The 257,063-nt window shown below is 43.1% G+C and overlaps 9 protein-coding genes and 1 long non-coding RNA gene across 21 annotated transcripts; 4 read left to right on the forward strand and 6 right to left on the reverse strand.

Moving 5' to 3' along the window:
• The first annotated feature begins 8,929 nt into the window (after positions 1-8,929).
• On the forward strand, positions 8,930-30,890 carry mllt1a (MLLT1 super elongation complex subunit a). Of its 2 annotated transcripts, none has more exons than XM_040035121.1 (12): positions 8,930-9,133; positions 15,140-15,320; positions 15,884-15,966; positions 18,150-18,293; positions 19,827-19,952; positions 22,000-22,650; positions 22,870-22,960; positions 23,110-23,221; positions 23,787-23,886; positions 24,245-24,322; positions 25,270-25,341; positions 25,445-30,890. In XM_040035121.1, the coding sequence occupies exons 1-12, from the start codon at positions 9,122-9,124 to the stop codon at positions 25,568-25,570; spliced, it is 1,776 nt and encodes a 591-aa protein (XP_039891055.1). In that variant the 5' UTR covers positions 8,930-9,121; the 3' UTR covers positions 25,571-30,890. The 2 variants fall into 2 exon arrangements, with proteins under 2 accessions (XP_039891055.1, XP_039891056.1); XM_040035122.1 differs by having other exon boundaries at positions 24,245-24,313.
• Positions 30,891-33,039: 2,149 nt separating this feature from the next.
• On the reverse strand, positions 33,040-48,350 carry acsbg2 (acyl-CoA synthetase bubblegum family member 2). The gene is made up of 15 exons (XM_040035120.1): positions 47,994-48,350; positions 44,179-44,308; positions 43,864-43,985; positions 42,440-42,708; positions 41,056-41,144; positions 37,682-37,802; positions 37,422-37,502; positions 37,185-37,334; positions 36,865-37,041; positions 36,238-36,419; positions 35,787-36,029; positions 35,484-35,701; positions 35,209-35,348; positions 34,759-35,005; positions 33,040-34,436 (listed from the first exon to the last, which is right to left on the reverse strand). Exons 1-15 carry the CDS (start codon positions 47,998-48,000, stop codon positions 34,318-34,320), a joined length of 2,295 nt encoding a protein of 764 aa, XP_039891054.1. The 5' UTR covers positions 48,001-48,350; the 3' UTR covers positions 33,040-34,317.
• A 10,131-nt stretch (positions 48,351-58,481) lies between these two features.
• On the forward strand, positions 58,482-88,823 carry rfx2 (regulatory factor X, 2 (influences HLA class II expression)). 4 transcript variants are annotated; one of them, XM_040034975.1, is made up of 19 exons: positions 58,482-58,681; positions 68,210-68,318; positions 69,269-69,358; positions 71,412-71,494; positions 72,030-72,300; positions 73,376-73,450; positions 74,203-74,384; positions 74,569-74,688; positions 76,347-76,468; positions 77,053-77,171; positions 80,075-80,187; positions 80,387-80,538; positions 80,791-80,888; positions 86,887-87,036; positions 87,156-87,364; positions 87,497-87,650; positions 87,728-87,770; positions 87,921-88,066; positions 88,146-88,823. In XM_040034975.1, the coding sequence occupies exons 2-18, from the start codon at positions 68,211-68,213 to the stop codon at positions 88,040-88,042; spliced, it is 2,211 nt and encodes a 736-aa protein (XP_039890909.1). In that variant the 5' UTR covers positions 58,482-58,681; position 68,210; the 3' UTR covers positions 88,043-88,066; positions 88,146-88,823. The 4 variants fall into 4 exon arrangements, with proteins under 4 accessions (XP_039890909.1, XP_039890907.1, XP_039890910.1 ...); XM_040034973.1 differs by having other exon boundaries at positions 87,921-88,823; XM_040034976.1 differs by lacking the exon at positions 73,376-73,450 and having other exon boundaries at positions 87,921-88,823.
• On the reverse strand, positions 65,813-75,251 carry LOC120735563. The gene is made up of 3 exons (XR_005696300.1): positions 75,146-75,251; positions 67,926-67,932; positions 65,813-65,825 (listed from the first exon to the last, which is right to left on the reverse strand). It is a non-coding gene; the product is annotated as an uncharacterized LOC120735563 (long non-coding RNA).
• Positions 88,824-89,477: 654 nt separating the features above from the next.
• On the reverse strand, positions 89,478-151,667 carry fcho1 (FCH and mu domain containing endocytic adaptor 1). 6 transcript variants are annotated; one of them, XM_040034972.1, is made up of 27 exons: positions 151,536-151,667; positions 135,724-135,774; positions 121,224-121,315; positions 116,910-116,984; positions 114,965-115,106; positions 114,603-114,755; positions 111,444-111,548; positions 109,907-110,005; positions 109,080-109,176; positions 108,795-108,912; positions 108,683-108,707; positions 106,327-106,387; positions 104,657-104,850; positions 104,309-104,327; positions 104,107-104,163; positions 101,865-101,916; positions 101,061-101,185; positions 99,872-100,921; positions 97,484-97,590; positions 97,228-97,396; positions 97,032-97,146; positions 96,785-96,940; positions 96,576-96,708; positions 96,310-96,506; positions 92,735-92,799; positions 91,051-91,218; positions 89,478-90,354 (listed from the first exon to the last, which is right to left on the reverse strand). In XM_040034972.1, the coding sequence occupies exons 2-27, from the start codon at positions 135,748-135,750 to the stop codon at positions 90,326-90,328; spliced, it is 3,630 nt and encodes a 1,209-aa protein (XP_039890906.1). In that variant the 5' UTR covers positions 135,751-135,774; positions 151,536-151,667; the 3' UTR covers positions 89,478-90,325. The 6 variants fall into 6 exon arrangements, with proteins under 6 accessions (XP_039890906.1, XP_039890901.1, XP_039890902.1 ...); XM_040034967.1 differs by having other exon boundaries at positions 99,866-100,921; XM_040034968.1 differs by having other exon boundaries at positions 99,866-100,921; positions 151,569-151,645.
• A 7,813-nt stretch (positions 151,668-159,480) lies between these two features.
• On the forward strand, positions 159,481-166,236 carry prg4b (proteoglycan 4b). 3 transcript variants are annotated; one of them, XM_040035527.1, is made up of 15 exons: positions 159,481-159,635; positions 159,742-159,821; positions 160,154-160,270; positions 160,424-160,546; positions 161,322-161,402; positions 161,529-161,588; positions 162,032-162,091; positions 162,176-162,394; positions 162,600-163,085; positions 163,461-163,547; positions 163,768-163,904; positions 163,991-164,147; positions 164,303-164,410; positions 165,150-165,278; positions 165,724-166,236. In XM_040035527.1, the coding sequence occupies exons 2-15, from the start codon at positions 159,755-159,757 to the stop codon at positions 165,825-165,827; spliced, it is 1,935 nt and encodes a 644-aa protein (XP_039891461.1). In that variant the 5' UTR covers positions 159,481-159,635; positions 159,742-159,754; the 3' UTR covers positions 165,828-166,236. The 3 variants fall into 3 exon arrangements, with proteins under 3 accessions (XP_039891461.1, XP_039891460.1, XP_039891462.1); XM_040035526.1 differs by having other exon boundaries at positions 159,482-159,635; positions 162,597-163,085; XM_040035528.1 differs by lacking the exon at positions 161,322-161,402 and having other exon boundaries at positions 159,484-159,635; positions 162,597-163,085.
• Positions 165,839-186,552, reverse strand: tprb (translocated promoter region b, nuclear basket protein). Its single transcript, XM_040035525.1, has 50 exons — positions 186,369-186,552; positions 185,899-186,003; positions 185,715-185,788; positions 185,059-185,155; positions 184,851-184,954; positions 184,571-184,735; positions 184,278-184,370; positions 184,078-184,158; positions 183,551-183,638; positions 183,286-183,426; positions 183,014-183,117; positions 182,688-182,885; positions 182,451-182,558; positions 182,110-182,336; positions 181,837-182,000; positions 181,342-181,484; positions 180,103-180,251; positions 179,788-179,950; positions 179,536-179,670; positions 179,313-179,453; positions 179,050-179,218; positions 178,494-178,660; positions 177,974-178,126; positions 177,767-177,883; positions 177,357-177,560; positions 177,083-177,270; positions 176,841-176,988; positions 176,599-176,736; positions 175,287-175,418; positions 175,028-175,158; positions 174,718-174,928; positions 174,409-174,555; positions 174,090-174,288; positions 173,773-173,966; positions 173,457-173,530; positions 172,951-173,147; positions 172,540-172,824; positions 172,285-172,439; positions 172,100-172,180; positions 171,653-171,841; positions 171,414-171,563; positions 169,618-169,711; positions 169,089-169,252; positions 168,899-168,990; positions 167,317-167,426; positions 167,137-167,235; positions 166,814-166,955; positions 166,541-166,662; positions 166,350-166,445; positions 165,839-166,067 (listed from the first exon to the last, which is right to left on the reverse strand). The coding sequence occupies exons 1-50, from the start codon at positions 186,517-186,519 to the stop codon at positions 166,021-166,023; spliced, it is 7,026 nt and encodes a 2,341-aa protein (XP_039891459.1). The 5' UTR covers positions 186,520-186,552; the 3' UTR covers positions 165,839-166,020.
• Positions 186,553-194,786: 8,234 nt separating this feature from the next.
• Positions 194,787-199,869, reverse strand: pdcb (phosducin b). Its single transcript, XM_040035207.1, has 5 exons — positions 199,075-199,869; positions 198,144-198,197; positions 197,924-197,985; positions 196,345-196,493; positions 194,787-196,161 (listed from the first exon to the last, which is right to left on the reverse strand). The coding sequence occupies exons 3-5, from the start codon at positions 197,967-197,969 to the stop codon at positions 195,646-195,648; spliced, it is 711 nt and encodes a 236-aa protein (XP_039891141.1). The 5' UTR covers positions 197,970-197,985; positions 198,144-198,197; positions 199,075-199,869; the 3' UTR covers positions 194,787-195,645.
• A 24,002-nt stretch (positions 199,870-223,871) lies between these two features.
• ptgs2b (prostaglandin-endoperoxide synthase 2b) lies at positions 223,872-228,204 on the reverse strand. The gene is made up of 10 exons (XM_040035206.1): positions 228,064-228,204; positions 227,748-227,864; positions 227,512-227,655; positions 227,230-227,373; positions 226,768-226,949; positions 226,598-226,681; positions 226,254-226,500; positions 225,624-225,910; positions 225,374-225,521; positions 223,872-224,790 (listed from the first exon to the last, which is right to left on the reverse strand). The coding sequence occupies exons 1-10, from the start codon at positions 228,158-228,160 to the stop codon at positions 224,378-224,380; spliced, it is 1,863 nt and encodes a 620-aa protein (XP_039891140.1). The 5' UTR covers positions 228,161-228,204; the 3' UTR covers positions 223,872-224,377.
• Positions 228,205-229,234: 1,030 nt separating this feature from the next.
• pla2g4ab (phospholipase A2, group IVAb (cytosolic, calcium-dependent)) lies at positions 229,235-253,017 on the forward strand. The gene is made up of 19 exons (XM_040035204.1): positions 229,235-229,489; positions 231,103-231,216; positions 232,358-232,439; positions 232,618-232,766; positions 233,304-233,417; positions 234,240-234,277; positions 234,783-234,915; positions 239,593-239,729; positions 240,089-240,311; positions 240,586-240,700; positions 242,825-242,962; positions 243,196-243,285; positions 245,118-245,180; positions 246,308-246,438; positions 246,562-246,670; positions 247,070-247,254; positions 247,327-247,516; positions 248,059-248,216; positions 249,598-253,017. The coding sequence occupies exons 2-19, from the start codon at positions 231,193-231,195 to the stop codon at positions 249,754-249,756; spliced, it is 2,238 nt and encodes a 745-aa protein (XP_039891138.1). The 5' UTR covers positions 229,235-229,489; positions 231,103-231,192; the 3' UTR covers positions 249,757-253,017.
• The last annotated feature ends 4,046 nt before the right edge of the window (positions 253,018-257,063 follow it).

Consider the following 257,063-nt stretch of genomic DNA (forward strand, 5'->3'; position numbering starts at 1 on the left):
TACAATGCAACCATGCAGAAAGTCGACCAGACATCTTAATAGAAACTCAACAAAACACCATGCAGAGTAAACATAACGGGACTAATGATTCACTTTTGTATGGCCACCAGCATATTATAGTGTTAAGGGAAATGAAATGGCAGATAAGGCTGCAAAAAAGAGCCACTGGAAAAAGATTAGTGCAATTAATTATCAGCTGTAGTAAAACAGAAATAAAAAAATCAATTAGAACAGAAAATAAAGGAGAGATTGCAAAAACAATGGGAGAAAGAAAGGAAAGGACGGTGGTTTTATAAAATCCAAAGGAAAACTGGAGAAATGAGAAACAATCATTTCACGTCTCAGATTTGGGCACGCTGGGATAAACGGAACACTTTTCATTTTAGGGAAACATTGCACCGGAATATGTGAGCGCTGTGCTGAGACAGTAGCTCATGTTATATTACACTGACAGGAGTGTGAGGAAGAAAGAGAAGATAACTGATTCAAAACCTAAATAGAATCAAACTTAAACTAGATTTAATTGGATTTGCTTAGAAATAACTGAAGTACTAAAAGCTATCGAGCAATATTTAACTAGCATGATAGGATCTAATCCTTAAGTGACAGTCTGGTCTGCACTCCATACCACCTGGTGGCGGTAACACACCAATTCATTGTTTGTGAACTGCCAATAAACACCAAGAAGAAGAAGAAGAAGCAGAAGAAGAAGAAGACGCTAACTTGAGCTCCGGTTGGTGGCGCTAATATACCATAACCACACTGATAACGACGACGACGAAGAAGAAAATAATGGAGCGCTCTCTCTTGATTTCAACATCGTTTTTGTTTTGTTTTTTATTTCTATTTCATCTATTCATAAATAACAAATATCAGTGGTTTTTATTATAATTTTGTCGTGTCATGTACACGAAGGGGAGCGAAAAACGGAGGCTGGGCAGATGCTCCACGAAGAAACACGAAGAAACAGGTAACAGGTAAACCTCAGTGGCTGCTGCTCAATGTTAGACAGGGAGCTGTGACACTGTGTATATGTTAGTGTTTCTCGGTGGAAGAAGTTCCGGTTAGAAAGGGAAGGAAAGGTTTTTAATATGTATATATATATATATATATATATATATATGTATATATATATATATATATTAATATATATATATGTATATATATATATATATATATATTAATATATATGTATATATATATATATATATATATATATATTAATATATATATATATATATATATATATATATATATATAAAATGTAAGGCGCTAACTTGAGCTGGGGGGCAGGTAGGGCACTAACAGGAAAAAGGTTGGTACAAAGACAAACTTTCGTTTCTTATTCTCATTTAAAATGTCTCGCTTTTAATAAATATTTCTCTGAATCTTACACCCAAAGTTTGAATCTGATGTAAAATGTATAGAAGTCCATTACTGTATATAGTAACTATTAAGTTTAATATATACCCTAGTAAGCAATAGTACTTTTTCCTTTGGCAACCATCTGTGCAGTCTGCAGTTCTGTTGAAGAAAGATGTTGAATCTATTTAATTTAATTATTGTGGAAAAATAAATGATTTCTGTGCATTTTTTATTTATTTATTCATTTTTCGCATGTGCATTAAATTAAAGTTGATTACGTCGATTAAGCATCACGAGGCGTGGGGGGTGTCCCTATTTTTTTTTGCTGGAAGTTGGCAACCCTATTAGTTAGGTTGTTTAATATTTCTGCTAAGCTCTCTTTAAAATTTAGAATAGGGAGGATGGTGTAGGTTTAAGTTTGCAGTGTATTTTTTGCATACGTGTGTGTGTGTGTGTGTGTGTGTGTGTGTGTGTGTGTGTGTGTGTGTGTGTGTGTGTATCAGAGGACTTCATCTACGGGGGCCAAAGACTGCTACCGCAGTTCAAGGGAAGGTAATAGACAGCCTAGTTATCATACTTTTACACCCACACATTTCTAGGCCAAAGTAAACATTTTATAATACACATTTTATACACAAGGAAATAGATCTGTTACTTTAAGGCCACTTGAAAAATGACCAAAAAAAATCTATTTTGCATGGTTGCAACGTTCCAAGTAGAGCTTCAACATGCAACAAGAAGAAATGGGAGTGAGGCAAAACATTTTTTTGAGCAATTTATTGAAAACAACTGTTAAACTGAAACAGGCTGTTTTACAGCTGATCAAACGTTTAGGACCACTTGCCTTTAAAAGGCAAAATCTGTGCAAAAATGGGGATTCATTGTCCTTTTCTGTCAGGCAGTCACACTGTCATGACGCTCTGATGGCTAAGGAAAAAAAAGGTTCCCTTTTTAAACGTGGTCGGGTTGTTGAACTGCATAAGCAGGGTCTCTCACAGCACGCCATCGCTGCTGAGGTGGGATGCAGTAAGAGTTTCATTTCTTAAATGATCCTGAGGGTTATGAAACAAAAACTCAAGTGGAAGACCCAAAAAAAGTCACCAGCACTGAGCTGGAGGATCCAACTGGCTGTCAGTCAAGACACTGGACGATCCTCGACCCAAATTAAGGCCGTTGCTGGCGCCGACTGCAGCCCCATAACAATCAGACGGCACCTGAGACTGAAGGGCTTCAAAAACAAAAAAACATCTTTAAAGGCCTCGTCTCCTTGAATGCCACCAGAGAACGCCAACGAGAGCACCAAGCATGGGACACTGAAAGGTGGAAGAACGTTTAAGTGGTCTTAAACTTTTGATCAGGACTGTAGTACCTCATGAAATACAGTCCTGATCATGATCACGTCTGTTTTTCATATCAACAATGGACAACAACAGTTACTTCAAGGCATTTAATAATGTAAAGTAACCCCTTACAAAATTAGAGATGGGAAACAGTGGGAAAGAAGAACTCCCTTTTTACAGGAAGAATCCTCCAGCAGAAGCTCAGGGAGGGATACATAATGTTACAACATCAGGACAAAATTCAGTTTCAAATGAGGTAAATTAATAGTTGTTGGTTTAATGTACAGTTTTTATGAAAATTTATTTTCCCCTTCTTTCACGAGCTGCTGCCAGCAGTTACAGATTTCTTTAGATGGTCAGTTTTATTAATGCATGTACTGCACATACACGACCTCTGAGTAGTTTTATAGCCATTTAGCAGCAGAGCTGTAAATAACGATGTAATTTTGCTACTTGCTGTTACTTAGTATTGATATTTCCTCACAGCAGAAGCTTTCCACTTTGTTGTGTTATAGCACATTTCACACACCTACTACTCTCTATCAAAATATAGTCAAAGTGCTAAAACCACAGTTATGTACCAGCAGATAATGATCATTTTACCAAACACAGACATTTTGCTGTTACTTTTATTGCTGTGCATATTAATGTGCTTAGCTCTCATATTCTGGATCGTACTAGATAATGTGCAAATCGATCTGAGAAGTTTGTGTTTTCAATTGATAAGAAGAGCTTATCTTACTACTTCTGCTGCATAACAGGAAAGAAAGACGGGGAACATAAGTTAGCACTGGATATTAGCCAAAGAAAAACATCATCTTTAATATCAGTGTAGCAGCATCAAGCTGTTTGTGTGTTTGCACAGAACAGTGAAGGTTCGCCTGAGGAGTGAGTGCAAATCAGTTTGTCATTTGTGAATTTTGTCTACAGTTTCTTCAGCTTTTCATTTTCTAAAACTGAATTTCTCTCTCTGTGCGAGCTCCTGCGTTCTGCTCTCGTCATTAGTTGTGAAATGCTCGAGTGTTGCAACTTCATCAAAGGGAGTAATGCAGAAGTCACATATCACTTAGTGTCACGCCTATTGGAACAATATGTGTACGGTAAAAACCCTACAATAATAGAGAGTGACTACATGCACTCTGAGATGCTAATCTTTCACAACCCCAACAGGAGGATTCGAGAGAAGTCTGATCAAAGCTGGTGAGGCTGAACGACACGGGCTAATCAACAGGACAGAAAACTGAATTTACACTAATCCAGTTCCTAGAGCAGGTCCCATGTATTTTCAAAAAACAAATGTGGCACAAAAGTGCCAAAAAGCACAAAATATCCAAGGACCAAATTGGAGTCACTGGGCGGGGCTACCACAGGAAATTCACCACTGATTGGCAGATGCAGTTACTATGTAACAATTGGCTCTCAGACCTGTCAAAATGTGGGCTAGTTCTGAAGACACACTGGCACCGTGTTGTTGGAAATGAGATATATGTGAGTGACTGTAGTCGGTCAGAAACAAATATTTTCTGTCTTCAGGTTGTTTGTAACAGAAATGCGCTCTCTCACTTTGAGATATTTATGGGGATAAAGTTGCATTAAAGCCCAGTCCAGACTGCTTGATGGCCCCGACAGAGGTTTATAATAATAATAATGATAATGAACTTTATTTATAAAGCACACTTAAAACCAAGGGTATGCCAAGGTGCTTAACAAGTAACATAGAGAATAAAAGGAAGATAATAGAAATGGGACCAAAGCAAGTATGCAAGGTATGCAAGAAAATAGCTGTCACTGACACATAGGAAAGCAGCAGATACAGAACAAACAAGGAATTAAATGAGCATAAAAGTGCATCATATAAAATCATAACAGAAATGTTAACTAGAGGGAAAGGCAAGATTGAATAAGTGGGTTTTTAGTCGTGATTTAAACAGTGCAATAGAATCAGAGGTGCGGATATCAAGAGGACGGGTATTCCACAGTACCGGGGCAGAGAGAGCAAACGCACGGTCACCCCGGGACTTCAGCCGAGATCTGGGTTGGGTCAGAAATAGTTGAGTGGCAGATCTGAGTGTTCTAGCAGGAGTATGTGGCCTGAGAAGTTCACTAAGATAACTCAGCGCTAATCTATTAATAGTTTTGAATGTAAGGAGTAATATTTTAAATTGAGTACGGTACTTTATGGGTAGCCAGTGCAAGCCAGCTAGAATAGAGCAAAATTTCCTGGTACCAGTCAAAAGGCGGGCTGCTGCATTTTGGACTGTTTGCAGTCTAAGAAGAAGAGAAGAGGGACGACCGTAGTGCAAGGAGTTACAATAATCTAACCTGGAGGTCATAAAAGCGTGAATAAGCCTCTCCAGGTCCTCATGCAGAACATAATGCCTAGCCTTAGAGATAAGGCGCAGTTGGTGGAAGCTAGATCTCACTACAGCAGACACTTGCTTATCGAGTTTGAGCGAACTATCCAGCAGTGCATCCAAGTTACTGACATAGTCACAGGAAGAGCTAGCAAAGGGACCCAGGGCAGCACAGAGTTGGGCACGAGGGATTTTACTGTTGAACACCACAGTCTCAGTCTTCTTATCGTTTAAAACGAGGGAATTACTCAGGAACCATTCTTTGACCTCCCGCATGCATTCTTGAAAGTAGTGCAGGGACACAGCAAGGTCATCAGTAAGTTCAAAATAGATCTGTATGTCGTCGGCGTAACAGTGGAAGGCGATATTGTATTTTTCAAAGATTGCGCCTAGAGGGAGCAAATACAACGAGAAGAGAATAGGGCCTAAAACTGATCCTTGAGGTACACCGCAGCAGACTGGTGCAGAGGAAGTGGAGAAGGTGCCCAAGTTAACCGAAAAGGACCTGTCAGCGAGGTATGATTTAAACCAGTCGAGGGCAGTGCCTCTAATACCCACAGTGTGCTCAAGTCTTAATAATAAGATGTTATGGTCCAGCTCATCAAAAGCCAAAGAGAGGTCCAATAAACTAGGACAGCGGTCTCCAACCTTTTTTGCGCCACGGACCGGTTTATGCCCGACAATATTTTCACGGACCGGCCTTTAAGGTGTCGCGGATAAATACAACAAAATAAAACTAGTACCGGTACCGAAAAAAAGAAGATTTATTCATAAGGCACGTGAAAAGACCCAGGAAAACCGAGTTAACGATAAAAACGATAACAAAATAACGCTGAAAACCGATTAAAACCCTGAAAACCATACGTTTCACACCTGAGCCTCAACTCTCACGGCCGGTACCAAACAACTCACGGACCGGTACCGGTCCGAGGCCCGGGGGTTGGGGACCGCTGAACTAGGGCCGTAGAGCGTCCAGTATCAGTAATTACAAGAATATCATTAAGAACTCTAACCAACGCTGTTTCAGTGCTATGCAATGGCTTAAAAGCAGATTGAAATTTCTCAGCAATATTGTTTGTGTCCAAGTACGCCTGGAGCTGGGAGAGAACTAGTCTCTCCAGGATGTTGGGCAAGAACGAAAGCTTAGAGATCGGTCTGTAGTTTAAAAGGTCATAACAGTCAGAGTTTCTTTTTCTAAGAATCGGGTGGACTACAGCATGTTTAAAGGCCAAAGGAACGCAGCCTGAGAGCAAGGAAAGGTTCATAAGAAATAGGATACTAGGTCCAATTACATCAAAACAGTCCTTAGCTATGCAAGATGGAAGAATGTCAAGCACAGTATTGGTGTTATTCATTTGATTAACTAGCCACTTAAGAGACAAAAGTGATGTCAATATAGCTTCAGAAACTCTTGTATAAATTAATGTACGAACCACACGTTATCTCAGTAGCAGATAAGGTGAGCAGCAGCCATCTTGGTTATTTACAAAAGATCCACAGCAGGGCTCCTCAGTGTATTTCCATCAAACCTGCCCTGTATTAGATGAATGTTTGTGATTGGCCTGACACAAACAGGGCTGCGTGGAAATGTGCAGACGGATGCCTTCTGCACGAGCTAAAGAAACATGAGCTCTCTTATTCATTTGGTTCCCAGGCTATATTTATTATCCCCCCCCCACCTTTTTTTTTTTTTTTAAATAAACAGTATAAGATATTGTTTTTGGTTGTGTGCGAATTTTTGTACAGAAATAAGTTTCCTGCCTAAAGAAAAATTGTGTTTGGTTTCTCAGATTGGCTCAAGTTCAGCTCACCAAAAGCCGGAAGCGATTTAATAAGGCAAACACTAAATGGGAGTGGTGAGTGACTGGATCTGTTATGGCAGTGCCATTTAGAAGAAACCTCTCCTCGCTGCAGCCGTGTTGGTAATATCAGATAGAAAAAATAAATAAATAAAAGCTCCTTAAATGCATGGTGACTTTTCTTTCCCCTGAAAGTTTTACTTCTATCTTTGCTGTTGTGAAATCCTCCTGTAAATTCAGGCTGCCATGTCTGCTCCTTATGTCTCTTTTAAGCCTTTTGTGGATCCGGATGTTCTCTTTATTGAGGAATCCACAAACAAAGCTGAGCAACCTGTTTATTTAAAAAGGCCCATGCTGTGTGTGAAATGTGTGCAACTTTGTCTTTGTGTCTCTTGCTAAATGTTCGTGATTGTTATTTAAACACTCCCTCTCCTCTTCCTCTGTTCACCACAGGGCAGACAGATAGACAACCACACACTTTCACAACTTACTTAAAGACTAATTTATTATTTTGTTTTGTTTTGTTTTTTCCGTTTCCAATAGCCAGTTTCCTGGGAAAATATTATATTTTCAACTGTGAATCACCAGATTTGTTGTATTTCTGTTCTGTGTACCATCACTGTTTGTTATTCATTTGTTACTCCTCTGTTCTCTGTTTTCTTGTCTCCCATCTCCAATCTGTTGCTCTAACATTTTTGTTCACCGCATCTTTCATTTCTCTCAAACACACACGTATCTATGCTTTCCACTCCAGGTTATTGGCTGTACTTGTCCTGCTGATTTAACTATAGTAAAACTCTGTTATCTGTAAATCTGGTGGGATTTTGTCTTTCACTGCATGTTGAAAAGGGGATTTTAAAGGTTGACATCTCAATATAAGCTGGACACGTCTGACAGCCTGGTCGTACTTCTTTTCCTCAAATTTGACTGAGAGGCAGGCTGGATCACTTTGAGCGGCAGGAGAAGGAGAAGGGGAGGCATCAAGCCAGTGAGAGAGTGGTGACCTTCTGTCACAGAGCTGAGGCCCGATAATCTCACATCAAAGTCTCAGCTCAGACTTGACTGCAATGGGCCCTAACTCCCTGAGTCTGTATAAAAGAAACGTCTTCAATTAGAAGACATAGCGCTTTCTTTTCAGATGAAACTTTTGAAATGGAGCTAGTGCACCGAGCCAGTCGAGACATAGTCGTCTAAGCTCATTACAGCCACCTGGGGAGTTGGAGCTTTGGGCAAAATTAAGTTTATTCAGATATACCCTGGTGTATGTGGATAAACTTTTATCTTGATGACACATAAAAGTTTGTGCAACCATAAACTTCCTTTTTGAGTCTGCCCATGCTTCAGACACAGCAGGATAAGATTGCATCAGAACTAGCCATAAAGAAAAAAACACAAAAAACAGGTTTTGCAGGCTTTAGCTGACATCAGTGACCTTTAAATGCTTGCTTTTTGCCAGTGCAGGAAGCGTTCGCGTCATTTAAAGCACTGTAACGCATTGCAAGTGAGGCAGTGCATTGAAAGTATTCTGCAAAGTCATAATACTCTGCGTGAATAGCAGCTCCTATACATATTCTGTATTTATTGGATTCATATTTATGATTATTTTCAAATTGTTATTGAACTATCTGCCATATTTTAGACTCTTATTACATTTCCTAAATAAATGTGGTGTAAAAACACTATGTGTCTGTGTTTACTGACTTTCCAGTGGGTTAGATATGAAGCTGTAGTTTTTAATATGGCAGTTTTTACAGGGCAGGCAAAGAAAGACATTTTTTTTTATTTGTAAATATAAGAGGATTGTAAGAGTAAGATTAGGCTGATTGTTAGTGCCATCGATTTTGCGTTTAGGACAGGAAGAGAAATGGGTAAAATCTGAAACCCAATACGATCGAACCCCGATTAATCAATTAGCATGCTGTGCATTTTACAATTGAAACAGAGCTGTAGCCATTGGGACAGGCTCGCTGTCACTCCAGAGAACCACCAGAAAATGCTTTAATTGTATTTGCAGCTCGGGGACTGGCCCGCCTTTGGCGATCGCTGGTTGGCTCCTTTCAAGAGCGCTTCCATTTGCCGTTCTCCTATTGGCTGAGAGAGCTTTCTGTTTTGGTAGCCTGCCAGATGCCGTCTGCGAGGGGAGGGAGCCGTCTGCCTTCCGCTTTGGGCAGAAGGATAGACACACAATGAGTAGACGAGGCTGGGTAGAAGCTCCACTAACGCCGCTGTAAATATATCCATCATTCACTGAGGCCAGAGAAACATGGAGAACCAGGTAGAGTGGCTTTTGTGTCTCCCGATGCTATATGAACTTTTCAGGCTGTAAATGGCAGCAGGCTAAGCGCTGGCTGGTCAGGAATGAATCCTCTGTTCTGCTAGCCAGAAGAAAAAAATGCTCCTGCTGCTAATGAACTCGTAGTTGTTTGGCTCTGGAGCTATGCTAGCTGGGCACTCATACATCGGTATTTACCGCTAGCTGAGCTCAGTCTACTACACCATTCAGTCAGTACCGCTGCATAGCTCTAGCCACAGCCAGGCACACAAAGAGAGCTACAGCTACTGCTTTGCTGGCTTTAAACAGCACATGCACAACGTTAAACAGCACGAAGACCAGTTTCAAGTCGAGGTTTTGTACCGCCGAGCTAAGCTAATCTACCTATGAGGACAGTGTCGGCCGTTGGCTAAAAGCTAAGGAGTCGCTACAAGGCGCCGGGGGAGAGAAACCTGGAGAGGCGGGTGTTGTCTCCAGTGCCAGCGGCCTGAAACCTTAACATACAAAGCAAATAAAACCAGCAATCTGCGTACATCATGCAGTGTCTGCATTATTTGCCAGCACTTGGTTAATGTTTAATGGTCATCACCTTCGTGTGGCATGGTGAAAAACTGACAGGCTCCGTGTGTGGCAAATGTTGAGTCCAGTAAAGATTTGCTGCTTATTATAAAGCAGAGAATCCTCAGTATAAAACATAATTTTAAAGGCTGGTCTGTAAACTTTGTGATCTTGCAGTGTCGTGCCTCGACATTTTGTGCAATCCACATATAAATTTGCGCAGTTAAAATTTATGACACCATAAAAAGGTACCTAATTTATTTCACAGAAACAGAAAAGAGGCTAAACCAAATTACATATCTGCTAACTGTAAAGTAGATGCTGCTGAATGGGTTACTCTCAAAATGCCTGAGGCTATTCAGGACTTATTTCAGATGGCTAGGCCACACACACCCATGGAAAGTGGCTCAGCCACTTTCTTGGAACGGGTCTCCGCTCAGCTTTGGCCCCTTTGAAGTTTTAGTGCATCCAGAGGAAGTCTCCTGCTACAAGTTAAATGCTTTCTCTAGCTGTACTTGTGCTACGCATGTTACCTTTGTTACATAGGCAAGATTTGCAAATAGCTTTTCCAAACACTTTACACAAATATCACACGCACTGGCATTTCATGTGTACACATTCAAATTCTACCTTGATCAAGGGCACACCGATGTCATTTTGTAGTGTGTTCCCATTGAACGGAGTTGCTTTGTTCCTAAAAGTGTTTGCAGGGAGTATGTCTGGCCTCACTGATCCAAATGCACTTCAGAACACTGAGATATATTTGCAAGGTTGTTGGACTAGATCTCATTAGGTTTAAATTGCTCTTTCAGACCCAGAGAAGGATCAAGTTTAGACTAAAAATGGGGAATTCAATTTATTGCATAGTCCAACATCATGACATTAGCAGCGGGATAGCAGCTTGATTAGTCATACAGCTTTCTGTGTGGACAGCAAAGGAGCCTCTTTTTTTCTCTTTTCTCGTGCTCTGATCTTTGTGGCATGAACGCTGCAGTTGAGATGACAGGATGAGTGGTCGTGCAGCTTTTCATAATCCTCACACGCTCGTTCGCACACCCTATTTCCAATGCTCACTTGTTTTCTTTGGGTGCTGCAGATAGGCTATTTGTGACTCCCCTGTGGCTCCCAGGGATTGACCATTTTCCAGTACAAGTAACTGTTTCACCTCTATCCACGTTATCTCGTAGATTGTGCGGTACGGGGAAAGAGTTCAGCATCCCCACAAGACAACTGGTGTTGCGCGCTTGTTCGTCCCCTTTCAGGCAAACTTTCTGACTTTTATTTTAATCGTTCATTTGCTGGAAGAGATTAACACGGTCATGAGGGGTGTTATTTACATGGCAGCTGGGAGTTCATTGTTTTCATGGGAGCCAGTGTGTCTGCCAAAATTTGTATTTCCCCTCAATTGAAGCACTGTGTGAGTGAAAGAGAGAGGGGGCATGCACGCATCATTTCAATATCGGTGGCTTTGTGTTATTTATTTTTTTATCCCATGCTTTGGCTTTGATGGAAGTTAGCTGAATAACTGTGTCTCCACACGCCTGTTTGCCCAGCTTATTTTAGTAGAACTAAACTGAGACGCAGTTTGACACTCTGGTTCCTGTGTATCTGCACCAGTGTTGAGTTCATTTCGTGTCTTCATAATTCTGGCTTTTTGTTGTCATAAAGTTTAAACTGTTTAAATATTAGAGGAATTTTTTTCCTTCTTTTTTTGTATATTCAAAATCATTTTGAATGTTGTGGTGAAATTTTCGTTGCTTCTCTGATTTGGTTTGGGACTGCTCATAGAGAGGAACATCTGAATATGTCACCTTAGATTTGGAAATGTGTAGACGACAGAGATTTAATAGCTTAATTTATCAATTAACAACTGAAGAAAATAAATCTATAAACTAACTGATAATAAAAATAGATGTTAATTGTAAACTTTCCTGCAACTGCACCAACAAAATGTGTTTAATGGAAGAGTACACTTCTTGTTTCATCGTGTTACGGCGTTATCGATAAATCGGCCGATTGTTTTCTTAAATGATGAGTCTGAAAATGATCCAGTCTAATAATCAAGGTAGTGGTGTCAGATGACTTGCAATGTTCAGCCATCACCCCACAAAAATATTCAGTTTATTGTCAAAACAAATGAGAAAATATTTCTCAATTCAGAAGGTGAAACGGGAGAATATTGATATGGACTCGAAAATGTTTTGATTGATCTTTTTAGTCATCAAAAACTTGCACACTCGTTTTCTGACTATCAGCTAATTAACTGCTTACCTCGGGACGGGTTTCTCCGTCTCGTTCTCTTAATTCGTTTCATTATTATCATATTGCACGCACTCCTGGAGCTAATTGCTTTTTTTTCTGTCAATTTTTTTTCTGCTTAAAATTTGTGAGAAGAGATTTTTTTCCTCTGATTCTTCATTTTGCTAAAGGATCAATCATAATATCAGAGAATGAAGAAATCCTCAAATTCCCTTGTTTTAGTTTTTATTTATATTTAAATGTTTTTAAACTTTACCTGTTACTGAAATCACTTCATTTTAGCGCTCATTCTTTTTTGTGTGTTTCCGAAGCACAATCAGCATCTTCCTCTTTGGCTCGTTGTCATCCTGATTTTTATGTTTGCTTATCACAACCCTGATTTTTTTTTTTAATTTATTTTTTTTTTAAACCAGCTCCTCCGGGGGACGGGGGGCACTGATGATTGGAGGGAGTCCATGGCGGCTCGCTGTGGGTGTGGTGGAGTCTGGAGTTTAAGGGCATTACTGCCACAGAATGGCCGGGCAGAGCGCCAGGCGGGGAGGTGTATGTGCATGCCTGTTTGTGTGTGCGTGTTTGTGTGCGTTCGTGCTGGGGAGTGCCAGACCAGCTCATCTCAATCCTGTCCCCTCTAATCCCCCCGCTCGGTCCCAGCTCACGAGCTCCTCGGTGCAGGGGCCAAATCCCCACATTCTTCAGTCCTCCCCTGGACATAAAGTGCCTTTCTGTCCCCCGCCCGCCTCCACCCCTCGCTTCCCCTCCTGCGCTCTATCTCCACCAGCACTGTGTCACTTGCGTGGCCCGCTGCTGTCATTGTTCTTGGCAGACAGTTGTGGCCCAACAACGCGACCCTCTTCTGGACAAACCTTTTGAGATTGTTCTGCTCGGGCTCCTAATCACTCCCATTCCACTGGGAGCGTCCCTGCATGAGTCCGGCTTTGTTTCTGTCCGGCCCCTTTCCACTCGAGTGTCGAGTCCTAACACTCGAGAGATTCAGAGGTTTTGTTCAAGGTGGAATCGCGACCCAATGAATAATTGCTCCGTGGATTAATCTTACAACTGGCTTTGCTTATGTTTATTTCATAAGCTACCTCAGCTTGGAAGGTGTCTTTGCTGCTGTAATTTGTCACTGCCAGGGACCGGGATGCAGCCAATAGCACGGGGCTTTGACTTACAGTCATTATCGATTGTAATGCAGTTGATAATTGACTTAAAATCTGTAGACAGTTGTTATGATTAATAGCCGACTCTATAAAACAACTGAAGTAAAGGTAAGCGGGTTTGTTTAAAGGTCACGGTGACGTCATCGCCCCAAAAATGAAAGATTTCCAGTTTTAATCGTATTTAATGGTTTTGCAGTTGGATGCAATGTTTTCAGGCCCAAAGCAAAAGCTGTTGTTTAGCCAAGTGTCGGAAACCCAGAGATTCATTATGATGTTACAGAAACATGGGAACAGCACAGAGGAGAGATGGCCGACAAAGTCTGGCTGTAGTTGTTAAACTGACTGAAAATCTTTGCTGTGTTCAGTGATGCTGAGTTTTATTAAGCTATTAAACGATTTGTTAGTAAAATATAAAAATGAATGAACTATTCCATTAGTATTTATTTCCTCTTTATTTGCTAGCAGGGTACTTTAGTGCAAGCTAGTACTGAATGATGTTAAAGGCAAAAAAAAATCTGAGTATGTCAAACCAACTTAAAACTGTGTGAGCTGTTTTTGTTTTCTTCTTCTTAATCATTAATCGAGCAGTTTAGCGGTTAGCACATTCACCTTGCATGTGAAAAAAAAAAGTGTGGTTTGAGTCTGGGAGGCTACACAAACCCAGCCTCAGGGGTCACGACCTTAGTGCCTGTCCCAAGCCTGGATAAATGGGAGGACTGGATCAGGAAGGTCATTCGGTGTAAATCAGGCCCAATCACACATGCAGATGTCTCTCTGTGGTGATACGTTCAGAAATAAAGGTGCTGCCAAAAGCACCTTCTCCTTTATCATAAATCTGTGATATCAATCCTTAGAAACCCCCTGCCTCAGATCTAACGCAAAGAAGGGCATTCCTTTCATCCTCAGATATTTCTTCATAAGAACAAATAAACTACCGCAGATTTGTTTTTTTTAAAATTAATTTTAATTTGTGGGTCACATAGTGGTGCATTTAATGCTGTCACCTCCTGAGTTTGAACCCCCGGCCGGCTGGGGGTCTTTCTGTGTGGAGCATGTACCCGTGTGCCTGCGTAGTCCAAAGACATGCATGATTGGTTAATCAGTGATTCTGAATTAGATGTAAGTGTGATTATGAGTCTGTTATCTCTGCAATAGACTGTCGAGGGCGTACTGGACAGCGGTTAAGAAATATGGATGGACGGACAGATATTATTTGAGTTGGCCTCACTTTTCCAGCACAGATGACATTTAACAAGCTTCTTAAATGAGTTGGGTCCAAATCAAAACATGGTTAGTCCTCTAACAAGACAATGGAAAATGTCTGCTCAGCGTTTATGTATTTATTTTTTCACCTTTTCGCTGACTCCGAAAACCAAAAACAAGAAAGTTGCATAGAAAATAAGGTGCTGATTATTAGTTGGTTGCAAACTAGGAGGTTTATCCTGTCTGTGTCCTGTGTTGTATAGATTTAAAGCCCCTTGACTTTGGCTGATGAATAAAAACTGACCTGAGTATTGCCTGGAAATGTAGGCAGAAGCCAGTAAAGTTCAGGTTGCTTTCGTCCCATAAAAATCTCAAGGGATTAATTTTCTGTGCTTTTCTCACTTCTACGTGACAAAATGTCAGTATGAGTTTCTCAGTCTCTTAAATCTGTGTTTTGTTTTTGTTTTTTGTTTTTTTACAATACCTGAAATTATGGTTTTGCTCCCATGCCACAGCCTGTCCTTTATCCCGTCTTCCTTCTCTCACCCCAACCAATCACAGCAGATGGCTCCGCCCCTCCCTGAGCCTGGTTCTGCCGGAGGTTTCTTCCTGTTAAAAGGGAGTTTTTCCTTCCCACTGTCGCCAAAGTGCTTGCTCATAGGTGGTCATATGATTGTTGGGTTTTTCTTGGTATCTATTATTGTAGGATCTACTGTACAATATAAAGCGCCTTGAGGCGACTGTTGTTGTGATTTGGCGCTGTGTAAATAAAACTGAATTGAACGCCTTCATTCTTGGTATTTAAAGTACTCTGTCTGTCTCTTTTCAGTGCACTGTGCAGGTAAAACTAGAGTTGGGCCACCGAGCTCAGCTAAGGAAGAAGGTGACATCAGAAGGCTTCACCCACGACTGGATGGTGTTTGTCCGAGGCCCAGAGACTGGTGACATCCAGCACTTTGTAGAGAAGGTTGTCTTCCGCCTGCACGAGAGCTTCCCCAAACCCAAGAGAGGTAGGACAGAGCAATAACGACATGCAAACATTCACACAACCACACATTTTCATTCTCTGCCAGTTTATTTTAAAATCCCACACAGTGAAAACAGCCGGTGATTTAAAAGAAAAGGCACCGAATCTTTGAGAGGGAAACGGTTTTGTTTTTCACTCCTTTTTGTGATTTTATACAGATGACACATTTCTTCCTGTTACATATGACACGTGAGAAATTGATCAGATTTCTAAATGTTGAAATGAGGTTGTTTGTTGGAGGTCAGAGTGAGGGCAGGCAGCACAAAGATAAACTGTACCGCTGTGACAGCCCAGTAGGAATATTGTTGTAATTTTCTCTTTACGCCAATAATGAGTCCACTATCATTTAATGCTAAAAACACACAATCCTACCAGAATAAAAGCATGCTTCTCACTAGTTTGTGCCGCCGTTTTGTTTTTGCATCCCTTTAAATTAAGTAATGTGAAAATATCCGGGCATATTGTGACCTCGACAGAGTTTGTTACAGTCGGTGGTTTATTTATTTTCTTTATTGGGGGTTAAAAAACATATTTGTCTCTCTGCAGTATGCAAGGAGCCTCCGTACAAAGTGGAGGAGTCGGGCTACGCAGGTTTCCTCATGCCTATTGAGGTTTACTTCAAGAACAAGGTGAGAATACCTGAATGCATTAGAAAATGTTAGTTTTTCTAAAAGTTCATTTTTACACGTGGCTGAGCTAAAATGGTTAAAACAGGAAAAAGCAGAGAGAAAAATCTGTGATGCTCTGCAGAGATCTGCAGGAAAACTGGGGGGGGGAGGTAAAAAAATCACTGACCGCTGCAAATAACGACACAATCACCTCCCTTAGAGATGCATCTCAGTCTGAATGGGACTTAAGGCTGCCTTTACACTCTCACAGGAATGCAGCATATAAGGAGAAATCAGGCTTTTCCAGCAATACCCATGTTAATCGGGTTAACTCCTTAACTTGATAGAGAAAACTGGGTTTCCCTTTTACTTGATGTGCACTTAATCAAGTTACCGTCTAAACCAGGAGTAATGCAATTACTTGTGGCCGTATAAAGGCAGTGATGGTTCAGAACCTCTGGTGGAAAAATATGTACACTATAAATCAGAAGTATCAGCTCTCAATGATCACATAATTGACTAATTAAAGGCTGGGGTACTTTCTATCCTCTTATGGAAAATCTAAGGTAGACGTTAGAAACATTAGACTGGAAGCAGAGCCCCCCAAAGCTGAGTAACCAGTGATTACTGGCAAGCAATTATCAAACCTGTAGTTTATTAAACTAAGTTAAGTACACCTGTGATTTCCACTTAGATCGGCTGCACACGCGTGATTATAAGATGAGCCATTCTGGACTTGTTAGCCGTGTCTTTCTGCACGTCTAGATCATGCCTCCACATGACAAAGTGTTGCTGGAGGATTTGAAGTCATCATGAGATGAAAGCTTTTAATCAATAGTTCTATTAAAGAGCCTCAGGACAGCTAATCAGATCAGATTTGTGGTGGCTGTCCTCTTAAAATGGCATCATGGGTGCTCTGAGAGTTTGCACAGATCCGACTTGCAAAAGACCTGCATATAAACAACATGTCATAAAAACTGCCGCAATAGCCTTTGCATGAAGAGAGATGCGGCGAATATTTGGAGCACTAGATAAATTTGTTCGGTCATATCTCGAACCACAGTGTGTGCACTCTGACTGAAGCGTGGGCCGGGCGTGTGATTACAGGTGACTGCACAAGTGCAAAGGCGTTAGGAAGGTGACGTTTATGGATGGTATTATTATTTGCTGCAGACGTACCAAAACACTGGCTGGATGACTCTCGGCCTCCAGGAGCTCGTAAGAAGGAATATCCCCGATGGCGATGCAGAGCCTGCTCTCAGAGTACCCGAGTGTGCTAGCTGACACTTTTAAAATATTTTACAGGGAAAAGCAACGATGTCTTTAAAGGCAGGCAAAAAGTAACTAGAGTAATGAAAGGTGTGCTGACATCTGGTGCATTGAATCGCGTTTGTTGTGGCTCCATTTGTGATATAGTAACTCGAAACTGTCGGTTTTTAATTTGACATAAGGGCAGATACTCTTGTACTTTAAAGTAATGCGATTACCTGAATGTTAAATGATTCAAATCTGTAGCACCTTAAAGTGATGTTGCAGCAGAGTGCGCTCCTGTGGTAAGCCGTGTTATAGGATCCGTTTCACTTTAGGAGAAATGCTCGTATGCAGTGCTGTGTTAGTGAAAGGCTCGTCTGGTGTGGAAACAGTTGTTTCTATTAGTGACAGCACCGGCATCTTTATGTCAGCCATTGAGAAGAACGATGGAGGAACCGCTCTGCTTGCATTACGATACAGGGCCTGTGCACATTAGTGTGCCATCATCTTCTGTAGTCCTTTGTAATGTTAAACCTTTGAACTGCTTCCAAAATTGCAACATCCTCCTTTTAAGTGCGAGTAGCTTCTGTAAACAATGAGACGAATCTGTCAGGATGATCCAGAAAAGACTTGAAGGAAAGTGAAGAGGAAAGTAAATATTAGCGACCATTAAGCCATCATCGCGGTTACTTAAAAAACTTTATTTATAAAGTCTTTGAAGAGTGACCTAATGCATGTGCCTGTGTCGCTCCGCTCCGCCGCTGTACAGCTTCCCTCAGGAATGTTTCTTATCAGTGCTCCAGCTCCAGCATTGTCTCTGTTCTGTTGACTTTCCGGGTTGACGGTGCAGTCATTCAGCTTTTATTGTGCGTTGTGAAATGTCTATGACTGAGTGCCACACGTGCTGTGTAAGGACTTTTAAAACCTTCATTCTTCTTCTTCTCCCTGTTCAGGAGGAGCCCAAAAAAGTGTGTTTCAACTACGACCTTTTCCTTAACTTGGAGGGCAACCCACCAGTCAACCACCTGCGCTGTGAGAAGCTCACCTTCAACAACCCCACCAAAGAATTCAGGAGAAAGCTGATCAAAGCTGGAGGGGTGAGGCTGCCTGACACTTTGGCTCGTAGCCAGGCTGACTGACTGAGAGCTAAATGGCTGATCAAAGTGAATATCAGACGCTAATAGTAGCGAGTGCGGCACACTGTATTTTAGCGTTAACGTGGGAGGAGTCGTTGGCTCGAAGTGTTTTTTTCCTGTTCTCGACTCCCATTTTAATCCTTTAAGAGCCGCAGATAACCCGCATTGAGGAGATCACTTAAAGTCTTAAAAAGCATTGATTTACGTTAAAAAGGGGTCTTAGAAGGAATTAAACCCTGAGATTTCACTTTGAAAAGTATGTTTCTTCTTCTTTGTGCTCTTTTTGTGTGTGTGTGTGTGAGAGAGATCGGGAGCTGCTGGGATGTTACACACTCCTTTGCCCGAACGCTAAATAGGGGATTGTGTGAACACGAGGACGCTGAATCGGTTTAGTCAGCACTGCGGCTGATAAATAAGAAAGTGTGACTTTTATCAAAACCTTGTGTAAACTTAAATAATCCACATATGCTGTAAATTGTTACGTTGTTACATTATTTGAATCAATTCTATAGTTTGAAAATGCTGCAGTATTACTGATCAAATAGCTTTTGACTCTTATGTCCCTGCTGTTTCCCCCTTTGGCTAATGAAGGGATTTTTATACAGTTTAAAAATATCTTTAATTTGGCTGAATAATGTGATCCTGTTTAGGTGACCTCACGTCAGAGACTCATTTTAACCTCCTAAGAACCGAACTCTTTCATAGCATTTTTAATTTCTTTTTGCTGTTTGGGCTGATTGAGACCTGATGGATGTAAAAACAAAGAATTACATGATTATTTTTTATTTATTTACCTGATTTTTGTTTCTGCATATTTAAAATTGTGTCCTAGGACAGTGGTGTCAAACTCCAGGCCTCAAGGGCCGGAGTCCTGCAGGTTTTAGATGTGTCCTTGATCCAACACAGCTGATTCAAACGGCTAAATGACCTCCTCCACATGTCTTGTAGTTCTCCAGAGGCCTGGTAATGAACTAATCATGTGATTCAGGTGTGTCGACCCAGGGTTAGATCTAAAACCTGCAGGACCCCGGCCCTCGAGGCCTGGAGTTGGACACCCCTGTCCTAGGAGGTTAATGTAACTCCATGGTGTAGATGTGTAAATGCTGTAGTAGCCATTAACCTCCGAGCCCAGAGTAGCTGTACATTTAAGGTGCTGCACACCATGAACACTCAGTTCATTGGAAATTGATCAAACTTGAGCTGCAGGAAGTGAGGACAGCCTTTATCAGCTTTGCTTTTCGCTGTTTCTGTATCTCGGCTGCTGCAGCGCGTCTTCCTCAGTATATGCTTCTTTAATACATTTTTATTTGCACATAAAATAAAATTCATCTATGATACATTTCTTATCTTTTATACTGATTCGGTTTGATTTTCTTTCCAAACTCACGTATAAAGCCCACTTATAAATCTATCGGGGAAAATGAACATGTGTTTTGCTTCAGTTCTCAGAGCTTGCACCTATTAAAGCCTCTTTTTTTTTTTTTTGAATTTCAGGTGTTGGTGGTCCCCGAGGGGGCGGAGGCCATGTCAAGGCCAAGCCCAGACTACCCCATGCTCCCCACCATCCCCCTCTCTGCCTTCTCAGACCCCAAGAAGACCAAGACCTCTCACGTGTCAAAGGTTGGTGAAGAAATGATCCCGCTAGACCGTTTTATTTTCTCTTTGCACCTCTCTCATTCATCTTAAATTTATAATCGGCTTTATTGGTCAACTCCAACGATTGCATTTTCTAAAAACACACACACTGTCTGGGTAAAAGACATTAACAAAATCATTAAATCAGCCTTCAAAACAGCCTGACTCAGACTTCTAATCACTACCAGCTGTTTTTGAGCATCTGTATGCAGAATTACTCAGCCTGCCAGGAAAGGAGGGATATCAGAAGAAAACGGGAAACTGATCCCTTTACGTTTACTCTGCCAGCTCACAGGCCAGCACAGAACTGACCTGGTACGGTCTTTCTTAAAAGTGGGGCAGGAGATTGTCTTTCTAAGTCTATTCCTTCTCTCTTGATAAAATAAGGAGCTGATAAAGCGATAACAGGCCCCTGTGTTCTTCTCGTACGCAGTCATTTGTTAAAGCCTCACCATTGTGGCACGCGTGCAAACGAATGTCCGTCTTTATTTCGACATAGAAATGCGCGTTTCATCAGTCCCATGATTATCGTGGCATGAGTGGGTGTTTGCTGAGCACCAGCTCGAGCTGGAATGGTTTCATCCAGCTGTGTCCATCTGCTGACACGGAAAAACTCGGCGCAGGAAGTCTCTGAAGACGCACTTCTTCTCCAGTTTTTTTTAACAGTATGATAAAAGCTCTAATGTGCGCATCAACTTTAATAGTGTCACTTTGAAAAAGCTGTAAAACTGTTTGCTGATAAGTGGGCGCTGCCTGCCAGAGCTCTATTAAAAGCTGCTCTGGTGACTCTGTGGCGCGTTTGTTTGCACATTTGCATTTTTATGCCTCCGTGCCAGTGACAGCTGTGGCTGAGGAAATATGCTTCGGGGTTGATGATGTGTTTTTCTGCCCCATTCTCACGACCGATGTCTCAGCAGCTCTTTGAGGAAAATTATTCACGTTTGGCACAAACTCAGGAATTGGTTAGTATCTGCTGGTCAGAGTCACTTATGCACCTTTTCGGTTATTTGTTGAGATCAGACAGAAATGTCAGCTTGTTGCACTCGGACTGGTTTTTCCTTCACCACTCAGTAGTGATGACCTTATGTGGGGTCAGAAGTTTGAAAGAAACCTGAAAATTATCACCTTAAAACCGATGGCTTGACCAGTGATCCCATGGACTCGCTCTGCTTGGCGCGCCCAGTGCCCACTAAGTATTTCAGCAGCACCTGACGATACGCAGCACTGTTGAGGTTGTTGAGACCTGTGTCTCTCACCTCCTCTCTCTTCATACTTTGCTTCCTACTCTATAAAATTATTAATAAACTTGGTCTGAGAATTGTTAGGATTTTGCAGTGCACGACAGTCTTCTACTGAAGACTGCTGTACGGTGTGGAAGTGTGACGTCAACGGTAGCGCCATCTGCAATTGGTCTTGCAGGGAGCAACCTAAACAAGTAGAAACCCTGCTAAAGGTGGTCCAGAGCTGCACGAGTCAAACCTGGAAATGTTGGAGGTTGTGGGGGGCGGCGGCTAATGCTGTTTCCGAAGCTCACTAGAAACGGAGCCATCGTTGATTTTCCGCACGCTTCGTCTGCTGCGACAAATCGCGTATCACATTTGTCCAGCACCATCAATACGTTTCAGTGCGTTTCACGCTAATCGGATTCCAGCGACGCTAACGACATTCCCATCAGCAGCAGCTCCACATAGCCTTGCTTGTTAACAGTTACAGCTAGCCAATAGAATCAGCTAAGATCTCGAGCCTATTAAAGACCAAGATGCTGGGACTGGAACTGAGGATGTCCTCATTCAGCTCTGAGCGATGGTGAGCTTCATACAGCTGTTAGGCAGATGTTATTCTGTTTACTAATTACTGAGACAGTCACATGTAATGTGATTACATGCCAGACTGGAAAGGCTTGATTTGGGAATCTTGGGAGGACACAGTGCGTTTGTACTCGAGGCAGCTGAGCTGATATTCTGTTTGTGGCTGTTTGAGCCAAATGGTCGAGGAGAAGAGTCGATGATGATGATGATGTTTCTCTCTCTAGGAACCCAGCAAAGAAGGAAGTGGAGGCAGCAGCAAAGGACCCAAACCACACAAGTTAACCAAGGAGCACCGAGAGCGGCCACGCAAGGACTCTGAGAGCAAAGCCGCTTCAAAAGGAGACAACGATAGAGACGGAAGCAGCAAGCCTGGCCGCGATCCTTCCTCTTCCTCGTCTTCAAAAAAGCCGTCAGACATCAAAGTGAAAGATGAAGTAAAGGTCCTCCCCAAGGCGGCCTTCAAGGAGCCTAAAATCACACTGAAGGACTCAAAGATGGAGGGAATGTCTCCGAAAGGAGGGGGGGCCGGTAGCGGCGGAGGAGGCGGGGGAGGAGGTGGCGGAGGGCCGCCGGAGCCCAAAGCACCGGGGAAACGACCGTCCACGGTGGAGTCTCCCAAACCGAGCGCTAAGAAGCAGAAGAAGGCCAGCTCCGAGGGGCCGAAGGGGCCCACCGGCAGCGGGGCCTTCACAGGAACCTCCCCCCGTGTATCGTCCTCGTCCGCAGCAAACCAGTCGTACGCTGAGAAGAAGCCTCCGAAGGAGAAGGGTCGCTGGTTCCCAAGCAAAAACGACACGCAGGAACTGAAAGAGGCCAAGAAACTACAAGACTCAGAAGAGTCGAATTCAGAGGATGAAGCATCGTCAAAATCAGAGGTAGGAGGACGAGACGGTCGCTTCAGTCAAGCTTTGAAACGGGAAAATGTTTGATGTGAAAAATTCGTTAGTTTCTCTTGAACAGACTGAGGTCTTACCCGTCCATTTAAAAGAAAAAACAATGCATCATTACATCGTGAGCCCATCTGATACTCGGTCCCATGAGTGTCGTTGTTGTCTCTTCATGGACTCGTTGATCTCTCCTCCTTCTCTTTACAGCCGTCGGTTCCCTCCAGTCCTTCCACTCAAAGCTCCAGTTCAGATTCCAGTTCAGACTCTGACTTTGAGCCGGGACAGAAACAAGGACAAGGTACGGTTCTTTCAACTACGACCCATTTCACATAAAAATAGAATTTCATTAGATACGATTATTTAATTTAATGAGCAAATTTAGACCTTATACAAATTTTGGGTGCTGAGAATGACGGAAGATGATGGTTTGTGTGACTCGTCGCTCAGGCCCCCTGCGATCCATGGTGGAGGAGATCCAGTCTGAAGAGTCCGATGATGATGACTCCACCTCAGAGGAAGAAACGCCCATCAAAACCAACCCGCCTAACCGCGACTCTCGGTCAGTCCCCCAAAACACATCCACTCTTTGCACTGTCACGCTTTCCTACACAGAAATCGGTGACAGAAACATGCACATCAGTGAAGAAGTCATTATCAGTCAGCTTACATGTGTGACACGCTAGTGGGAAAGTCATGGTATGTATGCTAATGCTTGATGTTTCAATTCCATTAAACAAATACTAATGTTTTGGGCTTTTTAATGCTTTTTAAAGTGTTTTTATCCTGTAAAAAAGGAGAAATAAAGCGGTGAATATGCACTGTGTCTACGGGAGAATATAAGCTGCACAATATGCATCAAACAAGTCAAAGTTGGAGCGTATTAACTGATCATTTTTCCCTTTTTATAGTTGTGCTGAGTAGCTACATGTGCAAAAAGCGTTACTGTAGTCTAATAACAGGGTGTCCTATCTAGACCTGTCTGCCCACCTAACTTTCTCTTGTTGTTATGTTAGAAGGCAAATTCTACTCGAGGGTTAACTCTGCTTACAATGGACAGTAGGAGCGCGCGAGGCCTGTGTGTGTGCATGTCATTGACCTCTGACCTCGCCCTGTACCCCTGTCAGACTCAGCCTGGACAGCGAGAGCGACAGCAGCGACGGCTCCCACCGCCCCAGTCGAGACCCCGCCCCGCCCCCACAGAAACACAGCTCCTCCAATAACAAAGTGAGTCACAGACCTCACTCTGCTGCACACTTTATTAACGAGTCGTCTCATTAGAATAATCTCATTACTTGTGTCGTGTGTTTGGTTCGCACTCACTGTGGGACGAGCGGTTTGCAGTACAAGCTGTGAGTTTATTGCTTTTCTGGGGATTTCATTCTGTATGTGTGAGTTGAGTATAGATGTAGACCATAATTCAGGCCGTGTGTTTAAGGGTGATGCTTAAAGCGGTCTGTAGCCATTCACCTGGCTCGCACTTGCATTCCTGCTCCTTTTTTGCAGGTGGTCTCATCACTGCCTCTCTATCAGTATGCCCCCCCCTTACCATCTTTTACATTTTTCTGTTGTCTCTGAACTGCAGGTGTCTGTCCGAAAAAGCCCAGATTCCTCGTTTCGCTCGGAGAAGGTGATGAAGAAGGGATACGACAAGGTAGGAAGGGTAAATCAAACTTTTTATGCCTAAACCTCACACACACACGAGGCTTTCAGACAGCGTTCGGGGGCCACATTAATGGATTCAAGATGCAGTAATGACCAGTAAATTCATCCAGCTATGCAGACAGACTCTGGCCTTTGAACCCATAAACACATCTTTCTTCTTTCTTCGATGATTAAAGTCATGTTCAAGTAGCGTTTGGTAAACTGATCTTTATTTTGTTGGAAGAGTCCAAAACTTCAGTCCCTCTAAACTTGTTATGGTGTCAGTCAAAGAGAAATCCATGTCCAGCACCAACAGATTAATGTTTTTGTCTCTTTGAGTTACTAACTTCACCATGTTGATCAGACTCGTGTTTTTCTCATGATGGTAGTTATTTATTTATTGCCCCGGCCGCTGTATCTTTGTGCTTCTTACACCGCTGAAGATTTGGGACCAGATCTTCCAGATGTTGCTCCGTGAAGTATGAGAGTCTAAAACCTGCAAATGCTGCATTTAAAAGCCCCCAAAATCTGGAGAACACATGCGACCCTTTATAGATTCCCCCGTGAAGATTTATTGGCTGAGGTGGTGACTGAACCCCCATCAGCACCTCATTTAGACTAAACGTCTAAAAGCAGAAGAGATTCTTTGTTCCTGCTGTTACCTCCTGCTGGGATCGATTACCACAAAGCTAAGATGGAACATACTGATCGGTTGATAACGACAGAACTGATGCATCTAGTCTCTGAATCAGTTTAGAGTTCCCAGTTTTCCCAGATGGTTCGTCTCGTGTATGTCGTGCATGTGTCCTTTATCTCCCCGATGTAGAAGAAAATTCTCTCTAGAGTCACAATTTTGTGCTGACAGAGTAGGAAGACTCTTAAACACTTTATTATCATTATTATTATTATTTTTAAACTCCTTGGACTTTATTCTCTCCTCTTTTTCCCTCCTGTCCCATGGAGCAGGCCTACACAGAAGAACTGGTGGACCTCCACCGCAGACTGATGGCATTAAGGGAGCGTAACGTCCTGCAGCAGGTGTGTGCTCGTGCCAAAGCTAAATCACCCTGTGATGCTCTGATTCTGTGAGCGTGCGGTGCTAACGGTTGCCGTGACGTTAACTGATCTTCCTCTCTCTCAGATCGTCAACCTGATCGAGGAGACGGGCCATTTCAATGTGACCAACACCACCTTTGACTTTGACCTCTTTTCACTGGACGAGTCCACCGTCCGCAAACTACAGAGCTACCTGGAGGCGACCACGTGACAGGAAGTGGAAGCCGGCCCGCGGATGGCGGAGGCGGCCTCGCCGCTGCGTCTGCTCTTTCGAGAGGAGACGGGTAGCCGGATCTGTCGCAGCTCTTTCGTGGGACTGACTGAACCTTCGAACAAGCACACACGAAGACACAACTCCACCACCTACGCTCGACGCCGGGGAGAGAACTGGAGGAGGAGCAGCGGGAGGCGTGGAAGGAGACGCCGGAGCGGCAGAACTCCGTCTGCAGTCAGGATTTTCACTACCCATCTCTCGTCTCGAGTCCGTGCAGTGGTGTGGAATTCACCCCACAACCCCTCCTCCACCCTCCTGCACCCTCATTGCTCCCGCCTCTGCAAACCTAATACTTCCCCCTCCTCCTCTTCCTCCTCTACATGCACACTCCTTACTCGGCAGAACACTCCGATTCTTCCCCCCCACCCCCGTTGTCAGCTGGAGCTCATTTCTCTCTCGACATACTCTTGAGTGTGTGTGTGTGTGTGTGTGTGTGTGTGTGTGTGTGTGTCCGAGCATGTGTGTGCAAGCACTGCTGAGGTTTAAGGGGAGATGTTGTCTTTGTGGTCACTGACTTCTCTCTGTTTGCTTGAACACAAACAGCCAGTTTGATTCTTCCCCCGAGCATACACCAACATATAAAGAATTAAGGTAGCACTTTACTTTATTAGCCACCTGTTTAACATTAATAGGCACATAAACCTCAAACAAATGGATTGTGACACACTATAATGTAGTTGTAAGCAGATGCGCGTTTCCTCGTGTTATCATATTGATCAGAGTTTAGGAGTTAAAGCCCATAAAGACTTTTAGTTCTTCTTGTTTTAAGAGGTTTTCATGCATGAAGCAGTTTTAGGAGCAAAAAGACGAGCTTTCATTTTCTTCTTCTCTTGTTTTCCTCTCACACGTTACTCAGAGCAGTAAAAGATTCACTTACTGAAAATACTACTAACGTGGTTTGGGCAAGGGTTGCAGGAGGTGTGATGCCGGCTCAGTCGCGGCGTACGCACCAGAGCGTTAGCTGCTCTGTTTGCACACGATCTGACACGACGAGAACGTTTTAGAAGAACGCTGCGCACCGGAGAGGTCCGGTCTGATAATTGTGCTCATTACCTGTGACAGCTCTTTGCCACTTGTTTTTCTAAGCCCGGTTTGGGTCTCTGCAGTAAAGATTTGGGGACTGGTCTTTCACTTGAATTCATTCATTCCCCTCTGTGGCAGTAAAAGATGGCGCACGCGTCTTAGAAACTCCTGTAAATAAAAGCCAGAAAGCCTTTTAGTCCCGACTCTAAGCTACAAACAAAGGCGGCGTCCTGTAGGAGAAAAGGATCATACACTAGACAACCACTGTTATATTTCACTTTTTTTTAAATAGAAATACGTTTCAGAGTAACATAGTCCCGTTCATGGCATTTTCTTAATGAATTATACTCATCGTCTGTCTGAACAGCGGGTGTGAAACCTCATATGTAATTATAGTGTGTTATAAACCAGTTGTTGAGTATTTGCAGTGCTCGCGAATGCTCAGCGTGAGGCTTTAAAGCAAAGCGGTACCGAGATTCACGCACATGTTTGCCTCCCGGGTCCTTCCAGCTTTGAACACTGTACATGAAGACACTGAGACGTGTGCTGTATGTGTGCGTGACTGAGCTTTCTGTCGTCTGAACATCTGAAAGCGTTCTCCTCAGTTCCCCCTCTCCTTCCTCGCACTGAAAGCTGAGCCTTGACCTCCTACCAACAGCGACCCCTCCCTTCGCTCCATCCCTCCACTTCACCCCCCCCCTCGTCCACCTCCTCCCTTCTTCCCATATCGGCGTGCATGAAAGGGCTCGACTGCTCGCAGCCGGAGCAGCGGAGGGTCACTCCTGAATTGCCTTTTAAGCGTTGGGTCGGGCACAGTAAGGTGGGGAGAAATGGGGGGAGGGGGGGTTTAAAAAGCCGTGAAAAAGTAGCCATACTTGTCTCCCTGATTCCAAAAATTATAAAAAAAATAAAAAATAGGGGCCACGCTTTTTTACATTTTATTTTTCTACAAGTGCATTTTGTGTATTTATTCCCAGAAACCTGTGAGCTATGAATGTATATCGCTTTTACTTTTCTACGGCTAGAAACAGCCCCACTCTAGTGCCTTTTTCCTGCGACTTGCAGTGTGTATATGTGTGTGTGAGTGGGGAGGGGGTGCACTCTGTTAGGCATGCCCACACAGATTGAACCCCACCCCAGCCCCCTCCTCCCCTTGGGGAAACTAGTATTAATTGGAATGCCTGACTATCCAGTATTTTCCTAATAGCTTCCATCCCTGCTTCTCTCCAGTGTCTCTGTAGGCTGTCGCCCCTTTTTATCGATAATATTTCCACTCATCGAGCCCTCTGGGAATTTTCAGAAGGCGGCCAAGATTTTGTTGGCCAGTTTTGGAATTAGGTGTTTTAACGCGTGGTGGTTCCTTCCAGTGCGTGCTGTTCAATAGGCTCCTCCTTCAAGCAGCGTTAAGCGTACCAGCTAACAGCCAAGCGTCCGATATCAAGTCGCCAGGCACTTGAACGGCATCGCTAATAGATGTGAATGCAAGAAAATAAAGACGCTGGTCTTTACATCAGGAATCGGACTGATGGTCTCACAAAGCTGGCTTCTTCTAACTAATCGGATCAGTGACTGTACGCTGCGTGGCTCATTCTCTGTAAAAATGATGATGGTGATCAACATATTGGCTTTATGCGCTCAACATCTCAAACATTTAAGACGTGTTAAAAAATAGTTTAACCCAGAGGTAATGATATTAGAGACTAGACTGTACTTAGTTTGTTTATTTTAAAGCCAATATTGATATTAAAGGCTTTCAATAATCTGATCTAATTATAATGTAAGTTTATGTTGAGCGGTTTTCATTTTCTTCCCCGTTGCTCTGCGGTGCTTCGAGCCAGATCTTTGGTGTTTGTGAGCCTACTTCGGCTCCGGTAAGCGTGCTAGCCGTGGTGATTTATGCATTAATGATCAGGACCTAGTCAACAGAGTACTTGAACAAAGTCAGAAGTGACAATCATCAGTAACGCCCGCTTTAAAAGTTCATCGGAAAGCACGTCGACGCACTGAAATGGTGTTGAATGATGGAGGTCGACTGCTGTAAACGATGATGAGCTTTTGTGTAGTTGAGAGTACTTTGCACAGTGATTTGAACAATTTAACTCTAATTGAATTGGCAAAAACTATCCTCGCGTGTTTAGTGTGACCTCATTTAACAGACACCATCCCACCAGGTCGGAGAAGCTCCGCCTTCTCCTCCTGCGGTGGACTAAAGGCCAATCATTTGTATGCAATAGTTTTCTTTGCATCAAACCGTACTGTAAAAAGATCATAACACACCAGAGAAGCACAAATGTCGCTTTCTTCACTCTGTGTAATAGAGTCCACTGTAATATCTACTCTTATTTTTAGCTCCTAGTGTTTGATTATTGTTTTCTCTTTACAGTCTTTGTATTTACTGTATATCGTTTACTTGTTTTTGTTTTCTCAGACTCTGTCTATGCTCTATATATCTATAACGCTGCTGCAGAAGTTCCCCCTAACGGGATCTTCAGTTTTATCGAACATTAATGACACTACTCTCGATCGTGAGTAGCTTCCTGTTGCGTAATCTGAACAAACGTCTGCTCGACACATTCAGGAGCCAGTTTTGTGAGGCCCAAACGAGTCAGGACTGAGCACGAGTTCTGGACTTATTTGGGGCCTCGATGTTGGTTTTTGTGGCCCCCTTTAGGCTTCACGCTCTCTCAGACACCAGCCCACTGATCTCCTTCCTCGCTTTTTCCTTTTCCTGTGCTTCTGCCCTGACGTTCCGATAGCTTTAATACTTCGCTCTCTCCTTCTGTTGCCTGCCTGGCTCGGCGCCGCACTCCCTCTGCCCTTACCGTAGACGCCTCACGAACACGGACGATGTCTCAAAATCAAAACCGGCATCAACGCCGCCTCATGTGCCCTGCAGTAGCCCCCCCTCCCGCCCCTCCCTTCTTCCTCCCTCTGCGCCACCTTCATTTTTCCCGAGGTGTGCCTCTGTCAGCAGAACTTCAGGCCCGAGAGTGAATTTTGCAGCCGTGTGAGTGACGATAGTGCATCTTGCCTGCGTGTTTGTCAGCGATGGGAGAGAATTTCCAACGAACAACTTTCCTCTCTGTCCTCTGTGCACCGATGTGGGAACTTGGAAGTCCTAGTTCATGAACTCTGACCTTTGACCGGGCGCTCATTCGGTCCCTTGTGGTCGTGGCGGAGACAGTGAGTTAAGTGGGAGAAGCCCCACTATGTACCCACAGTCAACGTTTTATTTATGGACCTCTGCACTTTTGGCTGTGATGACTTCAGTACTTAAGTAGTTACCTAAACTGTATTTTTAAGGATTTTATACAATATTTACATGCAATACAATATGAATTGAGTTTGTTTTGTTTGCCAACCATTTGTTTCTTATTTAATTGTCTTTTATTTTGGCATGTGTTCTCGCTATTATTCACAAACATGCCTGTCGATCTGTTTTAGGCATAAGATGTTGGGGATGTTCCCTGTAAAAATTAGTTTTTTTGTTTTGTATCATGATTCTGATGACAGCTGAACACCGAGAAGCACGTGTTTGGGCGGGCGGGTGAAAAACAAACAAAACAAAACTGCTGGATGAGCTAAACTTTATCACCCTCTGCCCCGAGTACAAATAACTGGACCACAAGGCGGGACGTGAGGAGTCCACACTTTGGTTCAGCAGAAGAAAAACGGTTTGTTTTTCTGTCGTGTCCAGTTTGGGTTTTCTGCACGTTCGTAAATGTGCGCGCCCAAACGTAGACTGTCATCTTCATTTTATTATGTTAGGACAACTTGAGCCTGAGGAAACACAACATAGAGAAACAAGAGTTGCAAAGTGGGAGGAGATGCTCTGGAAGTTAAAGTGCTATTCATTTTTCCTGGTTTGTTATTTGTTTAAATGTTTGAACCCCTCTCTGGCTTGGATCTGCATAAAACACTGAAAACTGTCTTAAATATTAATATCTGTCTCAGAAGATGTGCTTTAATGAACTGCAACTTGCAGCAAGCAGTAAAGATGACAAGCCTGAGTGATTATCGTTAATGTTGAGGAACATTATAGAAGGGAATGGGAGATAGATGGGAGAAACCCCCCAGCTGTCCCTTCCCTTTGCAACTCTGTGCACAGGGCTGTGAGAGTGGAGCATTTCAGCTGAGTCTATATTATATATAATATGTGTTTAATACAGCAAAGGTAGATTATCTACTGTGTGGATCTTTAGAGGATGAGGAAAAAGCAAAAAAAACAAACAAAAAAAAAAAACAGAGAAAATGGTTCATTGATAATGTGTGGAGATGGGCGGGGCGGGAGGGAGGGGCATGTGCAGACGGGGTGTTTCCTGTGTCAGTGGTTGTCATAATGTGTCTGTGACAAGGGGGCAGGGTTGCCTGTATTTATAAAGGGTTTGATTATTTTTCTTTTAAAGGGGCGGGGCGAGGGAGGGGGGAGGGCGGCGTCTGAATCCATGTACGAGGTCGAAGCGACGAATGGCGGGAAGAACAAATGAACTGGATGGCTGATGAACAATTTTGGTATTTTTGAAAAAACAAAAAAGGAAAACAAACAAGCTTGGCATTACAACGCCACCATGTGGCCGTATGATGCAAGTTGTTAACGAGGACGAAACATGTTATTTTAATGTTATTTTTATGTTCAAATCATATTATTAATAAAGTCATTAAGTACTGTTGTCCCCCCTCCCCGTGAGTCCCATCCTTGACCGCTGCGTGACCCGCTGCAAGGGTTCGAGGAAAGTTCACGTGACGGTCATCGCAGGCCGCAGGGTTAAAAGGACAAGCAGCAGGCCGGCTCATAATGCTCGTGATGCATTGACCATCTATTGAGGAAATGCGGCTGTAGGGAGGGACAGTTATTGGCGGAGGCTGATCAATAACCCGGGAGGCTGCGTGGACCTTTTGGCCTGTCGCAGCAGGAACAGCGCAGGTGCAGATGAAATAAAGATGGCTGAACGCCGTTTAGCAGCTTCGCTTTCACGCTCTTGACGTCGTTCGTGCCGGTTCAGTGAACGGAGACGATGTTAATGGTTCGGGCAACACAACAGTCTGTGCTGTGAGCAGAACCGTGAGGTCTCTGGTGCAGCCCCTACTTTATGTGCTGATTTAAAAATGTCATTTTTTGTTAAGTTAATGGAAAACGGTGATTTTATCCTTTAGAATAAACAAAAGAATCGAATATTTGTGATATTGTAAAAGTTTTAGTATCACAATTCAATTTGGACCCACGATAGCAAACAGTGACCACGCGGTAAAGACACTGTGCAGATAACTTCCGTCCTTTTATCCAGCTGATGAGACGCATGAGCACAGTTTGCGTGCTTCTGACAATCAGACGGTAAAAATCCTGTTATTTGTGATAATTCAGCACTACTGTGGCCAATCCTGCAAAGTGTCACAGCTGCGAAACTAAATATGAATGTGTGCATGTGTTCGTTACTACTGTTCAGTACATTTACACTGTCAGATAAGACAAATAATGGAGCTGGATCACGTGGTGACATAGTTCTAGTTCACTTACAATATAAATGTTCAGGATTTTCAGTGAAACGGAAGAAACAGAGTTGGGTCAATTTTTTTTTACTCTTTCCTTTTTACAAGTCAACGTGAAGCGCAGACTTTCAGCTTTATTTTTTCATAAATTTTGTATTAAATGTTTAGGAATTACAGCCATTCTTATACAAAGTCCCTCACTTGCTTATGAAGTAATGGAATAAACTCAGTGGTTGCACGAATATCGCAGCTGTCGCCTTGGAGATGCTCTGCCGTTCAGTTTTGTTTACCATGGCAACGCAGCCTCCCGAGCCGAGTGCGGTAAGGCTCTTCGGCTGCGTGCACCTGCTGACAGAAGCTTCATGATGCGAAAAGCAGAAAAGCATCAGAGGAAATAAGAAACGGAACGTCTGCGAACTACAGAATCCAAACCTAAGAGATCGGCCTCTGCAAAAGCGAACCATCCTGTGCTGCAGGTTGATTTTTAGTAATAGCGTCTATGACAAACTGCTACCACTGCAAGAATGAAACTTGCAGCACGTCGGTTTTTCTCTCCCCGCGTTTCCGCTTAAGCATTAGAAGCTCGTGGTTTTTGTGGCCACAAATACGAGATGTGAGAGACGATCTCACAGAAGTGGAGGAAATATTATCGAGCAGCCTATTTATGGTTGTCGGCACACCGAATAGCATAGAAACGGTTCACATGTGCCACGTATTTAACGAGGCCGTCGGCTCTCCTTTCTTTTTTACACCCGAGTCTGTTCTGATTGTGAGGTTGCATCATCATCATCAGAGCCCCGCCTGCTGTCTGCACCGACTGTTATTTGTTACTCTGTGCATTTAAATCCCTCCGCGTTACATTTACAAAAACAAAACAAAGGACAAGTTTCACAAAGTAGCGTAATGAGTTCCAATTTATTCCACAACTGATCAGACACACATTCACATTTTCGTCGTTACAAGCAGGCCTGCTTCACTCTCCTGCTGCTGTTCTTTCAACCCAGACTTCTTTAAGACTAAACAGCTGTTAGGTTCAGGCAGATCCAGGTTTCTGTCAGGGGTGTTGTGAGCCCTCACTGAACCGTTTGCTCAGTCTCACAATGCAAGTGCATTCTTTTAACTTTTTTAGGCAACAGATTAAACTAAAAAGGCCATTTGGTGTGCTCCATCAGCCCATCCTCACTCACCCCGACCCCCTGGATCACCGTCATTTCCTCCCTTTGTTTTTCATCCTTAAAACAAAACACACACAAAACCCCCAAAATTTAACGTAAATGAACCACAAGGCTCAGTTTGGCTCTGCTGGGAGTGCGCCACACACGCCTGCTATATACTAATCTTACAAGATATACAAGATGACCTGTTTTGGAGTGCAAGAGCTGCTTTCAAATTTGTGTCACATCGCAGACGAGGCCGATGGTAGGCGATCTCAAACTGTCGCTGTGGCGACAGGCCGCTAGCTGAAAGCAGCTGATAAGATTTGCTATAAACTGACAATACAGTCCTATAACTTATGTACAATTTACTTCATCTCCATGTGAGTGCAAAATAAACGTATTCCTGACGCGACCGAATGGCTGGGAAAAAGAAACGAGGAGGTAAAACATATTTACAGTATTACAAAATAAAAAAAAGGTCACAAATCAAAATACCTGACAGACACCAAAATGCAACAGATATGGCTTCATGACATACTGAGAACGATAGCTTAAATTCAACAGCAGAACATTTTTGACATTTAGAAAACAAAAAACAACAAAAAGGAGCGAAATCAAAGACGAGAGAAACACCAAGCACATGTGAACGTGTGATTGTGGGATTTCACTCCATCCGATGCTCATTTGGTAAACAGAAACTTTGGTAAAGTGAAAATAAATACACACAAATTATTCATAAAAACCCCCAAAACATCCTGTTGTTATCAAGTATTCCGGTTCGCGTCGCAGCTCCTTACGTAAAGCTGCTGCTACTTCATCGATCACACGTCACTGGTCCTTCCAGAAATACAAATAAATAAGCTCAATTTAACCTCATTTGGCTTCTGTTCTGTACAACAATCATAAATGTAAACTGAGACAGACTGAGCGCGACTTAAGGCAGTGGAAAAAAAAAAAAAAAGTAAATACAGGAGGAACCCAGCAGTGGACTGAATGATGCAAATGGTCCCGGCAGGTCTATTTGGGTGGCAGCGGGTTGTCGGGGGTTGCTGGAGACGCCACGTCCTTGTAGCAGTTATCGATCTGCTCCTTGTACATCTTCATCACCACCGGCCGCTTCAGCTTCATGGTGGGGCCTGCGGGAAGAGCAAAGAGGATTCGTGCTGTTTAACTCCTGCGAGGTGTAGAGTGACTGCAGCCTGAGCCGTACCAGCGCATCACCACATACATCCTCCCGGCCTGCTGCAACTTATGTTTCTCTGTAACGGACTTATTTGGGCTACCGTACTCAATATCTCATGTGTTTTAGCTCCAAAAAGGCAGGAAATACCCAAATGTGAGTAACTGTGACTACAAATGGATGTGAAAACATCATCAGCAACATCTTCATCATCGTGCATCTTATTAAATGTCGTTTCAAAGCCGTTGTCTAATAAAATAAACCGCGCATTCGCTCACCCAGCTCTCCTCCGCCGACAGAGAAGTCTCGATCCAGGACGACCCACTTCTGAATGCGCTGAGCGTTGGAGGTGGACTTCTCGTTGACTCTTTTGATGCCCTCCTGGATGGCAGCGTTGACCGCAGGGTCTCGTCCGCCTGAGATCTCGGAGACGCGCGTGGCCTTGCTGCCCAGCTGCCTGCACAACTCCACAGCTTCTGGCGTCAGCTCGTCCTGTGGATCGCCCGTGTCTGGGTTCACTTGGCACTGGAGGGTGAGGAAAAAAATCAAATAAATATCAGTAACCAAAACAGCACGATTCTGAAAATCCCAACTGTGTAGTTTCTCAAAGCGACCACCAGGTGTCAGTGCTCCTTTCCTCACTATCTGTTAAAGCAGATGCACTGATGCAGTGAGCTTCTGACACCCCCCCCTCACTCCTCCCCTGTTCTCACTGTCTGAATCTTTACCTTGATGGTGAGCAGCATGGACAGAAACTTCCTCTTGTCTCCAATCAGCATGGCGTTGCTAATCAGCGGCACGGCCTCCTTCACCGCATCCTCTATGGGGACGGGAGGGATGTTCTCGCCTCCGGCTGTGATGATCAGCTCTGTGAACGAAGAGAAGAACAAACCTGAAGCAATCGGCCTGTAACAGGATATAAGACTGAAAGCAGAACTGATGCTCTTCATTTAAATAGATAAATAGAAATCTGGTACAGTTCCAGCAGAGTGCGATTTAGTACCTTTAATCCGCCCGGTGATGAAGAGGAACCCGTTCTCGTCTTGCTTGCCCAGGTCACCCGAGTGCAGCCAGCCCTCCGCGTCCAGCGCCTCCTCTGTCTTGTCGGGCATATTGAGGTAACCCATAAAGACGTGGCGTCCCCAGAAGCAGATCTCGCCGTTTCCCTCCTCGTCTTTGTTGTGCAGCTTTGTTTTGCACCCTGGGAGCTCGATACCGCAGCTGCAAGAGAGCAGTCGTGTAACTCACCAGCGAGTATCAGTCGTTCCCTGCAAGCCGTCAAACCAATGCAAAGAGAAAAATGTACCTGGTGAGCTTGAAGGCATCGTGGCGGGAGATGGTGTGAGGGCCGCTGCTCTCGCTCATGCCGTACAGTTCGCACAGTGGAATGTTGAGGCTGAGGAAGAACTCCAGGGTGTCTTTGGTGATGGGGGCGGCGCCTGTGTAGCACTTGGTGCAGCGGTCCAGGCCCAGGGCCTTACGCACCTTTTTGAACACAAGCTTTTTGGCTACGTGATAGCTGACCGGAGCGCTGCCTGGTGCCGAATTCCTGGGGAGAAAGAGTGAGAGAGAACGCAGCGTGAGGTGGAAGGCTATCCCAGCTGATGGAAATAAATAAATAGTTACAGCGTTTCAACAACAATCCTGCATCTGCGGTGATGTTCCACAAGAACATTTCAGCAAACTGAAACAGGAACCTCCCATCTCCGAGGAAACGACTCAGCCCCTTCTTAAAAAAAACAAAAACATATACTTACTGGTTGAGCTTGCTCAGATTGGTCCGCAGACCCACGTCTTTGGCCCAGGCAGCCACTTTCCTTCGCACGGTGGAAGACTTTGCTCCAACAGCTTTCATCTTCTCCTGCATCTTCTCCCAGACACGTGGGACGCCCATGAAGGCCGTCGGACGCGCCTCCTTCAAAGTGTCTACCAGCGAACCCTGTTAAAAAAAAAACAAAAAAAACAGGAAAATACAAATAAAAATCACACATTTTCACAACTTACACAAAAAGAGGAAGTGTGAAAGAAACAGAAGCCGTTTGTGTAACAGACGGACTAAAGAGCCACGTGAGGAACCAGAGGGGGGCGCTATGATACTTTTCTGTTACAGGCTAAAATTGCTGTAGTGCAAATGTGAGGGTGATCAACGGGGGAGGGGGGGGTTACTTAATTTTACATCATTTAAATTACTGATGGGTATTTGTAATCAGACACTTGGGTAAACACTTGGTTCTTGTTCTATAGCAGCCACAAAGAACCATGACCGTACAGCAGGCCTGTTATATTGACCGTACTGTGCAGGTGAACCTATTAAACGGGCTGATGAGCGTTTATTTCGGGCGCCGGCGTGTTTGTGTTGTCCGTGTTTGTGGTGTGCGTCTCACCTTCAGGGCGTCGGGCTGAGCGAAGTAAGTCACCCCTCCGATCTTCATGCTGATCCAGATGTCGACCATCTGGGCCGCGATGTGGCTCAGAGGCAGGTAGCTGACCACCACCTCCTGAGCCTGGGAGGCCGCGGTGAGACTCACATGCTTGGCGGTGGAGTAAGCGGTCCAGGTTAGCTGAGAGAGTAAAGATGAGGTGCTGTGATTGTCGTGGGCGCACATGTAGTGTTTCACATCTTTACTGTAACAGTAGATCAATACTAATCAACTGATTAGAGGCACATTGCCTCACAAAGCTCCTGAGGATGGGTGGAGCTTACGTTGTCGTGGCTGAGCATGACTCCTTTGGGCTGGCCCGTGGTCCCTGAGGTGTAAATGAGCGAGCAGCACTGGTTGGGCTTCTGGCTGGCGATGATGGCATCGAGGGGAGCGTCGGGCTCGTCGCGTCCAAGCTCCAAGAACTCGGCCCACTGTGGCACGCAAAGAAAAATAAAAACACTTCGATCGTGCCTCTTGTGCTCAGCAGCTTCTTTTTATGCACGGGAGTGTGCGCTTACCGTGTACAGGTTTGGTCTCTTCTCTTTTAGTTCGTCTTTGTACTGGACGATGGCTTTCAAGTGTGGCAGCTGGTCTTCGATCTGTGGACGGATGTGAAGACGATCAGTAAATCCACTCGTGGGATTCCTTCAGTATAAGTTACTACTTTTACAGCTTGGTTTAATAAACGCACATATTATTATGTTTTTTTTGTTCAGCTGGGCCTGAAATCTGTTCAGCGTGTTGCTCCACATCCACGTGTAACTCACTCTCATCTTACCTGAAGGATTTTCTGCAGCTGTTTGTGGTTCTCCACCACGATGATATTGGCCTTGGAGTTTTCTGCTACATACTGGCACGCCTCAGGAGAGTTGGTGGTGTAGATGCCCACAGCAAACCCACTGTGAGACAGAGACACGTCACACAGTCAGCTATAGAGCCATTTACTTCTCTATATTGTTCCAATCGAATCAATATCCAGTCATGTTGATTAAGAGGCCTTCCATTTGCAGATATGCATTTGATAAGTCAATATAGATATTGTTCATTTACTTCCAGTCGCCATGGAAACAAAAGCTTGCAGGTGAATCAGAAGCGCCGAGTTGCATTCAAGTCATACGACGGATGAATTGAGCGCTCTTGGTGGAAATGTATCAGAAATGCATCAGCACATGAATCAGGTTTGTGTTGCATCTGTGCAGCTGCGTATGTTTAGTGTGACCAAAGGTATGAGTCAGCCAATCAAGTGAGAGCTTTCACCAAGGTACATTTAAGACTTTTAAGACAATTTGTTATCACACAGAATGCAATTAAACATTCATTTTAATGGCTGCAAAAAGGAGAAAATCAGTAGTCTCGCAGTTATTTGCTGAAAGTGTGACTTGACTGACATCTACAGGACGCCTGTCGCTGTAAATAAAACTGACCTGAACTGAATCAGCGGCAGACTGAAGTTATTTTCGTGGCACTTTTCATACGTAAAAAACGAAACTATGTTCATCAAAATGAAGCGCAGGGCTGCTCCCAACAATGGGTGGAGAACATGCAACATGCAAATGAAAAGCAAATCACTTTAACCCTGCATTTCAACAAAGCAGCAACATGTTAAATGTTTGCTCTGACTGAGCTGCAGATGCACGACAATTCAGATCACCTGACGACATCCCGATGTTACCACAGGAGAACCAGTCCTCCCCGTCTGTCTTTTTCTTAACAATCTGATGAAAATGGGTCAACAGAACCCACCTGACCTATGACAGCACTGTTTTACTAGAATACCGAGCTCCTGCTCTAAAAGACAGTGAGATATGATGCAGGATGCGATTCAAATGTTTTGCTTCGGTGTGGAAATCTGAGCCTTAAACTGAAGTTTCCAAACATGACCTGATTGCATTCATCACGACCAGTTTGTTGACATTCCAGCGGACCTTTTTGTTGTGATCACTAAGCAGGGAGCGGCGTTTAAGCATGCACAGTATCGGTATCAGAGTGCGTGGAAAGAATGAGCTTCTCTATAAACAGATTTAAGACTTAAGAATCAAAGCAAACATGAAAATGTCACCAGAATCGGCGTGAAAAGACCCGGTTCAGCATAACAGATGTTTGGTGATGTCAGCAGCTGAGCCGGGGTACATCTGGCCTCAGCCAATCAGTGCCTTTAGACTCTTACTTTGGCTCAAGGGTCTCAGTTTCTTGCACTCTTTTTAGCGTGTTGGATAACAAGCATGGGTTCATTCATAGTGAATACTTATGCAGCAAAGCTGAGAAGCTTGTGATTGCTGTTATGTGATCAGTGCACAGACACAGAGTACAAACACAACACAGATGGATAAATAAGCCTTAAAAAGCACATTAGCATTATCAGGAAAATGCACTGATTGGATCTAGAGCAGGGCGATATGACCAAAAATATTTATCGCGATATAGATTTGAAAATTTGGAGATAACGATATAACTGACGATATAATCGACACTAGACAAAATACTTTACAACTACACAACTTTATTAGTTAAAAAAAAACATCAATGTATTTTCACTTAAACAAGCAGCTGTTTTTTTTTATGTGCATTAAAGTTATATAAAAATGTAACAGTGCAAATGCAAAATCCTCGCTGACAGTTTAACCAAAAGGCATTTCCAGTGGAAACTGGCCGACATATCCTCAGCATAACCATGTATAATATCCACAGAACTTAAAAAGAGGTCATACACACACAATACGGTAACATTATGTTGACGCACAGCACGTATCACTCCGCCAGGCTCCTCCCTCGTCATCATAAATAATGCTGTTCCAGGTTCAACATTGCAAGTGACCAATCACCTTCTCCTGACGTCATCCGCGACCTCGAAAAAAGCAAACGCCTTTAAAAAAATCTACTTCACTTGCGAGAAGAGAAACCGCCTCTGTAAGGGCAATATGTATAATGCTTACCGTTTATTACAGAAAAGTATCCTGAAATGCAAAGAATTCAAGTTCCTGGATGCGAGGAGAGAAGCGGTTTCTCTTCTCGCAAGTGAAGTAGATTTTTTAAGGCGGTATTTTTCAAAGACACAAAAGGGGGACGTCACAACAATGTCATTGGTCACTTGCAATGTTGACCCTGGAACAACATTTATTATGATGATATTTTTATCATCATATTTATTTCCTATCTTATTCATAGCCTTTTCCTTTTTTGTTTTCTTTAGGTCACGAGCAGTTGTCCAAGCATTTCACTACATATCGTACTGTGTATGACTGTGTACGTGACAAATAAAATTTGAATTTGAATTTGAATTTGAATTTGATGTGGGAGCAACGCCGACACGAGGATATCAGATCATCCCCTGCGGACGACAGCTGTACTCCTCCGACAATCCATCAAGCGGTGCGGCTTCGTAGCTTAGCAAAGTCGTACTGAAACATTTGACAGATTTTCGAGCGCCGTGCACATAAAATCGTTTCGAGGTCAGTAAACACAACCAGAATTCATACATAAGGCACACGGGGTTATAAGGGGCTCTGTCGACTTTCAGACAAATCAAAGGATTGATTTTAAGTGTGCCGTATTTTCCAAACACCACGAGAATAACGACGGCCCGCTAGCATGCTCTACCAAAAATAGTGCTTTGTTGTGTATCTGACGGACGAAAGCTAAACCAGTTCCACCACTGAAGCATTTTTACAAACCAGTTCTGGCTCATCTGTTTCATTCAACGATCCGCTTTCGCTCTTCTCATTCTGCGTCGCCTCCATGTGTATGTAAACAAAGGCACTGCGCATGCGCGTTTTACCCATATTCTATCGTGATATTTCATTTTCTTGTCGTTGCCCAACATTACACCGGTATTACCGTGAACGGTATGATATGGCCCAGCCCTAGTGTTGGATCCACAGCGGATCAGTTCAGAAGAGGAATCGAATCATCGCATGTATGAGCACAAGCTCTTGTAAAGTGAATCGAAGTTGAGTGCAGCACCCGAGTGAACACGCTTAGTTTCAACCACCCATCAATCCATCAAAAAGACGGTATTGCTCTGGCACATAGGACACACCAGCAAACGCGCTGCCACACGTAAACATCAGCATGTAATAAGATAGCCACAGATACAGAGAGCAGGAGGATTAGGGTCATGTAAAGGAAATATTCAGGGCTGACGATGAAACTCACCCCGCCAAAATGGCTCCGATGTCTGCGACGAACCACTCAACGGAGTTGAAGCCCAGGATCCCAACGCCGTGGTAACGCTCCAGTCCGAGCTGTAAAAGCCAGAGCGCACTTAGAGTCACAGCAGATCTGGCACAAGTCTCACTTCCATCGTTGCGATTGTTGTTACAAATCACTTGTTTAATATTTACCTTTTGTTATTACTTCGGGGTATTTTGTATTTGACAGGATAAAGCTCAGAAGGGTCTGCTTGTTACAAACTAGAGTGCAGACAAATGCTTACATGCACCAGATTTAGCCTGATGTTCTTTTCACGAAACACAGACACAGTTTGAGCCGTCAGGTCTTCCAGCTGATGCAGGTGGGACCTGAGGTTAGCTGTGCATTACATTCAGCTGCAGCCAGCATTCATCAAGTCGTTCATTCATTGTTGAAAGATAATAATCAGGTGTAGCTGACTGTGTTAGGGAAGCACAAAACAAAAACTATCTGAGCTTTATTTATCATGTGAGCGAGGGCGAAGTTCAGGTCTAAGAGTTGGATTCGAGGTTGGTTTGTGTGTGTGAGATGCAGAGAGAAACGTCCGAGTTTGTGTGTGTCAGTAGAAATGAGTCAGCCTGCTGTCTAACTTTGCAGAGTTTCACGTGAAACAATGACACGCTCTGTCCTGCTGAGACCTCGCCGTCTGGCCTGACATTTCAACCCTTTGGTGCGGCGGCACGTGCTGTCTAGACAGACTCGGCACGAAGACGAACGGACGTTAAAACGGCTCGAAGAACTCGAGGACTGTTGTTGGAAACAGAAATGTGTTGATGCTGAGGAAGCCCAGCTGCTCGGGGTGAGGGGGCAAAGAAAGGTTTTGGCACCACACTGTGTGTCAGAGCTGAAAGCAGTAATTCTTCTTATTATTATTATTATTATTGATTTATCTGCTTTTTATCCGTTTTTTATGAGCCATCACTAAGATTTCGTCCAGGAAATGTTGGGATAATCAGATCCGGAGAGTGTCTGCAGTTATTCTCTCACGTGTAGCGCACAGCTGTGCCCGCCAGCTCTTCGCTACTGCTGGTTATATTATGTTGCTGCCTGTGTGAGGCAGCACACGGGTCAGGAAGGCCATAGCCATCTTTATCTTTCTTCTTCTGGCTGAACAGGAAGTGCATTTGGCGTTTAAAAGTCAGCCAAATCAAATCTGCGGAGCCGCCTGCTGTGGTGACAACAGCAGCCAAAATTCTCTTTCACTGTCTGACAGACGAGCCACCGTTTCTGAGCATTTGGTATTCTTGCTCAAAAACTGAACTCAGCTTAATTTTATGTCCTTAAAGTAACAGATCAACCGTAGATGGAAACTTTTGCAGCGTTACCCAAAGAAAAAAAGAAAAACTACCTTCAGGAAGCTCTTGGCAGCGGTGCGGCAGGTCTGGTAGTAATCTTTGTATTTCAGGCTTTTCTGCTGGTCGCCCTCCTTCCAGCACAGAGCCGTATATTCGCCGTAGCGCTCCACGGTCGAGACGAACGTCTGGTTGACCGTCAAAGCAGGTTCAGCGGCCAGACTGGACTCCTCCATCCTCAGCTTCACCTCTCCATCGCGCTGCGTCGTCCACAGACGGGGTTCTGCTGCCGGCACCGACAGGGAGTCTGGGCGCTGGGCGCTCACTGGAAGATGTGCAAACAACGGTCAGAGAATCGTTTGAAGGCGGGCCTCGGCAATAGATCTGTACGCATCTGCTGTCCTTGAAAACTGCGACAAACACCCTTTATTTAAGGTGTTAATGGAGATACCATCCAGCTGCAGGCCTACGATAAATCTGCAAAGTCACACGGGTTCAAAACTAGTGTCAGCCAATGGTAACAGAGCTGGCATGAGTCACAGTGACAGCCAAGAGTTAGCAATCGCTTCAGGTTGGCTAGATATGACATTCTTTAAAAACAAAAAGGTGGTATCATTTTAAAAGCTTTATAAATAATAAAATATAAATACAACTTCCAGCACGCCATGCGAGTGTACCGATGGACTTCCTGGTTAAAATTATGATCAGATAATCTTTAAATAAAACCGTCTGTTTGCCAACAATCTCCAATTATCACTTATCGTAGGGGGCCGAGGACTTGCACCAAAACTCTGACAACAAAACCAATCGATTTGTAATCGTTTCTGCAGGGAAGCCCCGCCTCCATGTTGTGCTCTCACACTCAGAGACAAACTGCCAGCAGGATGTTTGAATATGCAGCAGAACAGCATCACACGGAGGGTTTATGACTATTTATGATTCATTTAGAGCAGGGCTGTAAATACTCTATCATGAAAAAGCCACCAGCAGTTATTATTACATGTTAAGAGTTCCTCTTTAAGAATCATTATAAACGAATGATAACAAATGTCAATTAACTTTGGGTCACAGTGCACAGTTCCCCTTTCGTGGTTATAAACAGATCGCGGAGCAACGCGTGTGCCGGGGTTTTTCCTCACTCACTGAGACGGGAAAGAATGTCACCGTTTAAAGGCAGGAAAAGGGAAGTGGAGCTCGCTCTGCCGAAGAACGCAGAGTTCATTCACGTCTGTTTGCTCTGCTTCCTCAGGAAGGAGAAAAAAAAAGATAACATCAGCATCTCTGTGCAGTGAGCACAGAGATGGGATAAAACCCGAGGTCACGACCTATCTGTACGGATGCTTGAGCCTAAAAATGACACTGATGTCGTCTAATTGTACGTCTGCATGCTGCTTATCGCAATTCTTCCAGCGCCGCCCTGGTGAACGCCGGATGCTCGGGAGCGCCCGAGAAAGTGTAAACACGCTCCTTCTGCACTCACCTGCTGGTGTGTTTGAGCTCTGCTCCGCGGGGACCTCTGTAGTCTTGGTGCTGCTGGTGGCTGCGTCATGGGCGCCGGTCTCCTCTTCCCTTTCCCCTGCGGACTCTTCCTCTGAAGACTCACTAAAGAAAAAGAAAGGAGAAAAAACCCCACAGTTACGTGTGGGTCAGCAGGTGGAAGAGGGTGGGAATCCTGAGAGCAAAGATCATGCCCTCATCCCAACTGTTGTTGGTGTAAACACCGTCACTACCTCTCTGTAGGCAGTTCAAGCAAAGAGGGGCTTATTTTAGGGGCGTGTAACTTGTGTTGACGTACTTTGCTGTGTCCACGATGCCGTCATCGAGGGAGGCCGCGCTGTCCGCTGTAACACAGGGCGACTCCAGGAAACCGACTTCTCTGGGAGGCTCCGTCACCCCTGACATGCTGGTGGACTCGCACAAAGTTACTGAAACAGAGGATGGTCAGGGTGTCACAACAAGGAAACAGTTACACACATGACTGAGAAGCTCCAAGAGAAAGACCCCTCCCCCCAGGAGTGGAGCATTTGGGGGATTTGTGCTGTAATAACTAAATAATTTAAGTAGTTTGCTACTTAGATCTTAGACTATAAAGAATCATAACTGACAAAGAAATAAGATCCAAAGGAGCAAAGGACTGAAACATTTGGCTTTCCTTGTCTAATTAGCGCACAGCTCAGCTGACACCAACGTGTGACAGCCAGCAGTGGGCGGTACTCACAGAAGTCGTGCGTCCTGTAGGGCACTAGGTCATGTAACCCTAACCCTAACCCTTGCAGTTGCAGTGTTCTTGCAAAGTGTCACGAACCTGCCCGACTTCTGTCTCGTGATCAGATAAAATGCAGCTGCTTAGAAATCTCACCGAGATCATTGCGACCATTTAAAAAGCCGATCTCTGCTCAGGACGTGCAGAGAGCGACCTGTGATGCACTCAATCGCACAGCGAGAAGAAACAGCTCGATTGGATCCGACTTCATGAGCTGTTAAAAGCCTGGATGATAACGCAACATATGGAGCCTGGCTAGCAAACACACGTTACAGATAACGCCGTCTTTCTACTAATAATCGACCGCGACTGCTGCGCTTGGTCAACAAAACACCTCAATAAAGAATATTTACACTGCTCCACCCTCCTGGTGTCGAGTGGAAGAGAAACGGGAAAAACAAAGGAAACTGGTGATGATTGTGAAATAATTTTGAAAGATACAACAGAAAGAAAGTGGAAACCCCAACTGGGACATTAGAGCGTGTCCCAACTAGGACATTAGAGCGTGTCCCAACTGTGACATTAGAGTGTGTCCCAACTGGGACATTAGAGCGTGTCCCAACTGTGACATTAGAGTGTGTCCCACCTGGGGACATGTTCCCTCTTCTCTCAATGATCTTGTGATTTACATGCCAAGCCGACCGTACCACCCCCTTCCCCTTTTCCTGCCTTTCCCACCATTTCGTTCATCACAGGAACCACGTCAGACCTCTCTATCATTCAAACCACTGCTGTTGCCGAGCTGGACACCCCCTCCTCTCTCTTTCCTCTTTGGTAAATCACAGGACTTATCTGTTTATGTAAGAGGGCTGAAAACACATACCAGCAGCTTCATCTATCTGCTCTAGCAGCAGCACATCATTTCTCACCTTTTGGGGCCCATGGGGGAAAAAACAGAAACAAACAAGCTCCAGAGAGCCAAAAATAATTTTTGTGACACATTTGAAACATATTCCCAACCTAAACTTTCCATAGTGGAATAAAACACAGGTCAGCTGGATTATTTCATGTATGAATTGCATCTAAACTGGAAGAATTCATCACATTTGGCCAAAAACATGTCCCTGAGGAGCAACATGGGCTTGATTTGGATTTGATCAGGATGTTTAAAGGTCTCTCTGTGGACGCATCGCCTCCGGTGCAGCTGCAGATTCCTCTGTTGCAGTTGTGGGTGGCTGAAGGTGGAGGCAAGCAGGCAGGCCTGGGACTGACAGGGGGCAGACATTCAAAATCACCTCCCCTCCTCTTATTTCAGTCACTGCTGCGTTCTTGTGACGTGATGGGGAGGATTCTGAGCGTGACGCTGATCTCGAGGCTCAATCGCTCATCAACCCTACCAGTCTGCAAACGGACATGTGAAGGCTGAATATAGCCTTTAGAAACCCAGTGAGCTTTCATCACATTAAAACCCCTGAGACGCGTGCCTGTCACACAGGCCTGGTATGAACCCCCCCCTGCTGTTCATCTGGCAGCAAAAACACCTTGAAAACATCCATCGGTGGTCAACAAGGGGAGCAGTGTTATTGATCCATGAGCAGGCTAAGAATACTTTTCCCCAGGTGCTGTGATAAACTTTCAGTTTTTCCAATCAATAATTTTTCTTCTGTGGTTTTCTGATAATCACCCATGAGAAATATGTGGATTTCCCATTTAATTATCTCTCAGTCACCAAAATCACAAACCCATATCCTTTAGAAACAAGCCGGAAACCTCTGATTCTCTTACCCGATATAGATTAACCCGTCAATCAATGACTGATTGAGCCATGGCTTTACTTCCTTTACAACAATGTTTCTAATACTCAGTGTGTGTGATGGAGACCTGTACCTGTTTAGCAGGTTTGGCCTCTGTCACCACAGCAGCAACATGGATGGCTTTCACCTTGTTTTCAGGATGTGAAAAAATCCCATCTAAAACAGATTCAGTACCCAACACTATCAGAGCAGCTGTGGCCCAGGAAGTAGAGCAGGCGGTCTACCAATCAGAACAACAGTGGATGGATTCCCCAACATGTCTACATGTTGAAGTATTTTGGGTAAGATATCAAAGAAAATGCTTGCATTAATTTTTTATTTGTTTGCAGTAAAAAGGGCGTTAACTGAGTAGAAAAGGTCTGGACTTGTTCTTTCAGCTCTACAGAGCTGCCGAGCACATTTTTTAATCACTCAGCTAATAAAACTACTATGCCACAGTTTAGCTTTCCATAGCCCGAGGTGACGTATTCAAATGCACCTGTTTGAGAAGTCACAACCAAAGACCCAACCAATCAATGATCAGAGTAGCTGCACCATCATTTTCTGCTGACTCTCTGATGCTCCTCTTGATGAAGCACAGCCATTCTGCATGCTTTTGTTTTCATGAAGTTTCCTTGTCATAAGACAGCACAGCCAGTGCCAAGGATGAATCATCTGACGGATTCAGCACAGTTGTGCAAAATGCTGCATCCACTCTGGGGGGGGGGATTGTACTGCATAGCAACAGCTGTTTCATTCAGAAAGGGAACAGCAGAAACCCCCCCCCCTAATCCTTGAACAAAAAAGTGTCTGCCCCAAAACCAAATGAGGGACTCTCCCCGAAACAATACCACCATGCTTGCAAACTTCACTTGGGTTAATCCCCTTTTAAACTGTACAGACCAAAAGTTTCCCCCCCACTAAATTTTCATTTTTCTTCACTCGAGCTCCATTTCTGTTTGTCCAGAGTAACAGCCAGCTCACTTCACCTAAAGCCACAGTGCTGCTGCTCTAAACGAAAGTGAGATACAGTGAATTCCCAAAAATCAGTGAATGATCTCCTGCTGCTTCCATCCAGCTGCTCCTTCCACGCAGCGCGCACTGGGCGTCATCCTCAGAAACCCCACGGTACACTGGGCACATTTTTTCCAACTTAATCTATTTGCATGCTAAGCAGACTTTTGTTAATGGCTATTTTAAACGTGAACCAAATTACAGGGAGAAATACAGATGGATCTGCTGGGTGGGTTACACCCTTTTAGGAAGAGACCAGGTCTGAGCAGGTTGTCTAGACACACCCGAGCCGTAAATTTAAGACCTTTTTTTTCTGTAACACATTTATTATCATGTATTATCCTATTAACGTCTAAAGCAAGCTTCACTGAACCCAGACATAAAAAACTCAAATTATAAACCAGGAAATTGTAGATCTGAAGGCGAAACATCTTAATTCAGAGTCCAATCTAAGGCCTGTAAATGCAACACGCACACACGCAGGTGGTTTTATTAACGGAAAACCGTGACCAACCGGTTTCTGGCCAAACCTGATGTGTCGCCGTGAAACCCAGCTTAAAACAAAACCAGAAAAGCTCCACACAGGGCTCAAATACTCACACTGCATTGCTGGAAGCTGATTCTTATTCCGGTTTGGTTGTCTGTTTCTTCGTGACTAGATTTTTCTTTAATCTTCCGCTTTTTCTTCGTGTTTTCCGTTAACGCCGTGACTTCAGTTTGCCGTTAAACACGCACCAACCGGCCACTGTCTACTCAAGCAGCAGATCATTCATTTTCAAACACACAGCCGGCTCCGTGGGTCCCACCCACCCTGAAAAAAAAAGAAATCCACCCAGGGTGGGGCCTGTCGGTTTCCTCCGGTCGCACCGCCCCCCTCACAGCACCGCTATTCTGATTGGTTCAAACTGCTCACACCACAGGACCTGGTTTCCATACAAGGCTACGCAGGGCACATGGACACAGAGGGGGCGGAAGTTGCAGTGAGCGCACGAGCTCATCTGGCCCTCCCTCCTCCACCCTCGAGCGTACACGTCGCAGATATGCCGGCTCGAGGGGGGCGGGGGGTTACTATCGGACAAACTGCAGAGCCCTGACAGCTAGCGCGGCTGAGCCTGTGCTTGGCTTTAGCTTCATGGCTTTCCACTGACAGAAACGCGCACTTCAAATGCACCACATCCTGCAACCTACATTATTATAACTACTGCACATGCTCCTTTTCGTCTTCATTAAAGTTTACCAACGACGCCAATTTATGACATGTAAATATAACATAACAAATGTCCACCTACAAAAGAAGAAGCTGAAAATCAGGTTTTTTTCTTTTTGTTTGACAAATTGACAACTGCTACATTTCACTTTCATACTTTTCTATTTGTATTCCACTGCGATTCAACTGGATTTTTAAAAAATCCTCACTCCGGCTCCAGTTCACTGCTCTATAGTTTAGAAATTAGGACTTTGCAGTAAAAAGGTGACCTGGTAAACTACAGAGCTCCGACCTTAAGCTTGACAGACCAGTCCTGTATTAATGGTTTTATGAGTCACAACCTAATTGCATTAAAAACAAAGGGATGGGAGGGATGCAGATAAACGCTGTTGACACACACTGAACTTGTGTAAAATATGTAAACAAAGCTGTAATGGGGAACGAGTCCACGACCTCTCGTGAACTGCATGTTTCCCCCGAGGTTAATGAGGGTGTGGAGTCACAGCTGAATTTACAGTACACATCCATCCGTAGCTCAGTGTGAATGTCAGTGAGCTGCTATTAATCCGGTTCACACACAAAAATATGCCGGACGTGTTGTTTCATGACTATTCACTCATGTCCATTGGTGTCACCGATGAATGAAAGAATTTCCTTAAGGCAAATTTCCACTGAAGTCCCGCCTGCATCATTCGAGAGGTGAGGCAGTTCAAGGCGAGGAAAGTACAGAAATGTCCTCCACGGACTAATTACACGAAAACACACACACAGGATTAAACCTTCACTTGGGCATTTAACCTCACAAGAAATTAATGCCACCTATTTTCAATATTTAATGATATTTTTTATTCAAAAAGTTTGATTTTTTTGCAAATTATAAAATGCGCCTGGATATGCATGGCGTATGTTATCACATGATTATCTTCACGAGCCTTACTTCTCTCTTTTTTTAAGATGAATCTTAAAATGACTCTGAAGATGCGCCCTCATTATTGGTCTATGGAAAGATCAGTATCAGCCAATCGCCGGGAGAGACGAGCACCACACCACAGCATCAGATGACACGCAGGGACCGGCTCATCCAGTACAACCATGCGCACATGCTCTAGAGCTGCAGAATGCATTAGTGCTTACGCAACCCACGCCGAGGGTACGGCCGGTCAGAGGCGTCATCTCTTCCTTTCTCTCTCATCCTACTCTCAGGCAGCAGCACAGCGCACCGACTCTCAGTTTCTGTCAGAAGTTTTTGTTACGTGCAATAGATTTCCCTTTGATGTCTGTAACGTGCTGTAAATGTCAAAGCATTTTAATATGAAATTAGTTGAATTCTGACTTTACACAGTACTATTTGGTTCAATCTATTTAAATGTGCCACCTTTTATAGGCTACAAATTTCCACTAGTTTTCTTTGTAAACTGTTAATGTTTAAGGGTACGGTAGTAAAAAGCAGAATATGTTTTTTTGGACTAATGTAATATGAAGGATAAATTGCCCATTTTTAATACTAATATACTGATTGAATGGATGTCTACCTCAATATTATACTTGAATATAAGTGTATTTTGAAAATAATTTTACATTTAAGTAAGAAGGCAGTGCCCTCGAGAAAATCATTTTCTTGTGCAACACCCATTTGTGGTGAGTATTGTCTGTTTTTATGCTTATAATACAACTTTGTGATATAAAGATTTAATTCCAGAAAAGTTGGGATGCTGGCAAATGTGAATAAAAACAGAACGAAATAACACAAATTTCCAAATATCATAGATCCATATTTTATTCACAATAGAACAGAAACTATTTTCCTATTTCATGGAGAAAAAATAGCTCAGTTTGAGTTTGAAGGCTGCAACAATTTTTTTTTAAAAGAAAGTTGGGACTGGGGCAACAAAAGCCTGGAAAAGCAAGTGTTACTAAGAAGAAACATCTGCCATCTTAAGCTCATTAATGCAGCTTAAGACTGTCATTTAAAGAAGAAGCCACATGTGAACATGATCCAGAAATCCTATCTGCTGCCAACTTATCTGGACCAAAGCTCATTTAAAATGGACAGAAAAACTGCTCTGTGGTGAGACTTCATCCTTCTGACTAAAGAGGAGAGGAACTCCTCTTGTTGTCAGCGCTCAGTTCAAAAGCCAGTGTTTCTGCTGGGGGTGTATAGTAGAAGAATTTACAGGTGCATCGTAATGCAAACCTCTCTGAAACCCTACAACATAATTTATATTGTAACCTGATGTGCGCAAAGATAACAAAGTAACTACACATCATGTGACAGCCCACTGCTACTCTGATTGGCCTGTTCAGTATACTGTTGATTTCTCGTGTCCACTTCCAGCTGCTTTTTGCCCCAGTTTTGAGTTTATCAGTCAGACAATAACAATTATTGAATAATGATCATAGCATCAATATAAGGATTCACAAATGTCCCTGAATTCTTGGAGAAACACTGATAAAACTATATGAATGTAGCTTGAAGAATCAATTTGTGTCCCTTGATCAATAAATGATCAACAGCAAAGATTTAGAAGAAAAGAAAATTGCAGAATTTGATTTGTTTCGGTCATGGCTGCCACTACATATAAAACGGTTGCAGCTCCAGAAATATTTGAGGTGTAAACAACATCTTTATTGTTTGCCCGTAGATCAGCCCTTCATCTGCCAATCAGTGCTGTGGAACACCAGGACACGACCATGAGGTAATTACCATATAACACACACAACCATTAATGCTGGTGTCAGTGTCAGTCACATAAGTAAGTGTCTCCACAAGCTTTACAGAATCACAACAAAAGTCTCCATCAGCCGTTAGTGACTCTGGAATCTGCAGCTCGCATATCAGGAAGTTCAGCTTCAGTACTACAGGTTTTATATGTTACCATACATCCTGACAATGTCTTTCTCAGGGAAGGCGTTGCATATTTCAGCAAGACAATGCTAAACCACATTCTGCATCTATTACAACAGCATGTCACATTTTACACAGTGCTGCGATTTCTTTGGCAGTGCGGTTGTACATTCATGCATATTTTTAACATATTTAGGTATCTTACGTATGTACACATTTACATTATTACATTTGGATTATACCATTATAGATTAACTTATAGCGTTCCTCCCTGTATGTATTTACCCAGCTTATGCCTGTAGCTGAATGTTTATCGTTGTTTAGTGAGAGATCATTGGGGTCTGTGGAGGCATTGCCAAAAATCCAAAAATCTCCACAATGTGCGTAAGAAAGCAGAACTGGAATTTCTTGTATGTGCCACTGTACATCAGTCAAACTGATGTGCTGGTAACAGGAAAAACATACAAGGAAACAACAAGGTAACTGGTGATGGATAGACAGCTCAATCAGAGCATCTCAAAAAGAACAGGTCTTGTGGTTTGCAGAGGTGAGAGCCCATCAAAAACCAGTGAAGGACAACCCCCAGCAAACTCATGGGAGACAGTGATTAAGGTGGGGAGTGCTGATCCTGCAGAAGAGCTACAGAGTGACTAAAAAGCTCAATGGTGGCCATGATAGAAAGGTATAAGAGTATACAGTTGTTGCGTATGAGGCTATGACCAGACGCCATGCCCATTCTGGGCCCCGTCCACACCTGGATGGGTCTGCAGAGGGCTGACCCACCGTCTTAGGTGGATCCTAGGGCAATGAAAGAAGGTTGAAGTTTCAGGTATTTTGACACCAGCTGGTGAGCATGTCAGAGGTGTATCCTTACACACAGTGGATCCATCTGTCTTTACAATTCCATAGCAAAGATTGTGGTTGTTCACCACACCGCTGCTTCCATTTAGATACATGTTTTTGTCCTTTTCATTGGGGTTCAATATGCCTCTGGGTGAATGACTCATATTTTCTTTGACATCATGCAGACAGCTGGATGTGTTATTTACACGGAAAGAGACGGGAATCCTATTCAAGCAGTGGGATCCGCTAGAACAGGGGTAGGCAACTCCAGGCCTCGAGTGCCGGTGTCCTGGAGGTTTTAGATGTGTCCGTGATCCATCACAGCTGATTTAAAGGGCTAAATGACTCCTCAGCATTTCTTGAAGTTCTCCAGAGGCCTGGTAATGAACTAATCATTTGATTCAGGTGTGTTAACCCAGGGTGCGATCTAAAACCTGCAGGACACCGGCACTCGAGGCCTGGAGTTGCCTCCCCCCTCATCTAGAAAAACTACTTAGATCTGCAGACCCCAGACCGAGGGCCTAAAGGAGCTCCTGGTGTCTGTTTTTGTCATATAATCACTTAGTTCATTTTTACAGGAGTCTTTTTTACTACGTGCACAGAAAAGGCTCGTGGAACATGCAGTGGGCGATATTAAAATAGTAAGACCTGAAGCTGGTGTTTAAATATAACCTTTCAGTTGACTAGAAAAAAGCTGGAGGCAGGAGGGTTAACTGGACTGGTTAAATATAAGCCTTGTTTTCATTAGGAATCTGTAGGAAGAGGACCAAACTTTTCCTGTGTAGCTGGAAGTGGAGCAACTGCAAATAACAACATAAAAAAAGGAAAGAAAAAATGTCTAGAAAAACAAGAACACTTAAAAGTTTTTTGTTCCAGGGTTTAATTTAAAAAGTTTAATTAAAATAAATTCATTTAAATATCAATCGTTCCTTCCATTTTCAAGTCATAGCATAATTTTAGCTCATAAAAAAAATAAATAAATAAATAAAACTATACTTTAATACTCAGACATCCAGTCCACTTCTGTCTCACTGAATCAGGTCCAACTCCACCAAAGGCCTCATGGTGACATCAGAGTGTTTTGTACATGACTGATGCTGAGTGAAGATTAATTCAAACACTAACATTTAAACTCTACACAGTTTCTCAGTAACACATTTGTGCTCTGTTCTTCAATACGTGCTAAAATGTCTGCCCGCGCCGTATCACAATATAGACATATGCTGCCATCATGTGCCGCAAATGGCAAAGTGCATGGAAGTGACTGTGACTGCACTGCTGCAAGGAGAAAAAATGACATTTTTATTTTCAGTATACAGATATTTTATACATCACTGGACACTTTATTAGGGACACCTTACTAGCACTGAGTGGATGCCTTTTTTTCCTTAATTCTCCATGGGATACATTCAACAAGGTCCTGGAAACATTTCTCATAGTTTTTGGCCCCAAATCTCATGTTTGACATGATAGCATCACACAGCTGCTGCAGACATGTTGGCTGCACATCCATGATGTGAATCTCCCGCTCTAACACATTTCAAAGACCCTCTATTGGATTGAGATCTGGTGACTGTGGAGATCATCTGAGCACAGTGAACTCAGTTTCCTCTTCAAGACACCAGTTTCAGATTACATTAAATGTTACCCTGCTGGAAGCCGCCGTTGGAAGATGTGTACACTGTGGTCAGAAAGGGATGGACATGGTCAGAAAGGTTGTGACATTTAAATCATGCTCAGCTGGGGTCCAAGGTGTGCCAAGAACATATCCCCCACTCTATTACCACTGATATAAGCCAGTATGGATCCATGGTTTCATGTTGTTTATTCTGACACTACCATCCAGAAGTTGTTGTTGAACTTCAGCAGGTTTGTACTGATTGTTTGTACATACCTAAATTCACTGAGTTGCTAACATATCATTGTCTGATTACAGGTGTACCTAATAAAGGGTCTGTAAATTCATGTGTATAACAGAATAAAATGTGTACAAGTGCACAAACAAATGCAAAGATCTGTTTATGTGCAGCAGAAATAAATAAAAGTAGAAAAAGGGTGACTAACAAATTTTTAAAATGTAACAATTTGCAACTTAGTGCTAAAATATAGAGTTGTTTGAAACGGTAAGGTGCAGTATCAGAAAGTTCAGTTCTGATTTTGATTTGTGCTTATAGGGAACAGCCTATTTAAACGGGTTTATAAGGCCATGATTATGGTATTTGTCATACACAGTGTATAGCTCCTTCAAATCACAAACACAGTCTATTTCAGGGGTCGGCAACCTTTCTGATGATGAGTGCATCTAAAGTTTCCTCAGAGGTCAGTGTGCCATATGACTGCATTAGCAATAAATGTAATAACGCTCTATATCAACAGTTACACACTACATAGAACCACTTTATAGAATCATATTTGTTTGCAGATGTTTGCAGCTGTCAGCAAATAGTTATCAGCTATTTTGAAACAAAAAAAGACTTTTTATCCATAACAACAAATGAACTGAACAACAGAAAATGCAAATGCTATTTATGGTCTCCTCACAACAATGATAAGAAAGATAAACTGGGCCAATATGGCATGTTTGTTAATACAGAGACACACATGTTAATGTGATCTCTGGTCTCCCACTCAGAGACACAGGTCTCCCAGTGTCCAGCATTCAGAGTCTACCTGAGGACTCGTGTGAGAGAAAAGCTGCTCACACAGACATGTAGAGCCAAATACTGTCAATAAGGCCTCTGCAATGTTCTGAAGACAGTTAAACCTGTCAGGTAGTGATGTCCAGCAGGTGAACATGCAGCTCCATGAACACGCACAGCTGTGGATTCCAGCTGCGCTCGTAGTTCTGCAAACTTTGACCCCACAGAGTCGAGCTTTTCAGTTCAATCGGCTGCGTTTCGATGTCGCATTAACTGGCATTAACTCAGCCAGTTAATGTGAGACAAACCAGCTGCTCATTAAAGCTTCTGGTTTGATCAGAAAAGAAAACATTGGTCCAAACGCCTGAAAGTCCTGAAAACACATTGTGAATTCTGTCCTGAGTCTACGGATGTATCCGTGTATTTCCGTGGTGCTGATGCTGCGCTGAGCCGACAGCTGCTGAAGCATTTGAAGTGTTGGAATGTGGAAATTTCAACATCGCTTGAAAAAACTGCCAGCTAGCAACGTCCCTCTCACCGGTAGGCGAAGTGATTTTTAGCCAATTACAAGTTGAGTCTGGTAGTTGGGTTGTTAGCTAAGATACCGTCATTAAGAAGCGGCACAACTAATGTGTGTATGCGAGCTAATCTGCGATGTGCACCACTGGCCCGGCCATTTATTTTTTAATGCACCTTCTCAGATTAACTCACTGCGTGTCGTGCCCAGGGCTGGACTGGGACAAAACATCGTCCCGGGCATTTTGACTAGAGACCGGCCCCCCAGGTATTAAAGCCATAAAGCCTTTGAATAAAAACAGACGCTGTTGTGACAGTGATGTACAGTCTTGTTGGTATATGTATGATTTCTATACATTTTACATCAGATAAAAACTTTGGTTGTAAAATTCAGATAATTATTTATTAAAAGCGAGAAATTTTAAATGAGAATAAGAAAGTATTTCTTTGTGCCCCCCTCTCCCTGTTAATGCCCTACCTGCCCCCTGGCAACACTTTGCTAGACCCGCCCCTGCACAGTTACCAGCTGTCAGCTACTTAGAAAAGGATCCTGGTGTTATTTGTCTCTCAGAAACAGTTCATAACTTCCCTTCAACTCATTCCTGTCACCTAAAAGGTAAACCTGTTTCTCCATCACAGCTCTGATGATTCAGTAAGGACATCTCCTGGTTTCATCTTCATGTTTCCTTCTCAACAAACCAAACCGATATCATGACCAGCAGCTTTACAGCTGTGGCTCCAGCAAACATCAGCTGATACTAGAAATTAATATTAAATAAATTCTAACAACAGCTGATCAAGCTTAAACGTGCTGCTGTTGTTTAGCGCGACAACCGCTGGCAAAGTGGGCGATAAACAAACAAGAGAGACGATCAGCTGATCATTGATCAGTTTCATGATTGAAGTAGCAACAGGAGAGGGAGGGGAGAGAATGAGAGAAGAGGCAGCTGTGCAGCAAAGACAGAATAAATCCAGCTTTGTGTCTTTTTCATTCTAGCTGAAGTCCTGGACAAACTGTGTTCCTTCTCAGCTCAACACGAAACGCGCAATATTTTCTCTGAATGCGGAACGATTCCGTTTTTTAGGGGACGGTTGGCAACTTTACTAACTAACCTTATGAATAAAATAAAGTTCACCATCAGTAACATCATAGCACCCACCCAGCTGTATAGAAACCTGTCATGCTAGCTAGCACGCAGTACGAAAAAGTCAGCATAACGAAAATAAACTCCATCTAAACTTGGTTTATATCTGACCCTGATAGACTGCAGGTCATAACTTCTTACCTGAAGTTCAGTTCACCTGATACTTGGACCGGCGCCCGCCTTGGGTCTCTCCTGCCTCCACTTTCCCCTCATCCACCTGTTGCCTCTGTGGAAGCTCCGCCATAGCCACCACTAGAGCAGGGCAATATGACCAAAAACATTTATCACGATATACATTTGAAAATTTGCGATAAGATATAACTGACGATATAATTGACACTAGACAAAATACTTTACAACTCCTCAACTTTATTAGTGCAAAAAAAAACCCATCAATGTATTTTCACTTACACAAGCAGCTTTTTATCTGCATTAAAGTTATATAAAAAAATTTAACAGTGCAAATGCAAATTCCTCGCTGACAGTTTAACCAAAAGGCATTTCCAGTGGAAACTGGCCGACATATCCTCAGCATAACCATGTATAATATCCACAGAACTTAAAAAGAGGTCATACACACACAGTACGGTAACATTATGTTGAAGCACAGTACGTGTCACTCCGCGAGGCTCCGCCTACGACAGCCGTAATGCTCCGACAATCCATCAAGCGGTGCGGCTTCGTAGCTCAGCAAAGTCATACTGAAACATTTGACAGATTTTCGAGCGCCGTGCACATAAAATCGTTTCGAGGTCAGTAAACACAACCAGAGTTCATAGATAAGGCACACGGGACTAGACTTTCAGAAAAATCAAAGGATTGATTTTAAGTGCGCCGTATTTTCCAAAAAACACGGTAATAACGACGGCCCGCTAGCATGCGCTACCAAAAATAGTGCTTTGTTGTGTATCTGACGGATGAAAGCTAAACCAGTTCCACACCAGTGAAGCTGCAGCATTTTTACAAACCAGTTCTGGTTCATCTGTTTCATTCAACGATCCGCTTTCGCTCTTCTCATTCTGTGTCGCCTCCATGTGTGTATGTAAACAAAGGCACCGCGCATGCGCGTTTTACCCACATTCTATTGCGGTATTTCATTTTCTTATCATTGCCCAACATTACACCGGTATTACCGTGAATGGTATGATATAGCCCAGCCCTAGCCACCACCAAACAACTGACTTATTTTTACACATCGACCAGCATCTGGCCAATCCACCACCTTTCAGTGTTTATACCGTTACAAATAAATAAATAAATAAATCATCGGCCCATAAAAACGAAAAATCACCATCCGGTATGCCCGATGGCCAATCCAGCTATGGTCGTGCCGACCCCTGTTGTAAACCTGCCATTTCACTCTTTCTTCTATTCTTCTGTTACGAATCACCCCTGACACTCATCTCCACCCACTCCACCCAGCCTGTATTCTCTGTCCGTTGTTTTTGGATGGTTGACCCCAGGTATTTAATTTCATCCACCTTCACTCTACTCCAGCGTCACCATTACAACAGCCCTGAATGAGCTGAAACACAGTCAGTGTAACAGTGTGGAAAGGTTCCCACTTCGTAACACTTCTGTTTGATCCTGTTATTTTCAGAAACTCTTTTTTAAAATTACAAAGCTTATAAATGGTTAAAAAGTATAGCAAAAAATTAGTTTGGGAATATAAGCAGAAAATTAAATTAATTACATTTTGAAGCATTTAATGTATTTTTATTTCATTTTTGTAATTAATTTATTGACTCGTTTTTCACCCTTATTTTATACCACGGCATCTTCGGTCTTCCATACTTGTCCACCTCCTGAGCCAAGACCACCTCCCAGTGGTTCAATATGAATTTACAGCTTTATTTAACTGGGCGGAACACGTCTCTTTGGCCCCTCCCTTGGATAGTGAGGGCCCTGACGTAGGCTTTTGAGGGTAGCAACAGTTGCCTCGAGACCCCGTCGCGCTATAGTGACTGTAGCCGTGGAGACAGTTACTTACCAACGGGCGCAACACTCAGCAACAGCGGCTGCAGCATCTGGAAGTCACCGAGCGAGAGGGAGAGAGTGGAAAGAGAGAGGGCACAACTTTTCTCAAGGCAAAGGTGACTATACGTTTGTAGAATTTAGAAGCTAAATGAATCCTAAGTTCGAGGTCGAACGTGTTAGCAGGGGTCTGGGTTATTTACAACACAACTTTCCCTTCTTTTGTGGTATCCGCCCCAAGTTGAGAACGGTTTTCCACTCTTCATTTGACTGACATTTACCAGTTGCAGGCGACAGCCTTTAGCCCGGGATCCGTTCCTTTTATCCTACTTAATTTGTTTTACACTCTGCCTTTAACATTATACTCCGTGTCATCGTTACTTCAACTCCAAATCGATTCAGCATCACTTTACACTTGTTGCTACGTTGTACCGTGTGCTGCGAGGTTTGAACGCACTTCCAGCTCAGTATCAGCGGGATGGATGGTGAAGCTACCGCTCAAAGCTACAGCTAATGCTAATTTGGACGACCAGCAGCCATGAGTGCAAGTTCTCTCGTTAGTTCGTGTGGCGTTGTTGACGGCGGCTGTGTGTTGTTCGCCACAGCACGGGCAAACTTCGTCGTTCCCAGAATCGGATTCAAGCAGGTGGAAAGGCTAGCTAGCTAGCCTTTAGCACGAGCGGCAGTTATGTTATGTTGCTCTAACCGTAACCAACGTCCGCTGCGTGCATCTTCTCACCGTGACAACTTTTATTTCTTCCGGGAGCTTGGCAGCTCTTTCGTAGCACTTTTCACTCGCAAATTTTCTCTTAAAAGCAATGAAAAATATCGAACATTTAACCACTGATCAACTTCTGCCGGCGGGGTTACTACATACACCTACACCAAATTCTGACGCTTCCCCTGGTTTTTCCCACTATTAAATCACGTCATGAATCAAACTCTGTGACCTCTGATACCAAAATATAACTTCAGTAGAAAAAGTTGTGATGTTTGAGAAATGGCTTGAATAAGGGGGTATATTACAGCTAGGTGGTGCTATGATGGTTCTTTTATGTAGCTGTCTTGGATGAGAAACTAAGCGTTGAATTTGCTGTTTTCTGCGTGCTTTTAAAGCAGTGCATGTGATATACCGCCATGCATTTTATAATGACTAGATTTATGTAGTCGACCTATTCCCCACTCTTAAATTTGGAGTACACCCCCTCCCCCCCCAGTTTTGACAATGCCTTATTTACTGATCAGATTCAGAAGCAAATTGTGTGCTAATGGCCAAGGTGTTCCTAGTGCCACTGCCTCTTTGTTCAAGCAGAAGGTCTCATTAGGGTTGCTGTTTGATCCCTCTGCAGAGCCGAAGGTGCATATCAATCTGTGCTGTAGCATTTAAAGGAAACAAAGGAAGCAAGAGATTTTCAGTAGTTTTAGACTGTGTCTGTAACTGGTTTTCCAGGTCTTTGCACACCGAAGAGGTTCCCCCCCCCCGCTTTTGGGATTGTGTTTCTTCCTGTCCCATGAGGTACATTAATTCTAACGAACTGTCTTTTTCGAGACAGTTGTCAGGTGCTCGGTCATTTGTAGTGTTTGCTATTGAAGCATCAGGAAGAATCTTTGCACCATGAAAATTTCACTAATTGATGCCCTCTTTGCAATGATCCATAAACTTAGCAACACACAAAATCCTTGGATGAAGAATTCATTTTGGAAAGTTGAGCTGACTAACCAATATCTTGTTTTTTTAGGTCAAAAAGAGGTATGTTAAAATATAATGTTCATGAACCACGTGTGCATGAACTTGTTTCGGACTGTGTGTCAGAGAGGGAAACTTATGTTTGATTGGTCAGACAACTTCCCACAACTACAACGAAAATAAATAAATGACTGCGCTGAAACCGTGCGTGTCCCCCCCCAATTGAGCATGACACTGTTATGTTTACATGGCAACTTGATATACAAATACACCCAAGTCGTGGAAAGAAAGGGGTTGGAGCATGCCGGGGGAGGGGGGTGAAGTGTTATTCTTTTAAAAGTCAGTGTTTTTAATCAGGTTATTTTCATCCCCCCTCTTTGTGGTAGGAGTGCATAGCTTCAGCCTGCAGAGGCAGGTCAGCAAAGAGAATTAAAGTGGAGAGCAGCTGGGGGTTAGAGAGCTATTTGGAAATTGTTTACTGCGCGGCTTGTAAAGTGTGGAAATTATTAATTAGCATGTTGCTTTAATTTCTGATGTAGTTTACTTTGCCATCTGTCTTTATCCTGAATTTCAGTGACCACACTTGGCTTTATTGACATTGCCTTCACCCTGAGATCGCTAACCGTAAGTGTTACATTGGGGTGTGATTTAGAGATATTAGTGTTTCTTTTTTTAGGCTTTCCTTCGTCTCTCATAGCCTTAATTTAAGCCATGTCTGGACTTGCTTGTATGATTTATTTATTTTTTTGCAGTGTCCACTGTTGCCCGTGTGCCATTTTGAGTGTTTGTAGTACAGTTCAGCTATCAATAGGACAGCTGCAGTGGTCTCTTGAGCAGGGGGGTGACCTGACACAGCTTTAAGTCACATGTTCTTTCTCTCCCTGTGTATGTGGTGTGTGCGTGTGCTTGCTCATGCTGTATTTAGCCCATCTTAATGAGGCCCCAATGCTGCCCCGGGGAGGAGTTCTCAATCCAATAGCTAGCTTCAGATACAGACACTGACCCGACCACTACTGTGAGTTTTGCTGGTGCTGTTTACAGTTGATCGTATTCCTGCAGACTTACATTTACCTCCCAGTGTGATAAGTGAACTGTTTGGCTTTCGAAACCTATCACTGTCTGACTTTTCCCCCCTGTTTTTAACACCACTTTTAATGGCTTGTCCCATAACTGCAGTCAAAAGCATGTCAGGAAATCACAGAGCGAAGCAGAAGAACTAAGAAACAAATGCCTCGCGGGGCTTGTTAAGTGGAAATTAATAGTGCCATTTGTACACATGAAATGTTTTAATTTCATAAGCGCCATAATTCATTTATTTGTTAAGGGCTTTTCATTTTAACTGATGTGCTGCCATTACTGTTTTATAAGATTTGTTGATAGGGAAAATTGTTTTAAGTATCCTCTTGACTTGCATCAAGTCTTCCAGCTGTAAAGATGTTGGAAATCAGTGGAGACTTGTGCTGCTAGGATACGAAGAAACAAATCCCACACTGAAAAATGCTGCCACTGATTGGCCCTCGTGTGGTGACAACAAGTTGAAACTCGTTGTGAAATGAAATGTTTTTCTGTGTGTGTGTATGTGTCATCAGCGGCATTCTTAGCATTCCACCTGTTTGTATCGTAGCTACAACACTGGTAATTAAATTTCCTGCCGCAAACAGCAGACAAGGCAGTCACATTTGCATTACAAAGACTGCCCCCCCTTCCTTTGAGTCAGAATAGTAGCAGCCCCCCCCCCCCCCCCCCCATTCACTCCCCACTTTTCCTGTTTTTTTTTTTTGTTTTTTTTTTTTAGTGCTAATTTGTTAAGGGATATTTATTTGAATAAAAGAGAACATGTTCTGTTAGTGCAAACCTGCTACAAAGTAACAACCAGAACCAAGACTAGTCTTTTTGATGGAGAGGCCTTCAAACAGTATTTTTAGGCTGAAATGCTTTTTAGAAGCATTTACATGATAAGATTTAATGGGCAACGATTGCAGAGCATTCATTGGTGGAAGCATTCTTGATTCTGTTAAGTGGTAGATGGTTTTTTTACAGTGAGATCTCATTCTTTATCTTAGAAGACCCTTTTCTACTCTTTATCTTAAATGGAGAGCAAATGTTAGTCTTGGATTTTTCAGTGCTGGTGGTATCGTGTTTTCTGACAAAAGAGCGCTGCAGATTGTAAGGTAGGGCAGCAGGCCTAGCAGGGTGTTAGTTTGACTGTTTGTTCTGTGTTCACCATACAATTTAAGTAAGTTGTCCAGTGTTGATGGACAAGCAGTTTAAATGAATTTACATTGAAATCATTTAATTATATTGGTATGTGGCAACTGTACCGTTACAAAACTGATTATTATCTGTAACCAGTAGTCTGGCACAAACTGTTGCATGCAAAGTACACCTGTCTACATATGCTGTATGTATAGTATTTATACCAAAGAGCTGACAAATGAAAGGAAAAACCCTTAGCGTGAGGGGATTCGGTGGCTTTATTTTGTTGTTGTGTGTGGAAGTAACCCGGCACAGGTTGGTTTCACTCCACCTCTGAGTCACTGTGAGTCAATACAAAGCTGTTCTGAGTGATCACCTTTATCCTGTGATGAAACATTTTTGTCCTGTGGGGGAGTGTTCTCCGCCAGGATAACAATGACCCTATTCGTAGGACACTAAGAGTCAGTGAATGGTGAGTATAGAAAATATAGTGAATCAAATGACCACCTCAATCTGCAGATCTCTGCCCAGATTAAACCTGGGGCATTCTGGAGCCGTTTGGAAGACTGGCGAGACAGGTCACACCCTGGAGAATCGAGGGCCAAAGTGCACTGAAATTGTGTTTGTTTGCGCCCCCCCCCCCCCCCCCCCCCAAAAAAAGAGGAAAAAAAAAGGCATGTGTAGAAGGCAAAGGATGCGTTAAACACTTAAATCTGTGTTTTGATGGCAAGCACTCAGCCTGGTGTAGTATTCACTACATAAACAACAGACACTTGGATCTGTCTCAGATTTAAAGCATTAACTGATGACTCATTATTTCGTATCAAGTAGTGCCCCGCGTACATACAGTACGATGATTCTTGGTGTCAGATCTCTACGGCGCAAACGCTTGCCAAGAAGGTAGACTGCTCAAGTGAAACATGAGGCTTATCTCAGGTTCATCGGTCAAGATTGAGAAAGCTTGCTGCCAGCACCTGAGGTAATCTTCAGAGAATGTGCTTCCCTGAAGGAAAAAAAGGAAGTGCACAGGTTGGAAACACACCTGTTATAACAGAATACCTAAAACCAGATTTGTGTATTTTAGTGTAGCTACAGAGAAGGTGAAAATCCACGACCAACTTAAGCATTAGGATATGTCACCTTTTTCCAGTTCCTCCTTAAAAAACCAGAACTGAAAACATGAATCCATTTTTGTAGTGTATCTAGATTTTTAATATTGCATCTCAATGACAAAATGGCATTATAATAAAAAAAAAGCTTATAAAATACAGCTGTAGCTTCTCATGTTTTCTATCATTTGACAAAATGAAAGCATTTTGCAGGCCTGACAGGAGGATGTGATTTAAGTCTTGCTGTTACATGAGTAAAACTGGTATTATTGAAGATTCCCCTCTGTAGTCATTAGCCTCCTTTGCTCTTAAGCAGCCAGGTGACTCGAGTAAACTTCCCTTCTTTGTGTTATCGGTGTGGCAGCCTTGAAACACATTAGCTAAATTCTCTCGCAGGAAAGAGGCGCCCACACACGAGAGGGTACTCTGATTACATTTCCCAGTTGTGACTGTCTCGCTCCGCTTCCCTGTCTTGTGTTGCTTTCTTTCAGTTGAACTTTTGTTGAAAATGTGCCATTTTCAGATCCTCAGCCTTAATCTTCAGATGTTAAATGGCAAGGATAAAAGGCTCGGGCGGGGGCATGGAAATCTGGAAAGGGTTAGAAGAGGTATGGCGTCGGGGAGGAAGTTGTGAGTGTAATGCATAGGCGAACACACACAGTCTCCATGGCAACAGTTTGATCTTTCTCTCTGTGGCTGTCATGCCTGCAGCACACATGGTGACGGAGTGGACAGGTTGCACTGATGACCAGAGGCGGGGAGGTGCGAGCTGGGGAGGGGAGGAGTGTGCTTGCATCAGAGATAGTGGCCGGTGCCTCCTTTTTTCTTTTCCTTCCCTCTCTCACTCGGTCTCTCGTTCTCTTTCGCCCACCCGCCCCCTCCCAGCTCTCCCTAAACTCTGCCATCTGCAGACCCCAAGAGCTGCTTTGATTGGATTAGCCATGAATTAATGAGACAGGCTTGAAGAACAGCCTCTGTTGTGGAAATCTCTTATCATATCTTAATTCGCTCTTTGTGCGAGCGCGTGTGCCTGTGTGATCTTATAAGTTCTTTTAATGAAATCAAAGAAAAGCTCAATGCTTTCTTTTTCAAAGCCACAGATTGTAATGAATTTGCTTGAAATGATGTCGCTGACTAAATGAGTCCCCAAATTGGGGGAGTGTATGTTAAAAGCCCTGAGAGAGACCTGTTGCTCATTCTGGAGAGATGTAGAGAGGTAATGCAGGGTTGTACAAATATCCTCCTTTTCAAACGCAACAAGTGTTACTTCTGCTGTATTTTCTCTTCCACCGAGTTGGAAAAAGTTTTGCTCGGCTCAAGCTGTTTACTGTCATCTGCCTGGACAAAGACTGAGCGTGGTTTGGATGTGTTGTTTTTGGGTGGCATGAGTGTAAAGCTAACCCTGACGAATGGACTCCTGTCTCCTCGACGGCCTAAACATGCCCTCCTCCTTTTGACCACCGAGTGTTTTCAGAAAACAGCACTTTGTCATGTCGCAGTCAACCTAATCCTAACCGGCATAAAGTCTGTACATTTTTCTATGACTGCAGCACAGAAATAACTCTGCCTCCATGTCCCCCTGCCGTCTGAAATTAATAGCATACACACTATTTATTGTTGTAAGTTTCTACTTAGCGTGAGATAGAAGGATCAGGTGGGGGATGGCATTGTTTGGTTTGGGAAGTATTCTGTTGGTTGCGTAGCAACAGGCTCCTGGAAACGGGAGTGGACGGTGTTGCCACTAGCAACCGTTGTTGCTCTGCAAACAATGTGGGCCAGTGCAAACATGAGCCAAGACTGCGGGCTCCTGCTTTTAATTGAACATCTGTATGTGTTTTTCTCTGATTGAGCCCTGTGTAAGTTAGATCTGTCACTGACAGATGTTTAAATTTTGTTGGCAATATAGGCCTGATTATTAATGACAGTTTGGGAGGCCTCCAGGGTTCCTAACATGTGACTTTTGTTATTTCTGTATAGCTTTTAAAACTCTGGTATCTCCTGAAAGCAGGGATTCTTTGTGTAATGTTGTCAAGTGCTTATCTGGGATTTGCTTGAAATAAACCAGGCTTGCAGACCTGACATGAAAACAGACTTTTTGTGTGAAGTTGTCTCTGAGTAGGAGGCATAAAGATCTGACCATAGCCCATCATAAGTAGTGGGTTTGCAGCAGTGAGCTGGCCCTCCTGCTGGGCTCTACCTTTGTGCCTTTCAGAGCTGCTGGTGGGGATTTTGTGTGGCTTTTAACCTTCTTCGAACGCTAAACAGACTCCTCTGAGCCACAGACTTTCTCCTTTCCCACCAACTCAGTGATTTTTTTCTTTTTAATTTTTTTAATTTTTAATATTTTTTTTTGAGCGCAGTTTACCTTATCTAATTGGAGTCAGCACCTTCATAGACAAAAACACGCAGGTCAATGATCCTTTTCTTGTTTTGGTCACCACCTTGCTGTGCCGTCCACTCATTAATGGCATAAAGAAGCTCCTGAGGTTTGTCTTGCTTCCCGTTGGTGCTCTTCAATAATAGATTCTTGTCATTTGTTCACATTTGGTCCTTTTACATGTTTCAGATATTTTAAAGGACAATGTCTCTGTCTGACTCAGAAGCATGCCCCCAAAAGAAAGACTCATACAACACTTAGGATTAGGTTGGTGTTTCAGTTGTGATTGACGCACATCAGGAATTTCAAAATAGGCCTCCTACGCTTAGTCTGTTAGTCATGTAAGCACAACACTGTCTTTGCCTCTGGCACACATGGAAGTTGTCACTAGTGGCACACCCATATCTGTTATCATAAAGGTATTCTATCCCCCAAACTCTACATGTTGCCAAGTTACATTCGGTGTCCAAAACCTGAGAAGTAACAGTTAAAAAGTCTATTTTTGTTTATGATGGGTTTTTGTGTTTGTTTTCTGGGGTTTTTGTGTGTTATTAATAAGTGTTGCATCTTAAACAAAGTTATGTTTTCTTCATGGTTTTTAAAAGTGCATTAAAATAGCTTACAGAGTGAAAGAACTGTAAGCTCTAAATGCTGTAATTAACATTTGATCAAGTACTTATGAAGGACAGTGCCAGGCGTTGTGCGATACAGTCCTTAGCTGGTCTGCTGGAGATTTACTGTTTCTAGTTATCATTTTGTAGTGAAGCATTTATCCTTATGGTCTGTGTTTTTAATGTCACGGCTTTGCGTGGTGGAGATTGTGTATCTGTGATATTCATGTTTTTTTTAGTTAAATGTATTTGTTCCTCGTTGCCATCAACAGCTTCACTGATCCAGGTTTTTGCTCTCGCGTTGCTAGTTTTTCCAAATGTTTTTTTTTCTTCTTTGGCACGTCCACAGAAAAGTTCAAGTTTGGTTTTGAAGTTTGTGTTTAATCTCTAAGGCACACTTACAACCCCTTAGTTACTAGTCGAAGTCTTTTGACTTACCTGAAAGTTAAGCTTTGAGAAAGCCAAGACACATGTGTGGCTGCACTAATGACTCAGTGTGCAGATTACTGCAGACAGAGTGGTTTTTGTCAGGTCTCTTCAAGTGAATTAAAATAACGTTGTTGCGCACGCTGTGTGTTATGACTAATCGCAGCATGTCTAGGGCAGGTTGTGTCTTGCGGCCCTTGGCTATAACACTCTATCTGAACACTACCTACTTGTTCCCCTACTGACTTTTCCTGCTACCCCACATTTTCTGCCTTTAAATTAAAGCCTGCTCTTCAGTTCAGCCCCCCCCGTATCTCCCTCTCCTTTATTCAAATCATCCTCCCCCTACTCTCTTTGTGGTTGTACTCGAAAGTTCCTGTGCAGAAGCTTTATAAGGGGGCTAAAATAGAGGAGTGAACATGAAGGCGTGGGGGTGGGAGTCAGGGTGAGTTTGTGGGGAGGGAGCTGAGGGGGGGCACAGATTCCTCACCATAGCAACCGACAAACGTTTACAAAGCATTGAGGAATTTCCTCATATCAGCTGGATTATTGGAGCCCTCAGAGATCAGCTCTTGCTTGAAACAAACACTGGATATCATCAGGACCCTGGCAGGGGCTCGAACCCCACTGCTATTTTCATCTTTCCCCCCATCATTTTTCTCTTTTGGAGCTTTTTTTACCCCCCCCTCCCATTCTTCTCTTGTCCCTGCCTTGTTGCTCCCGCTCTTGCTCTGTCCTTTTTTTCTTTTTTCTTTTTTTAAAGAGAGCCTTTGTGTCACTCCATTTTTAGCTCCCCTTTGCTATGCTGTGCACATTGTCACCCAGTCGAAAGCAGAGTAGTGGCAATGGGTTTGGTCCCCACGAAGCACTTCAGTCCTGTTGGTAACTTGAACTCCTCTACTGTAATTTTTCCTCCTGGGTCTCCTCTGTCAGCAGGACGATGTGTGTCAGTAATACTGTTGGCCTATTGATCTTGTCTTTGATTAAAACTAAAGGTGGGCAGCCTCTAGGGTTCTGAGTGCTGTAGTGACTCAGCTTGATTTGGTAAAGCTAGAAACACCCCCCCCCCGGGTGGCTCCACAAGAGTAGGGATGGGATGTAAGAGTGTTTATTTACTAAGGTGCTCATATTATATTCTTTCAAAGTTCTTTTTTTTAATTTTACCTGGAAGGGTATTCCTTCAGTCTGGTAGAAAATGACTTCTGGTGATGTCTTTTCTGATTCTCCTTAATGCTTCCCAGCATGCAGAACTCAGAGGGAGGGTCAGAAACCACGACCAGCGTGGCAGCGCTGCGGACGTCATCATCAGCCCAGGCTCCGGTGGTACAGCCTGTCCCAGCCTCTCAGCAGGTAGGATAATATATCTACCCTGCTGCTACTGTGATGATAGGACAAAGTCTGTCATGACTTAACTGTTCCGTGCCATCTCTTTCCAAATGTTAAGTATAAGGGAGAAGTTATTTTGGAAACCAGGCCAAGCCAGGAGCTAATGTTACATGGAATGCCAATGGAAATATAGCATAGAAGATCCCTTTTTTAACTTCTGATTGGGTGTGCAGCGCAGAGAGCTGCAGCAGGCAGACCTGTCTGCTTGCGCACATGGTTACACTGCCCATGAAAAATCACACACTCAGACAAATAACTTGCTCTAACTTGTGCACAGAAAGGAGGAGTTTAGTGCTCTAAATGCTATTTTAATTTAAGTGCTTTAAGCTCATTTCATCAGGAATTGTATGACAAAAATCTGATGAGGACTGGCACGGTTCGTCTCTTGACTGAGACTACAGCGACGTCCTGCTTTGCCCACGTATTATTTCTAAAAGCCCACCCTAACACAGCAGGTTAAACCCTGCCCTGTCCAGCAGCACCGGCAATAAATAAGAATGTATTTTTAAATTGTGGTTCCAATTTGTAACTTGTCAGCAAATAAAGCCGCTACCGTCCACTCTGCCAACAGATGCCTCTCGTATCAATTTACATTATTAACTTCTGCCATGAGTTCTCTCTGTCTTGCCAGAGCAGTACATCAAATTTGCTAATGTTTCGAGGCTGCAGATAAATGAGAATCATCAGCGCAAGCGTAAATGACAGTCGAAATTTCTGTCGTGTTGTTTTTATGTCTGTCTATTGCTATCGTTGCTACTTTATATTCAAAACCTGTATTAAAAAGAGATGTAAACCTGACATTTATAGATGAAGATGTTTGTTATTGTGTTGACTGTTGCATGTTTAGAATAATGCGTTTGTATGAATTTTAAATGCCCATCTATGTAATTCAGTTATGTCTCGTATTCACACAGAGAGTGCTGGTTCAAGCCACAGGCTCAGCTCAGAAGGGAGGACAAGTACAGCAGCTTTCAGTACCCAGGGCTCAACAGGTCCCTCAGCAGGTACACAGTACTGTACTTACTTGTACTGTGCTCTGACATTATGTACACCGCTTGACTTGACGGCTGAAGACCTGTGGAGTCTTACAATAAAGTAGGAAGAAGATTACATTTTAAATGACTCGCACATCCAGAATACCAGACTAGTAACGCGACCGTGTCCCCTGTTTGACCACGGCTTAGTTTTGTCGTTTACAAATACTAGTTATTCGTCAGGTCCTGTTCAGGTGACAGTTTATGTTTATAAATAATGAAATTTAGTCCGAAGAGCTTCAGCTTTGGTCTTCAATTAACAAACTAGGAAGTACACGACCAAATTGGTAACAGATCCACCTTTGTGTATTTAAACGCTCTCTAGCATGGCAGCCCGTTTTTTGTTTTTAAGCACATTTCTCCTCTTGCTGTGCTCCTCATGGGTGTGTGAAAGTTTCTTTCTCTGGCTGAGCCTGGTCCACTGGCTGTATACATGAATAACATGTGTATACCTATAAAATGTCTCTTGGCGGCTTTTAAAATGAAAATGTTATTTTAAACTGTTATTTGTCCCGCTGGATAAAAGAACAAGTTTTGAATGTGTGTGTGTGGTGATGACAGTGTTTTTCTTGGCTTTTCTGTTGCCTATGTGTGCTTGCATTGTGCTTACGTGTAGCTCTGGATCCCAGACTATAATGTGATTCATCCATTGGTCATCTGATCGCAAATAGGACTCTTCATCTTTATCATTCAGTGCATCATTCATTAGCACTCAAAACCTCAGGGTCACTTAGAAATGTTCTCATTCTTGGAAGAAAAGTTTCTTAATTTACGTGACTTTAAAATTAGAAGCATTGTAAATGGGATGTAATCAGTAATTAGTTTTTTGTTTTAAACTATGTCTGTCTAATTTTCTGCAGCTGTGTCTCCTGTGTTCCACTGTACAGGGTGAGCTCTAATGCAAAAACCTTATTAATCTTTAGATTAGAATTTCAAATTTGTTTGAGTTGAGATGAAAATCTTTGTGCTGGCTTTCGAGAAAGTGAAGTAGGAGGCTGTAGTGGACATCTGACCAAGAAGACAAGTATCAGAGTCTCTAGTTAAAGAAATGGGCAAACTGCAGGTCCTCGACTGACAGCTTCATTAAACGAAACCCACAAAACGGCCTTCTCACTGTCAACAGAGGGAAGGCGACATTTAGAGCAGAGTCAGAGAGGAAAAGCAATATATGAAAGGACAAGATTAAGATGGGCATAAGAACATGCCGGACAGAAAATTGGAAAAATGCTTGATGTGCTTGGCCCAAAGATTTTCTACATCTGTGAGATGTAGAATAAACGAAAAGATGATGGAGCGCGGCTTACCATCTGTCAAGAGTGGTGGAGTGCTTTGGTAGAGGTAAAGTGGGAGATTTGCACAAGATAAACAAAGACTTGAAGGAGGAACGCTATCATTCCATTTTGCAACATCGTGGCTCACTCTGTGCGAAACCACATGTGCGATATGTCTTCATTGGTTCGAGCTGAAATCCGCTCGTACGGTTTCAGCGAATGCAAAGTGTATGTTTTAATCTACTCTGTCTGTATGCCTGCAACAGCTGTCAGCGGCACGGTGCTTTTTGTGAATATGTCTTGAATGCCTTGAGGGAATTTCCACAAATTTGGCACAAGTGTTTACTCCACGAAGAACCGATTTGATTTTAGCAGTCAGGTATCAATGTCACTGTGATTTAATTTGCTTCCATTCTTGCAAAAGCGATAGGATCACCTTTAGTTTCTGGCACAGACGTTCACTTAAACTCAAGGATGGAACTGATTAAAAATTGGTAGTCAAAGGTCATTTAATGCTCTTCAGTTCATGCAGTTTACTATGTGTGTGGACAGACATGGATGTAAGCTGTGTTGTGTTGATGCATTCTCCCATGGGTTTGTGGGAGACTGCATCAATGAGAGAATTATGCCGTTATCTTATTTTTTTTCCTGTTGCCCACTTGATTGCAGCTGGTTCTGATAAATAAATAAGAAATCTTCTCAGGCCTGTTTCCACTGATCACTGCTTTCATTGTGCTGTGATCTCCATGTAGGTGCAGCAGGTGCAGCATGTCTACCCGTCACAGGTCCAGTATGTTGGAGAAAGTGGAGATGCGGTTTATACCAATGGAACAATGTGAGTCATGCTGCATTTTTTATTTTTTATTTTCAAATGGGGAATAAAAAAAAATAAATAAAAAAAAAATGCAGACAAAGATTTATTGTGAAACTGAAACACATTTACTACAATGACTCTGTCAGTGAAAGAACCCGGAGGACTGCTTTCTAAATCACACAGACACAGCGCTGCACGTATTTGGCTCCATCTCAAACGTGGAGTCATCTTGGATTATGTCTAAATCGGTGCTGGATAAAAGGAATAAGACAAATAATTGTCCAGACTACTTTTTAACAAATATCTCTCAGATCAAAGTGCCGTTAAAGGTAACTGATGCCTAAACGACTTTTATCCCACACGTTGATATTTAATGACTCTAGCAAAGTGAAATATTTTGACGACCTCGGTAATTTTTGCCAATGTCAACACAATTATGTAGTATATCAACAATACTGTTGTTGTTGTTTTTTTTCCCGTGCGTTTGCATAAAGATTCCTCTTTGCAGGCAGAGCTGAAAATCAAATGTTCTTTAATTTCTGTGGCCTCTCTGCAGCCGAACAGCCTACTCCTACAACCCCGAGGCACAGTTGTACGGGCAAAGCAGTGGCGGGCCCTACTTTGACTCTCAGGCCGGTGGAGGTCATGTTACCACGGTGGTCTCCTCTGCCAGCGGCGGCGTGCCCACTCATGGCATGGTAGGCATCACCATGGACGTGGGCAGCAGCCACATCATCTCCAGCGGCAGCACCTACCTGATCCACGGCGGAAATATGGAGGGAAGCCGCAACCACATATCGCACTCGTCGCGTTCCTCCTCGGCTATGGTGAGCAACAGCCATCCCGCTGTGCTGTTATTCTGGTGCACGTTTACCAACTCGAACAGGATTAATAACAAAGCAAAAATGAATACTTAATGACTGAAAGAGTCGGGGGGGGTCTAAATAATAGTTTTGGTAGGTTTCATCACTACCTGAGATAGACTGTGTCCTAACTCACCACCCAGTTTCCCAGGAACCTGCAGCCTGAGTCGGGGCCTCCTAGCTCTGTAGTAACGCACAGTGGTGCAGGCCAGTGAGCCCGCAGAACCGGGACATTGGCTTAAATAATTCAGCACTGCCTTGTTTCAGAGGTTTTCACAGGCACTTGAGCGCCCTACGAAACAAAGCAACCCTTGGGGCTCATTACCATTTGGCCAAGAGCCCTCGGGAGCCTTCTTAAGGCTTGGACCGCTGCCCGTTTCTTTTTCCTTTTATTCCGTCTCCAGTTTGGCTGCACTACCAAGTCTTTTCTGACTTGATTTTTCTTCTACAGCTCAACAGAATGTCCCTGGTTTTGTCGTTCACTTTGCCCGCCAGTTGGACTCCATTATTTTTCGTTGTCTAGTGAGAGACTAATATGTCAGCGTATTTTTCTACACTGATGGTTTTGCTTAAGTCGTAGTCACAGCTTACTCTGTCTGCCATTTAGCTCTTCAAATATTTTTCAGCTACATCGTTTGATAAACTGCGGGGTGGTAGGCATTGTTGACCTGTTGCTGAAAACCTTAAGCTGACCTGCGACCCCTGTTTGTGGTTCCTATTTGCATACATTAGAGTGTCTGACCGCAAACCTTCACTGAGCAGCTTAACCCTATGAGTCCCTTGATTTGCATGCTTTTGTCAGCCAGTAATAGATTTGGCTACAACACTGACTGATTTTAATAGAAATGCAGAGATCTGGCTGCTCGCTAACAGTCTTATTACCTTTATCTTTTTGTGTGTGTGTTTGTTTTTTTTTCTTCATATACCCCTGCTTATTTCTGTTCCCTTTTTCTGTCTCTCAATCTCTTCTTGCCTCCTCCCCCTTCTGTGTCCACTTCTTTCTTTTTTTCTCTTTTTTGCATGCTTCTTCTTTCTTTAGCTTGAAATGGCGATTGAAAACCTCCAAAAGTCTGAAGGAATTGCAAGTCACAAAAGCAGCCTGCTCAACAGCCATGTAAGTCAACCAGGAACTTTCTTTGAAAAGGACGTGAGGGGAAAAAAAGGAAAGAAAGCCGTGGCTGAATCTGAACGCACTGCTACTTAATCTGCTTCTGCACTGTCTCAATGACACGCACACTTAATGTTCTTTATCTGAACTTGCATTTGCTATCACTCTTTCCTCAGTTATGTATCTTGTACATGTGCATTAATGCTCTGCGTCTGCATGTACTTAAGTCGACTGATGTTTCCAAATATTTCTGTTATTTTCACTTCTAAGTACAGCGAGACACGCACTCAGATTTTATTACAGTGCAGCTTTCGTCCTGCCCGTCAGGTGTAATAAGGCTTAAGAATGAGATTCACATAATATCTCTGGGTAGGTTTTTATCTGCATGAGGACATTTGTGGTGTAGATTCCTTTCCTTCACTCTTAACATAATTTTTTTAAAAATATTTTTGCTATATTGTTTGCATAAATTTACTTTGATGTATTTTATTGGATTGCATATTGCAAATCATAATTTTGCTGATTATTTCTTCAGTTTCAGCCATTCTCCTTAGTTACTGTTCGTCATGCTGTAGTCACTTATGTTCTCTGAAGAATACAGTTAGACGGGGGGGGGCTGCAGTGGTGTCTCTGGTATTTATATCACTAAACTAAAACAGGCTACCGTGTGCGTGTTGTCTGTTTTGTGACGTGTCTTCACCAGGTGACTATAGCGCTAATTTTTATTTTTTTGTGACTTGTCTTCTGTGTATTTTTAGCTGCAATGGCTTCTGGACAACTACGAGACAGCGGAGGGAGTTAGCCTGCCCCGGTCCTCCCTCTATAACCACTACTTGCGGCACTGTCAGGAGCAGAAACTGGACCCAGTTAACGCAGCCTCCTTCGGCAAACTCATCCGTTCAGTCTTTATGGGCCTGAGGACCCGCCGCCTCGGCACCAGGTAGGAAGAGGAAGAGGTTGTTGCAGATGCTGATGACGGTAATCACATGACCATTATAGATTTGATGATGCTTAATGCTTATAGGCACTGGTAACCTGCTGATGGACCGGGCTAATGATAGTGATTACACTGATGGCAAGGCTTCTCATGACTGGTTTCTGGCTTTTCTCACTCTATCCACCAGAGGCAACTCTAAGTATCATTACTACGGCATCCGGGTGAAGCCAGACTCGCCGCTCAACCGACTGCAGGAGGACACCCAGTACATGGCCATGAGGCAGCAGCCAGTCCACCAGAAACAGAGGTCAGGTTTTCTCCCTGTCTGCCTGCTGTAGCGTCCTTTCTTTACATCTCTGTGGCTCTGTGATGACTTTTACTAGTTTCTGAATAAACCTTCACTGACATCAGTCCTGTGACAGCTGGCTATGTTCATTTCCCTTTTGCTTAACCAAAAACAAGAACAGCGCTGCTGCTAGTGTGTCCATAATGCACCGTGTGTCCTGGAAACCCATGAGCCTCTTTTAGTGAAACTCACTCAGGAATAAACTCTTTAATGCAGCGCACATAATAGATCACTGCACGTCTTGGTTATCTGACACACCCACCGAACTTAGAAAACATATTTCAAAAACAAAAATGTCGTTGCCGCTGTTATCGAGTGGTGGAAGGAACACTTCGAGGACCTCCTAAATGCTGCTGTCGTGTCTTGTGTAGAGGAAGCAGAGACTGGGGACGACGCACTGAGGCAGCTAAACAACTACAGGGCCACTGGGGTGGATGAGGGTCGCCCTGAGTTCCTGAAGGCTTTGGATGTTGTCGGGGTGTCTTGGTTGACACGCCTCTATAATGTTGTGTGGAGATCAGGATTGGCAGACCGGGGTGGTGGTTCCCATCTTTAACAAGGGGATAGGAGGGTGGTCTTCAGCATTAGGGGGATCACGCTCCTCAGCCTTCCTGGGAAAGTCTATGCCAGGGTGCTGGAAAGAAGAGTCCATCCAGTAGCTGAACACCGACTACAGAAGGAACAATGTAGTTTTTGTCCTGGTCGCAGAACGCTGGACCAACTATTTTTACACTTGAGGGGGGAGTTTAGTCTACATGTGTTTTGTGGACTTGGAGAATGCATTCGACCGTGTCCCTCGGAGTGTCCTGTGGGAGGTGCTTCGGGAGCATGGGTTGCCAGGCCTGTTGCTACGAGCCATTCAATCCTTATACAACTGTTGCCAGAGCTTGGTCCGTATAGCCGGGAATACGTCGGACTCGTTTCCGGTGGGTGTTGGACTCTGCCTGGCCTGCCCTTTGTCACAGGCTGCAGGGTTGTGGAGGCTATACCGGTCCGTCGTGGTGAAGAGAGAGCTGAGTGTAAAAGCGAAGCTCTCGATTTACGTCCCTACCCTCACCTATGGTCACGAGCTGTGGGTAGTGACCAAAAGAACGAGATTGTGGATACAAGCGGCAGAAATGGGCTTTCTGTGAAGGGTGACTGGCCTCTCACTTAGAGATAGGGTGACAAGTTTGGCCACCTGGGAGGAGCTCACACTAGTGCTGCTACTCCTCCACATTGAAAGGAGCCAGGTTGGCTCCAGGGATGGCTCATGGGTGCCTCTTGCGCGAAGTGTTCCGGGAGGAGGCCCCAGGGCAGACCCTGGAGAGATTATATCTCTCATCTGGCCTGGGAATGCCTTGGTGTTCCCCTTGACAAGCTGGAGGAGATGGCCGAGTACAGGAAGGTCGGGGCTTCTCTGCATAGGCTGCTGCCCCCACAACCTGGCCCTGGTTAAATGGAAGAGAATGGATGGATAGTTGCCGCTTAAATCAGCAATAAACCCGCATAAATCAGTCTCGGTTTTGTACCGAATGCGATGTGTGCGTGTGCTCCTCAGTGTCCGATTCTTTCATTGTGCTTCCCCAGACCTTCAAAAATCACTAATGTACACGTTCCACCCTCTTGTGTCTACACAGGTTCAAGCCTCTGCAGAAGGTGGACAGCATGTCTGACAGTCTGTGTGGGAGCTCGCAGCACTGCAGCAGCACTCCAGAGCAGTCTGTGGCTGCTCAGAGCCAACACCACCAGCAGTACATAGGTAAGCACAGGCGCTCCCACTGAAACTGCTTAAGGTGGTTTAACTCTTATCTTCTCTTATCTTCTCTTTCCAGATACAGTCTTTAATGCTAGCACTAGATATTTTTATTTCACTCGCTGGGTCCACGTCCTCATTTTAGGTTTGACAGCGTTTTAGTAGGTAAAGGTGATGCTTGGACATGAATTGAGCTGCGGTTTGGGGACTGGTGACAGTCTAGCAGATCCTCATGCACTAAATAGAAATTAAGTTAAAGAATTGAGAACAAGGAGGGAGGGAGGGTCACGTAAACGAGAACGAACAGCTTGCAGAACTGAGGGAACCTATATAGATGACAACCGGAAAGAGCGTGTTTGGAGGCGTGGTCCCGCTCCTGAAATTCCGATACATAATCTCCAATAAAAATACGTCATAGCTTCGTCTTGGCTTTATTAGAACATAGATTTTAAACTTGGGTGATAAATGTCAGACACTGTGACACAGACCATATGAGCTGCACGTATCCATAAAACAGTTGATGTCATATGTGTCATTACTCCTTGTTGCTGTGTGAGTGAAATGAGTGACGCCTGTCTACATTTATGCAGATATGTCTCACAGCCTGCCTCCGTTTCCAACTCCTGACTTGGGCACCCAGCCTCTGCCTGAGCGCATCAACATGAATGATATTAAGAAGTTGCAGACGCTCTACAGAGACCACTGCGAGGTGGGTCACAGTGAAGCCGTATTCTTTTCTGGATTTGTCTTACATGTGAACCTTTGTTCTTCAGTTTTGTAGCATCCCATTCCCAGTTACAGTACACTCTGCCCTCGCCTCGCCGCTTCAGTTTCTCACATAGTTAAATGTTAAACAAACAATGAAAACCTCGTTATATATAAATACTGTACTGTAACTGAAATGGGAAAAAAACATGACTTTTCTTCTATTACTTCTTTATCAGTAGGAAAAACTGTAAAACTCGTGGAAATATAGTTAAAAGTGCAAAATTTGTCCGTCTTCACTTTTATCATAGCTGTCCAGCGGGCCAATTTTGGCCCCCGGGCTTTATGTTTGACACCTCTCCACCAGAGTGTTCTGCACTTTACTTTCAGTGGATTAAGTGCCATGTTTGTGACACCTTCAGAGATCTGTGAATATACATAACAAACAGCGATGATGAATTTTTAATAAGCAGATGCATTTTGACAGTGAAAAAAGGTGGTGTGTGTGTGTGTGTGTGTGTGTGTGTGTGTGTGTGTGTGTGTGTGTGTGTGTGTGTGTGTGGGTCTTTCATCTGCAGAAACAATTAATGCGTCCTGTGTAGTTTTGGTTTTAATCGTGTTATTTTGGTCTTTTGCACATCAAACACATGAACAACACATTTGAGTGGAGCCTATTACTGCACTGTTATAAATTCCAGCTTTGATATTTATTACCTGCTAAACAGGAGGAAGCTGAAACAATGGAAGCCTGCAGTTTAATTAGTGGCATTATAAGCTGTAACGACTCATTCTTATGTCACAAACTCTTACGCGTCAGTCAGCAGTTGAGTGTGAGATATCATATCAGCGAGCAGTGAGTTTCCTGCTGTTCGTTTTGAGTCGATCCCACAAACCTCCTGCCTTCATAAATAGCGATCACCTCGTCAGACTGACACCCGTGTCAGCCCTCTGCTCCGAGGTCAGGCGCCGCCCGCTGCGGTGACCTGGTGTTGCTTTCGAGAATAAGAATCAATTCGACGCCACTGACATTTAAATATCATTTAACTGATGTGCAGAGAAAGAGGAGGAGGACAGAGAGGTGAGACGGGAACCTCACTTGGCAGCTACGGGGTGAAATTTAGTGTCGCCCTCAGCAACCTGTATCGAACCACATTGCAGAAGAGCAGAAATAATTCTGGACATTAAAGCGTGGGTCTTTACAGACAGGCGAGCGGCTGTGATTAAAAGCAGCAAAGCTTTGGCTTTATCGTATTATCCCTGCCCTCCCCTTGTCCAGCCTCACCACGCTCCCTTTGTTCCAGCCGTCTTTTCATCTCCGTGCAGCTTTCAAGACATGCCAATTAACCTTTCAGTGCACTGGGTGGACATCTTGGTGTCTTTGTGGTGGCCTCCCCTTGGGCCTTTGTGCAGCCTTGTCGGCGGACAGGCACACGGGCTCCTGGCTTTGGCAGCCGGCACATTTCTGTCAGTCTCGCTGCCTCTGCGTCTTTAATGTTCATGCACTCGACATTTTATCCTGTTTTGTTATTTAAAAAAAAAAAAAAAAAAAAATTGTGTGTCAACACTGACCTATTAACACATTAGCCAAGAGTTTTATTGATATCATTTAACGTTACAACACAAATAATGATTATTTTAGCTAAAAATAATATTTTACTCTAAAGAGTAAAGAGTCTCTTTTTCAAGTGGGCTGTAAAGTATCCAGTGTGGGGCATGTATTTATTAATGTCATGGTAACAGCCAAATATCCAGGCGTCAGCCAAGCCTTTGGATGAACGTTTGAGAATAAACGATTAGTTTTCAGTAAACCTTGCAGGGTAATAAATCACAGGATCTTTTTGTGCGAGTGCACAGAAACAAGCAGTTAAGATTCAGGAAGCTCCACCGGAGGCCTGCTTGTCTGTCTGAGCTCTGCACATGAACACATTATTTTTTATTTTATTTTATTTTTTTTCTCCTACACTTTTTAAATGTTTTTTTATGTGTGTGTGTGTGTGTGTGTGTGTGTGTGTGTGTGTGTGTGTGTGTGTGTGTGTCACAAAACTGGACGCGAAAAGCTCCTGTTTAAGAGGGGATGGGAAATTCTCCTTTTTGTTTTGGAGTTCTGTGTTTGACCTGTTGCTGGGGGCAACTGTAAACACGGTTGCCATGGCGATGGCTGGAGAGGAAGCAAAAACATATCATGTGATTTGAGCCTACGCTGCTGTGTAACAAGATCCAGCAGCAAGTGCGTGTCCTGCCAGATAGAGAAAGCAGAGAATTTCACGGTGCAAATCAAACTTTTCAGTTCAGCAGAGGCTCGGCGTGGACAGTTTCAGATTGTCAGATTGACCTTTTGCTTCAGGTGGAGTCCAGACTCTCACCTCTTCTGACCTGATGAACGGCCCCAAAAAAATCTGCGCAGCGCTGGATTCGAGGGGGCGGGGGGTTATGTGCTGACTCTAGTTTTAGAAGCGGCAAATCATTTTAGGTCTGAACCCTGCCACTGCTTCCTTTGTGCTCAAGTGTTCACTTGTATGCAGCATGCTCTCCTTTCAAAGGGGTTTCTGAACAGGAAAAAGGAAGTCACATGGGTTAGCCAGGTCACTAAAAGTAGGCAGATGGAAGCATAAATCTATGTGAAATAAAATGCAAAAAGCATAAAACGACCCGTCCAGATGAAGCCCGAGCGTGGCCTTTAAGATTCTCCTGGTGATTAATGTGCAGGGAGCTGTGTTTGAGCTGGCTCATTGTCTAACCAGGAGGACCTGCAGTGAGAGAGAGGCAGCCCGCCTGGCTGTAGAAACTTTGTTGTGTGTCTGGTTGCCATGGTTCAGCTCTGTGTGTTTTGTCCCCTTCTTCCTCCCTCTCTTTTTCCCTCCTCTGTTCCCTCCCCCTCAATTCCCTCCCCTGCTTCCCCTCCTGCAGGCTACTTTGGATGTGGTGATGAACCTCCAGTTCCACTACATTGAGAAACTCTGGCAGACGTTTTGGTATTCAACACCGCCACCTAGTGATGGAAGCACTACCCTTCCCAGCAGGTCAGAAAGAAAAAGGGGGAAAAAAGGCTTCAGTGTTTGACGCCAGGGCATTAAATGACCCTGTGATGTCATGTCTGTGATTACTGCTTTTTCACTTGAATTACAAGCAACAGTTTTGTTTGTAAGGCGGATGTTATTTTTAAAAGTGTGTGTGTGTGCGTGTGTCTGTGTGTGCGTGTGTGTGCGCGTGTGTGTGTAGTGATGATGAACCGGAAGGTGTGATTCCCACAGAGAAGCTGGTGGCTCTGTGTAAATATGAGCCTGTCAGGCTGTGGATGAGGAGCTGCGATCACATCCTCTACCAGGCCCTGGTGGAGATCCTGATCCCCGACGTGCTGCGACCTGTTCCCAGTCAGTACTGCTGAGGATTTCATTCAAATGATTTTTAAAAAATTTTTTAAACAAGTAAAGCAATATATTGAGAGTTAAGACTGATGAGTGACAACAGGATGAATTTAGGACCAGGGGCTCGCTGTGTTGACGTACATGCTGACACATTAGAGGCATTTCTTTGTTTTCAGCGTACGGCGTTTACACTCTCACTGAAAGGCTTTCTGCAGAGTGGGGACAGTAATGATAATCCAGGCTGCTCTCTTTCTTTAGGCACTCTCACTCAGGCCATCCGTAACTTTGCCAAGAGTCTGGAGGGCTGGCTGACTAATGCCATGACCAGCTTTCCACAAGAGATCATCCGCACTAAGGTATCAGAAGTCTTTTTCAGATTGTCTGCATGCATGCACATGATTTATGTGAGCTATAAAACCCAGCAACTCTCTACGTAGGGTTTTAAAATCATATTTCCACAAATGTTCAGCTGTGAACTTTTCAAACTCTCGTGTGATCAGTGTTTCATTCAACACTACAGTGATCTGTTTTTTATGAATGCACCTGCCCACTACCTACAGAGGTTGGATACAGTCTACTATTGTGCTTTATCTGTTATTACTGGCTGTGAAAGTCATGTACATCACTGTTCTTTATACGCTGCTGTTGGGGTGGGCGATAGAAACGATATAAATTTGGCCAACGATAGAGATTTTGACTATATCGCGATAGCGCATGTTGATGATGTCATCAAGCTGCGCCTGTTTTGGTCGAAAGCATCGCAGCGGCTAAAACCATTATCATCTGCAAATTATGGCGGGCGACAGTCACAGCAAAGAGATGAAGCACTTTTGAAATATGGGGAAAGCCAAAAACTGCGCTTCCTCCACTTCCGTAACATTGATTCATTAATGTTGAATTCTCTCGCAGCTGCTCTGTTCCCATGTTGTTGCAGTATATTAATAACTAACCTCATATTGTGGATGAATGATCTCAGTTGTTCTCCTGACTGAAGTTTGGCCCGTGTACAGCATCCTGCTATGCGATTGCATTTGTCCCTGACCACCAGAATCCCTCACGTTAACTTTTATCGAGTGGAAAAAAAGTTGGCTTCGTCCTCCAGCTTCACTGTGCTAATGTTATGCTAGCATAGCTGTGTCGCTAGCAATCACGTAGCACAACATTATATACCAGGTAGTCCAACTTCAGTAACTCTGCAAACGCCACTGCTGTTTAGTTTCTGTCTTCATTTATGTTGGAAGTGACAGCAGAGCTGTACGTTTGAATTAGTTTCAAAAATCTCTGTCAGAACATGGTATGAAATGTTTAGGTGGAAGCTAGCGAGCTAACTTCCTGTTAACTTCTAACTCCGTTACATTTAATAAATTCTGTTTTCATGGATGCCTGGATGTTAAACTTAATTGTTACACCCGATAAAGCAGCAACGCTGATGATTTAATTAAAGATGAAAGAATTTAGACCGTTTTTAACTCTTAGTGTTCGTTTGACTTTGGGACCTGAAATGGACGGAGTTTTGGACCCAGATTACTCCGCGAAGCTCCTCACTACGGCAGCCGTAATGCTCTGATGATCCATCAAACAGTGCGGCTTATCAAAGCTGTACTAAAACATTTTTAACAGATTTCTGCAGCCAAAATCGGTTCGAGTTTCGATTTTTGAGAAAATTAAAGGATTTTAAGTGTGCCTTATAGTGTGGAAAATATGTTATACAGAAGAAAATAATATATCGTGATATATATCGTTACCGCACACGCTTCAAATTATATCGCGATATGAATTTTAGGCCATATCGCCCAGCCCTACGCTGCTGCTAAATGTCCATCTGTGTATCACTGCATGGTGATATGACCTTAAGTTTACCCAAAAATTCTTTTCTGAAGATTTCTTCAGTGAATTATCAGAAAACTGTGGAATCTTGTTTATTCATCCAGCCACTTATTGGACACTGGGTTGTGGGGGCAGCAGCCCTCCCTCTCCTCCACCTTATCTGGGGGTAACACAGAGGCTTTCCATATAATCTCTCCCGTGTTTTCTGGGTCTACCCCGAGGCCCGAGGTATCACATGCCTGAAACAGCTGCCCGAGCTGCCCATTAAGCATCCTCGTCAGATGCCCAAACCACCTCAGCTGTCTCTGTGTGATGTAGGTGACCAAGATGGCGAACGCAGCTACAGCCAGATTGGCGTCTCAGAATAGGCTGTGTGATTAGTCGAATATATTTTGCTATATTTTGCCTGAAACAAAACACAAACAAACAAAAAGGAAAAAATGGCAAAGATGAGAAAAATTGAAGAAGATTTGGAGGAAATTAAGCTGTCGCTTAACAGACGTCGAAAGAATAGTTAAGCAACAAGGAATGTTAACGACTTTAATGCACCAAATCAAAGCATTAAAAAGCTTGATTAAGGAAAAGGATAAAACAATCCAGCTCTTAGAAAGGAGAGTGGAGGAACAGCATGCATGACTGGAGGACGTGATTATTACCGGTTTGGAAACCAAACACAGGAGCTAAGCAAGAGTTACTGAGACTCAAACATTAGAGCGTCAGGTAGTGGAGTTTTTTGCTAGTAAAAAAAACTTCCCCTGCATAGCAACAACATCGTGGCGTGTTACACCCTCCCCAGAAAGAATGCCAGGGCACCTTCAGCAATAGTAGTAAAATTTGTGAATCGAAAACACAAAATTGAGCTACTGAGGCAGTCCAGACAACTGAAAGGGAGTGGAGTATATGTGAATGAACATCTCACAAAAAAGAACGCCGATATTGCCAGACAAGCCCGTATCATGCGTAAAGAAAAGAAAATCCAAGCAACATGGACGAGAAATTGCAAAGTGATGATAAAGCTCAACGGAACACCAGAAGAAGCCAAGGTTGTAATGATCAGGGATCTTCATGATCAGGACAACTACGGGGGATGATTGCACTGCTGCGGTCGGACGGCAGAAGGTCTGTTATGTGTTTGCTAACAACTAGCCGAACGTATTCAATGAAAGACGCTATTTCCGACTGTCGGAGGGGGAAAATGGCAAAGCATGAGACGGTAGACTGGAAGAGTATTAGTGTGAAGCTGCAGGTGGATATGGAACTGGGATGGGAACTGGGCGGAGACGAGATATCGATCTGAGCCGCAGTTATTTATGGATCAGAAAGAACTGAATGAGTGGTTTCTCAAATAATGTTGTGAAATACTTGTACGGATGTTAATGAGTATTTCATGAGGATAACAGACATTTAAAGAATACTCAATGAAAATGTATTGAATCTTCAATACATTGTGATTAATTCATTTCACCTGTTGAAGCCTCTATAAAAGTTTTGTTCTGATCAATGATTTTTTGAATAATCTGAAAGGCAAGTTTAAAGAGACAGCACTGTCAGAAACATGGATGGATGAGGAAAGGCGTTGGGACTTTCACATTGATGGGTATGAATTATATTAAATAGATCTAATAAGAAGGCAGGAGGTGCGGCACTTTTTGTTGATAGTGATTTGAAATGTAAACAGGTTGAGTATATGTCTGTGGCTATTGATGATTTAATGGAGTGTGTGACAGCAGAAATAGAAATGGAAAGAAAGAGGAATATAATTGTTACTTGTATGTATGGGAGGCCTGGGACACTGATAGAAACATTCACAGATGTAGTAGAAGATTTATTGAGCAAGGTAAAGGGAAATAAGACATTCTGTATTTGCGGTGATAATAATATTGATTTTTTTAAAAAACGTCCAATCATAAGGCATCATCAGATTTTTTTTGAGTTATTATTTGGAAGAGGGTTCTACCCTCTGATTACTAAACCTAGTGGAATAACTGAAAAGTCAGCTACTTCAATTGATCACATTTTCATTAATTGCTTGGAAAGTAACATTATAAGTGATCATTTACCTGTTTTTGTTACTTTAGATTATAAAATGACATGAAAGGAAGAAGTGTGTGTGGACAGATATATAAGAATTAGAAATGATGATGCAATAAATGAGTTCAGGCAAGATCTTATGAAAGAAGATTGGAATGAGGTTTATGTAAATGACGCCAATGCTGCATACGAGTCATTCTTAAATACTTATGTGGTTTTGTATGAAAATCACTGTCCACTGGTATTATATAAGCAAAAGAAAACTACTGGTAAACCATGGATAACAAAAGGACTAGAAACTGCATGTACAAAGAAAAATAACCTGTATAGAGATTATATAAAACTTAGAACAAAGTCTGCTGAAATATAAAGTTTATAAAAATAAGTTGGTATTAATTATGAGAAAGGCTAAGAAAGAGTATTATAAATTATTTTACAAAACCAAAAATAATGTTAAGGGTACGTGGAATATCTTTAAAAAAAAAAAAAACGTATTGGATAATAAATATACATCTTTAAATGTACCTACTTACTTTAATAAGAAAAATAAGGTCGCACGTGATATGAATGAAGTGGTGAATGAATTTAATTCTTTTTTTGTAAATATTGGGCCTAACCTGGCAAACTTAATTAGAAAACAGGATGATTCAGAATGGAAAGCAGACAGCAGAGTGGTACAGTCTGTGTTTTTAGGGGAAATCACTGAAAATCATAGCTATTGTAGCAGAATCTAAAAACAAGACATCCACTGACGGTGATGGGTGAGACGTGGTCATCGTAAAAAAGACCTTGGATTGTATAATCAAACCTCTGTTATATTTTTAATCTCATTTTATTCAGGTGTATTTCCTGACCGAATGAAAGTGGCAAACGTTATCCCTCTTTATAAATCAGGAGACAGACAGTTTTAATAATTACAGACCAGTATCGTTGCTATCACAGTTTTCTAAAGTGCTTGAAAAACTCTTTGCACAAAGATTTGATAGTTTCATTGAAAAACATCAGCTGTTAAGCGAAAGTCAGTACAGATTTCGACGGAACAGATCAACAGCAAAAGCATGAATGAAAACTACTGAAGACGTCTCATCAGCAACACATCATAATAAATATACTGTAGGGGTCTTCATTGATTTAAAAAAAAGCTTTTGACTCTGCAACACTCCATCTTGATTTCTAAGTTAAGAACTTATGATGTGAGAGGAACAGTGTTAAGCAGCTATTTAGATAATAGGTTTCAGTATGTGCAGTGTTTAGGCGACTCATCTGATGGAATGAAGAGACTGTGGGGTCCCTCAAGGTTCTGTTTTAGGACCAAAACCTTTTAATTTCTATATAAACAACATTTGTGATGTGTCAGAAATGTTACATTTTGTTTTGTTCGCAGACGATACAAATTTCTATTGTTCCGGAGAAACCTTGAAAGAATTGGTTAAAATTATGGTTATTGAAATGAAAAAAATAAAACAATGATTTGATGTAATGGTATTCAGAAACCGTGTAAAGGAGGAAGCGATGGTATTATCTATAGAGGGAGTGATAATTGAAAGAGTGACAGAAATCTGTTTTCTGGGTGTAATGGTGGACGAGTTACCATGGAAACCTCATATTGAACATGTTAAAGTTGGCTAAAAGTATTTATATCCTGGGTAATGTTAGATATATATTAGATTACAAGACAATGAGAATAATATATTTTTCATTGTTTCTACCTTATGTGAGTTATTGTGTTGAAGTATGGGGGAATACATACGTGACTAATATGAAACCATTATATTTATTACAGAAGCTTCGAATGATGCATAATGTTAAATATGAAGAACACACTAATAGTTTGTTTATAAAATCAAAATGATTAAAATTACAGACATTAATTATTATGTTTAGGGCAAAAAATAAAACCTTAAGTTACAAAGTTTATTTGTATTTTGTGGCAGAAGGAAGTTTTATTTTAAGCATCGGTTTGTCGAACCACACAAAGGCAAATGTGTCCAACAGTCACAGGCATAAGAACAAATGTTTCTCCATTTAAAATCTGCTATAAGGATAAAATGATAAAGCAATATGAAGAAGTTGAAAATAACAGAATTTAATTGTCCTTTTAGTTTGAGATTTAGTGGTGTTGCTCATTGTTGAGTATATTGTTCTGTTTGTTTTGTTATGTGCAGAATATTGTCAGAGTGTAATTTCGGTTGCCTACTTGTATTGTCACAGACATCACAGGCAGGTGTCAGTAAGAATTTCTTCTTCTTCCTTTTCATGCATGGAAACAGTGTGACTTTAACTGAAAGGAAGGTTGTGTATGGGAAATGAATTATTGCTGTACCATGTGTGAAATTAATAAATAAATGTTGAAGCATCGCAGGATTCTGACACTGTGACATTTAAAATAGCCGTGCTTTTTATTTTTGGTGCAGATTTTCAGCCTGAAAACAAACGGTTCATCTGTTCGGTCTCATTCCAGTCAGACGGGGCTCACGGTGTATTTTCTGTGCGCAGGTGGCCGTGGTCAGCGCGTTTGCTCAGACTTTGAGACGATACACCAGTTTGAACCACTTGGCCCAGGCGGCGCGTGCCGTCCTCCAGAACACCTCCCAGATCAACCAGATGCTCTCCGACCTCAACAGGGTGGACTTTGCCAACGTCCAGGTGAGCGGAAAACCTCACATCGAAAAGACAAATATTTGCGTTGCACACGGGAAGTGAATGTGTCGACACCGTGTTTGGGGTTTTCTTGCTGAATGTGGCGTGTTTGTTGTGTCTAACAGGAGCAGGCGTCGTGGGTGTGTCAGTGCGACGAAAGTGTGGTTCAGCGTCTGGAGCAGGACTTTAAGGTCACCCTGCAGCAGCAGAGCTCTCTGGACCAGTGGGCCACCTGGCTGGATAACGTGGTCTCTCAGGTTCTGAAGCCTCACCAGGGCAGCCCCAGTTTCCCCAAAGCTGCACGCCAGTTCCTGCTCAAATGGTCTTTCTACAGGTCTGTGTGGTTGACTCGTCTCCGTTCACACTTCCAGTATAAGCCGCCGACTGCGTGGTGCTTTTAGAAACGTTCTTTAGCTTGTAAAGCTCCCTGTAGCTCCTTGACGTGACATCTTTCCTTCTCTTGTAGCTCCATGGTGATCAGAGATCTGACTCTGCGCAGTGCAGCCAGCTTCGGCTCCTTCCACCTTATTCGCCTTCTTTACGACGAGTACATGTTTTACCTGGTGGAGCACCGCGTGGCTCAGGCCACTGGAGAAACTCCTATTGCTGTCATGGGAGAGGTGAGAGAGTGTTTAAAGAGCGAGGAAGGAATAGTTTAAGTTATGCAGCGACTGACAGTTTCTCATCTAATTTACAGTTCAGTGACCTGACCTCTATGATGCCTTCACTCATGGAAAAAGGTTCATCTTCATTTTTCATTTGATACAATTCAGTTTAAGTCCAGATGAACAGCATCAACCTTCTGGGTGCTGTTAGGAATGTATTTCACTGTATTCTAGTTTTACTGGTCACTGCTTTCACACTGACCGTCGCCGTGTGCGTCTCTGCAGATGCGTCTTTCTCAGATGAGATGAGTGATTTGGGCAGCGACGCCGATGCATCCAGAGGACCGACTGAACCGGCCGTGAAGAGAGAGAGGATCGAAATGAGCCACCCTCTGCAGGAGATGTGAGTCTGGTGTGAACGGGGTCAGACTGAGAGCCACACCGACCAGCATCTCACTCGTTTGTTTGTTCTTTTAGGCCTTTCGGGTCGCCGCTCTTGGCCCCTGGGCCGAGCATCCTCCTGCAGTCAGTGTGTGCAATGTACATAGACAAGAGTGTAGCAATGTCAGCTCTCCCCTCACTAGCATTTATAAATACGAGAAGCTCACGGGTTGTTTCTTTTCACGCCACTCTGCAACAGGTCTGAGCATCTTTGTTTTTGCTGCAACTGTCAATGAGTGTGTGCAGTACTTTTCCTTTTTTACTGGATGTGTGGTGTTGGTGATTCATCCTCCCTCTTTTTGTTTTTAAGACTCTAACTAGCTGTGCCATAGTGTCATTTGAGTGCCTTAGATTGCTAACTTTGAGATGTCTGTCCCTCAGCTGTGCCTCTACCGCAGTATGAATGTATCGTCTCCAAACCTCAAACATTCGAAGCACCTTTAACAGTGATTATGTGTAGGTGTGCTCTCCTCGTTGCCTCTGCTGCAGCTCGTAGCGAACGCTGGGCGGGCGGGCGTATAACAAGAACATGCAACCTGTAGACCCAAAGGACCTTTCTCCTCAGTTGCTCCCACCGGCCGAGCCTCAGCTCCGGCTCCGTGTGTCAGGCAGGACCTCGTAATGTCGCAGTAGTCTGTAAGGCAGGAAGCTCCTGCTGTTAGCTTGGCTGTGTAACACGTTGACCCGTTTACCTCAGTAGATTTCTATGCTGTGCCTCATTTGGCTCACGCGATGAGGCAACTATTAAAAAAATGAAAGTAAAAAATGAAAAGTAGCCACTGTTTCGTGTCCCTCACCCGGTTCTTTTATAAAATGTAAATAGTTCTCCTCGTTCCTCCTCACGGTTTGAGTGTCGCGACGGCTCTGTGGCAGTTTACTCAGCTGCCACGCAGTCAGAACAAATCCACAGTAATCAGCTTTACGGAGACGGGACGTTAACCCCTGAACTGGAATCTGGACTCGCTCATTTCAAGACGAATCAAACGCCTCGAAACCAAAAACGATCTCGTGGGCGTCCCAGCCGGCGCGCACTCCCCGAATCCTTTGACCTCACGCTGTCTTACGTTTTGTTTGAAATAGAAAAATCCAGTGCGTTATTTGGGGAATTAATCCATAAATTATATATATCTATCTATCTTTCTATGATGTAGACAGTGTGTGCTTCGTGGCCTTTGGTCTTTGCCTAATCTTTGTTCATGCTGTTACCTGGTTGGTCACATTGTATCAGAAAGAAATGCTTTGATGTGTAACGGATTAGACTGGCGTGTGTGATGAATCTGTATCCAATCTCAACTGTTCAATGTAATGAAATTTAATTATTACTGCAGCGCTGAAGCTCTCAGTAAGCTATTAAACTGACGTAAGGAAAAAACTATAAAATCTATTTATATGGACTAATCAGATTTAATGGAGTTTTGTGTTGAAATTGGTTCGTTTTTTTTTTCCCTCCTCCTCGTTTCCCTCACAGAGGATTTTGTTGTAGCAATGGGAATCTTTGAATTTGAGTTTAAGGCTTTTTGTAACTTGTGCCTGTCACAGTAATTTGCCTTAAAGTGCTTTGGAAAGAATAATTTCTATGTGTACTTTGTAATGTTTTGTAAGGCTGTTTTAGATTTTTTGACGGAGGATTATTTTTTATTGAACTAGGTTCTTACAAGTATACTGAACCCTTATTTTTGTGTATTTTTAAACCTGTTCTTGACTACACTTTAACTAGCTTAAGGACAGATGACGGTCTGTAATAAACTGCATAGTTCAGCTGTATTTTGTACCTGGTCACAGTGTAATAAATTGATGTAAACCAAAAACGTTCCAGCACTTCTTTTATTTTTATCAAATCTCATCACAAACATCAGATTTACAAACAAGTTTTTTTTTAAAGGTTTTGTACAAGATGTTTGCTCATAATTGACTCGATGCTGTAGAGATTTCATGGACAGTAAAGTTTTATTTTATTCACACTTTTTTCTAATTCAAGAAAAGTCATCAACAGCATATCTCAGTCTGCAGTCTTTTGACACAAAGGCGTACAGAACAACACGGACACAGATTTAATAGGAAAAAGTTTTCTTCCTGGAAGAGGAGGACAGCTGAACGTACGACGGCACACGGGATAAATTAGAGAAAAGAATTGGTCCGAGAGCAGCAGGACACTGACGGGAGGAAGCGAGTTCCTCGACTCAGGCGCTGAAAGTTCTCTGAACCTTCAGCGATCCCCGTTCAGAAATCTGACGGTCCTTTAGTTTGGTTCACAAGGAGCAGCCCGCCATGTACTTCCCTGTCAGAGACATAAATGAATAATCAGAAGGCAGAAAGGAAGCCACACATGCAAAATGTTTAGATTAAGAAATCAAACTATTGAGGGGAGGAAAAAAAAGAGAATAGATCCTATTTTATTATGTTAACCATAAACACACAAAGTGGACTCAAACTGGAGCTTCTCTCTGATATCACTCTCTTATTCAAGTATGGAGCTGGAGCCAGAAATCACCCGGCTTAGCACCACGTGTTAGCCTAACTCTAGAGATTGCTAAAAATGATGTTGTTATCAGTATAAAGACTAAGTGTAAAAGCGTACAGCTGCTGTTGGCAGCCATCGTGCTAGTATGAGAACGGCGTTAGAAAGGAAATGCTTAACTGTCCTGCACCTGTATATCATCGGCCACAAAATAATATCAAAATGACAGGAATACTAATACTCGCATTATTTCCATTACAGATAAAAAGAAAATCTTAAAAATAAGTTGAATGGTTCTCAGGTCAGTGAAGGGGCTAAACAGCCAACGTCCATGGAGAACGGCTGCTCAAGGGCAGTTTAAAAAAATTACAACAAAGTCCGTCTCCTTGAAAGCAAAATATAAAGAAGAGTGTTTAACGACTAACACAGCACTGTAAAGTGTGTAAAATAAGATGAAATGCCACCACCTCCGGTTTTATTAGTAAAAAGAAACTTTGTGAGTGTGTTCAGAGTCACCTGTGGCGAATCTCTTCTTGACCAGCGACATGCGGTAGCGACTGCCCACCAACTCCACGTCCATGCCCGACAGCGAGGCCCCAGAGCCCACAAACTGAACAGCCAGGCTGGGTGGAGGGCCGCGAGGGACCTCCAGGCACTGCCAGCTGGCACACAGAGTCCCCGAGCCTGGAATCACATCAACACACGGCAGTGATAAAGAGCAGGAAAGACCTGACCCTTGGAAGTCGGTGACTCACAAGGTCCGTTTACCTCACTGAGACACACACACATTCTCGTTTTGCTATCTTAGTGAGGACATCTAATTGACATAATGCTTTCCCTGACCATGAAAAATGAAGTCGAACCATAACCTAACTGTAACCGTAACATTTTGAGCCTCAAAAATGTCTTCAAACTCGTGGCGTGTGTCCTCACGAGTGACTGTTGGTCCTCACAAGCATAGTAAACCTCCAATTATTGGTCCTCACAAAGATGTCTGAACAGGACGCACACACACACACACACACACACACACACACACACACACACACACACACACACACACACACACACACACACACACACACACACACACACACTTTGAGTTCAGGTGAGGAGCAGAATCATTTTGGGGCATCTGTCAGATATAAAGTACAAAGAAGGGGCGGAGTTTCTTAAAACACGACACCTAAATGTTTACATTTGTTTTCCATGTAAACAAAAGAAGCCACATTTATAAATGAAAAACGTGGTTTTACAAAGAATGAAAACACCAAAGAAGCCTGGAAGTTGAAAGTAACCATGGAGCTCCAGAGTTTTGCTGACATCTCCTCATATCCACACGAGATCCACATTCAGCCGCTCAGATGTCTGCTTCGTTTGTGCCGAGCCTCTGGAAACGGGGGGACTGTTACCAGAGCTAAGGAGCAGTTAAGCGGCTCACCTGTTTGACTCGCAAACAAACGAATAAGCGAGAGTCGCAGAGGCGTGTTCACGTATGACGAAGTGTTCGAAGGCGTCCAAGAAGAAATGCTAGTTGAGCAACACCTTCTGTTTATAAGACAGTCGGTGAAGCTAACTGATGACAGACTGTCAGGCAGCATTTATGCAAAGCTGCACTTTTACAATTGAACTCGTAAAGAAACAAAAAGGATTCGAAGGAGCAGGAAGGAGTTAAAGCAGCCTTTCAGTGCTCTGTCACCACCTCGCACAACTTTAACTATCAATGCTTTGTCCTGTGAAGTTTCCTTATCGGTCTCTGTGAAGCCCTTTGCTTCACATAGAGGTAATAATATATGATTAGAAGAATAAGGTACGCGACACAGAGGAGAGCTGTGGGTGTCGGGTACAAAGACGCACACGGGTGAAGAAAACCTTCAGCTTAAATGACTTAAATGTTCGACTTTCCCAGCTGAAATTAGAGCCGCCTCTCATTGTGTACCATTAATGTCATGCAATCAGTCGGCTCAGTATTCAGAAGCAGCTTCGCTCTCATTTTGTTCATATCCTCCAGGCGGAGAAGCTGCCACGCACACCTCCGGGAGGAGGACACGGATGTTTGTGAAGTCACCGAGAGCAACGACCGTCAGTGATGCAGGGAGGAGAAAACGAATCTGTTAATGGTGTCGAGCATCAACTAATCGAGGTTTCTTGGTTCGATGGGGGTTAAAAACAGAGACGAAGGAAAAGTCAGAGCCCTGACCTTTGCTGTGGTTGGTCGGGGAAAGGTTGGGCAGTTTCCAGAGCAGCCGGCGTTCATCGGCGTTCCTGCGGAGGCAGAAAAAAGTCAGTGAGGCCAAAAACGCTCTGAACCTCCAACCTTTAAACATCCTCCAAATGTCTCGGGTTATCGACCTCAGCCAGCCTATTAAACATCTTTAATACAGAAGACAACGACGATAACCGTTAATCTGGACGATGGATTTGGCGCCACCTGTGGCTGCAGGCTGTAAAAGCAAATGTGGTTTAATATCAAAGGTCACAGAAGTTAAACCAGCAGAGATGTTGGCAGATGACTGCACTCTGACGCTTTTGAGCCACTTTATCAGATTTTCTGCTGCTGTCTGCAAACAGCCTGAACAGTGAGACTCTTTGTTATTTTACTGAGAGGATCTCAGCTGCATCTTCCCTGCAGTAAAGCCCTGCTGGCATTTTCTGAATGCCCAAGCTGAAAACGTCTCTCTGTGTATCCTGCCAGCTTTTGTTTAACCCCCCGGGTCAGGGGTCAGCAACCTTTAACAAACAAAGAGCCATTTGGACGCAATTTCCACGCAAAAGAAAACACTGGGAGCCGCAAATGCTTTTTGACGTCTAAAATGAAGAGAACACTGTAAATATTGTTTTTTACCTTTATGCTTTGTGTGAACAACTAAGGCGTGTTGCTTAAATCCACGAAGTGCTACAGAGAAAATTACATTTTATTTATGTAATGAACACATTTTGAACTCTTAAAGAAATAAAACCAAAGCAAAGACGCCCAGCTGAACTAAAATGATCCAACAAACAAAAACTGCTGTGAGCCCTCCTTATATCGCCTTTGTGCTTTTGGAGCCTTGACCTGACTTTTAAAAAAATAACTGGGGAAAAAGCTCGATGCTGCTGAAAGAGGAAAAATAGATATTTGCAAAATTCTGCCTAAATATGTATTTTACCTGGTTAATGTGTGTGGCGGGGCGTGGTCTGCAGCGCCGCTGCAGGGGAGGCGGACGCACCTGAGCGGCACCCACAATCACGCCTCGCCGCCTTAACGTCTGTGCTCTCTCTGCTGTTGTGTTGGTGTGTCGGGCTGTGAGCTGCAAAGCTACAGCCGGCTGTATGCGAACAGCAGCCGTGTGTGAAAAGCGGTCAATAAAGAGGCATGAAGCGTGTTCATGCAAACACCGTCGGGTCTGCCGTGATATGTTTACAACGGGACTTCTGCTCCTGAACCTCTGCGCACAGCGTCTGCAGGTCGGGGCTGTACGAAGCCACTTTCATCTTTACAGGACTGCAAGCTGTCGTCTGTGAGGCGTGAGCGTGTTTGTTTGTAACATAGTTCACGGTGGAGAACAGCTGCTGACATAATGTGGATCCGAAGATCCATAACTGGCCTACCTGAGGTCGAAAGTCTCGATAAATGCACGGCGTTTCGGCGGGTACACCGGCTTTCGCCAGTGTGATGCTTATTTTGAGCGATCAAAAAATAATAGAATATAATTTTATTTTTATATTTCAAAATCACAATAATCTTCCAATTTAGAACTAAAAGTTAAAAAAGAACTAACATAAATAAAATACACTAAAGATAATTACTTAAAAAAAACTAATTTATTTTCCCAAACCACGCGGCGCCGCAGGTTGCCGACCCCTGCCCTCGGACCTGCCGTCCACATATGTGGACATCACATTTTGGGTTGTTTAGACCAAATTCTGCTCTACAACAGCCTGACATCTACTTACGAGGACATAGTGCCGCTGTTCTATCGACAGCTTAAACAAATATCCTCATAAGTGGCGCTCAAGAAAAAAAAAAATTCTTTGTTTTTACATTCATCATGTTCAGGTCTTAATGAGTTAATGAGGAAAATATGCTCTAATTGAGAAGCTGCAGTAGAAGCACAAGAAAGGAACATCCTGACATTGTGGGGCTGTGCCTGACAATATTAGGATAATCCTGCACCTGTGTCACTGCACGGTATTTCAAAATCCCAGAAGATTTCAGAATCCATTGAAACCACTTTAAGTCATCTATAGATTGTATGGTTTGTGCGGAGTTGTCAGAAAAATGCTTGAGAGATGAAAAGTAGAATATCAGAGTGCATCATGCAAACTCCACACAGAGGAGCACTTCCTGTGAGGAGACAAAGACGATCGCTGCACCGCGGCGGCGTCCTGATAATAAAATGACTAAAAACACAGAATAAACCACGATGTGTCACATTCGATACAAAAAGTGACTCGACATTAACAGGAAATATGGAGAGACTGGGTACAACTCCTAATGAAGCTCCGCCATTATTTCATTGGAGCGTAAGCCGGACGGCGTTAAACTGACCTCCTGCCACGCTGAAGCAGTGGGAACGTTTAAGATTCGGCATCAACTACAATCATTTTTAGTTAGATACCAACCAGCCTACTGTTACAAAAACCTGAATGCAGAACTATGAAACCTTAAAGACGGAGTCGCGTTACAGGACATGATCGTGTTGAGGGCCTAAAACAGCAGCACAGCGATGAGATTAAAAACAAGATCGATTTAAGAGGATTTCAGGGCTTTTTATGAGTAAATGTGTAACTCAGGACATTTTATGCATCCAGAGTCCTCCAGACATTTCTGTTTTCCTTCTTGTAGGGAGATCCAGCAGTAGTAGTGAAGTCTGCTAACCATGCACATATCTTTAACCACGATGCATAGTTCCCATACATTTATTACTTATAGCAGCTCTCAGGAAGTGTATATGCAGCATGTTTTCACTGTCCTGTCTTCAAACAGTCACAGGGCTACAGTGTGACTGAGCATCACCAGCATCATCGTATTGTTGGTGGTTGGTACTGCTCCAGCCTGCAGCACCAACCAGTGAGCATCAGCGGTGCTGCAGGAGACCGCGAGCAGCAGCAGCAGCAAGTTCCCACAGGAACTCTGAGGACGTCTCCTGGGCTCCGACTCGCCTCTGCTTCCTCTGCAAATCGATGAGAAGCACGAGTCCCGCCTCTAATCACGTTCTCCTTCAGCCAGGGCATCACAGAGCGCGTCCTTCCTGGCTGCATCACCGCGTGCTACGGAGGCTTCACAACCTCCTTCTCAAAGACCCGTAAACGTAGAACCTCGCCGCCCTCCCTCGTGGACAACATTTTCAACGTTCGCCTCGCCCCCGCCACCCTTCATGCTCCATTTTCAGCCTCCGGCCTTTGGGGAGGAGGTACCGAAGCCTTCGGGCAAGACTGCTGAACAGCTTCATCCACCAGACTGTCAGAAGACTGAGCTCTGTCCATTACCTCCCCCCCTCTGACTGTAGCACGCTCTCACACAAGTTACTGCTGCTTTACTGCAACCATGTGCACCTCTGTCATACCTGCTGCATCTCACAAGCTGCTCTATTTATGTCATTATTTGGATGTCAACGTTTCGCTCTTTCTTTGTCTCCCTTGGGAGAAGTTTGCTTTGGACGGAGGGGTCACACCGCTCCCTATAATCACACCGACACTGTCGTTCTGTGGCCTTCATGAGGCGTTCTGGATGTTAAAGTAGAACAAAATTAGGATAAATTAAAATACGCCAAAGAAGTCACGTCTGCTCACCAGGAGGCGGGCGGCTGGCACTGCAGGTCTGTGGCAGTGTGGTCCAACGGCAGCAGCACCTGGACGGCAGTGAGTTGGGTGGAGGGCGCGGTGGCGGGGCAGCAGTGGTAATCCAGGGAGACCCTGGTCACCGTGCCGCTCCGCTGACACTCGGCTGAGAGCAAAAGAGGCGCCCGACCCGGGTCCTGAGAAGACACCTGAGAAAACGAGGCAAAGTTATTTTCTGGGTGTCACGGAGGAGCGGCATCCTCGGTTTCTATCCTGACCTGATACTTGAACAGCCCGACGTTGTAGTACGAAGCCTGCGGGTTGACTTCGGCCTCTCGCTGCAGGTGCAGCTGCAGAGCCTGCATATTGAACCAGAAGTCTCTGGCGTCGGGGTCGCTCTGAGACGGGTCGCTGAGGAGCATCGAAGACAGCGACGATAAAGACACGAGAGCCTGAGGCTAAAAAAAGCGACAAAAAGATGGCTGACCTGTAGAGAAGCTTTTGATTGGGCAGAAAGTGGTCGATCTTTGAGATGTTGACCAGTCTGAAGCTGAGCACGGGAACGTTGGGATTGGCAGTGAAAATACGAGTGATGCCTGCTGGGAAGGACATCGTGAGGTCACCTGTGATCTTCACCAGACAGCTGAGGACGGAAGACGAAGCAAGTTAATTAAAGTAAGCGCACCGTCTGCAGTTAGATAACAAAATGAAGAAATAAAGAGCGCCACGCTGACCGATTGTGCTGTCCACCTTTGAAGTAGGCGTTGATGTATTCAGTAATGGCTGCTGCTACTGGCCACGCCTCCTGTGTGCTGAGCGATATGGGACTGGGGCCTCTGGACAGATGCACTGTAGAGAAACATTGCTCACATCTCTCGCTCTCACTGCGAGGTTTTAACTGACATTTTTAGACGTGCCCGTGTGGCTTACACTGTCTCTGTTGGTGGTCCTGGTGCTGGAAGGGCAGCGGCGAGGCCTGTCCCACCCCGGCAGGGCTCTGAGCTCGGTTCTGACCCCCCCACTCACTGGGACTGGAAGAGGAGGAGGAGGTGAGGGAAGGGCTGGGCTCTGGCAGTGGAGAGGAACACAGGGACCGCGACTGAAACGCACAGCCGGGTCTGAGTTAGTGCTGCTAATGACAGTCTTGCTTCTGACATTGAACGGTTAAGCCGTGACCGATACTCACTCTCTCACAGCCACCGAGTCGACCCGAAGACCTCTTGGCTCGGGTCGCTCTCGCAGGAGCGGCCGTGACGCCTTCGGCTGTGTCCTGTCTGAAGTTATGTTTGGAGCCTTAAAAAAAGAAACACACACAAAGTGGATGAAAGCGGATCTAAAGGATGAGACACGCTCAAAACACCACGCTGACAAAATCTTATTTGCACTGCTTCTTCATGATTTTATCTGTTTTGATTTTACATACTGTTTTGGTTTGTTTGCTTGTTTTAATCAATTTTAAATCATGCTTTTTATTTGTTTTTGTTTCTAATGTCTCTGTAAAGCACTTTGAATCACCTTGTTGTTGAATTGTGCTATACAAATAAACTTGCCTTGCCTTGCTTCAACAAAGACTTGCTGAACACGAGTTTGTGTTAAGACGAGCACGAGTGATTGACGAGCTGGAAAAGTGTTTGTTTCTCTCTGGGATGCAGAGAGCTTTGTTTGTTTTGTAGCTCATGTGAGAAAAATTATTTTCACATTTGAATAAATTGCAATTGACTACAATCCCGACAAAAAAATATAAGTCAGGCTGAAAAGTTCTAGCTTTGCATATCTTTGGTAAACGTTCACACAAAGCAACAACAAAACAGCAATTTAAAAACAAAACCACATGGCTGGAACCATATTTTTCATACATAAGGTGCATTAAAGCAAAACAAAACAGTCAGATAAGTCAAACTTTACTCAGCTCATTCTTCTTGCTTCCTCCTCTTCTGTACCATTGATTCATTAATGTTAAATTCTCTGGCAGCTGCTCTATTCCCATGTTGTTGCAGTATATTAATGACTAACCTCGTATTGTGGATGGATTATCTCAGTTGTTCTCCTGACTGATGTTTGGTCTGTTTACAGCATCCTGCCATGCAATTGCATTTGTCCCTAACCATCAGGAACCCTCATGTTAACTTTTATCAAGTGGAAAAAAGTTAGCGTTCATCCTCCAGCTTCACTGTGTTTATGCTAACATAGCTGTGTAGCTAGCCACTACGTAGCACATCATTATATACCAGCTAGCCCAACTTCAGTAACCCTACAGACGTCACTGCTGTTTAGTTTTCTGTCTTCATTTATGTTGGAAGTGACAGCAGAGCTGTACGTTTGAACAGCTGTATAAATGTGGCAGCCTCTGGCGTGCGCACTCACAACAATGGCAGAGCTTAAATGGAGTCATGTGTGGACGTATTTTACCTCCACAAACAGCCGAGGCGTGGTTTGCGATACATGTGGCAAGAAATGTATCGCAAACCTCGTCAAACACCTCAGAGTAAATCATATCACAGAATATGACGAGCGTATGTTAAGATGAACTGAAGAGGAGGACAGGGACAGGTGCTGCTAGGGCGAGACAGACGTCTCTCACGAGTCCTTTAGTGCTGCAGGCAGGCAACGTGTTCAAATAGCACAACTTCAGTCTTTTTTTATTTCTATATGATGAATTCTGCATTATTAAGCGATAAGAACAAGTAATCTGATGTCCAGTAATCATTATGAAGCTATAATTTGAGATACAATAAATAAAATGTTTTTGTACAAAGTATCGGTATCGGATCGACTCCACCCTGAATCTTACTTGGAAATCAGCACATCACTACCTGAAACAGACGGAGTTTAGGACCCAGATGACTCCGCCAGGCTGCTGCGGCTTCGTAGCTACCAAAGTCAGACTAAAACATTTGTGACGGATGTCTGAGCGCCGTGTAGCTCATAAAATTGGTTCGAGGTCAGTAAGCACAACCAGAATTCACACATAAGACGCGCTGTCGATTTTTGAAAAAATTAAAGGAGTTTAAGTGCGCCTTATAGGTATGGTATTTCAAAAAAGGCCCCACATCAAAAGTACCTGCTGGTTAACTGTAGTATTGTCTACTTGGCTAAATGTGTTTTATCTCAGTCCTTCAGCTTAGCGTTTATTTTTCCCTGTTTTAATCAGACGCAGCCACCCTGCAGCCTCTAATGACCAATCAGGAAGGCATAACGTGCTATTAAATAATCAGACTGCATAACCTTCAACGTGAAACAAAAGGGCTAGCCCACCTAGAAGGGCCAATCACAGCGAGAGTCTGTGAAGCACTTTTCTTTCCAAGTGGAAAACAGCTGACTCTTTAATCTGTGAGCCAGAAAACAGCACAGGTGACAGGAAGGTGTTACTAAATCCAGCATATGTGCATATTCATGCTTCATTTCTCTGACTACTCTGAGAAGAAACTGATTGCTACCTTTGTGACTAATTAAGGAGCGCCACAGACTGAGGCTGGAGGACAGCATGACTCTCGGCGTTTACTTTTATAATTAGAACTGGAAATGTTTTTAATACAGTCAGTAGAAACTTAAAAGAATAAAGCAGTACCCTTACGAGAGCTGACACTGCAGGACATCTGTGTGCTGAGATCCAGACAGTCTTGATCTTTGTCTGTTGAAAAGCAGAGATCCTCCTGGGGCCCCGAATGCCTCGTGAGGGGAGGGGCGTTCCTGCGCGGCTCACCTTCCGATGATCGGTGTTTTCTCCTCTCTCCGCCGCCACCTTCCCCTTTTCCGCTTGCTTCTTGTGATTTGGAGCCGTTGCCTTCACTAAATGGGTTGTGGAGCGAGTTCCAGTGCGTTAGCTCCTTCTTTGGCTGAGCTGACGGTAAAGTGTTCGAATTGGCATCGAATCCAAGTCTGGTGGCGCCGGCAGAGCCGCCGCTGCCGCCGCGTGGAGGGATCCCCCCAACAGCTGCCGCCAGCGACGACTGATGCGTCGGGCTGCCGATCATTGTGATTGCAAATGGGTCATCGGAAGAAATGGGAGGCGGGAGGCTGCGATCCCGCTTCCTCTCCCTCTCTTTCCGATTGCACGAGGAGGATGAAGAGGAAGAGGAAGTGCTTGGAAGTGTCTTGGTGTCGTTTAAGGTAACGGAGAAGGGGTCCCCTCGCAGATCCATTCCTCTGCCCTCCTGAGCAGTGCGAGGCGGAGGGCGTGCCCAGGCGTCTGACAGGTTTAACGTCTCCTGGGTGACGGTCCTCTCAAAGGCGGCGAGGAAGGGATCCTCGGGTGGGATGTGTTTGCAGTTCCACACTGATGACTCCATCTCTGGTGGGGCGAGGGACTGAGAGAAGGCGGGGAACCGCACCGACGAGGGGTCCTTATCAGGGGGAACGCGCGAGGGGCGCGACGGAGCGACAGACCAGACGGAGGTAGGGTCATCCTGCGGGTGAGGACTGCGTCCGGGGGAGTGGTCACGGAAAGCGGAAAGGAAAGGGTCCGACGGTCGACCCCGTGTTTGCTCTTTACTCTGCGATGCAGGAGGCCAGGCCGCCCAGCCTGCTGGTTCGGGGGAGGGTCCGAGGGGCTGATGGGAGGGTGAGTCGAGGCCAGAGTCCTCAACATTCTCCGGAGACGAGGAGTCGGAGGAGAAAGCAGCATCTGCCACACACAATCAACACATTAGTCGCGGGAACGGCGCCGAGACAGAATTTAGAGCTTTTATGTTCAGGTCGTCCAACAGTCCCGTCTCTCTGTAAGAAGCAAAACACAAGCAACAGTTAAATGAAAGTAACCTTACATTCAGACGCTCCAAACGCGCTCCGCTCTCTGAGTTGGTCCCGGCTGTCGAAGCTTTTGGACTTGAAGGCCGATTCCAGCGGCGGTCCAAACAGACTGTCCGAGCCCGACGCTGTCGAGCTCAACCTGATGTAGCGAAGAAACGATAAAGAAAATCAGAGAGAGTGGCAGAGGGAGGTTCTCTGCCCGCGTACTTCAACTTCCTGCCAGAGGCTAAAGAGTAGCGCGTCGGTGAACTGGTCTAATCTGGCGAGCGTGTGCATGCGAGCACGAGTGGCTGTCTGTGATGAGACTGGTGGCCTGTCCAGTGTGTAGCCCCGCCTCTTGCCCTGTGACAGCTACCCTGACTGGGTAAGCAGTTAAGCAGCATATCGAGATTTCCACAGCGTAAAGGTGTGGGCCCAGTGCCACCCGGTCACGCGTATCATTCGCGCCCCTGTTTGAACTAAAACCTGCATCACAGTGACGCTATTGTGCTGTCACATCTGTCCACAGTCATATAAACACCGGCCTAACGCTACATTTTGCCGTGGTAACAAGGTAGAAACAATACGGGCCACACTACCACCGAGAAAAACAGTCGTTTCATCTGAGCGACGGAGGCGAAAGGACGAGGTAATTAGACGAATGAGCCTCACATTTAAACGAGCTTGCAAAGGTAAAATGAGGGTGAAAGCTTCAAAGCGCTGCACAGGCCGTTGATGATGCTGATGATGCCATTTAACCTCCAAAACAGTGTCCCTACCCTGCTCACGGCCAGACTTAAAGCAGGTAGAAGATGATGTGAAGGGCAAAGGTAGCTTACCTACTGTGATCGGGGCTGGAGGTGGACCTGCGAAGGCCCTCCTGCTCTCCATCTGTACAGACACCACACAGACACACACGTCATTACGAGACATCGGGACTAATCAGCAGCACGCTGTCCTTCGTCAGAGCTTCTCAGAGGCTGAGAGGCTGGGACGGGCTGACATGAGACCCCCCCCCCCCTCCCCCGCCAATATCTTCTCTGTAATAAATACCAGCAATTAGCCGGGTCTCACTGAGCTCCAGCCAGTGCTGCTGCTACTGCAGAGTAACGGCTTTAATCAGATGCTGATCATTAATCCTGCTGCCTGTGGATTTAAGAGGGAGATTCCCCACTGGTGGAGTGCAGCAGGTTGTAGACTCCCACTCAAGCCTAACCTCTGACAAAATAATGAACCAGTCTGCAATAAAACATGCTTCGGAGCACGAGCAGACTAACGACTGGTATATGCAAGGTCAACCAAAGAAGAGATTTTCTGCCTAGATCAGATTTCTGATGATGAGTGCATCTAAAGTTTCCTCAGAGGTCAGTGTGCCATATGACTGCATTAGCAATAAATGTAATAACGCTCTATATCAACAGTTACACACTACATAGAACCACTTTATAGAATCATATTTGTTTACAGATGTTTGCAGCTGTCAGCAAATAGTTATCAGCTATTTTGAAACAAAAAAAGACTTTTTATCCATAACAACAAATGAACTGTACAACAGAAAATGCAAATGCTATTTATGGTCTCCTCACAACAATGATAAGAAAGATAAACTGGGCCAATATGGCATGTTTGTTAATACAGAGACACACATGTTAATGTGATCTCTGGTCTCCCACTCAGAGACACAGGTCTCCCAGTGTCCAGCATTCAGAGGCTACCTGAGGACTCATGTGAGAGAAAAGCTGCTCACACAGACATGTAGAGCCAAACACTGTCAATAAGGCCTCTGCAATGTTCTGAAGACAGTTAAACCTGTCAGGTAGTGACGTCCAGCAGGTGAACATGCAGCTCCATGAACACGCACAGCTGTGGATTCCAGCTGCGCTCGTAGTTCTGCAAACTTCGACCCCACAGAGTCGAGCTTTTCAGTTCAATCGGCTGCGTTTCGATGTCGCATTAACTCAGCCAGTTAATGTGAGACAAACCAGCTGCTCATTAAAGCTTCTGGTTTGATCAGAAAAGAAAACATTGGTCCAAACGCCTGAAAGTCCTGAAAACACATTGTGAATTCTGTCTCGAGTCTACGGATGTATCCGTGTATTTCCGTGGTGCTGATGCTGCGCTGAGCCGACAGCTGCTGAAGCATTTGAAGTGTTGGAATGTGGAAATTTCAACATCGCTTGAAAAAACTGCCAGCTAGCAACGTCCCTCTCACCGGTAGGCGAAGTGATTTTTAGCCAATTACAAGTTGAGTCTGGTAGTTGGGGTTGTTAGCTAAGATACCGTCATTAAGAAGCAGCACAACTAATGTGTGTATGCGAGCTAATCTGCGATGTGCACCACTGGCCCGCCCATTTATTTTTTAATGCACCTTCTCAGATTAACTCACTGCGTGTCGTGCCCAGGGCTGGGCTGGGACAAAACATCGTCCCGGGCATTTTGACTAGAGACCGGCCCCCCAGGTATTAAAGCCATAAAGCCTTTGAATGAAAACAGACGCTGCTGTGACAGTGATGTACAGTCTTGTTGGTATATGTATGATTTCTATACATTTTACATCAGATAAAAACTTTGGTTGTAAAATTCAGATAATTATTTATTAAAAGCGAGAAATTTTAAATGAGAATAAGAAAGAAAAGTATTTCTTTGTGCCCCCCTCTCCCTGTTAATCGACCAGCATCTGCCAATCCGCCACCTTTCATTGTTTATACCACTACAAAATAATAATAATAATAATAATAATAAAAATCGGCCCATAAAAATGAAAAATCACCATCCGGCATTTGCCCGGTAGCCGGTGCGCGTCCAGGGTTGCCGACCCCTGACCTTAGAAACACAGAGAGATGCTGCAGATACACAGATGATTCTGACTCTTCTACACTTTTCATAGCAGCAAAAACGAAGGACACCAACCTGAGAACACTCTTACAGATGTAAACAGAACTGAAAACTATCAAGTGCCTTCACTACTCATTAATCTGTCCATTATTTTTCCCCAAGATAAGAAATTTATCTTTAGATCTTTATTGTTTATTCCGTGTAAATAAAGGATTGGACTGGATGTCTGGATACTGAAAGACTCACCCCTGCGGGAGGCAGCGTCCCCGTCTTCTGATCGGCCTCCTGCGGTACTCGAGTTTCCTGGACACAAAGTTAAGAAATGGCACTTTAAACATTTCCCACTGCCTTATGTTACAAGCAGAGGTATTACTGCACACCAGCAAGGACTGGAAATGTTTTATTATTTATTTTTTAAAGCAGTTTAAATGCCAACATTCAAACTTACGGGAGAGATGTCGCTTGACCTGAAAGTCGAGACAGAGAGGGAGAAATATTCAATATATTGAGCTATGAAAAGGGAAGGAGCTGACATTCTGCTGGGTGTTTTTATTATTGTCAATAAATCCCATGAATATACCCAAAGGAACAAAGCTTTAGCTTCTTAATAACTTCCTGCTGATAAACAAAGTAGTCGTTTCCAAAACATGCTGAGGTTTTTTGTTCAAAGTTAAATGTGTTTGTCATCATATTGTCTCTTTGTGGAATTTACTAAGAGTACGTCTTCAGACTGTATTGAGGAGGGTTAACGTGCACATCTCAAATATATCCTCATTTAAAGGAAATCGAAGCCAACCTGCTGCTTCGGCCCTCTGTTGGGTGGCAGCGTAAGCGCCCCCACGGTAGCTTTGAGCTCCTTCTCTGTGGCAACGGAGCTGCTGCGGTTGCTGCTGGCCACCGGTCGGATCTGAATGTGGAACTTCTTGGGCTCTTCGTCATCAAAGTCTGAATCGCTGGAGTAAAAGTTGGTCTCCTTCTCCTCGGAGCAGCGTGGAGGAGGGTCAAGGAAGAAACTACGTGATGGTTAAATGACACAAAGACTCTGCTGTTTTTAATTTCAGTTAAAATGATCCACCTGAGACTTGAGATTTCAGAAACACAAACAGGAAAATATAAATAAACCGGGAAACATTTCATTTCATTAAAATCTGAACAAAAACACAACCAGCAGCAACGAGGGGCCGACAGACGGACATGATGAACATAAGCAGCACCGCCGCTTCCTGCCGCAGAACTGTCAAACTGCCACTTCCTGCCACAAGAAAAGCCACACCCCCTTCCTCCTCTCCCCGGACTTCAATCTGCACATGAAAATGCTACGTGCACCTTCAGACTCTGATTAGTGTCTGCGGGGAGCTTAGTGGAGAGATGGCACAGGCAGGGAGAGCAGCCTCCTCACATCCACTCACACTGCCACCAAACATGAACGCAGCCGAGCCGAGGGGCGCGTCTGCGTCTACGGTTAATTTGAAAACGTCGCAGACGCGTTGGTTAAACTTCATCTCTCACCTTCTGACTACAATCCATTTAAAGATCACGGTAATCCTTCTCAGCTAAGGGGTCTCCCAGACTTCATGCAGTGATCTCAGGGGTTATAATTTGTCGTCACGCAACTTGAGTCAAGCTTTCCTTCGGTCACAGCAACGAAAGAGACGTGAATCATTTGGAGCAGCGATTGTTCTCCCAGTTTTCATCCAACAGATGGTCCTCGTTATATTTGTGCTCGTTCACATTTAGACCCAAGACTCAACAGGAAGTTTATCGAGATTTAGTTGATCAAAATCGCCGTCGTTGACTCTTTTGGAGAGTTTCTGAGCGGTGCTCAGACTAAGTTAGAAATACTAACGGGGAGGGCGGGAATAAGACCCCCGCTAGACTTGAACTGTGGACACTGTGGTTCATGGTCATTACCGGGCTGCTAAATAAAGACTTTTATGACATATGGTGGACATTAATCAATTAAATACGGGCATGAAATTGAAATAGTGCAGACATAAAAAAGACAATAGAGCGGCTGTGAGAAGCACTCAGCCTCTTGGGTTGGAAGTGTTCGTGTGCTGAAACTGTTACATTATATCAAAAACGTTGATGTTCCAGAGAGAACAGACTGCTACAAAATGATCTGAATAAACCAAAAACTAAATAAAAACTCGTCAGAGGGCGAGACACCGCAGACAGGTGACGGAAAAAAGATTACAGACGATTCTTTAGGACACAAGTTATTAAAAGTTACTCTGAGCTGGTGCCATCGACTCCCAGTAAGGTCACGCGTTACAGAAGAGTCGCCTCCACGTTTTCAGCTCATTTCAAAACAGTTTCGTGAACACTGAGGCTTTTCTGTGGCGTCTTCTTTGTTTGCCACACACACACATCTGGATCCTCAGTTATTCTTTATTACAGGTTCAAAACACAAATATTCCTTAATGGTCTTTCCTGGCCCTGAATGCAGGAGGAGCAAAAGGATATCATTCTGAGTGCTGTCAGCTCGGATGACGAATCCTTCGTCGTCTACTTCCAGGGGGGAATTCTGCGGGAATGAATGGGAACATACGCGCACAGAGGAGGGAGAGAGGGAGGCAGACGGCAGCTGGATCAGAGACAAGCGGCTGATATCTGACACAAAGAAGTGTTTTGTCACACGGTGTAACTGAGCACTCCGGCCTGCGCGCACTGAGAGCTTTCCATTAGTGGGAATAATACAGCTGAAAAATATGACACACTGTTTGGTGCGAGTCGGTGACTAACTGCTGCAGCTGCTGTGCATTAAACACATTCTTGCCAGCAGCTCGCTGAAGCAGCAAGAGCACTTCCAAGTTTGACGGAAATCGTTTAAGCAAGGCAGGACGTCTGGGAGTGAAAGCACGATAAAGACGAGAGGAAATCCAAACTAATACCTCGCCAACATGGGAGCAGTTATTTTTGGAGCGCGGGCTTATTAAGATGATATTTCATTACACGCGGTTTCAACAAACAGACCTCTGTGGGTCTGAGATGACAAGTGTAACCGAGACCGCCTGACGTGTTTTTGAACAGGATCGCAGGGAAAGACGAGAATTAAGGAGCAGGCGAGTGATCCAGTTAATATGACGAGGTTATAAAAGTCACATCAATAAGACAAATGCAGCTGCAGCTTAACTGCAGTAAGCCACGTGCTGTAGATGTAAAGATCAATGATTTTACATTAGCACTCAGTGATTACACGTCGCGGTCTGACAATAACGGCCTGCTGTTGGGCTCCGCGTCACCCGCTCAGCATCAAACATAAAATCAGTGATAAACTCTAGAAAGTTATACATGAAAAATGAGCCGTTTTTCTCGTTTCTTTGAGCTCTGCGTCAATGAGGTCGTGTTTGCGGCGGCGCTGGGATGTGTCGTCCAGTCTGTGAAAGCTCGGACAGCTTTGAATGAGTCATTCAAAGGTCGAGGTCTCGTGTTTACAGGCAGAACCGATAAAACGTTGTAGAGCTGCAGAGTGGGGTCATCTTATCATCTGGCACCGAGGTGTTCAAGGTTAAATGAAAGATTTATGTGTTTAAAAAAAAAAAGCCTTAGAAACTGATTATTACAACAAAGTACTGTGTAACATTTTTGACCTCTGACCTTTCCTTTAAGGGAAATGTGTTGATCTGAAGGTCAAAGTGTTAATACTGTTATATAAAACTCAACATACAGGGAATGATGCACGGGGATTCCTCAGATCATGTTACTTTGAACCTTTGACCTTTTCTTAAAGGTCAAATAAGGTCAAAGGTTCATAAATTGTCTTTTATCCTTAAAACATTCTGCTGCCTTTGTTTGTGTTGGAAGAATTCAGGTAATAGTCCAGGTATACGGGGATTCTAAATATAACATTTGACCTCTGACCTCACTTGTACATTTAAGATCTTATTTCTTCATCTCTAAAGAAAATCTGGTCAAGAGAAAGAGAATAAGCTGCTTAGCTAGTTAGACTTAGTTATTCACAGCCGGTTACCTACAGATAACCTCTGCAAACTTCTTAAAGTTCATTTAACCTCCTGGGACCTGCGTCCACATATGAAGACATCTCATTCTGGGTTATTTAGACCAAAATACTCAATTTTGCTTTACATGGGCCTGATATCCACTTACGAGGACGTTATGCTGCTGCTGTTCTATCAAAATTTTAAACGAATATCCTCATACGTGGCTCTCATTTTTCTTAAAAACAAAAATAAGGTAAAAAAATAAATAAATAAATAAATCTGGTAATTCTTTGTTTTTTCGTTCTTGGGCCCCAATCAGCCCAAATATCAAAGAGAAATTTAAGATGCTGTTGAAGAGTTCGGGTCTCAGGAGGTTAAAGATAACAAAACAAAAATGAAAATATACAAAAAAAATTAAATAAAAAATAAACAGTTTACTGTTTGTTTACTTATTAATCTAATCATAACCTAATCTAACCTTTAAATAAAACAATTTCATATCTAAACTTTAATTAAATCAGTGGCTGCTTAAAGTCCATTGATCGAGAAACCAAACCTGTGTAATTAGATTACTCTCCGTCTCAGTCTGCTGGATGACACTGTGGCAGCGACCACAGGCCGAAGCTACACACCTCTGTTTACAGCACTTGTACACAACTCGGTGGGTACGCAAACACGTGCCCTCACGTGGAGCGCTGCACTTCCCCTCTGGCACAAGTTTGTTCCCAGAAGCACCGAAATAGATCGAGGAAACCCCACACCGTCAGGCACATCGTAAACGCAAACACACACACACACACACACACACACACACACACACACACACACACACACACACACACACACACAGGCCTTTAAACCTTTTGTGAAATACTCACCAGAGCCTCGGTCACGGCCGAATCGCTGCAAATAAGACGAACACGCAGGTGAATCAGAAAATCCCTCAGACACTCGATGTGTATTATTGGGAGCATTGACGCGCACACTCACGCAGAGTCTGGCTCTTTGTCCCTCTTGCCCAGACCGGGTATCCTGAAGGCCTTCGCCCGACTCTTTTTCCCTCCTTCGGGCGCCAAAGCTGTCATGTATTCCTCAAATCCAACCGCAGCTGCGTGAAAATCACACACACATCCATCCATTTAAGCCAGTCACCGTTTGCTTCTGTGAATCAGCTTCCACGCTGCTGTTATGAATGCGGGTGTCTTCATATTTTATTGTTATGCAACTTCTGCAGCTGAATGTTTCCTCCTAACTGGACGAGCCAGCTCACAGTACCTGGACGATCTTTGCCCGTGCCCTTCTGTTCAGCAAATTTCTGAATGAGGTTATCGATGCCGATGTTCTCCACGTTCTGCTTGAATTCTTCGTGAACCTGCAGTTGAGAACAGCAGAAGGATTTATTTGGTTACTGACCCAGACCCAGGACACGCTGGAGAGATGTAATCTCTCCCAGAACACCTCACCCAGGAGGCGTCCGTGTCAGATGCCCGAACCACCCCAGCTGCCTCCCTTCGATGTGGAGGAGCAGCGGTTCTACTCTGAGCCCCTCACAGATGGCTGAACATCTCACTCCATCTCTAGGGGAGAGGCCAGCCACCCGTCGGAGGAAGCTCATTTCTGTCACTTTTATTCATGATCTCGTTCTTTCGGTCACTACCCACAGCTCGTGACCACAGGTGAGGGTAGGGACGTAGATTGGCCGGTAAATCAAGCGCTCTCTCTTCACCACGACAGACCGCTACAGCGTCTGTGTGCTGATACGTCAGTTCCTTGCTCTAATTTACCCACAAACACTGTTTGTTTAAAATAAGCCGCACATAAAAATCCCCCCAGCAGGAAACAGAGCACACGCTGTTTATGGTCATACTGGGAAACACTGGAATCACCATTCCACCTCTGACACATCTGCAAGGACACCTAGCGTGTGCGGTCCACCATCAACTGTCACCACAAATCCTGAACCAGATTTGTGGCTCTGCTCGGCTCTCCCACCGAGCTTTAAACAAACATAACTCCAGGAGGAAACGATGAAAGAAAAAGACGGCATGAAAAGAACGAGGCGAAATACACGAGAGCAGGATTTCACATGAACTCGAGCGTACCTGTCCCACCTGGACGTGGGTGTCTTCTATGGAGTGGGAGTAACCTTTGATGAGCTGTTTCATCTGCCGCAGATGAGCCTCCTCGATTTCCTGAAACTTCTGCTCGAACACACACAGACAGAGATGGTGAGACAAGAAAAGCCTTTGCTTTACGGCTCCAAAACCCTCGTGTGGGGTTTGAGATTTAAGAGCTACTTACTGTGGGGCTTGGTTTTTTTCTGCATTTCGAGCAACCACCACACTCTTCAAACTCGACCTTTATTCAATAAAATGGAAATAGCCTTTGAAAAAGAGCCGCGCTGCAGCTGGGCGGTCAGCCAGCTACGGAGGCACCGGCTCGCCAGGTCGTTAAACCCGCGATAATTCGAGAAGATTTAGCATTTGAGTTTGATCTGGCTCTTTATTCAGCCAGCTCATTTGTCGCTGTCTGCTTCAGGGGAATTGTCTTGATATAGGGGAAATTGGCTTTCGGTGGAGAAGCAAGCTTATGAGCAAGCTTGTGCCAGCTCCTTTACTCCAATTATACATGCAAGATCTGGGCTTGGAGAGCAAATATAAAACACTGCTGCTGTCAGCCTCAGGCAGAGTCCTCATTTCCATCTGCACTGTGACACGGCTCAAGGTTTCACTGCGACGCTTCTGTGTATGCAACTGGTTTCTCCCTGAAACATCACAACAAACTGCTCTGGGTCTGAACCATCTCTGGTGCATTTGGTTTAGTTTGCCAGTGAGTTTGTGGATAACTAGCTTCAACAGTTAGTCGAATAATCGTTTAGGATGGCCGTTGCCAAAGCGGTCCAATCAATAACTCATGCCTCACCGCTGACTTTGTATCGTGTGAAGGTGCCCGTCTGTCAACTGCATCAACAAGCAAAATGCACCTTTAAGCTTCTCCCTAAAGCCGGTGTTGTTTTTGGTGTACGGCACGCTGCCCTCGGCTTCTCAGGGGTTTCATATTTACAGTTCCTGCAGGAGGAATGTGCGTGAACACACACCGCGTGCGTTTTCTTCTTCTCTTGGACAAATTAAAAGGCGTGAGGATTTTGATCTTATAAAAAGCAGCCTTCCTCCACCCGGACGACCGTCTCCTGACACGTTGTTCTTCCAAGTACTTCCTCATAATTACTACCAGACCTTTTCCTTCAGAGCTATTACAACAGATAATTGGTCGCTGAGATTCCTGTCGCCATCTCAAATCTAAAACACAAAGCCGCTCAACGGGGTTTGTTGAAGATTTCCATGGTAACAGCAGCAGTAACCATGGAAGTGCAGAGCCGGTGATTAAAGGTAACGAGCAGGGTTGCGGGATGTGTGCACAGGTCGGTGGGTGTTTAGGAGTCGGGGGCAGAGGTTTCCTTTTTTGGGCAAAGCAGGATGTAGGATGACAAACGAACAGATAAGAGCGAGTTCTCGTGTGGTGGGAGGATACGGAGAGAAAAATCCAGCCCGAGAGAAGCAGAAATGCATAAATCAGTAAATCAGAGGGTGGGAGAGAGAGAGAAAAGTGGCTTTAGGCCCAGCTGGAGTCGGAGCTGACCTGGGCGGACTCGCTCATCTTCTGCTCAAACTCTCCTCCCACGCGGTTGTACTTCTCGATGCACAGCGCGAACGACTCGGCTGCTTTCTTTGACTTCAGCTCCGCCTAGTGAGGGGAAAAAGGAAAAAAGACAACGGCCCTTAAATACTGACCCTCGATCACAAGACGGACATAAAAGTAAATGACTCCACAAGAGAACGAGACAGATTTGTTAAAAAATGTCTGCAGCAACGCTGGAACACATCACATATACTCAGATTATGTAACCAGTCATCAGCTGGCTGTCCTGAAATAAGAACGACTTTGTTACAACTTCTCAAATGTGACCACGTGCTACTTTCAAAACATATTTATGACACTTTTGAGTGTTGGCAGTTGTTAAAGGGCTCACCTGTGAGCTCTCAGTGATGAACTCTGATGGCAGTTTGAGTCCTACTACGATAACTACAGATTCGTTTGTGTGTTCAGGTTCTTTCTTTCTAGCTTGCTTCAGAATAGTAACCCGTCTACACCACAAGCCTTTGATCACATCGCTCTTTCAACACGACAAGCAGACAGACACAGGAGTCTTAACCAAAGGAACGTTTTTTGGATTGAAGGCTTACGGGCCAGTAAGTATCCGGAGTTAAACGGGGATTTTACAGCTTTCTCATAAACTTTATTAGAGACGCAGTTATGTCACCACGTTTCCCCTTTTTGTTCTCTTTGTCAGATTTGAATTCAATTTTGGTGAATCTTCGTCCTCTTTCACCTGCCAAGGTTTTAAAGACATCTCCTGTCGGTGTGTTCACAGACTGTTTGTAATAACCTTCACATGAACAAAGTCTTTTGAAAAGGGAGCGCCGCCTTAATTCAATCCAGTTCAGTTTTATTTATACAGCAACAAATCACAACAACAGTCGCCTCAAGGTGCTTAATATTGTAAGGTAGACCCTACAATAATACACACAGAGAAAAACCCAACAACCATATGACCCCCTATGAGCAGCACTTTGGCGACAGTGGGAAGGAAAAACTCCCTTTTAACAGGAAGAAACCTCCGACAGAACCAGGCTCGGGGAGGGGCTTGAGATTAATAATAAGTATGATTCAGTGCAGAGAGGTCTGTTAACACATAGTGAGAGAAGAAGAAAGACCCAGTGCATCATGGGAATCCCCGGCAGCCTACGTCTATTGCAGCATAACTAAGGGAGGATTCAGGGTCACCTGGTCCAGCCCTAACTATATGCTTTAGCAAAAAGGAAAGTTTGAAGCCTAATCTTGAAAGTAGAGATAGTGTCTGTCTCCCGAATCCAAACTGGAAGCTGGTTCCACAGAAGAGGGGCCCTGGAGTTTCTGGGTGTATAAACCAGTACGTATCGCTCCCAAAGAGCACCTCAGACAGAAGTGCGATGACTCCAGGAAGCGTTTCTTCTGAAAGACAGCTGTGCATTTAGTTTGTTCGGCCGGCTGCTCCTCGCTCCATGATTCTCTGCTCCCATCTAAACCTCATCAAAACGCAGTTCTTTGACAGGTCTGACAAGATTATTAATATATGAGTTTTAATGAACTTGCAAGCAAATATATTTTAAATGTTAATTTTTACAGAACTACCACGACCTGTGGCCACAGATTGGCAAAGGCTGTATACGAAAGACGGCCATAGCTGCGCTTTGACTGCTGCCATGTTAGTTTTTAGGAGACAGAAGTGACCAAATGATTAAAAACATTCAGCAAACAACAGCCAGGTTTACCAAACTGAATCCATACAGTGTACGGGAGTAAAGCACAGAGGCACTGACATATTTAGATCATTTCTTAAAATATAAATAAAGAAATTCCAGTATCCAGATAGAAGAATAATAAATAAAATCATCTATAACACAGCTGCAATGATGAGGAAATCTACTTTTCTACCAGGCTGTATGCACCGGATGCATTTAATGTGTAAAGTTGGGTATTTTAAACGATACCAAGATCTGCAGTTCTTCAAGGTTCCTGCAGCCACTTCCTGAGAAATAACATTTTAGTTGGTGTAAAAAAAATAAACCAGCTTGCAGGAGATGAGAGATACAAGCCTACAGTGTCAGCTGCAGAGGAAGGAGAGACCAGTGTGTACAGCTGTGGGCAGCTTATAACCAGACTAAGTCAGAATAGCACGTCATATCAGATGTTCTGCAGCAAACACCCACACACGTACAATCTACTGATTATCAAGTGTTTCCCAAATTTAATCAGACCAAACTTTATCTGTGATGCTGACAAAGACACTGTAGCTGTTATTTATCACTAGATCCTGAGAGATCCTGTCTCCATCATGAAGAGAACTGATAATTATGACTAATTAATGACAGTTAACTGACCATACTTATGTTCCAGTATTTTTTTTTAATGCTGGCTGTTTTTATTTTATTGTAAAGATATTCTGTAATGTTCCTGTTATTGTATACTCTTACATTAGTTACAGCTCTATTAGAACATTTGTGTTACTCTCTGACTTAATGAGTACTTTTTGTGGACATTTCTGCACCTGAGAAATGTTTTTGGTCTTGTCACGGCTCTTTCTAACGAGGCTAGGTAACAGCACCGACTGCCATTAAGTACCAGCATGAAATGCTCTGACCCACTACGCGTCTCTACGCTTGTGCAGGGAGCCCAGGGTTCCTTCACGTGCACGCCAACGTCCGGCCTCACGTGGTGAGGGCATGCAGGCAGTTCCTGGAGGATGAAGGAACCGATACCACCGATTGGTCCCCACCCCGCCCGACCTAAATCCAACCGAGAGATCTGATGTGTGTTCAAACTGTTCCTTTATTTTTTTTTCAGCAGTGGATTTTGGTAAATATTCTTCAGTTGATTGAAACTCGAGGTTGCTCATTCCTTTTCGAGCCACGCTTTCAGTTTATGAGATTTTCCAAGGCCAGCATGAAATATGTAGCCTGGCTCCCTCACGCTGCTGCAGACCTTCTCTATCTAGTTGATATTTACTTAAAACAAGAGATTTCTCATGCTTGAGACTTAACATCACCCAGGCATTCATGTTTTTAAATTATTGAATCTAATTCAAACTTTCTGAGCGAGATGATGCTGCAACAACAACAAACCTCTGCAACAACAGAAACATTTCATTTCATGGGACACTTTGCAGTTGGTTTCTGCAGTGAGAAAGGTTAGGCGAACCTTCTCCAGCTCTTTCTGAGGACCTCCCTCCTTCCTGAGTCGATCCAGCTCTAAACATTTGGCGTGGTAACCCTCCTTGGACTTCTGAAGCTGTCCGCTCTGAACCTGAAGCACCTGCACCGCCTCCACCGTCCCCACCATCTCCTCCTTAGTCTGGTTGATACACATAAACATGCATAAAGAATAAAGCCTACACATGGACATACTGTGCAGGGGATCATTGTACAGAGTACTTTTCAGGGCAAATGCACCAATTACATGAAGGAAAGGATGGTAACTGGATATCCTCTGAGAAAAGAGCTGATCAGGGCTGGCAGGACTGGGGTGAAGTGTGTTTTTCCCCCCTCACTTCAGATACGTACCTTGCGGTGAATTTTGACCTGCTCGTCTGCGTACTTGTTGATATCGCGGATGAGATCGTTGAACTTCTTCATCAGCTCGAGGTGGCAGAGGGCAAGTTTGTCTGAAGACACCCTGAAAACATCCCACATGGGAGCAAAAGTCCTGGAAAATATGCAGATAGTAATAAGAGATAATCAACATGTAATTCCACTGTTGTCCTAAAGACTCCTACATTTTCCACTACGCTTAAGAAATCGTTGACCACCGAGTATTTCATAGGTATATTTGTTCATGTCGGGCACCATATTAATAGTTTTTAATCATCACTAACAGGACTAAATGTTTCCAAAAATGTAAAATTACATTTGCAGTTATTATTTTACACAAATTTATTCTCATTTTGTTACTCGGAGATCACTGAAATTGATTTGCCTTCGAACATCAAGCATAACAGTCTGTCTAATATTCTGTTGGTCCCATTTGGTGGCGAAACAACCCTGACCCATCGAGGCGCAGACTCCACTAGACCTCTGACGGTGTGCTGTCTGAAGATGTTAGCAACAGTAAGTTGGGAGGTGAGGCCTCCACGGATTGGGACTCGTTTGTCCAGCACATCCCACCAACAATTGACTCGACTGAGCTCTGGAGAATTCGGAAGCACCTCAAACTTGTTGTTATGAACCTCAAACCGATCCTGAACCATTCCTGCTTTGTGCCTGTGTGCTTTATCCTGCTGAAAGAGGTCATAGCCATCAGGGAATACGTTTCCCATGAAAAAGTGTACATGGTCTGCAAAAATGCTTAGGTAGGTGGTACGGGTCGAAGTAAATCCACATAGATGGCGGGTCCCAAGGTTTCCTAGCAGAACACTGCCCAAAGCATCACACTGCCTCCGCTGGCCTGATGCAGATCGATAGCAGATGAAGCACATGCATCTGACGATCCATGTGATATAAAAGAAAGTCTTCTTCCATTACGCCGTGGTCCAGCTCTGAAGAACATTGTTGGCGCTTTCAGTTGTGGACAGGAGTCAACACCCTGACTGAGCACCGACTGCTCTGACACCTTTTATCAGAACCAGCATGAACTTTTTCGTCTGTTGATGGGACCACGCAGGCCGGCCTTCACTCCCTTCACTCCCGACACACATCAGTGAGGCTTGGCTGCCTACAACCACGTCGCTGGTACGTCTGTTCCTTCCTCGAACCAATTTTGAGGGACACTGACCGCTGCAGACCAAGAGCATCGATGGTATGGCTGATCGATGTATGTGGAAATCAATGATGCAGGGCTCTCACAGCCCTGTCTGACTAAAACGAATCACTGACCAGAGTGTGCAGGAGTGTGCTTTGTTGCATATATAATCACAGCAGTGATGTTGGACTGCAACAGTGTAGCACGGAGTATACATGCAGCTACCAGACGACGCAGTTTAAAAACCAAACCTAAACTCTAAATAATGCCAAGAAAACTGTTTGTTGTCTTATAATGTGAAGTAAAAAACAAAACTCAGCTTATTTGGTTGTGTTTTGATAAGATTTGATTGACAACAGCCAAACAATCCACACACTCTAATCATGTTACTGAAATATGATTAGCACAGCAAAGTATTTCCACATGAGCCAAATCAGCTTTAAAACAAACAAATACAGAAAAACCTTTGAACCATTGCAGACTTGTGTAATCGTGTCCAGTGATTCAGTCCTAGAGAGTAATTAAACATACAGATATCATGCATCAAAGAGTAGACGACATGACTGGAACGATATAGGCTGAATGGCATCACAAATGTGGGCATTTGGTGCCACAGATGGTGCTCATCCATATCTCATATGCAGCCATATGACCATCACATCTATAATTACCAAACCAGCACCTTCTGGGAAATAAAATCTATACAGTAATTTTCTGAACCCCTTCACAGGACGCCGTCCTGCTGTTATATATCGTACATGAGGTACTCACCCTTGTGGACTTCCATTGCTGGCCATTTTAGCTAGTTTACTCATTGATTTAGAGTAAGTCTCCTCGATAGCAGCCCTTTAGGGAAAGAAAGTGAGAAAAACATATATACGTAAGCATGAACAGGACACGTGGCTAGACTAATTTTATATCTCATCCACATATGCATGTATGCCTGCAAGGTGGAGCTGCACACCTTTTCTTAGCCTTCCTGTTATCCTAATAGCATGACAAGACTAATGATGCGCAAACCCCCTGAAATGTAAATTAATCTAAATACCCTTTAGACCGATAAACCAAATGCACTCCAGTAGCACTTCCTCACAACGCCATTGCATCAGCTAATGGCCTCATATGTTATGCTCTCCATCTAGAGCTTACTTTGGCCCAGACACCGGGCATCTGCCTCCTGAGTCAGAGTCTGTGAGATAAAGATTAATTTTCATCTGTGTTGGGTAACTGTTACAAGGAGCCACATTTAAATGATAAATAGATGTTTACAAGGTTGGCCATAAAACTTTAATAACCATCTGTGGACCCTGAAGGGACAGCAGAGGAACATCGATCCAAATATCCCGAGAACAGAGGAACCTGCTGCAGAGGAGAACCGAGAGTCGTAAACAAACAGACTTATCGTTGCTCTCCGTCTCGTGCAGAGAGTTTGAATCAGTCTCACAAGTTATTACTTATATCTTAAATTAAACTGACCTCTTTAGGCGTTTGATTATCCGAAAGGATCCAGTTCTATTCTGTAGGAGGCCAAAGACGAGGCTTGATTTGTGGTAACAGGTTAAATGTTTGATGTTTTAGGAGTTTCAGAAGTGGTTTATTTTAATGGAATCTCACATTAGTGCTCCTTGTGAACATCTGTATATCTTTGGATACTAAACTGCACCTATTAAAAATTCATGGGGGCTCTATTTGATCTGTGTCGACACAGCACGCATAGAGAATTAATGTTACTGTTGACGGTCGTGCTTTAAAGTTTTGTTTATTATTGTTACTTTTTATTAGAAAGGCTTAAAATCTGTTTTTTGTTGTTGTGCTTTGCCCAGCCTTCCATGGCTCGTGGTTCCCGTAAAGATGACCAGTTATTTTATCCCAGAGTGAAGTTATCACGGGACACCTACAAATGACACCTGCAGGAGCTGCTCAGTCATGGAAGCTCCCGGTGCACAGACTGTGTGCTGACGTTACTGCCAGAGGAAGTTTGGAGCGTTGCAGACTGTGACACACTGTGCGCCTCGGCGCTCTGTGACTTCATGTGGTCTGCCACTTTATGGCTGAGTTGCTGCGGTTTCTATTTGCTTCCTCGTTGTAATAACACAACTTACAGCTTATTGTGGAATATGAAAGAGGGAAGAAACTTCACAAACGGGCTGCCATCCTATTACAATCCCACAGTAAGTGAGCTTTTTAGAATGAGCCATTATTTCACAAGTGTTTGTAAAGACAGACGGCTGAGTGCTTCATTTATACACCTGGATTCACCAATAACACGTCCGGCCCAACACTTTCATGTGCTTCTTCTTCTTCTTCTGTGTAATGAATGTTTATTTAATGCAGTGTCTGTAGGACATCCACCAACTATAATCCAAATACTTTTTATTTCCAGGAAGAGATCCTCACACTGTTGGAAACGGTGAACAACTGTATCTAACTTAAAGTCTCTCAGTACATAATTCTATAATTCTATAATTATGTGATGTTTAGTAACTAATTAGCTCATTGAATGATATATTTAAAGGCTGTTCTCTCCTACATTTTATTTAGACAACCGTCGTCTATCCTCAGACTCCAAGCTCTAGCCAATCAGATTGTCTTCCTTAAAGTAAATACAGTACTATGCAGAGAATGCAGAAACCCTGATAGTGTGGCTGAAGAGTTGCTCTGGTACTTTAACCGAGTGTTTCATAGACTCTCTTATATCAAAATGACCTTTCGGGAAAGTGGCGAGAGAGAAAGATTGAGGAAATTTATCAGGACAATTGCCTCGCCTCCATCCTGCAGGATCGCACACGGTTTCACCCACAGTGCCATTTCATTTCCTGACTGCTGATTTGTTGTCTGCTGCTTTCCAAGCAGATAAGTGAATTTCCCCTGTGAGGAATGTGCACAGCACTCTGAATCGATGTCAGGATTATATCGCTGGTCTGACAGTGTGCTCTGTACGCGTTAGCATCCAGCTGTGAGAGCACAAACTCCTCATTACTCCCCTCAGTGTGCTAACTGCAAATCACAAATGAGTTGACAGAGTATTTGATGTTACACACTCTCAACTTAGTTTTGTGTCAGTGTGCAACTGTCCTGTTTTTACATCCCAGACACGATGGCACCACCAGTTATTACTGACTCGTAGATGGCTCATGCTGATTTTGCTAAGAAAAATAACAACTAGATTTCATCTGACTGATTTATTTTAGTTTGCAAACCATTTAAAAAGGTCCCAAAGACGTGCACTGTGTCTACATGCATAGTAACTGATTAATAAAGTGGTAAACATGTACACAAGGAAAATATTTTGTACCGCAGAGCTCAATTTAATTTTATTAATACAGCAACAAATCACAACAACAGTTGCTTCAAGGTGCTTAATATTGTAAGGTAGACCCTACAATAAAACACACAGAGAAACCCAACAGTCAGAGAGGTGTACACAGCAGGTGACTTCAGGTGTGTCTCACGAGTAAAAGCACTCTGGTTTATGTGAGGGTGCTGCCTCGACTGAGTGTACAAGGAGAAGGCCACATTATATTAAGTGACTTTCTATGTATTTAATGGACAATAACCTGATGAATTTGAACATGCACACCACAGGGAGGTAAAAACTGTCACAGTTAGGTGTAAATATATACATCTGGATACATTTTTACCCGTTTCCTTAAACACATTCCTATTATTGTTATACAATAGACGTGTACAAGACGTCTAGACTCTCAGCTTTCATTTGAGGGCACCCACACTCAACATGTGCCACCCTCTTTTTAAAGGGACCAGAAGTAATTGGACAATTGACTCAAAGGCCATTTCATGGGCAGGTGTGGGGAATTCCTTTATTATGTCATTGTTGATTAAGGAAATCGATCACCTGGAGTTAATCTGAGGTGTGGTGCTTGCATTTGAAAGATTTGGCGCTGCTGAACTCCGTAACGCAGACTTGGATGTCCACGGAAGATAACGGTGGTGGATGATCGCAGAATTATTTCCATTAACAACAGCCAACCAAGTAGTAACACTCTCCTCGAGGTCGGCGCATCGATATCCAGGCCTACCGCAAAGAGAAGACTGCATGACAGTAAATAAGAGGGTTCACTGCAAGGTGCAAGTGTCCAGAGACTGTCTGCTCAAATACAGTCAAACTGGTTGGGCGGCGTTTCATAACACAGATCCTGAGGAGTTTATTAAAGCAAAGAAGAGGAATATTCTTGAACGGCCAAGTCAGTCACCTGATCTTAACCCAGTTCAGCGTGGATTTTACTTGTTGAAGACTAAACTTCAGACACAAAGGCCCACAAACAAACAGCAACTGAAAGCTGCTGCAGTAAAGGCCCAGCAGGAGGAAACCCATCATCTGGTGATGTCCATAAGTTCAAGACCAGGCCGTCAACGCCAGCAAAGGGTTTTCAACCAAGTATTAGAAATGAGCATTTTATTTTCAGTTATTTAGTTTCTTCATTTACTTTTGGGCCCTGAAATGAAAAGACTGTTAAAATGCTTTATTTTGTCACATTTTGTCACAACTCATTGAATTAAAGCTGAAAGTCTGCACTGAGTTGTTTCGTTTAAAACGTATTGCGGTAACATGCAGAACCAAAATTAGAAGAAAGTCATCTCTGTCCAAATATTTATGGACCTGACTGTATAGATGGCGCCATGTCCGATCCAACGGCGTCGTGCAGTTTTGCTCTGCTCGTCGGATTATGATAGAAAAAAGTTCAGAACTGCAGCGTGCAGTGTGTCGCCTGCTGCGGCGAGCTATGATGAGAGGTCATCCACATACAGTGCTCAGACCTGAGTGCTTGAGAAACAGGCACTTCAAAAGAAGCAGAATAGTGAGGTCAGAGGTCAAAGCACAGACAGACTTGTGTGCTCCACAGTACACGATCTGCAGACAGGACTTTGAAACAGGATGAATCTGAACACCTTGTTATACTGAGAGATGAGATCAGAATGCTTTTTGGTATTTTCCAGTATTTCTTCCAACTTGGCACAATCTTTATATCCACGTACGTAGTAAAGAACGGTGGATTTTCCACCCAAATCTCATCACTTGCACCACCTCCCACACAGATATTCACAAATACACACAAACCTCACCTCTCTCGGACAAACTCGGCGAGTTCCTTGGTTGCCAGCTGGCCATGTTTCATGTTGTGGTAGAGCACATCAAAGCCGGCATTCTTCTCCCCCTGCCGAAAATAACACACAGACACACGCGTCTGTTAGCAGTAAGTCGAGAAACAGCAAACCAACACGGCAAAGGTAACAAAAGCGATGCCAGTCGGGGCCTCAGAATCAAGTTCGCTCGAGTTTGAGACATTTTTCTCCTGATCGTCTGCTGTAAACACCAGAGACACTCAAAGGTTCAGGGTGAAAGTAAAAACGAAACCAGCTTCTACCATCTGGATAAAAATAAATTATTAAAAGAAGTTAATGAATCGTGTGCGTACGGGCATGACGGGTAAATCGCTCACCTCCTATAAGCCAGTCCTGCACGTTACACACGCGTGACCTTCAGTTATAGAAAAGCTATTCGAGCATTCAAGATTCCAAAGGCGGCAAAAATCATTTAACATATGGCCACAAATATTACTCATTTCTTTTGTTCTCCTTCAAAACATCACAGCGATTGGTCATCAGTGCACGAGGGAACTCAACGCTTCACAAAAAGACCTTTTGTGTGTTTAATGTTTCCTTTTGATAACACGAGTGTCTCTCTGATGCACTTTTTAAGCCGTTTTACCGCTCGACGGTCTTCATATTGTCATATCACAGCATTTTAGCGTTTGAACAGCACAACTTCAAGTTAAACGTAACCACAGCATCTGTGTGCAGAAGCTCGTCTGACTCACAGTCCATCATAACTAGGGATGGGTACCGGTATCCGGTTCTGACATAAACGGTAGTAACCAGACCGAAAAGCAGCGCACATTTCGGTGCTTTTTTTTTCCCTGAGATGTCACACACTCTGGATTCTAGCCAATCATTTTACCTTTGCAAGCGTAGTAGGCGGGCCCAGGTACGTACGTTCTTTTAGAGCAGAGCTACAGATTAAAAATGTCCAAGGCGAAGCGGACAAAAGTCTGGCTGTACTTCACAACAAAAGATGCAAACTCAGCAGCAACAAGTGCTTTAAGGTGATACTGTGATACTGTCAAAGGAGGTAACACCTCAAATCTGATGAAACACCTGGCGACGCATAGCGTTTTTTTAAAAGCCGAGAAATGCGCCGTATTTGATAGCTTGCTGCAAGACCTCACACCGAGCACATCTACTGGGGGTGTGGTGCCTGTTATCGGACCCTGAGTTAGCAACATCCCCCAAGAACCCAAAGAGGAGAGTCCTGGCCCCTAGCCCTGCCAGTGTAGCAGAAATGATGAGGATGATGATGCAGCAGCCGTTCTTCTCTGCGTGAGTAGCTTAATGTTGTTCGTGTGTAATTTACGTTGAGTAGGCTAACCACGTTATTACATTAATGCATGTAAGGTGAACTAGCAAACACCATCATAGCTACATGCGGCTGTCTTCTTGTTTGATGGCAGATACTCCCTTCACCCTGGCCAAAAAGGCTAAAATGACCAAAGAAAAAGAGGGAAACAGCTGAACATGAGAGGTTTTTGGACAAAGTTTGTGTTCTTGATTCTTTAAGCACCGGTTCGAGCACCGTTTAAGCACCGGCACCGTTTCAAAAGTACCGGTTTGGTACTGGTATCGGATAAAACCTAAACGATACCCATCCCTACTCATAACTCTCAGGTTGTTGCCCGTAATACAACAAAAGTGATCAATCGGGGTGAAAACCTCTCAGTTCGTTATCGTGTGAATCCCGTAGGAGGATCAGTGATTCTTGTGAGTTGCAGGTCGACAGACAGTTGAGTTAATAAAAGAACAATTTATTGACATTAATTATGAATGAATAACTAATGTGCTTTATCGGTAGTGTTCGGATGGATTTCCATAAGCACATGTAGCACACGACACTCACACTGTGACCGTCTGTAAGCTTCAGCGGTTTAAATCCAGCCGTCCCTCACGGGTCCCTGCAGCTACTGACTCTTCTCTCACTGCTGTTTTCTTTCGTTGTCACTTTGTTCTGATCGCTGACAGTTTTATTTTTATTTATACCCTGCAGCATCGCACAGCATCAAATCATTTATACTGAATACACTGTGCCACTCGTTTAGTGAATATCATTACATGCAGCCTTCTGAAAACATTTTTGCAAATGAATTCATCAAAATAATTTAATTTTCTTTCAAAGACTGCTTTTCTTTCTTTTGTTATTAAGCCCTACGAGTTGGAAAGCATGTTCATGAAGAAACAACATGTTGGTGTAGCACGCCTTCAGACGTTGCTGTATAAGCATCAGTACCAGTCCTCTTCAGGTACAACAATTTGTGCTCATAGATAGTTACTCCAAAAGCAGCCTGAGCAGCTGAGACACACTCTAAATGTTAGACTATCACACAATCAAAGGACCCACACTGTTCACCTCTCTCTCTATTATTTGGCATTTGTTGCTCTTAGTTCCAACATGAGCTGTGATAACTGAACAGATCGCTTCGTGCTGATATTCCAGGATCAACTACGCCACGTCTCGGGCTGCGAGCGGCTGCTGCAATCTGAGCTGAATTTTCTGCTCCTCTGTGGAGCATAAAGCTCAGGACCAACATGACTCAGTGTTGTGTGAAAGAAGCACAAACAAACACAGAACTGGATTGTTGGTGAGATCAGTCGCACACCTTATGGCTCAGCAGATTTAGCACAGTCCCCATCGCCGCTGTAATTACACAAACCTCCCTCCGATTACATCTACGTAATCTGGATGAGAGCCCGACTGAGGCAGAGGCAGATTGCATCTTCAGCCTCACCACATTTTTCAGTCAGCAGACAGCAGGGTTGTGTGTGCAAGCAGAAACGCTGACAGCTGCTTCGCAGGACCTAAAAATATCGCGCTGGGGAACAGACCACTTCCCAGGTACCAGGGGAATGGCTGGAATGCCAAGGAAGGGTCATCAGTAAATCACACGCGCACACAAACCAGACGTAAAGAAGCAGGACAAGGAAAAAACAGCTGAGAATGATCTCAGACGAGGTGCTGGCATCTGTCAGAAAACACACAACAAAGTCAGCTTCTCACACGGTCACGTCCCCTGAGCTTTATCTTTATGATAGCCATAAAAGAGACACATGCACACTCATTTTCATATCTTGTGGGGACATCTCATTGACACAAAGCTTTCCCCAGCTGCTGACCCTGAACCTCACCATAACACAACTGTAACCCTGACACTAAAACCACATTTTGAGTTTCAAAAATACCTTCAAACTTGTGGGGACCTGGATTTTGGTCCCTATGAGTAAAGTAAACTTCTAATTTTTGATCCCCACAGAGATATGAATACACACACACACACACTTAAAGCAGCTGTACAGATGTTGCTGAATTTTGACAACATTTATGAGTCACTGCTTTTGCAAAAGGATCAAAACAAGATCAGATCTGGGTGAAAAAGTCAATCAGCTAATAAAGAAGAAAAAATTAAGCTTGTATTTTCTTTGTGCCTCAGTAAAGTCCGAGTTATGCTGTTTCACAGATAAAACAAGCTTTGTGAAGTCTCAAACATGAAGATTAGAGAAACTCATTTGCAGCTTAATCATCAGAATAATCATCAGCGGAGCCGCAATCAGTTTAACTTTTGATCCTGTGTCTGACATAAGCAAAGATTAGGTTCACCCATAGGTTTGTATGGGTACATCTGTGAGTACATTCACTAACATGATGTTTTATCTTACTCTTAATGTATCTGTGTAGGTTCTCAGACATCCAGGTCAAGCGACTAGACTTCATAAAGTTTCTTTAAGACGTTTCACCTCTGAGCCGAGAAGCCTCTCGGTCGCTTTTCTCTCCAGCTCCTTAGAAGCTAACATTAGGGTGAATCTAAGTGCAAACACACAAGACAATTTTAATTTTAGGCCCAATATTCAACTCTTTAAAACCAGTTTCAGTTTATGGTTTGGATGAACCTGTTTTGCTTTTAGAAATAAAACTGGTGCAAGATACAATTTTAAAATAATTGTAAAAAAAAAAAAAAAAAAAAAAAAAAAAAAAAAAAAAGACTTGACTGGTTACACTATCCTGACACAAAGACTCAGTCCTTTAACTTCACACAAAGTGGTTTCGTTGTACTGAGCGCAACGCTAAAACGCCTACATACGGGTTTCTTGTGCCTTCGTAACTCAGACCGGTTTGCAACAACCAAAAGCGGAATGTTTTGACTTTCACTGTCCCATAAACAGCGAGTTGGACTAATGTCATGCAGGACTCGTTCCTTCCTCGTCAAGAAACTGTACCAAACACAGCACACCACCCACACAGCACCCTCGCATTTCCTGCCAAAGAGAGCGTCCCACAGTCTGTCACGGTGCCTTATAAGGTGAGCACCGTGTCTGATTATGATCACAGTCCTTAAGAACATTTGAATATGTGAGAAGCGAGTCTGAGCAAACTGTGTTAGGAGCGATACAAACTTTATTACAACAGCTTATTGCTCGGCACATTGAATTGTCTGTACTTACCTTCTCTAAGGCTCAAATATTTACTCATGTTCCCGTTTAGCCGACAACTCGGCGATCGCAGATTAAGTTGACAAAGACGAGGTCGTTTCTCAGTGACAAGTTTCACCGTGACAAGCGTGCACCGAACGGACCAGAAGGTTGTTTTTTTATTTAATTAAACCATTTCTTTCACTTTTTGCATGTACAGTTAGTTCAACACGATGACTTTCAGGAGCAGCTGTGTGACTCTGTGCTGCTCTCTGCACCGCGGCAGCGTTTCACCTCAGGTTTGCTTTACAAACCACTTTTAGCAGAGAAAGCAGCGCATTTTCCAAAGCTGCTTCATTCTCTGCGACAGCTGGTCTTTTTTTTGTCGTCTTGCAGTTTTCACATTAGATGGAAGAGACTCATTGTTGATGTAAGGAAATAAAAAGCTCTCCCGCCAGCAGGGCTGTCAGACAGTTTCAGCTTTGTCCATCGTCTCTTCAGAGGACGACTGCCTGAAAACTAGAATATTCAGATCATGTGTCCTCAGCTGCAGCAGATCACGTGGATGAACTGGGTCGTTACTGATTATATGAAATGCTGATGATTGGGAAACTGTATGCCATAAGAAAATCTTTAAATATAAACTATGTTTTAGATCTCCCATGGAAAAAAACCCCAAAGAAAATAATGCTGATATTAGACACATTCGCATGAATTCAAAGCCTGATGAAACTTATTCCTTTGTGCTGAAAGCCAAGTTGTACCACCACCAATTCTATTTAAAACACATCATAACATGTTGGTTGTTATGGGCTCTGTGGTTATTTTCCAGTCAATCCCACAAACAATTTTCAGCAACGAGTAAAAACCCACTAGAGATCCGAATGTTATCGGCAGCTGAAAATAGATCCCGCTGCACAAGTTTAGGGATTAATTTATTCATCTTCACTTCAGGATGAGTTCAGAATGAACGGGGCGAGTGCAGATCAGGTTGAAAAGAACATCATGGTTTTTGGTGCTTTCCTGCTTTGATTCATTGGCTATAACTAAACTACTGTATAGAATAAAAACAATAAATATGCAGGTTAGCAATAAGTATTCCTTAAAGCCTTCAGTGCGAGAAAAGCCTTCATGCCTGATATATGCGAACCCCCCTCTCTTCCCACCTCTCGCTGATTTCTTTTTCATCAATTAAGCTGACCGCTTTGGTCATGCATGATGGAGCCATTACCATGACAATGAGGAGCGGAAAAAAGGAGACGAGGGAAGGTTTCAAATCTGTATGTGTCCAAGTTTCTCATGAAGACGCAGACTTAGCGGGCCACTAAGGTCAGTAGGAGAAATGCTCAGATTTGTTAACAGGGAGGGTGGTGCAGGGAAGACTCCTCTAAAAGTGGTTTAAAATCAAGCGTGTTGATGAGTGTACTGACTATCACTGATTTGGCAGTTTTGGAAGCCAACATACGAGAGAGGCTCACAGGGTGTTGCGACTTTCATCCGTAAATAAAGCCGCGGCCGGCTGAGTTGGTTGTGTCCCTGTGACGCGCCTCCAATAATCCATAATGAGTCGTACTTGTACTTTGCGCATTTATTTTAAGAACAAAACAAAAACAAACGTTTGCGCTTTCAATCAATTTACAAATAGCGCATGGGTTAACTGGTGTGCCAAAAAATGACGGTCAACAGAAAAGTTTGCCCACAAACCACTCACCCAACACCTGCTGCGAACACCGACATCAGGTAAATAGACCACACCCACATACCATCACCTGAGACGCAGGTAAAGCTATACACCTGCGCCACCAAAACAAGAAGGAAAAACATAAACATAAACATTCAGTCTTCTCATGGCTCACTCAGAGGCTGCATGAAGGTTTCCTGTGAGGTCGCTTTCATCGAAATGGCAACAATGTTTAGAGTGAGTTCAGAGTTTAGTGTTACATTGTATTTCTCAAACGGTTTCCTGTGAACACGACATGTTCATAAGGATATAAACAGGATGTAAGAATAACGTGGCTCACATGACCTAAAAATACTGTTCCCTGTTAAAACAGACAAAACCTTTAGTGTGAAACAGGGTGAGGATTTAGTCTAGCAAGTCCCCAGAGTTTACCCGCTACTGCGTCTGAAGCAGACGACACTAAAATAACTGAACTTATAAGCCTGCTGTTTCAGACAGTATATTAGCTCTTTATCTTAGTCATCATTTCAGTGTAATGCCGGCTTCTGTGTGTGAGAGAGAGCATGTATTCATATCTTTGTGGGGACCCAAAATTGGAATGCTACTATACTTGTGGGGACCAACAGCCCTTATAGGGACCAAAATCCAGGTCCCCACGAGTTGGAAGGCAATAGTGACTCAAAATGTGGTTTTAGTGTCAGGGTTACAGCTGGGTTATTAAGGGTTAGGGAGAGCAATATGATTGCAATTAGATGTCCCCATAATATATGAATACCTGACGTGTGTGTGTGTGTGTGTGTGTGTGTGTGTGTGTGTGTGTGTGTGTGTGTGTGTGTGTGTGTGTGTGTGTGTGTGTGTTTAAACTGCTCTCTCTTGATTCTAATTAGACACATCTTCAGACTTCTTCCAGGCATTTATGAAACTAATTACAGACAGTGAACCTGGGCTGAGCTGCACGGTCGTCTTCACAGCTGCTTCTATAACAAATACAAACGTATTCCTGTGCATCTCAACTGTTTAACCTGTGCTGCTGATTGGCAAATGACAGAAAGGGTAAAAGATTATATGGTGCCCCACACAGATGAGCCAAAGACAGCTTGAGGCATTAGCAAGAAATCCTCTGCTTTCACCTGATTGGATGCCTGCGGTTCTTGGCTGGTGGTTTTAGAAACGTCACATTAATTCAGAAATATTCTGCTTTTTAGAATCGGCAGCGGGTTTTACCTGCGTTAGGACTATTTGTGCTCTCTAACTCGCAGCACACAAAAGGACCAGAGTGAGACACAAAAGGACTCCCAGGAACTGCATTTGTAGATTTCTCTTTTTCCCCCAAGAATTTAAGCATACTGAGGTGAAGCGCTTGGCTCAGGCTTTCTGATATAATGTCCCCTTTTCTGACGATATCTAGAGCTGTGCCTTTAGCTCTGCCTAATATGACTGTGCAGTCTGACAGATGGATGGATCCAGTGTCTGAGCACATTCCTGCTCTTTAACACATTGTGTTGTATTGTTTCATCAATAGTAAGAAACAAGCAGAAACAAATGACACATAGTAGCACCAGGAACACACCTCCTCTAGAAATCCCAAACAGTCTAACGCAGGGAAGTCAAACTTATTTCACAGACACACAAACGCTCCTTTCTGTTACTGCAAAGAAGTTTAACTCCAGAAATAGAAATGCAATTTCAATATATCTCCGTTTTTCTACATGATAAAGACATAAAATAGTAATTAATTAAAATAAATGTTAAAAAAATATTTTCTATTGTAAATTGTGAAAAAAAAGCAACTTTCTGGTATTTAACTATTTCGATTTGACTCGTTTACTTAGGTGTTGTATGAATGGCTGTCGTGGTTTATCAGCAGGAAAATAAAGTTAAATGTCTAAACTTTATAACCGCTATTCAGAGGCCAGATTGGAGTCTTTGGCAGGCCAATTCTGGCCCCGGGCCTTATGTTTCACACCCCTGGTCTACAGCATGGCGTATGAAGGCCGCAGTGATACTGCACGTCTTACGTTCTTCATATCCAGCCTCGCCCAGCACCCACAGGAAGACCCTTTTTCAACATGTGCTGGTTTAAACTACATTTGTACTTTGCTGAATTATGTACAGAATAAATTTCTTCTGCTGGTTTTAGAGAACCAGTGCATTTATTGGTCTGCAATAAGGCAAAGCCAGCTATTTCCAGTCATCACAGTCATCACAGATCAATTTTATTATGCTGTAGCAGTTTTCACAAGTCACGAGCAAAACATCATTTAAACGTGACAGGTCAGCACCACACAGTGATGCACTGAACTGTCCTGCACTGACGGGCTGCTGTTGACAGTAGCTGTAAACTTTTACAACCTTGCGTCAGACTATCACGGAGCCAGTTGATTGGCCGGTCTGTCAGAGCTGCTGCGACTTTCGCTGACTCACAGAAACTTTCTGCTGACCGAGCAGGTTGAGCGGCGTGAACGCTCCCACAGCAGAGAGGTGTCAATAACGTCAGCAGCAGGTAGCTGCAGCAGAGGCTCATCATCGCAGACGAGTAGGACGGTTTGAACAAATTCACCTCTTTAAGCGCGTCTTTTTATTTTGCCTGCTGATTTTCTTATGTCGTGTACACATAGATATATGTACTATTTATTTAATTGTTAACCAACCCAAACTATGCAGTCAGTTCACGAGGAACACGAACATTTGGAGATTACTGCCATACATAAAGCAGATTTAACGAGTCTCATATTGATCGGTCTTGGCTCTTATTCTAACCTGGCACAGAGCATTTTTTAAAAGGACGAAAGGAGGTGGCAGGGAGAAGAGGAGCAGGGATGAAATGAGAGAAGGAGGGAAAACCCTGAAAGCAGGAAGATTTTCTCAGTGTGTTCACAGATCTTCACCCCACAAGAAACCCACATGACTCAAAGTGATGGCAGGGCAGCAACACTGGCATCATTAAACTGAGCTGCAGGCAATAATAAAAGTCCAGTGGGTGCAGCGTTTCTGTGCAAACAGACATATCTGCAGGCAAAGGAGGCATTTTTAAGAGACGACAGCAGACAATGCTGTCCTTTATACTGTACAGAGCTGCACCGCTCGCCGAGCTTTAAAGGTTTCTCTGATGCAGTTCTTCTAAATTCCCCTGGTAAGCACGCACACTGGCCTTCTGAGATCTATACAGCACTGCAGCGAATATTATTAAAGAAGCCAATACAGGTCAGCCTAGTAATGAATTCAGATTATGTGGCTATTTTCTAAAATACAGTCCCGATAAAAAGTTTAAGACCAGTTCAAAAATGGCAAAAAATGTTACTTTGCATGGTTGCAAGGTTCAAAGTCGAGCTTCAACATGCAGCAAGAAGAAATGGGAGTGAGACAAAACATGTTTTTGAGCAATTTATTGAAAACAACTGTTAAACTGAAACATGCTGATCTACAGCTGATCAACAGTTTAGGACCAGTTGACCTTTAAAAGGCCAAATCTGTGCAACAATGTGGATCCATTGTCCTTTTCTGTCAGGTCGTCACACTGTCATGACGCTCTGATGGCAAAGGCAAAAAACCTTTTTGAACATGGTCGTGTTGTTGAACTGCATAAGCAGGGTCTCTCGCAGCGTGCCATCGCTGCTGAGGTGCACCGTGAGGTGAACAACGGCGTCTCAGGAGGTGCAGGAGCGTCAAACGGGCGCTGGCTGTGTCCAGACGTTGCAGAGCGCGTCCCTCGTGACTGAGGGCCCTCGTCTGTGTGGTAACCACTGGGTTTTTTAACAGGACAACGCTACAGTACACAAGGGACTTCCTCCAGGAGAATAACATCGCTCTTTTGGAGCATCCTGCATCTCTGATCTAAATCCAACAGAGAACCTTTGGGGAAGTTACAAAAATGGACGCTTCGTGCGGCCGTCTTGGAGAAATGCTCCCTCTCACCTCGTGGAAACACTTGCATCAAGGATGAAGTGATCAACAATAACGGTGGAGCGACTCATTACTGAGTTCATGTTTGGTTTACACTTTTGTTTTTTAGGTGTGGTCCTGAACTGTTGATCAGCTGTAAAACGGCCTGTATCAGTTTAAGCGTTGTCGTCAACGAATCGCATGCTCAAAGAAATGTTTCGTCTCTCTCCCGTTTCTTCTTGTTGAAGCTCCACTTGGAACCTTGTTAACATCCAACCGTGCAAAATAAGACTTTTTGCCATTTTTCAAGTGGTCTTAAAAATTTTTATCGGGGCTGTAAAACGATGCTAAATGGTGCAACTTTGTAGGTGATGGCATCAAATCAAATGTAATATTTAGTTTATAAACTGGGAACAGACTAGATTGAGTTTGTGCTGCGTCAGGACTGTGAGGCGCAGAGGCACAAAATATATGTAACCTTCAAGGTCACTGCGATTTGAACTTGTTTGAGATCAATTTGAAACCCGTCGATTTATCTTTAAGATATCAAACTCACAAACTTGCCTGTCGGGGTGACGACAATAGCCCATATTTTACATCATCATTTAAAAAACAAGCAAACTGTAAAGCTTACTCAGTTAATCCATATTAGAAAATATACTTTGTTAAATATTAAATTATTTGAATTACATCAAAAGGAAAGAACAACAACAAACCATATGAAATTCTTAATTGGGAAGATTTAATGGCGACGTATTCTGCCAAAATTTAAGCTCCATATTTTGCTTTATTTTTGGACTCCAGTGAAGTAGCTCTGCATGATTCGCAGGTCCAAGTAATCCTTATTTATCTTCCTTATTCTGGGCCTTTGTGGAGCCGCTCAGTTCATCCACTGAAATAAACTATTTTAGCTTCTCTACCTTCGAGGCAAAGGGAGAACCAAGAGAATAAAAACTGTCTCAATCCTTTGGCACACTCGCAAAGTGATGACATCTGAGAGCCAGCAAACTAAATCAAAGCATACTGAAGAGATATTTTATATTCTATATACCTCGATGATTATTGCTAACTGCGATTACGTTTCCTGGAACGATCGAGCGTGACGAATCCTTACAGAGAAACACATTCTGTTCCCAAGACTTAGCAGCGCCTTAATTTGCTAAGGATGCACTTAATTACAGCCGGTACGCTTCCTCCTGTGGACCATAAGCACAGCTTTCATTCAGCTAATGGGAAAGGACAGAGCGCTATGAGGAGGCTTTGTGAGTGGCTGTGAATGTTCTTGAGCCAAACAAGCCGAGGCTCTGTGTGTAGCTCGTCCCCGAGTGGCTGTGCTGCCTAATTAACTAGAGAGTGGTTTGTATTTCAAAGCCATTTGGCTCTGAAAGCAGGCTGAATGGGAAATATGTAAAGACACACAAGTACGTCACCTCATTTGTTCTTTAGATTTTGCTTTTCTACTTGCCAGGCTGTAAATCTGCAGTTATATGTTCAGCACAAACACACAAAGACAATCGACAGCTCATATTCACCAGTAAAGAAAACACGAAAGCAAAGCAACACTACAGCTGTAAGAGACGGACAGATGAGCAGGAGAGGTGATAACAGCTGCTTACAGTGGGCTCAAGTTCAACACAATCATCATTAGGGATGGGATTGATAAGATTTTCACGATTCCATTTTCGATTCTGTTTAACGATTCGATTCTTTATCGATTCTTTTTAAAAAAGGAGAACACTAAGGTCGATCAGCTCAGAACTTTGTTTTCTATCTTCTCTTTGAACAAGATAGAAATTTAGGAGTAGCATGGCCTTACAAACCCAGCAGTGAGATCTTAAGAGATCCACAGCCTACGGCTCTTCAATGGGGTGTCACAGGGTCCCCAGGAAAAAATTGTAAATGTAAAATAATAAAATAAATATTCTTCTGTAGCAATAACAAAGTATAACATAAATTATTCTGTAGCAATTACACAAGAATATCCAGTAATGTCCCTGCCTACAATTAAACACATTCACTTACTGAAAATCATCTGCTGTGGCAAATGGGTGCAAGCCTTTGACCACAAACTGAGTCTCTGCTCGGTGACATTAGTCTATCCTGGCCTGAAAGGAGACGCTACCGGCAGACTGCAGCGAGAACTGCCAGCATCTGAGCCAGACTCTGTCTGTCATCATGGTCACTAAACGCACAGTAATGGCAGGTTTGTAATAAGGCAGATCGCGCTAACATAATATGCACTGTTAGTTGATTATTTACCTGCTGCATTAACGGGAGAGGACGTGCAAACGTTACCGCTGCTGCTGGTTGAGATTCACGAGTCTGGAGCGGAATTTAAAACACGACATTCATTTAAGGTCATCGTGTGTTTTGTGAGCAAATGCTTTTGCATATTCGTAGTGTTTCCTCCCTTAAATGAAATATCTACTTTGCAAGTATTGCAAGTTGTCCTGTTGTCATCCGTTCTCGTAAAGTAAAACCAAACTTTTGAGCGTTTGAGCCGCCGTGTTTCCTGCCAGGTAAATGACGCTCCGCAACGTGGCGACGTCATTCGGGGCGACTGGAATCGAGAAGGGAATCGTTTGCAAACATGGCAAACGATTCCAAGGAACTGAAACAGTGGGAACCAGTTCTCAACAAGAACCGGGTTTTCGATACCCATCCCTAATCATCATGGGGTGAAGTTCAATGACGAGGTTCTCAAACTGCCTCAGGAGGCCCTCGGTAATAAGGCTGCATGCAAAAATAAAATACTGTTTAATACCAATATACAGTTTCCAAATATGGGTGGTGTGACGGCACAGAGATTCCAACCATCAGCAAAAACCAGCTTCCTCTGAAGAATCACTTGCACTGAAACATAAAACAGCCAACTGACTACTAAGTCAGTGATGGGAAATGAGGCATGATGGGAAATAAGGGGTGTGGCTACAGTTAACTGTACTACTGGACTCCCCCGTCTGTGCAGGTTCTCTGGAGCTATAAATTAGTGGGTAAATGGGTCATTTTTCTTTTCTGGCCCTAAACCGCACGTCGGCTCAATGAACTAAACTTCGAGAGTCTCTGTTTTAAACTGTGTCTTCTGCACCTTAATTGAAAGTCTGGAAATATTAGTTCAATGTGCAGAACTTTTCTGTCTGTTAGGCCAAAAACTAGGGCACACCTGAAATAGATGTACTAGGTAGGCTGGGACAGAAGCAAAGAGGAGGACAAAGAGAGAAGGAAAAAGCTGTCAGCTGACAAAGTCACAGAGGCATGTGGGAGACTTTCACTCCTGTGCTTCGTACATTGGTGTAAGACTACTAATGAGGCCGTTATTCACGGAGAAATTAAGCCAATTAATGCCATAATTAGTCATACTAGTTTTTTAATACTTGCAAAATCGAGTGTAATCTAACCCGAGCTTATGAATCCTTTCGCTGTCAGGCTTTTAATTACCCTGTTTTTTCCTCTTACATGTCATATTAGAGGATGGTTCATGACATGACGTATAGTTAGTGGCGGTGAACACACAAGGCGAGACGCTGTAAACACCTGCCGCCGGCTCGGGGAATCTGTTAAACGAAGCGTTTGAGTTTTTGTGTTCGCACAGTTGTGGTTCGCAAACAGACACAAGACCTAGATTTTGGAGGACTGCACGGGAGCACGTCTGTGGGCGACTTTTGCCGCTTGTTATCTGAAGAGAGACGTGTCCACAGACGTGTCCACAGACGTGTCCACAGACGCCTGCACGTTAATTTCTGTGTGCAAAGACAGATACGGGTGAAATGTGAAGACTGGAGGGAAATAACATAACTGGACTTTTCCTTTTGCAGCTTTTTTTTTTTGCATATAAAAATATTCAGGTTCCCACCAAAGATTTTGGATTTTGATTTTCCACCAACAGATAAATCGCCAGGACTGGGACAAACATATTTATACCAATTTTTTTTTATTTTTTTTTTAAGTGGGTTTGAAAAGCTTTTATTTTTCTTTATAAACCAGCCAAAAGTAAAAGGAAATGCAGAACAGATGAAAAGAAGTGACAGGGAGAGTGTCGGGTGACGTTGCCATCTCTGACATTCACCAGAAAAATGTGTTTTTTAAATAAAGTAAGTTTCCTCAAACCAAGTTGCCAAAAATCACTGATGCCCACCAACAGCATCTGCCACATAACAGTTATTTTAAATAAATAAAGTCTTAACATAATAACTAGTAACTGCGAGTTAAAAGCCATTCATCACCATCATCTCTGCCTCGAAGCAGAATTTAAATGAGACTGCTTGAAAGCTGAGATCTACATAAAAGACTGGTATCTATTGGTAACAAGCACTTCCTGTTTGTACCTGATGCACAACAGAGAGGCACGACTGTCTGTGGAGAATATGAATGAGAAGCTGGGTCAGTCATAGCTGTGATCCAGCTACCACAGGTGACCAAGTTCAGTTAGAGATCTTTGCACGTGCCCTGCAGCGTTACTCCATTTAAAGAGGTTTTCAAGACACTTACCCAGAAGTTGTTCTGAAATAATGCCATCTTCACTCAGAACGTCACAGCAATCTGTAAGAAAGAGGTAGAGCCGCATTAGAGAAAAGTGTGACGTCTAGATTCTCTCCCCCTTCTCTCCACATGCTGGAGAGGAAAATGACCCAGAGGACGCTTTGTAACTCTATAAAATGTGGAAATGTCAAAGATTCTCCTCTGCCCTGTGACAAACTATCAAAGTGTCAGCAAAACGCATGTAAACGATTTCAGCAAAGTCCAGCTTTGTAGAAACTCTTGAGACACTTTGAGCGTAGGAAGGGAACTCCTGAGGGGGAGCAGAGAGGAGCTTCACAGATGACTTCAAAGGATAAATTCAGAGAATGAAGGGAGGAGGGAGGAGGGGTGACACGGGGGAGATGGGGGAGGAAAGAACAGGGGAGGAGAGAGAGAGCGATCGATGGAGTGAACGAGGCAGAAGAGACCAAGGTAACCTCCACGGGAAAAAAGAAAAAAAAGACGTGCATGTGCTGCACTTCATCCCAGCACAGCTACTGGTGCATTTAGGTTTGAACATGCATGCAGCAAACACTCTGCTTATCTGCTCAACATTTCTGGATTGCAACAATTTATTACAATTTATTACCGACACACAAGCCCTGTGAAACATGCCAACGCACGTCTGTGCGAGCGGTCGAACAGGAAAATCAAAGATCGCACGACATCAGAACATGTGACCACCATCGCCTCAGAGCTTAAATACGACTTGTCGTGCGTCCACCGTTTTCACGAGAGGTTTATTTTTAATTTGCTGGTGGCAGGAGGAAGTGCACTGCAGCAGCAGAGCAACATGCACCTTTTAAGCCCCTGCATACACAATTACATCAAAGAAACACAAACACTTTAATGCAACGTGTACACAAAGCATCCTGCCCTCTGCAAGAGAATCCATAATGGGCAAGAGTTTCCCCAGGGCTCACGCAGGGTTCCTGTTATCTGTTATTCTGCTGACTGTGTGTGTGTGTGTGTGTGTGTGTGTGTGTGTGTGTGTGTGTGTGTGTGTGTGTGTGTGTGTGTGTGTGTGTGTGTGTGTGTGTGTGTGTGTGTGTGTGTGTGTGTGTGTGTGTGTTGACAACAGCCCTCTCCTTCTATTGGCACAGATTCAGCTCAGTCCTGGTGACCTGGCATAAGACAACAGCCACACATGGAGAAACCAACACAGCAAGCCCTAGAGTGTGCGCGCACACACACACACACACACACACACACACACACACACACACACACACACACCTCAGTAATTAGCTCAGCAGCAGGACTGGAGGCCTGCAGACAGCTTTGTGTTGGGCAGAGGAGGAGAGCCCACAGGAGGGACGGAAATGCTGCGGAGCAGCAGCTGCACGACGGATATCAATGCTTAGTGCATCGATTTCCAGCGAAACTACACTTTGCCAATATTTTCATATCTGCTGTACAGTGTGGAAACCAAACAAACTCCTGAAGATGATTAATGACCGACTACTGCAGCGCTGCCACCGTAAGATTCATCATCTTTGGCCTTTAATATGGGCGGAGTCAGCGGTGGAGGTCATACACCAGCACATCAATCAATTTATTTAATAAAAACCCAACAACTTCTCGTCAGTACCTCAAATGATTATCATTGGCCAACCTCGATATTTATAAAACGCTATCCTAACCTTTCAGAGAAATGCTGGTCCTCGTTGTCAGAATATTTTACAGGTTTTAACCCACTACTAATAAATCCTGCCTGAGCAGATTTCCACGGCAGCCGTGCAGCGGGACGGCAGATCTGACCAGAGCACCAGATGGTTTTTAGGCAAGCAGAAAGGGGGGCAAAGGGAGCACACCAGATAAAAACAGACGCGTCACAAAGACACCGAAACCTGCTCGTAGATCTGAGTTAATTACATATACTTTTAGCTCTAATCCTCACAGTCCTGACGCAGCACAAAGCAGAGGCACAAAGACACCATACCCACGGTGCTGGCATGTATAGAAGTAGCTGACATCCAGCATTCTCCGCCTGGTTCCAACTAAACGTTGAGCTGAAATCAGCTCTGGGGCAAACAGAGCCCTGAGAAGAAGTGGGACACTCTGTGACCCTGATTCCTCAAACTCCAGATCATTTTTTATTCAGGAAATAAATGTGGGCGCAGTTTTTGGTCCTGCCATGTGCAACATCTACTGACTGCTCGCACAAGCAGCGAACATGCTGAAACGCGTTATGCACCGATTAAACGCTTGACATTTGGAAACGTGAGTTGCTGTAATGTCACAGTGTGGGTGTGAGACTCACGCCTGACACTTTCTTATGACATATCGATAAAGTTTCACTGATCGCATCGACTGAATGCGTCGTGTCGAGCAGGGTGCAGCACCACCGGACCCACCCGGGATTGAAAGCTGCCGACTTGTACAAACACTTCTCAGTTTCTCTCCAGACTGTAGTGAAGCTTGGAGAAAGTAAGAAACAACCAGAAACAGAGACCGTTTGCCTTCACAGTAAAAGCTGTGCACACATTTCAAACTTTTATTGTGAAGGTGAGCAGACACCGTTTCTGGTTGGCGTCGCACTTTTCGCAGTTTCAATGCAGAATAGCGAGTAGTTTACGAGTGTCTGCAGACACGTCAGCATCTTCCGTGCAAAATACAGGCAACTCCAGGAGTCTGCTGGCAACCACAGCGATCGCAAGGTTTTCAGTGCAGCACCGTATATTTCACACTAGTCACTGCGAGCAACCTCCAGCAACCACTCGTCAACTATTCACAGCTTGCAAAAAAATTCACTGACCAGTCTTGTGTCCACTGTGGGCGGGGCCTAAACCTTAGCTTTACCTGAGCATACCAGTAAGAAGGCAAAAGTCCTCTGTGTCCTCTCGAGTAACTTATATTACTGGATACTAGTAGGACTGTAGAGTACAGTGACAGGAGGTACAACTGTGCACCCTCCTCAATAATGGTTCTAAACCTAAAAATCATATAAATATATAAGATTCATCGCACGTTTATAAAATGTCACTAATGAAAAGCATGCTGGGTAATGCTAGGCAGTCAGGTAACACAACAGTCTGTGAACAGCTGAGCAAACTGTGGAGACAGATCGACAGGAGACCAGAGATGGATCAAAGAAACTTGTGACAAAGACAGGAGCTGCGTCTGCTGTCTGCAAGCTTCCCGGCTTTATAAAATCAGACTCTGGTATCTCGTCCACAAACGCCGAGGGGAACGAGGCGAGGCAAATCTAACGGATGTTTTTCCTGACAGCAGAGCGACGTGTCCGTGTGAAGTTCTGCTCTGCTGTGGAAACATTGACACCAACGGGCCAAATGTTTTCTGTTTAAAACAAGAGCAACAAAACAAGCAACCTGTCAAGGACCAACTTTGTAGTCATATGTCGAACAATCATGTGGTTTTATTTTATTTTTAATGTTGGCATTAAAGAGCGTTATTATTCCACACAGTCCTTATACATTTATAAAAGCTCAATTATGCAGAAATCATGTTAATTCTAACCTCCTTCGACTTTATGAAGCAACAGTCTTAAAAAATACTGTGATTCAAATTTTCTCATAGTGTGAAACACTAAAGTTGGGCCACAGTTTCCAAGTTTTTCCCCTCAACGAACCAAACTTTGTAGAATATGAATGTTTGGTCACTGATGCCGAGATGATATTAGGTTAAATATTAGGCCGCTGGATCTGCAATAGTCAAACCAAACTAACAGCAATATCACGATCTGCTGCATCCAATATTTTTTATTTATTTGTGTTAGTGTTTTATTATCTTGGAGGATTGCACCAAAATATGTGGCAAAATTCAAAAAAATAGGCAACGGTGCTCATGTTCTCAGATTCCTTCAATCTCGTCCTGCTCTTTGATAAAAAAGTCGTCCTGTTAATCAACACAATGAAGGTGGATTAACCTCCTGAGACCTGAACTCTCCCACAGCAGCAGTTTTAATTTCTCTTTGATATTTGGGCTGATTGGGACCTGATGAATGTAAAAACAAAGAATTACCAGATTTATTTTTTTTTACCTAATTTTTGTTTCTAAGAAAAATGAGAGCCACATATGAGGATACTCGTTTACAAGCTTGATAGAACAGAAGCAGCATAACGTCCTCGTAACTGGATATCAGGCCCATGTAGAGCAAAATTGAGTATTTTGGTCTAAATGACCCAAAATGTGATGTAATAATATATAAATTAACAAATATTTACTCTGTAAATTGGACTGATTATCCACCAATTAAAAACGCACTGAAACCGTTTACATGCCTTTTTCTGAGAAACATGCGATGAAATTATTTTTAAGAAATGTTTTTTTGGCAGAACTTCAAACGGCCTTTCATCGGCATCAGGTAATTCTGTTTTCTACACACCCAATCAACCCTTATTTTTGGCGTTGGCACTGCAGGCCGAAGACGAGCAGATGCAGAACGGCAACACAGGCAATGCAACTAAAACTAAACACGAGGAGGAAAATATATCTTTAACAGCCACACAGGGAGGAAATGCAGCCTTATCAATTAAAAACACTCTAACCTCGTCTTCTGCCACCCTCACACTGCCTGACAACACGCAGACGGCTGCCATGAAAAATTAGGCCTTTAAAAAAGCAGATGGGAAGGAATGAAATAAGGTCTCATACAGGAACAAGAACTACCCACAGTTCATTTCATTCCAGCAGGATATAAATGATGCATCCTCTCCGCCCATACTAAGCATTTCAGTTTTTATTTCCTTTCCCTCTGCCAGCGATGGCTCTACTAGCAGACGTCTCTCTGAAGGAGGGAGGAGGGAAGGAGGGTAAGGGAAGGTCAACCCAAACTCCCGCCTCCTCACCACCTCCACCTGCCTTTCTCCTTCCTTTGCTTGAGAGGACAGAGGAACGAGTCCTCACGTGTCTCCTCGCGCTTTCAGACACCGGCATCCTCATCTGGCTCAAAAAGCTAAATAAAAATGGAACTGGGTTAAATGTAATGACACAGTTGAGCATAAAATAAAGATGCCCTGCTAACCTCGGAGGAGGCGCATTTGTCACAAGCTCTGGGAGCAAAGCAGGTGTTAGAAAACGAGGCAAAGGAACAGAGGAAAGGAAGAAAAAGGACACGGACACAAACGAGCCACAGCGCAGAGTCGGATCGGTGAACAAACCTTCGAACAGCTGAAGGACGGGAAGGAAGCAAACAATCAGTAAAGGTGTCAAAATGATGCTTTTCATCATCTATTAATACCAAACGAGTTGTACAATCAGGAACAGAAACCATTATAATCTCTGAATACTGACAAGACTTAATAACACCGGCTTTTAAACTGGACGAAATGGGAATGACAGGAAAAGGTTGTCTCAAAAATAATCACCAGAATTATTTCTAATGAACAAATGCGTGAATTCATTTGCCAGAAACAGCAGTCAGACTTACTGCTGTTACCCAAGTGCAGATGTGAGACGCAGTGTGAGAGAGGACAAGGGCAGGCGGACCGAACTGATGAAGCGACCGGCGCCGGCTGCACTGCGGAGCAGCTCTGCTGTCCTTCGCTATCAGTTTTAAACCTGATTTGGTGAAGTGTGGAGGAGAGATCATTTTGTGTCACCGCCACCAACAGACTCCAGCACTGCTCTGCCACATCTGCCAATGGGATGACTCACTACTGAGGACAGTGATTTAGAGCGAGACATCAGTGTGGATGTTTCCTTCCAGCATATCAGACCTGTGCGCACTGACCTGTAAACTCGAGTTTCATTACAAAATATTCAGACTTTGGATTGTATTTTTTCTCCACTTACTTTCTGCATCATTGCTAACAGAATGACACGTGGAATGGGACTACATGTTATATAAGCACCGAAGAAACAACTCATTAACTAATCAGCTAATACTAAAAATTATTTCCTCGCGTAGTCTACCACCTTTAGGGCCACGTGAGCTGTAGCCTAAGCAGAGAAACGCAGACTTTAGCAGCTCTACTCTGTGAGGTGGACATATAAATTGACCACTTTGCTTTTACACTCAGCTACCTCTTCAGCACAGTCCGTCACTGCTGAATCACACCAAACCATCTATGATCCATCACCCACAAACAAGAACCCGAGATACCAAAACTTTTGCCGCCTTTCTGCCGCTGTGAACTACGGTTTCAGACTTGGAGCTTCTAAATTTCATCACCAACACCTCACACTTGGCTGCAAACTGCCCCAGTGCTAGCTGGAGGTCTCCGTCTGATAAATCATCAGCAAAATGTAGAGAGGTCATCCCAAGGCCACCGAAGCAGAAACCCTCTGCTTACTGGCTGTGCCTCGAAATTCTGTCCACCAAATCTTCGAGTGGACAAAGAGTTGGCCCGGTCTCGCACAACCACATGGAAAGTGCATTATCCCCCCCGGATTGAAGGAATCTCTTCTCCAGCACCCTGGCAAAGACCTTAAAGGGGAGGCTGAGGAATGTGAGCACACGCTCAGATCCTCCTTTTTGTTGCTACAATGTTACAGAGGAGTGTCAACCAGGACATCCAGAGGCAGAACAATTACTGATCAAAGGAACTTTTCACATTTCTAATGGATGCACAGTTACAGAGGGACATTTTTAATTTAACATGAGCACTTTGACTTTTCAACACTAAAAACGGTCGAAATTGTCTGGTGCATTTGCTTTTGTAGGTTGAGCTTCAGCTTAAAACAAATAGTTTTCAACAATAGTACTACTACTTTTACAGACAAGAACATTTATCACAGCAGAGACACTGAAACACTTCTCTTTATTGATGGACAGTGGGGGGGGCTCTGTGAGAGGAGCGGTTCCTGTTTTAAAACTGCAATGAGACAGAAGAGACCCAGGAAGCTGCTCCGATACTCAGCTATACAGATGCATTCACTCTTTGATTAGCAGTTTAACAGTTTTCAGCTGTGCTGACCTGATAAAAAAGGTTGTTTCCAATGATCAGTTATGATATGAACACGATAAACTTGGATTATGTTAAAGAGTCTCTGTAAACAAGAGTTTCATTTCTAACATTTCTGGTTAGTTTTACTGTAGCATGCTGCAGTGCTGCTGGGCCTGTTGATGCTGCAAACCATGACATTCAATGCTTTTATAAGGCGTTGTATGAACGCAACACATATCACATTATAACACGATGATGTTATAAGATGCCTCATTCAGCTTTTGTCAATATAAACGAGACGATGTTGTGAAATTAAAATGGCATAATGCAAAAATCCAAAAACAAATATCAGTGCTGAGAGTTTCACAGATTCTAAAGAGGAACATGTCGCTAAAAGCTTTCTGACAGAACAGCTTTGCTTCTCACTTCTCACTTCTGTCCTACAGCAGCTCTGATGTGGAGGTTTTCCTTGGTGAATTATCACGCAGAGTGAGTGCTCACACCCAAAGTGCTGGCATAAATGGTAGGGAGCTGTCGCAACGTCACTGTTTGCATGGATGATGGGCCCAGAAAATGTACCAGTGCCAAGTTTGTAGCTCAAATCCTGATTGTGTCGGAGGAGATTGTGGACAAAGAAACAAACAGAGAGAGATTTGCTGTTTTACAGTAAGGATAACAAGAATAATGAGATGACTAAATGACCACAAACCTTTGCACGATACAGTCTATGACAACAATATATTTACGAGGGCGAACCCAAAAGTAAGGTCTCCTATTTTTTCCTGAAATAAAACATCCATGCATAGCTGTCCGTATACTTCCATTAACTGTCAATGAATTTCAACCGCTTCATCACCTTTTTGGTTCAAAAATCAAAATAACTGCGCGATGTTCCATTTTCAAGATTGAGCATCCCAGCGAAGCCGCGCATGCTTGTTTGGGAGCGGAGGACCAATCACAACAGTGGGGCCAACAGCCGTACGAACAGTTTCTCTACGTCTTTGGAGACCTGACTTTGGGACTCTCCTCGTACTTCTGAGAAACTTAAACCAAAAAAATATTTCACGTCTACTTGAAAAAACAAAACGAACTTTTCGTAAGTTCATCATTAGACCGACTGCTTTAACTTTATGAGTCTAATAATAAACATTCAAGCAAACGACGTGCTCGGATGCTGGGCCGCCTTCAGGACTATTAGGATTTGTTGCTCTTGCATCATGCAAATGGAAAATGTATGGGCATTAGTATTTCAGCATGCCGGCTTAATCTCTGGCAATTTGCAATGAGCGTTTTCATGTCTTGCTGATATCCTTTAAACAAACTCATTAAAGTGACTGATCACAAAAACAAAACAAAAACAGACAGTCGGGCTGCTTCTTCAGGCTGAAAGATCGGATCAATTGTCCACATGAGACCGTGATCTTACCAGACGTACAAAATCCTCTTGGTGATTCATTGCTGGTCTATTATAAGAAAACATGATTGCTACAATTATAGACAACTACCTCAGCACCCACAAATTGCTGCCCACCAAACAAATGAGTCAACAAAAGTGTGTTAAAGCAGAGCCTGAACCCAACAATCAGATCGCTGTCACTACCGTGACAGAATTACACCCTGTGTTTAATGACGAAGCCACACTGTGCACAGCTATTCTCTTACAGTGACAAACGCGCTGCCTGGTGAACGTATGCACAGGCAACGACCGAGAGCAGAAGAGAGAAGCGGAGAGACGGCAAACACAATAAACAGGAGGAAAGCAGCAAAAGAAAAAGCAGAGTGATAAACACAACCCGGGCTGTCAGCTCCCCATTGTCCCGGCCTGAATGCGCTTTTGTTACTGCAGCACACAGCTCCAGTCGAGTCCAGTCTATGACAACGTGCCAGGCGAGCATCGCTTCTAAGCTTGGCACGACCAGCTGCGTAAGGCCAGAGCCGCTCATCGAGCGCTATGCACGGCTAGAGAAGATGGCGTTTTTATTTTTGTTATATTCACATTAGGGGTGGGGGGAAAAATCGATACTGTGTAGTATCGTGATATTTTGTTTGCTAATAATGTATCGATACAGGGACAGCAGAAATAGATATTTTGTTACAAAAAAGTTTTTGTGCTCTGACTTCAGAGCATGTTGATCCTTTTTCTGAGCAAGAATCCTGACATTCCTTCACTGTCCAAATGTGTTTAACTTTTTTTTGGCAGCAATAAACATGACAGTTTACTTATTTTAATTTAAGACATGTTTTATTTTAATTACGTTTAAAACTTTTTTAATTTAATGTAAAATTAAATTTTGTTTTAATTTACTTTCAAATTCTTCAGTTGCTGAAGGGGCTGCATAGTTTTCATAAATTTCATAGTTCAGAATAGCTATAATTGTACCAGATGGTTGCATTCAGTTAAGTTGGACTAGACTGTAATACAAACCGTTCAGTTTGTCAACAATAAAACTGAAATGAGAGAGACTGAGTGTGAGACTTTGATATTAGATAAAATGAATATTGATAAAGTTTACCTTTATGTACAGAATCTGAATATCGCAAAATATTTTAAAAATTGCAATAATATCGTATCGTGCGTTAAGTATTGTGATAATATCGTATCGTGGGATGTATGGTGATTCCCACCTCTAATTCACATACGGCGTTCAGGAAGTGCTCTTTAAAAGGACAGCAGTGGAGGTGACAAGACGACTCTTTGAAGGGTAAATTAGTCAGAATTGAGTCATTTTTGCTTCTTTATGGTCACAAGGTTGCAACGAAAACAAAGAAAAGCAGCAAATCTTTACATGTAAGAATATATCTTAACTTAAAAAAAGCTTTGTCTATCAAAAAATTAAAAATGTATATAAAACCAGTACTACTGCTGCTGGGAAAGCATCTAGAAACGCTTTGGGGACATTTATCAAAAGAAATGCGAGTCCTCTACTACAGCGGTCCCCAACCCCCGGGCCGTGGACCAGTGTTGGGCCGCGAGAGTTGAGGCTCGGGTGTGAAATTTATGGTTTTCAGGGTTTTTTAACGTTAACTCTGTTTCCCTGGGTCTTTTCCCGCGTTGTAGCTGCGCGTCTTATTTTGAAAGAAATATTTACCCGTTACCATAGCGACCAGAGAGCATTAAGGGGCAGAGAGGAGGACGTTACGGTCAGTGTTGTTGGCACATTTCAGGTGGACGCTGCTAATAAAGTTACACAATTACACAGTGAATTCGCCTTTATTGTTATATTTACAAAATACCACGGTTTGTGTCGTGGTCATTTTTGCTCCTTTTATGTTGTTGTATTTATCCGCGACACCTTAAAGGCCGGTCCGTGGAAATATTGTCTGACATTAAACTGGCGCAAAAAAGGCTGGGGACCGCTGGTCTACCATGTACCCGGTATCACACTCGCAAAGCACATGAGACTTGGTAAGATTAGGTGACATGGTGTAATATTCCTTTATATTCCAAACTGTACCAGTTAAAGCGCACATATTACAGGTGTGGTACTACGCTCAGTCATCTGAGACCAGTCCGGGGTGTCGGGTGATCTTTAAAGAATAGTCAAACAGTCCCGGTGAAAACCAGTTATTTTGTCTTGGATTACCACTCCTTAAATTGATTGTTTTGTTTGATCAGCAGCTAAAAACATATTTACAGTATCAGGTACAGGAAAGAGTAAATTCCTCCTCCTGCAACCAACAACTTTTAGTTGTACTGCTCGACACGTTTCTTCATTAATGGAAAAATGAAACATTTTTGCAGATTATTTATTAAATTAAACCACCACCACACATAAAACAGCCCAATAAATACACTTGTATTACTCTAAACTACATGAAAAGACAACCTGTCACTGACTCAGAGTTTCCCTTCTGGTGGCTGATTTTAGTTTTAATCTGAAGTAATTAAAATAATCTTAAATTGAAGTCACTCTCCGTGTTCCTGTCATTTATTTTAATTCAACGCTCCTTCTCGCTCTGCTGAGCGCTCAGAAACAGACCCGGGCGAGAGCCGAAGGGGCGAGCTCAGTCCTCCATCCTGCCTCGGGACCCTCCCATCTGCTACAAGAGGAGCTTGGCTGGACTCGCTCGTGACCTCAGGCACAGGTCGTGGTTTTAGATACATTTTTTATTTTATTTTAATCTTGCTTTCATTCAAATTCCTTACATGTAACTCCAACGGCTTTAAAAGCATACAATATTTTACATAAAATAAAGAGCAGCTCAGAACTGAAAGTGTTCTCTTTATTACAAAAGAGCTTCACTCGACTGTTTCCTGTCTCATATTTCCTGTCTCTAGGTCTTGCCCTGCTTGGCAAAGACGAGGGAAGGCCTTGCGGTGCTCCAGCCTACATATGAAAACACACATGTATAATTGATCGTGTGGCTCTGTGTGCACATGAGCATTTTTGAAAGGTCGAGCCGAAGGACTGTTCAAACAGGTTAAAGCATCAGTTCAGTGCAGGCATCTGGTGCTTCCAAATTAAAATGCAGAACAGGGAGCTCTTTTTATTTGTCCTCTTCTGCCTGCAGGAGGAAATACCAGGTTGTAAAGGAGTGTATGTGCTTCAGTAATTGGCTGTGTGCAGCAGGTGAGAGAAAGTGCGAGTCAGCAATGTTTGAGGGAGTCATGAGAGGTTCGGGTACTTTTTCACTGCCTGTATTATCTTCTCAGGTGGCCGGCTTACTCACTCGCTGTGGCTGCATAGATAATGACCAGTAACTACTACATATCTCACCTGGAATGATCCTTAGGTGCCCATGCTTTTGGTCTCCCACAACAATTTTACTGCGTTTGCTGTGCTGTTACACTGCAAAATACACAGAGACACTGGGAATCCTACAAACGAGGCTCATCTCATGCACCAGCTTCCTCAGATAACATTAGCGGAGCAAACATTCACTAAATCGGCTCAAACAAAAAAAAACGTACAACACACTTATCTGGAAAAAGCGACCTTCTACTTCAGAGTAAACTAACGGCTCAGTCACGCGAGTACCAGTGGGAGAGCAGCCTCCCTCCACCTACACAAAATAAATAGATACATAAATAAAATAGAAATGATATCTGCCTGATTTCTTCACATCCTCCAACCAACTGCAACCTGTGGTGACCTCGTGTTTGTCCCAAGCTTGAGGGTGCTGCACACTTATGGCCCCTTTTGATTAAGTCAGTTCGATTCCATCTTATTTACATGGTGGCAAATCAGAACAACAGTTGCCTCAAGGCACTTTATAGTGTGAGGTAAAGATCAACCCCCCTTGGGGAAAAAATTTGGCAAAACTGGGAAGGAAAAACTGCCTTTCAACAGGAAGAAACCTCTGGCAGAACCAGGCTGGTGAGAGACGGGACAGAAATAAATAAAAAGGCAATTACGAGGAGATTGCACGAATAATGGTGTCTGACTTGGACCGAATGCAATCAGTCTCAGAGACAGAGCTGAAGATTTTCAACACTTACTGTCTAAATTGTAAGATGCATAGATTGTCAACATGTTGCCATCAGTCTATAGCAGGGGTGGGCAACTCCAGGCCTCGAGTGCCGGTGTCCTGGAGGTTTTAGATGTGTCCATGATCCATCACAGCTGATTTAAAGGGCTAAATGACTCCTCAGCATTTCTTGAAGTTCTCCAGAGGCCTGGTAATGAACTAATTATTTGATTCAGGTGTGTTAACCCAGGGTGCGATCTAAAACCTGCAGGACACCGGCACTCGAGGCCTGGAGTTGCCTACCCCCGGTCTATAGGAATCACCTCAAGCTAGCTGATGTTACTCTGCTTATATTCCCATAGAACAGGAAGGTTAATCATCATATTGGAAAATGTTAAAAATCCCAATAATATCATATTGTGTGGTGTCTGGTTATTCCACCTCTTGTAAATACAGAAATCACCTGTTAGCCAACAGCTCTCCAAACGGTCCTGTAATGATCAGTCCTGGAGCACCACTGCTCATGTGAACACATCAGGGCATTTTTATATCCAGCGGTCAGTATTAAGTGCTTCGCTTAGCAGCAGTACGTAATATTTAGGCAAAACAAACAACAACAAAAATAAATAAACAAATAAAATAACTGTGAAAGGACTAAATGTAGCAACACAGCTGGTAAGTTGGCAATGACGAGAAGAACTCGCGTTGCCAACTTATTCACTGTTCAGTGACATCAGTGAAGGAGACGGAGCCAGGCAGACCAGCCGAGACGGTTCGTGTGAATCCCAGACTTAAAATCACGAAAAGTCAAATATTTTATACGTGGAAAACACAACACTGGCAGAACTGTGTCACCGCACAATATTTATCCATCTTGCACAGCACCTGTCCAGCACTCAGACAGACTTTCTGTCTTCAGCTGCTCCAGAGATACTGCAAAGCCTTACCAGGCACGTAATAACATCTGTAGGTTTGTGTGCGTCTTGAAAGATGCAGTGTTTCCTCACACACACACACACACACACACACACACGCACAGAGGCTTTTCCGCTGAGTAACTTAGACTCATTGAAACATTTTTGCCCATCTGTCTCTGATTAACAGAATCCAAGTCTATGTGAAACTATGAATTTTCAAGCGTGACCTTCACCTTGATCCATTAGGTGATGACTGTGTGCAGGGCTCAGTAAAAATCACACAATACTCAAGGATGAGTAACAATTCTGGTTAAAATTGGAAAAATGACACCTAAAACGACAAGTACGACCTTGACCTTCAACACAGAGTGAAGACTCTGTGGGAAGAGCAGAGATTCTTTGCAACCGCCGTGATATAAGCCTTCGTCACATAATCAGCTAAACATCAGCATCTTCACAAGCAACTACTCAACAAATGCCAACGTAGCTGATTTAAGACTCAATCTATGATGATGCCGGCAGTTTGACCGAACACAGTGCGCATGAATCTAGATATCATACCGACCTTAAGACTCCCAGAAAGAAACACACCGTCAATAACCAAAATAAACCCACAACATCAAACGGCCTAATAAAAATGACAAACTTAGACCGCATCGTCATTTATGTTGAAACCAGTATACGCGTCCTTCTACATCGAGATCGAACTTTTGGTCCATGTGCAATCAGATTTTTAGGCAGAGATCGGTGCGGGGGTGTGAAAACACGCAGCTTAGTGAGCGAATGAACAGCGAGCAATCAAACGCGATTCATTCTAATGATGTCTGTAAACAAAAGAATCGAGAAAAGAAATCCATTCCTCCCGACGCTGCTGCATTATACTTTATTTAATGATAGTAAAACACCTCCTTTCAGTATTTTCTCTGCATCCCACTCACCCTGACTCAGAGTCAGGAGGAAACAGAACCTTCTCCTTGCAGTCAAGGCACAAGGGAGAGTGTTGTTTACCTCTCATATCAAAAGATCCCAGCAGCCTTCAACTCTCAACTCCTGCCACTTGGTTTCAAAGACACACAGAGAAAGACAGCTGTGCTACAGTCTGAGGTTGCAAACACTGCGGCTCACGCTATACATGCTTGCAAACTAACATAAAGTCATGGCGAGAATGTCTATAAGTCAAACGGGGATTTCCACACAATGGTTTCTTTGGTGCAACCAGACAGTGGTTGATTTGCACCTCAAAAGTGATGCAACAAAATTAAATGAGCCTTTACTTGCACCTGAAGGTGTTTCACATGATGCATTTCCAGAATCAAGCAAAGTGGATTCAAGGTTAGGCTAACACCACTCGATCTACCTTTATTTGACAGCAGTCAACAGAGTGACAGAGAGAACGTGGAGCGAGGGGGTGGACCTGATTTACATGTGGGTTTGCTTGTTTACCGACAATCAGGACATTATGAAACTGCCAATATGTATTTTTCTTGAGTTGAGACTGAGACTCACGACAAGCTCCAAACATTACACTCATTGTGAAACTCTGGGCCAACACAAACATTTAACATGATAAAGTAGTCATTTGGCCACCGGCTGATGCTGATTTTTGTCGGTCCAATATTTTTGTTATTTATCTCCCCATCTGTCCAGGAGAACTGCCAAGTGCTCTTGCTATCATATTTGCAGATAACCAATATGAGTATCAGCTGATTTCCATGTTCTGTTGATATCTTGCTGCATCTCTCGGTTTAGTGTCTTTGAAGCTACAAAACAGACATGCAAACTGAAATGTACCTCACAGCCCAGAGAATATCTCCATATTGCTTAGAAGTATTAGACGAATTCCCTCATATGTCTTTAAGTTAGGTGTCACTCGGTGAAGCCTGACACACTTCTAAGAACTGACAGAGGATATCTAGGACAAAACATCTGCAGTCAAGTCAGTGAAGCCCCACAGCGGGTGTGTGATCTGTGATGTCCAGCAGTTAAACCCAGGACTGGTTCTGATCCACCACGCTGGTCACGCACATGCAGCTGATATTAGCAGCTGCTTTCAGGTTATCACAGACAGACCTGTACGAGCATACAGTATTTTAAACTCTTAAACGCCAGCACCAATACCGGCCTATAAGTCAAAGGTTTCCATGATTGCATAAACTTGTCTAGTAACAATCATCACAACGACAGACAACCTGCTTCAGCATGCAGGAAACCCCATCGAGCAGTTCAACTCCCAACAACAACCCTGTGGCAATAAATTCACTCAAATGACTGCAAAGTAGCATCACAGAGCAGAAACAGCCTCTCAGTGCGAGACAGGATATTAAACATATTTATGTTAGCAGGACCAAAAACAAAGTGTTTCTGCGGAAACATTAAGATAAAGTTCAGCTTCTGCCCATAGCTTACATTTTATACCCACGTACTTGTCTCGCCCAAGTTTCTCCTTCAGCGTTAGCTGGATTTCCCTCGCTTCATATGTCAAACAAGCGTGTCTACTACTGCCCGATATTTTTAATAGCGGTGCACTAGCGCAGTCTTTCTAGGCTATTTCTGACTGCAGAGAATGTCACAAAGGCAGGCAGGAGGAAAAGGAAGAACGTATCACCTGCACGGAGTTTTCAGACACAGCTTATCGTACATTTTCCATCCCCGGGCTTTCAGCGGGCTCGACTCTTCAGCGGACCCTGAGCGGTTTGACGTTAGTAGTAGAAATTCACCAGGCAGTTTCCAGTGTGAGCGCAAACTCCCTCCCAGCTCAGCGCTGATTGGCTACTCCTCCCTTCGATCAGAGAGGAACGCGGAGTAGGCATAGCAACCACAGGAAGGCGGGTTTAATAGTGTATACCGGCAGCCCATTGGATCACTTCTCCACAAAATCGAGAATATACAATTTAACAGGAACCTGAACCCTTTATGCGTTTGTACAACAAATTCAACAACAGCTCGTCAAAGTTCAGCCAACGAACAACTGAAGCATTTAAACGCTGATCATTTCTGTCTTTGTTCTTCATTCTCCATCAGCGTCGCCTTTGAAACTTTTAAATGGGAAACGGTAAATATTACCACTCAGACACTTTTCTGTTTCCACAACAGATGTTTCAGCTGTTAATTTAAACCAGGGGCCTCAAACTTAAATGAGCTGTGGGCCCCTGCCGGCACTGTCTTCTCATTGGAGGGCCACTTTGGTGTTCAAGTAGTGCAAAGAAACAAACAAACAAGAAAAAACCCACAAATATTTCTGAAAATGTGGTGTTTTGGTTGTTTTTTTACATTTCAAATATTGTATAACAGGACAAAACTGCAAACATTTTACACACACCAGTACCTCATGCCCAATGAATAAAGCCAAATGTCAATATAACGAAGTGGAACTTTTCTCAGGAAAAGCATTTTTGGGATGTGTCCACTTAGAAATTAATAATAATAATAATTGTAAAACAGAAATATCCTCTGGGTTTAATTCTTTCACCATGGCTCCTTTATTGAGATCAAACCAACATTTTAATTCATAAATCCACTGGGAGGTAACCTCCAAATTAACTTCCACGTATTCTTATTGAACATCTAAAGAACTTTCAAGTTAACTGCAATGTTATTTTCCCAAACTGGTTAAACAAATGAGAATTTTCCTAAGAGGTAGGCCTTAACCACGTCTATTTCTGTTGTTTTTGAAGTACCATATTCACTAGCTACCTGACTTTGGGAGAGACTACCCTCAGCAGTGCAGTGGGAAAGAATCAGGTGGAAAAATAGAGACTACTTTAATCTACCAGAGACATCAGGTACATCCGGGCATGTGCCCAGAATACCCACTGGATAATCTGGCCCAGGATACAAGAGTGAGTGTCTGCAGCTGTCTGTATAACATGGTGGCGGCTCTGCCGTGGTTTGGGGCTGCATTTCAGCCAGTGGTACTGGAGCGCTTGCATTAAAGCGTTAAAACTGATGTAATTATGAATGCTGAAGAGTATTCTAAGATTCTGTTGCACCATCTGGAAAACATCTGATTGCCAACAGCTTAATTTTTCAGCATGGCAATGACCCAAATACACTGCCAATGCAGTTATGCAGTCATAGATTGGCCTCCCCAGATCCCAGAGCTCAACGTTATTGAATCAATGTGGATCATCTTGATCAGAGAACAGAACAAAAGTCAGACAACATCCAAAGAAGAGCTTTGAATGTCCTTCAAGAAGCCTGGAAAACTGTTCCTGAACACTACTTATACCAAACACTGACTCATACAGACTATTTTTGCCTTACTCTACTTCCATGGACGTATGCATATATCCATCCATCCATCCATCCATCTTCATCCGCTTTATCCGGGGCCGGGTCGTGGGGGCAGCAGCCTAAGCAAAGAAGCCCAGACCTCCCTCTCCCCAGCCACCTCCTCCAGCTTATCCGGGGGAATACCAAGGCGTTCCCAGGCCAGCCGAGAGATATAATCTCTCCAGCGTGTCCTGGGTCTGCCCCGGGGCCTCCTTCCGGTGGGACATGCCTGGAACACCTCACCCAGGAGGCGCCCAGGAGGCATCCTTGTCAGATGCCTGAACCACCTCAGCTGGCTCCTTTCGATGTGGAGCAGCAGCTGCTCTACTCTGAGCCCCTCCCGGATGGCCGAACTTCTCACCCTATCTCTAAGGGAGAGGCCAGCCACCCTTCGGAGGAAGCTCATTTCTGCCGCTTGTATCCGCGATCTCGTTCTTTCGGTCACTACCCACAGCTCGTGGCCATAGGTGAGGGTAGGGACGTAGATCAACCGGTAAATCGAGAGCTTCGCTTTTACACTCAGCTCCCTCTTCACCACGACGGACCGGTGCAGCGTCTGCATCACTGCAGCTGCAGCCCCAATCCGTCTGTCGATCTCCGGCTCCCTTCTTATATGCATATATTTCCACTATATTTCAAATCAATGCATCTATTTCGATTTTCATGGAAACATAAAGAAATCAGGACTGGCTCAGGGCTTCAATCATTTATCATCTCATGTCACCATCAGAGTAAATCTTAGCTGTAGCACAGTTAATGATGTCTGTGATTTAAAAGAGAATATATTTTTTTGTAATAAGAATTCTCTGCTCTAACTTTAAAAAGTGTTTAAAAAAGCAGTGATTTACAGGTTTACTAGCCAGTAGATCATGAAATAAAGAATTAACCTTGAAAGATTAATTTTAAGACATTTCCAGCCTGAATGCATGAATGAGTGCAGCAACCAAAATATTTTTTCAGCGGGGCAGGTGGCAGAAATATATTAACCCTCATGCCAGCCTCCTAATGAAAATCAGATGGTGGAGACACTGACAGAAGGCTTTCAGCAGGCTGACTGACTGCGAGAAGGTAAAACGAGTGTTCTCCATCAGTTCCTCAGTGAGGCCTGTAAGATACACATGAAGCTGATGGAGAGGGTTAAAATAGAAGTAGACTGCTGATTTTTTTCAAAAGATAAAGACACAACTTTATTATATAAACATTCAAAACAGTTCTCAGGGTTAAAAATGGTATGAGGGTGTAGTTGTGTCTCATTTCAACACGGCCCACTTCTGCAATTAAAAAAAAATATATACCCATAAATGTGAACTGCAAAAATGCAGGTCCAGACTCAGCATGGCACTGCTCACATGGGGTCTGTAATGTTTGTGCAGCAGGAGAAACGTTTGTCAAATTAAGCCGACTGCAAGCAAGAATGAGCCAAGCAGGGAGAGCAGGAGTTATTTTAATACACAGGTGTGTCCAGACCTGCTGAGAGATGCATCAGGGAACAGCAGCCCTTATTTCTGCGAGAGGTATGAAACGCATAAAAGTGTGGCGTTGCTTTGGTTGATGCCCTCACCACATGCAAAGCTGCTGCCACTCACTGCTGTGCACCTTCACTTGCCCTTTCTGGTGCTGTTATACATCAAAGACAGGAGCAGTGAGGGTTTCTCTGCTGGAGGCGTTGATGCTCGATTCAATGATTAGTGGTGCAATATTGCAACGATTAACGTTGCAATATTGCAATCCACACCGGGTGCAGGAGAACATCATGTCAAAAGCACTGAAGTGCAGCTCAGCTTTAATGTTAGAGTCAGTGCTATTTCCTGTGAGATGGTTAGATTAGATCACTTCCACCTTCACAGTTTGCACGAGTCGACAGCGAACCACAAACTCATGGAAGATATTTTAAGATGTCTTAACGTGAGACATAATAAACAAAATGTGCATCACGTCGGGCATTTTTCACGCATGTGTTGAGAGAAAGAGGATCTGCAGGATGCTGGCACAGAAGCTGTGCGATCGCTCTTTTTGCAAGCAGTGTGATTGCCATTTCCTCCTCTTCCATCTGCAAACACAAATGAAACGGGGGATAATTATCAGAGCCTTTAATCCCCGGCAAAATCTCACAAATAAAATGAAACGAGCTGTTGAATTTAATTACGTATCATCAATCCCTGCCACCTGTTGCTGTGTCTATTCTTATCCCGCTCGACTGTCGCTTCTGACACCGGCCGATGTGCTCTCATTTGTCTCCCTCTAAAGGCTCTTTGTGAACATGTCCTCACTCGTAACATTAGTACTCTTTAAAGGATATATTTAAAGGCGCTGGAACGATTTCAGATGGCACATAAGGGAGTTTCGTCACTTCATGGCCATTTTTCTTTCTGCTGTCTACCTAATTTGGTCTGTTTGAAATGGAGTTTAACAGGAATTGAACTGAAACAGACTCAAAGTGATGGCCGGACACACCGGTTGTTGCATTATTTCTTCTTTGTTTATTTTGCACTCAAATAGGATGCTGCTCTGCTTCTAGTATCTAGCGAATGAGGTCCACGGTATGGCCACAGGCTCTGCATCACCTCTCCTCCAGTGCTTCTCCCTGCTCCTGCTCTCAGCGGGCACTTTCAAATCAGCTTAACTCCTGCTTGAACAGGCAGGCAATTAAAGCTGGCGAGACAGAGGACGGAGACCACTGCTCAAAAAGCACACGCAGACAAAACAAACCTTCTTTCCCCCTAAGTGGTCCTTCGAACTCCCCAGGAGACCCAGAGCGCTATCTATCCATCTGTGGTAATAAGTGCCTTGTGCCACGTCTCAGTGATATCATTGCCTTTGCCTGGCTGTCCCTCAGGGCTGGGATTGTGTCTCTCTGTGGGCCCTGTTGGCCTGTGGAGAGGTGTTGCAGAGAGATGGCTGCTCATGTCTGTGAAGAGGAAGCGACATCTGTTGGTAAAGGAAACTCGAAACGCCTCTTAGATTAAATGATCATTTTTCTTTCGTTGCTTTCAAGAACATCCACCTATTCATGGATACTTTACCTACTTTATGTATTATTGTTTCTGTGCTTATTTTTTGGATGAGACAAGGAAGCAGATCCTCTCCCTCCATCTCACCCTATCCCTACCATCCTCTTCTGTCACAGCAGGACACGTCCTCCTTCACTACAGTCTTAGTCTTCCTCTTTCCTCCTGCCGAGCAGCCTTTAGCATCCTTTGTCTAATATATCCACTTTCCCCACTCAACCCAGGCTGTCCCTCTGTCATACTCATTTCTAATCTTATCCATCTCGCTCACTTTTAGCATCTTTGCCTCTGCCATCGGTGTAACTAATTAATTTGCTGCCCATCCAGATAAATTATACATTTTTTTTACTCAGTTCTTAAAGGTATCACATTGTTGGTTTCGATGCCCTGCAGGAGGGCTACATTTCTAAACTAAAAACCAAACCACACTCTGAAATAAGGTTTAAGAGAAGATATCTCTAACGCTGGAAACCTTTTAACCATCCAACCAATGTTCCCTCTAATGTTTCACGTGTCTGAGCGAACACACAAACTCCCTGAGCGGACACTTGGACCACTGTGAGCAACAGCAGACGTCTGCACTGTGGTGACGCCAGCATCCAATCCATCCAAGTTACATGTTTATTAAAATAATCAAATTACAGCATTTATGTTAGACTACTTTTAATTAACTGCTTTAGCCCACTTACAGTGAAAAATTGAAAAAAGTCTTGTTCATGACCTGCAGCATGTTAACACTATTAGAAGGAAAAATAACTTGAACTCCAATTTTGAAAACACAACTTTCTTTTTTCTTTTTTTATAAAGCTCTGACTTGTATTATGAGTCTGTGGTCTGGGAGAGAGTCTGTAACTCTGTCTGCAAATACAGTAAATAATGACCAATGTTGGGCAATTAATTATATAGTTACTTCTTCAAAAAAGTAACTGAGTTTTGCAAACAACAAAGTTTTTTGCAGCTGTTTACCTAAAAATGCAGCCAAGGCGTTTTTTAAACAAACATTTCAAACTATTTACAGAACAATCAGCTGTTCTGCATCAAATCTGATGCCACACAAATTATTTGTGTCACAAAAAATAATTTCTGTCCACTATGAGATGAAGGAGAACAGCAGCCTGATACCTGCAGGCCTGACAGCAGCAGATGTGTCACTGCTGTAACACCTGTAACACTCAGCAGTCGCCTCATTGTTCTGACACACAACAACACTATTGACTACACTACACACTAACTACACACTCACTACACACTAACTACACACTAACTACACAAGATTTGCGCTAACTTCGCAAATCTGTCACATCTCAAACACGCCGTCACTCCTAAAACTTCCCCCTTCCTAAACAACTAAATGTCATGTTGCCATATCATTTTTTGATTGGTCCACATGGTGCATTTTTCCACCAATAGGAAAGGCTGGGGGGTGTTTTTGTTTTTGCTCACAGGCTTTTGAGCGTTTTCCTTATCAAACGCAGTTTTTCCCGTTTCTTCCCGCAGTAAATATAAACAACGACAGTATTCAGGAAGAAAACCAAACACTGCAGATATTTTTATCATAACTCTGGTTTTACGTGGCCGATCAACACAATTTAAAAACTGGTATAAAGTCCACACTTTTCCCGTCAGTTGTTCCGTCTGTGGCTTGGACTATGGGATAAGGTGGCATTGTTCTAACCCCATACGGGAGCAGCCAGTCACTCACTGACTAACACTGCAAAACAGAATTGTTAACGTATTGATTTTAATTTCAATTCAGGTAGATTTTTTTTTTTGTGCGCAACGCAGATTTTCTGTGCGCAGAGACCGTGCCCGCAGTGCGCACGCGCGCAGCTTAGAAGGAGCATTGCATCCAACTATTATTAAGTTGGTTTCTGCATGAGTTCAACATTTATACTCCAAAGCTGCACTGAAGGTTACAGACACAAGGGGGCGTGCTTACTCTACTTTCTAAAATGTTCAGCTTGCACTTCTTTTCTTTTCCTGTCACTGGGTTGTTGTTTTTTTGTTCTTAAATTAAGATCAGCGGGTTTAATCAATCTCATTTCACAGTATATGAGTGAGAAATATTTCTGCTGATGTTTCCTGTGATGTCTGCTAGACCCGACTGTTTGGTCGGCTCGGCCACTTCAACCAGATCCTGTTGTTATTATTGGGTTGACAGGAGCGTACTAATGAGCCCTTTTCCTCTAACTGAACCATGACATGATGGAAAAATACCACATGCATGATACGGTCCGTCACAACAGCCACACGAGGCTCAAATTATTAAAATGTCTTGTCTGTTAAGAAGGATGCTGTTTGCTCCACTTACAAAGAAAGTAACAAACAAACAAACAAATAAAAAGAAATAAAGCTACATTGTTGTAGGTTTCTTTCTATCTGTGTTTTACAGGTAAAGGTGTACATTTTAAACGATGTTAATCCTGCAACAGTGTACATGAAAACACAATAAACATTCTGTTAATGAAAATACAGAGAAATAAAGTAACATGTGACAAATTCAAATACATTGAATTTGCTGTGAATTAATTTACAGTAACTTTAATAAATTACTGTAAATTCCAGTTACAGCAGCAGAGCAAGAAGAGTGTAGAGAATAAGTTGATTATGGGTGGAGGGAGTTACAGCCAAACGCAGTCACAGCCTCTTTAAATACTAAAGATAAACATGTTTTTACTGAGACGCTGCTAATGCTACAGTAATGTCCCCAACTTGAAGGTCGGGAGGCGTTAAATCAACCCTGTTTTCCTTCTCTTGCACTGTCATTGCACCTTTTTGGCCTTCAACACCTGTAAACCTCATATTTAACAGTACAAATGGTGAATATAGGAGTTTATTTATTTTGGCAGTGACAAGAAACTCAGCTGCCAACTGGGGGAGAAAGGATTTAATATGATTTTACTCTTGATCTATAATTTAATAATTACTAAAACAAAGATGTAGTAAATGTAAATTGTCTAAGAACAGTTTTAGTGTGTATGTGTTTTATTCTAAAATAGACGGCAGCTGTAAGGGGAAATCAGATTCACAATAAACAGATATATAGAACATATACAGAAAACAGCCAGCTGCTATTTGAGTGTCCATGTGACTTTTATTTGGAAGCTTTAAAGTCTGGGATGAAGCTAAAAGAATTTCCTACTTGTGAACAGTCAGGTTCAGACACTTTTCTTTTTTTTCTTCTTCTTTTGCTCGGAAGTGTGTAAAGTCCGACACACGTGTTTTGATGTCCTTCCAGCTGTTTGTGGCGAATCATGCTGTCTGGACCTGCAGTCTGGACTGGAGGACCCTCCCTACAGCCTGTGAGATCACTGCACATTTAATTAGACAGGATCCGCCAATTAATGGGAGGTCACACTGCAGCTCTCAGCCTTTTAAAAGCAGGCGGAGCCGAACCTTCGGCAGTGCTCCGAGGCTCCGGCGAGGTAAGCCACGTTTTTGTTCCCGTGTTGTCCCTCTTTGGCACATCAGTCAGAAACATCACTGGAAACATGATGGAGTTTGTGTGCGTGCTTTTGTGTCTACTTTCAGATTCTACAGGAGGATGTCTTCCACGCTACTTTGTGCGCTTATTTTTCTGGCTTGTGCTTTGACGTTTAGTGGCGCTCAGAGTGAGTATAACCTGGCATCCTGTAACATGGAAACATTAAACTGGTTTCCATGCTTTAATATTCTTTGGTTTCATTTGTTTTTAATGAAAGCCTTTCCTGGAATGCTTCAGGTTTTTTCTGCTTGTACTCGTTCATATTTACTCTGTTAAATAATTATTTACCTGAGGGGGAACCTATGTGTACCTTATGTATTTGTCACTACAGCAGAAATCAATTTCTGGCAGGGTTGCACAGACTGTGCCCTCAAGCGGGACACATCAGGAGCGCACGTGTCGTCTTATCGCTGCACCCTCTGCCTCTGACATTTATCCTTCTTTTACTGTTACTGACAGCGAGCTGCAGAGGACGGTGCGGTGGCGAGTACTACAGGGGTTACAGATGCCAGTGCGACTATACCTGTCTGTCTTATGGAGAGTGCTGCAACGACTATGAATCTCAGTGCACCACAAGTGAGGCCTTTTCATTCTTTGGATCTATAGCATCCAGCAGAATTGAGATTTTTGGTCACCATTGCTGAACCCTTACATATAATAACGTCTAACAACCAGCCGTGCAGTCTCACTGTGTTTGTGCGTCTATTAAGATGTGTTTGTGTGCAACAGAAAACTCATGTAAGGGGCGCTGTGGAGAAAACTTCAAACGAGGCCGGCTGTGTAGCTGTGACTCTGACTGCATAACGTACAACCAGTGCTGTCCGGACTACAAGAACCACTGCGATGCACAAGGTTGGTCCTTTCTAGCTCATTCAACTCCTGTGTGTATGTGAGGGATTCTTAATGCATGCTAAACAGATAGATTTCATCATCATCCTTAGTTCATCTGTGGAGTCATACACCCCTTATGTAACAGATTACATTTAGTCATCAATATAATATACCATCAGCTCATGCACGTTGTTATTATACAATTATGGCAAATTGTGACACAAATTGTGCACAAATGGGGAGGAAGATACTAGGATGAATGTGTCTGTGAAGGTTCTCAGTCATCCAGGTCATCGTAGTCTAAGGAGCTTGGAAAGAAAAGCGTCTGGACTCCTTTAAGTTGCTTGAAGACGTTTCACCTCTCATCTGAGCAGCTTCTTCAGTTCTAGGGTCAAATGGTGGGGACAAAGCTAAAGATCAAAGGTCACTCTCTCGAGGATGCTAATGTTCACATTTTGGAAAGAGAAGACAGATGGTTTGAAAGAAACATCTATGTCCACTGTGAACGACCATCTTTGAACAGAGGGCGGGGCTTACCACACCAAGGGGGCTCTGGGACTCTCCACCATTTGACCCTAGAACTGAAGAAGCTTCTCGGCTGAGAGGTTAAACATCCAGACGTTTTTCTTTCCAAGCTCCTTAGACCAGGATGAATGTAACATCCCCACTCTAACTCTGCCTGCATGTCCATCACCAGCATGCACAGTACGGCAGTATAACCGCAGCATGCAGCGCATGCAGTAATCTGCAACGATGCGATGTTTGACAATAATTTCTGTCTTGGTAATTGCTGCAGAACAGAACAGTGGAGAGGCCAGTGCTGCAGCAGCAAAGAAGACTAATTCATGCAATAATGTAAATGATAACAAATCCAAAGGTATATTTTTCTTGGTAAAAGGTTCGATTCCTCCTAGATTTTCAGTCATTTGGGGTTAAAGGCAGATTTTATAGGGGCTACACCAATAATGGTGATTTTTGTTCTCGTTCGTGAACGTTCCCACAGATCAAACTTTGAAAGAGGCAACAGACCAGCTTTCTACGTTCAGTGAGGGAAACGATGAAGGTGAGTTTGCTCTTTTTGAACTTTGCTAGAGAAAGCTATCCAACATTTGGCTCTAATGCTCACTCAGTCACTTTGATGACTGTCGTGAACTTGATTCGGTGGATTTTAAAACACATATGTCAGGAGGATGTTTATGGCTGTGAATTTGTCACAGTGGTTTATTTTCGGGGCTAAATCCAGGGGCATTAGCCTCACAGGCCAAATGAAACCCAAGGAAGCAGTGTTGCTGTGAGTGGACTGTGTGTGGGAGGGTTGGGCTGAGTCACAAGAGAGGAAAGCGCTAAATGATGCCAGAAATGAGGACAGGACATTTTCTGGGAGTTTTCTTCAATCAAAGCTCTGAACACTTTTGCATCCAGAGTCCGGAGGAGGACATGTAGGAAAAATAAAGATGGCCGATTAAATGATTAAACTGTTTGTGTGAACCCTGCTGCTGCCAACAGATGACTCTTCAGTTCCTCCGGTCGGTCCAACATCACATCCACCAGATGATCCCACTGATGGTGAGCAAAGCTCTTTCCCAATAAAGTTACACAAGTCTTACGTCCAAGTGCGCACCTCATCTCGCTCTCGTCACATTCTCACAGATGTGTCTGGCCCGATCTTTCCCACTGAAGACTTTTCTAAAACTGAACCTGAAGATCTGGAGGCCAGTCCAGTCCCGGAGATCAGCAGTGACTATGAGCTCTCCACAGTCGACCCGCTGGGTGAGATTTCCACCGAGGCCACCCCGACTGCAGCGAGGACTCCTTCAGACAACGACGACCTCGTCAGCACCACTGCAGAGGCCCCGAGTGACAGCACGAGTATGTGAGATATCTGTTTATGGTATTTGATTCATACAGTTTTTGTGAGTTACTTTAGCAATAGATTGCAGAAAAAAACCCCAAATGTAGCAACTAAGATACAAATTGCAACTAAAATATGCAAATTGATATTTAATTATTTTATTAAATGGATTAAAAGACTTGATTTACAGTGATATGACTTTCTCTCTGCTCACAACAGCAGCTGACCACATTTCCAGCGAGCCAACATCAACTTCAGTACCCTCAGTCGAGCCTAGTTCTTCAACCAGCTCCCCACAGCTGGACGCGCAGACACCAGCAGTGGCTATTATGGATGCTGTCTTTCCCTCTGATGAACCAGATAACTCACTGCTCACCATCACCACTGCCTCCACAACCATCCCAGAGGAACCCACTGCAAGCAACCCTTCAGTTCTTCCTTCCACCAGTGCTTCCTCAGTGGGATCTGAGGAGATATCAATGGTTGAAGCTGTGACCACCCACGCTCCCTCACCCACAACTGCAGCGTGGAGTGATGCCACAGACGATCTGCAGACCTCCAAACCCACCAGGGCTCAAGAACCAGAGCCGACTCCACCTGTGGAAAAACCAGAGCCATACGAGCCAGACCCAGCTAAGCCCACTTCTAAACCTGACACGAAGCCCCTGGAAACCAGGATTATAGAAGATACAGGAGATTACCAAGCAGGTAGGACTGTTTAAAAAAATAATTTGACCAGATTCTTTATGTCACATGCAGAAAACACCTGAGGGACTCACTCTGTGATGGGCACAAGTACCAAAATTTCCAAAAATCTAATTTGTTTTATGAGTCTGGCACGATCGCAGCCTGTGATTACCTGTAATCACAGGCTGCTACCAGTTTTATGAGCTCAGTTGTTTTTTCCCCTCACGCTGTAAATAAATCTGGCATTCCTCCGAAATTGGAAGTAAAGTTCAGCCACATTTAGGAGGTGAAAACAAGCTCACAAAAACAGCAGAAAATGACAGTCAACGCCCAGAAACAGTCTGGGATTACGTGGTGGGTGGTGTTTATTCCCACGGGTGTCTTTACTTTCCCCAGATGACAGCAACGATACAAACCTATGCAGCGGGCGGCCCGTCAGTGGAGTCACCACACTGAGGAACGGCACAATGGTGGTGTTCAGAGGTTAGTGCAGCTCCTGTGCAGGTTTAACTCTAAAAGGATCAGTCGTGTCATCCCAGTCCAACAACAGTGGATTTGCATATAAGAGAGAAACTAACGGAATGCATTGAAGGCGGGGAGAACTGAGGGGAAATTATTATGAAGCATTAAACTGAGAGAATGAAATTACAATGTTACAATAGCTTATCTAAAACCCTATATAGTGATATTATCACTTTTACAGGTCACTACTTCTGGTTGCTGGATAGTAACAGGGTGCCAGGTCCACCCAGAGGCATCACCCAGGAGTGGGGCGTCCCGTCACCCATTGACACCGTGTTCACCCGCTGTAACTGCCAGGGCAAGACGTACATTTTCAAGGTAAACGGACCAATCTCAGCAGAACCACTGAGCGAACAGCGTTACCCTTTATCTGCCCAGAGTTTAACACTGCATGGTGTTCACAGGGAAGTCAGTACTGGAGATTTGAAAACGACGCTTTGGACCCCGGCTACCCCAAAGTCATTACAACAGGGTTCCACGGGCTGCGGGGCCACATCACGGCCGCCCTGTCGGTGCCCCAGTACAAGAGGAGGGCGGAGTCAGTCTACTTCTTCAAGAGAGGTAAAAATTAGGGGGGCGGAGCTTATTAAACTACCAGAAAAGATAGATTTTGCTGTTCATTGCTTCAGAAAGAGAATTGTAATAAACAATGTGTACAATGTTTGTGTTTTGAACACATAAAAAGGCTTTAAGATGTTTACTTTCTTTTCCTCTAGGTGGAATGGTTCAGAAGTATTCATACCAGGCTGGTGTCAGGCCAACATGTGGCAAGAAAGTCCAGTATGCAGTTTACACAGTCCGCAACCGAGTAGTTCGACAAGCAGGTAACCCATCAGTTTATTTCGATCATGTAAACAATATACAAAGTTCATTTAGCAAAGAAAAGAAGAGACACAGCTACACAACATAAAGCCAAAACATTTCACTGTCACCTGTTCTGATTCAGTTACATATAGAAGAGCAGGAAGAAGTAATCCCGCCCCTTCGCCACGAGTTATCGGTCAGCATTCAATCAGCTTCCTTACTGATATAATCTGCAGTAATAATAGCGACATATTTCTAATATAATATTTACACCACATATCATTGTGTTTTTGTGGTTCAACAACTTTGCCTCCACTTTTAAAAAGTTAATGTAGAATCCAACAAGTATGAATCCATTTTCCCTTTCTCTATAACTCAAAGAACACAACTTAATACCTCTCTTTATGTTTGTGCACACTAACTTTTACAATAGTTGTGCGTGAACTTCGTGAAGAGAACCCCGGACAATCCTCACTATTGTTAAGCGTGTTTACAGACCTATGCCTGGCTCCATGCTTGGTTAGACTTTGGCTTAAACGTGTACACGAGCTGCAGCGCACACACTGCACCGAAAAAGTGAGTCATAGCTGGTGGAGAGGAGCAAATAACAAAATGGAAACAAACACCCATCGTACGGTTTATGGGATGAACAAGGGTTAAGAGTTTGTTCACAAAACAAAAACACTGCACTGGTAAGGCCAACACCAGTACGGTTTGGCTTCATGGCACAACTTTTAAACCGGATCGTTTCATTTCCAGCCCCCGTTTTAGGACCGGTCATCAACATTCGGACTTCCTGGAGAGGCTTCCCGCCCGCCGTCACAGCCGCCGTGTCTGTGCCCACAACCGCAGAACCAGAGGGCTACAGATACTTTGTCTTCTCAGGACGTAAGTCACACACACCGGACTGTTTACAGAGCTGGAATAAAAGCATGCGGTTTGGCAGTGTTTAAAACAGCAGTGGTGTTTACGCACGCCTTTGTTGCTCAACTTCAGAAGCACAGAATGTCCTTCACGTGTCCGTCGGCATGTCGTTAACAAGGACCACGTGTGTGTGTGTGTGTGTGTGTGTTAGGGAGTTCACCTGCAGCTCAGATTTATTGCAGTTCCCACAGTCAAGATTTCCATTTCAATGGTGATGCGTAAGAAAACAGGCGGGTGTCCGTGGACGAGCTGCCCACTACAAACTGTAACAGCGACCGTGTTGATAAACAGCTCTGTGCCGCGTTCAGTCTACCTGAATATAGAGCGGCACGAAGGAAAATATTGTTTTGCAAGTATCAGCTATTAATGTAATCGTCTAATGAACTTGCCGTTTATTCTGCTTCTGCAGCAAAATCCTACAACGTGAGGTTGGATGGTGAACGTCCCGTCATCGCTCCTCCTGCTGCCGGCTCATCACCGCAGTCCAACAACTTCATCAGATGTTCACAGTAAAACAACAAAAATGTTTTCGCTTTGTAAGTTTATTCTAATCATCATAAAACACATCAGGATGGACCCAATAACAAGAAAGTATCTAATCGCATTAACAAAATGAAACTAAATCAAAGCCAAACACGCTTCATAACAACAGATCAGTCTGAGCTTTCCTGAAGGGAACTACGAGCTCTTCACTTTGATTTTTCCTTCATCGGGCGAATCTTCTCCCCTGTTTCCATGAAGGAAAAGCTTGACCTGTGGAGATGGAAGCATGTTTTTAGACGGGCTTGCTGCACTGATGTAAAAAATTAATAAAAAATAAAAATATGGTCAGAGTGACAGTAAAATGTGTTCTGAATAACCACAATGAATGTACGGTGTTTCCTGTCGTGCTTTTCATTAATAAAAGCCTGAATGAAATGTCTGAAGTCCTTTATGAGTGGCCATTTAAAGCAGTAATAAAATCATTGCTCAGTCTTGTGCCCATTATAACGTTCGTGTTACATCACTGTTACCACGAGCTTTCAAACGCGTTACCTCCTCTCTTCATGCGGCCGCCGCGGCTGTCCGGCCATCGTTGGAGCTGTCTGCTGGGCCCGGGCCGGGACTGTTTTGGTGGAGCGCTGCTTGTATCTAAAAAACAAAAACAAACGTAACCTACTGAATATGCAACAAAGACAAAAGACAAGACAGATGGGGAACGGCACAGTCACGAGGCTGCAGTGCACCTGCAGAGCTGGAGGAAGGCTCCTGGCTGGTGGAGGGGAGGCTGCTCTTGTCGGACGCTTGGCTCGACTCCTCCATATCGCCCTGAGGCACCACGGGGTCCACCGACACTTCAGCACCGGGCCTGAATCAAGCAAAATGCACCTCGGATTATGTAAACTGTGACCTTCGTAACTTCTCTCATTTTGGTGAAGTTATTGAAACCGAGTGGAACGAAAGGTTTCAAAGAGGCAGAAGTTCGAGGAGTGACAAGCTGCTGAGAGGGCGAGGCTCACCGATCAGTGTCTGGCTCCAGGAAGACGTCGTCTCTCTCCTCCCCTGCACCGGCAGCTCCTGGTGTTGATGTGCTCACCATGGGAACAGACTGAGAGGCGTGCTCTGTTGTGTCGGACTGAGCCACTTCTGAGAAAACAGTTACTGGAAGATAGAAAGATGAAAACAAATTTCAACTTTCCAGTAAACTTGTAGTGCTCCCAAACCCAAATGTCATCACACTTATCCTAGAAAAGATAGTTTTGAGGAAGCTCGGGAAAAGGCAGTGCGACATGCTTTAACGGACACATCCCTTCACATCAGACTGACAGAGACAGACAAATACCTGGAGCCGCAACTTGTAGCGGAGTGGTGGGAACGCTGCGTCCACCAGACTCCTCCTCGTGAGTGGCTAAAAACAGGGGACTGTCATACATCCCAAGACCTGAAGAGAAGAATTAGTTTGCAGTTAAAGAGACTGTGGTGCGTACTGATGGTTCTTTGGGGTTGACATTTGGTAGATTACCTCCTTGTGACGCGAGCTGACCCAGATCAGAGTGTGAGGAAGAGCTGGTCTGCGGCATGTCCTCTGAAGGGCCAAACCTGAAGCGCGGCACGCCAGCTACCTGTGGCGAGCTGAGAAACAAAAGAAGCACGAACGTGAATTAGGCGACTGTGGAGCGACCAAAACGGACCAGTTAAGATTTCATTTTAGAAGCAAATGATCAAACCTTTCTTTCCTTCTGTTATGAGTTTAAGTGAATCGCTGCATTTGGGCTCACTATTACCGTTTTTTGTTGACTGCTCCCCTTAGCTTCAACCAACCTTATTAGCAAATTTACTCAAGGACAAATAAATAAATAAATAAACAAATAAATAAATAAATCGCTCTTGTAAAAACGACCGGTGAACGGCTCAGCTTATCGTTGATTAGGGCTGTGCGATATGAGCAAAATCTCATATCCCGATATCAGACGTTTATCGTCACAACGACATATAATCAAACATTTTACATTTTCTGTAAATTTTGTGAATCTCGGGCAGCTCAACTTGCGTGAAGTGTTTTCAGCTGCGCGTCGTGTAGCTGGAGTCGAGTGTTACACAAGTTTAAACAGCTGCAGTTTTCTTTGTGAGCATTTATTACACGGCTGCCGTGTAATAAAAGCCTGTTCTAAGGTTTATTTTTTACCACCCGACGGCTCTTTTTAGCTTCTCATCCGTAAACACTCTGCATCATATTTCACGTAATTCAGTTTATTTTGAAAGATCTCCGCAGGATCTTCAGCTTTATTGTGAAAGGTTTATGTTAAAAATAATCAAATGGACGGCGGAGGCACGCGATGGTGTTACCGTCGTTGTTGCCAACGACAACGCATAAAACAGTCGCTTGTCCGTCCGTAGTGTGGTTATGTTACATATCAGAGAACTTTCAGAAATTCTACAGTGACATCAAAACGATGAAAAATTATTGACGTAGACAGTTTATTTTGCGACACCACGAAACAAACGACAGCGTAAAATGAAACGATAGACGTTTTCACATCGTCATCTGATATATGTCGTTATATCCAGCAGCCCTATCGTCGATGGGTGATAAATTCGTCCAACCTTAAGACCAAGGTTAATTTTTTGTCTGCAAGTCCAACAGTTCGTTTAGCACAAAAACAAAGTGTTGTTTGTTCACATGGAGAAGAATTTCCCCTTTCAACACGACCGAGGATACATTTAAAAACAACAAACAGAAAACTGAAGTTTTGAATGAGCCAGCCGGAGCCACGCCACTGATGATGTCCTCATAATCTGAGTGCTTTGCAACAAAGAGTGGGGAAACTACACTACGATGTATCACGCCAGCTGCTACCCAAGAAAACTGAACAAATCAAAAGGTGCATCAACAGAGTATTAGTGTAATGCTGTGCACTTATACAACCAGCCTAATTTACATTTGCAAAATATTTATTTTTCAGTGGAATTGCACAAACTACAGGTCACAATGAAACCAGGAGAAGTTTCGACATGATTCACTGTTTGTATAAACGTGTAGTTCCTTAAAACCTTTAAAAGGTTTTCTGTGTTCCAACTCGCGGCCCGATGTGTGCGACACTTACTGGATGGCCTGATCGAAACCATCAGAGCGGTGAGGCACCACCAGAGTGGGAGTGCTGGGAACCATCCTGTCATCCTCATCGAAAAAGTGCTGCTGCAGATTGAAAGAGGGAAGAAAAGGGGGTCAAGGTTTCACGCAGAGGTTCGTAGGAGTATCATGATGCAAATTCTCAGCCTTTCGATGTGACTCACAGCGCTGCCCGGCACACCGGGAGCAAGTCTGCCCACTGACTGGCGGCGCACTGGGATACGCTGTGAAGGCAGCTGATGCACTGGTCTCCGTGGCGACTGGGGCATGCGTGTACCAGAACTTGTGGGTTGCTCTGCAGAGAAAGCCTCCATTGTGCCACTCTCAACTAAAACAGAATTCAAAGGTTCAAATGAACAAGAGAAAATAAGATTTTAGATAAATATACTTTAAAACACCAAAAATGTAAACAAAGTAACTCCCTTTATAATCAGTATCTCAGTTACTTGTGACATTTAAACCTCCTTTTACCTAAAACATAAGTGAGTCGGGTTAATTTGCTTATTTTTCCCGTAAAGCAAATCTCTTCTTAGCAGTGACCTTTGTTACGCCCGCTTTCAGACAGAAAACACAACACGACATCTTTCTCAGTCATCGCAGACTGTGGATACTAATTGGATGGCGGGACGGTTTGTGAGCGCATGCAGAGTCTGAGGCACAGCTACGTATTCGACAGGGTTTCCTGGAGCTTACAGCTGGGTGTCTGGGAATCCGCCGGCCTTTGGGTGGAGTCGGACGCCCCCAGACTCTCCTCCGTCTCAGTGCCCGGCTCCGTTACGTCAGCTCCCTGAGAAACGAGGGGAAATAAAAGGAAACGAGTCAAAGAAGAAATTCAAAACCACTCAGAGTTTAAAAAAGGCTAAATTTGGCAAACGAAGGTAAGACCAACGAGTAACATAACTTCGATGAGTGAGAGGAAACGCCGAAAGAGAAAGGTCATAAAACGAAGCAGTGCCAGGGTATACTGGCAGAGCATCACATGCAGATTATGATTCACTAAAACAACCGTGAGAGAAGCCGAGAGGTTAAAAAAAAAAAGAAGTTTGACCTCCGTCACAGAGAAAAACTCTGAATCAGATAGTGAGACGGTCCAGCGGTCTAACAGGCGAGTCCGGCTTAGCCTCCCTGTACTCTAAACAGGTACTACAGATGGCTTTATCGATTCTTGAGAACGGTCCCGTCCTCTACGGCAGCGGTCTCCAACCTTTTTTGCGCCACAGACCGGTTTGTGCCCGACAATATTTTCACGAACCGGCCTTTAATAATAATAATAATAATGGATTGGATTTATATAGCGCTTTTCTAGGCACCCAAAGCGCTTTACAATGCCACTATTCCTTCACTCTCACATTCATACACTGGTGGAGGCAGCTACAGTTGTAGCCACAGCTGCCCTGGGGCAGACTGACAGACTTTAAGGTGTCGCGGATAAATACAACAAAATTTAATGACTTTAAGTTAATTTCAGCTGCTTCTCTGGAGGCGTCTAGCGCCAAGATGCAGTTACAGAAACAGCTTTTTCCCCGCTGCCGTCACTAAACTTACCCGTGTATGTGTGGACGTAGCCTACTTTTGAAAACTGCAGTTTTGAAAAATATCTCCGTCCACATGTAAACGCTAAAAATGCACTTAAACACTGTCAAGAACATGCCAAATCCTAGCTGTGTAGAAATGTTGGCCCATTAGAAGTGTAGAAGCCTGGCAGGGAAACAGTAAACAGGGTTTTATGCAAACTGTAACTACTTCTGAAAGGTTTTTGTGGTTTTTTTTGGAAAGGCAGCTAATTTTGTGTTACTTTTCAAGAGCCTTTATATTTTAAATGCTAATAACCAAAAACAGTATTTTGGCTGGTGTAGACTCACAACTCAACTTAGAAATGAACAAAATGCCTACAGCATGCATACATTTTAATTTAAAATGTATTCAAACCCGACGTCGGTGTTGAATGAAGTTCACTCTGATGCATCCGTCTTTCTAAATGGAGGGACAGTAACTGTGTGTACATGTTTATTACCTAAGTAATACTAAGCTGTTTTTGTTTACACATTTTATAGTTTAATCCATGCTGCTATTTAACATTTTCTATCGTGTATACAGAGAATCGTTTCTATTTACCTTTGTGCAGATACCTGCCTTTGAATATAACACGTGTATCATTATTCCAAAACCTCACACACAAAACTGCAAATCCACACTTCAAGCCAAACCTCACACAAAGATTACAAGTAAAAAGCTTGTTAGCTGTTCCTTTGCAGACACTGACTCATCCTACTGAATATGTGCAACGAAGACTCGAGTAAAAATGTAAACAGCTAAAGTCAACACAGGCGCGCAGACAGGACGTTACGACACGGGGGCAGCATGTGAGTGACGGTGAAACGAGAGCGTGTGGAAAAACTGAGTGTGTGAGCGGGAAAGGCAGCGAGTGGGAAGGGTTAACGCGGCGTGTGGGTGGCAGAGGTCACAGCTGGAGCTGCAGGTACTCTTACCTCTGTGTCGTCTCCTTCGTAGGGCTCGTTGCAATCCCCGCTGCCCTCGTTGCTGTCCTCTCCTTCCTCTCCCATCTCTCCGTCATCATCATCCTCCTCGTCATCTTCCTCCTCCTCGTCTTCATCTTCTTCATCCTCGTCATCGTAGTCCTGGAAAACGGCAAATTTGTAAGACAAATTTTCACCGTTTTACATGTCGTCTTTAAAAAAAAAAAAAAAATTGAACAAAACTGCCGTACCTGCTCTTCGTCTTCGTCTTCCTCCTCTTCTTGTTCTTCGTCACTCTCTGTGTCCGTTACGATAACGATCACTTCCTGCTGCAGTTGTTGCGTGGTCTCGCTTTGGCTCAGGGTAACCTCTTGCTCCATTGCAAGGGACTGGGAGGCTGTGCCTTCATCTCCATCCTCCAGCGTGGAAAACGCCTCCGTCTGCGGGGCGAAAAAGTGACAACGCAAAACATCATGCAAACTAGATATCAGCACAATTCCTGCATGAATGTGACAACATTATCACAAGACTACTTTATGGTACTGCTACAATGGTGAAAACTGTCTTATGGTACAACATTATGAAATCCTCATTGGCAGCTTTGAGATTAAAAGTAAATAAATAGACTCAATCACTGCAAAGATTTAAATGATGGTAATTATCAGCTGATGTACAAAACTAAAAATGTTTGGGCCAACCTGGCTTCCTTCTCCACCGTCTAGACTGTCTGTCGGCACCACTCCCTCGGCCTCAGCGCTATCCTCGGCCAGCACCTCTTCCTACAATCAGAACCGGCGCATCAACATTCGCTCAAATTTAAAAAACAAACAAACAAACAAACAAACAAAACCATGGAGTTTTATGTGCATCAGTCCAGCCTCACCTCTGGACCCACTCTCTGGATAATGCGCAGCTTCTTTGATATGGGAGCCCGGGAGGTGTCCTCCTGAGTGGCTTCGGTGTCAGTGACCACACTGGCGGTCTCCTCCTCTTCCCGAGGACGCTTGGACATTGCCGATGTTCCCGGTGTTGCTGACACTGGAGAGAAAGTGTGGCTATCGTTGGTTAAAGAATTAAGAAAAAACCTCGTCGTCTAAAACAAAATATCGCCTCTGCTTTCAAAAACATCATCTCTCACCGGTTCCAAACACAGAGGACGACGTTGACGGCCGCTCCACCTGCGAGCTAGGCGTGGCCTCGATCGCCACAGGCGGTGGCTCCTGATTGGCTGGCTCTGTATGGGTCATGCTCTGCTGCTGCGTTGGTTGAACGAATGCGGTGGCCTGCGTCTGGGTCTGCTGCACAGTGAGCATGGGGCTAGCTAAGGTCGTCTGGACGTTGGGGCTGGCGGAGCGCACCGAGCCGCTCGCGCTGCCGTACACGGTCACGTGCTCCACTGGTGGCCCTTCAGCTGGCTGCATCACTGTCCAAGAATAAAAATTACAAATACTGCAGGTTTTACCATGACTAAAAAAAAAAACAACCTGCGGTTAGTTTCCTACTCATGGACTCGCTAACAGCTCAGCTAAAGCTTGGCCGTTAAACCTACCTTCCTGCGTCTCCACCTGGGTGGTGGGCATGACCGTAGCAGTGGGCGTAGGAGTGGGCACAGGAGCTGGGGTGATCATGGGCCTGATGCTTGCTCTCGGAGTGGGTTTGTTCCCTGGGTTGACGGGCTGTTTACTGGCTGTAGCAACTACAGGTGTAGGCTTAATGTTGGCGGTTGGAGGCTCGGAGGTGCTGGCACTGACGGAGACAAGCATTAGGATGAGTCATTGTTCTCTGGACCTCAAAGATCCACTAAGAAAATGATACTCTCTCCTCCAAAGTCCAGACGTGGCACCTACACTGCCATTTCATTTTGAGATTGCAGAAGTCAGCGGCACGACCAAACGAATGTCAAACAGCAAAAACTCAGAAAAGTGCAAGTGTGGACCAGCCACCAGTCAAATGAATAAAGTCAGCATTAAGACAAATACAAAACTCACGAAATGCATTGATGCATACTGAGTAAGACTTTTTAAATACTCCTCCATGCTTAAATAGTGCACCTACCTGCCCCTGTCTGCAGCTGGAGTGGTCTTCAGGCTGATCTGCCTCTGCTCTGTGCTCCTCTGCGGCTCTTGGGTCTAAAAGCACCGAAAGAAAGAAAATGCTCAGAATCAGGACGCCGAACGGTCACTAAACTCGCCGTACTTCTCCAATCCAACATAGTTAAGCCATCAAAATAGAGAAAACTGATAAAATAAAGACGATTTTAGCAACGCTTGCAGATAATCGTGTTTTAGTTGTGTGACACATACCTAAAACATTAAAATATTTATATTACAGCGAACCAGTGTAAGTAGACTAAAGTAAACAACAGCCTCACCTTGCTGGGACCTGCCTCAGCTGGCTCATCTCGCTGCTCTTGTCTCTCCTGTTGACCTCGCAGATCTCGGAGTTCTCGCTCCTGCCGACTCAGACGGCCCTCGTATTGAGACTTCAGAGCGCTCACTCGCACCTCCAGCTCCTCACGCTGCTGTTTTAGCTCCTCGTTTTCCTTCTGCAACTGGTCTTTAGCGCCTGGTCATAAATCGCAAACGTCACAGATTCGAAGTGAGAAGCGATGCTCGTTACGCAGAGCCAAGCGATGTGAGGAAGAGCAAGTAACTGGTAAAAATCAGGAGTTTATGGTAGTCCCCTCACCCACGAGCTGGTTGATCTTCTGCTTGGCACAAACGATGGCTTTCCTGGTCTTCTCCTCCTTCTCAGCCATCTGCTGTCGGAGCGCGTCCTCCTGAGAAGCTTTATCCTGCAGCTCCTGCCGCAGCCTGGTCAGCTCCGTCTGCAGCCGAGATGATTGTTCCTGGGCGTTACGTGCATCGGTCTCGCGCTCCGTGACCACCTAAGGTAAGCGTGCAGAATTGTCTAAACACTTGTTTTTTTTCCCCACCCTCCCAAGAACTTTTAGTATAGAGGTTTATCAGCGCATATAAAACGGGGGGGATTCAGCAAGTTTTCCTACCCTGTTCATGTTCTCCAGCTGTCCTTCTAGGTCTGCACTCCGAGCTTCAGCTTGACTCAGAGAATCTCTGAGGCTCTGCAGCTCCTGAACCGAGGCCTGACGAGCCTCCTCCTCTTGGGATGGGCCTGCCGCGGCCTCAGCTACAAGCTGGAGTACATATGGAGTTAAAGTTTAACCTCAAGGAAGCACAACTGTACTACTGATGAACTCATTTATCACCAGATCGTGATAAATTAAAACACATTTTACAACCACCCACTTTAACTTCAGGCTCTGGATTGAAGTTTAAGCTGTAATGGTAACAAGTACCTTGTCGTGCGCCACCTTAAGCTCATCGTACTGCGTCCTGTAACGCCGTCCGATCTTCTTGATCTGTGCGATGGTTCGTATCTTCTCCTGGAGTTCATGGTTTTTGGTCTCAATCTCCTTCTGCAGCCCGTTCTTGTCTTCGGTTATCTTACTCATACTGTCACGCAAGCTTTGTATTTGGTTCTGTAGGGAAGCTGTAAGATTATTTGTCCTATGGAGAGAAAAGAAGAGAAAACTAAAATGAATGAAGACAGGGGAAGAAAGAACAGACCAGGAGAGCCCAGTTCAGCACCTGTATGTAGTTCCTCACCTGACCACCTCAGATTTAAGTCTGTTGTTTTCCTCATTCAGCTGCTGGATACGTTTGAGATGCGCCTCCTTCTCAGAATGCAGACGCTTGTACTCTTCTGGATCCGAATCTTTCTGCTGACTCACCAAATGCTAGAGCGACATAAGGAAAACTAGTCATTCATCTCACAACTTAGAAGTCTGTCTCATGACAAACGTAATTTTTCCCCTTCGTGTAAAAAAGAAAATCTTTTTGTTTATATTTGGGTCTTTGCACCGACCTGAGTACGAGCCTTCCAGCGTTTGATTTCCTCTTCCAGCAGCTTCTTCTCTGCCTGCAGCATGCCGCTTTTCTCACTCAGCTCAGAGTTGGCCTGCTGCAGTGGCAAGATGTCCGACTCCAGCTTTTGCACCTGAACACACAAGAGATACTCGGGCACTGAGAAGATTTCAAACATAGCTGCCGCTTTGCTGCTGATTTGCTCCACCGAGTTGTCAAGTCTGTAGTTTATGTCTACTGTGTGTGTGTCTGTTAGGGTTCGGCGATTGAACAAATACGTCGACTATCACCGATAGGCTGAGCCCACTGGTGATCGTTTTTACAAGAGTGACTTATTTATTTGCCCATGAGTACGTTTGCTAATAGAAGCAGTCAACAGAAAAAACATAATAATAGCACCCTGTTTCATCTGCGAGCAAATGCTTGTTCCTGCAGAAGCTGGTGATAGCCTAGCATACTCAGCACGTACATGTTAATGCAAGTTAGTCGTGTTTGAGTCCTTTGCTCGCACTACACGTCTGCACAAGCGGCACACCGCTTTGGTTACATCCTCAGGTTTACCTCTTTCATCTGGTTTAAAGCCAAAGAAATCCCAAATTGGTGACTTTAGATATTTTTTATTGCTGTCAGCGTTAATGCGCCGTCATCAAGACAAATGCGATTAACAATTAACCCATCTGTGCGCAGACTGAGTCAAAATCCCTGAAATGTCTCCGTCAACGCATTTGTTCACTCTGCGCTCCAGATGTGTTGAGCGCGTTAATAATTTTTAATCGTTAACCGCGTTAACGCTGACAGCCTTAATTTTTTTTGGAAATTAGTTCGTCCATGTTTGGACTTCCTCTTGTTAACGTGCAAATCCGTGCATGATTACATTGCTCCGCCCATCAAAAAGTCTGCGCATGCGCGAATATATCGACTGGACTGACGAGTGTCGGTTGAACTCACCCTGTCTGTGAGTTACAGGTGTGAATAGTGATCATAAATTAAGCTGACCATTCAGATTCAACATGTTGGTGTTTTTGGACATTTTTATGGTCACAATAACCTTTGACCACCAAAACTCTTAAAATACGTAGATGTTAACGCAAAATTTGAAATGTACAGAAGACTTTCCAGACTCCACGTAGCATGCACTGATCGTCAAAGGGAAAATAAAATAACGCTCTTCTCGTGGGTGTTGTCAACATCAAATTTAAACACTTGCAATATTTGGATAATCGAGTGGTTATAGTGTACAAATGAGAAACTAATCTCCAGTGCACTGCTGGAGAACATGTGAGATTCAGCCAAACTAACAAAGTGAGACTGACCTTGGCTTGAGTTTGCTGCAGTTCCTGCTCCATCTTATCCCTCTCTTCTCTCAGACTCTTGTTTGTCTCCAATAGGATGCTCATCGTTTCCGTCTTCTTCATCAGCTCATCGTGCTGAGCCAGGGTCTTCGCCGTCACCTGAAACAGAGTAAAGTGTAAGATAAAAAAAATCCGTAGGCGATCTGCGTGCTCGGTACAGCCGCAAACCAGAAGTTACTGAGTCAACGAGTACACAAACAAACCTGCATCCTCTCTCGAGCAGCGCTCAAACTGTCCTGCACCTCCTTCAGCTCTCGTTCCAAATGCTCCACCCTCAAACGGTAACGCAAAGTCTCCCCTTGGGCGACCTCAAAACGAGACTCTGAGATCTCCTTCTCCCGACGTACAAACCTGTGATGAACAATGCGGATCAACCGTTCTTAGAAATAGTGAAATCATGACTGTGCAAGAACATCCTGCAGTGTGAGCTAGATAAGCCCGTTACCTGAGAATCTCAAGAAGCTGGTCCTGGGATTTTCCCTCTTCAGTCAAAGATATGTTGAGGGAACTTTCACTGGCAGCACGCTGCAAATTATCTGCCATCTTGCTGCTCATGGCCTGGATCTGCTCATGAAGGAGGGTGTTCTGCCTTTGCAGCTCCTCATAGCGGCTCTCCATCTTGGACATCTCCTCCTGTCAGACGAGTTAAGACGAATTAAAACATAACATAATATATCTAACATAACATATCTAATCTAGTTATGTAATGTAAAACAAACCTTGAGGATCTTCTCTTGCTCCTCCCATGACACTCTGGCCTCCAGTAGCTCAGCACTGATCCTCTGCTCTCTCTCCCCCAGCTGGTGTTTGAGCTCTGCAGCCTGCAGGACCTGGGCTTTAGCTGCCTGCAGGGCTTCCACGTCCGCTGCGTGCAGCATCATCTCCCGCTCATATTTATCTTGAGCTTCAGCTGCCAGTTTAACCTCGAAGAGCGAAAGAAGGTTTGGAGTCAATCTCTGCATATCAGAGTTTCTCAACATTTTCTTTGAATTCATATTTCAAATTTCTTCCCCTCTCCCCACAAATTACTTCATATTTTTGATTTTTACCTGCATTAAGTGACCTCAAACCAGAATATTCCACACTTGGATTATTTTCCTCCATGTAATATTTTATTATGACTGCTTACCTGATCTTGGCAGTCCTTAATAGCCTGCTGTTTCTGGGCTTCAGCGACTGCAACCTGCTGTAGCGCTGCCTGGTGGTCTGCCTGGGCACTGCTAAGACTTCTCTTCAGGTCATTTATCTAACACAAACAAAACAAAAAAGGTTTCCAGTAACAGAAACAAGTAAACGCATTTTTCACTTGTGCCTGGTTATAACAAGGCTTTCGTACTTGTTCCTCCAGAGCAGCCAGGACACTCTTCTTCTGCTCCTTCAGGTCTTGCTTCTCTTTCTCTGCTTGCAGAAGCTTCTCTTCGAGTCTGCAGCGCTGCTCCTCGGCCTCCTTCATACGGCCTTCAATGGATGAGCGCGCCTGCTCCGTCACCTGGTTGTCACACACGTCACATTACATTTAGAAAAACAAAACATTTACGTGATTTTTAAAACTTAACGTGCCAAATTTGTAATTGTTGAGACGATTTCAACCCTGATCATTGTGTACACCAATAATAAATATTACTGAGCTGCCTCGTGGCTACTTTTTAACTTTCATACAGTAACAGACTGAAGCTTCTTGAATCACATCTGTATCATCTGTACTTTCATATAAAGTTACAATGTCAACATAAACTAAAACAACTTATTTTTATTTGATTAACAGCAACAACCCTTTGAATGTTTTCCACTTTCATATTTTTTGTCCTATTTGGATGTTTTATGAGCTGACGTTGTTTCACAATCGAGCCCCCAACCTGTTTCTCGCTCTCCAGCGATTCCTCAAGGCTCTGAGCCATCGCTTGGTACTGCTCCATGCTGGATGTGGTGGCCCGGAGGCTCTCTGCAAGCTCTTCAACCCGCGTTTCAGCAAGCTGCAGGCGGCCTCGTAGGTCCTCTCTGTCTTGATCTGAACCAGGCAGGCCTGCAAGCGAGTAAAGCATTTTGGAAGTCGTTGTGTGATGAGAAAGGGGGACGCAAATGTGCACTAATCAAATATACCAATTAAGTTTGAAGAACCTGTGCTTAAATTCCCACAGATTTTCAAAAGGAGCGCGGTTTTAGACATTGAGTGCAACACTCAGGCTTTTAAAAGTTCAGATAAAACTGGAACATCTGGGAAATCTGAGCAATTTACTTGCGTCTCAAACATTCAAACTACAACGTAGGATCCAAAAGAATGAGGACGTTAAACATGTCTCGTGGTACTTCATGACATCCCGACAACATGCAAAGAATTTGGGTTTGTACGTGTCTGGATTTTATTGTGAATGTTAGTTGAACTTCTTCTGTCTGTAAACATTTAATGCCGACCTCTGCCGATCGGTGTAGAGGGGGAGCTCAGGATGTGACGCCCTTCGATGCTGCCTTGCTGCATCCTGAGGGTGTTGAGCTCAGACTCGGCGGCATTAAGTTGTTCCTTTGTTTTTTGGTGTAAGGCGACTTGTGTCTCCAACTGCCTCTTTGCATCCATTAACTGAATCTGTGCATATGAAAAAAAGAAAATCATTAGCACTATATCTGCATCCTTCTCTGGCCTACAAAAGATGATAGAAGCAGTTTTATTGGATGCCTACTTCCTGGTTTCTGCTGAGCAGGTGGCGCTGCTCCACCTCTTGTTCAAGCCTCTTCTGTAGCTGGGAGATCTCTCGCTCCTGTTTCTCTAGCTGGCTGTTCAGACGCTGACGTGTGTCGACCTCAGAGCGCTCCAGAGTGGCCTAAAAGAACAGAAAAGGTAACGTTAATTTTGTTTACGTGAAGATGTGACAGTCAGACACTGACAGGAAAAAAACAGATTACCTGAATAGCCTGGAGGTTGGTCAGCAGCAGGTTTTGGCTCTGCTGCTGGCTCAGAATCGTCTCTTTCTCCTGACTCAGCCGGGACTCGACCAGCTTCAGCATGTCTCTCTCCTTACGCAAGTTCTCAGCACGGCCCTGAAAAGGTGGATGAGATTCAGGTTACAGTACGTGTCTCAGTATATCCTGGAGCAGGGACACGTCCAACTCCAAAGTGATCCGAAGCACAAATATGACACTGGATACGGGGCAAACCTCAGCCATGGCGAGTTTCTCCTTTGACTCTTTAAGATCCTCATTCAACGCGTGGACGGTCTGTTCAAGCTTTTGTGTGGCAGCCTCCATCTTCTGTCCTTTCTCTCTCAGTGAAGCAATCTCCTTCCTGTAGCCCTCGACATTGTCCTGCAGCATCTCGTACCTGAGAGCGTAAAAAGCTGACGTCACTTCTGCTGACTGATGTCCTTGTGATTAAATGTTTCATTTTAACAGTGGACATTTCCCCTGAAAAGTTCACGTGCTCCCAAGTTCTGTTCCTGCTACACCCCCCACACACACTTTCTTTTAAATTACCTTTTGGAAGCAAACTCTAGCTGTGTGGATATCTTGGCATTCTGGGAGCGGAGCTCCGAGAGCTGCTCCTGGAGTTTCTCGTTCTGTTCGGTCATCGCCTTCTCGCTCTCCGCGCGCTCCTTCTTATAGGTGGAGAAGACGTCCTGCAACTGCAAAGAAACCAGACATTTTATTTACTTTGATAGAGGTGTTAGTAAATAAATAAATACAATTTTATTTCTATAGCACCTTTCTAGACAGAATCACAAAGTGCTGCACATAAGATAACAAATAATAAAAAGGGTAAAACAGACAATATAAAAGAGGCAGAAATTTAACCAAAAGCAGTTTTAAAAAGGTGTGTTTTGAGTTGTTTTTTTAAAAACAACGACCGAGTCCACAGATCTTAATGTCTGAGGGAGAGAGTCCACAGTCTCGGGGCCACGGTGGCAAAAGCTCCGTCACCCTTAATTCTCATCTTAGTCTGTTTTATAGCAAGTAAGCCCTGATCAGATGACCTCAGGGACCTGCTGGGGACGTAAGGCTGTAGCAGATCGGAGATGTAGGCTGGTGCCAGTCCATGCAAGGCTCTAAATGTCAAGACCAGGAACTTAAAATGAACTCTAAATTCAACAGGAAGCCAGTGTAGCTGAAACAGCAACGGTGTCACATGAGAATACTTGGAGGATTTTGTCAAAAGTCTAGCTGCAGCGTTTTGCACAACCTGCAGACGATCCAGAGAACCTTCGCTTAGACACATGAACAAAGAGTTACAACAGTCCAAGCGTGAGGAAATAAGTGCATGTATAGCTATCTCCAGTTCAGGGCGAGATAAAAATAGGGCTTAACTTTGCCACATTTCTTAAATGATAAAAAGCGAGTCAAAAGTGACACCTAAATTCCTGATAGAGGATTTAACATACACAGAAAGAGGACCAAGGGCTTTCACTATCTGGGATACAAATCTGTCACATATGAGGACTTCAGTTTTCCCTTGTTGAGTTGGAGGAAATTTACAGCCATCCAACGTTTGACAGAATCTAAGCAGTCATTTAAAAGCCAATAGTCAGCCAATAAACACACTGCTGTCTGTGATTCAGAGACCTACAAACGTCTTTATGTGGGCACTGTGCCATCTGGTGGCCAGCACGAGCAACACGATGCAAAGTCCCAAGCTTTTAATGAAGAAAAGAAATAAAAGAATAAAATAAAAGAAATAAATATTTTCAGTTTCCGTCTTGTGAGGCAAATTTAGCTCACCTGTCGCAGAGCCGCCTTGGCCTCCAACGCCTCAGCAGACTCTGTGGCCATGGAAACAAGAGCGGTGGGTGTTCCTGCGGTGGGAGTGGCCGCGGGGGAACGACGTGGGGTAGACGTCAGGGAGAATTCTTCAGTTGGTGTACCTGGTGGATAAACAATCAAATATTCATCCGTGCTCTTCTGCTTATCCTTTTCAGGGTCGCGGGGGGGGCGGAGAGGCAGCGTAGACCATGGACAGGTCGCCAGTCCGTCACAGGGCGAACACAGAGGCAGACATTCGATTCGCTCTCACCTATCGGCAATTTAGAGTTTCCAGTTAACACTAACTGCATGTCTTTGCACTGTGGGAGGAAGCCAGAGCGAACAACATGCAAACTCAAATATTCAAATATTCAAATTCTGTGTAACGTGTAAAACTGCTGTGAAATTAGTGTATCGAATTCTATAAACAGTATTCGTTTATGGTTTTCAAGATGCAAGTGTTCACGTTCTTACCTTGTTGTGGGAAGTTGACTCCGGTCGCCTGAGCCAGTAAGACTCGGTACATGTCCCTCTGCCTCACAATGGACTCGGTCATCTTTATCTGCTGGCTGCGTTGCTCTCTCAAAGACTCCAGCTCAGCCTGGGCCTTCCCCAAACTCTGCTCCAGCTCCCCGTGCCTGAGACAGTTCATTGTGGGGAAAAAAGGTGAGATAATATTTTAGGTCAGATGCAAAACTCTGGCTAAATAAATAAATTTTAAAAAAGCCATTAAACATTGTAACATACTTATTGCCGGTAGCCTCAAACTCCTCCTTCTCCTGGGCTTCACTGAGATCTCTGAGGGCCGCAAGAAGACGCTGGTTCTGCTTCTGAAGCTCCTCCACACTACGGAAAGTCACCAAGTGTTGGCTGATCACCTCTGACGTGCTGCTGACATCAGCTGAGCTCACCTCCTCCTCGTGAATCACGTGGTTCCCACGAGCTTCTTCGAGCTCAATCAGCAGCACGCGAACCTAGAAGAAACGATAAGGGGTAGTAGAGAAATTTTATTTGAGTGATTTGATTATTTCGGTCATTATTTTGAAGACTGACAAAGTTTATCCACACAAAGAAAAGGACGAACCCACCTGCTGAGCCATGTCAGCGAGCTGAAGCTCAAATCTCTGATTGTCTCTCTCCAGGACCGAGGAGCGCTTGTTGGCCTCGTCGGCCTCGTTCTGCAGGCGGTGAACCTCCTGTAACAAACATGAACGGAAAGCTCGAGCGTTGCTTGGTATTAGCAGTCACTGTTTACGGTTTTCTTGTCAATTAAAAAGCAGCAAAAATCTATTTGATCACGCAAACAACGCGGCTCCATTACAAACCTTAACAGCCTGCTCCAGCTTGGCAGAAAGGCTGGCCACTGATTTCTGCATGCGCTCATGCTCATCCCTCTGCCTTTTCAGGATGGGGGCTTTCGCTTCCACTTCCTGCACAATGTCGTCCAGATACTTGTTGACTCGCTTGTTCTCCAACCGCTCCAACTGCAGCTGCTCCTGGCTCTCCACGTATGCTGTATACAACTGAAGACGTGATAATCAAACATCTTGTTGTTAGTTCAACACACGTCGGTAAGAAATCCGAACAAGCAAGACACACAACTCTAGAGTAATGAAATTTGTAATGAAACTTAACCCTGAGCTGTACGCACCTCAGTCAGCTTCATACCAGGTTTTATCTTGGATATAGCGGCGGCTGTTGGAGACATTGTTGTCATTTGCTCTTCTGTCAGAATGGATGTTGAGGCAACAGGGCCTGGACAGACAAAGAGAAAGTTCAAATGATCACATTAAATATAAATAAATAAATAAAATAAATCCACGCAAGGCTTGGCTGAAGTTCCAGAAAATTAATTTTGCATCGCCTACAAATAATCAGCATGTCAATGAAATGAAGACAGGAATAAAAATCAACTCCACTGACCTCTAAGTTTGGAACTTGACAGCAGTTCATTGGCATTGTCCAGCTCCTTCTCAAGGCCCTGAATCCTGTCCTTTAACTCACCGACAGTTTTGTCTGTGACGCCATTCATTTCCTGCAACTTATCCTCGAGAGCCTTGTTGGCTGTCAAGGAGGGAAGAAAAACAAAGACTCTAAAATCCCAACAACCTGCAACTACACGAGCAAACAAACTGAACATCTTCTGTCCTTCTAGGATAGAAAACATGATTACAGAGGAGCCTTTTACCTTCAATGGCATCTTTCAGCAGCTTGTGCAGCTCCTCCACCGCCTGACTCAGCTCTTTGCTTTTGGCCTCAGAATCTGCAGCTGCTCCCTGCCAGAATAAACGGTGAAGTATAACAAACACCGGCAAAGAAGCCGAGCAAATACATGCAGGCATTCATTGCATTTACAAACGTAAAGCTTAAGCACTGTGATTTTAATTAAATATGTAAACACTCAAAGATTATGTTTTTAAATCACAAGTTCCCTATAACAATTTTATTGAGCCAAGAACACACAAACAATAATTAACCGGCATCTGTGGGTCAGCAAAGAAAGAATTTCATTGCACAAAGAAATGACTTTTCTCTTGTGACACATGACAATAAACACTTTGAATCTTTGAATTTGAATCCTGGTAACAAATTTAGAAGTTGTTGATCACGGGCGCTACAATCATAACGTAACGTAATAATTTACCAATGCAAACTTGGAAATAATGGTCCAGAAGTACAGAGCACCACATGGTGTCATTTTGCACGTGTACATACCTTGTGTAAATTGCAAAGCTTAATGTTGGTATTGAGCTCATTTCGTAACTTCTCCTCCATGCTGGTGTGTTGCTCCTTGGCCTAAAACGAGTTCAAATCCAACCATTCATTTTCACTCCGAGTGCCTTCATTATAATGTACGTTTACATAATACCAAAGGGTTTGATTAAAAAGGAATTACTGTCTGCAAACAGACATACTTCTTTGAGTTTGCTGATCATCTCCTCGTTTTGTTTCTGAAGGTTCTCGTTTGATGTCTTCAGACTGGTCACTTGATCTTGGAGTTTTTTCATCTAGAAATCACAAATGGCATCAGATGACAAGTCAAATAAGGTTCTACACCGTCTCAAAATAAATAACTGCCTACACTCAAGGCACAATGAGCACTGAGATCAAAGTAACAAACCAAGACTATCGCGACAAACTTCTTCAGACATAAACATCCCAAAGAATAAACAAAAAAACCCAAAAACAACAAAAAAAAGGGACTTGCCTCATCTTCTTTATTCTCCAGGGAACACTTCAGCTCCAGGATCTCGTTACCCTTCTGCCGGGACAGGGACAGCAGGTCCTCACTCTTGGCCTTCAGCTCCTCATTAAGCCAAGCTGTCTGGCTGTTCAGCAGCTCTTTCTCTTGTTCCATTCGCTTCTCCTTATACTAGAATAGATGACAACTTCAATCAGTGATCTGCTGATAACCGCAGAAAACAGAAAACAACTTTCTCTCGCAGGTGGTGTTAAGATATTAAATCTACATGAAAATATCAACTCACTTTGATGTTGACTTCAGCTGCTTCGAGATCATCCAACTTCATCTGCAGGGTCATCTTTGACGAGTTCACTTCCACCAACTTATCATTGAGTTGCCTCAGGTCATCTGGAAGAGCAAAAGAAATGACTCTGTTATGTAGAGGTGAGATTTTACATTTACAAATATAGATGCAATACATATGAAGTTATATAAAAATGTTCTTTTCATACCATTTAAGTTCTCCACTTCTAAGGATCTCCTTTCCAGTGTTCGCACAAGTTCTCGCTTTTCTGCCTCCAATTCATCTTTGGCTTTGGACAGCACAGTCTAAACAAATGCATGAATTTAAACAGAGTGCTTAGTGTTATAATACTTACAAATTAAGCACATCTTAAATCCTCAAAGCATCCAAAGCAGTTCAATAACGCAGACATTCCCTCTTTACACAAATATTTTCATTATCAAGAAACTTCTTCTACAAGGTGCATGAGTGCAAAAGGGGAGGGGCTGGTCACGTTAAGAGATCTGATTGGTCAATCCAGTGTTATTAATGAAAATGAAGGAATGGGCTCCTTTTATATTAAACGTGGAAGTTATGGCATAAGCGCAAGTAGGATTTAAATCTTGGGTGTCAAACTGTGTTAAACCTTTTTCTATTGTTATGTTTGATTTGATCACCTGCCTGCGTACAGTTTTTACAAACATTCTTGCTAAAAAACGCTTGATTGTTCTAAAACTGTTCGTAATTACTCTGAACCTCACACCGACAGCAATAATAAATGCTCAGGCTGCAGAGGACATGACCACTGCAGTTCCCGATAGACTAAAATAAATTAGAAACATTCTTTAACACAAAGCGGTTATCGGTGATTTTCGGATTCCCTACCTGCTCTGATGACAACCTCTGTTGTGCAGATTCATATTCTCGGTTCTTCTCGCGAACACTTTGGAGTTCCTCTCCTTCAGGAAAAAAAAATGAAAGTTAGCAGAAAGAATAAAGGTCAACATTGTGGAGTCATAAGTGGAATCAGTCCGAGTCCGATCAGAAAACCTAAATATATTATTCTCACCAAGTCTGTTAAACTCATCTTTGAGTTTAAAATGTTCTTGAGTGTGAGACAGGAAGTCTTCTTGACATTGGGAAAGCTGTTTAACTTTTTCGAAGAACTGTTGCTCTGTAACAAGAAGGTAAACAAAAACAGCTAAGACAAGAAGATAGAATCATCGCCTTCTTGCTTTATTTACATCTTGTTTGCTATGAAAAGCAGTGGTTAGCTCAGAGAGTTAACTAGTGCTAGCATTAGCTAGCATCTCATTATTGTTATTGGAAAAGCGCAGGTTCATCGCTTGTTAGCTTTAATCAACATTTTAAAGCCCCTGACGGACAAATGAAGTAACAAACAAAGGACGGTTAGTATGTTCAGTACGTTCAAACTTCTGAGGTTTAACATTGCACGGTTTAAAACGGGCATGCATGCACTGTAAGCAAAGCCAAACACTTTAGCACAGCTAGCTATCAGGATAACAGGGAATAACTTACCGCTGTCAACCCGGAATTGCTCGTGTTGGGCTTTTAATGAATCGATTTCATACCGCAGATCAGAAACAATTTTCTCGAGTTTACTTTGAATTGTTTTTGGTAGCTTGGCTAGTTCGGAAGCCTCCAACTCCTGTTGCAGGAGTGCCGCCATTTTTCCCGACTACAAGACGAGCACGCGCAGTTGATAATTTGAAGCATTATGGGAAATGTATTTCTTTTAAGCGAGGTAGCAGTTTAGTCAACCTAAACAAACCTCGCTTGAAAACATAAGTATTAAGCTGTAAAAACAAAACAACAAAACAACAAACAAACAAAATAATTATGTGTATACCGTGTGTTAGCAACTAGGTCAAAGTTTTTAAAAAATCGTCCCCGTGACCTCTGGTGTATACAGATACTCCAGACAGTGACTGCCAGCAGATGACGCCAAAACATACTAAATCGACGTCAATGTAAGTACCAATGTACCAATGACTGTAGAAAAGATTGTTTTTACAGTCATTGGTAAATACGCTTGTGCAAGCATAGAAATACAGGTAGCAAATATCTGTTATTTTTATGCATCAAATATATATATATATATATATATATATATATATATATATATATATATATATATATATATATATATGTATATGTATGCTCAGTGAATACCTCAGGAAGCAGAAACCCAAGAAAGAGGAGTAAGGCGAGGAACCATCATGGAAGGACAGGCCCCTACACGGTATGTACCACCGGCAGATAAGGGAGGTGGCTGATATCCAGAAATCCTACCAGTGGCTGGACAAAGCTGGACTGAAAGACAGCACAGAGGCACTAATCATGGCAGCACAGGAACAAGCTCTGAGCACGAGAGCCACAGAGGCTGGGGTCAATCACACCAGGCAAGACCCCAGGTGCAGGCTGTGTAAAGATGCCCCAGAGACAATCCAGCTCATAACAGCAGGGTGCAAGATGCTAGCAGGCAAGGCATACATGGAACGCCATAACCAAGTGGCCGGCATAGTGTACAGGAACATCTGTGCCAAGTATAACCTGGAGTAATTAGTTAGATTACTCGTTATTCCCATCACTGTATATATATATATATATTTACATATATGAGGCATAATATATAATAATAACATTATGATATCATCAAATCAAATCTCATGAGGCATTAAAAAAATATTTGCAAAAGGCTTAAAGACAACTGGAGTATATTGGACTAACCAATACAGGACTAAAGTTGTCTTTAAAAGTCTCTGTAGTATAATTAAAGGATACTGAGGGTAGTGCTGTGCAGAAAGAATAAAAGCCTAAACTAGCTTATTTATGTAATTCATTGACTGCTCGACTGGATATCACTATTTTCCATTATTATTAGTATGTATAAAAGTTCTGTATAAAGTTCAGTTTGCATTTTTGTTTGCATTTATGAAAAGGCAGCACGGTGGCACGATGGTTAGCAGTGTTGCCTCACAGCAAGAAGGTCCTGAGCCGGGGTCTTTCTGTGCGGACTTTGCATGTTCCCGTGTTTGCGTGGGTTCTCCCCGGGTACTCCGGCTTCCTCCCACAGTCCAAAGACATGCACTTTGTGGGGATAGGTTAATTGAAAAATCCAAATTGCCCATAGGTGTGAGTGTGAGTGCGAATGGTTGTCTGTCCCTGTGTGTTGGCCCTGCGAGAGACTGGCGACCTGCCCAGGGTGTACCCCGCCTCTCGCCCTATGACAGCTGGGATAGGCTCCAGCGCCCCCACGACCCTGAAAAGGATAAGAGGAAGCAGATGGATGTATGGATTTATAAAAAGGTGTGGGTCTTGATAAGTGTTAAACTTATACACTTAAAAAACGATCGTTGGCCCTTAGAAACATGGACCAACAATTTTAAAATAAATAATAATGATAATTAAAATGCAGCTGAAACATATGACATCATAGGTTTATTTATTCAAATAATTAATCATTAAGGACGTTGTGTTAGGTGGAAACTGAATGTGTACAGATTATATTTGAATAGATTCAATTTAAAGTCATTTCACTCATATAACAAAATTACATTGAAATTGTACATGTAATGTGTGTATCTGTCGATCTAGCTAGCTGCCTATTATGATGCACATGCAAGTTTTGCTTTGTGTCCTTATGGATTTACAGTAATAACTTGAATATCTTTATAAATGTGATTCCTCTGCTCCGTACAGAAGCAACGATGCCTCTCAGCCACAGAGCTAATCTTATCTTTGAGCTACACCCTTCATAACTTCATGCTCCGTATTACACAGCACATTTAATTACTTGTAGAAGGTTGAAGTGTGAATGTTTTCTTTTTATGTGTGCAGCTGTGTGTGTTTTTTCCTTTCTTTTGTTACACAGCCACTTGCACTTTCACTTAGTGCTCTTGGGTGGAATTTCTTCGGAAGTCTCAGTTTCAGACATTTTACTGTGTCCCTTTGTGACATAAACCTTGTTGGTATTCAGAAACTGTTGAGACTAGTTGGACAAATACCTCAGTGGCTTGTTGGTTCATAATGAAAATGAGACTTCCATGAGACAAAAGCGTGAACACGAGAAGTTTTAAGGCAAACATTTGCTGCAGGCAGCGGAGCTATTTTCTGACAGTCTGCCGTCACGCCTGGATACCAACGTGTACAGTAAGCTGCAGCAACATTACAGTGAAAACCTCTTAATCTGAGTCAACCATACCGACAGTTGTCAGGACTTGTCATCAGCATTAAAGGCAGGAGCATGGACACTCCAGCCTGTGGTGTTTGAATTTAAACAGATGTGATTCATGGTTACGGGGACATTTACTTAAATCCAGCAAAGATGAGAGTACTTCAAAAGAACTTTGCAGGAAGTTAATCCTTTGGAAATCTAGCCACTCATCTCTTACACCATCCTTGACATTTTTTCAAGTTTCGGTCCTTTCATTCAGTAAAGTGAGCCTAGCGTGTGAAACATCAATAGGACCAACCCAAAAGTAGGAGGTGGGAGCCTCCTGTGCACTATAATTTATTTTTCTGCAGCCGTTCCAGCTGTGTTACTCATTCTCATCCTCCACTGAGTCCTCCATCCTCTATCTTCCCCATTTCTTTGAAAAGTTTGCTCCCCCCACCTTTGCTTTGGTAACAACAATCACGTTCTGTGAGGCCGTGTTGCTGTGGCGGTTGCATTGCGTTGGACTTTATTCCACGCGTTCAAAAAGTTGCCCCTTGTTTGTACTGAAAGCTCACCAGGCCCAACACTCACATCATCACTTCATCGCTGACCTTCATGAGTCACGAGGATCTTAACAACATATATAAACAACTTTACTTAAAATAGGTTTTCTTACAGGCAGTTATGTCATCTCCCAAACATCCGGTGTCCATATTTGGTCTAGCGTGCTTCCAACCGGGTGTCCTGCTGTGTCATGACATCACCTCAGTTAAACTGTTTTTTATGTGGGTGAACTAGAGCGCGACAGATGGGCTTTCCAAGACTCCAAACATAAAAAAAGCACAAAAAAGTGTTCCAATTAGCGAAGGAGTATAAACAAAGGGGGGACCAAAATGTCAGGATGGGGGTGGAATCAGGTGGTCGGAGCATGGGTAAACAGTGAGATAAACATTTGTTTGAGTGGAGCAGTGAGTCAGGTCATGTATGGGGTCTTTTCCAAGAGGAAAGACTTACTGTATCTGTGTAAATGTTTTTCTGGACTTCACTCTGCAGTTATTCAGGAAACTCGGCTCATGTGAGGCCGACCCTTCAGATAAGCATCGAGGTAAAATATACCCTCATTTCTTAATGGCGTTAAAAAGATCTTTCCTCAGCTCTTCCAAGATGACTCACTGTGTCTTCTGCCTCACTCACTTGTGGCCAAAAACCAGGAATAGATGGTTGTAGATTGACTAAAGTGTGACTTAAACATTGCACCATATTATTAGGAAGTCGATGGCTGTCCTGTTTGCAAACAGTGCTGTAGTAGTCGAGACTTGACGTGTTTGGGCACCCCGAACCGCTTTCTGCTCCGATGGCTTCTGTGGAAAGTATCCAAAAGATTTTGATAGAGACGCTATGGTGTAAAAATGATGCAATACCAGCAAGAGGCTATGCAAGTCATGCGAGATGCACTACTGTGGAATGGCAAACACACGTAGATCCTTAGAGGAATATTTATAAGAGTGTAACAGTTTGGCAGCTCTGGCTTCAATATTCATTAGAAATCCTTCTTACAGGCAATTACAGTGGGGCAAAAAAGTATTTAGTCAGCCACCGATTGTGCAAGTTCCCCCACCTAAAATGATGACAGAGGTCAGTAATTTGCACCAGAGGTACACTTCAACTGTGAGAGACAGAATGTGAAAAAAAAAAATCCATGAATCCACATGGTAGGATTTGTAAAGAATTTATTCGTAAATCAGGGTGGAAAATAAGTATTTGGTCAATAACAAAAATACAACTCAATACTTTGTAACATAACCTTTGTTGGCAATAACAGAGGTCAAACGTTTACTATAGGTCTTTACCAGGTTTGCACACACAGTAGCTGGTATTTTGGCCCATTCCTCCATGCAGATCTTCTCGAGAGCAGTGATGTTTTGGGGCTGTCGCCGAGCAACACGGACTTTCAACTCCCGCCACAGATTTTCTATGGGGTTGAGGTCTGGAGACTGGCTAGGCCACTCCAGGACTTTCAAATGCTTCTTACGGAGCCACTCCTTTGTTGCCCGGGCGGTGTGTTTTGGATCATTGTCATGTTGGAAGACCCAGCCTCGTTTCATCTTCAAAGTTCTCACTGATGGAAGGAGGTTTTGGCTCAAAATCTCACGATACATGGCCCCATTCATTCTGTCCTTAGCACGGATCAGTCGTCCTGTCCCCTTGGCAGAAAAACAGCCCCATAGCATGATGTTTCCACCCCCATGCTTCACAGTAGGTATGGTGTTCTTGGGATGCAACTCAGTATTCTTCTTCCTCCAAACACGACGAGTTGAGTTTATACCAAAAAGTTCTACTTTGGTTTCATCTGACCACATGACATTCTCCCAATCCTCTGCTGTATCATCCATGTGCTCTCTGGCAAACTTCAGACGGGCCTGGACATGCACTGGCTTCAGCAGCGGAACACGTCTGGCACTGCGGGATTTGATTCCCTGCCGTTGTAGTGTGTTACTGATGGTGACCTTTGTTACTTTGGTCCCAGCTCTCTGCAGGTCATTCACCAGGTCCCCCCGTGTGGTTCTGGGATCTTTGCTCACCGTTCTCATGATCATTTTGACCCCACGGGATGAGATCTTGCGTGGAGCCCCAGATCGAGGGAGATTATCAGTGGTCTTGTATGTCTTCCATTTTCTGATGATTGCTCCCACAGTTGATTTTTTCCACACCAAGCTGCTTGCCTATTGTAGATTCACTCTTCCCAGTCTGGTGCAGGTCTACAATACTTTTCCTGGTGTCCTTCGAAAGCTCTTTGGTCTTGGCCATGGCGGAGTTTGGAGTCTGACTGTTTGAGGCTGTGGACAGGTGTCTTTTATACAGATGATGAGTTCAAACAGGTGCCATTCATACAGGTAACGAGTGGGGGACAGAAAAGCTTCTTACAGAGGACGTTACAGGTCTGTGAGAGCCAGAGATTTTCCTTGTTTGAGGTGACCAAATACTTATTTTCCACCCTAATTTACGAATAAATTCTTTACAAATCCTACCATGTGAATTCATGGATTTTTTTTTCACATTCTGTCTCTCACAGTTGAAGTAAATGGCCTGTATTTATATAGCGCTTTACTTAGTCCCTAAGGACCCCAAAGCGCTTTACATATCCAGTCATCCACCCATTCACACACACATTCACACACTGGTGATGGCAGCTACATTGTAGCCACAGCCACCCTGGGGCGCGCTGACAGAGGCGAGGCTGCCGGACACTGGCGCCACCGGGCCCTCTGACCACCACCAGTAGGCAACGGATGAAGTGTCTTGCCCAAGGACGCAACGACCGAGACTGTCCGAGCCGGGGCTCGAACCGGCAACCTTCCGATTACAAGGCGAACTCCCAACTCTTGAGCCACGATCGCGTGGCCTCTGGTGCAAATTACTGACCTCTGTCATCATTTTAAGTGGGGGAACTTGCACAATCGGTGGCTGACTAAATACTTTTTTGCCCCACTGTATATAAGAGACTAATGTAATTTCCCCCCCAAGGAAGCCACAACCCCCCCTCACCTCAGAAAGTTTGAAATAAGCTTGGACGTTCTTTTCCAAATTTCTAAATCACTAAAGCTACAAAACCTACAACAAATAAATTGACCCCCTATTAGTCAAATTTAACCCTCTTTTTTGCCTTACAGCAGGGCTGGGCAACTCCAGGCCTCGAGGGCCGGTGTCCTGCAGCTTTTAGATGTGTCCTTGAACCAACACAGCTGATTTAAACGGCTAAATTACCTCATCAACACGTCTTGAAGTTGCAATCATGTCATTCAGGTGTGTCGACCCAGGATGAGATCTAAAACTTGCAGGACACCGGCCCACGAGGCCTGGAGGTGCCCAGCCCTGCCTTACAGCATGAAACCTGCCAGTTCAATTAACCTGATACGTCCATGATACGTTAGGTTGTGGGACCATCTTTACCAGCAAGAAGTCTGGAGTCTGAAATGGTCATCACTGCTGTGATCGTGGTCATTTGTCCTGTCACGTGATCCAGTTTCAGCTAAATTTTGTATCTGAAATTGGACAGAGGATTTCATACATGATTCAGTGACTCCAAGGTGCCCAAGTCCTGTGGCTGTAAATCAAACCCAACTCATCACCCCTGCGCCGCCATGCTTCACAGTCAGCAGGAAGTGTTTTTGCAGATATGCTGTGTCTATTTTTAGTTTGTTAGATGTCACACATCTATTCACACAGAATAGAAGGTGTTTGCTGTTAAACCATTTTAGTGTTTGAGTTCATTCACGACAATTTGGTGCGATACTCCAGTAACTGGGACCGGTGGTGGCACTTGGTGAGCATATTAGAGCTTCATAGTCCAAAGGTAAACTGTGCCTCCGAGTCAGTGCACAACTCTGACGACCTGGGTAAGTCCTCCAGGGGACCTCTTCAACTTTTTCTCAAACTGTTATGGAGTCGATGCATCGCATTAAATGAGAACACACGGATGAACTTTCCTGGAAACACATAAAACTGCCGCCTTTTCAGATACACGCGCGCCCGTCACTGAGCAATAATGTCCGACACTCCTGCTTTTCAGTCAAGCTGAAGATTGTCGAATCATTGGTGGACAGAAGATTAAAAAACAAGTCTGATAAATGAAAACGATAAATGTAGTAAGAAAAGCAGTAAACTAAGGACGGCCTTTTGAGAAGAAGGAAGCATGAACGGTAAATGTGTCTTATTTCTATAAAGCTTCTCTATTTTCTCAAGTGTTGTTCCCAAAATGTGGTTTTAATGATTTGATTATAAGTTAAACAAAGTAAGTATGATAATATAGTTCTGATAAATTTACGACGAGATGGAGGAAACCTGTCTGGAGGCTGTCTGAGCTTTAAAAGGCGAACTGCGTCTCGAAAATACACACATGATAACACAAAAACACTTACCTTCCATAAGAATTTATATGATCCTATTATCTACTTCATGACAAACCTTGTTTCCTACAGGCTGTTTGATTTAGCTCACTGCAAATTAAATTGTGGGTTATTGCAAGTCATCACTGAAAAGGAAAACAAAAAATTAAGTTGTGGTTTCAGCATGCCAGGAGTTCAGGGGGTCACGGGTGAGACAAGTCTGTGCTTCGATACAGATGAAGTTATCATACACGTGACAGCATCCGTCTGCACACTATTTTTCTTCCGTAACCTTATGCAAACTTTTGAAAACTTTCTTTTTCTGATCCCTTTTTGAAAATTTTACTTCACTTCAAGATGAGTTACTAAACTCGAGAGTATTTACACCAGGCCTTTTAATCTACGCAAAGTACACACACTTAAACTAAAGGGTTTAAGTGTGTGGAGTGTAGACAGAGGAGGTGGGAGTGAAGGAAAAAGTCGTCAGATGACAGAGTAAAATTCTTGGCTTCATCTCCTGGCAAATTCTGAAGCGATCCTCTGCTGCTTAGGTTCAATATAGACTTAAAATATGTGTGAAATTGTGTGAAATTTCACTGTATTTTAGTTTTACTAAGTATGAATGTAAAATGGAGAAAAGCCTCGCTCTGTCCGAAGGCTTAAACACATTTGAAATCCTAATTTTACTTCCTCTTTGAGCCGCAAATGAAACGTGCAATTTCTACAATTCGAAAAAGCCCAAACTCACTACTTTATAACCACCTGAACAGGAACTACTAATGCAAGATGTTGTGGACTCCATCAGCGACTTCCTGGCCACAGTGGTGAGCATTCTCACCCTGCCTTTAAAACCCCCAAATCTATATCATGTATGAATGAAACGCAATGGCAAACATTCGATTTTTTATTATTATTGTTATTATGACTGACAGGAGTATGTTTAGTTAAATACTAATACAAAGGTTAAAGGGAAACCTGACGTGAGCAACTTTAAATGCGATGATGTTGACACTGTGCTGAGTCATGACTTGTGGGGTAAGATTACACACAGGAACCCCAACATTAACCATTTCCTTTTTTGTGACTTCCTGCATTTGTTTCCAATTCCCAGTATGACCTGCGCAGACATGAATGAACCCGTCTATGATCACAGTGATGAAAATGAAGCTGCGAAAAGTTGATCTTTTTCTTACTTCCTCTGTTTTTAAATGTTGTCAGAGCACCCGGGATACATCAAACATACACGTGTAACACATTTGGGGATGTCTGTTTGTACAAACCCTGATTTTTTACAAGCAGCCTGTGTAAATCTCAATTGAATCGAATATAAAAACTACAAAAAAAACCCTGTTAATCATTATTTTTACAAGTAGATACAGCGTTGGAGTCAGTGTTACAGTTTTGGCTTGTATCGGGGTAGTGGTGAGGGGAGTTGTGCTCTCTCTCTCTTGCTCTCTCTCTCTAAATATATATATTTATATATATTGTATTAATAGAAGCTGCTCTCCTCACATTACTGTAACTTTCTCGCCCATATTTTGAAGCACCCATATCTGGGTCACTGATGTTTCGTCATCAACTGGATGTCAATTTTTTCCTTTAGACAACAATCCCAAAACACTAGAGCGCTGGTGGAGATGTTACGCTTGCCTATTTATTGAAACCCAGCTCAATATTTTCATATTTTAATGTAACTGTCTTTCTTAGATCTTTCTTCCTTTGGTTCTTCATCAGCAGCCAAACTCTTCATTTACTCTATGTTGTTCTCTTCATCGTCTTCCATCTGAGGCTGCTCTTTCTCTGGCAACAGGCCGTAGCTGTTGAGGAAACCCTCCACGTCAGTAGCAAAGAATTCCTCATTTAGATGCTGTGTGCAGGACAGGAAGTTTCCCAGTAGCTCTCCAGCTTTGTACACGAGCAGCGTGGGTAAATATTCATCCGAGAAGCGCTCGGCGGCACCGGAGGCGACGGCGTCAATCTTGCAGAACTTTACGGTGGGATACTCAGTGGCCAGGCAGTCAAGGCAGCTGTTGAGTGCCTCGCAGCCTTTAATCCCATTCTTGTAGATGTGCACAACCACAACCGTGCTGTGATGCTCCTTTTCAATAACTTCTAGGAAAGCCTCTCCACTGTCCAGGTCATACACGCCTTCAAACCTCGGCCCAAAGCTGAGCTTGTCATGCATCTCTTGCATGCACCGCTTTCTGTAGCTCTTTAGACATCCTTCATCCTCCTCCTTAAGCAGTTCATACTCTTGGACGCTCATCTGAAGGAAGTGTATTAAAACAGTAGTTACATTTTTGGGTTGATATTTATGTGCAGCATTTGGAATGGCAAACATTTGCTGCTCGAGGCTAAAGTTTTTTAAATTAACTGAGAATTTCTACAATTTCCTGCACATCGGAGTTAAGAACTGGTTTAGCGCTGTGGGAACTGGGTTGTGTCATACCTTGCGGTTAAGGTTTCCTCTGGAGGTATCTTTTGCTTTGCTGGGGGATGACATTTGTCTCAGCAGTTCCCTTTTTGCAGGATTCAAGTTTTCTTGGTCCATGCTTTCCAACTTAAACCTCCTCCAGTCATTGATCACCCCTTTGGGGCCTACGGAGAAAGCAGATAGTTGTTTGTGTTCAGGGAAATTACTAATGTCTGTGCTAAACTATTTATGAACGCAGAGTGGCGAGAACGAAACAGGAGTGGGAAGGCAGATGCTTCAACAGACAGGATTTAACTCATGTCTGTCAGTCCTGCGTGTGGGAGCTGTGGTTTTATAAAGCAGCAGTCATACAAGTCTTGGTTTTAACAGTGATGTCGTATATATTTGTGTTTGAAACCACTGGTCACGCTTATGGATAAGGAAGTGTACCAGTTACCTCCGTGTTGCATAATAAAAAGAAGATTAGAGCATCTGTTAACGTCTTACAATCCTCCAGGTCACTGATGTACGGTGGCCCTGAGAGGCCAAACGGTCTGCAACTTAAGAAAACACCAGCAATAAGAAAAACGCTGCAAAAGCACACAAAACACACCGGAAACAGGAAAAAAGAAAACAGAAATAGAAAAAACAAAAACGGAAATAGGAAAAAACAGATTTCCAAAAGCACAAGGGAAGTGTTTGTGGGGAGACAATAACCCGACGGACCAGTTGCAGGAACCAAAACATGTTAGGTACGTGTGTTTTAATCTCATCATTCATATAATACTGATGACTGATTTTTAGGCTAATAGCTAAGCTAACACACTTCTCATCTTTTCTTTCCTCACAAAACCGACAGATCCTCCACTTTTAAGTGTCTCTCAGCGCAGTTCTTATCAACTGGTCCTGCAACTGGTCCGTCGGGTTATTGTCTCCCCAGAAACACTTCCCTTGTGCTTTTGGAAATTTTTTTTCCTATTTTTGTTTTCTTTTTTCCTAAATCCGTTGTGTTTTGTGTGCTTTTGCAGCGTTTTTCTTATTGCTGGTGTTTTCTTAAGTTCCAGTCCGTTTGGCCTCTCAGGGCCACCGTACTGATGGCTTGTTTAAAGCTTTGATTTTCAAACAATAAAAAAACATCCACAGAGAATTTTATTTAAAAAGATGTGCAAGAGTGTCAGCAAACTCTTCTTCTATTTCTACACTTCAGTTTAACACACACGGCCCAGTTTTATAGAATCGTCCGTGTGGTAGATTGGAAATGTTTATGACCGGAGAACTGTGATGCCAAAATTCATGCTTGAGATTTAATTTGAACAGTAGCATGTCCTAATTTCTTAAGATATGCTTGTTTACCATGTGACTCAGACACATCCTAACCCATGTCAGGTTGCGTTAGGTTGTGTTTGAGCCACAGCCTGACCCTAATCTTTGTCAGGTTGCTGATGAAGTGGTGGACGTGAGGTTGAAGTGCCCAGACTCTGCAGATTTACACTTCGCTCTGCTTTTTTACTCTAAAAACTATTTTCTTGATGAACAATCTCATAGTGTTTGTGAAAACACCATAAACACAAAGTGTCAGTTTCTGTGTGAGGTTTTAAACGCCATGTCGCCTCACCTGTTTGGGTCGCGGTCTCTTCCAAGTCAATCAGTCGCTCAGACATTTTCCTGGTTGGTTAGCTGGAGGACGAAAATCGAGAAAATGCCGACATGGCGCCATTAATGATTTAGATAATGTTTGGGTTGTCACTGCAACAGATTTAGAGTCACTGCTACTGGATATCTGGTGACTTCCACGATTTTTAATTAAATCAATGCAGTCTAAGAGGATTACTGACCTGCGGCAAGTCCTTAAAGCTACTGCTTGAAGAATGAGCTGATGAATGTGGTCACTAAAATCATGAAACGCAATCATAAACACAAGATTACACAATCACAGTGATGCTGCAAATTTAGTGATTAAAACAGATGTGTGAATGCAACAGAAACTACACATTTAGATGCATTAGCATATTCTTATTGCAAATATATTCTTAGTGCAAATACTGGTAAAATTGCCATCTTGCTAAACTTTTGACCTTCGCACTGCTTCCTAATGTCTCTGTGATGCTGCTGTTTGCACAGGTAGGTTGGCCTACATCCACCTCTATGCTGTAGCCAATATCTGATTGGATTAAATGATCTCTCCCAGGGTTCCAGGTACTGCAGTCCTGCTTCCTGTATGCAGTCACAATCTGGGGTAATGATCTTTATGATGGCAGGTCTAAGTTCCTCTAAGGTCACAGCAAGACGTAATTTTCTGTGATGAGCTCTAGCATTAGCAAATGGAGCTAGGTAAACAGCCTATACTTGTTATTATTATTACTATTATTATTATTATTATTATTATTGTAGGTCTGTTTCTCTGTGTGTTGGTGAGAAATAGACGTCTCGTAACCATCTGACTTCCAATTAGTCACAGACCCGTGACTAAACTCAGCACTGTCAGAATGAACTCTTTGTTTGTGTTCTGCGCAGAAGCTTTTACTTTAAGTCATCAAAGAAACGAAACGAGAATAAACAAAAACAGCCCCTCGGATACATAACGTGGCAACATAATGTAAATTATACACATGAAACATAAAAAAGGCCCCAAAGTCTGTGTATGTAAGCAAAACACACTGACCAAATAGCTCGTGTACTTTAAATGATTTCGTTCAAAACTCAACTTCACATTTCTAAACCCGCCTGTGTGACTTTGTACTGCATTATTAACAAAGGTTGTCTTACCTCCCACGGTCACAGTGAGGTCCTCCCTTTGTAGCAGCAGATAACCTTGCACTGATCTCCACTCAGTCACTTCACTGAGCTATCTGTTGCTGGACGGTGTGTGTTTTTGCGTGCATGTGTGTGTCTATTCCAGCCAATGAAATTGGTCTAATGGAGATTTCAAAAGCAACCCTGTACGCCGAACAGAAATAGAGCGCAGATCCTAAGAGGATTTCACCCTCAGCAATTAGAAGACTCGACTTGATAAAGGCCTGACTACACTCGACGAAGAAAGAGAGAGAATGACAAAAAACTGAAAGAAAAACGTTTCTTTTTTAAAAAGCTTCTTTTCTTTTTTCTCCCATATCGCACATTTAATGCATCACTTGATCAGGCAGCTGATAAAAGCCATCCCTATTCAAGAGCAGTACACAAGAGCCACTGTGTTGCATTTTTTATGAGCAGCGCATTAAGAGTTAACTCGAGGAAAAGCACCATATCCCCAAGATGAACTTTCAAATAAAGTGATCCTGTCTGGAATTCAAAGTTCTTCCAGGCATAGAGCTTCACACGAAACACATGACGGGAATCTTTCAAAACACAAAACACCGCTAGCTAAGGGTGGGGAATATCTAGTGATACGCTTTGTCATGTGCTTCCCGACCGTTTTCGCACAAAAATCCCACTCACTCATTTCTAAAACCTAGATTTCCCTCACAGGTAGATTGGTAGTTACGTTTCAGAATTATGTAAAATTTTATTTGGAGGTAAAAAAACAAACAAAAACAAAACAATGTCAACATGTGATCCTGTTTTATTCACTGGTTATAACCAAGTAAGACATACTGAGAATATTAAGAAACACAAGTAGTAAGAACAAAGCAGAGACAACTGTAAAAGTGGTGTGTGGTTAGGTAATTAAGTTCTTCAAGTTAAGACAGAGTTCAGCACGAGCTTATAAAACCTAAATTCTTGTTATAGTTTTGTAATGTAATGCGTGTTGTCTCCTTGCATGTCTCCACAGCTCAAGAATTTCCGCTTTTAAGCGACAAAAGAGGAAGACGTGATTTCCTTTGGTTTAAGAATGTATGCATCTGTTCCTCAATATTAAAATATAACTAACTAATATTAGAATAGAATAGAATAATCCTTTAATTGTCTCACAAGGGGAAATTTGGTTGTAACAGCAGCCAAAAAGACAGATATACAAACAAACAGGACACAGGACACAGAACAGAAACATACACAATTTTTACATATTTACATCAAGGACAGTGGTTACTATATACAGAGAGTATTGTACAGTTATTAAATTAAATTAAATAGCTACAGATAAGAGGCAAAGCAGGTTGTAGTGCGAATCGGTTGATTAACTTATTGCAGCTTATTACTAATCAGGAGGACGTTTATATGGATAACAAAGCAAATTCTATCCCTTCCTGTTTTTATATTTTCCCAAATACGAGTGCTTGTTACTGATCCTTAGACAACAACATTACGCCGTAAACTGGTGACACACAGTGACGTAAAAATGTTAAATACTTTAAGTGGAAAAAGTATTTTAGTAAACACATTTACTTTCCATTGCAGTTGAACTTTGCTCATCTGCCCAAAGCATCTGAATATCATTATCTTCACAGCAGGTATTTGTTTCCCTTCAGAGCAACATAAATGCAGGAACTGCACCTTTCAAGTTTTATAATTTCGCAAGTTTACGTGCGAGAAGGAATCACCTCTTTGCACTCTTTGCCTTCATGCATCACTGTAAGCTTTCCGTTCCCTGAGTGCTGAATCACTGCAGCGCATTTAGGAAGGGCAAATGCTCGCCACACCCACACGATATTTTCTGCAACCGTGTTTGGCTTTTGCCCTTCATCTCTGCGTCTGTGTCCTGTCTTTATTGGCTTAAGGGATTACTGGACTTTTTTATTTAGGCACACAGAGCATGCATGTCAGGTGGGGTTCCATTATTCTCAGTCACTCGTAAAGCCCGGGTTGCTTACAGTGGAATTCGGCTGAATATTTTGCACCTTTTGTGCTAAAACTGTCTGTCAGCAGCAGCTATCTATCTATCTGAAGGTTCTAAAAAAAGAGCAGCGACTATTATTAACGTCAACAACTGTTTTTAATGTGTTGTTTTAGTAACTTTTGTGAGAAAATGTGCTTTCAGTTGAATTCTTGTAATGAGCACAAGGTCAAACAGCCCGCTGCAAACCTTATATGTATTAGTGTTTTTTCTCATTTTAATAATGAAAAATACAAGTGACCCAAATGGATCTTCTCATTGTGTAATGGCTAACATAATAGCATACAGCCAGTGTACTGCTAGCTCTGGGTCCAAGCCTGGACAAATGTGGAGGGTTTTGTCAGGAAGGGCATCTGGTGGAAAATCTTTGCCGACTACGACATGGAAGATTAGGATTTTCATACTGGATCGGCTGGGGAAGAGTTAACAATGACTGCATCTGATGTTGTTGGCCCACATTAGAAGGTGTAAACTGTGTTACTGTTGGCTGAAGACAAAATAAGAGTAATGGAAGAAGATTCAGAGACAGAGAGGGACAGAAAAGCGGGAGTGTGGAGGTTAGACTAGAGGCTTTAAATGTAGGGACTATGAGTGGTAAAGGAGAGCGTTGGCTGATATGATGGAGAAATGGAAGGTAGATAAGGTGTGTGTGCAGGAGACCAGGTGGAAGAGGAGCAAGGGTGCGAGCTCTGGAGGTGGAGTCAACTTGTTCATCATGGCATAGATGAAGAATTGGAGTAGGGGTAACGTTAAAGGAACGGTACATGAATAAAGTTGTGTAACTGAAGAGTGTTGGACTGGATCATGGTTGACTGGTAGATTGGATCAGAAGATGAATGTGTAGGTGAAGGGAACAGGGGTGATTAGGGGCTGTTGGGTATGTATGGTGCTGGGGAGAGAAATGGTGGTCGTGGATTTTGTGAAAACCAAAGCAATAGCTGAGATCGGGTGACAGAGGAGTGTCGGGAGGTGCACACCGGGGGACTACAACTTAGGCAGAAGGTGCAAACTGAAAGCGACAGGAGAGAGCAGGTTGCCTTCCTTGGTCAGGTTTAGGGATTAGAGATGTGATCAAGCTTATCATATTAAAATTTGGGACACATCGTGGACCTTGGATTCATCGGATGTTTCGGCCATTATCACCTGACACCCTCATCCAAGGAGGCCCTGCCAGGGTTGGTCAGGCCCCACAGTGTGTCACTGGTTTGTGTTAAAATTGTTATTTCTCTTCTTCTTTCTTCTGTTTAGTTTTCTACAGTTTATTTTCTTCTATCTATTCACTGCAGCTGAGAAGTAATACTTTCCTCTTTAATATTTATGGAGCCTCACTTCTTCAAAGGGATAGAAAAGGAAGTAGATACGATCACTGAGCAGGAAGCTATGATGTATTCTTTCATCGTGCTTGTACCACTGAAATCTCCTCCACTGTCCACTCCACTTAATTGGGATCTGATGTCATGGTCTAAATATGAAATTAAAATATGAAATACTGAAATACTAATAAAAAAAATTCACTTATCAAATGGGAGGTTAAAAGAGCAGGCGATTGAACACTACCAGGGATCTAACTGTGCACGTGGCTCTGTTATATCATCGGTAATTCGATCGCTTCCCTTGGCTGTAAAAGGTCAAGACAAGTCGAGACAGCCCTTGAACACTAGAGGTCAGCCTTCATCCTAATTCATTTGACTTTCAAAGCCTGTAAGGATGGAGACAGTTTCTCTCATTAGCTTTTTTCTCCAGCTGAATTCCTCACAGCATTTCTTACTTACGACCAACAGAAAGAGTATTTCTGTTTCTGTCGATATTTGAAATGTGTATTTAACACACAGGCATCAGTGTGTACATCATTAAGCTACAGCTGGTTCTCCTTCACCACGTAGTCTTAGAAGAGTAAATAACGTAACCCACTTTTCTGAGAACTAAAAATAAGGTTTTAGATTTCATAGGTTGCATATACAGCTGCACATAAAGTTGCATATGCACCCACTTACTTAACAAAGATTTTCTTTGCCTAGTACCCTTACATCATTTCTTTTGCATTTAATGCAGAATAACATTTTATCGACTTATTTTTGCCCAGTCCTCTCGCATTTTGTATTTTGTGATATTGCGGTTTGGTAAAATAACAATGAAAATGTTGAAAAATTTAACAAAAAACCCAACCTCTTCACAGTTCAACTCCAGAAACATCCTGGCTCCTTATTTCTTGATGACGCGCCAAAGCCGCCATGCTTTTGTTTGGTTTATAAATACGCATTTACATCTACCAGCATGCCAGGCGCCGGGTCATTTAAAAGGTACATCAGATTGATGTTTTTAGGTTTCAGTGGGGTGGGGAAATAATAAAATAGAGACCAGGAGTAAACAAAACGACCGTATGCGTCATCTTGCCTCTCCCACCACAGTATGGTTTCAGCTAATGCTTTACATACCTCTGTGCTGCGGTTTCCCAGTTACGTGGTCTTTACGTATCACTGAGGCATGAAGAGCAACATGAAGGTGTGGAGTGTTGCTGGTTTTATGTAATAGATGAAAGAGATCTCTCTTGTGTCCGGTGCTGTGGGATAAAGGAGTCCCTCTACCTGCATATTACTCAGGTTACTCAGTCATGTTTCCTGCGATAGGAAGGAAGTAACGGCTTTTCCCGAGGCTACCGGCCATTTATATGTTAAAAGCAAAAATGATGTTTTCATCAGCTTGAGAGGCGACAATGACAGATTTGTTCTTGAAAGAGAAGTTTGCTTTACTCTGCTGTTTTTAGCTCTTGACACAAGTTTAAGTCAAGTGCCAAGTGCCTGCTGCCATTTCTAACAACTTTCATAACCTAAAACATTTTAGCTCATGACAAATGTTTATATTATGTTGGGTGGCTGTAGCTCAGGTGGCAGAGCAGGTCAGCCACTAATCAGAAGGTCGGTAGTTCGATCCCAGGCTGCATGCCAAATATCCTTGGGCAAGATACTAACCCCATGTTTGCCTACTGGTGGTGGTCAGAGGGCCCGGTGGTGCCCGGTGGCGCCAGTGTCCGGCAACCTCGCCTCTGTCAGTGCGCCCCAGGGCAGCTGTGGCTACAATGTAGCTGCCATTGTGAATGTGTGTGTGAATGACTGGATGTAGTGTAAAGCGCTTTGGGGTCCTTAGGGACTGAGTAAAGCGCTATACAAATGCAGGCCATTTATTATAATTAAAAGTAATCTATTAAAAAGTATATATTTTACTGAGCTCCACTATAGCAAACCTTTGGGTGTTTTATTGCTCGGTCTTTTGGTCTGTAAAAACAGGAAAACATTTGTGGTTCTGTAAGTTTCCCCTGACCGCGATTAGACCTAGTTTGTGTTCTTGGTGTGAAGCGGTCATTCCTAGCAGTCTTCCAATATTATGACAACTGTGGGCTATTACGTGCTTAGGAGAAAGTCTGAAAGTCCAGCCTTGCTTTACTCGAGGCACAAAAAAAATCCAAACCGCTGACTCAGGAACTTTCATTTCCAGTTGAAGAGTTATCACAAACTGGCTGTTACCGGCTGTCTCATCCGGCTCCACGATGGTGAGTAAAAAAAACAAAAAAGATGAGACACTGAACATGCGTCAGGCGATTCTAAACTAGGTGTTGTTTGCTCATAGTCCAGAGGTTTTTCCCCCATTTTCCAAACCGAGGTCAGACGCTTAGCTTTGCTGTGAATGATGATCTGCTTTTCACAAACTGCTCCGACCTAATTTCCCAAAGTGGACTCCAGCCTTGCGCAGCCTCTTGGTATGCAGGTGTGAAAATAAACAGAGATCCACACTTTTTCCCTTATTTCCACGTTGGTCTGCTCATTTCTCTGTTAAATATTTTTCTTCGCTTCATTCTCTTCTTCACTGCAGGCTTTGACAAATAAATAGCTTCTTTGATTAAATCCAATAAATATTTGTATTAAATATTTTTTTTATTTGTAAAGAACTAATGCTGCTTTCTGCCTGTCTAATTAGTTGAACCTTACAGGACATATAGTTGTAACTATGTATAGCTATACATTCATCCATCTTATTCAGCTTATCTGGGGCCGGGTTGCGGGGGCAGCAGCCTAGGCAGAGAAGAAGCCCAGACCTCCCTCTCCCCAGGCCTCTCCTCCAGCTTGTCTGGGGGAACACCAAGGCGTTCCCAGGCCAGCTGAGAGATGTAATGTCCTGGGTCCGCCCCGGGCCTCCTTCCAGTGGGACTGTTACGGCCCTGGGCCTTGGGAGGGAGTGAGACTGCCCTTTTGTGTTCATGCAAATCCATGTGTGCCATGACTTGTGGGTGATTGGTTACTGGGAGACCCGTGCCAGCCCTCTTTTATGCAGAATGAAGTGTGCCAGACCACACGGACGATTGGCTGCCCGGGGATCCCGTGATGCTCCAAGAGGCAATCAGTGGCTGATCGTACCCACCTGTGGCTACAAAAGGCTGGAGGTCCTTCACTCAGTGGCTGCTGCTTAGGACTGAACGTGCAGTTTGCCCTTCGTGCCTCCCTCTTCGATCTTTGTTGAACTTGTTCCTAATGCTGAACTTTGTCAAACCTTGGTGCATGCTTGAACTTAGCCTGAGTTTTGAGCTGCTAGCTTGCTTTAGTTATCCCTTAGCTTTTACGTTTACTTGTGTTTTGCTTTACGTGTGTTAGTTGGTTTCCCGGTGGCCTGCTGAACAGCCCTGCCGGTTTTCTGTTTAAAGTTTGAAATAAAACCTTTTATTTTACTCAGTTTTTGTGTGGGGGCTTGTGTATGTTACTCCTCCCCTGTCGCCTAGCAGAGGGGGTCGTAACAGGCACATGCCCAGAACACGTCACCCAGGAGGTGCCCAGGAGGCATCCTTGTCAGATGCCCAAACCACTTCAATTGGCTCCTTTCGGTGCAGAGGAATAGCAGCTCTACTCTGAGCCCCGCCAGCCACCCTTCAGAGGAAACCCCTTTCCTGCCGATTGTATCCGCGATCTCGTTCTTTCGGTCACTACTCACAGGCGAGGCGAGGTGAGGTGAGGTAGGGACCGGTAAATTTAGCGCTCTCACACTCAGCTTCACCACGACGGCCCGGTACAGCGTCCACATCCCTGCAGCTGTAGCACCAATCCGTCTGTCGATCTGCCTTCTACTGTCACTACTGAACAAGACCCCGAGATACTTAAACTCCTCCACTTGGGTCAGGAACTTGTGCCATTATATAGTTAAATAAGACTCTCTCCTACCCCATAAACCAAAGTAATATAAAAAAAAAACCCAAATCATTTACTGTAACAAACATAAGGAATCTTACATCCAAATGAATTTGGGCGTAGTTTTGATTCAAAGACCTGCTGAATTGCAAAATCTTGACAAGAGTAACTGATCAATAAATTATAAACTGAGGGAGGCTGTTATAATAAAATATCTGACAAACATTATATCAGTTCGTCAGTGAAGATTATCCAAGGTAACTACAATATAAATCCATTCATCCTCTTCTCCTTATCCTCACCAGGGTCACGGGAAGATGGAGCCTATCCCAGCTCCATAGGGCAAAAGACAGGATACAGCCTAGACAGGTTGTTAGTCTGTCGAATGGTAAACACATAGAGACAGCCAACCATTCGCACTCACATTCACACTGATGGGCAGTTTAGAATCTGCAATTAACTGTGGGAGGAAGCTGGAGTAGAAGCCACACAAACACAGGGAGAGCAAACTCCACACACAAAGGCCTCGGATGGCTCACAGAGTCAAATCAGGACCTTGCTGTGAGGCAACAGTGCTAACCACCACGCCACTGTGCTGCCCGGAGACTGCACTGCCTCTGGTAAACTGACTCCTTACACTTAAAAAAAAATATATATATAATTTGACTGAGCACACATGGTATTGCTATCAGCTCAGTTGCACAGAGATGCTGGGAAATAGCTCTGAAAATTAGAGTTATTATGTCTCCTCACTACGGGGGAAAATAGAAAATCTGCTTTGAACGAACCCCTTAAAGCTCGAATGAACTGGATGAACCCGACGTCTTCTTACCACACTTGTTTCCACTGCTCTCACTTACAGTAAGTTACACCAAATTATTACTTAATACACCGAGTCTACGTTAAAGAGGGACGGAAAGTCTGATCAAGTCCAGAAGGACTTTGGTTAGAAGGTTATGTCTGAATGAGTCTCCCACAGTCTGCATGTGAGTGCAGGGAATCTCACTGGGAATGTGGGAGTCAGTCATTTGATCTTACGGAGAAAGTTTGAAAATAAGCTTAGTTGAGTCAGTGATTCATTGTGAGCAAAATGTTTTTCTGTGTGTGAAATTTAAGAATGATCATGGCACACATGACAAAACAACCACAACAACACAAATGTCTATTCAAAAAAATGAAACTGCTGCTCGGTGTCCTGGGCACGCTGGCTTTCAGTGTGCGAGCACAGTCTCAGTCACTTTGTTTTATTTGAGGATTTTTACTGTATTTTTACTGTTAGTTTGTTAGTTAGCGTATATTTTGTATAGCCTGTGCAGAACTTTGGTCACTAAGGTTATTCAAATCGTGCTGTAGAAATAAACTTTTCCTTGGCTTGAAACCAAAGAGGACATATTTCCTTTTTTCTTTTAAAAAGCCTTTGGACTCATGAAAACTTCCACCATCATGCACTGGGTCTTTTACATCGACAATTAATTTAACCAAAAATGTTCATTCAAATTGTTTGTTTGTGTCAAATATAAACTGTATTTATATAAAATGATTTGATCTCACCTGTGGTCACGAGCTGTGAGTAGTGACCGAAAGAACGAGATCGCGGATACAAGCGGCAGAAATGGGTTTCCTCCGAAGGTTGGCTGGGCTCTCCCTTAGAGATAGGGTGAGGAGTTCGGCCATCTGGGAGGGGCTCGGAGTAGAGCCGCTATTCCTCTGGATCGAAATGAGCCAGCTGAGTTGAAGCGGTTTGAGCATCTGACAAAGATGCCTCCTGGGTGAGGTGTTCTGAGCATGTCCCACCAGGAGGAGGTCGCGGTATTCGATGGCAGATCGTAGAGTTGCAGAAAAAGGAGGACAAAAAGTGAAGAACTCTAATGATGAAGGGCAGTGGATTTATTTACAGTGAACAAAGAAGTACAGTGCAAGTGTCCGTGAATGTGAAAAAGTCACAACTCCAGAAACACGCTCTGCTCACAGATTCCTGGCAACACACACACAGCAGGATCATCCACAATAGCGAGGGTTTCTTCATACAAAGTCCACAGCTGTACTAACGAGTGAGACTCAAGGATCCAGCGCCGACCAGAGCGGCAGGTGTGGCTGCCTCCAGCGCAGGATCCCGGGTTCCTGAGACCCAGGCCATGACAGAGAAGAGGCCACAGGGCAGACCCAGGACACGCCGGAGAGATTATGTCTGTCGCCTGGTCCTGGGAACGCCTTAGCGTTTCCCCTGAACAAGATGGAGGAGGTGGCCGGTGAGAGGGAGGCTGGGCTTCTCTGCTTCGGCCGCTGCCCCCCGCGACCCGGCCCCGGATAAGCGGAAGAAGATGGATTTGAAATATCTTTGAAGTCTATGTGTCATTAATGTCAGCTCAGTTTGTAAGTAAAAATTAGCTCACAAAGCTTTCCAGACTCTTGTGTGTTATTTTTTCATAGACAAATAAATTAATAATGTTGACAATGATGCACCAAGCGGGAGTTTTCTATTTTATTCTATTCTATTCTATTCTATTCTATTCTAATGAATAATAAAGATAATAATGTGCTGTCATAACCACCAGGTGAATACAGTGTCGCTGGAGAATCAAAAGCCTTGTTTGTTTCAGACCATTCAACGCCCTTAAATAAATCCATATGATGTCAGATATGATCTCTGCGTAGCTTTGACACTTTCTAGCCAACTCAGCTTTTCAAGGGTGGGTGAGTACTCGGGTGAAACCTTTCTCTGTAACATGAAATCCAGGGTAAGAAACCTGTTCACACCCGATCCTGAGAGTGGAAATTGGCTTTGCAGGAGCCAATGTTTGCCTTTGTGTTAATCTAAGCTCAGACTGTGGAAGTGGACAGTATTTTCCCACATTTTAGTTTTTATATTCACTTTCATTGTCATTGTTATACCTGAAAAAAGGCAAAGTATTATAGCACATGAAGCTTTGTTTTTAATCTGCTGGATTGACTGAAGCCCCCTGATTCACGTGCATGCAGAGTGTGTGTTGAAGTATTGTGAAATCGTTTGCGTAAGAGAGGAAGAAAGGGAGTGACTCTTGTGTCTATCGCTGTTGCTACTACTACATTCATAACTACTACACACTTACTCATCACAAAGCTATGCTGTTTTCATCCGATTAGCTGCGCTTCGCTTGTTTGACTTCAGTGGGAAAAAGTGACACACATTTTAAAACCACTGAGCAGCGTTAAGTGTGTTTTAACCATGTGCTCACAGAGCACATGGAAAAGAAAGACTTGATATGTCAGTGTTGGCCAGTTTTTTTTAAATTTATCTTTGAAATGGCCAAAATTTACCATAATGATGCAGGCATATATATATATATGTGTGCCGTTGCACCCCTAATATATATATATATATATATATATATATATATACACAAAAAAAACACAAAATTCACGGTTTGGTTCGGTTCTTTGGTGTCACAGTTCGATATTTTTTCGATACAAAAAAAAATGTTCATGCCTTTTTAATTTGTCATTTATTAAAATTATAAATATATATTTTAACTCAAAAGTACAGTTTTTAAATTTAATGTTGCTGAAACAACAAAATAAAAAATAAAAAAATCTATCTGACGGAGAAATCCCTCATCTTTGGAAAAGAGAGTTTATTACAGAGAAATGTCTCTTTCCAAAATAAAAGCTCTACTATACGCTTCTTCTGGGCTATATTCTCAGCAGCATATTAAAGATATCAGGTCCCCATAAGGAGAATCATGTGCTAACGGCTGTCTAAATGACTCGGGTAAAGTTTGTAGCATGCGTGCTTGTTGTTTTTGTCTGCTTCCACTTGTCTTTGCACTAGGATGCTGTCGGAGTAAATGTGCAGTCATATTCGTTGTGTTCCCACTAGTGCTGTCAGCGTTAATCTCGTTAAAATGACATTAACGCCATAACGTGGCAAATCTCCGTTAACAAGTTACCGCGGATCGCCCCGTGGGTGGGGCTGGACGGCGTCAACACGTTAACAAGCTAACTGCACTAACGCACTAGTTCCCACAATGTAACTGAGCACTGCGTGGCACATCCGACATACTGTTTTACTTTAGTCCATGACGCGCTTACCTTCAGGGTCATACGTCACATGAAGACCAAAATAGTTCCGAAGCCCAGATCTGAATGAGGGTGGGGGAGGTTCAATTTGCCATGTAGCAACGAGCTTAGCTCCTGTCTTGCTAGCTTGCGCTGCGCTCAGTGGATCTGCGCTCGACAGTGCAGCCTAGGCGGAGTAGTCGAACACAGATCCACTGAGCTCTCAACACAGACAGCATCGTCAGAAGGAAAGTTGATAAAATAAATTAAAAAATGTTGTATTGTTCGATACATATGCTACCAAACCAAAAGCACTGTATCGAACGGTTCAATATCGATACGAGTATCGTTGCACCCCTAATATATATATGTATGTATGTATATATATATATATATGTTAGATAAAACGAAATAACCATACAGGGTCAGAACCAATTTAAAAAAAATTGTCATTGAATTACAGACTTACTGGCTGTAATCAGCCAATCACAAGACATCAGCTCAGTTCATTTCAGCAGGTAGACACCGCCAAGGCAATCTGCTAAAGTTCAAATGTTTTTTTTGAAGATGACAATAAGTTTACACCTTTGAGATACGGTGACACAGTTTTATTCTTGTCATGGATGTACAGCTGCAGCAATTATGCGATGTTATCATATGACTATGGACCAGAACCTCTGAGGAATGGAGATCCAGCCCAGTACTAGCAAGTGTCCAGCAAGTATACAGCACATCCACAGAAGTGTTTAAATTTTTAAAGAGGCTACTCGGTGAAGATGGGATAAGTATAAGCATATTCTTGTCTGACTTTGGAAGCGAAAAGTTGGATGAAATTCAGTCCTGAAAGGAAAAGCTGAACAATATTTAACCTGCATAGCATTAACATGAAAGCAAAAGTAATTTGATTTCCATAATTAGATAAAAACAAGAACAAAAAACATAAAAAAGCAAATGTCAACACTTGAAACAATGGCATGTGCTATGATGAAGGCAATGTGTTACAATGGATAAATAAATACATGTTAGAGTATTAGCTCTAAGTGCGTTCATGGTTTTGAAACGTGCCAATCACAGACAACAAAGGCCGCTCCTCAGCCACAACCCGTTTGTGTGACGCACGACTCCAATAATAAGAATCTCAGAAACCACTGCAAAAAATTCCCAGAGTAGATTATCTGCATACAATCTCTATACCATTATTAGCCACATACAAGAGAGAAGTTTGCTTAGACGCTCGGTTTTAAAGCGTAATAAAAGCTTTAAATTTAGCTGAATTCTTCATAACCCTCACTCGTCTTCTCTGTTCTTCCTCAGCTTTTCCTAGTTTTGATTTGATTCTTAAATGGAATCGCTGAAAGTTGCCATGATACAGGAAGACATATAATAAAGATACGTAAAGCAAACGGAGGCAAATGACCAGGAACGGTCGTTTTCGATTTGAGCAACGTTTGTTTATATATGCAGCAAGGAAACAACGACAGACTGTGGACGTTTGCTGAGGAGTACAAGCCTCCTCTTTCACTGTTTATGAGAAAGAAGGTTAACCGTGAGTCTGATTTAGAATCTGTGCCAATAAAAGAACAGGAGCGACAGGATATCCCAGCACTATTTATAACTGTAGTATAGTATTGCACTTTTCTTTTTGTAACTGCAGATCTCTGTGTTACAAGAGAGTCGTTATCCCCAGAAGACAATTAAAGTCTGGCACAAGAGGCATTTACTGTCAGTAAAACATGCAGGAAAAGACAGTTATTAAATCAGAAAATGATGAATACTATTCAAATTAATTTATTAATTAATCTATTCATAATCATGCATTTGCTCAAGTGCTTTGGAAAATTTGTATCTGGAAACGATTCAGCATGTGACGACTTGCACGATGAAATCATGAAACTTAAAACTTCAACTGAAAGATTTCTACTTAAAAGTGATGATTTATAAACCTTCAAATGTCATTTGAGCCAAAGAATGAAAAAAGCTAATATAGTGAATATTTATATAGTAATATTGCAGTTTGTAGGTAATAAGTCAGTAGTTTCCTGGAATAAAGGCTTTTGTTATTTTCCAGGTACATCTCCCAGGTAGATTTCGTGCACACGCACACATCGATATCTCCACCCTTCCTGTTGTCTCATGCTTCTTCAGTAGTATTTACATGTAATCTCTGGCCGACAGTGATTCATCCACTATAAATACACAAATTACCTGCTCTAGGTTGCTTTCGTAAGCACATACACCAACACTGCCGTGGTCCTGTAACTATATACCCAAGCCCACATAATTAGGGTTGCAGGGATCAGCTGAAAGTTGTAAAGGTGAAGTTTTAAATTACTGGCGCTACAATGTTTTTTTTTTTGTTTACTCAACAGGAGTTTGTGTGTTTTTTGAAAGTAGAGGTACATGTTACTGAAGCTAGAATGGCATCATTAACCTCACATGTGTATTTTAATTAGGTAAACATGAACATTTGAATTGTGAAAACTGCAGACGAAAGCTGAGAAAACTCAAAAAGCTACTGAGTCAGTTGCCTCGATTCAAAAAAACATATTAATATTATTATTATTATTTTGGACTTTAATAACACTATTTAAGAGCTGCACCCACCCTATGACACCATCTGGGATAGGCTCCAGCCCCACCACAACCCTGAATTGGATAAGTGGAAGAAAATTGATGGATAGATGAATGGATGGAGTTAATGAATTGACAAAGCCTATGACACCATCTGGGATAGGCCCCAGCCACAGCACAATCCTGAGATGAATGAGTGGAAGCAGAACTTTCACAGTTTAATAAGCTCATTATGTTATAATTAGTTTTTGTATGAAGGGTGATCAAATTCACAGTGGAAAAATAAATAAATAATCTTATTTTACCTACTGTCAACAAATTACATGAAGGAAACAAACCAATAATGAACAAATAATCATTTAGCCTAGTTAAGAAAAATCACTGCACAGTCCACAAATATTTCATTAGGAAATCCTTCACGTGAATGTTAAATGAACCTGGAATGCTGGCGTACTGGAGTCAATGCAACCCTTATTGGCAGTGTGACTGAAAAGTCAGACTTCATTAAAGACCTAATATGTGATGATGAAAGAAACAGAAGCTTTAGGATGATAACCTGATGTGGTTCAGGCTCAGGTAGGCTCAGAGTTGAAATTGAAATGATTCAATTCAACTCAATTCAAGTTTTATTGATGTAGCGCTACAATAATAGATCAAAACCCCAACAATTATATGACCCCCTATGAGCAAGCACTTTGGCGACAGTGGGAAGGAAAAACTCCCTTTTAACAGGAAGAAACCTCCGGAAGAACCAGGCTCAGGGAGGGGCGGGGCCATCTGCTGTGATTGGTTGGGTGTGAGGGAATGAAGACAGGACATAGGCACGCTGTGGAAGAGAGACAGAGATGAATAATAACTAATGATTAAGTGGAGTAAAACAAACAGGGAATGAGCAGAGATGAAATGCTGAGTGCATGATGGGAAATGTGGTTATTATTCCTCCGGTGTCACTACACTCTGCCCAATTGTCATGGCTGTGTGCAGGCAGGCAGAGAGGAAGGACCCAAAATGCAGGACTCGCGGAAGCGAAAGTGAGTTCAGAATAAACAGCTTTATTGCAGGGGTGACTGAACAGAAAACTAACTATACTGGAAAATAACTAAACTGGCAAACAGAACACACAGGGAGGTATGGGTGAACAGACGTTAGCGACGCGACACTGACACAAAGACACACTGGGCTTAAATACACTGAGGGAGGAATGAGAAACAGGAGGGAGACACAGCTGAGAGGGTTTGGGCTAACGAGACGCGGGGAGCAAAGCTAGACACACTGACATGAGGCACAACCTTTCACAATAAAACAGGAAACAAGAAACAGATACAGACTTGACACTGAACTGAACCTATACTAAACACGAGACACAACCCAAGAACTAACCCCCCCACAAAGAACATATAAACAAAGCATAACAAAAGGAATGTAAGAACTGAAAATGCTGGGTCAAAATGACCCGGGACCGTGACACCAATCTTGATCTTTAGCGAAACCTGGCTGAGAGGTCAACCGTGGGCCAAAAAGAAAACCTATGTTTGAAGTTGAAAGGCAGCGTTTCCTTTGAAAGTGGCCTCAGCAAAGTTTGACGCATTCCCTCCATTTAACACTTGTGACTCTGAGAAAATAATGACTGTTTTTTGTTTGCTTCCCTCCACTGTGTGCTACGTTCAAAATGTCAAAAAATTGTATGATATTACATCTTCTTTGTACTGCAAACCAAAACCACTGTTCTATTTTTGAAGTAATGACCTGCTTTGAGCAGAGCGTTCTCTACTTTGTTACCTGTCAACTAACGTGTTGTGACAACAGTACAGATTACATGTCATGGAAACTTCTAGAAGACCTTTTGTTTGTATGCACCTATTGTTTCCGAAATCGGCGGCAGGGTTGCTGTGACTGCCACAATCCAGTTTTTTTGCAGTAAGTCGCTTTTACCTGCTGTGATACGGTGTTTAAAAAACCCTCTGCTGACCAGAAGTCCTTCGAGAATATTTCAAACTAGTTGTGTTTCCACTGAAAGTATCTGAGGACACAACACCTTCATCCATGACTAGTGTTGGTCAAGTCACTGGAAAATAGTAATTAGTTCCTAATTAATGATTACTTGTACAAGAAAGTAATCCAGTTACTTTACTGATGACATATTTTTGAAAGTAATCAGTTACTTTATTACTTAGTTACTTTAAAAAAACGTGATACACAACCTGAATGTGTAATAAAACAATAGAACTTTCAGCCCAATTCTATTTTTCTGCATATTTTATAATGTAAAATTGAATCAAATGAAAAAGTCTCTTTTTAAAACTTGTTTTATTAGTTTTAATTTTTTTTAACTTTATGCATCAAGCAAAAATGTAATTATATGCAACAGTCTCTGACTGGAAGAAATGTGTTTAACATTTAAACCTATTTTCTCCATATTCCAGCATATATGTGTAAAACACAGTAAAAATGGATAAAATCACAGATTCAGCAGCACTGAGTCCTGTCGCTCTTAAGTCTATTGTCACCTGTTTAGCAGGAGTGGGGCGGGTGGAGGTTTGTCCACAGCGGTCATGTCAGTGGGAGGATCCAGGGTCTGTCTGTAATTTCCTGTACAACTAATTCAAGATTTAATTTAAATTCTCATTCATTTTTTTGTTGCCTTTAAATCAGAGCAGAAACACCAGAAAGCAGGTAGTTGAAGGAAATACAGCAGAAATACAACAAGCAGAGCAATTATTTACAATAATAAGATTATTAAAAGCTTCTGGAATTTTCCTGAACTCACTTTTAGTTTGATGTAGAGGTGGCATCTTAATTAACACACACACACACACACACACACACACACACACACACACACACACACACACACACACACACACACATTCATCAGAGTTGGAATCTGGACACTAATTAGGGATTGAGTTGCTGAATATGCTTCCAAATAAACTCTGGGTGTTCTGCAAATGTCCTGCCAAATCTTGAATCCCTGTGACGTCTTTTCATTGAGCTTTCCAACAAAGACAAAAAGATAATTTCATTTAGACGACCAGAGCGAGATTAAAAAAGAGATACTTGATGTGAAAAATGTACTGATTGGCCTTCTAACCAGAGAAAATCTTGCGGTTTTCTTATTTCTATAACTTAATGCTTCCTCATTTGGTTCATTGTCGTCATTTTTGTCAGCTGCCATCTCACTTAAAGTTTATTTAGTGTAACAGCTTTTTTTCTTTGCTTGAAATTAGAGTAATGTTTACATAAGCAAATTACTATATCCTGTATAGATGGAAGAGTCCATGAAAGGGCAGAACACGTAGATGTGACAGATTCAAGGCGTGCCACCGACTTCCAGACGCCATTACTAACATGGAAAACACATCATGTCACATAACTGACATTCTACAACTTTAGACTCTTAGTCATTACAGATGATGTCTGAGAAAGAGACTGAGAACAGGTGACGGTGACAAAACAGCGAATGACACAGTGCGCAGCAGTAATTCCTTTTGTACTTGAACATGGGAAAAGCATAATGACGGCATCATCTTCATATTTCATACAGAAACACCTTTAAGGGTTCAAGGTTCTTTATTTGTCACATGCATAGTTATACAAGCATAACACACAGTCAAATGTAACCAAATTATTATAATTTTTTTAATACTATAAAACTAGAGGATTTTGGAACGTAAACCAGAGCAAAAAATAAGTAAAAAAGGAGAAAAGTGGATAGTCGGAGCGGAGAGGTCAGGAAGGCGTCTGGACGTGGCCGCGCCATCTTCACCACCTTATTGCGCTTTTAATACTGTGTCACTTTCTAGAATCGCCTGCACTGACAGTTAAGTTATTTATTCACCAGGATATAGTTATAGATATTACTTCGTTAGAGTTATCCGATACTATGTCTTGCACTATCCTACTGTATATTACTGTACACTACTATTCTTATTGTATATCTTATATCTTATTCATCTGTTCCTCTGTCTCTCCTGCTGCTTTGAGCATGTACATGACAAAAGAATTTCCCTCGGGATAAATAAAGTTATTCTTATTCTTTTTTTATTCTTTTTTTATTGAACAGCTTTCCTAGCTCAAAATGTTCACCACCATAAAAAAGCATTGCCAACAAACCTACATGTTACACAACCATCATGTGTAACATGATTTCCTTTTAAGAGTCTGAGGTGGTTCCTCGTTTTCTAGCCTTTATTCTATATCTCGAGGTTTCCTGCCTCCCAACGACTTTCTTCAGAGCCACAATTACTCATGTACTACGTATAGAAGTGTACAAGTCATACATTATGTCACAATTCCCTGTTAGCTGTTATGTTTAAATGTTGTGTTAGTCCATACCTGCCTCCTTCCTGAGCTAACTTCATGTTAACTTAGTTAAGAGTATTTGCTAAATAGTTACATTTTAGTGAAGTGCAAAAACAAAGTGTTACCGCTTCAAATACAGGCCACAATCTACAGTCAAAATGGTAACAAATAGACTCCCTACCAGCCATCACTTCCTCATTGTTTCACAGGGTCAAACATTAGTTAAACATTGTGAGAAATATAGCATTGTACTTCCTTGCTGGAAGTTATGAGAAGATGATAGATAGAAGAAGAACGAAGCAAATAAGCTATTTGCTGGTTAAAAAGTAACTACATTTGCTCATTTTAAATGAAGCCATTTCAACAGAATATTTACTAAAAGCAACAAGGAAGTAAAAGTAGGAAGCTTCTTTGTAGCACGATCGGGGTCGGGGGGTGACTGGCTGATCAACAGAGAATGTAGTGCTGCTATTTAAAGCTCACCAAACATAAGAACCTTACCTTCATGTCTGTGTAGGTGTCTCTAACATGCCCTTTATATAAAAGATGAATGAGGCTTCTGGCTCTAGAACATGTAGCAGTTGCAAAAGTGACTCTCACACCAATGGCCTCATTTTTGTGAATAAACAGACAAACTGAAACAAAAGAATGACAAATAAACCAATGGGTGATGTCACTGTGGTTATCTTTTATATACAGGCTGTGGAGCACTAGCCCTGCTGTTTGTCACAGTATACATCGCTATTTAGTTATACTTCAGTGCCATGTTATACATAATATAAGTGTTATTTTTAAGTATTTTGCCAGTTTTGTACTGAGGAAGCCAATTTTGACACCGATGTCTAAAAGACGTAAAATGATTCTGTTGTGTTGTGGAACAAATAATGGCCGCTGATTGACCCATATCCTTTTTACATACAAGGCCAACCTGCAGTGTTTTAATGCACATCAATAAGATTACGTTAGTGTCTGTGTCTGAGTGCGTATCCTCTCAGAAAACCATGCCCGGGCTTGCATAAACATACCTGAAATTCTTGTGTTTCGGGTTTCACAGAGTGATTCTTATCAGTGCAAAATCTGTTAGTGGAACTTTATAAACAGCGATCATCTCCTGGGGGTGATGTCATGCACTGCGTTTCCTCAGATGATTTTACATACAAGCAATGAATGTCTCATAGATGAGTAAGGAAGGTGAAACCAGTGAGTATGCACTGATGACATGATATGACTGCATATCTGTGTGATATAAGGTGTATTAACAGCTGTTTTGTGTTTTATTTTGGTGTTTTCTCCTCCTGTAGCATACTGTCGTGTTGTCGATGAGAAGCCTTAAAAGGCTGTTATACGCAGTGGGGAGTTTCTGTGTAAGAGACACTCCTGTAACGTACACATCCACTGATACTCTAAGTTTGATCGGAAATGGAAACAGTCAGATACCGTGCATTCCTCCACGCTGAGAGTCACTGCGACAAACAGAGCATTTGCCAGCAGGGAAACAACAGCAAACACAAATATTAAAGTAATCCAGTGGCCTCTTTCTCATTAAGAGTAGCAGCAGCGGAGCGGCATGGATGGCCTCTGTGTAAACAGTGACAGCTTTAAGCTTAATTATTAAGGTGTATTTTCATGATTTACCACAGTTGAAATAACCTTTATCTTATCTCTCAGGAACGTCACAGTGAGTAATCCAGATGCAAATCGGTATACACACACATACAGTCAACTGATGAAGATGAGTCATCAGGGCTGTCCTTCCTGTCTGCCTCTTACCTGCATCATCTTTCATTATATGCAGATTTGGGTGAAACCTCATATTGTCCTTCCTTCCTTTTAATCCTGTACAGTTATAGGTTGACCCTGCACTACCACAGGGTCTCACAATCTGTCCAAGGATTTCATCCCAATACCTAATGGCAGATAGGGTGCCGTTGCCTAGTCTCTAGAGTTCTGCATATCAAATCAGCCCATCGCTGACCGACCACCAATCCACTCATGCTAAACGATGTTACAGGAAGCAGAATGTTCTCCACGGCTTCTCCAGACCCTTTCAAATCTCTTAATGTGCTCAGGGTGAACCTGCTCTCATCTGTGAAAAGCACAGTGTAACAGTGGTGGACCTGCCAATTCAGGTATTCTTTGGCAAATGGCAATCACGTTACACAGCGCTAGGTAGTGAGCACAGGACCCACTAGAGGACACTGGGCCCGCAGGCCACCCTCATCCAGTCTGTTTCTGATTGTTTGGTCAGAGACATTCACACCATTGGCCTACTGGAGGTTATTTTGCAACTCCAGTAGTGCTCATCCTGTTTCTTTTTTTGCACGCAAGAGCAGATACCGGTCCTGCTGATGGATTAAAGAACGTCTACGCCCCATCACGCTCTCCTAGAGTAACTGTCTATATCCTGGAATCTCCTCCATGCCCTTGAGACTGTGCTGGGAGACACAGTCTTCCTGCAATGGCACCTATTGATGTGCCAGCCTGAGGAATTGGACTACCCATGCAACCTCCATAGGGTCCAAGTATCGGCTCGTTTTACCAGAATAAGGAAAACTAAAAAGTATGAAAGATCAACTTCTTTCCATACTGGACGCACTAAGTTCCTCAATCATCTGTTTTGCTAGTTAAATTATTATTATTGTTTTTTTTCAAAATTGTAGCAGTAATTGGTCAATCCTAATAAACCAAACAAAGCATTCTCATTGTGAATGTGATCAGGTATCGTGCGTTAGCAGCCTATCACAGGTCTGTTCATACGAAAGTGTGTCGCAACCAGAGATGGGCAGTAACGCGTTACTGTAATCCGATTACTTTTTTCAAGTAACGAGTAAAGTAAGGGATTACTATTGCAAAAACAGTAATTAGATTACCGTTACTTTCCCGTAGGAACGCTGCGTTACTGCGTTACTAAAACCGTGATTTTTTTTGCGAGAATGTCTCATGACAGTGACGTAAGCGAGTGCGACGTTTGTGGCAAAAGCTGTGTGCAGATCAACAATGGATCATATATCGAGTGCGGGAGAGAGTGTGAGCGTGCAGCGTTTAAAGCGTGGAAGTACTGACCTTACTTTGAGTTTGATTCCATAAAAAGTGACAAAAACATTAGCGTCCGTTGTGCGTGAGAAGAAAACTTCTTTTTACAGCGAAAAAAACCCCTAAACAAGCGCCGAGTAGCTACGACGTAATGGGAAACTCACAGAGAAACTCGCGGATTCTTCCACTGACCGCGGCACACCTGCACCAGGGTAAACCTCCGCCTACCGCAGTCCTGCTTACAGGTGAAAATAGAGCAACAGGACCGCTGAGTCTTTGACTTTATTTATTTTCTGCTGTGTTTTACTTGCATCTATTTGAAAGACTGAGTGTAAACACAAAAAATATTTTATTTTATGTGCTGGAATGTGCAGAAAATAGGTTTAAATGTTAAACTAATTTCTTCCAGTCAGAGAATGGTGCATATAATTAAATTTTTGCTTGATGCATAAAGTTAAAAGATTAAAACTAATAAAACAAGTTAAAAAAAAGAGACTTTTCATCTGATTACATTTTGTATGATGGATTATGCAGAAAAAGTAGAATTGGGCTGAGAGATCTATCGCTTTATCACCTACTCAGGTTGTAAATCGTGTTTTTAAAAAGTAACTAAGTAATTAATTACTTTTGAAAATAAGTAATCAGTAAAGTAACAGGATTACTTTTTTTGGGGAAGTAATCAGTAATTAGTTACTGATTACTTTTTTCAAGTAACTTGACCAACACTGGTTGCAACTGCAGTTTGTTCATCCAAGTGTGAGGTGGTGCACATTGTCGGATGAAAAGATAACCATTTAAAAAGAATGATAGTGACAAATCTTCCTTGTGACAGCAAAGTTGCCTTAACAACAAGAAAAGATTTGTGTTTGTCATCGTGGAGACTCAGCATTAGATAGAAGGAAATAACTTCCTCGTACCAGCATCCACGTGAGCCAGGTTAGGCAAAGCTTCAGCTGCAGTCACGTAGACTGTGATTAATAGTTTTGCTTCACTTGTTTTCCTCACACACCGTTCTCAGGTCATTAAGAACAATTGCCACATTGTTTTAGACTTTGTTGTAGTAACACGCTTTTTTCTTACAACACATTATCGCTCAGTTGAAACAGTTGGCAGTGAAAACTATAAAATGGATTGACTGATAAAGAAGATAAACCATTAGATAATCTGATCAGGGATTAATCATTTCAGTCAAGTCATTTGGTTTCAGTGCCAGTGCCTCACGGGCCGAGGCGGTCTGCGCCAGCTCCCATTTGACCCCAGTCACTGCCACCTGCAGAGCATCACGTAACTCGGGTCCTGGTCACAGTCTCCATGCAGGGTCCGATTCCAGAGAGGTCCAGAATCGGTCAGAGAGAAAGCACTCTCCTAATCTTCTCCCGAATCAGGGCCCACGGCCCGCTCGTTCTCATTAAACTCACACAAAGCAAGATGCGTTCCCCTGCTCGATGTCGCAGATCGAGACCTGACCATGCCACACATTGTTGCACAATAGAGTGATAAAACTCCCCCTGACAATATGGGGGAAACAACTAATATGCACACACAATCATGTCATTTTCATGCAGTGATGCTCCAAGTCCCTCTGACAGGGGACTCCTACGCCTCTCGCTTTGAAGTGCGGGACAAAGACTGTGCGATGGAGGACTAACTGCTCATGACATTCAGTTAAGGTGACAGCTGATGCACAAGAAGTTTTTGTTTTTTAAAACTTTAATCACCCGGTGTGAGGGGAGAGAGCAAATGTGATTTCGTTGTCATTTGTGCGAAATACGTGAATGGATGAGAAAGTTTAGCTTGTCATTGTCTGTGTTTAGAAAGGATGCTGCCTGGCGGTCTGACTCACCGCTCCATGCTGCCAGTCACGTCAACATTCCTTCCACTATGTTTGTTTTGGACTGGATAACCTAAAAAAACCCTTTTGTTCCACTGTAATACTGCCAGTCTGTACGACTGTGGCTAGGTTTACTGTATGCTTTTGAACTGAGTGCTAGTCCACGCACCACATACAGTAAAACTACCTTTTTTCTCCTCTGAATCGATTCCTGGAATGTGTGTAACAACCATTGGAAAGTTTTAGGGATATGCATATTGCCTCAGCATACAGTCATCTCCTCACTTTCTTTTTACTACTAGTCATGCAGTCTGTGGAGTTCTAGCTTAAAATAATACAAAAACTGAGACAGCACATAGAAACTGTCACCTGGAAAAGATTTGTGTTACCCAAAGACACCCTTACATGCACTGGTGAAACTGTATTCTTTTAATGCAAAATGGATCGTTTAAGTTCTAAAGCGATCTCACACGAAGCACGAGATCTTGCCAGGCTCCCTCACGGCACGCAAACTTCTTTAAGCTTAACAAGTATAGACTTGTTTTATTCTACAAAAGTGAAAACTCTTCAGCTACAAAGTGCACTCGAGAGAATAGCAGTCGCGCAGGGAATCTCGATTGAAGCTCAGACTTTATGACATCAGTAGTATGTGAAATGTAAACTGTTGCTACGTTGCGCTTTCAGACCTGCAGATAAGAGTGTTTACACACACAGCGAGAGAATGGGACTGCTGCTGTCAAGTTTGAATGTGAAGTTGATACTTAACTCAAGGTCACGCTCTCGCTCTCTTTGTTCAAAGAACACCCCAACTGGTAGCAGATGGCCCCGCCCCTCCCTGAGCCTGGTTCTGCCGGAAGTTTCTTCCTGTTAAAAGGGAGTTTTTCCTTCCCACTGTCGCCAAAGTGCTGCTCATACAGGGTCATATGATTGCTGGGTTTTCTCTATATGTATTATTGTAGGGTCTACCTTACAATATAAAGCACCTTGAGGAGACTATTATGTGATTTCGTGCTGTATAAATTAAATTAAATTGTATAGAAAAGGCTTGATGTGAGATTTGGTTTGCTAATTAGACTGAGACGTTATATACCTAAACTTTATCCTTTCTAGTTTATTCACAGACGGGGATCTTTTTACCTCTGAGTCCAGCTGATTTACAGGAATGTATCCTGTAAATCAGTTTCTTACATTGTAACGATTATTATAACGGACAGTTTCAGTAATTACATTACGCTGTGGTCTCTGCTTCTTGGTTGTTTTTGTGAGTTCATTATCTCAGAGTTTTGTTCTTTGTTTATATATTTGTGTGATTTATCAGTCATCCGGTCTCAGTCCTCTATCAACAGTTCGGACTAATGGTGGCAGTGCAATGATGTGGGGGATGTTTTCTTGACACACTTTGGCCCCGTTAACACCAACAGAACATCATTTAAATGTCAATAGGTCTCCAGCCATTTGAACACATTTGTTAGTTTTGTATCTTGTAGGAAGGAAGGAAGGTCCAACCCAGCCCTAGCAAAGCCTACTTAGAAAAAGCGGCCGCTGAGTGTGTCGAAAGAAACAACTTCTCAGAGTTACAGCCATTTGCATTTCAGTCGGAGCATGTGAACTGATATGTGTGCGCTCTATGTTCAGATAACAGCGTCTTATCCTGCTGTCACAGCCAGTTCGGAGTTTATACAAGAACACAAAGTGACGTCATGAAAACAGCAACACGGACAGTTGATTTCTGAAGTATGACTTTCATCATTTATTCAGTTTAATACTCTGAAGACCGTAGGCACACACTATTTTAAGCCTGTACAATCAGAATATTTGTTTGTTCCTTAAAAATACAAATAAAACCAAAAAAAACTAAAAAAAAAAAAAACTAAAAAAAAAAAAAAGAAGTGCGGATTCAACATACACTTGTCATTTCATATTATTCTGACTAATACAAAATGAAATCACTAAAACAACGTGAACTGCAGATAGTCACAATCAGTCTGCACCGGAGCACCGCCCTTTAAAACGCTCATCACTGTTTATTACTGGGATACAACTATGGGAACATAAATGGAGAGGCAACAGGTAATCCAGGGAAACATTTAACAGTAACCTACTGTTTTAATGAAAATGTAAACTGACCTTCAAGTATTAAGTTGCAGTGCCTGAGGTTATCAGTATAAGAAGACAGTGTACAAAATAAATACAAATTACTTACTCTAATTTCAATCACAAATATTAAAATTTGTTCCACTTGTTCTGGTTTTATTTTACAGTATAAATATATAAAATAAATATACCAATAAATAAATAAATAAAACTTTCTTGTGTTTTTTTTAAAAACAACAACAACAACACGCTTAAATAAAATTAGAGCTCAGTAGTCCTTTCTTTCAAAATAATGGTGGGGTTGATGTCGCTGCCCTGCGACTGCGACGTGCTTGAGTTGATGATCATGGACCCGGTCTCTTTAACATCGGGCACATGAAAGGACGCCACGGGGCAGGGACCCCGCACGTTATTGCACACCAGCTTCTGGAGCGAGGCGGTGTTGACCACGTCGAAGCCGACTGTGCCTCCGAAGGTGCTGGGCTTCCAGTACTCCGGGGAGCAGATGGGATTTCCCATTAGGCCCTTGAGGGAGAAAGGAGCCCCCATCTCCACCATTGTTTCCCCAAAGATGCCGTTATGTCTGGGCTTCTCCACCAGCAGGCCCGGGTAGAGCTCCACAGCATCGACGTGCCCGTACAGCTCCTCCAGCACCGCAGCCATTTCTTTCTCCCCTGAATAACACAAACAAGGAAATGGTTTTGGTCAGTAACACAATCTGGCGTCCTTCCCACTGGCTCGGTCACTGCGATTTGACAGATTTCATATGCCTTTACTTCCTGATTTTTATCTTTCCACTAGCATGCACGCCATTTTTTCCCTTCACTTATACAGCAAGTCAAAGTTAGTTTTTAATCGACATTAAACCTCTTGAAAAGTTTAAATCTTCCTCTTTAAAGTAGAGGGACTCCCCGTGTCTGTTTATATCTCGCCTGCAGTCATGACAGTCTGCTTACTCTACCTTAAGATGAAATGGCCATCTGGTTCTCAGAGTCATGGAAATAAATACCTAACTTTCAAAACTGCCAGCAGCTGCTTAGGGACTCTGAGGCATTTCCTCAATATCAGGTAAACTATTGCATAAACCGTATTGTGCAGCCTGCAGGTTTTTCAGTCACACTTTGTGAAAATAAGAATCAGCGCATTGCAAAGATATTAATCTATCAATAGCTGGGCCTGAGACAGCAATTACAAGAACCTGTTTTTGTCACATTTTCAGCATACAGGTATTTTCAAGAAGTGCTGAATCTGTCTCACCTGTCAGGTCTTCGAAAGACGTGTAGGGCTTCATGGAGAATCGTTTCCTGTAGGCGTTGAGGGACTGGTAACGCATTTGTCTGCTGTTCTCTATGGATTTAATGGCCACATACAAGATGGGTCCGGGAACATTTCGACCACCAGCAACCTAAATTACAAAAAAAAGAAATTTCAATTCTGCATCCTTAGAGCAACACTGGTCTTGTATGTTTCAGTCTAACTGCTGCTGCGGAGCTTAAAGAGTTCGTACCCGTCCGGCAATCTGATTGGTGAAGGACTCCACCAGGTTGCTGATGCCGTGCTCGGTCACGACAGAGGTGTTGAAGACAAACTGCTTGTAGCTGTAATCTGTCTCCTCAATGTGGAAACTATCGGGCATCAGAGGGTGCCAGTGGTAAAGGGTGTTGAACTCAGATGCAATGCGGTTCTGGTACTGGAAGCGCTGGTTAAAGAGCAGCTCGGGGTCAAACTTGAGTTTGAAGTGATAGCCGCTCAGATGCTGCACGTAGTCCTCAATCACGATTTTGATGGTCTCACCTGCCAGATGAGAAATGTGACGGTTTATATAATGAAGACACTCTAGATGCTAAAAGCCACTCTCTGCTTTAGAATAAATCGTGCTTATTGATGCTTCATTTGCATGTCTGTAGTGTGGGTAAGCACAAAGTGGAGTCCTGAGAGTAAAACACATTTCCTCTTTCTGATGTTTACAAGAAATTCTCAAGTCTTTCAGTAAATCAGGTTCCTGAAATGAAATGCTCCACTGTGCCCAACATCATTGGGAGGTGAATAAGAAGTCCTGCTAACAATATGATTATTAGCTTTTTAATAAAAAATCCCAACTACGTTACAGCTGGTATCTGGACTTCTTTTGTCTTACCGATTAGGATGAGCCGTGCGGTCTGGAAGAGTCTTTCGTCATCCCAGTATGGGTGGACCTCTTTCAGCACATCGCACACACGGTTGTGTTCGCGGAGCCAGATGGTGGCGTACATCATCAGACCAGGGACCAGGCCAAATGCCTCGTGGCCGACAGCGAAGCGGTGAGAATCTGGGACGTGAGGGGGGTAATGCATCATGACACCCACTTCCTTAACTGTAGGGGGGTACATCTCTCCATCGAGCATCTGCGGAGTTACGCAAAAGAGGAAACTGCTGTGAGAAACGCACATGAGCTGGTCTCTTTGGCTGCCTCGAGTACAGCTACCTTTTTCCCCCCCATACCTGATATTTCAGCTTGCCATCCTTGAAGAGTCTCAGCTTATGCTGCTTTTCCAGGTTGTCACCATAGATGTGGTTGAGGTCCACCTGAAAGCATAAGACACGCCAATTAAAACTGGGTCACATTAAAATGAGTTTGCTTTTCAAAAACCGGGATCTTCAGCTCCACTTACCCCATGACCCTTAGCAACAGTGAAAGCAGGCCCTCTCTTCATGTCAGATTTGAAGAACTGGTGGGTGAAGTGCTGTGCGAAGAAGGCAAACATCAAACTGGTGCCCTGCGGGTCTGGTATAAACTGTCTCCTGATTAAGAGCTTCTCAGCCAGCACTTTAACATCAGGTAGCTCCTTTTTGCCTGGAAGAATAAGAAGACTTCAATGAGCACATAACAGTATGATAGGAAAATCACAGCTCTGTGGGTCTGTTTCATACTTCTGACGCAAAAAATAACTTGATCTCTTTGGTTTGGGCTTGTAGGGGGAGGTTTTTCCATGTTGCCTCAGCCACTTTATAATTGATCTAAGAGGAAAGCTAATTCCAATGTGCGCGCTTCCTATGCTGTAATTCGACAAAGACGGTTTTGTATCTTAAGAATCTAAGAAAACTGGTTCTCCAAAGTTAGAAAGTGTACTCACCTACTACTCCCATAGGCGTTGGGCAATCCTGCGGCACAGGGGGGAGGGAGCGCGTATAGTAGGAAAGGTTGGAGTAGGCTTCCCAGCTCTTATAGCCGTAATCAGCGTTATAAGTTGGAGGACTGTCAATCATGTGGGATCGGGCTAGAGAAAGGAAAACCCATATTAGTCCTTCATTTAGTATAAACACTACAACAAGTTCCTGCGCAAACTGTTTAATGTACTGTGAAAAACTTTCCAATCCACTTTTTCATTTTTGCCTTCGAGCAGAGAGAGACTTACATGTCAGCACATATCTCATGATGGCATCCCTGAGGAATGAGATGCTGTTGACGATGTTCCAGAAACCCTTGAAGTGGGTCAGGATGTAGTGGACTGTGTTGGGTGTTGGCTTCAGAGACACTTTGATCCAGGTGAAGAACTCAGCTGTAAGAGACCAAGAGAGCACGTGAATCAAGCCATCAAGTCACCACCAGAGATGCACCTTGTTTCACTCCAAGCGCGATGTTCACACTTACGTGTTGTGCAGTTTTGCCCATAGTACCCCGTGCGTGTGCAGTCACACTCGTATTTTTCTGAGGCCAGTGGCGTGCAGACGCCCCTGTTCTGGCATGGCTCTGAGCAACATGGGTTAACTGTAACAGATAAGGTTGGACACTTACTGTCTGTTTAATAAAAAATAATCAGTTCTCAAGAAGACATCTTATTAGGCATCATCATCATAATAATAATAGAAAGAAATCACGACTTCTAAACTGTTGCTGTGATTTGGGCTGTAGCAATAAAATAAAATGGAAAAACTGTAAGAAATAATCTCCAGTTTCCGCAGCTTACCAGTTTCACCGGCGAGAAAGCACAGGGCCAACAGGAAAAGCGGCAAGGTGAGTTTGTTCATGCTCCGGAGACTTTGTGAGATCCACGTTTGTTTCATGTCTGCAAATCCCTCTCGCGCACGACGACGCTGAAATTAAGAAAGTCCACACACAGCGTAGTTGAGCTTTTATTTGTATGGGGGGGGGGGCGGTGCTTCCTCCTTCCCCTCCTATCACGCTCACTACTCCCATCCACCCTGTGACAAAGAGGGATTTTAGTGAGCAGAGTTTATGAATCACCTGCTTTGCGAGTGTCTTTATGACTCTGGGTAACTCTACCTACATTATAATCGTTTCAGTCCTTTTTGGCCACTTAAAATATCTTTATAAAACCAATATGTTATACGTGTTGTAATTTCTGATGCACCCTTGGCCACATCACTCTTTAAAAAACATTTTTAATGTCAATGAGACTTTTTAGCCGGATCAAAGACGGACATATAAAAACCACTTTGCTAAAAAGTGATTGCAGAAAACATTCTTTTTGTCAAAATAACTTTATATCTTTCATGAGTTAAGTTTCACAGATTATAGCGCAACAAGTAACAAGTAGACAATCTTTTTCTTTCTTTCTTTCTGCCAGAAATCATTTTTGGGAGAAACAAGCTTTCTTATCCACAGAATATTTATTTTCTATTCTCACTCCTTCAGTGCTACAGCCTTAAATTAACTAATTGTATGCGTTTTTGTTTGTTTTTTGTCCCCATAAAAACCCGAAGCTGTGATTTTAATTAATGTCTAATAATATTTACTGGTTTACACAACGTATTACTCTATAAATCCTATGAACAAACATGGAGAAATGATAAGTACAAATACTCGAGTACTCTTTGATTGATAAAAATTACAAGTTTTTGAATCATCTCCAGAGAGATTCACAAACTTGTAATTTTTTTTTAAAAAAGTGAACATATAAAACTTTTTTTTTCCTTGAATTGAATTTCACTGAATTAAATGAATCATCACATAAATCAGTAAATAGTCACATGGCTCAAAGCGCATCTTCGGATAAATGTAAAAGACAAAAAATGAAGTTGGTCTCTATCAGAAACTTTCTTGAGCTTCAACCACAGATGCCACCTTGCGATTGCTCATCGTGCGCATTTGGAGAGCTCTAGCTCAAGTCTCAAAATCTGAGTCACAGTCTGACTGCTACTCGGAAATTTCCTATTAAAAGAATCCTGACCATCACTCTTTAAAACAAGCGGTCATTTGAACCCCGCTGTATTTTTATTGTCTTCCGGTAGTTTTTTTCTCTCTTGACGCGAACGTAACAAGCTACGACTGCGCTCACTGCCGGGTACGGTAGCACCTCCTCTCCACCTCCTGAGCTTTTGGCGTTACAGTATGAGACATTTATTGTGAGCTGATAGCATGCGCCTGCTAAGGTACGTGGATATTTCCTTTCCTTTTTTAGACACATTGTTGTGTTTTAACAAACGGGTGTGGGCGCAGTTTAAAGGAGGAGGTCTGAGCCTTTGCTCCGGATGGGTTAAACAGCAAAGGCTTACATTTTACGCAACGCCGAAGACAAGGAAACTCACAGGCCAGTTTAAATAGGACCGATCACTGCAGGGATACACAAGTAAAACTGAATAAAACTGAACTTAATAATGATTATTATCATGTTTATTATGAACTACCTTCATAGATATTTTATATCATGTGTCATGTTTATATAAGTGCAAATTCATAGTATCCACCACATCTTTACTGCCTTAGTAGGACTAACATTACTCAGCATCGCATGTAGCGCACTCATAACACCATCGATCCTTGTTTGATCTGCCCTTAATCTGCCGGGCTAATAAGAATAATGTAAAGCCTCTTAGCAGTGCCTAATGATAAGTTTTGCGTGAAGCCTCTAAGCCGTATAAGAATTAAATTGCAGTGACTCCTCGACGTAATCTTTCTCTGGAGACACGCACAGTGATTCACTGAAGTGAGTCTTCGACCTGCTCCTTGTGTGGCTCAGGTGGGAGCACACTCCCTCAGGAGGATCCTGTCTGTGCTCCGCTGAAAGCCACAGTTGCGGCAGCTGCTTTGCATTATAGTCCGTTGCTGCAAGTCTCTGTTACGTTCTGCATCCTCATATGAAAATGTGCTGCCACGCGGCGCTTTGCTGAAGCTGGCACACTTGCAGGGCTCTGCATGCGCCTATTGTATGCAGCAGCGGAACAAGGTCAGCGTGAACTGGCACCGTCAGAAGTTGGACCACTGATGCAAAGTACGTGACCGCTTCTGTGAACACACAGACGCTCTACGTGCTCTCAGTCCTCTCAGTAATTACACACTTTGGTGAGCAGCAGAGAAAAGGCTGGTGACCTTCATATGCTATCAGTTGTACACTCGCACTCAAACACATAGACATGCACATATCTATGCAAATCTCTTATCAAGATATGGTTTTCAGACATCACAGAGAAAGAGTTCGGGTTGCTAAAAATAGCCACCGTGCCTCCTATTCTGCAAATGCGCACTAAGCTTTACATTTTGTCGTCCAGCATGTTGAACGAACCGCATTTATTCAGGGAAGACCCTCCTCCCTTTACCGTCATATTTTCTCGCTCTCTTAACATACGCTTGTGGTGAACACACACACACACACACACACACACACACACACACACACACACACACACACACACACACACACACACCCCAACCATTTCTATTGGCCCAGTCCTCTTATCGGGATTTTGTAGCTCAGCACACTTCCCTTTACCCCTGCCAAGATGTAAAAGACTTCACTGGTGTTTGCGAAGCTACTTGTTTTTAAAAAATTCCAGTGCACTATAAAAAAAAGTGTTTTGTTTAGGAAAGGCACCCTTTTAAGAGATACTGTCATATAATATGTCCATTTGCTGCATCTCTGGCTAAAAGTAAAGCTGTAATTATGCCAGTATTTTGTTGTCGTTTGCATCACAGTTTAAATATGATGTTTTTTTCCGCCTGTTCAAACTCTAACCCTTTGTTTGCACTTCTTTGTTTCATATTTCAGGCTCTCTGTGCTGCAGTTTGTGACAGATATGTTCTCGTGACCTAAAGTTCACATCTTGACGAAGGCTTTCCTGCGAGTTGCTCACCTCACATGACAATGGCTTCCAATATAATTGTGAGTGTCGACACAGTGCGTGTTTACATAACTGTAAATAAGAGTGAGGCCAAAACAAAAGTTGACAGATTCCTTTGGCATCAACTGTGACACAAATAATTCTGTGGAAGTTCTTAGTTCACTGGTATTAAAAAAATTCCCTCTTATCGCAAGCCACAGCCTTGGGTGTAAGTATAACAATGAGCGTGTCAACATCAAGGCCATTTCCATTTTGGTGGAAGACAAGTTTGAAAGGGTTGGTTTAAAGGAAAAATATGCATAATATTTGATCAGTGTGACGTCTGAGTTTTTATCACGTAATTCCAGGTAAATTTCATTTATTTAGCACCATAATCATAAAATAATTAAGCTCACAGTGTTGTAGAGGAAAAACTGAACAAGCAGCCCTTTCAACAAGAAGGGGTGAGAGCCGCAAAAAAGTCTCACAGCACTTCCTGTTTTAGAGATTTGCAAATGTCGTTGAAAACTATTCGTCTTTTTGGGTTTTTAAAAATAATTTTAAAGTGTGTAAAAGGCTGCCAGAAACAGGAAATCTTAAATAGTCACAATATCAAACTGCACTGCAACACACAGAAATTCAAAACAAAATCTATTCTGTGAGATTGGAGATATCTGATATCTAGAAATGACAAAGGGAACACTGTTGGGACCTTCAAGTAGTCGTATTGAACAGAATCCAATACTTTAACTTTCATTTCAGTGCGCGACCAAACTTTCAGGGATACGACAATGTAGCAAAAGGGAAACTGAGGTGAAAGGGTTGCTGTAAAATATATAAATGGTTTACAGTACGGACCCATTAAATGCTCATCAGTATGTATTAGAGTCACAGTATTTGGGAAAGGGCTACAAATTTAGCAGTACTGTCAAAATATAAGGAGAAAGCTGTCGTAGCACAGTGTGAACACAGCTGGGAAGTGCATCCTTAACTGGAGAGTTCCAAAAAATCCAGATGTTCTCAATGATGCTCTCACTTGGGGCACGCCAGACTTCACTGAACCAGTGTACGTCATGCTGCAGTGCAGCCAACTGTTGGCTGTGTCATCTGGATGTGTTCATTTTTCATTCTCAGCATGGCTGATGTGATTTTTTTCTCATGAAGCAATGAAGTGAGACTGAACTCTGAATGTCCAAATTGCAGGTGGAGCAGCAGTTTTCTCACAAATTCACAGTGACTGTAGTTCGAGCTCAGAACGTCACCAAGGGAGCGCTGGGCGACCTGCGTAAGTGCTCATATCATTTTTGCCTTACAGTAACATATTACCATGCTTTCCTTCATATCGTTGGAATCTAATCCATGTACATTTACAGCAAAAGAAATACAAAAGCACTTGATGATGGTTATTTTGAGGTTGGTTTTCGGCTGTGTAGTAACCCTGTTGAACTTGTTTGTGCGCCCAGTGGACACTCCAGACCCGTATGTGGAGATTTTCATCCCGACGGCTCCTGAAAGCAGAAGGAGGACCAAGCACATAGACAACGACATCAATCCAAAATGGAACGAGACCTTTCATTTCATATTAGACCCCAACCAGCACAACGTTCTGGAGGTTAGACCTGCATTTACTGTAACAGACCGCAGCACAGGATGACAAGAAGTGATGTCATGGAGCGCAATCCCACATAAACACAGCCTAACACTTGTAGCTCGCCATGAGGTGATATGTTAATGTTATCCTAAAATCTAGCCTTTGACTGACTCAAGTGTTAGTTTGGGGTAAGCTACTCAAGCTGCCTACATATTTACATCCACGACTAATGGAAAATCATGTCATGAGGTGACTTTTAAAGTCGACTGCTAAGGTCGGTGACTTTATGCGGTCTGCCACATCAAGGCTGAGTTTCCATAGTTTCTAAATGTTTCTACTTTCTAATAACACCGTTTGCAGTTGGCACAATTTGGTCCGACGCTGTTACAGCACTACGCTCGAAGTCGGTGAGGTCCTTCCATGTTTGTGAAGGCAATCGGCATATAACGTCTAAGTCATAATCAGTTTAACTAATCGACAAAACTAGCCAGTTGGAAGACGTGAACACCGGCCACAATTTCTATTTGAGTATAAACTGCTGTTGTTTATGCCCAACAGTTAACGTTAATGGATGCCAACTACGTGATGGATGAGACGCTTGGGACAGCATCCTTTGAAATCTCCAAACTCAACGTGGGCCAGACAAAGACGGAGGTGTTCCTCATTGGCAAAGTAAGGAAGTTAATCTGTCCGACTTTCGTTATTTATCGTCATTATGTTATAAGCAATCATGTAAGAGGTTCGTCTAAAAAAATAAAAAACCCAATCTGAATTAGGGGCATCTTCTTGTGCGCCTCTAGATCTTTTTCAGCACGGCTGCTATGTCTACATTACTTTATGGAAGTCTTGTTCTGACCACATGGAAGTGGATGAAGTGGCAAGTAGAGCAAAAAACATAGTTTGGCTCAATTTTCTGCTCCCCATGCCTCAGAAGTTTGCGCTAAAAGCTTTCATTGTTACACTAATCTAATTTAATTGTGCGCACAGCTAAAGACAAGTGTCTTCTGTGCACCTCGAAAAAGTTGGATTCTTTGAGCTTAAACTGCTTGAAAACAAAAAGTTTGATGCAGGACTTCACGTTCGCTTACGCGTCAACTTTGAACTCTATGTTCTTCACATGAATATAGACATAGCTAAATTTCCATAGAGTAATTTACAAGCAGCGTGAGTGTAAAAAAAACTTCAGATTGTATAGCTGCTGTAAGAAGATAAGGACCTAATATTTTAATTTGATATTTTGTTAATGTCCTAAAAGAAGTGTCAGTGTATGGCCACAGAGGCAGATTTCGCATTAAACGAGTATGGAGGCTACAAAGTATCAGCAAAGTAACCTTGTAAGGTTTTTTGTTACAAATCACAATAGAAAAGTACAATATGTATTTCCAAGAGACTTTAAAGGGATCAGTTGTGTTTCTGTGTTTATTTCTTGTCCCCTTTCCCCCTCAACCACAATTAAATAATGTATAATAACCACATATTTAATTATTTTGACAGGCAACCAAAGTGCACTTAGAGATGTCACTGGAGATCTGGTATGTAATACCTTCAAAATCAAATAGTTTTATTTTGTTTCACAGCAACATTTACTGTTTAACCTAAAATCAAACTAAGCTCTTCAGAATTATTGCAGGTTTGAAACTGCAGAAACTCCCCTGAAGCATACCATAGGTTAAAATTAGTAAGTAGGTGCAGCACAATTCAGTAAATGTGAGCTGAGTCATTCTAACAATAAGATTAATGAGAATTTTGATCGCACAACTGTGGGAGGATTTCAAAGAAAAAATTTAATGTTTGAGAGGAAATTCAGTGAAAAAAAGGGTGTGTAATGAATTCCTTGAGGCCATGACTATTTGTGGTTGTGTTCTCCATCAGATATCCCCCAAATCACATCACCATCAGTTTCAGCATTATCAGTAGTGTTATTAAGAGATCACAGCCTATATCGGCCTCTAAATACAAACTGTGAAACACGTGTTTCCGGTGCTGCTTCCCTGGGACTGCTTTGGTGATCTTCCCTCTTGTTGCTTTTATCTGCAGTACAAACCTGGACCTGCGGTTCAGCCACACCCTTTGTGACAAGGAGAAGCAATTTAGAGAAGCCCGTCGAGAAAAGGTGATGCTCGGCATCAAGAAGCTGCTACGCACTGAGGATCCTTGTCACCCAGAAGAGGTGTGGATCAAAGTCCTTTTAACACACATTTTACACGCAAACTTTTGCTAAAAGTAAAACAGTGTCGGTGCTGAACTGTGGAATAACCTGATGTTTAGTCTTGATCATTTGTGTGCAAAAAAACCTTTTGGAATGAAGTGAAGCTGTTATATAGTTACTTTGATCATATTTTTCATTATGGCAGCGAATTGTTTGGAGCTTAATGATGCTTCAAAATCTGCACCCACCACAGTCTCAGTGTCAGTCTGAATGCTCTGGTTTACTTTCAGCACTGTGTACACGCTATACTGAGTCCCAAAAGGTGATTCTGTTCATCTGGACGTTTTCAGTGGGAGAAATGTTTGGTTACTCATCCAGGTGACTTCTTCAGTCTCAGCTGACTGCAGGTTTCCTCAACCTTATAAACAGTACATTTGCATAATGACTGAAACCACCCACTGAAGGAACACTGGGCTGGGAGGTCAATTTCTTGATCATTAATATGCAAATTGTCATGACCATTGATCAACAACCACTGATCAATGGCCTTGAGTACCATTCACAGAGAGTTGAGAAATGGCTGCAATCACAGTACTGTACAATGGTGAAATGTACCCTTAGGCCCCCCTCCTCGATTCAGAGATGGTCTTTCCCTTTTCACCTAAATGGCCTCCTTGGTTTCCTCGATGTATAAATCACGCCTGGTACTTAACAGTGTACACTGCATTACTCTGTTTGTGTCAGGGGAACCAATCCTTGGGGTGGACCAATTTTTGGTGCAGTGTGATTTGCGGTTTAAAAGCCACAGAGACACAGTGTTTAGAAATGTGTCTCAACTGTTTCGATACTCCTGTCACATACAGGATCACAAGCGTTTTCGCTTCTGAGACACTTGGATGACAAAACGTTTCTCCCACTGAAAACGCTACGTCCAGATGAACAGAATCAACCTTTTGGGATTTACTTACCTGGATGATCGAGCTGCATAAAGACATTGCTATACTGAGTGTCTTATGGGGAGGGGCAAGCTCAAAACATAACATTATATATACTCTGGGTTCGACACCCGTTTGCTCTCAGAGGTTCAACAAAGTGCTGGAAACATAATTTAGAGATTTTGGTCCATATGGACATGACAGAGTAACACAGTTGCTGCTGTTGGCTGTGCATCTATCTTCCACACCACCAGCATCCAAACATGCTCTATTGGATTGACACCTGTTGACTGTGGAAGCTATTTGGGTGTAGTGAACACCCCTTTGCTGCACTGTGCTAATAAAGGGGGGGGGGGGCATGGCTGGTTACGATGCTCAGATAGGCTGTGGCATTTAAATGATGCTCTCTTGGTGTTAAGGGGCCAAAGTGTGTCATGAAAATTCTACCCACATCATACAACACCACCAGCAACCTGAACTGTTGATACAAGACAGGTGACCTACTGGTCTGACATCTGGTGACTTTGGAGGCCATTGGGTGCAGTGAACTTCCTGTTATGTTCAAGAAACCAGTTTCAAATGTGGGAGCGTTATCTTGCTAGAAGCAGCCATCCGAAGATGGATACAATGTAGTCATAAAGGGGCGGATGTGGTCAGAGTCAATACTGTGGTATGCTCTGGTGTGCCATGAAAATATCCCCCACATCCTGACACCACCAAATCCAAATATTTTATATAGCACATTTAAAAACAAAAGGGAATAATTGAAAATGCTCGTTCTCCTCTACGTTTGAGCCTTGATTTTGGGACAACCAACAGCAGCTGGTCAGCTGATCTGAGGGTCCGTGAAGGAATATAAAGCTGAAGTAACTCGGAAAGATATGGGGGAGCAAGACCATTAAGGCATTTATAAACCAGAAATTAATTCTGTCATGAACAGGAAGCCAATGAAGACAAGACAGGATAGGTCTTACATGTTCATGCCTGTGGGCACCAGTCAAGAGGTGGGCAGCAGCATTTTGAACGAGCTGAAGGCGAGCAAGAGACCCTTGGCTGACTCCAACATAAAGTGCATTACAGTAGTGAAGCCGAGTTGAAATACAGGCATGTATTACCTTCTCCATGTCACGTCTTGACAAAACTGGCTTCAGCTTTGCTATTTGCCTCAGCTGGAAAAAGCTTTTTTGCAACACCGAACTGATATGTTTGTTCAATTTAAAATCTGCGTCCATAATGACTCCCAAGTTTGTCACATGCTGCTTGATATAAGACCCTAGCCAACCACAATTTACGAGCGGGTTGCATGAAATATTATTAGGTCTAAATACAATCACCTCCATTTACTCTCATTGAAACTCAAAAAGTTCAGAGCCATCCAAGCTTTGACATCTTCAAGGCAGTTCAAAAGGATTTGGATGGAGCCTGGGCCATTTGGTGCTAAAGGCAAATAAATTTGGCAGTCGTCTGCGTAGCAGTGAAAGGATATTTCGTGTTTTCTAAAAATAGACCCCAAAGGGAGCAGGTATAATGGAGAAAGAAGAGGGCCAAGGATTGAGCCCTGGGGCACCCCACAATTTTGATAATCCCATTTGAATTGTAGCTTCAGTTTTCGGTTCTTATCTGACAGAAGTGGCACTCAGTGTGGTCTTCTGCTGTTGTACCCCATCTGCTTCAAGATTTCACGTGTTGTCTATACGCAGATGCTCTTTTGCGCATACTGGTTGTAACGACTGGTTATTGAGTTACTGTTGGCTTCCCATCAACTCAAAGCAATCCGACCAGTCATTTTGGCTCAGAGAACTGCCATTCAAGGGATCTCTACAGTAGGGCTGTTCGATGTAACGATATATATCGATGACGATATATAAAAACATCTATCGTTTCATTTTACGCTATCGTTTGTTTCGTGGTGTCGCAAAATAAACTGTTTACGGCAATATTTTTTCATGGTTTTGATGGTCACTGTAGTGGCTATATTAATTTCTTAAAGTTCTCTCTTTCTCTTATATTTAATATAATCACACTACAGACGAACAAGCGCCTGTTTTTATGCGTTGTCGTTAGCAACAACGACGGTAACGCATAAAAACAGGCGCTTGTTCATGTTCCACATAAACCTTTCACAATAAAGCTCAAGATCCTGTTGAGACTTTTCAAAATAAACTGAATCACGTGAAAGAGCAGATTATTTACGGATGAGAAGTAAAAAAAGAGCCGTCAGGTGCTAAAAAATAGACCTTAGACGTTAGAACAGGCTTTTCCCCGCAGCACGCCGTGTAATAAACACTCACAAAGAAAACGGCGGCCGTTACAACTTATGTCTAAAAATGTATAGTTTCATGCATCGGTTAAAACACTCGACTCCAGCTACATGACGCGCAGCTGGAAACACTTCACGCAAGTCGAGCTGCCCGAGATTCACAGAACTTACAGAAAATGTTACATTTTTGTGATTTATATCGTTATCGGGGCGATAGAATTCTTATATCGGGATATGAGATTTTGGTCATATCGCACAGCCCTACTCTACAGTGTTCTGCTGTAAGATGACATTTCCTCCCTGCAGCCGTTAGACTGTACAATCAAAACTGCTCCCAACAAACATAGATGTTTACATCAGTGCTGTAACAAGTTCTACTGGCATAACTTGCACATTACTTTTCTCAGTTCATATATACACTAACTTATTGGAAGTTACATGTCTACTTTTTAATACACAGGTACAACGCACAATCTGCACATTTCCAGTTATTCTAAATATTCTTAACTATTTAAACATCTTTCAGTATCCTGCTCTGTTTTCACACTACAACCAACCTGGGTTTGCCACTTATCTGTACTCTAATTTTAATAACTGTACAGTACTCTGCTTTGGTAACTATTGTCCATTATGTAAATATGTAAAAAATGTGTTTCTGTTCTGTGTCCTGTTCTGTTTATATGTGTGTGTTTTTGCTGCTGACACAACCAAATTTCCCCTTGTGGGACAGTTAAAGAATTATTCTATTCTATTCTATTCTATTCTATTCTATTCTATTCTATTTCCAATTGTATATTTTTGGCTGATAGGAATGATGGATGTGAAATCTGGACTCATTGTGCAATTGTTACCTCCCTTGCGGTCGGTTTCATTAGTACCAAATAGCACAAAGCGTGGTGAGTGTGCTGACTTTAGGGAGGGTATTCGTGCTTGGTGCTGACTTTCAGATCTGCTGGCTTTCTAAATTCATGACCGTGGTGCAGCTTTTGACACGCTGCATTCTCAAATTTAAAATAACACCTCAACAATTCTCACACCATGAAGTAAAAGACAAGCCTCATACAGCTCCAGTACTCTGAGCTGCACTAGCTTTCCCAGTGGTGTGGTTTTGGCTCGATGCCTTAGGGCCACGTCTGTTCATGTTTCTAACATGTGATGGAAGCTCCATAGGAATGAGATATCCAGTTCCATGCCTTCCACCGTGCCACAACAATTCCTCCACAGTGACTTTGTAATTCAGAAATGACCATGCAGACTGCAAAAAGAAGCAATGTTGCACAATTGCAGTTTGGAAAAGCTGCAAATCTACCAGTCAGAAAACGCTGCAAAGCCATGATGCAATCAGCAAGCTGCTGCCCATAGAGACGGCAAAAGGAAATTACTCAAGATGAAAGAATGAAGTTGAGACTCATAGCCACTGTCATTTATTCTGTAACAAAGGTGTGAGTAAGCATGGCCATGTCTTCTTCCTTTTATGACTGTTACTGTGTGTTAATTTTACAGGTGCCAGTGATAGCCATAGCCGGGTCAGGAGGCGGTTTCCGCGCCATGGTGGGGTTTTCGGGCGTTATGAAGGCCCTGTTTGAGTCCGGGGTCCTCGACTGTACCACATATATTGCTGGCCTCTCTGGATCCACATGGTCTGTTTTTATTTCACCTCCTCTTTGTTTCCTTTGCACCCTGCCTCTGTCTGACCTATTTCTAAAGACACCTTTTCATTTTTACACATTTTTTGCCACTGCTACGTTTCTCTCTCGTTTTATTTCCTAATTCTTCCTCGGTGTTGCTCCTCCCTGCTCTGGCAAACTTTCCACCCTTCCCCTGCTGGTATGAAGTCTTCAAGCAGGCACCTCTGGCTTATTTCTGTCTCCACGACTTAGTGGATTTAACTTCCTTACAAGTAAAGTACCTGCATAAACCTCACAAAGAGGTATATTGTTAAAACATGTATTAACTGACATGGCATCTGTGTTAACTTCCTCCCTCTTTACTCCTGCAGGTACATGTCAACTCTCTACTCCAACCCTGACTTTCCAAATAAGGGCCCGAAGGACATCAACAGTGAGTTGATGAAGAGAGTTAGCAGTAACCCACTTAGGCTGTTGATGCCCCAGCACATCACCCACTATATCCAGGCCCTGTGGACCAAAAAGGCCTCAGGACAGCCGGTTACTTTTGCAGATATCTTTGGTATGCTCATAGGAGAGACACTTATACCCTCGGTAAGAACCTCGTATGTGCTCTTTGTTTTAATGCTGACAACACTCCATATTCCCCTGTCTGATTTTTTTTTTTTTACCAGTAAGTTAGTCAGTTCCTTCCCTTTAAATCCATCTGCCACTTCTTCTCTTTTCTTCGAACTGCCATCCGAGTTTATCGTTCTTCTTTTAGTGTCACATAACTGTGCAGTCATATTGAGATAGAAATCTGAATCTTATGACTGACGTGTAACACTTGGTGTTCAGATGATTAACACTGAGTGTTCTCTCCTACAAGAGAATGGGCATCAAGCTAAGCGACATCCAGGAGAAAATAAACCAAGCCCAGTGTCCGCTTCCTCTTTTCACATGTCTGCATGTCAAACCGGATGTTTCTGAGCTCATGTTTGCAGGTAAATATGTCTCTTGTGTTTTTTTAAGAGCACCTGCAGGTGTCATACGTTACATTATGTATCCTAAATCCTTCAAAACAATATTTTGCATATCCACCAAGTGAGTACATGATACGATGACTGAAGCCACATGCAAAATAAGTGAGCGGTACATTTCCATATAATCCCTGTCTGCTACCATAAAGAACATGTGGCAAGATGTGGTTGGCTGTCATCTAATGAAAGCCCTGTGGTCAGTGACGTGGGAGTTTGTACAGTACAAAATGTTGTACAGTACTTCCTAAATTCTAATATAGCTCCCACGCAATCTTAGACTCATCTCTGAATATACACTCTCTACTAGTATTACAGAAAAACTTCCTGAAACACTGAAATTCTTCTAAATAAAACTGTGAAAATAAATATTCTGATCATGTTTCGCTTTCAAGTTTAGACTTTTCTGATGCTTAGCAAGAACAAACTCTTCCTATCCGCGTTCACCGAATTCCATCACGCCGTCAAACTGTTTATCGAGGAAATGTTTGTGCTTCTCTTCACAAATCTAAATTGTCGCTGAGTTTTGGATTACAAACTGCCTTTCAGCTATTTTAACAATAAATACATTCAGCGGTCCACACAGGCAGGAAACAATGACATACACAGACAGCCTTCTTCACGGCATCTCAGTGTGAGTGTGTAGGAAACCGACTACATCCACGTCGTTTGTTACAGCAGGTTTATAAAAAAATGAATATATTGTTCAGTGGCACGTTGATACGCATAAGGGCAAGGCCAAACCTGCTGCCAGTCTAGATTTACGTGTTTTCCATCATCAGTCGTTTATCAGATCTTTAAAAGTAAGATTGAAAGTAAGATAAAACTTGTTTTTCTCTTTTATCTGCTCATCTAAAATCTCCAATGACAATTTCAGTAGAAAATTCCTGGCTGCCAACTGAAGCGAGATGTGAAATAAGCTGCGATTGTTGAGGTTTCCGAGGTCTGAGTAGTGTCACTGTGAGAGTATGCGTCCATTTGTATGTCTGTGTTCCCTTCAGCGGCTATTTATGGGCGAATACGTGTCTGTAAAAGCAGTTACCAATATGTCATAACGACATGTTACATCAGGTTGGTGTATAAACATGCCACGAAGAGTCTCTCCTCTCCCGAGTCTGTTTCAAAGCAGGGTTTGTGGGCCCCGGGGCACAAAATTAGTTTTCGTTTTGGCTCCAAAAAGCAATAAGAAAACAACAACCATCCAGTAAATGCAGATAGAAGCATAGAAGAGTTTTTAAGTCTGTTGGTTCTTGTCTTTAGGAGAAGCAACCTGTCACTGAACAGACTCTTCTGGTTGTTTATGGCCGTGTGCAGAGGATGCCCAGCATTGTCCATAATGTCCATCAGTTTTTTTAGTGTCCAGCTTCATGCCGACCACAGAGCCAGCCTTCCTGATCAGTTTCTCCAGCCTGGATGAGTCCTTCTTTGCTGCCAGAACGTACCCATGTTCAGGCATCTTTGAGTAGAAAAGGAGAACGGTGGCATCATTTCTGTAAAACCTTGGAACTCATCTCTTGCAGTCTCACCAACATGGACCAGATTCTGACAGGAATGTTCCAATATAATGTGAAGTCAGTGATATAATAAACTGAGAGTGTTTTGACAGGAAAGGGAAGTTGTGCCTACTGTTGATGACCAGTAGCTCAAAATGAGAACTGTGTGTTAATCTTTGACGACGTCTTTTTGTGAGAGAGATGGTGTGTGGGCGAGCGTGCGACTTTGACATGTGCAGACGTGCGAAGTACTGTTTATTGTCAAACATGTTTTTCTTCCTGTTGACGTTGGGAAGTGTTATCCCTGAGCTGTGACTTAAAGATGGCCATCTCTTAAAGGGCAGCAAACTGTGTAAACTGTGTCAAATTCCCATCGGATGTGTTGGCAGCGTGACGCAGGGACAGTATTAATTGTTTGGCAGCTGGTTCTGTTAATTGTAAGCAAGGCATTGTCAAGTATATGTAAGGTTTATTTCCATGCATGACATTTTTATCCAACAATGTAGCCTGTGTCAGAGTGCACAATGCAATTATGCAATGCAGTATTACTATTGTGTGTTCCTTTTTGTGACCATAACACTGGGATTTCAACCTGCAGACTGGGTGGAGTTTAGCCCGTATGAAATTGGGATGGCAAAGTATGGCACCTTCATGACCCCTGACCTATTTGGAAGCAAGTTCTTCATGGGAACTGTTGTGAAGAAGTACGAGGAAAACCCTCTTCATTTTCTGATGGGTGAGAAACATGTTTTCATCTGCAGTCATACAAAAAAGAAAGGTTTTCCACAGGAAAACTTACAAGCTTCCCTTATTGCTTCCCGAGGAAATAAAAGGGTCAACGAATGTGAGCACATCTATAAAAGCAGACATTTCGGAGGTTTTCTGATCTCAAGCGTTCAGGAGCAACAGATACAAGTAGATACAATAGATACAAGATTCAAACCTGACATGTTTTTTATGTTTTTTTAGGTGTGTGGGGAAGTGCCTTCTCAATTCTGTTCAACAGAGTGCTAGGGGTCAAGGACAGAGCTGGTGGCAGCACCATGGAGGAGGAGTTAGGTAATATTTTTCATTTTGTTTGTTTGGACTGAACAATACAAGTGCTAAATAACCCAGAAAGTGACCCGATAATTTTGCCGCAAGGCAGATTCATCTGCCGATCAGAGGGCGTCAAATAAATGGTTTTAGTCAGCAGACAGAATTTTAATTGTAGATGTGCACATTCCAAGCACTTATTTTAAATCAAGTATTATAAAAGAAGTAAAAATTGGAGTACTCGAGAAACGATAAGAATCGAAATGTTATTTCTTATTTTAAAAGCATAAGCTTCCATGTAGAAATGAAATACAGATCGTCCACACAGTATATGTGACAGTACCGTATTTTTCGGACCAGAAGGCGCATTAATCAAAACAAAACAGTCAGATAAGTCAAACTTTACTCAACTCATTCTTCTTGCTTCCTCCACTTCCGTACCATTGATTCATTAATGTTGAATTCTCTCACAGTTGCTCTATTCCCATGTTGTTGCAGTATATTAATGACTAACTTCGTATTGTGGATGGATTATCTCAGTTGTTCTCCTGACTGATGTTTGGTCTGTTTACAGCATCCTGCCATGTAATTGCATTTGTTCCTAACCATCAGGAGCCCTCATGTTAACTTTTATCGAGTGGAAAAAAGTTAGCGTTCAACCTCCAGCTTCACTGTGTTTATGCTATGCTAACATAGCTGTGTCGCTAGCGGTCACGTAGCACATCATTATATAGCAGCTAGCCCAACTTCAGTAACCCTACAAACGTCACTGCTGTTTAGTTTTCTGTCTTCATTTATGTTGGAAGTGATAACAGAGCTGTACGTTTGAATTTTTCAGAAATCTCTCAGTCAGAACATGCTATATCATGTTTAGGTGGAAGCTAGCGAGCTAACTTCCTGCTAACTTCTAACTCTGTTAAATGTAATAAATTCTGTTTTCATGGATGCCTGGATGTTAAACTTAATTATTACACCTGGTAAAGCAGCAACGCTGATGATTTTATTAAAGATGAAAGAAGTTAGACAGTTTTTAACTCTCAGTGATGCTGCAGTGTTCGATTGACTTTGGGACCTGAAGCAGAGTTTAGGACCCAGATTACACCTTGAGGCTCCTGACTACGGCAGCCGTAATGCTCCGACAATCCGTCAAGTGGTGCAGCTTCGTAGCGGATTATAAGCACTGTCGATTTTTGAGAAAATTAAAGGATTTTAAGTGAGCCTAAAAGTGAGGAAAACACGCTACTTATTTTATACAGATTTACTGAACGTAATCTGAAATTGGTGCTTTTAGTCATGGTTAGCTGGCTACTTTGCATTAGTTTATGTTTTCATTTTTTTAGATAATCTCTTTGTTTTGGTATGAGCATCTGCTGCTGAAATAACTTCCACAGCGCAGTCTCCCACTGACACAGGCGTTCAGTCATGTCTGAGAGCCTATTGTCACAGTCATGTGTCACACTTGAATTTGTTTTGTTTAGAATTATTTTCTCACACCTAGTGGGTTATCCCAACCTCATTTTTTTCTCACTATTTATCATGGGATTCTTTGAGTGTTTATGTAATGTTAACGCAACAGCGGAAAGGCATCAGGTTCTTTTGCCTGGTGAGATGACTCGATTTGCTTGAATGCACATGTTAGGGTGACCTTTTACATTGAGACGCACTCTCACAATGTGTTGGTTGTGCAAAAGCGTCTCCACCTTACTAAAGAATGCATTAGTAACAGGTGCTCGCTTGTGTCAGGTCTTTCTTTGTTTGACTTAAGTTCTGTAAAGTTGCATGATTAAACAAAAGTTTAGATGCAGTTTTGCCGTGTATATGAATCAAATTAACAAATGTTGCCTCGTGTCCTACAGAGCAGATCAAACCACAGCACATCGTTGGAGAAGACACCCTGGACGACGACGAGCCACGCAAAGGTGAACTCGGCGTTCCTTTTGATGGAGAAAAAATTAGGTTCAGCACACTGGTTGACACATTGAAATGTTTGAGCAAAAGTTGAACCCCTTGAGACGTTGTGAAAGTTTGTGGTAATGGTGCAAATTTCGTCTGTGTTTCGCAACTGCATGGGAGCAGCTGCCGAGGTCAGATCGCGATAAAGTGCTGATCGGCGTGCTTTCACTTCTGCCGCTATCCAACTGCCAGAGTTTGCATTGTTTTTATTTATTTTGTTTTTATTCAGGGTCTGACTTTGATGATTGAAGCCAAACATTTATGTAAATATTCACGTAATTGCCTTTTCTTCCTTCTTGAAGAAGTGTTTGCACTATGCCCTGAGTGAATTTTTAGAAACAGCTATATATAGACAAAGAGGAAGAGGCGGAGAGAGAATGGGTGGGTGGATTATAACAGTGTTTGTTTCAAGTGACACTGAAGATGAAATAAAACTAGATAAGAAAGATGTTGTGATAGTTTTTTTTTAAATTGCCTACAAGCATCTTAAGTGTCCATATTCCTTTACATATTTCAGCTTATTGAATATTTGCTGCTCTGACACATTAATGACGTATTTTTCTACTGGGTTTCATTTTCTTTTGAATGGTGGAAAGAATGCTTGTCATGCTGTCAGTCTTGGGTTTAACAATACAAAAGTGCAAAACAAAAGAAAAACAGGTCTGAAATCTTTCCCGCTGCCCCTCTCTGAGCACGTCAGAACCAAGCTCAGGGAGGAGCTTCTGTAAAATGGAGTTCTTCCTTCCCACTGTCGCCAAGCGGACAGTGCTGATTGTTGGTGTTCTCTCTAAAATTCTAGGGTCTTTACATTACAGTGAAAAGCACCTTGATTGGCACTGCATCAATAAATTTCAATTGATGTCGTGCGTACAAGAACATTTAAAACAATTCCAGATTTGGAATGAATCAATACCCATAAAAAAATGTTTTTGTACTTTTTGTGCAACATGTTAACACAGTTTTAGCACATTTATGCAACAATGCAAAATCATGTATTTTGTTGAAATGTATCTGTTTTTAATTACTTTTGTGGACATTATGCATTAGATTAACCACCTTTGCATATTCCACCTGGGGTTACTTTGGTTTTTAGGTGGGACAGAAAACCAGGAGGCAGAGGAGGAGTTTCATCGCACCGCTCAGGCCAGCTGGGTTCAGCGTATGTTCACGTCAGTCTTGGGCGACTCTGCTTTGTTCAACACAAGGGAGGGTCGTGCTGGAAAGGTACACGAATATATTCAATGCATTATGCATACACGTATGCGTGAGTCGAGTCTTCCTGCGTTAGTATTTACAACAGGCTTGCATCGCTCGCTGTCCTAATCCCCCCATGTCATCATTTTCCAGGTGCATAACTTCATGTTGGGCCTGAACCTGAACACCAACATGCCATTCTCTCCATTACTTGAGATAACACACGCTATGACACCTGAAGAGGAGGTGGATGCTGTCACAGGCAAGAATAATACATTGATCACAGTTTAATAAACGTGTATGTTAATGCAGTGAGGGCTGTAATCAAACATAACCTTAGTATACTTTCTCTGCTGACTCAACTGCACCCAATCTCCATCACGACTTTTGGAAAACTATTTTGGAAAACTGCACAAATATTTTTGGTTGCTGAAAATATCACACATCTCTGTCTATAGAAATAAATTTAATGAAAGCTTCACAGTTCACAGCTGAGGGAAGTCGTGGCTTACACGATCTCTTTAAGTTGTTTAATTCAAATAATATTTGTATTTGTAAATGTATGAAAACAAATATGCGGTCCTACTTCCAGTAAAGGACAAGTACCAAATGAAACAATTTGCTCGGTGAGTCAGGAAGAATAAAATTTTTCATTGCTCAGATCCCGATGAGTTCGATCGAATCTACGAGCCTCTGGATGTGAAGAGCAAGAAGATCCACGTAGTGGACAGCGGCCTGACCTACAACCTTCCCTACCCCCTTATCCTGCGCTCGCAGCGCGGCGTCGACCTCATCATCTCCTTTGACTTTTCAGCTCGACCGAGTGACTCAAGCCCTCCGTTCAAGGTAAAACGGGACTTTTTGTGGTCATAAATGATTCATGTAAACAGCAAGTCTAACAGGATTTGCATCTCACAGGAGCTTCTCCTCGCTGAGAAATGGGCTAGAATGAACAAGCTGCCATTCCCCAAGATCGACCCCAAAGTCTTTGACCGTGAAGGTCTGAAGGAATGCTACGTCTTCAAACCAAAGAGCGGTGAAAAGAACTGCCCGACGGTCATCCACTTTGTCCTCGTCAACATCAACTTCAGGAAATTCAAAGCGCCTGGTAAGTATGACTGTATGTGGAGGTTATGTGGGGGTAAAATTTCACTGTTGTGGCACATGAGGCATCTCTTCGTCAAAGCTGGACTGGGGGAAATTGACCATATTCAGTCAGCAGCCAGATGTTAGGCACCTCCTCTGAGTGACCCCAATAGAAACCATCTTCCCATCCTCCCTTTGAGTATGTGTGTGCTTACAGTAAACTACGAATTCCGTCTTTTTTATGACCCAAGTGAAATATGGTTCCTGGGGGAGTCAGGTGCTAGAAGGAAATCTCTCGCCTCAGTAGGCGGACCATATGTATAAACAGGTCATATATCAGAAGCCATGCAAACAAACACTATCACCTCATCTCCACTGCACGTCCTTTACATTAAATAGGTCATCCAGTCAGATAAACAGAGTCTGTTTATGGTTTTGCACTCAAACGGAGAAGAATCGCAGTATACCATAACTATTACATCTGGTATCAGTTCAGCAATGAACAGTATTACATACATGGTTGAACTGAAAAGTGCCCCAACTCTTGTTGTTGTTAAATATCAGGCGTTCCCAGGGAGACTGAGAAGGAGAAGGAGCTGGCTGATTTTGACATTTTTGACGACACCGAGACACCGTACTCCACCTTCAACTTCCAATACTCCAACGAAGCTTTCATCCAGCTTCATGACCTGATGGAGTTCAACACTCTCAACAACCTGGAGGTCAGTTTAGCGCTGCTGCAAAACTGGTGTAGCACAGTGTTACCTGTTGAGCCTATCACTGTGGATGTTTTCATAAGGCTTGCAGGCATCGGCAGATTAAGTGATTCATGAACAGGTTTGTTATTGGCCAACTGCTGTTCCTTCATTTCCTCAGCTGTTCATTCTTAGTGTTGTCAGAGGGGAAATTTTGGATTGAGTCTACTCACATTTTGATTGTGCAACATTAGAAATTTCATTGCAGTCAAAACCGGATGGTACAGGCCTAAACTAATTCTCTAAAGGTGTGTCATTTATGTGACGTCAGGCTGACTTTCACTTGCTAACTTCTGAGTAACTATGTTGAGTAAGGGTTCAGCCTCTTTGATTTCACTGGGTGGTCAGGTTATGCAGACAGACTTACGCTGCCACTCAAGATATTTTCCGATGCTAGGCTTCAGCATTTTGAGCCCAGTCAGCCAGCAGCGCTAATATTTGGAAACGTACTGATAAAACCTCTGACATTCATGGTTAATATAAAACAAATCTGCCCACCGACACTGATTCATATGAAAGTGCAAGACAGAAATTTCCTGGACTTACTCGTTTTTACATCGTTAAAGTGTCACCAGCTGAGCTCTGGGGATGTGTAGTGAGAACCTCATACAGGTTTACACAGTTGGGGGGATGAAATGATTAGTGAACATAAATCGGTAATAAACCTAAGCCTATGTAATCCACTAACTTTGGATCATTTATTAATTGACAAATATTAACTAATTACTAAATGATGATGTTTCCCAAATAATTGGGTTAAATACTAACTCTACACTTGTCAGGGGCGTATCCAGAAGGTGGGCATGGGGTGGCACCAGCCCCCCAAAATATGATTCCCCCACCGCTATAGAACTTTGCTGAATTTTAATGTACTTTTACATCTTTCAAGTATTTCCGTGTCATGCTGCTTTTACTCTACTATATTTTGTACTCCTTACTGGCTCATCAGACATTACTCCCTCAGCTATTTGGGTTTTATTCTTTTTATGTGGCTCACATATCTTCATGTTGTACCTTCCACGTCACTTGGTTGCAGTGTGGCGCTGAGGTTAAATGTTTTGCGAGATCTTACTCGACCATTTAAATAATTACCCTTTAATTCAAAGTGCTGCTGTGTTGAAGAGCAGCTTTTTTTCTGAATGACTCAACGTGTATTAGATTTCAGGACAGTATGGTAGCCATACAAATATATGGAAATCTACCTTCCAGCATGATGTTATTCAAAACTCATCCAACATTGTATTTATCTGAACTTTTTAACCTTTTTTAAATATCGCTCTTTGAATTTAATGTAGCAGCATTTGTTCCATATGAGATTACAATATGGACTTTGTCCCCCTCCCTGCAGGTTATTAAAGAAGCCATCAAGGACTGCATCGCGTCTCGTAAGGACAATCCCTCGAGCGTCTCTCGTCCTTTCAACCTCAGTGAGATCCCAAAAAAGAAGATTCTCAAACGAGATCATCAAGGAAAGCCTGTGAATCACCTTGGGAATAATAGCCAGTAGCTTCGGTCTAAGACTTCAGGGCTTTTGGGGGATTATGTTTTCACCTTAGAACGAAGCATTTTCTTTTTGGAAAATGCTCTCATGCTGATCTTTTCTTTGTGTAATAGAGATGCTTTTGTTTTGCTCTGGGTTTGATATGGTTTCTGATAAAGGGCTACTGCAAGGAAGCTGGATGTTACATGATATGATATTATTTCATTCATATACAGCTTTCACCTGGGCTTACGTGCACTATAGTGACTGCTGGCCACAAACAGCTGATAGGTGCTTTCCCTGCAGGCTGTGAGAGACAGACTAGAAAATGAACCAAACAGTGCAATGTGAGTGAATTGGTTCCATATCCACTGAGCAACCCAAACTACAATTTTGTTTATTGTGTCTGTTTTAAACGCACATGCTCATTCACTTCACTTCACTTACATTTTCTTGCAACATTCCCAAATGTCGGTGAGGAGACTGCATTTGGATCTCAGAGCCGTGTGTGGACGTTCCTGCACTGCGTCTTTTTGTGAGCTGAGCTCTTTCCACACTGAACGTGTGACAACAGAGCATGCAAATCACCTCTTTTTTTAATTTTTTATTACCGGATGGCTTGTCTAAACATGCAAGCTTGTTTGAAAACATGGATGGGGATATTATCGGTAACCATTGGTTTTGTTTGATGGCAACTTCTAAACACTCCAAGTGCACCCCCCTCTGGATACCTCAAACATCCCAGTGATGTTTACCCACCTACAGCGTAGGAGCACTCCCTGCTCCCCTCTAGGGAGTGCCTCATATTAAAGCCATTTTGGAAAAACAAAACTGGATGCCATGGAAACGGCCCTGCTCCTTCTCTCATCCGGTTCTGTGTCCTGACTCCATGGTTTCAGGGTGCTTTTTCTTTTTAAACACAGTGTTTGTCCCCCCGCCTCCCAACAAACCCAGCTTGCTGCCGGATCTTTTCAACAGTGAGCTGCAGCTTAGGTCAAAGTGAGGGCGCGATCACGAGACCTGCCCACAGCTGAAAGGTGTTCCCTAGTGGCAGCACACAGTGGAATTTTACACACTACACCTACACCTGCAGCAGTGGAGGCCTGAAATCAGACACACTACACCTACACCTGCAGGGGCCCAGAGGCTGCACGCGGAGCAGAGGAATTTTACACCGGACACTTCCGGCCCTCACGCTCTTACGTTTCAGCCGAGGTTGTTGGAAAGAAACCGAGAAAACAAAACAGAGTCGTTTGCAGTTTTGCTGCAAGATGAAACCACGAAACTTTTGCAACTTGCTTTTTTTATTTTTAGCTGATTTCTATCAGGTGTTTTTTTCCTGTTTGTTTGTGTAGTTGCATTTTTTTAATAGCTGTAAGCATTTCCTCATTTCTGTTGTTCTTTTAGAAAAAATGGTTTTGGATAGCAGCAGTTTTTTACTTCCTCTTGTTGAATCAGATGAGAAGATTGACAGCATTATATTTATGTACTGTAAAGGCTTATAAGTGAATAATTAGCAGTCAGGTACAACACAGCACAAAGACAGAAAATGGGCTAAAAAGTTACTTAACTGTTGAGCTTTTAGTAATTGCTGGACGGCTTTTCTTGCCTCAGCACAGAGTCCATTGACATGGCAGTGTGTCACATCAAGGCTAAATCTGGTTCTGGTGATCCCTACTGTAGGAGAAACTATTGCAAAGTGTGTGTCTGTCTGTGGGCACTTTGTCATTGTGTTACCTTCACAGCTATGATTTAGTCCCAACACTTGAATGAAAATGAAGGCCAACTTCTAAAAGTGGGTTTGGTCTAACTCATTTAAATCATTTCAGTTGTTCAGTAGTCCAGAAATAACTACTGAACTGCTGAGCCAGGGGGCTGTGGATACTACCACCATCATTGTTGTGTCTCTACCAACTCCTGAGAGACATTTCTGGCTGCTAAATGTTCTCTGCATGTGTTAAAAAGCCTGTTCCTCTTGGCGCTTATCACTCTGCTGTTCCTGTTTTTAATGGGTGCTTATCTCTTGTTGTTGTTGCTAAAAAGAGCTACCGGTACTTGGTAAGAGCAGAGGTGATTGCAAAGTGAGCTGTGAGAGTGAGCCACAAGATAAGAGTTGTTTGTTCGAAAGCCTTACATAAAACTTGTTTAGAGGTTTGTAATAATGTCAAATTAATTTAAGCGAAGCTAACCTGCTGCTGGCTATAACCATAGGGTGAATGCGGTGTCATTGTATCAGGGCTACTTTTAAGAAAGTGAGTGATTGTGTTTCCCCATAAATGTTAAAATAGCATCGACTATCTTATGAAGACATCCTGTCGAGTTCTGCCATTAACCTTTTCATATTTTACATATTGTTTTAGTTTAACTTTGATTATTTCTACTATATATTCGGCCACCTATGACCATGTTTACATGTTACAAGATCCTAAATGGTCAGCTGTAGTGTATAAAACATTTCTGTGATTAATAACTGTATTATGACTGGCAAAACATAACATACATAATGTTTATGTGCATTGTTAAATGAGATTAATAAAAGAGAATTTATCTCATGTGTAATCTTTTCTGTTTAAATAGTTGAGACCCTTTCCTCATCCGTGAGCCCCCTCCTGAAAAAACACAGCAGCTGAGGTCAAAGTTCAAGGTTCAGGTTCAACCATGACCTGCTTTAGTTTGGCTTGTATTTAAAAAGAACTGCGTCAGAGTATTAATGTGTGTGGATGTCGGAGTGTGTAAAAGTCTTGAGTCACCTCTCATTTCTTTATTTGTTGTCAGGCAAATTGAAAATGGGTTCAGCAGTTTATTAAATTGAAATACAGTATTTGATATGACCGCCTTATTCTTCAACACAGACGGAATTCTCTGAGGTAGATGACTTGTCATTTCTTTGAGTAGTCTTCAGGAATATTTGAAGGATGTTCAGAGCTCTTCTTTGGATGTTGGCTGTCTTTTTTCCTCTGTCAACATGATCCCACACAGCGTCATTAACTTCGGCTTCGGATACAACGTGTTCTCACCCCCAAAGCATCGATATATTACGCTTCCGGGCACCCAACACGTCACTAGATTACGAGATTGAAAAAATGAGGAAACATGACAACCGTTTGGAATGAATCTATACATGTACATTCATTTGACTTAAATCGCTTGGAAAACACTATGTAACGTCATTAAAGTGCTGGTTGAGGTTAGGGATAAGGTGAGGGTTAGGGCTGGAATACATGGCTGGAATCTGTGTTACCGCGGGAGCATCATTCTACTGGATTTCATCCATAACCCAGCGCGTAGCATAAGAATGGGGACGGTCACCTTTTGTGTTCCTCGGGAACGCCTCAGGACTTGACAAATCGTCATTATATTACGCCTCGGGAATGAGAACGGGCTGCGCTCCTCTGAAAGTGGTCATATACAAAGAGTGTAATGAAAATGTGTAGCTATTATACCACCATATTGATTTCAAGGAATTTACAAAATTTTGCCTTCGGGTATGTAAATACCTGAAAAATCAGCTTGTATTGACTGGCATCACAAGAAACCCCAAATCCTAATGAAACAGACCATTTTCAGCAGTATAGAGCATTTTAACTGTGACATGTTAAACAAACAATAATACAAATGCATTTGTATTATTTTCCATATAAAGAAGTAACTGGAGGGTGTGCTTCAACTATTGGGCGATTGCACCATGCCAGTTCATTGTCTATCCACTAGCCAGACTTTGGATGTAGGACCAACATTGTGGTTTTTGTCCTGGTCGTGGAACAGTGGACCTGCTCTTTGTCCTCTAAAGGATATTTGATAGTGTGTGTGGGTTCGCCCATCCAGTCGGTTCTTCAACCTCATGATCGATGCAATTATGCGCAGGACCTTCAACGGCCGCCGCCGTGGAATCGAGTTCGCCGATGACCAATCTTCAACTGACTTGATGTTCACGCATGACAAGGCTACAGACATCCTATGCGACGTTGCCCAATATGCTCAACCATATGGCCTCAAGATCAGTGCTGAGAAGACAGAAGTCCTTACTACTGGTGGATCGCCAGCCACCGTGTATCTTGAAGGCATGTAAATCTAACAGTTTAAAATACCTTGGCTCTCTGGTGCAGGAAAAGAAAGTGGATTCAACAGCTGTCAGTCCTACCTCCATTGGTGCATCTGGAAGAAGACAAACGTCACCCTCATCATCAAAATCCGCCTGTCCCACACACTAGTATTGCCCATTCTTCTCTATGGATCTTTGACCCGGGTCATCCTCAAACATGACCTCAACAAGCTCGAGGTCTTCCAAATGCACTGTTTGCATCAGATTTTCCCAGTGTCCCTTCGTGACCATCCGGCACGTCGAACGTGTCAGTGTATCAGCGGCCTCGATGAAGAGCTTATCAGAAGCGGCTGCAATGTTTCTAGAAAGCCTGTGATTTTTGCAATCGCATTATCTTACACTGTGGTCAAGAGCTCTGAAGTGGTTTCCGCGGTGTGGGCTTCCATTGGATGGAGCTGGTCATTAGTTCCTAGTAGAACCGCTGCAATTGGCATGAGCAGTTACTGATGTCAAATGCTGATTGGGATGCATCCTGAGAGGTTATATGTCTCAGCTGGCTTGGGAACAACTTGGTTTCTCCTTCAGACAAGCTCCAAGAGGTTTCCGGGGTGAGGGAAGTCTGGTCTCCTCTGCTCAGACTGCTGCCCCACAACCCGAACTCACATAAGTGACAGAAAACAAATGGATGGATAAAGATCAGTTAGTGCTCACACACCCTTTGAAAAACTAGAGCCAGCGTTCTAACTTCTGAGAACAGATAATACAATCTGTGTTATTTCTACAAGTCCAAATCAGATAGGATTGTCTTGATTTGGGCTTGGAGATTACACATCTGAAGTACAAAAAAGGCTCGTGAATTTTAAAAACTGCAGATGCTTATGTAGTCTCTTACATCACAGAAAACAATGTCCCTCTTTTTAAATCAGTTTTTTGTAATAATTTATCTGTAAGAACCATTTTTGACTCATTGGTAAGTACTGTAGTTTATAAAATGCAATGACATCTCTACATCTCTGCTTTGTTTATAGTTACCTAACAGTATGTGAGATTAATCATTTTCGGTGGAGGTAAATAGACCAGTGGCCAGTCCCAGACTTCCTTGATCGCTCACGACTTCCTTTTACTAAAGAAATCGTCTATGTGAAAGAATTACCTAATGCAATGGGAATATTTGGTTCCAGGAAGAGGGGAATTCACACCGATGCAGCGATTTCCTTTAAATCTCAGTTTTTCAGTCAGAGAGGACTGTTTTGATTTGAAAATGTGATTTGAGAACCCGTACCAAATATCGAATGATGTTAACCAATAAATGTCAAAGTAGTGATGTTACAAAACGTGACAAAACGATTCCCTTTGACCTGCATGATAAAGAAAACCACACAGAGCCTCTAAAACTTGGAGACCTGCTCCAACAAAGCCCCCGCTAAATTATTACATTCCCCAATTAAATCATCATCCAAGAGCAATATTCCCCTTGTGTGAGAGTACTAATTAAGTGCTTAGGATAGTTTGCTATTCTGTTAGTCCTTTCCTCTGGCACGGAAGCCCCTGGCCAGATTCCCAACAGATTTGCCCAGAGTCTAAAAGCTCTGTATCGGCATCTTTTCAGAGAGCGTTTCAAGTTTCACCTCTTCCTTAGAGCCAGCACAGCACAAAAGGGACTCCATGTGGAACTTTTTCACAGGTTTGTTAATTGGCAGATGAACAGAAATGCCCTCTGTGAGGCTGTATCCTCACCCTCGCCTCTGTCAGTGCGCCCCGGGGTGGCTGTGGCTACAATGTAGCTGCCATCACCAGTGTGTGAATGTGTGGATGACTGGATGTAGTGTAAAGCGCTTTGGGGTCCTTAGGGACGAGTAAAGCGCTATACAAGTACAGGCCATTTACCCTCTGTGTGCTGAGTCATTCACATAGCAACGTAGCACGGACAGGTTGGGGCACTGCAGAAAGCCTGCAATGAGGCCACTTGTGACCAATGCACGCCAGATTGTGTGTATGTGTGCAGCAATAAGAGGGAGTGGGAGAATCACAGGGAAAGAGAAGGAAAAGAAAACGTCTCTGTATGTTTTTCATGGACGAATGTGTGAGTGAGGAGCCTCTCAGAGGCAGGGTTCAATGTTTTGCAATTGTTTGACCTTTTCCTTTTTTTTGGTGCAGTCATCGCCGTTTTCTAATACTCCCACTGTGTAGGTTGGCATGTAAGGAAGAAGGCAGTGATATACTTTATCTTTTTTTTTTTTTTACTCTTGGGGCAGTCTAGACAGGCCAGATAAGGAAATAAAAAGATCCCACTTCTAAAGGGGAAAAAGGCATTGATGAAACATAGGTGTGTCCTAGTTACTTGCTTTCCCAGAAAAGATCTGTGTGTTATGAACTACGTTCTTTTGGTTCGCAGTGAAAATGCCTGCCCATTATCCCCTGGAAACATCACGGGACGATAAGCCAAAATTTAATATGAGCTCATGTGGTTTTCAAAAGGCAACAAAGCCACACTCCCCCACCCCCAAGGTGTCATGCAGTTTGAAAACTAGATACTTCAGTTTGGGTTTATTTCTAACTGTTTCTGTGATGCAAACAGAGACGAGTGCGGGGATTAGTAACATGGGAAATTTGGTCTTACTTCCTATACTGAAAAAATGCACATTCATATGACGTATGAAAGCCCCCATGGATCGCAGGCCTGATTACAAATCCATTCAGACTCCATTCTTCTGACTCATCGCGCACAGTACTGGGCTCACCAGACTCCCACATTTCCGCATTGTAGCAGAATATTCAGAATAAACCTGTGCAATCATAAAGGTGAATGACACAGGTATCTGAATTCTGCGGCAATCCAGAATTTTCATGTATGGATTCACTGATTCAAATGTATCACATTAGCATAAAGATGTAACATCGTGTTTTTAAGAAGGTTTTTCGTTCATTTATGCGTATCTTCAAAACATTATATTCACGCTTGATGCTACTGTTAAATAGCAATGCTGTGATTATGATTACCTGCAGCTGAAGCCCATTTGCTTAAAGGTTTGATATGTTGTGTATCCAGACAAACTTTATTTGCCTTCCTGTCAACTCAAAGCACTCTGACCAGTCTCCTCTGACCTGTGATGAAACGTAGGTCAGATAATTGCTGTTCACTGGATTTTTTTCTGTTTTTCTGACCATGTAAATCTTACAGATGGTTGTGCAGAAAAATCCCAGTAGGTCAGCAGTTTTGGGTTTTTTAAATACAGCCTGTCTGGCACCAACAACCGTGCTACATTCAGAGTCACTTAAATGACCATTCTGA

The sequence above is a fragment of the Simochromis diagramma genome, unplaced genomic scaffold, assembly GCF_900408965.1.
Source record: "Simochromis diagramma unplaced genomic scaffold, fSimDia1.1 OVJJ01000816.1, whole genome shotgun sequence".
Classification (NCBI taxonomy): domain Eukaryota; kingdom Metazoa; phylum Chordata; class Actinopteri; order Cichliformes; family Cichlidae; genus Simochromis; species Simochromis diagramma.

Bases quoted from the DNA above. Each gene is read 5' to 3' on its own strand.
- ptgs2b (XM_040035206.1), bottom strand. From the start codon at position 228,160: ATGAAACAAACGTGGATCTCACAAAGTCTCCGGAGCATGAACAAACTC. The intron at 226,950-227,229 runs GTGAGTACACTT...TTATTCTTCCAG, and splicing joins AACGCCTATGGGAGTAGTAG to GCAAAAAGGAGCTACCTGAT. The intron at 225,522-225,623 runs GTACGAACTCTT...TTTGTAATTTAG, and splicing joins CCAATCAGATTGCCGGACGG to GTTGCTGGTGGTCGAAATGT.
- mllt1a (XM_040035121.1), top strand. The intron at 15,321-15,883 runs GTAGGACAGAGC...GTCTCTCTGCAG, and splicing joins CTTCCCCAAACCCAAGAGAG to TATGCAAGGAGCCTCCGTAC. The intron at 22,961-23,109 runs GTACGGTTCTTT...CTCGTCGCTCAG, and splicing joins GGGACAGAAACAAGGACAAG to GCCCCCTGCGATCCATGGTG.
- pdcb (XM_040035207.1), bottom strand. From the start codon at position 197,969: ATGTCTGAGCGACTGATTGACTTGGAAGAGACCGCGACCCAAACAG. The intron at 196,494-197,923 runs GTGAGGCGACAT...CTTTCTCCGTAG, and splicing joins AGAGACCGCGACCCAAACAG to GCCCCAAAGGGGTGATCAAT. The intron at 196,162-196,344 runs GTATGACACAAC...CACTTCCTTCAG, and splicing joins GAGGAAACCTTAACCGCAAG to ATGAGCGTCCAAGAGTATGA.
- rfx2 (XM_040034973.1), top strand. From the start codon at position 68,211: ATGCAGAACTCAGAGGGAGGGTCAGAAACCACGACCAGCGTGGCAGCG. The intron at 80,539-80,790 runs GTCAGTACTGCT...CTCTTTCTTTAG, and splicing joins CGTGCTGCGACCTGTTCCCA to GCACTCTCACTCAGGCCATC. The intron at 87,651-87,727 runs GTGAGAGAGTGT...TCTAATTTACAG, and splicing joins CTATTGCTGTCATGGGAGAG to TTCAGTGACCTGACCTCTAT.
- pla2g4ab (XM_040035204.1), top strand. From the start codon at position 231,193: ATGACAATGGCTTCCAATATAATT. The intron at 232,767-233,303 runs GTTAGACCTGCA...TATGCCCAACAG, and splicing joins ACCAGCACAACGTTCTGGAG to TTAACGTTAATGGATGCCAA. The intron at 245,181-246,307 runs GTGAACTCGGCG...TTTGGTTTTTAG, and splicing joins CGACGACGAGCCACGCAAAG to GTGGGACAGAAAACCAGGAG.
- acsbg2 (XM_040035120.1), bottom strand. The intron at 36,420-36,864 runs GTGAGACGCACA...TTTTTTTAACAG, and splicing joins CTCAGCCCGACGCCCTGAAG to GGTTCGCTGGTAGACACTTT. The intron at 35,702-35,786 runs GTACATTTTTCT...GCTCTCTTGCAG, and splicing joins GATGCCTTCAAGCTCACCAG to CTGCGGTATCGAGCTCCCAG.
- fcho1 (XM_040034967.1), bottom strand. From the start codon at position 135,750: ATGGCATTATTTCAGAACAACTTCTGG. The intron at 114,756-114,964 runs GTACGTATCTGA...TGTATCAACCAG, and splicing joins AGGTCAAAATTCACCGCAAG to ACTAAGGAGGAGATGGTGGG. The intron at 101,917-104,106 runs GTGAGTCTTTCA...GTGTCTGTACAG, and splicing joins GGACGCTGCCTCCCGCAGGG to ATGGAGAGCAGGAGGGCCTT.
- tprb (XM_040035525.1), bottom strand. From the start codon at position 186,519: ATGGCGGCACTCCTGCAACAGGAGTTGGAGGCTTCCGAACTAGCCAAG. The intron at 171,842-172,099 runs GTTGGCCCAAAC...TTCGCCCCGCAG, and splicing joins ACGGTGGAGAAGGAAGCCAG to ACGGAGGCGTTTTCCACGCT. The intron at 169,712-171,413 runs GTAAGAGTACCT...CTCGTTTCTCAG, and splicing joins ACGAAGGAGACGACACAGAG to GGAGCTGACGTAACGGAGCC.
- prg4b (XM_040035526.1), top strand. From the start codon at position 159,755: ATGTCTTCCACGCTACTTTGTGCGCTTATTTTTCTGGCTTGTGCTTTG. The intron at 160,547-161,321 runs GTTGGTCCTTTC...TAATTGCTGCAG, and splicing joins GAACCACTGCGATGCACAAG to AACAGAACAGTGGAGAGGCC. The intron at 162,395-162,596 runs GTATGTGAGATA...TGCTCACAACAG, and splicing joins GGCCCCGAGTGACAGCACGA to CAGCTGACCACATTTCCAGC.